The sequence below is a fragment of the Lontra canadensis genome, unplaced genomic scaffold, assembly GCF_010015895.1.
Source record: "Lontra canadensis isolate GAN:19392208 unplaced genomic scaffold, GSC_riverotter_1.0 scaffold17, whole genome shotgun sequence".
Lineage (NCBI taxonomy): Eukaryota > Metazoa > Chordata > Mammalia > Carnivora > Mustelidae > Lontra > Lontra canadensis.
In genome coordinates this window covers 13,807,131-14,095,488 of record NW_022631011.1, presented here as the reverse complement: position 1 = coordinate 14,095,488, position 288,358 = coordinate 13,807,131, and the positions used below count along the sequence as shown (strand labels likewise).

At 41.0% G+C, this 288,358-nt stretch overlaps 2 protein-coding genes and 1 pseudogene across 3 annotated transcripts; 2 read left to right on the top strand and 1 right to left on the bottom strand.

Moving 5' to 3' along the window:
* The first annotated feature begins 14,658 nt into the window (after positions 1–14,658).
* Positions 14,659–36,465, top strand: MEP1B (meprin A subunit beta). Its single transcript, XM_032859832.1, has 15 exons — positions 14,659–14,715; positions 16,261–16,279; positions 17,238–17,288; positions 17,380–17,423; positions 19,093–19,171; positions 22,924–23,041; positions 23,772–23,950; positions 24,557–24,775; positions 25,381–25,533; positions 26,860–27,075; positions 29,727–30,170; positions 31,658–31,837; positions 33,046–33,181; positions 33,773–33,977; positions 36,334–36,465. The coding sequence occupies exons 1-15, from the start codon at positions 14,701–14,703 to the stop codon at positions 36,346–36,348; spliced, it is 2,073 nt and encodes a 690-aa protein (XP_032715723.1). The 5' UTR covers positions 14,659–14,700; the 3' UTR covers positions 36,349–36,465.
* A 39,152-nt stretch (positions 36,466–75,617) lies between these two features.
* GAREM1 (GRB2 associated regulator of MAPK1 subtype 1) lies at positions 75,618–273,537 on the bottom strand. 2 transcript variants are annotated; one of them, XM_032859677.1, is made up of 6 exons: positions 272,974–273,537; positions 197,971–198,111; positions 115,345–115,475; positions 94,318–95,490; positions 79,066–79,232; positions 75,618–77,584 (listed from the first exon to the last, which is right to left on the bottom strand). In XM_032859677.1, the coding sequence occupies exons 1-6, from the start codon at positions 273,092–273,094 to the stop codon at positions 76,687–76,689; spliced, it is 2,631 nt and encodes an 876-aa protein (XP_032715568.1). In that variant the 5' UTR covers positions 273,095–273,537; the 3' UTR covers positions 75,618–76,686. The 2 variants fall into 2 exon arrangements, with proteins under 2 accessions (XP_032715568.1, XP_032715569.1); XM_032859678.1 differs by having other exon boundaries at positions 75,618–77,581.
* Positions 210,990–211,334, top strand: LOC116868969 (annotated as a pseudogene).
* Positions 273,538–288,358: the final 14,821 nt, after the last annotated feature.

Sequence of the window (288,358 nt, the reverse complement as noted above, 5' to 3'; positions counted from 1 at the left end):
AGTTGTGGGTTCGAGCCCCATATCAGGTATAGAGAGAACTTAAAAATACAATCTTAAAAAAATAAAAATAAAAATAAATTTTTGAGCAACTGTTTATCAGTTTGTCTCAATATCATCTATTGATAACCATCATTTGTCCACTGATTTTAAATGTCACATCCAGCATATTTTTTTTTTTTCTTACAAAGAGAGATCACGAGTAGGCAGAGAGACAGGCAGAGAGAGAGGGGGAAACGGGCTCCCTGCTGAGTAGAGAGCCCGATGCGGGGCTCAATCCCAGGACCCTGAGATCAAGACCTGAGACGAAGGCAAAGGCTTAACCCACTGAGAAACCCAGGTGCCCCAACATCCAGCATATTCTTAAACTTGGGTCTGGCTTGGGGATTAAATTTTTTATTAATCTATTCCTGTTTTTGTTACTATAAATTTCAAATTACTTTTAATATCTAAAATTAGGGAAAGCAAGTCTTTCTATTTTTTTTTCCTGCATCACCACTGATACCCATTCTTTTCTCCCAATTTTCAAAATTTTCTTGGGGCACCTGGGTGGATCAGCCACTTAAGCGTCTGCCTTCAGCTCAGGTCATGATCCCGGGGTCCTGCAATTGAGCCCCTCTGGTTCCCTGCTAAGTGGGGAGTCTGTGTGTCCCTTTGTCCTCCCCCCTTTTGTGTTTTCTCTCTCTCTTTCTCAAATAATAAATAAAATCTTTAAAACATTTTTTCTTGATTATTTCCAGATATTTATTTTCCCAGTTGAGCTTAAGAATCTTTTTTTTTTTCCAGTTTCTCCCTCTTTGAAAAACAGGATTTAGAGTGAAATTGTAGTGTAACTATCAATCATTTTAGAAAGAATTTTTTGGTTGTTGTTATAAAGTCAGGACGAGGGAAAAGCAGAGGAGCCAGCAATTGTTCAGCTATAGTTCTCATAGTCCCCACCCATCACTAATTTGTTCTATACTTTGGTTTTTGATAGGGTGCGATTATTGGTAAAATGGTTTCTTGGCAGTGAAAGTGATTTGAGACTTGGGACTTGGCTAAAAAAAAAAGCAAAAACCTATGGCATTATCTTTTGTCGGAGTTCTGGGCACAGTCAAGAGAACATTAACTGGGACGCCTGGGTGGCTCAGTTGGTTGGACGACTGCCTTTGGCTCAGGTCATGATCCCGGAGTCCTGGCATCGAGTCCCGCATCGGGATCCCAGCTCCATGGGGAGTCTGCTTCTCCCTCTGACCTTCTCCTCACTCATGCTCTCTCTCACTGTCTCTCTCTCAAATAAATAAATAAAATCTTAAAAAAAAAAAAGAGAACATTAACTGATTTTGTAGGGTGTGTATACGTTTGATTGTCTCCTATTAACCAAGGCAAAATTCAAGTGACAGAAAACTGGGAGTCATGCAAATGATTGTTGTCAATAGATGTGCAAATGCTTCTGTCCAGGAGAGTTACGACAGACTTCTGCCCTGTAGAAAGAGAACCCCAGGGATGCCTGCATGGCTCAGTTGGTTAAGCATCTGCCTTGGGCTTGGGTCATGATCCCAGGGTTCTGGGATTGAGTTCCGCATCTGGCTCCCTGCTCAGTGGGGATCCTGCTTCTCCCTCTCCCTGCAGCTCCCCCTGGTTGTTCTCTCTCTCTCTCTCTGACAAATAAATAAATAAAATCTTAAAAAAAAAAAAGATAACCCTAGTACTATACATCACTTTCCTATGTAAGATTAACCAGCTTCCCAACTATTAACAATATTTATTTCAACATTCCTGATTGCCTCTATAAATGACTGTCCCTCAAATTCTTCTTGAAACTGGTTCTTAGTAATTAATTGTACTGGTACTTTAGTAATTAAGTGAATAAAATCTCAGACATGTGCGCATTTATATTCGCATGGCCGTCATAATTTTACTTTCTTGAAAATTATACTTTAGCAGTATTGTGCCTTAACAGAGTATGTGGAAATGTAATTAAAACAGAATTCTTTTGCCTGCAATCTTTAGAAGAATTAATCTACATAGGTCATTTATGATTATAAAACAATTCAACTCGGCAGAAGCCAGCAATCTTAAATATCTTAAACCCGGAAAGGATCATAATGCCCGCCCCTTTATCTTAAAATAAAAACAATACCGTTGAAGACAGATTTTTTAGACAATTTAGTCATGAGCAGAAAATCAAAGTTTTATGGCATTCTTGCAGTTAAAGCAAGGGATGTTTAGGAGGCTAATTCAAAGATTTATTCTCAGTAGGGGTATTTTATAGAAGAAGAGAACATTTTTATCACCATCATAAGATCAGATACATCAATAAAAAAAGTTTGGTAAAAAAGACACCTGATGGGGTGCCTGGGTGGCTCAGTGGGTTAAAGCCTCTGCCTTCGGCTCAGGTCATGATCCCAGGGTTCTGGGATCGAGGCCCGCATCAGGCTCTCTGCTCTGCGGGGAGCCTGTTTCCTCCTCTCTTTCTGCCTGCTTGTGATCTCTGTCTGTCAAATAAATAAATAAAATCTTTAAAAACAAACAAAAAACACCTGATTTTCCAGTGGGTGGGTGGAGAACCCTGGATTCTCCGGACAGATCTTGATCCCACTAATCTTCATCGGCAAATGGCCTCTGCATTTTATCAGGAGTGCTAACTTCTTCCCAGGAGGAAGTTTTTCCCAAGTCCTGGTTTGGGACAATTTCTTGTTTACACTCACCTTACAATGAAGCATAAGAAAGTACACTAATGTTCTGAATTTGCCTTGACTTCTTTAGTGCTTTCAAATAAACATAGCAAATTTTCAAATGTCCTTTTCAAATATTTTTCTTCTTTTTTATGGCCCTGAGCAAATGCTTAGTCCAGCTGACTACAAGGTCCACAGTTAAACACAAAAGGCCCTTTTATTGCCCCCAGGTTCCGATTCCTTTCTTCAGAGCTGAATCTTACTGGCATCTTCTTGTGTGTTTCTTACAGATGTCCTGGGCATGGACAAGCAGACATGTCTACAACCTCGATTATATTTCTCCTTTTCATCTCTAGAGATGGCCCATCCAGCCCGACCGCCTACCGCAGCTGGGTGCATAATGACATCCAGATGGAGGACAGTTTCTCCTCCACATGACTTGTCACTACTCAGGGTGACAAAGGGCTTGTCCAGTGCTTTTGCAGGAAACCAGACTGAGCATTTCTGATGGAAAGAGGAAAAGCCAAGATACGTGACCCAAGAGAATTCTGACTCGTGGAGGGTCAGGCCCTCCCTGTTAGAGGGTCAGAGAGCTGCGCAGAGGAGAGCCCAGCTGAGGTCCCAGTGCACCTGAAATGCCATTTGCAAAACCCTGAAGGAGTTCGTGAGTGCTGGGGCTCATTTACATGAGGCCCTGTGTGGGATTCCTAGGCATCTCCACCAAAATAAATACAAATGGCCAGAACTCTCTTACTTTTCTGAGAAGGTGAAATGCCATGGAAAGGGAGTGAGGCCAACAGTGAGGGGCATGGAAGAGTGCCGGGAGGATTGGGAAGCCTTGTAATTTTGTGTCTGGGAGATGGCAAGGGTAGGAGTCCTCCGGACGCCCAGGTTCTGAGACTAGATGCTCTTCTTGAGGGCCAAGAAGACAAGTTGACCATTTCAAGCCAGCGCAATTTTGAGACCTTTGAAGGCCTGGGTCCATTCTCTTCTTTGAAGCCTCACCACACATTCTTTCAAACAAACTAAAATGTACTGAATGTACCGACGTTCTCCATTACCCAAGTATCGTTTTTTTCCCCTATAAAATAGTGGGTGTATTTATAAAATTCTACTTCTGAAAATATTTATATAACTTCAGTTTTTGATTGCTTTTCTTCCTAATCATGTTTACTTGCGATTTCTTACAAAGTGAGAAAATCTGATCTGCAAATTTTTTCAAATGCAAAAATATTTATGCATATTAAATGCAATGACAGATGAATTTCACATACGCGATTTGGTACATTTAATTAGGCATTTATTAATTTCACATCTGTAGCTTTATTTTTAGTTTAGAGCAAAAAATGTTCCTCCTAGGTCTGTCTTAAGCGGTTTTGTAGACAGCATTGTTCAAGCTCATTGGCCCTAGGCCCCGTTTCTATGGTGCCTAATGGATAAAACAGCCTGCTTACAGTCCTCAGGCTTGAGGGTTTGAGCTGCTTCCTGGAAATGTCATGAAAACACTGCCTATCCCTTCGTGAGAATTCCGTGTGATGTCCATCCAGGGAAGAAAAGGTACAATGGAAAGAGGCAGCTCTCACCTTAGCTTTTTTTTTTTTTTTTTTTTGCATTTTTATTGTTTTTAATTTTAACTCCAACATTATTTTTTTTAAAGATTAAAGATTTTATTTATTTATTTGACAGAGATCACAAGTAGGCAGTTAACTCCAACATTATTAACATACAGTGCTGTATTTGTTTTAGGTATACAATATAGTGATTCAAAATTCCATGTATCGCCCGGTACTCATGGCAACAAGTGCCCTCCCTAATTCCCATCACCTGTTTCTCTCCCCGCCCCCGCCTCCCCTCTGGTAACCAGCAGTTCGCTGAAGTTGAGAGTGTGCTTCTTGGTTTGTCTTTGTCTCTTTTTTCTCCTTTCTTCATTGGTTTTATTTCTTAAATTCCACATATGAGTGAAATCATATGGTATTTGTCTTTCTCTCACTGATCTATTTCACTGAGCATTACACCCTCTAGAGCCATCCATGTTGTTGTCACCCTGACATTTTTGGGCCATGCATGCCTTTGTTAGTCTGATGAAGCTCAGGGATCCCTTCTCAGGATAATGTTTTAAATGCATAAAATAAATTACTTAAGATTACCAAAAATCCCACATTATACTGAAATATAGTTACCAAAAAGAATGTTTGTAATATGATAATATATGTGTTTATTAATGTAGTAAATGACAAGACCTAGCTGTGGGACGAATAACTACCATCCTTCAGAGCAGCAATGAGTTACACACAACATTCGGAGATATCAGCACTTATTATGATCTGATATGAAAATATTTGTTTAATTTTTTGGTGACAATCTGGTACTAATACTACTACTTGAGTTTGTTGCTTATTTTGCAATGAAGGGAAATGTTACATTTTAATTAAAGGTTAATGAGATTGAGATGTAATTGTTTTATGTCATTAATTTCCACATCAGATTTATAGAACTCCTGAATTCTACCCATGACTGTGGACATCAAGTTAGGATCAATGGAGGGTAAAGGGTTCTCTACCAACACGAATTATTATGTGGGAGGATTATAGACACCAAATGACTCTCAAGCCTGACAGATTCTGGGGCTGAGTCTCTAACTCTCTTGATGTATTTTCAGTTAGACAAAGAGTAAATATCTTTGAGTATTTGAAATGTTCAAAGTGATTTCTAATCTCTAGTTCAAGGCCAGAGCTAGGACTCCAAATTGTACTCTCTTCTTTGGGTAAATGATCCCCAGACAGCTCTCCTTAGGTATCCTACCTTAGAAGTTTTTAATTTCTTCCTAGAATTTATTTCATCTTTAGCTCTAAAGTTCACATTTCACACCAAACCACCACTAACACACCTTCCCACCCACCCAACCATCCATCGAAACATTTAACCATACATTTTTAACCATACAATTAGTAATGATATCATGACATAAAGATAAGAATGTGTAACTTATCTCCCTTGTTCATATCTTCATACAGGGAAATATCTACATTAGTACAAAGTATTATCTATGATAGAATCATTCTCTAGAATTATTAAAGCAAATCAAGTCACTCCACTACGCAGGACTGGTTTTAGGCCCAATTTGTGAAATATGCAGGCTATTTTTGGCTCCTGGTCCTCAGTCCTGAAATGTCTAATGCTTGGCAGTGAAATCCCCCAGCCCACACGTAAGATGACACTCGTTTCCATGATTGCTCATTATCTCTCTTTTTCCTCTCTCCGCTCTCAAATGAAGATGGAACAGCCGCCTGTACTTCCTGTTTGCTTTGTCAGAAAACAGCAATGACTTAATCTGCTGTGTCTGTGAGGCTTTGTTCTTTCATGTTCTAGGCTGAGGCTTAACCCCTCAGAACTCTCATTTGGATAGCCAACTCCATGGAAACACTGACAAGTGGCTTCAATTATGATACTTGAATTATGACTCTTGAAGCAATGTTTTTCTTTCCCTTTTATTCTTACCCAAATGGCAATGAATCATGTATCGCCTACTCTATACATACCTTGCCCTTCTGGCCGCAGAGAGCAAAGTCAACAGCTTCAGGGCCCAGAACTCACACCAGCACCTGTCAAAGCACAAGGCCCTGGTCACAGCTGTGCTGAGCACTGTTTATCTATCTCCAAAGGTTCCCACCACGTATGTGTGAGGAATCTCACCACCATGGCGGGGATCTGGAAATCCCGTGCTTGTGACACTATTGCTAGGACTGTCTTCCCCATTCTAAGAGTATAGTCTGTAGTTCAGAGCGATGAGGCTCCCCCTCTCCCTGTTAGCTTATCAGGTGGTTTGGTGACCAGTAAACCTGCCAAAAACCGGACTGACTGTCTGTCATCTTCTCCACATGGACTTGCCGTAGAGTCCATCTTCCTGTTTCAATTGGCTTCCTGTATCCATATGTAGACTATGAGCAAGTATTTCACTGCTTGACCTTGGTACTTGGCACATAACTTTCTTATAACACTGATCAGGTTGAGTCCTTACAGTTGATTTAAATACCAAGTTGATGTAAATGCCCCTATAAACTATTTAGGAGCCGGGATCATGCCACTTGTTTCTGTGTGTCCACGGAGCATGGCGGCTGGTTGTGGCTCTCTATAAATGTTTTGGAATTCATATATTAATTGAGGTATACTTGGGTTTTCTCCAATGATGTCCTTTGTTCATGAACTCCCTTACCCACACATCTCTGGTCCATATTCTACTTTGGTCTGTATTCTAGGCACTCACTTTACATATATAATTCTTAAAGTGCTGATCATGCCCTCTTAAAAAAAATTCTGTTATACACAAGAAAGTTAAGACCCAGGGAGTTGAACTTACTCATGTTCAGGTAGCTGTTAAATTGCTGAACTTCTTTTTTTAATATTAACATTAATAGTATTATTATTATTATTATTTTTAGTAATCTCTCCACCCAACCTGGGGCTCAAACTCATGACCCTGGGGTCAAGAGTCATATGTTCTCCTCGTTCAGCCAGCCAGGTGCTCCTCAGTGCTGAACTTCTTATCTAAGTGCTCAAACACCAGTCTTTCTGGGTCTTGTTCTACCTTCCCCTCCAAGGCAACAGTTTTCCAATGTGGTCCACAGGATTCTGAAATGTCCCTGAGACTCTTGTAGGGATCCACAGGCCAAAACTATTTTCATAATAATACTGACATTTGGGCCTTTTTTTTCCCCCTCTGTTGACAATTGCACCTTGATGTGGAAGCAAGGGCAAGAACAGCCACTGTATTGTTCAGTGTCATGCCTTTGCAGGAAAAACAACCATGGGTTCACTTTAAAACGTCCCAATGAAGCTATAAAAATTAATTTTATTAAATCTAGGCCCTCGAGTGCACATCGTTTTAATATTCTGCATGACAAAATGGGAAATACACACAGAGCGCTTCTGCTGCATTCCAAAATATGGTCTTTGTCTTGAGGAAAGCATATGTGTGATTGCTTGAGGTGTGACCTGCACCGGCTGCCTTTTCACAGAACACCATATTCGCTTGAGGAACAACTGATAGACAAACTATGGTTATTCGGTATTTCACAGAAATTTTCTTGAAAATGAACGGAGTGAGCTGAGACTATCAAGGAAACCAACTGACGGTATGTATTGCCAATGATAAAACCAGAGATTTCAAGAGAAAGAATTTTGGAAAACCTATGTATGCTCTTGTGTCTTCGATAATTTCCTAACCACTTACAAACTTAACTTCTCTGATGAGATTGGTGGTGATATTAACCAGAAGATTTATCTGATAAGGGATATGAAATGTGTTAACACTTGCAAGATCTAGATTTTCAAAAGGACGAACACTGTTACAAATCATGCATAGGTAAAGGATCCACTCCAAGAGCAAGACTAGGGCACCTGGGGGGCTCAGTTGGTTGACCTTCTGCCTTTGTCTCAGGTCATCATGCTGGGGTCCTGGGATTGAGTCCCATGTCAGGGTTCCGGCTCAGCATGGAGTCTGCTTCTTTCTTTGACCCTCTCTGCTATTTCTGTGATCTCTCTCACTTTCTCTCTCTCTCTCTCTCTTTCTCACTCAAATAAAATAAAATCTTTAAAAAAAAAAGCAAGTCCAGACCAATGGATTTTAATATAACAGAGTATGAAAAGTTCACCAGTATGATTTTTTTTAAAAAGATTTTATTTATTTATTTATTTATTTATTTAGCACAAGCAGGGGGAGGGGCATCTCCAGCAGACTCCCAAGTTGAGTGCAAGGCCTGACATGGGGCTTGATCTCATGACCCCAAGATCACAACCTGAGCTGAAATCAAGAGTTGGACACCCCGCCGCCTGAGCCACCCAGGCGCCCCCACTGATGCAATTTAAGAAACTGCAGCTTGTAGAATTTGGGTGCAGGATTTAAGAACAGCCACAATGATCTAAAAATGCTATTAAAATCCTCTTCTTTTCTACTACGTTTCTGTTTGGAGCTTAAATTTCTTCATATGCTTTAATCGTGGCAACATATCGCAATGGGTTGAATGCAGAAGATCTGAGAATCCATCTGAGAAGCCAGACATTAAGAGATCTGTGAAAATGTAAAGCAACGCCACTCTTCCCCTATTTTTTAAAATATGTTCTTACTTTCCATTAAAGTATATTATTTACGTAAATGTATAGTAGGGTTAACATTGTTTAATGAATTAATAAATATCTCAAAATTTTTCCAGTGTTAATTTCTAATAAGGTCCATATTGATAGATAAAATAGTAAAATTTCTTTGTGGGTCCTCAATCACTTTTCGCAGTTAACAGGGATTTCAAGGCAAACGGTTTGGTGATGCCTCAAGGAATGTACACATGACAAGAAGGGAAAGGAGAGAAACATGTCTGGCAGGATGCATGGAGGTCTTTCCCATTCACAGGAGACCGAGGTGAAATCGATCACACATTCCATCTTTTCTTTCTCAATAAGTTTTGTGGTTAAAGTGGCCTGGGCTGACTGTTATGGTGTGTTAAAAGCTTAGACCCAAAACACAGAAAGAAGAAAGAAGGCTCTTTCTCTCAAAAAAAAAAAAAAGAAAAAAAGTTTGTTTTTTTTTTTTTGCTTCTGTCCAGCAAATCTCCTCCCACCACATGCAGCAAATGTTTCCCTGCTGACCCCCGCCCCGGGCCATAGGAACCCCTGTGGGTTCATCCCCCAAAGCCCCAGCATGTGCTCTCTGTGGGACCCTGTGTACCCTTTGCGTTTTCTGTTGCCCTGGAGGTAGTGTCACTTACACAGTCCTTGGAAAGTATCTGTCATTTTAGCACATGTCTAGGTAGCTTTTCTCTGGTTTTCGCAGTAAAACCAAACCGAACAAAACTCAGAGCCGTTGCAGTGGGAAACAAGCTAGATGTGTCGTTTTACGCACAAAGAAGGTACCACCGCCGAGTTGTTAAAGCAGATGGATTGAATCTTGGTGATTATGTATAGGAGGCCTGTCACAGAATCCCCTTAACGGACCCTCTGGAGTACTTCTTTGTATATCGGTATGACTTGGCCCAACCAAATCATGAAGCTGTGATGTGTACGTGGGGAAACTCCTAATAATGTATCACGACAAAGCCTTGCATGACTTCCTGGGGGAGATGCAGGTGTCCCCACTACCCAAACAGAGCATTCCTAAGAAATCTCTCATGAACCAAAATGATGTAAAGCGAAGAAGTAATTACTGTTCGTTTACATGGAAAAGGTTTCAAGCATTCCCAGGCCCAAAACAATAACCTCTCTTCAGCTTTTCTTTTAATTGTGTTTTAAGATTTTAAGATTTTACTTACTTATTTATCAGAGATAGGGCGTGCGCACAAGCAAGGGGAGTAGCAGGTAGAGGGAGAAGCAGGCTCCAGGCTGAGCAGGGAGCCGGAGGTCAGGACTCCATCCCATGACCGTGGGATCATAACCTGAGCTGAAAGCAGATGCTTAACTGACTGAGCCACCCAGGCATCCCTCTCTTTGGCTTTCCTGGTAAGTCACCCAGGCATTTCTCTCTTTGGTTTTTCTGGATGCTTAGTACATATCTGACTAAGGAATGCACAAAATAAGTGGAGATAAAGCACAGACACTCACAGGCAACAATTCAGAGCTCGGGCAGCTGGATGCAGAGAAGCGAGGTCAGTTCCTGGGGAAGGAGCTTGGTGGGGCCCCTCACCTGAAGGAGCTTGGGGGGGCCTGCCGCCTTGTAAGGCTTGCTGCACGACCAGCACTAAATGCTATTTTTGCTTTTCACCACTTTTCATAAAAGCAAAGACCCCTTTGGATTTCTTTCGTTTAGCGAAAACAGGTACTCATGTTGGTCTTTTGTGTAAATGAAGTGGTGTAAAGGGAACTTTCAAAAAGTGGGGGAGACCTGTATTCTTCTTGGACAAAAATACGCAGAATGAAAACATGGGGTGATTTCATCGGCCTCTCTGCCAATAAAAAAATTTTATGTGCCTAGAGGTGATGAGGTAGGCTATAAAAGCAATTCATAGGTAAACACTGATTTTCAACAGTCCCGTCCGTTTCTTCCCATGAACGTGTACCAAGCGCCTATTAAGTGTGAGGACTACACAGTTCAGTGATAACCACATCTAGGTGGCTCCTTAGAGGAGAGACAGATTTCTAAGGAAAGAACTATAATCCTGGGCAATGAGTGCCATATTTAAGTGCAACCAGAGCATAGAAAAAGTGAGGAATCCCTTTTCAGTCCTGAGCTATGGGCAGAAACCTAGACTTGAGTTTGAGGGAGTTAAAATTCTTGAGCAGTCCAGGGAGGCAGGCACACAGGTATGACTTCAGGAGCAGCCTCACATGTCACTTATCCATCGCAGAGCCCATGGATACCCATTTGAGACCTGTTGGAGCTTGGGATGAATTTTCATGACCCTAAGCCATCTGAGCTAGAGGTTGCCCAACTTTTCAGGCCACCTGGTGATCCTTTAGTGGTGGTGGGAGGAAGCTTTTAGCTCATCATCCTGCTGCAATTCCCGCCCCCTCCCCCTAGCCACTGTCTGTGGGCTAGCTCTCACCCTCAGAGCTCCCTGGATAAAGCCTGTCCAGTGGGGAGCCTGGCCATCTCAGTCAGTAGAGTGTGTAACTCTTGATCTTAGGGTTGTGAGTTCAAGCCCCACAATGGGTATGCAAATTACTTAAACCAAAAACCCCTACACAGTCCAGAGGTCTAAAGTAAGATCATGTTGTGTAGGAACAAAATTGTTTGCTCCTCCCTGCCTCCGTTAAGTGGCTTTGTGAAATCGCAAGGGTCACTCCTGGTCCTCTGATGACTTCCGAGTATCACAGATGTGACTGTATTGTTACTGTATTGTTACTCACGCTCACCATGAACTATAAGACATAGCATCTTTGTCTTCAGCCCAGGGTGTGGCTGACAGTTGAGCCAACTGTATTCAGTGGCAATAACAGCGACCTTTAGTGTAACCAATAGCTGTCCCATAAACAGGTGATGGTGAAGAGTCTGGCAAATAAAAGAGAAGTAAAAAGGGAACTGATGGTTCCTTCTTCTCTATCAACTTGGAGAGGCTACCATACCCAGAGATTTGGTCAAATACTAGTCTAAGTGTTACTGTTAAGATCTTTTCTAGATGATGCTAGCATTTAAGTCAGCAGACTTTGAATAAAGCAGATTTCCTTTATTTATGTGGGTGGGCCTCATCTAATAGTTTAAGGCCTTAAGAGACAAAGACCAAGGTTTCCAGAAGAAGACACAATTCTGCCAGCAGACTGCCTTTGGACTCAAGCTGCAACACCACCTTTGCTCTGGGTCTCCAGCCCGCCAGCCTGCCCTGCAGATCTCGGACTTGCCAGCTTTCAAAATTATGTGAGCCAATTCCTTAAATGAATTTCTCTATCTATATACAGATGCTATTTGTTCTGCTTCTCTGGAGAACTCTGGCTAATGCAGTAACATACCACAGTCTGGAAAAATGGGGTAAGAGATGGTAGTTGGGGAGGGACTTAGAAGGATGTGATTTTTTCTGCTCAATCGCAGGGGGTACAGATGTCTTATGAGCTCTTTTGCTCTTTAATTAGCTGGACCCCTAATGAATTTGTGTTCTTCCAGCTGCCTGGGGACTCATTTGGTCACCACACTTCCCATTCTCTTTTTACTAGATCCATTTAATTTCCTTTAAATTCAAGTATATGCACCTCCCTAATAGGTTATAGATGTGTTGATAAGATTTCGTAAAGGGCTGCCCTTGGGGAACACGTGAAATAACTTACAAAAATCTTTTGTTATTTCTGGATAAAGAACTAGTGAAGGAAATGAACATTATAAGAGAAGAGATAGGAAGTCTTTTGGATCTTGTCTTCTAGCCTCTGTACTTTTCCTGTCAGAAAGCTTTTTACATTCAGGATCTGCTACCCTCAGGTCTAGAACTTTCTTGTATTCCATGGGGATTTTGAGAATCAATTTCCTGAGAGAAATGTACTTTCCTGATGGTTCCAGAGCAATCCATGAGGCCAGAATCTCAAGCACCGTTCATGAAACTCCCTGGGAGAAATGAAGACCTGAAGAGGACCAACAACCAGAGGCAGCCACAGTTTCCTGGTATACTAGTGAGGGGAGCTGGAGGTATGTTAGACCAACCATATGTAGATTCTGCACTAAAGAGCTTTATTGAAAATTCCAGAAAGATCGAAATGTAAAAGGCATCCATTAATTGTAGTCAAAACACATTTCTGGAGTTGGATTTCAGCCACGCCCCTGTGCCTGTCCATGAGAATCCTGGTGAGGCTGTCTGTATTCTGTACTAGGGAGAGTTCAAGACAGACTACAGCAATCCTGGGAACGATTGCTTCCTACCTCCCTGCTTTCAGTTCCCTAACTTCAAATGTGAGCTATCTGTTCCAACACATAGCTTGCGGTCAGATGTCTCCGTGACACACAGCTCACAAAAGCAGATATGCATAATAAATCTCTTTATTTTTCTGTAACTGTAATTATTAGTTTGAATCCCCATCCATATAAATGGGAGAAATTTAGTTGCAGCCCACTGAGGATTCCTATCTTTTACCCTTAGGTTTGTGCCTAAGCTAAGTAGGCCAAGGCCGCCATCCGGTCCTGATGGCATCTGTCCTCACAGACTTCCTCTGAAACATCCATCGGTCTGTCCAGTGCCTGGTTGTCCTTCTATGCAGCCCACTACGAAGACATTCTTATTCTTATCCACACGGCCTTTTAAACCTGGTGGCTTCTCTGATACTTCCATGCTACTCTTGTCTCAAAGGAGTTATTCTCTCCTCGGAAGGCATGCTTTCCTTTGTGGAGTTCTTGCTTTCCTTGTAGAGTTCTTTGTTCTTGTCTCCTTGTAGCTCTAGCCAGGAACATTTGATTTTGGATTCCGGAGAACTATCTGCGGGATCCCAGGGAACGAGTGAGGAATTGATCCTACCTGCCATTTTTAACTTTCCCTTTGAACACTTGTTCTATCCCCGGAGGGTGGGATCACAAAGAGCATCCTTTCAAGTCCTTGGTCTATACCGCACATCTCTCCATACCCTTTCTATTAGCGCAGAGTGGGGCGAAGACCAGTCCTGAGTGGGGAAGGAAATGCTGAGGGAAAAACTGGTGACCCAAAACCATAATACTGCATCGCCCTTAAGTTGAGAGGGGAATCATGGGAACATGGAGAGTAAGTTGTCTTTAAAGAGAAGTTATCCCAAGAAAAGAAGGAAAAAGAGAAAGAATCGAGGGATGGGTTGGGAACATTCGTTTATCAGGAAACAGGTGACCGCCATTCCTAGCCTTTTACCGTACCCCTTGAATTTGCTTGTTGGGAATTTTCAGGAGTGAGGCATGCTGTTTTGCTACTTTATAGCTAATTATCAAATATGTCGGATTTCTAGCACATAAGTGGATTTTGTAACTCAATGAATTTTTGATTAAATGAACGAATGAAGAAGAGCCATGGTCACGACTGGGTATATGGAGGCAGCACAGGGTTCAATGAACAGGAGGAGCTTCACAAATGTTACTGTTTGAGGGGCAGCTGTGTGGCTCAGGTTGTGAGCCGAGTCCTGGGTCAAGACCCTCTGCCCTTGCCACCTGCCCCTCCCTGCTTGCTTGCGTCTGTTTCTCGCTCTCAAATAAATAAATGAAATCTTTTTAAAAAAATGTTACTGTTTGAAAGATTGAGATTAAAAATTAATTTGGTATTTTCTTTTGCCTGAGTGGCCGTTAATAATCCTGGGGGCAAGTCTGTATATATTAGAGAACTTACTTCAATATCAGGTGTCCGCCAGGCACTTGGATACCGAATGTTGACCTGAAAAATAAAAAAAAGGCCAACCAACTCCTCTTAGGGCTGTATTCAGGATACTGGACTTTAACACTTTGATTGTAGGTACTCCTACCACGGTAAGCTGACCTGCAAGATGGATCATTGAGATCAAAGGCTAGAAGTTATGATGTTTGCCTTTTAAAAAGTAAATGATATTCTGACTTTCCTAGTTTGCGGCTTCAACTGGAGGTGATAACATGGATTCATGGTTCCTGCCTTGCTTTCTGTTCTCTGCTGTTCTGCTCATGGTTCCTGGCTTGGTAAGGAAACGATGTTTGGAAAACAATTAGAAAAATTGGGGGCCAATGGCCTGCTTGTTTGTTTCTTGTTTTTTAAGAATTTCAAAATGGTAATGAAATGAGTGTTTCTCTGGGGCCAGCAGGGGCAAGCAGGTTAAGAGGGAGTGAGAAGCCCCCCCCCATAGAAAGAGTCAGAGATATTGACATAAAGTACACATTTCTTTCAGTTTCATTTTTGCGTAACAAATTTTCTTTTGATAATGTGGAAAATGCGAAATGTGACAGCCATTCCGATTTTACTGCTGAGTGAAATGCATATTGCTGTTACAGTGACGTGAGACTCGAACGGAGTGAATGACGAATGTCACCGGCAAAGCAAACACTTGGTTTTGTAGCATTGGGTTTCTCATCTGTTTCTTTGTCAGTCTCAACCCATCTTGCTACAGTGACAGGTAGTTTGTACAGACCAACTCAGGGTTTTATGGAGTTTCAAATGCCTAGGGGAAAAGCTTTAGTTGTGATTTACAAATAAGTGATTATATTCAGTTGACATTCTGTAAATGGCATCTACAGCATCGAGAACAAGAGATACCATTTAAGACACATTAAAATTTCACTTATGCATACTTTTTGAGTAGGTGTATTGGTATTTCTCTGTGAGTGTGCCTATGTGTGACTAACATGTGAGACAAATAAGGCACTTCTTAATATCAAAAAGAAGGGTAACCTATCCAATCAGTTCATTCCCACTGCTTGTGAAACAGTCCATAGGATTCTGGTATTAGAATATGTAAGCCATATTAACCTGTTTTATAGACAGTCTTGAGTTTCGGGAAGGTGAACTGACTTGCTCTGAGTTGGCAGAACCCGGAATATAACCCAAACCTACTACCTTCCAGTGCCATGAACTTTTTCACTAGACTCCACTAAGACATTTCTCAGGTTTACATAAGTTCTTCTACTGGGCATGTATTCTGGGTTTTCATGTGGTCACTTGTAGAACTAATTTTCAGAAGTTTTTTTTAAGTTTTTTTTTTAATTGCAAAGTATAGCCACTGATTTTTTTCCTTAAACATTTGGTATTGTCTTTGAAAGCAGAGTCTTGAGAAAAATGTGAAAGTAAAACATGATTAATGAAGTCTTCCATAAGATTTCTTTAGAAGGGATTGTTATAAATTACAATAATATTTCAACGATGGGGATAAATTATTAAGTTTTTCAAACATTGCTCCATGAATCCTCTAGAGAATCATGTTTAAGGTGAAAGCTTATCTGAGGGACAGAGTCTTATGTTCTGCCTTCTTTTCAATCTGTGAAGTTGGTTTCTTGTCTCTTTCACCTTCAAATTAATATCACAGGCAGTTTCATTTTTTTATATGAAATAAGAAGACCCTTTCCTCAAAAAGTTATTTTAGACTCCAAATTAACTATCTTGGATATAAGCCAGAAAGAAATCCATAATATTAATGAAAAAAACCTCCACAAATTGCTAGATATAAATTGGAAGAAGGTAATTTATGTCATGGGTGTCATAATAATGCCTTTTTTTATGTGTTTGTTTCTCAGCCAACTCAAGACAACTTTGGTGAGTCTATTTTGAGTTTTCGCTCTAAGTCATAGTAAAAGAAAGTTATATGGATAATAGAACAACAGAACAGAAAAACTCAAGACACATTTAATGAGAAGCACAATGCATAATTGCATATGCATAATTTTATAACTGCTTTGAACTTTAATCAAACACTGCCTTCTTTCGATTTATTGAGAAATGCTTTATTGTTCCTGTTCCAAGATTCCACATACTCAGCAGAAAATAAATGGTGAAAATTTACACAAAATGAACAATGAAAATAAAATAAAATAAATAAATAAAAAAATAAAATAAAATAAAATAAAAAATGGTGATATAGCAAACACAGTGACTGACACAAGGCATACCATCAATGCTTGCTATTATTACTTTTGCTATTTTGTATAAACTCAGATAGACCTGATGACCATCCTCTTCTGTTGTACACTTAGAGATTTGGCTTTATTACCCATTCCTTTGTAATTTAAAAGAGTAATTCAAATTTAAATTAGGAATTCTGCTTGAGAGTTCCAAGGTTTATTACTAGCAAGGGATATATTGGGCAGATTGGACTGGTTTGACCTAATTTAAACATTTGCTTCCTATTTAATTTAATCATCTAGTCTAGTCTTTAAAATTAAGTTTAATATTATATAGAGTGACCAATTTCTTACTCCTGGAGATCTGGAATTCAAGGGACATGGATAGGACAAAAGCACATATGCAAAAGCCCTATAGTCCCAAGCCTTGCTCATGGAGGGTTCTCAGTTAATCAATCAATCAATCAATCAATGTATAGTGAATCAGAACCTGTTCTCAGTAAATCAATCAGTCAATGTACATTGAATCAGAACCTAGTAGGTTCTGAGGGAAAAGAAACTTACTTTTAATTTGGTAATTGATGAAGATTGTCTTTTTTCATAAGCATAATATTCAATGTGGTGTTTTTTTTTTGTTGTTGTTGTTCCTTTAGTTAAAGATGTAGATGGTGGACTCGATCAAGATATATTTGATATCAATGAAGGTTTGTAGGTTTTTTTTTTTTTTTTACATTTTTATGAAGTGGAGAGTTTGAATCCAGTTTGCTAACATGAATTTTTAATCTTCCCTCTTAGATTTGGGACTGGATCTTTTTGAGGGAGACATTAGACTTGATGGGGTAAGTTGAAACATAGCAAGGAAGAATCTTCTGTTAATTACTGCAAACCAAAATACAGAGTATCTGAGAATGATTAGACAGCATGGACTTTGTTAAGCCCAGCTATCTCTAAGGGTGCATCATCATGGTGACAGATGTATTCAATGAAAACATTATACTCTGAGGGACTCCCATAACGGTGCCTTCATCAGCCATTTCTCAGATTTCTGTGTTGTCAACGCCACCATCCCTCACCATGTGCGCCTTGGTCTTATTGATCTGATGGGCTTTCATTATTGGAACAATATGATGTTTTCATTTTTAAATAGAACCTCACTGATTTAATCTAGTTGAAACAAAGCTAACCTGAATTTGTAAACATCATCAATGAATAAGGGTTTTACCATAAAAGATAGATTTTGTGACTTCTATCTTGACAGCTAACGACAATGTTGCCAGGTAAACCCATCTATGCATGAAGAGTGTATGGCACACAGATGAACATAGGTACCTTACAGACAGTTTAAATCAAACCCCCACGGGGAACTTCAACAGAAGAAGCAGAGCTGTGGTATCTAATGGTTGGTCCTGGGCTCTGTCTATCTGCACTCCTTCTTGATCTCACCTTGTGCCAGAGCTTGACATGTCATCTTTATGCTGATGACTCCAAGTGTGTGGCTCTCATCCATTCCTTCCGTTGCACTCCAGACTGGTCTATCCAGCTGCCAATTTGTCAATTCCAATTTGCCAGTTCCATTTCCATGCCTATGAGGTGCCTCAAATGTAAGGTGTCCTAATGTGAACTCAGATTTTTCATGCAAACTTCTCCTTCCAGATTTTCCCTTTTAGCAAAGGCATGAACCTACTCCCCCAAATAAGTAAAAACTCCAGGACTCACCTTTGCTTCTGCCCTTTCTCTCACCCAGCATTTGATACATTAGCAAGTTCTGTCATTTCTGTCTGCCACACATGCTCTGAATAACCCACTTTTCTCCTAATTTGTCTATTTCAAATATTGCTCCCCTGTAATCTTTTCCACCCTGTCCCGGTCCCCACCTCCCACACCCCGCCCACAACAAAGTGGTCTTTTAAACAGGCAATAACACCATTTCACTTCCTGTCTTGAACCTCTTCAGGAGGGTGGTTCAGTCGGTTAAGCATCTGCCTTTGGCTTAGGTCATGATCCCCGGGTCCTGGGATTGTGTCCCACATCGAGCTCCCTGCTCAGTGGGGAGACTGCTTTTCCCTCTCCCTCTGCTCTCCTGCTCCTGCTATCTCTCTTTATTTCAAATAAATAGATAAAATCTTATAAAAAAACACACAACAAAACTCTTCAACAGCTTCTTACTGCATTTGGAATAATATCCAAATTTACCCACAGCCTTCAAGACCCGTGTAATTTAAATCCTGCCTCTCTGTCCTTCCATCTCTTCCCCTTCTCTCTTATCTCATCTCTTTTCTTTCCTAATTCATGAGGCTACTGTCCTCAAAACAGATTAGAATAAAAGAAGTGTTATTCCCACCTCAGAATCAGAGCAACCATTCACTACTATGAAATTATTTTGTTTTCTTACATTTTAAACTTATTTTCTTACATTTTAAATTTCATTTATTTATAGATTAACTATTTGTTGTTTCCTAAGTTTTTGCCTGATTCAATGAATTAACCCTTCACATTTATTTTTGACAGGCACAAGATAGAAATTCTATCATTGGAGAAAAATACAGATGGCCTCATACTATTCCATATGTTCTAGAAGATAGCTTGGGTTAGTATATACCTTGGAGTATGTGTAACTGATATATGTTCCTGACAGAATATAGTCACAGTATTTTTCTCTCTCCCTTCCTCCCTTTCTTCTTTCTTTGTTTCTTTCTTTCAGATTTTATCCATTCATTTGACAGAGAGAGAGAGAGAGAGAGCACAAGCAGGGAGATTGGCAGACTGAGGGAGAGAGAGTTGTGGGGCTTGATCCCAGGACCCTGGGATCATGACCTGAGCTGAAGGCCGATGCCCAAAAGACTGAGCCACCCAGGTGCCCTATAATCACAGTATTTTTAAGGGTAGGCCCATATGGTCTTGAAGTGTTTGTTTGTTGCTTTATGAGGCCATGAACATTTTCTTATAAAAATTTACACAAAATGAACAATGAAAAGAACCTAAATGATTTTGTCTGAAATAGTTGCAGAATTCTGACCAAGAAAGGGATTAATGTAACTGACATTTATGGAGAGCATACTCTGTATTGGGTTCTGGGGACATAAAGATCAGGGAGGTAGACTTTATTTGAAAACAGTGGTTTCTCATATGTTCATATTTTACATGAGTTAAAAACAATAAACAAACATAGAAAACTTTAGGACTTGGCATTGTTTTACCAACATTTTATTTTGCCAAGTCAGGAACTTACACAGCTACAAGAACCATTATCTTTATCATCTTTTCATAAAATAAAGAGTATTTCAATACTAAAAAGTCAGAAGAATCCAATCCAAAATGAAAGAAAACTTTTCTGTAGAAGAAATTTAATTGTAATGGAGAACTCTAAACATGGTCCTCATTTTATTTATGGTGCCAGTTACCAGAATCGCTTTGGGAACTGCTTTTTTGGAAAACTTTCCCTAAAGTTCATACATTTCAGTGGAGATTCAGATATGCCAGCAGTTAATTATAATAGAGTGGAATAAACATTTTGCTTAGTGATATGTTCAAAAGCTAGGGAGCTCTTTGGAGGGGCATTGAACTCAACCTAGATATAAAGGCATATACATCAGGAAGCAGTTGACACTGTGCAGTGGAGTTGCCATGAAAATTATGCAAGTTGTATGTAATACATTGGTGCCTGGGAGGGGGTAAATTGGTACTGAAATCAAGTTTGCATTTTGTCCATCAACCGACATTTCCTATTTTGCATGAAGTGCTACTTATCTACCTGCCAAGTCAACACTTGGAGCATCTGCCCAGATGAGGTGCTTCTTTGCAATTTGCAGAAAGTGATCATGCAAGCTGGTGGCAGGGGAAGGGTGCTCTAGGCAGATGGGTCACCATGCAAAGGCGTGAGGAAAGAAGACCCTTAACTGGAATGTAGATTGGAATTGGGGAGTGTTTCCCTTGTTAAAGAACTTGGTGTGCCTAATGATGGTGATTTGGAGCCTCCAACAGTTTTAACCTGGATGTGAGGTTGTGATCATGCTAGTTTCCGTGTAGAAGATACAGCATAAGTGGGGCAAAAAGAAAGTAAGGAGACCAATGAGGATACTATAGAAGAAACTCAGGGAAAGACACAGTTTCTGAACCAAGACTCCCTCAGTGAGGATAGATAAGAATGGACAATTCTAAGGAGATTTAGGAAGCAATTGTTAGATTTGGTGATTGATTGCAAGAGGTCAAGAAGAAGGTGGGTCTAGATAAAGAGTTCCTGGGGCCCAGGATTCAGTCTTAGACAGTTGGGTGGATGGTGCCTTTATCAAGATGGGAAATAAGTCTTGAAGAGGGTGGAATAGAGAAGTGTGGTGGAAATTAGCATTTTGCATGTAGGGTTTGAGATGTATCAGGCCCACTGTGGTGGAGAGATCATATAAATAGGTGTATGGCCTGGTCATTAAAGATAGAGAGCATTTGGGTGTTATTAGGCTGTGGGAGATGGTTGAAGCCATGGGCATGGATGAGCACCTTGTACAATGCCCTGCATATAACAGGTGCTCCTTAGATAACTGGCTCTTATTGAGTGGCCCAATAAGGTGGTATTGAGGGGAAAGATGGCCAAGATTAGAATTCAGCTCAGGAGGACAACTTTCTAGAATTGATGCAGATGGAAGATCTAATAGAAGTTATTGAGAAGGTAGGACTGGCCAGAAACATAGACGAAAAACCAAGAGTAGACAGAAAAAGCCAAGAAAAGATTAAAAAATAAAAATTAAAAAATAAATTGATACACATATAAAAATCAAACATATTGGATAAAAAAATTCAGTCCAAATCTTACCATCCAAACTGTGTTCATTTTTACATGGGGATAGCTATAGTGTTTTAAATTTTTTTAAGTTGTTTTGTTTATTATTTATTTATTTGTTTGTTTTAAAGTAAGCCCTACACCCAGTGTGGGGCTGAACTCACAATCCCAAGATGAAGAGTTGCATGTTCTACCAACTAAGCCAGCTGGTGTGTCTGTTTAAATTTTTTGATCTTCTTTTTTCTACTTAATATTATAGCATCATTTTGCATTAGTTTTATAATGTAATTAATCTTCAAATTTTTATAGGTCATTTTTTTATTCTATGATTTTGATTCTTTCTTACTTAGGAAGTCCTTTACCTCTGTTTAATATTGTGGCCTTGAACTTGCTCTCTGTGCTCCAAGTGAGAAGAGTATTTCCTCACATTTCTGAAATTTAGACCTACTCCAAATGACTCCAAGGAAGTCACTAAGCAAGGCCCCTTTTACAGGTAGCAAGAGAAAATACCTATGAAGGGTTAGTAAATAGGTATGAAGGGTTCACTGGGAGTGATTTCTGGCTTTCCAGAAATATATTAACCATATTGAATTATCAACATACTAAATTCTGCTCTAGTTTTTTCTCTTACACTTCAGGTATTACCTGCTGCTAGATGCAGCTCCCATGAAAGGGGTAACCCTTGAGCTTCTTTTCCTGAATGTCTTTGTTGCTTTCATGCCTCTGACTTTTTTGAGTTCTGTATCTATCCAACCAGTTAGTATCCCTCTTCATTCTGAAACAATGGATCTTTCTTCCCTTTAAAATATTTTATTTATTTGACACAGAGAGAGAGAGAGAGAGAGAGAGAGAGGAGCAGAGGGAGAGGGAGAAGCAGGGTCCCTGCTCAGGGACCTGATGTGGGGCTAGATCCTGGGACCCTGAGATCATAACCTGAGCCACCCAGGCACCCCCGAAGCAATAGTTCTTAACCCTAATTTGGGCTCTGAACACACTTGAGAAGCTCATGAATAGTCTCCCCAGGAAACACATTCATTGATGTAGATATAGACTGATATAGATGGTAGTTGATATAGATACAGAACAGACATAGATGAGATGATATAAATACAGATACAGATACTTCACATAAATTTCAGCATTTTCATGGATCTCCCATCTCAAGGTCCTCAAATTAAAAGCTCTGCAGTGGGGCTTTAAATATATACTGTAGTTTTCTCTGATGAAACCTGTGACAGTGAGTGTTCATTTTGGCTGCCTGTGATCCAAGGTATCTATTCTTTGAGATAAGGAAATGTCTTTTTTGTTGTTCTGAAATGTACTCTCTAAAGGTTCCAGAGAAATAAAAATGGGGCAAAATCAGGGAGCTGAAGAATAATAAAATACTTGCATATAATACATACTTAATTTGTATAGAATACAAAATTTGGTAAAAATAAAACACTAACACATTCATATATCATGAATCTCATGATATATAATATATTGCACATCCTGTTTCCATGGTGAATTGTTCAATGGTGAATAATTTTAATATGTGTATTTTTTTGTTGGTTTTCTTCCATCAGAAATGAACGCAAAGGGAGTTATCCTTAATGCATTTGAACGCTATCGCCTAAAAACATGCATTGACTTCAAGCCCTGGGCTGGAGAAGCTAACTATATATCAGTGTTCAAGGGCAGTGGGTAAGGTGGAGAGTTTGTCTTTCTAGGGGTCAAGTGAGAACGTTGCAGCTGTGACCCATCACAGCAATTGCCCTAGGCCCTCATCTTGAGGTGGATAGGGAGGCTTCCTTAGCTGTTTGCTGGAGAGTAAAAGACAGACTGCATTTAGTGTCCTTAGCTATAAAAATGGTATTTTCATACATGCAACTATATTAAGACAGGGAGGCTGTCCATCCCACAAGTCAGGGAACGTCAGCTGTTTGTAGCTTATACCCTCCTTCTTTCCCTCTTCCAGTAAAACACGTGTGTGGGTGCCTGTGTGTATGTGTGCACACACGTGCATTTCAATTTATTTTAACCTAACTACCCTTCCTACTTGAGTTAAACGGACAGTGTCTCTTGTCCGAAGCTCAGAAACTCCATGTGGTTGCTGCCCCTGTAAAACCTTATTAGCGGTCTTCCATATACCAAGGACACTGTGGAACAGTTAGAAATTTCCAGCTCAAGATCAGGACTAGCAGGTTGATTGGGGGATGACTTGCTCCTCTGTAATAGTGTCAGAGCCAGATCTCCGAACGTCATCTGGTCTGTAAGGTTTCTCATAGGTCGGCAGGGTTAGGAGAGAAATGCAGTGCCCTGATAGAGGAGTGGAGGATCTAGGTGGGTAACTGAGTGTCCTGGGTACCGGGGATTCTGGCCTGAGACATCATGAGAACACCCTTTCTCCCTGCCCTGTGAACTCTCCTGTAAGCTGCTGGTCTTCAGTGGGAAACAGGCACATGGGGAAGCAACAACTCTCCATTGGGGCCAACTGTGACAGAATCGCCACAGTCCAACACGAGTTCCTCCACGCGCTGGGATTCTGGCACGAGCAGTCTCGTTCTGACCGGGATGACTATGTCAGGATAAGGTGGGACAGAATTCAGTCAGGTACATTTCCTTTGTTTTCTTACTTTTTTTTTTCCTGTTAAAAACAATTTCCAAGCATGTGCCGTCTCCTGCCAACTGTTAATAATGAAAAAACCGATGTCTTGATGTTTTACTTCTGTAAGCTTTGGAGATCAGATCTACCTCACTATTTCCACGAAATCATCCCATTTCAAGTTGCAATCCATTGCCCATTAGTGTGATGCTAAGCAGCTAGGTATCTTCTCTAGATGATACAAATACAATACAGATACTTGCGTACCGTATTACTTGCACACATGTTCCAGTAACCAGGAAATTGCCGACTACGTCAGTTCCTTCTGATGACTCCTGTCTGGGCTATCATTCCCAGGTGCCTCCCCACCACACCTCTCAAAGTCCTCTAACCTCCATCTCCATCTACGTCGGGTGCCCTCATCCTCCCGTCAGCACCTGCCACTGATTCTGTCTCCGCCCCACCTTTGAGAATCTACCTTTCTATTAGCAGTTCTTCCAATCTTACGCTAAATGCTAACGTCCAACGTTGGGCAGTAACGGAAACTTAGAAGAAGGTAAGCTAAATGTTGTGGGCGTCAAGTAATTAAAGATCTTTTCAAATTTGTCATTTAGGCAAAGAGCACAATTTTAACACCTACAATGACCAAGTATCAGACTCCTTGAATGTTCCCTATGATTATACCTCTGTAATGCACTACAGCAAGACTGCTTTCCAAAATGGAACAGAACCAACAATTGTCACAAGGATCTCAGACTTCATGGATGTGATCGGCCAACGAATGGATTTCAGTGACTCTGATCTCTTGAAGTTGAATCGGCTTTATAACTGCAGTATGTGGCAGGTTCTTTGAAATGCCTTCCCTGTTTCTCTGCATGTGGGGAAGATTACGCGCTGCGCCATTTTGCGAAGCATCGATGGCTTTTCTGAAATGATGGTTTGATAGTTGTTTGATGGTTTATAGTTGAAGTTTGATATTTAAAAAAGAAAAAAAAAAGTCACCTAAATCCCAAATTCACACCTTGGAAGCCTCATTTTTTTTCTCAAAAGTTCTGGCCTTCAGATCTAAACAGAAATTGGGTCCTATAGTAACGTGCCCTGTGTCGATTTTTTAATGAGGAGACGTCATACAGACGGGATCAAATAATCCGCGCTGCAGTTGAATAATCTGGATAATTAGAGGAATGTAGACTGAGGTTCCCATACATTAGATAGTTAAAGAAAAATGTCTTGGGGCAGATAGTATTCAGATAAACAGCATTGATCAGTTCCTTGGTTTTGGAGCTATCGAGAGGTCTTCAACCCCCAGAATGAGTGAAGTCTCATCCTGGTATTTAATGCCATCTTGGCATTCCCAGGACTTCCGTCCAAACTCCGTTTTTATCACTTGGATTATCATGTTGGAGGAGTGTCAATAATTGTTGTTTTGCTTCTGTAGCCACTTCCCTGAGCTTTATGGACTCATGCAATTTTGAACTGGAAAATGTGTGTGGTATGATTCAAAGTTCCGACGATAATGCTGACTGGCAATGGGTGTCCCAGGTTCCCAGGGGGCCAGAGAGCGATCACTCCAGCATGGGCCAGTGCAAAGGTAACATGAGGGAGATACTTCTGGATTTTACATTTGGCGGGCCCAGCATTTTCCTTTGCTATGAAAGACTGGGATTTTATCTCCGATTTCTACCAGAATTGTTAATGATAACCCATTCAGTTGCTACTAAGGAAAGAGTCCAGTGCCTATAAGGACATGGTTCATTTCTTTGCCTTTCCTCCTGACTTTTTTCTTCTTCTGGTGAGTCAGAGCTGGGCTCTGTGAGGCCTCTTTCTGTCTATGCCCACAGCAGAAAGGGACTGTACCTCCTGGAAGGGCTCTTATCTCCAGCATAGCCTGGTTGTTTTCTCAAAGCTCACGAGATACAAGAGACTTCCCAGTGAACAGCACAGGGCTGTGAATTATTCAGTTTCAGAATTTCAGCTGGTTGTGATTACACGCTCCTATTATAAAAATCCTGAAAATGAAGAGACAAAGTATAATTTGATTTTATTCAGATGAGTATACTTTTCCATCATAATTTTGTTTTAAATTAAACAGTCATTTATTTGGCTACAAGTAGTTCATTTTTATTTATTTGCTCATTCCTGGCAACAAAGCTGTAAGACTAGACTTTAGAACTCAGGGTCATTGCAAGAGCGCTCAGCTGGTCTAGGCAGTGGTTGGGGTCACTAACAGTAATGAGTACTTTTCCTTTTATTTTCCTTTTTTGGAGGGGTTGGGGGTGCTGGAGGGCAGATGTTAAGGGTACAGACTTACAATGAGTAGTAGGAAAGCCCTGGAGATCTAAGGCACCGTGCAGGGAATATGGACAGCAATACTGTATTCTAATCACTAAACTTATTGAGAGACTAGAACTTAATTATTCCAACCACACAAAAAAAAGAAATGACAATTATGTGACATGTTGAGAAGTTACTAATTATTGCTACAGTGACAATCATATTACAGTATATAAATGTATCGAATTAGCATGTTGTACATGTTAGATCTACACAATGCTCTGTGTCAAATACATGTCAATAAAAATACCCTTTTGTTATAAATGCAAATTTGGATAGTGGATAGTGGTCCTCCATAGGCCAGAAGGAAGGAGGAAGGAGAGGAGGGAGGGAGAAGATGAGAGAGAGAGACAGAGAGAGACAAGACCAAGAAGGTGATGCTTTTTTCTGATTTTGAAAGCTATAGGAAGGAAAACATGGACTAAGTTCTCTTTTATCAACTGCCTACTCATGGACCTGTATTTAAATGCTCAGCACAGTGCTCTGCACACAGTGGGTACTAAGTGGCACTCATGAGCCTGCAAGACACGCCTGCCTGTATCTCGTATCTGCTTTGTCAATTCTGCTTTTGTTTTCTGAACAGGTTCTGGTTTCTTCATGCATTTCAACAGTAGCTCTGTAAGCGTGGGGGCCACAGCTATGTTGGAAAGTCGAATATTCTACCCTAAAAGAGGATATCAGTGCTTGCAGTTTTATTTATACAACAGCGGAAGTGAAAATGATCAGCTGAATATCTACACCAGGGAGTATTCTGCCGACCATGTGACTGGTACTTTGACGCTTGTGAAAGAAATAAAAGGTACAATGTCAACGTTCTTATTGTCTCGGTTCAGAGTGAGATCATCTTAACTCTTTCAGTCTGTGGCCCTGAGGAGGTCAGTTCTTGGCAAGTAATAAAAATATGAGGGAGGGGTGCCTGGGTGGTGTAAGTCAGTTGAGGATCTGGCTCTTGGTTTTTGGCTCAGGTTGTGGTCTCATGGGTCATGGGATCAAGCCCCACATTAGGCTCCACACACAGTGGGGAGTCTGCTGAGATTCTCTCTCTAGCCCTCCCTCCACTTGCTCTCTCTCAAATAAATAAAAAAAAAATCTTAAAAAAAAATAAGGAATGGAGTTCCCTCAAAAAGTTGAAAATAGAGCTACCCTATGACCCCCCAATCTCATTACTGGGTATTTACCCTAAAGATACAAATGTAAGTGATCCAAAGGGGACACGTGCCCCAAATGTTTATAGCAGCAATGTCCACAATAGCCAAACTATGGAAAGAACCTAGATGTCCATCAACAGATGAATGGGTAAAGAAGATGTGATGTACATATCTACAATGGAATACTATGCAGCCATCAAAAACCAAAATCTTGCCATTTACAATGACATGGATGGAACTAGAGGGTGTTATACTGAGCGAAATAAGTCAGTCAGAGAAAGACAATTATCATATGATTTCAGAGAAATCTGATATGAGGAATTTGAGAGGCAGGGAGGGTGTTCATGGGGGGAAGGGGGGGAATGAAACAAGATAGGGCTGGGGAGGGAGACAAACCATAAGAGACTCTTAATCTCAGGAAACAAACAGGGTTGCTGGGACGTGGGAGGGTAGAGGAGTGGCTGGGTGATGGACATTGAGGAGGGTATGTGCTATGGTGAGTGCTGTGAATTGTCTAAGACTGATGAATCACAGACCTGTACCCAAATAATGCATTATATGTTAATAAAAAAATAAATAAACATAAGGAAAACTAGTTTAGGCAAAATGGGAAGTTACTGGTTCAATGTAAAGAGACTGTGGGATGGACGAAGGAGGAACTGGCCTCAGGCAGGGCTGGACCTATCCCTGAACATGGTCAGGGACCTCTCTTGTTATCTCAGATGGGTTTTGTCCTCAGAAATGGGGCTTTGGATATTTCACTTCCCAGCTTACATATTATCAAATGTGCCATCAAACTGGGAAAAGGACTCTTCCTCTAATATCTAGCTTAAAAAAAAAAATCCCAGTGTAGAATTATAACTGTTACGATTTGGGTTAAGTTGCAACTTCTGGAGCAATTCCTGAGTGGAGGGAGGGCAACACTCCATTCCAATCTTGTGTCCAAGAGGTGGGTCACACTGACCAGCTTATGAAAGCAGATGGTTAAGAAATTTCCCTGCTGCCTATTACTGTCTGCTCTGTGTATCGACCACTTGGTTTGAACGAATTATGAAAACCTATTATAAAATCGATCTACATTATGCTATATATCATATCATTTTCCTCCCATAAACAGTAGCACAAAAGGTACTTCAGAAGCTTCCTTAGGAGTCCAGATTTTATTTTATTTTATTTATTTATTTTAAGATTTTATTTATTTATTTGACAGAGAGAGATCACAAGTAGGCAGAGAAGCAGGCAGAGAGAGAGGGGGAGAAGCAGGCTCCCTGCCAAACAGAGAGCCCGACGCGGGGCTCCATCCCAGGACCCTGGGATCATGACCCGAGCTGAAAGCAGAGGCTTTAACCCACTGAGCCACCCAGGTGCCCCAGGAGTCCAGATTTTAAATGGAGAGTGCTGACCATAATGAAGCGGAAGCTTTCATGAAAGAGTTTTGTTCAGTCTAGAGTCTACCCACAGATACTGGTATTTTCTGTAATTTGGATAGTTCTAATTTATTCTCACATAATTGTGTTTCACATTAAGTGCCGATATATTTAAGTTTTAAGTCATTGTGCTAACTACTAGCTCGACATGAATTCCTGTTCTCTACCTGGGGGATTCTGAACTTTTTTTTTTTTTTAATATATTGCTTCTTATTTGGGTATGTGATAGAAGAAAGTAAGACAAGATAGCATACCCTGGGCTGCTAGCTAGGGGAGGGGATGATGGTGAAGGGGCAAGTGTAGGATGGGGAGAAAGATGATCGTATCAAGTATTAGATAATATATTTATAATATTGAGTCACTAGTAAATGATCTAAGGAGTAAATGGTAAATGTGGGCCTTCTGGGGTTTGGTGGATTCCTGTTTAATACTACCAAAACGTTGACTGAAAATTTTGCATGTGAAGGAAGTATTTCAATTCAACTATAAATGAGGGTTTGGCTGAATCTCATAGGAATCCTGGGTATAAGCACAGATATTGGCTTTAGCTAACATGGAATGGGGGGTAACTCATTTATAGGGCATGGAATATTCCTAAGTTAGATGTGGTTGTTTGGTCCCCCGTTGCTGGGAAAGGGTGACCTTTCTGAGAAACAAATAGATAAGCATCCAGATATTCCAGAGAGCAGCTTCTTAGCACAGAACTCCCTGGAAGGGAATGGGCCTGAGCTGGAGAGGAGAGCAGATCACACTCCACACTATAGGCGTCAATAGCTCAAGGATGATCATTTGTCCTATGAAGGTTAAAAAGCCTAATGTTGATTTGCACTGGATTCTCAGTCCTTTGCTTTGAAATAATAATGTCTTTTTTACAGAGATACCCACTGGGAGCTGGCAACTTTACCATGTAACACTGAAAGTGACCAACAAATTCAGAGTGGTGTTTGGAGGGGTCAGAGGCGCTGGTGCATCATTGGGTGGCTTGTCTCTTGATGACATCAATCTTTCGGAAACACGGTGCCCTCATCATATCTGGCATATAAAGAATTTCACACAATTTATTGGCAGCTCAAGTGGAACTCTCTATAGCCCTCCATTTTATTCTTCTAAAGGTTATGCCTTTCAGATTTACTTGAATCTAAACCACTCAACTAATGCAGGAATATATTTTCACTTGATTTCTGGAGCCAATGATGATCAATTACAATGGCCGTGTCCTTGGCAACAAGCCACGATGACACTCTTGGATCAAAATCCTGACATTCGACAGCGTATGTCCAATCAGCGGAGTGTAACTACAGACCCATCTATGACCACCGGTTTGTGACTCGTTTTCTTTATTGCTAATGCATGATCACTGCTCTAGGAGGGACAGATGATTTGGGAATGAGAGACTGCATGGTCAGGTACATAGGCAGTATTGAACCCCAAATTTTAGGAACAGAAGATATTGAGGAGAAGGGCTTCAGCAATTGTGAGCAGAGTCCCCTAGGCAGGACACTGTCAGAAATGCGAGTTGAGAATGTCTCTGAAAATTAGAGAAGACACTGACATTATTCCTGGCACTAGACCATACGTGAATTCACAGTTGTTCAAGGAGTGTTGGTTTTAGAGTCTGGCATGCCTGGGTTCAAATCCAAGATTTGCTTCTCAGTAGCTATGCGATACTGAGCAAATAGTTTTTTGAAGCCCTAGTGTCCTCAGCCATAACACTCAGGCAGTAATAATAACCACCCCCTTGCCACCAGGGCTGTCAAGCACAATTCAGCTCTTATAGAAGGGGATGGTTCCTGATGAGAAGGAAGACGTTGAGTAGGTGCTCTGGAGTGTTGGGAAGGTTCTGAGAAGAGATTGTAACTTCTTATTGAAAAGTTCAGGAGGACTCGCCAATGGTGACATCATTCCCTATCTTCCCAGTCTCAAAAACGAACGGCTCCTCCCCCCAAAATGATCACATTTCTAATTTTAGCAATCCTTTGTCCTCTGGGAACCTAATAGAAAATGAAATTATGGCAAGGTGAATATTATTGCCAAATTTGAATTCTATATATGAAAAAAATGGACCTGAGTGACACAGGAAAAGAGAAACCACTAATCTGATAGTAAAAAAAAATATTCACAAACAGGGGACTTGATGCTCAGAATTTCTTCACTTTTTTCCCCCAAACATATTTCCCTGAATGACATTGAAAATGGCTCAAAGTTGGGTGGGTCATCACCTTTCCCCAGAAGCAGTGCTTCTGTCTTCTTTTCCTGAAGGGCTTTGCTCTGGTAGGTGAATAATTCAGCAATGAGATGAACTGTTTTATGTTAGTATTTAAAAAACTCTCTCAGGCACCTGGCTGGCTCAGTCGATAGGGCATGTGACTCTTGATCTTGTGGTTGTAAGTTCGATCCCCATGTTGTAGAGATTACTTTAAAAAAAAAAAAGTCTCAGAAACCTATTGATTTAACTTAGTTAAAAGGACTGTGTATGACTCAAGGTCACTAAGGAATGATTTTAATGGGCAGGGGAGTTTCTACACTGGCCAGTGAGTATGGGTGGGATAGCCTACCTAGGAAACGTTTGGTATGTCTCCACACAAATTCCAGAATGTGGTCTCCCCTGCCAGGCAATCTCATTTTCTTCAGGACAGTATAAATGAACAAGCTTCAGTGACTTGCCAGGGAATACATCACAGGTCAATAGCATCATTTAATTATTTTGAGCTCTATCCTAATTGTGTTTCACATTGCCTGTTCTTTCCCACCACCAAAAGCTATGATGAAGCTAAACACAATCCATTAATACAAATTGCTTTTTCAGATAATGGAAACTATTTTTGGGACAGGCCTTCCAAAGTGGGAGCAGTGGCTTTTTTCCCTAATGGAACTCAGTTTAGAAGAGGTCAAGGCTATGGAACCAGCGCCTTTATAACCCACAAGAGGCTGAAAAGTAGAGATTTTATAAAAGGAGATGATGTTTATATCCTACTGACAGTGGAAGGTATGTCAGTAAAAAGAGTTGTATATAAGCTATTTTTGTTGTTGTCGTGGCCATTATTTACTGTGTTCTTCTGGCTTCCACTTTCAGGTATGGGGCAAATGGGCATTAGCGGGATTTTTTTTTTTTTTGGTATGAATCAATAACAATATGAAAATAACGTAAATGAAAACAGTGACCATTCCAGGATAAATAACTTAGTTACCACCACATGGAGTCATGGAAAATTTACACCAGAAATCTTTAGAAACAAGTGAAAGTATAGCTATCATACCATAAAATTACACTCTGGGGTTCCAGAAGTAGGAAAATCAGACAAGAACATGAAATTAACTGGAAATGAATTGTCTTTATTGTGTTTTTTGAATACATATACATATATATATACACATATATGTATATGTGAGCACACAAGCATGTGAGCACATGTGAGCACACAAGCATGCATGTATATTTTTATGTGTCCTATATAAGCACACACACATATATTTTGTCAGTAGTAGTATTAATCTATTGCCTTTTAAAATTTCTTACCCATGGCAGCTGATAAATACATTTTCCAGGAATACTGGTAGTTTCCATGTTTTATGTGGCACCATTATAACTCATTTACTATGAAAGACCCACTTCCATCTCGGTAAATCAGCATCTTGTTTGTGATGAAAGGTGGTGCAATTAAAACTCTTGAAATTTTTATGTCAATGTCAATTAGAGGAAATCTAGATGATACTTCTTGGAAAAAGTTATTCAAGGATAACTGTGTCGAGGGAAAGATCATCTTCTGTACCAGGGAAGAAGTCCCATATTCATCAATTCAGTTCAGCCCTGTTGGAGGAGAAGCAGCAGATGCATGGCAAAGAATAGAGCCCTGGTTGTTTGGGGGGACCCGGTGGCTTGTGTCGAATATCTCCCGGCCTGCTCCCTCCAGCAAGAGACCTGGGACCTTGGGCAAATCCATCAACTGCCTTGCACTGCTGTCCCTCGAGGGTGGGTTTTAAGGGGTTGGGCCCCCTGTAGCTCAGGCAAGCCTAGGCCCAGGCAAGCATGGAGTTCAGGTGACAGCCCCATGGGCTGGCCCAGCTTCCATTTGCATTTAGATTTTGACTTATTATTTTACTGCCTGTGAAATCTAAGCATCTGTTTTGAAACTTAAAGACCAAATGCTAAAGTCAAACTGATTTCCATCCATACGCTCCTTCTGCCCTCCTTAGACATTTCCCACCTTAATTCTACACAAGTTCAGCCAAGCCCACCAAGCCCGACCTCTGTCATCAATGACCTTTGCATGAACTTCAAATGTGAGAACGATGGCATCTGCATTGTCCAGAATGGAAAAGCCGAGTGCAGGTAAGGGGTCACTTGGACGAGATCTCCCCGTTCTCTTGTTAGAAATTTTATTCTTTCCATATTATAGTGTCAAACACTGATCACATACATGAATGGTCCGTTGGTTCTCATCTCAAAGCCGTTCATGGGATATTTATTTTTTGCTCTCCATTTGGGACTTTGGGTAGCCAGAAGAATGGTAAAATTATTTATGAAGAAATAGTACATTATGTTGGAATTGCTTGAAAAAGTCCTCATGAGATATATGTCTTATGAAGTCCTCACAACAGTCTGGTGTGGTGAAGTGGGACTGTCCTTGTTTTCTAGATGGAGATAGTCCTCTGTCATTCTGGGATGAGCTCGGCCAAGGGGTACAGGGGGGATGTGGAGAGACTGACACATTAGAACTTAATTTTCTCCATTATCTACATCACCTTCCTTTCCCACCTTAGGGCCACTGTTTTGAGCAGTAATCCCATTTCTTTTCCACTGGCCTTGCTTGGTCTCCTGGAGCTGGTCTAACCATTCCCATCTGGTTGAGTTCCATATATCAGTGACCTGAATGTTGACTGAAATATCAACTCATAACTCTGGTCACATTCCAATGTGCAGGTGTCTGTCAGGGGAAGACTGGTGGTACATGGGGAAGAGGTGTGAGAAGAGAGGCTCCACCCAGGACACCATTGTCATTGCTGCGTCTTCCACTGCTGCTATGTTTGCCCTGATGCTGATAGTCACTCTTGTCACTATCTATTGCATCAGGAAGAAATATCAAAAAAGGACAAGTTCAAATACAGCAGATTTATCTCTGGAAAATGTAAGTCGAGTCTCATATTTGGCGATTCATATCCTATCGATGAAATCATATGAAGAGGAATTAGGACTTTCTTATATGCTTAAAAAAGAACCTCTTTATTTTCTATGCTGGATAACAGCTTTGAAACCATGAGTTCCTATTACCTTCATGTAAGGTCAACAGTTTTTTGTTTTTTTGTTGTTTTTTTTTTTTTAAGATTTTATTTGTTTATTTATCTGACAGAGATCACAAGTAGGCAGAGAGGCAGGCAGAGAGAGAGGGGGGGAAGCAGTCTCCCCGCCGAGCAGAGAGCCTGATGTGGTGCTTGATCCCAGGACCCTGAGATGGTGACCTGAGCCGAAGGCAGAGGCTTTAACCACTGAGGCGCCCAGGTCAATAGTTCTTAAATTGGAGTCCATGAGGGCTTTTGGGAAGGAGTTCATACTCTCCTGGAATTATATTCAAAATTGTGTATGGTTGTACACTTTTTTGAGGATGAGGGTCTGTGACCCTTCTGAAGGGCAAAAGTGATTTTGCCTCTAACCCCAACCTTCCTGATAGAGGGGACAGGTGAACTATAAGAGTTTTTGCTCTAAAGGTCTTTTGGGGGTGGTTCAGCTCAGGATTGTAGGAAGGGGGTGCCGGCCTGTTTGAGGCTTTTCCATTAACAAAGGTTCCAATCCATCTGGCTCCATGTGCAGTAACTAACTCTAAGGCAAGATTTTCAAGTAGAGGGTTTAAAGTCTTGTCTCAGAAGGTCTCTAAAATGGCAATAGATTCTTGAAACTACCTTGTTTGAGACTGGTTCCCCAGAGAGAGTGCTCCTGGGAGCACAGAGTAACGGAATACGGGAAGATAGAGCAGAGAGTGAGGGTACACGGAACATGGGGATGGCATTGCAGCTGAGGCCTTGGCCCTGCTACAGAGCTGGGATACTCTCCGGAATTTAGACAAAGCCAATGTACTCCCAGCATCATAGCCATTGGATTGCAGTTGCCCCCTGGGAGGGAGTGGACAATTGGGCGAGGGAAGGTCCCTCGTGGCAAGGGCATGTCCGGCAAGAAAGCCTTTATTTTGAAGGGCAGGACTAAGCAGTGCACGCCAGCACCCACTACATATGCAGGAGTAGAGCACACAGACTTCTCGTCTCACACACGAAAGAGCCCAAGGAAAATGGCGTCAAATATGAACATTGTTTAAAAGTGAAGCTATAAAATTCTTCCAGGTCTATTTCATTCAAAATAGAGTTTCTGAAAACGACTCACAAAACTAAAGAAAAAATGTGCCCAATGAGGGTATCTTGGAAACTAGAAATACTGCAATTAACTAAATCAAGTACATATTTTCTGAAGAAAAATGGCAATTCAAGACATACTATATTTTACAATTCTAATTTTTTGAAGTGGACAAACTGGTATGGAGGCACTAAATTTGTTTATGAAGTTAGTCAGAAGATGGACAATGATAACGAGCAGAAAGCAAATAGTTTTATTTGCATACACTGCTGTTGCATTTCTTCAACAACAGGAAGTATTTACAGCTAATCACAAAGCATGGCTCAGTTACTTCTCAAGCTTATTAGAAAAGTACTTAAAATGCATGTAGGTGTTTTGTTGTGTTTGTTTCAAACAAACAAGTATTTCTGGTTTACTTTATGACTCAAAGTAAAAAGGACAGACTGGCCAATGATCTGGTAGGCCAACCTGATAAAAGTCGTACCTGCAAGCACAGTGCCCTGGGCCAAGAGGGGTGCACTTGAGGGTTGGAGTAGTGGTTAGGGAAGAGAGGACACATTAGTGAATAGACAGGACTGCCAGGTTATTCTTCTGGAAATTGGAAAACATACGCGCTATTAAAAGGGCTGACTTATGAAGCCAATATTGGAAGGAGTTAAAGAAAATGATAAAGAGAAGAGAGAGAAAGAAGGAAGTTAAATCAAGAAAGAGAAGAATTATTAGAGTATCAGGGACAGGGTAGGGCCTTTAAGTAACCGCACACACGCAAGCACACACACCCCTAGCCGCCATATTCCCAAGAGCAAGAAATCAACTTAACATATCCTCCAGTCTAAACATTTCTACAGTTAATTCACGGAAAACAGAATCTCCAGATCTACTTTAGGTCTTAAATCAGAATGCCTTTCTTTCTGAGGCTGCAGTGTGTGCTCGTTGTAACGGTGTAGCATCTGAATTAGGCCAGCCAGACAGGCCAGGGCTTCTTCGTGGAGACCCGGCTGGGGCAGCCCTGCAGCAGGCAGGGATGCCAGGAGCCTGTTGATGGCACCCCATTTAAAAATGAGACTGCTACACTGTGATTCACTGAAATGATGGTCTTTAAATTTAGAAATTAAATCATCAATTGTTCTTTCCCCTTTTAGCAACATGCATTTTGAAGATCAACTCAACAACATGGCCAGCAAATGAAATTAAAAAGGATTCTTCATCATGGATTTCACCTAGAATCTATTCCAACTTCCTTGTTCTCCTATAAATGGATCTTCTCTGTAAAGAGCTGGATATACTATAAATCATTTTTTGGTGAAAGTCTAATGGCTGAAATGTTTGTGTTCTTGATTTTAAAAGAAGCGAAGCAATTCAGGCTCCTGGAGAAGTATAATATCATCTATAAAAAGTAGCACAATAATTAGGGATAGCTTTCCAAATTACTGATCCTTCCCTTGGGGGCCAAGGGCAGTGGCCTCACAAATGATCACCTGAGTACCCACTGGAAACACCCAGTGGAAATGATCTACATGCTGTCTCAGCATGTGTGTGTGGTCCCGTGCCAGTGTAAGGAGGGGTAGTAGGACAGCTCCCTCTCTCTCCGGGAACACGTTGCCCCTCTGGCCAAAGCTGGCTACTCTCTTGTTTTCTTCCACAGACTCTTCAGAACATGAGCTGGGTTTAGAATTTGTTTGAACATGTGACTGCAATCAACTAGAAAACTTTTAACTCCCAGAACAGTGCTTCTCCAAGCTCTCAGTCTCAGGAGCCTCCACATTCTTACAAGTGATGGAGGGACCCAAAGGGCTTTTGCTTGTGAATATCACATTTGTCAGTACTTATGTTATTAGAAATTCAAACCAGGAGAATGGAAAGCTATGTATTTCTTAATAATTAATAAATAATAAGCCCAATGTTTAGTTAGCATAAATAATATTTTTAAGAAAAAAACTGTTTTTCAAAACAAGAAAATTTAGATTCGCTTTATACTTTTTTGCAAATCCTTACCGTCTGGCTTAATAGAAAACAGTTGAATTCTCCCATATGTGTCCGCATTCAGTCTGTTGTGATACGTTATTTTCATTGAAGGATACAAAGCAAATCTAGCCTCACACAGGTATGTAATTGAAACAGGAGGTGTATTTAAATAGCTTTTCAGGTAATTTTGGATAGTCTTTTTGAATGCTTTGTTTAAAGTTTAGCTGCAGCTGGAATCTGAGAAAGTATCAACAAACTTTTGTATTCCGTCTAGGATCAGGATGGATCTTTCATCTATGCATGATTTTGTAATATTGTGTATTGATCATTTATAAAATACCTTCCTGGTTCACTGAGTTATGCGTCGCTTACAGCTTGTGGCACATTTATTATACCGTATCAAAACATGACAGTAGTTAATATCACTACTGATCTTATAAAAAAAAGTCTTTAGGTCTTGGGAAGTTGATACTCATGGTGGCAAAAGCAAATTTTCTAAAATTTGGATTTTTGCTTGAAAGCTTAAATCTTATCATTGGCAACAAATACTGTCTTCCTTGTAGTGATAGGCTCACTTCAGTCAATTTTTTAATTCAAATTTTATTTTAAGATAATTATCAATTCACATGTAGTTATTAAAAAAATAAAGATAAAAACAACAGAGAGAGATCCCTGTACCCTTCTCGAAGGTTCTCTCCATGGGAACACCTCGCAATGCTATGGTACAATATCACAGCCAGATTATCTACAGTGTTACAACCAAAATACAGAACATTTTCATTACCACAAGGATCCCTCAAGTTGCCTTCAAATAACCAGTCCATTTGCCTATTGTTCACACCTGCTGTTTAATGCCCGGTGACCATTAATCTGTTTTCCATCTCTGTCATTTTGTCATTTAAAAACAATGTCACATGAACAGAATGACGCACTATAGAACCTTTGGGCATAGCTTTTTTTTTTTTTTTTAATTTAAACTCAGCATAATTCTCTTAGAGTCCTCCAGATTGTATATACACTAGTTTGTTCATCTTATTGCCTAGTACTGTTCCCAGTATGCATTTACCACAGTGTAACCATTCATTGTTGAAGGACATTTGGGTTGTTTCCAGTTTGGGGCTATTAAAAATAAAGCTGCTGTAAACATTCATGGACAGGTTTTACAGACACATAAGTCTTCATTTCTCTGGGATATACGCCCAGAATAGCAATTGCTGGGTCATATGGTAATTGCATGTTTAGTTTTTTAAGACACTGCCAAAGTGATTTGCAGAGGGGCTGTCCTCTTATATTTCTGGCAGCAGCATATGAGTAATCCAGTTTCTCTGTGTATCTACCACCTTTTTGTGTTTTAGTATCTTTTTTTAAAATAAGCTATTCCTTTAGAGTACTTTTAGATTCACAGCAAACCTGAGCAGAAAGTACAGAGTTCCCATATGCCCCTTCTCCCCAACACACCCACAGCCTCTCCCACTGTCAGCATCAGCAGAGTGGTAAATTCATTGTTGTCAATACTTTACATTAGGATTCACTGTTGGTGTGATATAGTCTATGGGTTTGCACAGATGGATAGTAACATGGATTCACTGATTATAATATCTTACAGAATAGTTTCACCACCTCAAAAAGGCTTCTGTGTTCTGTCTACTCATCTTCCCTTCACTTAACTCCTGACCACCATTCATCTTTTTACTGCCTCCGGAGTTTTGCCTTTTCCAGAATGTCATTGAGTTGGAATCATACAGTGTGCAGCCTTTCCAGATTGGTTTCTTTCACTTGTCACTATTTTTATTTTAGCCATTCTGAGAAGTGTGCAGTGATCTCCCATTGTGGTTTTAATTTGCAGTTCCCTAATGACTAATGATATTGAACGCCTATCTTTATCCATCTATCCATTTATCTGTAGTGTTTCTGTGTGCATCTCTTTGTGTAGCTCTTATAGTCCTTACTCTGGGTATTAAAATTTTCATATATAAAGGTATATAGATATATATGGTTATAATTATATATTAAATATAACATAATGCATATGTTATATATAATATATACTTATTTAGATATAAATATGTATATCTAGCTATACAGAAATGTAATATATAAATTCTATTATATATTATTATATAAATTATGTATAAGTATATATAAATGTAACATATATATAATTTGTTCTTTTAAAATTTATACTTATATACAAAAAAGATGTATACTCAATGGTTAAGCTTTCATAAAGTTAATAATGTCTACTGCTTCATTAGGGACATTCTTAAGTAAAACTGGCTTTAAAATTCTGTATTTATTTACTATGAATTTCTGTATTTATTTACTATGAATGTACAACAGTGAAAATTACAATGACTTCCAGTGACAGTCTGGTATGGCTGCCTTGATTTGGGTTAAGATACCCCAGTTTTACCCATGATTACTTTTTGCCCCTAATTTTTTTATTGTGGTGAAATTTGTAAACTAGGGACACCTGGGTGGCTCAGTTGGTTAAGCCTCTGCCTTTGGCCCAGGTCATGATCCCAAGGTCCTGGGGTTGAGTACTGCATCAGGCTCCCTGCTGAGGAGAAGTCTACTTCTCCCTTTCCCTCTGCCCTCTACCTTCTTGCGCTCCCTCTCTCTCTCTCTCTCTCTCTTTCAAATAAATAAATGAAATCTTTTAAAAAATAAAAAATAAATACAGGGTCTCCCGGGTGGTCTGACTCTTGGTTTTAGGCATCTGACTCTTAGTTTTGGCTCTGGTTGTGATGTTAGGGTCATGAGACTGAGCCCTGAGTTGACTCAAGCTCTGGGCTCAGTGGGGAGTCTGCTTGAGTCTCTCTCCCTCTGCCCTTCCCCCCATCTCTCTCTCTCTAAAATAAATAAATAAGTCTTGAAGAAAACCATAGAAATTTTTTTTAAAAATTATAAAATTCACCATTTAACCATTTTAAAATGACACAGTACATTTAAAATGTTATACAATCACCACCATTCTCTAGTTCCAGAACATTCTCATTACCCCCAGAAGAAAATTATCCACTAAGCAGTTATTATCCCTCTTCCCCCCACCCCCAGCGTCTGGCAACCACTCATCTGCTTTCTGTCTTTATGGATTTGCCTAGTCTGGACATTTTGTATAAATAGAATCATACAATATGTGACCTTTGTGTCTGGCTTCTTTCACTTGATATAAGATGTTCAAGGTTTCACTGTGGTCTTTAGAATTGTCCAGCATTCCTTTTTACAGCTGAATAATATTCCATTGTATGAATATACCACACTTTTTATCCATTCATCAATCAGCTGATGGGCATTTGGGTTGTTTCCTCCTTTAAGCTATTGTGAATAATGCTGCTACAAACATTTGTGTACAAGTTTTTGTTTGAATATCTATTTTTTAATACTTTTTATTAAATCTCTCTGTCCAGTGTGGGGCTCAAACTTATGACCCTGAGATCAAGAGTTCCACGCTCTACAAACTGAGTCAACCAGGTGCCCCTGAACATCTATTTTCAGTTCTTTTGGGAATGTATCTAGGAGTAGCACTAGTGAGTCATATGGCAATTTTATGTTTAACTTTTTGAGGAATTATCATATGCTTTCCATGACAGCTACACTATTTTACATTCCCACCAGCAATGCGTGAGGGGTCCAATTTCTTTACATCCTCACCAGATTTGTTATTTTCCATTTTTGTTGTTGTTCTTTTTTTAAACATCATCTTTACACCCAAGGTGGGGCTTGAACTCATGATCCCTGAGATCAAGAGTCGGATGCTCTACAGACTGAGACAGCCAGGTGCATCTATTTTCCATTTTAAAGAATTATAACAGTTCTAGTGGGTATAAGGTGGCATCTCTTTATAGACTCACAAATACTTTTGTCCCAGAAGTTCAAATATCACCATAGAAGAGGCAAATAACATTTTAGTATTAATATGACAATATTTTTATCTCCATGACCCCATGAAAGGATTTGGGAGGTTGTTAGGGGTTGACGAGCCACCCTTTAAGCATAGCTGCACAAGGGGTGTCTCGGTGGCTCAGTGGGTTAAAGCCTCTGCCTTCGGCTCAGATCATGATCCCAGGGTCCTGGGATCGAGCCCTACATTGGGCTCTCTGCTTGGCGGGGAGCCTGCTTCCTCCTCTCTCTGCCTGCCTCTCTGCCTACTTGTGATCTCTGTCTGTCAAATAAATAAATAAAATCTAAAAAAAAAAAAAAAAGAACAGCTGCACAAGTGAAATGCAAGGAGTAATGGGAGACTTTCCTTTTCATAGCTAGTGACATTTTATTTATTATTTTATTTATTTTTTTAAACATTGTATTTATTTATTTGAGAGAGAGAGTGAGTGAGAAAAAGCAGGAGGAGGGGCAGACAGAGAGGGAGAAGCAGACTCCCCACTGAGCAAGGAGCCCCACATGGGGCTTGATCCTGGGACTCTGGAATCATGACTAAGCTGAAGGCAGACACTTAACAGACTGAGCCACACAGACACCCTGGTTAGTGGCCTTTTAGATGATTTTTCTTGGCTGCTTGCCTTTCAGAAGGGGCAAAGTTAAGATAGTGGTTAAAGACATGAACTTTTGTAAAAGACAGACCTGGATTGGAATCCTGGCTCAGTAAATAGGACTTAGTAATTTTAGAACACTTTCCCAATATCTCTGAGCCTCAATTTCCTCAGCCATAAAATAGGGACATTTACTACATATGGGAATTTTTGTGTGGTTTAAATGTGGTAATTTCATTTGGTGGTAAATTTATGTGGGAGATTGGTGCACAGTGGGCACTCAACAAATAGTAGCTATGCAAAGTAGGTAGCATTAAAATAATAATAATAATATAATTATTAATATATTAATAATATAATAATAATAAATAAAATTTATTATCTAAACAGGGTACTTTGGAGGGTGAAGAGTGCTGTCAGAAAAGACTACAGATGGGGTGCTGGGGTGGCACAGTTGGTTACATGTCTGACTCTTGGTTTTGGCTCAGGTCATGATCTCAGGGTTGTGGGATCGAGCCCCCTGGCAGGCTCCACGCTCAATGGGGAGTCTGCTTGAGATTCTCTCTCTTCTTTTCCCTCTGCCTCTCCCCCAGCTTGCATTCTCTTTCTCCAAAATAAATAAAAGAAAAAAAAGAAAAAGAAATGACTATGAACAGTAGGCTTTCCTTGTCTCAGACAAACCTGGAATAAAAAAGTTGTAGGCAGTCCCTTTAGCAACAGAAGAGACAGTGTTCCCCCCATGCTGCTGGGTAAGGATGCAGTTCAGGAGCCAGACTGTCTAGGCTCACATCCCACCCCATACTCATTGTATGACCCTGCACAGACTACTTCAACTCTCTCTGCCTTAATTTCCCCACATCTGTACTGAGCAATAACAATGCTTTTCTCAGAATGTTGTTGCAACAATTAGACTATCTGATGTATGGGAAGTGCTTTAAGCAGTTCTTAGTACATCACCAGCACTTTGTAAGCAAGAGCTGCTATTGTTAGAAGTGGGAATACAAAGGGAGGGTAAGAAGAGAGAGGGTAAGGAGGCAGGAGGAAGTGTCTTGGAGGATAATGGGTTATTTTCCCTAAACTGGCTGGAGTAGCAAGGGGATTAGTTAAGAGCAGTTTTGTTTTTTGTTTTGTTTTGTTTTGTTTTTTAAAAGACTTTATTTATTTATTTATTTGACAGAGATCGCAAGTAGGCAGAGAGGCAGGCAGAGAGAGAGGAGGAAGCAGGCTCCCTGCTGAGCAGAGAGCCCAATGTGGGGCTCGATCCCAGAATCCTGGGATCATGACCGGAGCTGAAGGCAGAGGCTTTAACCTACTGAGCCACCCAGGCACCCCAAGAGCAGTTTTTTTGTAAGTGTCTAATTAGCAGCTTTGCAGTTGTGTATGTGCCTTTCCTCAAAGTCCATGTTCATGGCAGTTTGTAAAAATCCTGCTTAAGAAAATTTAGCCCTTTAAGGGTTGATTTTATTGTTGTGTTTTTGCACAGAATCTTGACCATTTGTGTTGCAAGCTTTACAGGCCTCCCACAGCGTCGTTCTTGGTTGATCGATGCTACCAAGTCATGGGCAAGCTGTGACTGCTCCATAATCAAGGGTTCCCAAATTGAGATAGAGATAATTTTCGAGCATTTTGTATTTTTAAAAATACTTTATTTACTTATTAGAAAGAGAGTGCACAAGCAGGGGGCGTGGCAGGGAGAGGGAGAAGCAGGCTCCCTGCTGAGCAAGGAGCCGGATGTGGGACTCCATCCGAGGACCCTGGGATCATGACCTGAGTCAAAGGCAGACGCTCAACCAGCTGAACCACCCAGGCATCCCCCATCTTGTATTTTTTATTCTAAGACAAATAGAGGCAATTCTTCCCATTTCTTATATGTGAATATAATCATATTATTCATATGTAGTACATGAATATATCAGAAAAACAAGGGAATAAGCAGGTATACATACACTTCAGTAAAATGCCGTTCATTAATATTGTAAGGGCTCAGGGAAGACTGCCCCGATTTGTCCCACTTTGGCATAAAGATTATTTTGACTTAAAAGTAATGAACACCCAACAGATGCAGAAAAAGCTGTCTGCCTCCCCCATAACTGCCTAAATTTACCCTGGAAAGGAAAGCCTACAACAGGAACAGAACTATTAACAATGGCCCCCTCTTACCAAAGAAACTCAGCTGCATAATGGAACAATCTTCTTTTTCTAAATGTCTCCTCTCACCATGGGCCCCTACCTTTTTCCTTAGCTTCATGTTGCCTCAGTGTCTCAGTGCCATGTGGACTCCTGAACAAACGAAGCCCACCTCTTAAATTTGATTTTCTCCTGGTAACCTGTCTCATGTCAATGTGACTCTACGTCCAGCTGGAAGGACTACAGGGCAGAGGAAGTTCTTCCTCCCCAAAATACTGCATAGCTATAGTAGGTCCAGATTGTATTTAATACACACACACAGCACACATAAATTACATATTACATATAATATGTTATATATAATCTATCGTTGGCTACATAAATGCTCATTTCAGATCAACCCAGGAGGCAGAAACAGGCCCGCCAGAGATGGATAGCTCATAAACTTCCGGGACCTTAGAGATCCGCAGGATCGGAAGAAGAACGGACTTTCCAACTGGTCAGATAAAGGGAACTAACATTTTGGGGGTGGCCTTAGTCAAGGTTCTGTGTAAGGTGTTTTATATATTTAATTCTCAAAAGAATCCATTGTGATAGGTAATATTATCTGTGAGGGCCACTTTCTGTCAAACAGCCTTGAGCAGTGGAATGTAGAAAGGGCCCATAGCCACCACCTGGCAGAACCCAGACTGGTCCATCAGGAGACCCACATGGAGATTTCCATAGGCCTTAACTTAACAATGGGCTACTCACAACCAGGCACAGTTACCGAAAAAGGGACATTCTGTAGGTCCTCACACCTCCTCACCTTCCTTCTTTAAAAAAACGGCCCCACCACTGCCTGGGGCAGACAGCTTCTCCTTGGGGGGGGGGGGTCCTGTCTGCTGCTTCCTTGCAGTTGATTCAGTCAACTTCTGTCTCTTTTGTTCTGCCTCAGGTGAATTCTTTGCCACTGGCTTCCACCTGTCATCATCCCATACGGGGGTCCTCATATGATCAAAACACCCTCTCCTTTTTTTTAGAGTTTAAGTTATTTTTTTTAAGATTATTTATTTGAGGGAGGGAGAGCAGAGGGGAGGGGCGAGGGAGAGGGAGAAGCAGACTCCCCGCTAGCAGGGAGCCCAATGTGGGTCATGATCCCAGGTGACCTGAGCTGAAGACGGACAGTGAACCGACTGAGCCAGCCAGGTGCCCGAGATATCCCCATTTAGACACCACACTATCCTTATTTGGCAGAGAATAGATATCATTTCTAGAATTAGATGAACTGTCCTTCACCTTGTGCTTCCTCCATTCTGCTGTGTGCGTGGGGGGGCCGCAGGTGGCTGATTGGACCTCAGCAGTGGTTGATGGCATATCTAAACTATCTCTTAAGATCCGTATCTAACAGAGAAACTGCATGGGAATCTTTGAGGGGGTCAACTATCAAGTAGAGCCAAACCAAATCAGCCCTAAAACAAACAGAAAAGAAATTATACTGGGAAGTATGTAGTGATATAATGATTGGTAATAAGAAATACATATTTGCTATTCCTCTGGTTCCTGCCACAGAGCTCCTAAAATTCCAGAATTTCCTACATGATGAAAGCAGGAAAGGTGTCTTTTGCTCTGCTAAAGAAGTGATCTTGGAAAAATAGGGATAGGCGCTGGTTGCCAGGGGAACCAATGAAGATTAGGTAGTTTCAACCCTATTCTGGTTTCTGGGCATGGTGGGGGTTGAATCAGTCACCAGTGGCCAATGATTTCCTCAGTCATGCTTATGTGATGAAGCCTCCATTCAAATCCAAAAGGGCAGAGTTTGGAGAGCTTACAGGCTGGTGAACATGTGGAGGTGGGGGGAGACTGGTGGGTTCAGGGAGCATGGAAGCTCTGGGCCCCTTCCCTACTCCTTGCTCTATGCATCTCTTCTGTCTGGTTGTTCCTGACTTATGTTCTTTCATGATAAACTGATAATCTAGTAAGTAAAATGTTTGAGTTCTTTAAGCCACTCTAACAAATTAATCAAACTTCAGGAGGCAGTCGTTGGAACCTCTGATAGAACCTCTGAACCAGGTAGATAGTGTCAGAATTGAGTTGAGTGGTAGGACACCCAGCTGGTATCAGATCATTGCTTGGTGGTATGCAGACACCCTCCTCATGCCCTACATAGCAAAATTTATTAGCAGAATCAGTAGTTTGGAAATGTGAGGTAAAACATCTGCCTTGAAATTTGACCGAGAGTACAAAGAGGTTCCTCAGACTGAGGAATCTGCTTTACCAAGGAATGTATTTGACTTGCCAGCTCAACGTTAAGACCTTGGACCTGAGGCCTTTGTCATCTCTGCTTCTCACTGCTTTTGACCTCCTTAAGACTTAAGGCCTGGGTTCCAGGTTCTGAAGCTCAGTAAAGCCCTTTTGTCCCAGAGCTGATGACCATCGCTGCTTCTGAAAGAATATCTTGAGATGTTCAAGGGAAGACCCCCTCTCCAGCCACCCTCATGAACAAAGCACAGACCAGATCTCCCAGAGGCTTATGAAAAGCATACATGGGCAGGAGCAGGAGGAAGAGGGAGAAGGTACAATATTTCTTATCTAATTTTCTTTGAAGTAAGCTTTACGTCCAACGTGACTCTTGAACTCAAAATCCTAAGATCAAGAGTCGTATGTTCCACCATCTGAGGCAGCCAGGCGCCCCTCCTTTTTAATTTTTTATGTGATGAGGTTCTTTGCATGTGTTCCAGTAACTACATTAGAATGTCTAAACTGTAAAGAGAAGCTTTAAAAAAAGGAATCTTGTGCATCTTTCATATACCTCACGTGTGTATAGTTGAGTTAGTTAATGGGGTTTTTTAAATTTTCCTTTTCTAAGGATTTTCAAAAATGACATGATCTTTTTGGGTTTACTTGGGTTCTTACTCTACATATCACAACAGAAAGATTTAAGTTTTTGTCATCATCTTCTGATGATTGCGTAACAAACAAAACAAAAGTCATCCCTAAGTCCTCAAGAACTTATGTTTCCTGGGTGATGTCCCTTCCCTGGGCCATGACTCAGTCACCATAAACCTTAATGACGGTGACCTGGTACACCCTAAAGCAGCTGGAGCCTCGGAAAGCTAGCTCAGGCAATGAGTAAGTGGGATTGTTAGGCTGGCACTGATAAATCGTGAGTGGATAAGGTCCTGGGACTGTCAGCAAAGGGCGGCAACGGCTTCTTATCTGTCAACCTTCCTCACAGACACACCCTCCTCACGAGGCAATTCTTGGCTTCCTGAGTTCGGCAGTATTTCATGAATTAATTTTCGATCTCTCTGAAAGCTCCCGAGCCAGTACTAGGATACTATATAAAATGAACTAAATATCAGAAAAGGGCCGAGTATGTGTCTCTCCTTGGAAGCTCTGACAGTCCCAAGAAACTTTCTATTTTCTACCCTTAATCTTCTGTCCAATTTGTGTCTTCCTTTGGCTGCCATTGCCTCTCTGTGTCTGTCTTTCTGCAGATTACAGCTTCTTGGGTCATTTCTAAGGACAATAGGAGAAGGAACAGGGAAAAGAAAAGCTACAGAATGGATGGCCTGAATGACGGAATGGGAGTATTTTCTGAAGATAATGCTCTGGGGGCCAATGACTCATCACTCATGTGATCTGCCAACCTACTTGTACCCCACAAAAAGGACTCCCACCCACCCCATTCATAGGCTATATTATTCTCGAAGACTTCAGGTAGAGAAAGTAATTAATGGCCCCCAAATTTGGTGATTCCAGAGGTATGTCCCAAATACTTACTCTTTAGAGAGTAAATTATTTCTAATATATTAAAAGAAATGAAAAACTGCTGCTGTGTTCAGCATTTGAATTTCTAATAGTTAATCACATATTGTTCTTTCCATTTGATCTTAAAAACTGTGGAAATTATAAAAATGCTAAATTTAAGATCGAGATAGTCTTTTAAAATTTTTTTTTTGTTTTTTTTTTCCTTAGGTAAACTCTATATCCAACATAGGGCTTGAATTCACAACTCTGAGATCAAGTGCTACATGCTCTAATGACTAAGCCAGCCAGGCCCCTCAGACATAATCTTATTAAAAAGGAAACAAGGGGCACCTGGCTGGCTCAGTCAGAAGAGCATGTGACTCTTGATCTTGGGGTTGTGAGTTTGAGCCCCCATTGGGTGTAGAGATTACTAAAAAATAAATAAACTTAAAAACACACACACACACAATAAAATGTGCCTTAAAAGAAAAAAAAGAAAAAGAGGGGAACACCTGACTGGCTCAGTCAGTGGAGCATGTGATTCTTGATCTCCAGGTTGTGAGTTTGAGTTCCATGTTGGGTGTAGAGATTACTTAAAAATAAAATCTTTACAAAATAATAAAAATAAAATTTTAAAAAAGAAAGAAAACAGGCCTCACTTACCATTCAAAAATACTGATGATAGTTTCTTTTAAAAGATTTTATTTATTTGAGAGAGAGAGAAAGCACAAGCAGGGGGAGGAACAGAGGGAGAAGCAGACTCCCTACTGAGCAGGGAGTTCAACATAAGGCTCAATCCAGGAACCCTGTCATCGTAACCTGAGCTGAAGGCAAATGCTTAACCAGCTGAGTCACCCAGGCGCCCCAGACTTCTGATGATAGTTGAGAAGGAAAAACAAGTTACAAAGAAAATACAGAAATGAACATTTTAATTTTGTACGTTTTATGAATCTATTGTTGGAAAATGCAAAGGACTCTATCAAAAATTATCAGAGGCAATAAGTTCTTATAATTATATACATATATAATAACTATGAAAGATTATTTGTACATGTGAATGCCATAGTGCTAAAATATACAATGATAATGAAATGATAATTTGGATTCTGTATCCAATTCTAATCCGTGCATGTGTGCATGTACATGTGTGTGTGTCTGTATAAGGATGGGGGATTACACACAAATAAGTAATTCTCAAGACATCAGCTGGTATTCTAGAATTCAGTTTGGTTTCAAACTATCTACCCAGAGACAGCATCAGATTCTACAGGTTAAAGGCTACAGTCCTACAAGACCGTCCCTCACCCTCCAAGTCAGATGTCTGCTGTAAGCCCAGGTTGATACTTGTGCTTCCCACTGAAGGGCTATAGACTGGAGGTTCCCATACCTCCACTCCAGCCTTGGGTTTGATTAACTTGCTAGAGTCATTCAAAGAACTCAAAGAAATATTTTATCTACTAGATTACTGGTTTATTATAAAAGAATATAACTCAGGAACAGCTGGATGGAAGAAATGCAAAGGGAAAGTATGTTGGAAGGGGTGTGGAGTGTCTCTGCCTTCTCTGGGCAGGCTACTCTCTCTGTACAAGTTCACCAACCCAGAAGCTCTCCAAACCATGTCATTCTGGGTTTCTATGGAGGCTCCGTTAAGTAGGCATGACTGATTAAATCACTGGCCATTGGTGGTTGAACTCAAATTCCAGCACCTCGCCCTTCCTTTGAAGTGGGGAGAGAGGTAGGACTGAAGGTTCCAACCCTCTAATCACAAGATTGTTTCCCCCCACAACAATAAGCCCCCATCCTTAGGGGCTTTCCAAAAGTCACCTCAGTAGCATAAACCCAGCTGTCGTGGAAAGGCACTTCTTATAAATAAGACATCCATTTCACCATGATGGCTCTAAAGTAATTTCAAGAACTAAGGACAAAGACCAAATATTGTGACAAAAACCATCCCTGTTTCTCTTATCAGCTCAGGAGATTCCAACAGTTTTGGGTGTTCTGAGTCACAAATCACAGACAAAGACTAAATATAATATGAAATATATTTTGGCCATTCAGATGATTTCTTATGATTCATAATATCACTGATTCTTTTTTTTGTCTGTGCAAATATTGAATTATTGATAATTAACTCAAGACACACAACATTTATAAAATCATAAGATTGTAACAGAAAAAATAAAAAGATAAGAATGAATGGATGGACAGATATATAATATTCCAAGTTGAGAATTTTAAATACAGAAGACAACAGTTCCTAACTGAATGTAATACATAGGTTTATGCATCATTGATGCGTTATCAATGGAAGTTATAACAGAATAGAAAACCGAACTTGACAATTTGATAGTCACCTGGAGGACCAAAGAATTCAATATGAATTAAAAAATATGTATCTATTTACATACAATTGTTCTGTCATATTGAAACATTTTAGAAAGTAATAAAACCCAAAACATTACAGTGCTGGGTTAAAAGAACATAAATTGCCCAGGGGATTCTATTCCATTGTTCATATATTATAAAATTAATGTATGGTGAAACAGAAGCAATATGACAACTGGGGAGAGAGGCTGCAGGGTTGGGGTGGTTGATAATTCTGCTCTCAGTGGGCCTCTCTGCCTCCCTGTCTCCATACCTAAGTTCCTGCCATTTGCTTGGCTAAGTGGGTTCAGGGCCTGCCAAGTCCCTCTGTTCTCTATCTGCACATCATTGTGTTGCCATATCTGGTATCTGGCCAGAAACTGGTATTATCTTGGGTTCTGGGGTCAGGCTTTAGTTGGGAGAGCCGAGCTGTATGCTCTAGCTCAGTTTCATCACGTGGAGACGCTGGGAATATTGGACATGAACTCAGTTCTATCAAAGCAGTACTTCCTGACCTGCAATTTCTTGGAGCAGGTTCCCAAGTTCCTAAGTTCTTGTCCCGAGTCCCTTGGACACCTGTGGTAGAAGGGAAGGTTTGGATGGATATGGCTGATAAAGGTGCTTTGAGAATTCCTGACCTTCTGACTATAATGCAATAGAAACTCACTGCAAATATTTCCCAAATCATTACTAAAGAAAAATTATTGTGATAACTGGATATCAGGATAGGGAAAAAATTAATTTAGATTTATACCTTATTCTATATACTGCAATGAATTTGAAACCATTCAGAGGCCTAAACATTTAAAGATATATGAAAAAAAAAAAAAAACAGAATAGCAGATGAAACACGTGCCGTGCTCTAGCCTGGGCAGTAAAATACGAAGTCAAATTCAGAGTATCCTCAACATAAAGTCCATATATGGCAAACCCACAGGTAACATGATACTCAATGGGGAAAGATTGAAAGTGTTTCCTGTAAGATCAGGAGCAAGATAAGGGTGCTCATTCTTGCCTGTCCTATTCAACAAAGTACTGGAAGTCCTAGCCCAAGCAATCATGCAAGAGAAAGAACTAAAAAGCATTCACATTAGAAAGGAAGAAGTAAAATTGTTTGTTTGCAGATGATGTGATCCTATTTATAGAAAATCCTAAAGACTCCACCAAAAACCCTGTTAGAACTAATAAATGAATCTCGTAAACATACAGAAGTCAGTTGAGTTTCTATACACTAACAAGGAAAAATCTGAAAAAATTAAAAAACAAAGAAAATAATCCTATTTATAATAGTATCAAAAACAATAAAGTCCTTGGGGATAAATTTAACCAAAGAGGTAGAAGATTTGTATACTGAAAACAGTAAGACTTGGATTTAAAGAAATTGAAGAAGACACAGATAAATGGAAAGATATTTAGCAGTCCATGGGTCAGAAGAACTAAAATTGTTCAAATGTGCATCATGCCCAAAGCCATCCAGAGATCCAACGTAATCCCTCTCAAAATTCCAGTCGCATATTTTACAGAAATAGGAAAAAAATTCTAAAATTTGTATAGTCACAAGAGACTACAAATTGCCAAAGCAAGCATGAGGAAGGAGAACAAAACTGGAAGCATCACACTTTCTGTTTCCAGCGACACGGTAAGGCTAAAGAAATCGAAACAATCTGATATCGTCATTAAAACGCACACCTAGGGGCACCTGGGAGGCTCAGTGGGTTAAAGCCTCTGCCTTTGGCTCAGGTCATGATCTCAGGGTCCTGGGATTGAGCCCCGCATCAGGCTCTCTGCTCAGCAGGAGCCTGCTTCCCGCCCCCTGCCCCCGCCTGCCTCTCTGCCTACTTGTGATCTCTGTCAAATAAATAAATAAAATATTTAAAACGCGTACCTAGACACATGGGATAGAGAGCCCAGAGATACATCCCTGCATATGCAGTAGGCTAATATTTGACGTGGTAGTCGAGAACACTCAGTGGGGAAAGAATAGTCTCTCACCAGTAAATGGTGCTGGGAGAACTGGAAAATCACATGCAAAATGATGAAGTTAAACCCCTTACACCACCCACAGATATTAACGCATAATGAATTAAAGACTTAAACGTAAAACCGGAAACTATGAAACTCCTAGTAGCAAATATGGGGAAAAGTGTTCTTGAAAGTGGTTGCAACAAGTTTTTGGATCTAATAGCACAAATACAACAAAGGCAAAAATAAACGAATGGGATCATAACAAACTAAAGAGCTTCTGATCAGACAATCAATGAAAAGCAGAGGCAACCTGTGAAATGGGAGAAAATATTTGTAAATTATCTGATAAGGGGTTAATATCCAAAATATATAAGGAAATCACACAACCCAAGAGCAAAACCAGTTAGATTAAAAATGGGCAGAGGGCATTGGCAAGGATGTGGAGAAAAAGGAAATCCCTGTGTATTGTGGGTAGGCATGTAAATCCGTGCAGCCACTATGGAAAATAGTATGGAGTTTCCTCAAAAAATAAAGAACAGAACTACCATGTGATCCAACAATCCTGTTTCTGGATGTATATCCAAAGGAGACAAAATCAGGGTCTCAAAAATATATCTGCACTCCCATATTATTGCAGCAGTATTCATAATAGCCAACATCTGGAAACACCAAAATAAGGAAATGAATGGAGAAAGATGATATGCTGTAGATATATAATGGATTATTCAGTAGTGAGAGAGAAAGAAAGAAAGAAATACCGCCATTTGCAACATCACGGATGGACCATGAGGGCATAATACTAAGTGAAATAGACAGAGAAAGGCAAACATTATAGGATCTCACTTATTTATGGAATCAAAAAATGCCAAAATTGGGGTGCCTGACTGGCTCAGTTGGTAGAGCAGGTGGTAGGGCGGTGACTCTTAATCTCAGAGTTGTGTGTTTGAGCCTTATAATGGGTATAGAGGTTACTTAAAGATAAATTCTTAAAAATAAAAAGGACAAACTCACAGACACAAAGAGTATAATGGTGGTTACCAGGAGCTGGGAATTGGGGGGAAAAGAGGAGATGTTGGCCAAAGGATACAAACCTCCAGTTATAAGAGGAGTAAGTCCTTGGAATACAATGTACAGCATAGTGACTATAGTTAACAATACTGCATTATTAATACTTCAAGGTTGTTAATAGAATAGATCTTAAATGTTCTCATTACACACACAAAAATGGTAATTATATAAAGTGATGGAGGTGTTAACTAACTTTATTGTGGTAAATGTTTGGCAGTATATACATGCATGAAATCATCACATGGTATACCTTAAACTTACACAATGATGTCAATTATGTGCCAATAAAGCTGGAAAAAAAGTAAAGGGAAAAAAGTAAAAAATTGTATTTTTCTATCTTTTGTCTCCATTTATTTCTGTGGGACCTCCCACTACTTCTAAGGCCTCCATGATAGTTTTTGAGAATTTCCAGGGGCTTTCTCATGTGAGCTCAGCTACATATAGCATCCATCATTCACCCTTTCCATGCAGCTCCTACCAGTGTTTCCTCTGTATGGGTTGGATTATGTCCCCCAACCTTTATAGGTTGATGTCTTGACATCTGGTTCCCAAGAATTTGACTGTATTTGGAAACAGAGTCCTTGTAGATGAAATTCGTTAGGATGAGGTTATACTACAATAGGGTGGGCCCCTGAATCCAATACAGCTGGTGTCCTTATAAAAAGAGGAATTTAGATATAGACGTACACACAGGGAGAAAGTCACGTGAAGGTGAAGGCCCAGATCAGGGAGATGCTTCTCCATGCAGAGGAACACTAAAGATTGCAGTAAACCACCTAGGGGAGAGGCATAGGACCGATTCTCTTCCATAACCCTCAGAAGGAAACCACCTCACCTGCACCTTGCTCCTCGAATTCTAGCCTCCAGACCTGTGAGACAGTATATTTCTGTTGTTTCAGCCACCCAGTCTGAGGTCCTTTATTACGTCACTTCTAGGCCACTGATACCCTTGACCAGTGCTTTCTGGAATCTAAGTCCTATGAAGGCAGACACCAAATGTGCCTTGTTTGTCCTTGAGCCCCTAGGGTTGAGCCCAGAGTTTGACCCATGGTGCAGTTATTCTTTACTGAGTGAAAGCGTAAATCCCTGTGTAGCATAATGCTACACAGTGGGGCAGGGCGGCCGTGTCCTGTCCTGTCATGTGCCAGCAGGACATGGTTGTTGGGAAGGTGTCCTTTCACGAAGGCTTGCTGCTGAGTTATGCTGGAGCTGGCCTGTGTTCTCCGAAACCACACTAGGCTGCGAGGCAGTGTTCCCAGCGTTGTGTAGGGATCTTATATAAGGATCATTCTTTGGGTCTGTCCTTTCTTTGCATTTCCGTTTTCCTAGGGTTTTGCTATGAACCTATGAGAGTGTCCCAGAGAAAAAATATTGGACTTACTCCGAATGTGCAGAACTCAAAATACCACCTCGCCTCCAAGAAACCTGGTATTGTTTCTTTTTTAACCAATCATGGAGCCTGATGCTTCCCCCTTAGGGTGCTCTCCCAGCAAATGCCTTGGTGGCCATCGGTGACAGTCTTCTGGTTGGCCCATCCCACCTGCCCTCTAGGCTTGTCTGTTGTATCAGATCCACCCAGGAGGACTGTGTCAGTGAAGCAGTGGTTCCAACTCACATTTCAGCTCCCAGGGTTGTCTGTGTGTGATGGTAGGACACTGGAACTTATGTTTACACATTCACCAGGAAACTGTTTTCAAGGTCTACTACTGAATGCAACTGCGCAATCCCTTTCCTCTAGCCGTCCATTCATTCAACAAAGAGTTTCAAATTGAAAAGCGTTGGTTCTTGGGGCTACTGGGTGGCTCAGTGGGTTCATCCTCTGCCTTCAGCTCAGGTTCTTATCCCAGGGTCCTGGGATCGAGCCCCGCATTGGGCTCTCTGCTCAGCAGGGAGCCTGCTTTCCCCCTCTCTCTGCCTGCCTCTCTGCCTGCTTGTGACCTCTCTTTGTGTCAAATAAATAAATAAAATCTTAAAAAAAAAAAAGAGAGAAGTGTTGGTTCTTATAACGGCAAGCTTCCTCACCTAGATAGCTCGTTTCCAGCTGGCAGCAAATGGATAGAACTCTCGGACCTCTACGTCCTAGAAATAGGCTATGTTAACTGATTGACTGATTTCATTGGCCCGTATCGGAATTTAGAGTCTTACGAAATGCCTATGTAACTTACCCTGTGATGTGACGTAATGCTTGCTGAGATTTACCAGAAACATCCAGTATTCTTACCCACGGAGTTCTTATCTGTATTACTTTACCAGCAGCTCCTGTCTGTCTTTTTTCTGACAGCAAACTGAAAGAGAAGGACTTCGAAATCAGAAAGAAAAGGCATCTGTCTGTAGAAATATGGGTTATTGCTATCTTCCGAAAAAATTCAACCTAAAAATTCTATGTTTCTCCTTCTGTTCAAATCTAATTGTCCATCTGCTCTGCATTTCTTGCTTCCCCGTGGGTCCCTTTGCACCTTTTCCAGGGCTCATTCACACTTGTCATTCAGTCGTCTGTCCTTCCAAATCAGCGGCAGCCGCAGTCTAATTTAACAGCGAGATGACAGGCTGTTCCTCTGGCTTTAATGTAAGCTAATTTGAACAATCTGCAGTCCTCTGTTTATTTTATTTTAATTTTCAGCCTTCTGCGGATGTTATCTCCTAGCACAGCAGAGGACGTTTTTGTTTCTAAGCTCAGTGCAACAGATGCTCTGTTGAATTTCCCATAGAGAAGGCAACCAGAAAAGCTAGAAGCATGACCGTTTTGGGGAGCTGGGTGAGCCCGCACCGGCAGAGCTTGCTTTTGTGACAGCAGGGCACCTTTCTCTGACCTTGTTTCGATTTTAATACTGAAAACACGAGTGAAGAGAGGCACAATCTTTTAAAATATGGCATGTTTGGGGCACCTGGGTGGCTCTGTGGGTTAAAGCCTCTGCCTTCAGCTCAGGTCATGGTCTCAGGGTCCTAGGATGGAGCCCCATATCGGGCTTTCTGCTCAGCAGGGAGTCTGCTCCACACCCCCCCCCCTCCCCCCCCCACCCCCCACCCCCCGCCCACGGCCTTGCCCTCTGCCTGCCTCACTGCCTACTTGTGATTTCTCTCTCTGTCAAATAAATAAATAAAATCTTAAAAAAAATATGGCATGTTTGTACAAAAATATTCTGGAACACATGGCAGGATACTAGGTTTTAGGATCCTTGAGGTTCCTCTTCAGCTTTACGTTCCTAGCCCTCCCCCCTCCCCTCCCCCACCCCATTCCAAGTCCTCAAGACTACACAGTCAATATTTGTGGAATTGAATCAGATAGATTAGCACAATCAAAGACAGGGGAGAAGACAACAACACATTTCGAAGAATTATTTTTTAGATAGAAGCTTTAAATTTGAAACAATATCTCATTTGGATCCTTGTTATTAGCTTGTTAGGCATAAATAATATTTAGGGTACTTTTTTTCACTCATCTATCACATACAATCGTGCCATTTTTCCTCTTCTCAGATTGGCAGTCCTTCCATTCGACATAAAATGTTAGGAAATGAGCAAAACACTCCATCCCAGATTTTAATTTTTCATGATATTTGAACTAAAAAAAAAAACCCGTAAACTTACAGCAAAAAGACAACACTTGCCTATAATCCAGAATGCATTTTATTTTCTTACATTGTATTCTGTATTGTTTAAAAAGTATATTCTTATAGTTTGATATCTGTGCAGAATTAGCTCGGGTTTCACGGCTGTCCTAGGCCTTGCCTCTGGCTATGACCCTTATCTGAGGCGTCAGAGCACAGAGAGGCGCATCGGTGAGGATGGAATGAATATTCTGTAAAATTTTTGTCTTGTGGAACAATACTGGCTATTGACTGATTGAGGGCTAATATGGGTGCGGGAAAAATGGGCGGAATATGAAGTTTTGAGAAAGCAAAAGGGGCCTGGCCTCAAAACTGGTCTGAGAAAATTCTGTGCATTTACCATTTATCCATTCAAAAATATATATATTTTTTAAAGATTTTATTCATTTATTTGACAGAGAGATCACAAGTAGGCAGAGAGGCAGGCAGAGAGAGAGGAGGGAAGCAGGCTCCCCGCGGAGCAGAGAGCCCGATGCGGGGCTCGATCCCAGGACCCTGAGATCATGACCCGAGCTGAAGGCAGAGGCTTAACCCACCGAGCCACCCAGGCGCCCCCATTCAAAAATATTTCTGAGCATACAATTCTAAGCAATAAAATAAAGTCTGATTTTCTTTGAGCTTATAGGCAATGCATAAACCCACAAGAAAGAGATGCTGACAAATGCTAGGCGAAGGTTAGGGGGAAGTGAGTGACGGGCGGGATGGCTATGCTACTTAGGATATCTGGTTCGGTCTCTTGAAGGTGACAATTCAGTGGAAATCTGAATATGTCACAGCATCAAATGTGGGAGATAATAAGGAATGCTTGGAATAGGTATTCTTCAGGAATACTTTCTTTTCTTTTCTTTTTTAAAGATTTTATTTATTTATTCTAGAGAGAGAGCGAGCACAAGCGGGGGGAGGGGCAGGCAGAGGGAGAAACAGGCTTCCCGCCAAGCAAGGAACCAGATGTGGGACTCGATCCCAGGACCCTGGGATCATGACCTAAGCTGAAGGCAGACGCTTAACTGACTGAGCCACCCAGGCGCCCTAGGAATACTTTCTGAGGAGTCCTTAAATGACCATTCGAGGGAAGTGTTGAAAGCTAAAGTAGTGCTCTTGAAAACTTCACCACTATTCTCACCAGTGTGGTATTTTTCTTCTCTGAATCTCCTTTCTGCTAGGTTCTGGGGATGCCCTCACAGCATTCTACTTAGACGTCCGTCATGGAGCCCGGAGCACGCGAATGCACTGATTTCTTTACAATGTGTATCCTCTTATATTTCCTCTTACCTTTACAATGTGTACCCAAGCTTTGTGTCTTCCACTTTTCATCTGTGCCACTCCCTGGCACAGAGTAAGTACTTAATAATCACATATTCAGTCACTATATTCATCTCATCGCCACAGCTAGACAGGAAGGCAGACCGTGAATCATGTGTGTTTTTTTTTAATTTATAGTGTTTCATTTATATAAGCCGTCTCTACACCCAATGTGGGGCTCAAACTCATGACTCCGAGATCGAGAGTCGTGTGCTCTACTGACTGAGCCAATCAGGCGCCCCCACATGTGTTTTTGCCTCCCCAGGTGCCCTGTAGTTGGAGGCATGTGGGGCAGGAAGTTGGGGCAAGATTGGCTAGTTGCAGGTTTTTAGATGCAAACACTCGAAATCCTTGCTGAAACCCCACTTGGCTTTTGAGTCTTTGCTCAAAGGCTAAAGTGGAAAGATGGGGAACAATGTGGGCAAGAGGGAGATTTAGACAATAGTCCACTTTTCTAGGTGTTTGTTGGATTTTTGACTAGATGGACTTAGGGCTAGATAAAGGGGGAGAGGTAAGGAAATATGTGGGGAATGTGGGGAAAGGGATTGTTATATTGGATACAGGATATTTGTTACAAAGGTCAAATGATACTCTCAAGGATAAAAAATGTTTCTAATAAAAGGCAAGCACATTTTTATACAAGAAAATGATGACACCATAATTGTGCTAGTTTGGCTTTTTGTTTTCTTGCTAATATTACATCACTGAGTCACACAAGCGTGGTGAGGAGGGGACAATAAAAATAAGTTATCAATGCACTATTAACTCAGCGTGCTCTTACCTATTAATAAGACATTGATGTCTCCTCTTATGCGTGTCCCATCGAGAAGCACTTTCTCATTACCTCCAAGCGGCATACACAAAATGGCTTTTCTAATATACTCATGCCTGTGGATGCTTGGTGCTAAAGACTTGTTTAAATGGTCAAAGATATCCTATTTAAGAAACAGGAAACACTTACACTGCACATTATCAACATTAGAATAGGATCTCATTATCCATTAGCTGGTATTTGTGCGATTTATAACTCACTTTAGATTGAGTTTTGCAGAATTTCATGATCTTTGCCACATCATCAGCTGAAAACGTAGGTGCTATGTCTTTGCTCATCAGTTTGGTATTATTAGCTGGGATTATGGCCTTGTGTTTTCTAGGCTGCAGAGATCTTTTAAGAGATGCTGCTAATTAACTATTAAATAAACGCTTGGATGAAGTTATCTTCATAACAGATAAGTTACTTGGAAATTGCTTTCAATAAAATGGAATGAGTTAAATTTCTTTCTTTCTATTTTTGTTAACCTTTGCCTGTCTTCTCTAAATCTCAGAATGCTATACTGTGAATTTTACTTATTTATTTATTTATTTATTTTAGACTTGTGCTCTCTTAAAACTTTCGAAAGAAGGAACTAGTAAAGAGATCTTCTCTGAAATGGCCTATGGGAAATCAAGATGCTTCCAGTGAGTACTGATGCTCTCTCTGCCTTGAGACAAGTCTGGTACAATGCACCTGGGTGTTCACGTAGGGGAAGAAGCAAATCTAACAAAGGCAAATGTTTTCTACCATAAAAAGCAAATCACATTATAATTTAGAGAGAATTATATATCCATTAAGTTGCAGAATTTTTTAATACCATTTTCAATGAGAAAAGATAAAGAAAAAGTAAAAAGCTAGGGAAATTGGGCCCTGCCTGGCTCATTTGGTACAGCATGCAACTCTTGATCTCGGGGTCATGAGGTCAAGCCTCATGTTGGGTGTAGAGGTTACTAAAACAAACAAACAAACAAAAAACTGGGTGCCTTGTGATTTTTTAGAGCTATGGCAGATAATTTCATTAGACTGAAAACTAAATGTAGACTTCAACTTTAAAAACAAAAATGAGGGGTGCCTGGGTGGCTCAGTGGTTTAAGCCTCTGCCTCGGGCTCGGGTTCTGATCTCAGGGTCCTGGGATCGAGCCCCACATTGGGCTCTCTGCTCAGCAGAGAGCCTGCTTCCCCCCTCTCTCTCTGCCTGCCTATCTCCCGCTTGTAATCTCTGTCTGTCAAATAAATAAATATCTTTAAAAAAATAAATAAATAAAATGAAATAAAAACAAAAATGATACCTTAAACAGGTAAACACAGGTATCTTGAGACATTTAATATTTTTGGCAAACACTGATCTTGCTTTAAAAAAATAAATGACTTAAAGAAGAGTTTGTTGACAAAAGTGGATTGCAAAGGTTCATTTGTTTCCATTCACTGATCCAACAACAAATAGTCAGCACATCTGACCAGAAGGGGCAGGCTGAGGGGCAGGCAGGTGGGCAAGTCTTGGGGGAACCAGGACTAAGATAAGTAAGACATGGAAGCCTACAATCCAGTGACAAAATGGTAAGGTTTAGATCCCAATTCACTTTCTAGAGGAGAATGGCCATTGTAGTACTAATACAAGCATATGGTATTAAGGACAAGGCTGTGGGAAAGCATCCGTGGGGGTAGAGACCAGGAGAAAGAAATTGCTATAACAGTGGAGAAGAAAAGAGAAGAAATGCTGAATTTAAAACCACCAACCAACTCTACCCTTACCCACCCTGCTCACCCATGAAATAACCAAGTGATGCTACTGAACGCCCGTTACCAACAATAACTCGCTGCGGTGGTTCCTCTAGAGAGGGTAAAGATCTATTAAGACCCAGTTCCTGACTCAGAAGAAGTCTAAATGCCAACCCTTTCTTTCCAGTGAAAAGGTCAATCCCTGGTGGGTCATTATCTTGCCATTTTACATGACAAATAATGACAAAGAGCCTCCTTACCCCCTTTCTGCTCATATTTAAGTCTTGTTGCTTTTTTGTTTTTCCTTTGGGCTCAACTTTCTTCTTTCAAGGTAATGAAAGTCCAACTCTTGTTTCTTAAAGGCAGTTTTATTTCTTCAGTACTGTTCCTGAGATTCTGTTTGGGCTTTTTATTTTATTTTATTTTATTTTTTTTATTTATTTGAGAGAGAGAGAGAATGAAAGAGAGAGAGAGCATGAGAAGGGGGAGGGTCAAAGTGAGAAGCAGACTCCCCACTGTCTGGGAGCCCAATGTGGGACTTGATCCTGGGACTCCAGGATCACGACCTGAGTTGAAGGCAATGGCTTAACTGACTGAGCCACCCAGGCGCCCCTTTGTTTAGGCTTTTTGAAGTCAGATCAAGTTAGACATAGTTATCCTATACTGAGAGGCAGCCTGACCCATCAACCCTCCTTTGTGGAAGATAACACTTCTTTCTTTCTGTCCTGCCTAATCGCATTCCCTTTATGGAGCATGTGGTGATGGGGGTTGTTGGGATAAATACATTTCAGGCTGGAAGTGGAAGAATAGGACGAAAATAAATGAAAAACTACAGATTTGCCTGGAGCTAAGGCTAAAGAAATCAGCTTCTGTATTATTTTTGTTTCTTGCTTTATTTTTTATTTTTTTAAGTAGGCTCTACATCCAATGTGGGGATTAAACTCATGACCCCAAGATTAAGAGTCACATGCTCCATTGACTGTACCAGCCAGGCATGCCAACTGTCTTACTTTTAAAAGAGTTTGCTTTAAATTCCTCTTCATATCCATTTATGATAACAAAATGAGTCTAATTTTTTTACTATGTTTGATATAAACTTGGCATAACCCCCTTGACAGGAATCAGGGAAGGATGTGACTAGGAATGAGAGAACACTTCTAATGTTTTAGCATTTTCATATATGTTTATGTATGTCAGTAAGAAGGGCAAACATACTTATACTAGCAGGCAACTGCTTCCTCTGAAATAAGAAAAAGCTAAAAATATAAATCACATATATCTGATTTTTATCCTGTTTGCCCGAGATCAGCTACATAGCTTTCTGGGCTTTGGGCAAAATGAAAACATAAGGCCCCTTGTTCAAAAATTAATTTCAAGACAGCAATGGCCGAGCGTTGGCCAGAGTCTGGGACACATGCAACATGAGGCCCCAGGAGACTGTACAGGTTTCATGCTCAGGAACTGGTGTTGGACCTACAACCCTATGGGGTGGGAATCCCATTTCTTATATCCTGCCAGCAGCTTAATTATGAGTGAACCACATGGCCATGAAGAACTAACCTAGGTGATCTCAAGGTACTGACTCAGGTCAGCATTTCCAAATCATGATCTGGAGAGTGTTGGAGAAACGTTGGGTTAAGTAGAGCCAAACAAGTTTTTATTGCAAACTTCTCAGAGCCTTTAATATACTAATATGCATTAGGCATTCCCAGGAGGTGAAATAAAACATGCAGCACTTCTCAAAAATTTTTTTTGATGGGTTTGAGACCATTGCGAATACAGGCAAGAATAAGAACATTAGTGGTCTGACTCGTTCTGGAGTGGAGTTCCGTCCTCAATCTCTGACTCATGTACCAAAAATCTCCCAAGCAGGATGGCCTGCATTCCTACAGCCAGTGATGGGGCTATGAATACATATTGCACAAGGGCCTGTGTAGATGCTGCAGGTGGCTGGTTCAATGTCCGAGCTCTTCTCCCTTGCTCAGAGAGCCCTGATTAGTTCTGGGTAAGAAATACTCACCAATGTCATGCTTGCCATTAGGGTGGTCATGTGACCTGGTTTTAGCCAAGTGGAAATCTATGGAGCAGAGCTTCCAGGAAATACATTTCCTGATTAAAAAGGGGTGGAGTCAGTTGGCATGGCTCTTGCAGTCTTCACACTTCTGAGTCTTTGTTCTGCTTGGAACTCAGGAAGAATGCTTGTCAGGATCCAAGGTATCATTTTGAGGATGACAACCACAGGTGAAGGCCATGGAGCAGGGACCAGAAGGATCCTTCCGTCACTGCACAAGAACTAAGCTGCCTTCTTTGGCCTTCTTGTTACTTGAGAAAAACAATCCTTTACTCAACAAAGTTGCTCTAGTTGGGTTGTACTTACATGCAGCCAAACACAACCTCAACTGGGCGACTGTCTGAAATGCAGTACACCCAAAGCTGATGAAGCAGCTCCTTCCCACCCTGCTCCCTAGGTTCTCTTCTACCCACTTGCCCCGGTGGACAACATGGATGCCATCTTCAATTCCATGTCTCCCTCACTCTCCATAAGCTGTGATCCTTGTCCCACAGCAGCTGCTGAAGGTGCTCTGGGTACAACCTCTGTTCCATAGCCCTAGACCAGCTGAAGTGTGGTCTCTAGTGCCCCTGGTGAGCCCACTGACCTTGGGAAATCTCGGGCTCACTATGGTTGAGGAGGCCATGTGACCAGTGGACAGACAGCAGGGTCTCTCCACCCAGCTTGTCTAAGAGGGATGCTGCCTGACAGGATCCCTGTTTTGTCATTCCAAGCAGAAGGAGGTCCAGCAAAGATTCTAGCTTGAGCACAGTCATTAGTCATAAAGTTAATATTCCATTTCTTTATCCTATGACTCAGACACTGAGACAAGACACAGCGATTTTCTTCCCTATTTGCTCCCAGAGCACCTTCTAAGCATCTCCTTGTAAGAGCATGGGTGCCAGATGAAAGCCGTGGGTTTAAACCCAGGAATGGCCATTTACTTGCTATGTGATGGATGTCTTGGATGAGTTACCCTTTAAGATTCCTTTTCTCATCTATAGAAATGGAAGTAACAGTAGTAGCTATTTCTTGTTGCTTCTGTGTAAATTAAATGAGATAATGCATATAATTTCCTAAGTTCCAATGAATGGAACACATTAAGTACTCAATAAAAGATTTTATTACTGTGCTAACTGTAAATTAGCAGCTTGTAGACAGAGAATTTGTCTTATTCACTAGAGTTGCTTTTGCACTCAGGTCTGTACTGAAAACCTAATATATGCTCAAAAACACTTGCAAAGTGAATGGATGGCCAAAAGAAGAATTTAAGTTATTCCCATAACCACCTTCTTTCTCATTTCTTTTCTTTCTTTCTTCTTTCTTTCTCTCTTTCTTTTTAAAAGATTTTATTTATTTATTTGATAGATAGCTCAAGTAGACAGTGCGGCAGACAGAGGGAGAGGGAGAAGCAGACTCCCCACTGAGCAGGGAGCCCAATGTAGGACTTGATCCCAGGATCCTGGGATCATGACCTGAACCAAAGGCAGACACTTAACCAACTGAGCCACCCAGGCGCCCCTTCTTTCTCATCTCTAAACGGGTTTAGTTCTATTTCAAAACAGAATTAAGTTTCATTTAACTCATTTAATTTCCATAAACACTCTAGGAGGTAGCTGTTCCCATTCCCATTTTGTAGGTAAGATAATGAGGCCAATGGTCACATTAATAATAAGGAGCAAAGCTCTGATCCAAATTCAGGACTAGGTGACTCCACAGGTGTAAAGTTATCATCACTAGAGGGTCGCCTGGGTGTTTCAGTTGGTTAAGTGTCCGACTCTTGCTCTCAGCTTAGGCCGTGATCTCAGGGTCATGAGTTTGAGCTCTGCACTGGGCTCCATGCTGAGCACAGAGCCTACTTAAAAAAAAAAAAAAAAAAGAAAAAGAAAAAGAAAAGAAATAAAGAAAAAAAAAGAAAGAAAAAGAAACCCTCCTTTAGGATACAGGATAGAAGCATGTGTGAGAATATAATCATGCCTCTATGGGTGGTATATCAAAGCTTTCGCGGGGCATTTGGGTAGCTAAGGGGGCAGTCATGAAGAGGTCTGTTGTTCATTATTGGGTCTACTTCCTTATGGGTTTAGGCTGTGAGTCTTTGAGAGCGCATTTGTCTATTGCATGTGTGGGTGTATGTGTTTGTGTATTTACCTGCTGGACACCTGGGATTATAAGAAAGCACACCTGTAACTCATGCTGATGAAGCAGCCTATATACTGAAGCTTTATGCTGCTGCTGGGGAGAGGAAGGGCCAGAGAAGGACATGAAATGCCCATATGCATATCTCAAGTGACAACTGTTTGCAGAGGTGGTGCCCACCTAAGCAGGAGGTGATGCGTAGCAGGAAGAGATCCAGTGGCCTTGGCAGGGTACGGTGCAGTGGCCCGGGCTGAGACTCAGACAGTGATTGAGTGCTGGTCAACCGGGGAGCAAATGAGACACACTTTCCCCTACACACACTGTGCATGCATCTTAGGGACATGCCAAAGGCTGGCTGATAAATAATTTTTTGATACTAAAAGTAATTTCAAACCTGACTTTAGCATTCATACATCTGGTATTGAAAAGGCAAATTTGTGCTGCTTGGGAAAGATAGTAGGCATTTCCCCCAAATTACTTCAATTAATGAACCCATCAATGCCACACCAGTCACACTTCCTTCTTCCATTTGCCTATGAGATCAACCCCATCTCCAGTATTGTTTGCCTGGTGGACCTCTTTGGCTGTGATAAGAACAGATTTATGAAATCAAGTTAGTCAATTTTTTAAAGCAGACTCATGAGCTACATGGAGATAGAATAAGCATAAAAGGAATTCAGGGAAATGTGAAATTTGGCTAAAGATCTAAGGAGGTCCAGGAAAGGTGTGTGATAAGAAACCCAGAATGGGGGAAGACAGAGCAGATGGGACTCTTTATTTCAGTGAACAGTAAGAACCATAGTGGTCAGTGAGGAGAGCAGCTGAGCTAGGTGGGGAGATAAACAAGTCTGGCAGAGGGAGAATCCACAGCTTGGAACATGGCTTCTGGACGTGATCATGGGTCCTGAAGCCTGGTCTCCAGCAACCACTGCCCACTTTGCCCTTGATAATCCTCCTACCTCAAAATCCAGCCCTGACATGGGGGGACAGTCAGGAGGAGACAAAAACCCAAGGATGGAAGAAGAATGCTCGAAAGATTGGCACCATGGTAAGACTAAAAATATAAAGAAACAGCACGTCTCTCAAAGAAGCCAGCAAGGGTTAAATAGTAGCACTTTTTTTTTCATCAAGCATTAATTCTGGTGAAACACACCTAATAGCTAACTGAATAAGGAGAACATGTACCTCATTTTCCCATTCCATATTTCAAACTGTTCTTTTATAGTTAGTTATCTGTGAAAGATAAATGAGTTATCTCAACCTTCCAAATAACAAACTATCAATGATTAACTAATTCATGGATTCCAGTACTTTATGTTACTCTAATAGTGTAATCTCTACAGGTTGTCTTTTTCTTTCTTCCAGCACAAATGATTTCCACATCTTTCTGTCATCCAGGATAATTAGCATAGAGAGAAATCTCACTTCTTCAAAATGTGCCCCAGACAAGTAGTGTACAATAGCGCTGAAGCCTTGGTGACAAGTCAAGGGCTGTTCTTAATACAGGGAAACTAGGAACTACGTGAACAGTCTGAGGCCTGAGAAAGAATGTAATAGAAAATGGCCCAACTCAAAATTAATCACATGGAGGAATAGGTAAGCTTTTAAAAAACTGTGATGTCACTAACTTACATAGCACAAAACCGAATGGATGATTTAAGTTGCAAAATGAGGCAGAAAAGGAAGAACCCTGGACCGTACGATGTAGAAATGGGAACTTCTCCTCTGGAGATCTCTACATGTGTGAATAAATCATGACAGTGTTTGACGGTCTTTAAAGTCTTGTCCAGGACTCAGACTTTGAGCGGGTTCATGAGTAATCCTGGCTCAAGGATAGATCAGTGAGAGCACCTCTCTGGATTGCATTTGCATTCTAGCCTTTTTCAACTTTCGAATGGGCCAGCTAGGATGTAGATGAAGTACTGGCATCATTCTACGGTGTTCACTTAGATGAGACACCAAAAGTGAGAGCAAGTGTGTGGAGTCCAGGGGTAATATAAAAAGAGACACAAAACCAGGAGAGCGGACCATTTTACAATGTGAAGAACAGTGTTTCTGTGACCTGTGCCCCAACTCCCAGAACGAAGCCATTGTCCCATGACCCCTTCATCTCCAATCACTGACATGTGGTAGAAACAGGTAAGTGTGGTTATATGAAAACTTAGACAATGATACTATTTCAAGATGGCAACCTAAACTCAAACTGAAAGTATTTCATTTATTTATTTAAAATTTTATTTTATTTTATTTTTAATTTTTAATTTTTTATAAACATATAATGTATTATTAGCCCCAGGGGTACAGGTCTGTGAATCACCAGGTTTACACACTTCACGGCACTCACCACAGCACATACCCTCTCCAATGTCCATAACCCCATCCCCCTCTCCTGGTCCCCCTCCCCCCAGCAGCCCTCAGTTTGTTTTGTGACATTAAGCGTCTCTTATGGTTTCTCTGCCTCCTGAGCCCATCTTGTTACATTTATTCTTTTCCTACTCCCCAAACCCCCCACGTTGCATCTCCACTTCCTCATATCAGGGAGATCATGTGATAGTTGTCTTTCTCTGATTGACTTATTTCGCTAAGCATGATACCCTCTAGTTCCATCCACGTCATCGCAAATGGCAAGATTTCATTTCTTTTGATGGCTGCGTAGTATTCCATTGTGTATATATACCACATCTTCTTTATCCATTCATCTGGTGATGGACATCTAGGTTCTTTTTATAGTTTGGCTATTGTGGACATTGCTGCTATAAACTTTCGGGTGCACGTGCCTCTTCAGATCACTGCAATTGTATCTTCAGGTTAAATACCCAGTAGTGCGATTGCTGGGTCATAGGGTAACTCTATTTTCAACTTTTTCAGGAACCTCCATGCTGTTTTCCAGAGTGGTTGCACCAGCTTGCATTCCCACCAACAGTGTAGGAGGGTCCCCCTTTCTCACATCCTCGCCAGCATCTGTCATTTCCTGACTTGTTAATTTTAGCCATTCTGACTGGTGGGAGGTGATATCTCATTGTGGTTTTGATTTGTATTTCCCTGATGCAGAGTGATGTGGAGCATTTTTTCATGTGTCTGTTGGCCATCTGGATGTCTTCTTTGCAGAAATGTCTGTTCAAAAATTTTATTTTATTTTTTTATTCAAGTATAGTTGACATACATGTTACATAGTGTCAGGCATACAACATACTGATTGTTAAGTCTATATGTTATGCTGTGTTCATGACAAGGGTGGCTACCATCTGTCACCATGCATCACTGTTACAGTGTTACAGACCATATTCTTTACACTTTACCTTTCTTCCCGGCGACCTATGCATTCCATAACTGGAAGCCTGTACCTCCCACTCCCCTTCACCCACGTTGTCCATCCCTCCACACACCTACCCTCTGGCAACCTGCACTTTGTTCTCTATTTATGTATTTCTTTCTACTTTTTTGTTGTTTGTTCATTTGTTTTTTTAGATTCCATGTATAAGTGAAATCATATAGTATCTATCTTTCTCTGTCCTATTTCATTTAGCATAATACCCTCAAGGTCCATCCATGTTGTTGCAAACTGCAAGATCTCATTCTTTTTTATGGCTGAGTAATATTCCATTATATATGTGCATGTGTATATATATATGTGTGTGTGTACACACACATATTTATACATACATGTATACCAGTTCTTTTTTATCCATTCATCTATCAGTGGACACTTAGGTTGCTTCCGTAATTTGGCTATTTTGAATTATGCTGCAAAAAACATAGGGGTGCCTATATCTTTTTGAACTAGCATTTTTGTTTTCTTCAGATAAAAAACTGTAAATTCATCTCCTTAAAAGTTAAATTGAGAGACTTTCACCTTGTCAAAAAACTGTGCTACTGAAAATAGTAAAAAGCACAGAGAATGAAGCATAAACATATTTAGGCAAGAGCTGAAGTTTGACATTTCCTTTATTAATCTTTTATTTATTCTTTCTTCCGGGACTGATTAGGTAGGTTCATGGTTTGACTAAGGTGAAGGAGGACTGAAGGAGATTTAATTTTCCAATCTTATCTTGGAAGTCAGCTTTAATGCAATGATACTTGCTAGATTTTGTTTCTGGTTGAGGGTTTTGCTGCTCAAAACCAACAAACGGAATTTTAAAAACAAAAAAAAAGAAGAAGTACAGCTTTTTTTTTTTTTTTTTTGCTTTTTTTTTTAAACTCACAAGTACCTTTCAGTTTCAGAATTCCAGAGACTCAGAACCAAGAAAGGGACAAGGCATCTGACAGGTCAATTTTGCACTCTGAAAATTCCTGTATCTCTTCTGCAGTGGACATATGTGTAGGAACCAAGGGTAGGCCAGCCAAAATGTGCCACTTTAGCATACAATTATTCTAAATACTTAAGAGGCAGCTGGGGCGAGGACACCCAGACCCTCCTCTGTCCTCTGAAAGCAGGAAATATTTCTCCCATGAGAAAGTTATCCTCCCTATGCCAGGAGAGAAAGAGACATCCTTATCACCAGAGTGAGAAATTTAGAACTAAGAAGACTATAAAGACTGTTACTTTTTACTAACCTACTGCCCCAGTCCAAATTCTGTTTAGAATTCCCTACTAATTGATTCCTTACAGATTTATGGTCTTTTTGTCTAAAAAGTATAAAAACTGCCAGCCTTGATCATTTCTTTATGTCTCAATTTCATTATTGGGCCTCCGTGTGCATATCATGAAAGTTTGGTTCTTTCTTCTGTTCATCTTTTAATTCTTAGTCCAGCTGGATGACTACGAAGGGTAGAGGAAGAATTTTTCCTTCCCTACATATGGCTTGGAAAATTGACAGAGCTCCACTTTCAAATGCCTTATCTTTTTTGAGCCACTTCTTTCTGTTTCCATGCCTTCAGGATTCCAATGTGTTTGGCTAAGGAAAGTGGGAAACTGAATGAGAGGAAGATGGAGACCACCAACACAGGCGGAACTTAAAGTTTTCCTCCTTGCCTCACTGTTGTACTCCATCTGAGTTGACTGGAGTAAGCCTTGTGTAGTCGTTAGCTGGTTGGAAAAGCCCGACACCCTGTGGCCATGTTTAGAATTACCGTTGCTTCTCCACGTTGGTGTCTCCATCTGTAAACTCTTCCAAGGGGCTGGCATAGCTAAATACAATGGGATGAAAGGTGTGTGTACTATGTGTAAGTTGTTGTTTGTTTGTTGACATTTTTTCATTTTATACCTGTCTTACTATCTCCAAGGAGTCATTCCTTCTGATCAAAAAGCAAGAGACATGCTCAGAGCCTCCATTTTATAAGCAGGAGAGGTTTCTCTTGATTTCCAGTTAGCACTGGCTGTGTAGCATCAGTTCAAGATCTTAGAAGACGGAGAGCTTGGAGGACCAGGATAGGAAATTCTTTGCACTCAAAAAAATCAATTTTATCTCTATGCCCAACATGGGGCTCAAACTCATAGGGCTTGGAAAAATGACAGTGCTCTACTATTGTATGCTCAATCAACTGAGCCAGCCAGGTGCCCCACCCAGGGGAAAAAATACTATTTAAAAAAAAAAAGTCAAGGAAATTGGGAGACAATGTTGTAATACAATGAATACATAATGGGGAATCAGGGGACTTTATTTCTAGCTCTGATTCTGTCACAAACCATATGCAATCTGGGGGAAGTCATTTATCCTCCATGTGCTTCATTCCTATAAAGTAAAGAGGTTGGGGGTGTCTGGCTGGCTTAGTTAGTAAAGCCTGTAACTCTTGATCTTGGAGTCATGAGTTTCAGCCCCATATTGGGTGTAGAGATACTTAAAATAAATAAAGTTAAGAGATTGGACGAGACCATTTTCAAGGTTCCCTCTGACTTTAAACTTCTGTGATCTGTCCATGGATTTTCTATGCCCTGCACAGTTGGGCTTCTAAGCACACAGAAACTGTTTATTTTCTTTTTCTTTATCTTTTTTTCCTTCCCTCCCTCCCTCCTTCCCTCCCTCCCTTCCTCCTCCCTTCTCTTCCTTCCTTCCTCTCTCTCCCTTCCCTTCTTTCTTTTAAAGATGCCATCTTTAAGTAATCTCTATACCCAACAAGGGGCTCGAACCCTCAACACTGAGATCAAGAGTCAAAACTTTCACCACCTGAGCCAGCCAGGCACCCGACTCCTTATTTTCACCGGTCATTGCTGGTAGTCCTAAAATCGTGGCTTGGTCGCTCTACCATATCTACTACTCAATTGCTTGTGTCTTTTAGAACCAATATTTCACTCAGTTGATGGGTACACACTGATCTTTTTTAGTTTGTTTTATATCCATTAAAGAATTGAAGTCATTGGCTTAATTAAACTGTTGGAAGAAAATGAACTCATTGGCAAATGATGCAAACAGTCTGGGACCTCTAAACAGCTTCATATCTTGCCCTCTTTTAAAAAAGTCTACTCAGAAGTCTTAGGATTGATACAAGTTTCATTTGTGTCTTTTTTTTTTTTTTAACTTTATTGTTATTTTGATTTTGATGGCACAAAGCCTGGCCACCAGCAGGAATGTGATGGTATTCATGCTGTCCTTCAGGAGAACTCCAAATAGCATCTACTTTTGAAGACAAAACAATGGAGACTTAAGCCCTGATATGAAGAGCTTGTAGCTTACAAAGGGACGGAGATAATGCATGCAGGAAGCTGTCAGCACAGAGTGAAATCTCATTGGCTTTGGGGGATGGTACTGGTAAATCCAGAAGGAAGTGTATGAGTCAGCTAAGCAAGGAGGACCTGGGAAAATTCATTTCAAGTGAAATGAGAATTTATCCAGTACTTAATCATTCTTTTCAATGATTTGGCTTTTTCTAACCTCCAGATATTTGACTCTAACCCCACTTATTTCTGAACTCAAATTTACTTTGCAATTTTTCAGTTTGGGGGAGTCATATGTCCTAGTGTCCATCTGATGTAAGTACTCGTAGGACCTTGAGATAGATCCTTGCATATTTTAGCCAACCCCATTCTACAGGTAAACCCTAGATTTTCTTCTAGTGCTTATCCCCGAAATCCAGAGAAGTGGTCACCTATGTATTTAGTCACAAGCTTTATCCCTGTGAAATAGGATGGAGGGTTGAATGCTTAAATAGATGGTTTGAGAATGCTCTGCCTAGTAAAAGAAGTCAGGAAAACTGCACGATTGTGAAGCTGTTGGGCAGGTGGTTCCTGTTGGATGCCGAGGACATGGGTTCCTTTTGTCCTCTCAGCCCTTTTGACCCTCCCCCAAAGCCTCTCCATAAAATGGTCTGAAGTTTTTCATGCTATTTCGAGTAAAATGGAAGCTCTCTTAAGCACCCCCCACTTGCCATTTGCCAGCTTCTCTATAAAACTCACTGGTGGGTATTGCAGCAAGCTGAAGACTCATGACTTTCTTTAGTACCCACCATCTCTCTCACTGCTTACACTGCCTGTAATTACATAAATTCAACCATATATAAACCCAAAAGTGAGGAATGTGTATTGTTTCTTTCCCACACAAACATGTACTTTTTTTTTTCTTTTTTCTGAAAGCTCACCTGTATTTGTCTTTTGTTCTAACTCCTGACCACACAGGTACTGGGTTTTCTTTGAATGCCGTCGGGTGACCTGGTTCCCAGCTTCTTCTTTGTACGATAGCCATTGTCTTCTATCTTTTAGTGTGGAATGGGCTTGTGGCATTAAAATTCCTTTCAGACGCCTTCTCATCTCCTTCATGAGGATGGGGAAGAAAGTTCTAGAAAACTAGGCACTAGGTCCGACTCACTGAGGAACAGCAAGAGGAGCAACTTTTAAATTTTCTTTATTTATAGACATTTTGGAACCATTTAAATCAACAATGAATTTTTTTTAGACATAACATACTATGTTTCTCTTGAGGTACACATTGGGCCCATTAGATAATGCTCTGGAAAGTAATACAACCATTAACTGGTAGTTAATACCCCCCCCCGCCCCGGTTTTCCAAGCAAAGAACCTATAAAGACAGTTACAAAATTCTTTGAACAGAATATACCCTTTCCATTTAAATCAAGGAACACTCTCCCAATTTTTAATTAATTGAGTTGAAGTTTCAGGCTTGGCTTAAACAGCATTTTAAATGGAACTTAATACGAAAATGGGAGAAGAGGCTGATAGCTAAGAAACGATCTGAGCCCGACTACATGGGACTGTAAACAAAGGAAATTTGTAATCTGATAAGCTCATTACATATCCATAGCCTAAAAATTAGACAGAGCAGCAAAATTACGTAAGATATTTGTACACAGTTTTAACTGAAATCACGTTTACCCCTTGTTTCTGGTTTTCACAACGAGATAAATTTTAAAACACCAAGGTTTAAAGACTAAACTGCAATGGGACTGGACAAGAAGGGGCCAGGAGAATTCCACAACATGACAACCCCACAGCATAAAAAAATCCTACTTTCCATCATTTGCACTCTGGGCATTTTCCTCTTCTTGCCTTAGGAGCCCATTGCCTTTATTTACTAGATAAAGAGTGGGCATTGACAGAAGGGTCATAGTTTCTGAAAGTCTTGTGTGTCCAACAGCAAAATTAACTTTTCTGGGGGACTGATGTTGAAATTTCCTCTAAATGGTTCCCAAGGTACTTTGGAGAACTGTTTTGTTTTGCAGTTGGGTATTCACAATGTTAATTTCATGCTCTTTAGACATGATGAGTAGTGACTTGTTACACAAAGTGTTTGGAAAACGAAGGACCCTCTCTTTGTCCACATCCAATCCCTGAACTTCTCAAGGAGTTGTACGGATAGTGGGCAGGTGGTTCTGGAATGTGAGCAGAGGGTGTTTATGCCTGTGTCTGAAAACAGTTGGAATGGATTGTCATAACAGTTTCCCGTAAGATTGTTTTATTTCTACATGAGACAAGAATAAACACGGCAATTTAGTCGAATGGGCAGCTTGCTGCAACTTCATAAACTTGAATGGTACATGTGGGCTGAAAGAGTATAAATGTAAATTTCACAGTTCATAAAGTTGAGCAGCTCAACTTCAAGGAGAACGTGCCGGCGTTTACAAGGTTCTGAGAAAGAACCGGTCTGGGAGTGTGTGAGTTCTCCCTTCCAGCGTGAGTCAGGTTCATATTCTACACTTAAGCTGCTTGGTTTGGCTTACTGCTGATTTTCTCTTCTGATGGGGGCCATGAATTTAAATCACAAGAAGGGTCCTGTTAGACACACTTTCCCCCAAGCCCCACGGTCACCGCGCTGACTGCACGGAACCTGCCAGATAATGCTCAGTCTTGACCTGGTTGGTTACAAAAAATTCTGCTTCTGGGGATCGTTATAACATCGTTTCTCCCTGCGAAACTGCAGCTCTCTGAAGGGAAAGGCCATTTCCTCCCGACCCCCGCGCCACGGCTCTTGCCGTGATTCTCTCTGCCTATGTGTGCCGTGTCTAGTCAGGGTGCCAAGGTCCTCTACAGACTAGTTTTCAGCTCAGGATGGCAACTACGTCTATCTGTGCCTTTAGAGATGCCAGAAGATAGTTACCACAGTTAAACATCCCCAGTCAGCAAAAGAGAACATTAGCCAGTGGGAGTCCGAGATACTTTCTGCCTCCAACATAGTCCAAGTTTTCACGATCACATGGTGTTGATTTTTTTACCCCTTTCACAGAGGCTGCCATTTCTTCCATCTGTGGATTCTTTAAAGACAGAACACACTTATCTCTCCATACATCCAACGGCCCAGAAGATTTCACGTCTCTCTTACTCACACATATGCAGTCTCAGCAACTGTGATTTTAAATATAAACATTTTGAGCTCCAGGAGGGCTTTCTTTTTTTCCCCCCAGCATTGTCGAGTCATACTAGCACAGTGCCTGGCAATAAAAGGTGCTCAACAGATCTGAATACATGACCCAAAGGGCCTAGCGCCCACCCCCTAGTGCCCACCCCCAAGTAGTCTCTGCGTTGCCACCAATACAAACTTGATATAAACATGCCCGGACGAAAACCAGAAACTATTTGTGTAGAGTTTTTGCAAAGAAGAAACAAAAAAAAAAAAAAAAAAAGGAAAGAGAAACACACAAGGAGTCAGCTGTTCATGGGGGCAGCCTTCAGAGTAAACCAAACCTACTGTGTTCCCCTGGCCTGAATTCGAGAATTGTGTCCAAGGGTCAGGTGCTTAAAAGCAGATTCAGCAAGGATTTGCTAGAGAAAAAAAACAAGAACAAAAACAAAAACAAAAAACGTGCAGCATTTCAATTGCATCCTGTCTGTTTTTATTTTAAAAGAAAGTGCTGATAGGTTAACATTGCTAGAGAAATGGTTGTTCACACAGAAGGATGTTTCTTAAACATGAAAGTCACTGAGGGCAGGTCTCATGTCATGTGAGTGCAGGACCGGAAACTTCCATACAGATTTTTTGGCTACTTCTGAAGGGGTGCTTCAGTTCTCTTTATGGGATACATTTTACCTAGAGTGTTTACATTTTGGGAGATGTGTTAAGGGAGGGAAGAAATGCTTAAAAAAAGATTTAGGATGGAAAATGAGAAGAGGTGTCCGTTCCCCTCAATTTTAAATCAGGAGATGGACTGAGAGCATCATTAATGTCAAGAAATAAAGCCATATTGCATACTGCATGTTGTGTTACCATGGGTCTTGTCTTTCCCCTTGTGCATTTGTTTTGGTGAGCAAGAAGAGTGGGTAAGAAGATAGAAGCCAATCCTGCAAGTCATAGTGACACCCGGTTTGGCTGACGTCAGTCACAGATGTCTGCACATCCAGAATCAGGCTGGGGGGAGGCAGGGCTAGTGCTGGCGACTTGCTCGGAGAACTAGAACTTTTCTAAGATTTACATTCCTCCAAAAAGTCAACAAGGATGATGAGGCCATTATATTTTGGACTATTTAATCACATTTGGCAAGAACTGTCAGAATCATGTCCTGGAATTCTTGGAATAAAATTATGGTAATGATGTGTTTTCTTTGGAAGAGATGGAAGAAGAGGTTTATGAATGAAACAAGTGTACTTACTAATACTTTATAAAAATTTACTCAAAAGATGAAGGTCCTAAGTCTGATTTCTGAGCTCTCCTGAATCCAAGCGTTGGATACCTAACACGCTCTGAGAAACACTCTTCAGACCAGGAAAAAAGATGACCCTCAAACCGGAGATGAATTACCCTCTGACAAGAAACTATCACTTTCCCAGACATCGGTATGCAAGTATTATTATAAGCAAACCACCGCCCTTGGGCTTACAAATTTAATTCTTTAATACAGACCCTCTACTGATTTCTTCCAGGCTTTCCATGATGAAGCAGAGTCAGACTGAGCTTCGAGGGGAAGGGTTCTGAGAATCTTTGGAATCACTCTGTCCACTCTTCCTAAAATAGTCAACTTAGTTAATGGCCCCAAACCCAAATTTTTGAAAGTGAACAGATGTTATCTAAAATATCAGACTAATGATGTTTAAAACACACATGTGTATTGGGTATACATATGTGCACATATATGTATATGTTCGGGGTTTTTTTTTTTCCCCACTGCTCAATAAAATCAGCAGTAGTTATAGATAAATTATTGTGGTCATGATTTGTATTATTTCATATATCCTCTATCAACACATGACTTTTGGAAAATGTCTCTTGATGAAAAGATCCCCACCAAGCATATATCAAACAGTAAAGTGTCATTTCATATCACTAACATTTTCAGGCACAAGAGTAAAACGATTAGCACTGAGCAATCCAAACGACAGAGCACAGGACAGTTAATTGTCTAAAGTCGATTCCCCCAAAGGAGAGAACTGTTGTTCAAAAAGTGTTTTTTTTTTGTTTTTTGTTTTTTTAAGTTTTGTTTGTTTGTTTTGATTCTTACAGTTTTCAGCTTTGGCTATTTTGTAATAAATATCATACCTTCTCACATAAACTTCCTTGGGTGAGAATTACTTCTCTGCACATGCCTTTTGTCTTTTAGCAGCTGTTGAGTGTTGAGTGATGTACAAGGCACACCTCTAAGTGTTCTGTACAGCATTTTTATTGATGTACAAAATAGCCTGTTCACCATTCAAAAACGTAATCTGCATAGTAAGAGTTTCTCTTATCCCTATTTACAGAGAAGGTTTTTAGTGCAAAAAACATGGAATTGTGTCCCAGCCCACCCCTTCTAGCACACACATTTGTTCATTTTGTTCAATGCTAGCTGGGGTTATTTGGCTATATTTTGGGCCTCCAGCCATTAATGAATTGCATTATTTTCTTCACCTGCAGTTTGCTCAATTTGAAATCCTCTGAGAGGATTTCTTCAGTCAGCTGAACGAGCAAATTCCCATCGATCTTCTCAGTAACGAAGAATGATATGACATCTTCAGACAAACCAATAAACCGTAACGACTTGGCCACTTCTTCTATGGAGAGTCCCGATAGGTCAGCGGGCGGCTGCCATGGGGAGCCATCGCCACAGGACCTGGGGGCCAGCTGGAGGTGGAGCGGAGATGCGAAAGGGTAGGCGACGGAGAAGATGTCCTGCATGCCCTTTTTAACAAAGTACTGGTCCTCAGAGAGGTCCGGTGACCCTGACTTGGGGTCTTCCTCAGCACCATCAATTTTCAGAGGCAAAGGAGAAGTGTCCGAGGCGGTTTTCTCTTCCACTGGTTTGGGAGCCCTGGGGGGTAAGGCAGGGCACGAAATACTCTGCTTGGTCGTGTCAGCAGCCAGAATTTTCTCATCTGTGCTCTCCACAGAGTAGCTGGCTGACTTGGGACAGGCGGAGATGCTGCCGCTGAATTCTGAAGTGATAGAGCCGGGGGGACTGGCCGAGAGCTCAAGGCCATCCAAATCAAAGGGTGCTGGGCAGTTTCTCTTTGGTGTGCCTGGCGTCTTCTGTCTGGGGTAACTGTAGCTCCTGCTGGGACCCAGCAGGAAGTCATTCCTGGTCTGGTTCTCCGCTGCTCCCGAGTAATGGTTGGGCCACGAGAGCCTGGAGGAGAGCGTGTCAGCAGAGGGACTTCCCATTGGGGACTTGAGGTCCACGCAATCCGTTTTCACACGGTTACAGGGGTAGCAGGACACAGGAGCGCTTTCAGGAGGACTTGTGTCACTTTTAGGAACGCTGCTTAAGAGCAAACACAGAAAAGGAGATGAGTCAAAAGGAAAAGCCTAATGTCAAGCCGACCCTGATCCCCCAGTCGTCACTTCTGAACAGAAAAGGACAGCTAGGAAGGAAAATACAGTATTTCTTATCATGAATTTGATCAAGCACCTGCTAACTTTACCGGGTTTTTAAAAAAGTCTGTAAGTTACCAAAATATACCAATAATTACACAGATTTGTGAATTATAATGATTTAAAAGGATATAATAGAGGTGGTTAGTTTTTTTTTTAAACTAACAAGAAAATCATGGTGAGTAGGGTGCCTGGATCTTTACAGTGAGAAAAATTCTTAAGCTATGTTGAGGCTTACCCCCATATGACCCCAACAGGTCATGTAAATGATGAATAATGCCTACAGCGGGTCAGGGTGGCGCGAGAGCTACAAAGGGGGGGCCTCGTGCCTGTCATCCCTGTGCCAGGGGACAAGACCACAGCACCAGCACCTAGGACTCTATTTCTATCCCAAAGTCGGAAGTGAGAAGAAATGCGTCAAACACAATGCTTGCCTGGGCTTCCATTCAACTGAGTAAAACTAGCATCAGGATTTAAACGTCCAGAGAACAAAAAAAAATAATGCAAAAGAGAGCTATTTTAAATGGTGAAGACCATATACGGAATGGTGCATTCAGCTCGGGCGCCACATTGTAAGAGTGTCAGGGAAGCCAGGCTGTGCTCAGAGGTGGGGTGACGAGGCTGATGGGGGACCAACCGGGCAGCGACGTCAGGGCAAACAGTTGGCGGAACTGAGGCGATCTCTTTGGAGAAGAGAAGACTTACACCTTAGCCGACTTCAAATCGTTCATGGGCTGACAAAGAGAAGCAGGGAGGATCTATTTATTTATTTTTTTTCTAGATGTAAGAAACAGTTGCAAGTTACGTGGAGATAGATTCAACTGGGTATAGGGAAAGATTACCAAAAAATCACGGGCGTTTGCCAACCGTGGAATGAACTGCGGTGCAAAAGAAGGAGCTCAACAGCTCTGGAAGGACCCAGACAGAAGCGAATGGCTATCAGACCGCCGCGGTCAAGAAGGGACTCCCGTACTGGGTGGAAAGGCAGAGCAGAGCCCACAGGACCCTTTCCGCTGCAGGTCCCGGCTGAAGGCGCTGCCTGTCTGCTCGTGCAGAAGTGGGAGTGGAAAGAACAAGATGCTGGTCTGAGGGAGCTGGTGGCACCCCGCGGCTCGCTTTAAAGAGAATCTAGTTGGCCTTTATCATGGAGTTTCTCACATATACTGTGGTTTCTTTTCTTCCTAGGACCCTGGCTCTTCCATCCTAACCTGAAACCAACAGGGGCCCCATCATGCTTTTCCAGTGCAATTCCTCTGCGTTCAAAGGACATTTCCTCTCCCACCTCCTGCCTGGGCTGCGGCTACCTTGACACTGTTCTCAAGACCCGGTGAGCTGGCCGACAAGAAGACACGTCCCTGCGTGAAGACTTACATGTCGTGCAGCCCTGAAGAATAGTAGGACAAGGTGGGGCTGGGAGAACGAGTCTGCTGCCGCGCTGGCTTGGCTGTGCGAGGAGGGACGGAGGGGCTTGTGGACAATGGCTTTGCGCTTCGGGGCGGAACAGGAGGGGCGTTCAGGAGCCGGCACTCTTCCCTGACCTGGCGCAGAAAAGAACACTCTGGGTTAGCAACAGACTGACAACGGGCCAAGTTGCTACTCTTAAACAACAGTAGCAGCAGGTGTACGGAGGGAGAGAGAAGACGCAGCACGCGAGGAGGACGACAGACACTGATGCTGCCCGAGATCAAAGCTACGCCTGTCGCGAACTTGCTGGGACAGACCGATTTTTTTTTTTAAAGATTTTATTTATTTACTTGACAGACAGAGATCACAAGTAGGCAGAGAGGCAGCAGAGGGGGAGGGGGGGAAGCAGGCTCCCTGATGAGCAGAGAGCCCGATGCGGGGCTCGATCCCAGGACCCCGGGATCATGACCTGAGCTCAAGGCAGAGGCTTTAACCCACTGAGCCACCCAGACACCCCCGGGACAGACTGACTTTCAAGGGGACTGCTTGGCAAAGGCCAGCGGCTGCTGAACCACGGCCAATAACGTGAACTACGGCGAGTTAAAGGGCTAGTGATGGGTGAGCTGTGTAAAAGGGATGCATTAAGAAAATAAGGACATAAGGCAATCGTGACCTTCATAGAGGATCAAACTTATCGACTGGGCTGTGTTTATCCCCTGTTCAAACTGAATTCAGTGTGATCCTTTGGGGCTGGAGGCTCTTCTCCATGGGGGAAGCTCCTTCTGAAGTTATTATGCTCAGGGCTTCTCACTCCTAAGGGTGCATGTGAATCACCCGGGTTCTTGTTGATGGGCAGATTCTGAGTTGGAAGACCGAGGGCAGGGCCCTGGGAACCTGCATTTCTAAAAAGCTCCCGGCTACCACAGATGCTGCTGGAACAAGGCTGCAGATGGGGTACTGAGGCAGACTTCCAAGCCCCGGGGCCTGGCACTTTTCACGAGAGCTGCCTCTAACTCCCTTCAGCTTCACCTTGGAGAGCATTAGGTGACCTGTGATGTCTATGGCTTGCATGAGTCTGCAGGCTGTAAGTTATCCCATTTCTTTTCCATTCACAGAGGCATTCGAGAATAGGATTCTTTTTAATGAGGCAGACATTTTTAAATGTACTTCTCTGTGTCAGGCAGCAGGGGGCAGTTTATACCTGGTTCTGCTAGTCCACCCTAAGCCACACAGGTAAAAACAGCCAATTCTGACTTCTTCAGAAAGGTCCTTGCCTGATTTTAGGTCGTGTTCCCAACAATTTTTTCACCTTTGCCTTCAATTTCTTCCTGTCCCTGTCCCAGCAGCTCTGGGGTAATCAGGACAATGAAACAAAATGCTTCCATTAGCTTTGGTATTGGGTTTGCTTAAAACCAAATAAAATACGTGCACGTGACTTTGTATCCTCTACCACTACACTGTATCCTCTACATGGCACACTGGGCCTCTAACTGGCTTCCCAGACCTAAGTAGCTTGCCAGAAAAAAAAAAACAGAGGTAACAAAAAGTCACATGACCACGCAAACCTCAATTTTAAGTGAAATGGAAGCAATTTAAAAAGTCTCATCTGTTGCATTTCTTCCTAGCGCAGAGGATCACTGCTCCCACCCGGAGAACCCACAGCCCCAGTGACTGGGACCCATGGGTGATCGTTTTTTCACTGGAAAAGCTCTTTAGGCTGAAACAAAGTAATTCTGAGCAGCGGATTCTCTCTCCAATACATGCAGACTTTTCCCTTTTAAGTTTTTTAAAAGGAGGTAGTGGAGGACTACAGAAGGAAAATCTGGGAAGACCTGGGTTTGGATAAGCAAGAGAGAGAGAGGATCACTCAGCTGGGCGGGGGGACTCCGGCACTACTGGAGGGTCTCCTTTTCTTAAGGAGCTGAGAACCAGCTAGGACACTAAGAAGGGCTGGCCGGGTCACCCCACTGGCTGGCTTTCAGGAGTATATACCGGTTACAAAATAAGTAACTGAGATAGTGAGTCAGCTTCCGTCTTGTTAGTGATTCGTACAGGAGCCAGCTACATTTCTTTTCTTTCTTAGGGAGTATCTACAGGATGGGTGTTACTTTATTATACATGTGCCTGATTCTGTTTATGCGTACGGTAATAGGAATCAGGGAAAACATAAGGAGCCTGTCTTATAACTTTTTAATTTTTAAAATAAACAGTCCCTTTTCAATACTGGGTTAGAAAAGAGCATGGGGGAAACATGGTTAATGCTGAATTTGATTTAGAAATTTCCAAGTTCTGGAAGTAGTCATTGACTGTGATGTTTCATTAGGGCTCACTGACCTAGATGTCAATTATGATATGCTGAGATGTCCATGACAAGATGAATTTTAATTTATTTTTTTATTTTTTATTTTTTTAAATTTATTTGTCAGAGAGAGAGAGGGAGAGAGAGCGAGCACAGGCAGACAGAATGGCAAGCAGAGGCAGAGGGAGAAGCAGGCTCCCCGCTGAGCAAGGAGCCCGATGCGGGACTCGATCCCAGGACGCTGGGATCATGACCTGAGCCGAAGGCAGCTTATTAACCAACTGAGCCACCCAGGCGTCCCAAGATGAATTTTAATTTTAAGTGGCTGACTTAGCTCTTAGAACACAGAAAAGCAGCCGCCTGTACTTGAATTTGACCTATGTTAAGTCCCCTCTTCCTATTCTTAAAACTAACCCCAGGCACTCAAGGTTGTTTTGAGCTGGTTCTGCCACCTACTTCTATAACTGGGAGTCCTGAACAGCCTTCCGACAGGTTTCCCATGCGAGAGGAGGAGCGGAGAGGAAGTAGTGAAAAGCAGTACTGACTCCCAGGGCCCAGGGAGGTGAGCTGTGGCTGAGTGTGGATAGCTCAACTCCAGACTGTAGTGGAGATACCGGAAGTGTTTGGGTGGTCACAGGACTCTCAAAAGGAGGAAGAGTGTGTGCGGGTGTGTGGTTCCTGCTCTTAGGATACGGGGAGGAGTCAGTGAAGAGATGCTCACAGAAGGCCAGAGAAAGGTTCTCTTCTACTGTGAGGAGAGGGCTGTTTGGGCGTCATTGCGAGCTCAGCGGCAAAGAATTAGACTGATTTGAAAACCATCTGGGAGAAAAGGTAGTTGAAAACGAAAACAAAATGACTTTAAAAGGACCTGGTTCGGGGCGCCTGGGTGGCTCAGTCGTTGAGCGACTGCCTTTGACTCGGGTCATGATCCCATGGTCCTGGGGTCAAGACCCACATTGGGCTCTCTGCTCAGCAGAAAGCCTGCTTCTTCTCCCTCTCCCACTCCCCCCTGCTTGTGCTCCCTCTCTCGCTGTCTCGGTCAAATAAATAAATAAAATCTTATTTAAAAAAAAAAAAAAAAGGACCTGGTTCATAACAAGAATTCAGGTGTCATTTTGTCGAGGCACAGAAGGGCCGGCTTTGGCTCCTCCAAGTGGGTGCGTTAGGACTGAGTGGGGCTGAGCACAGCTGACTACCTGCTCTCTGTGTGTTACTTTCATCTTGTTATTTCCTTTCTTTCTATCGGGAAGATTTTGTTTTAAGTCATCCCTACACCCAACGTGGGGTTCGAACTCACAATCCCAAGACCAAGCTTGCATGCTCTACCCACTGAGCCAGCCAGGAGCCCCTCAACTTGTTACCTTCAGCTTGTTGCTGCAGATTTTCAAATGAAGTCATATGCAGTTTATGGGAAAAACTATATGCTTTGGTGAAATACATGCATTTTGGGATCCAGAAGTTACAGTGAGGGTTCATTGCGCCATCTTCCCTCCTACCTCCTATGCCCATTACAGTAATTGTTCTACTTTGCTTCTTGATTGGATTCAACACGGGACATGAATAGCCCAGAGGAGTGTAGTTCTATTTGAGAGGAATTTTATCTGACAATAAAAGGCAATTTACAAGACTGGAAGGCCAACCACCCTATTTCCAGGTTCCCTCATATTGAATTTCACTTTCAAGTGCTACATTTTCAGCGGATTCCTTCTAAAAGTCTCAACATGTGGCTTTCATCACGTTACTTCCCATCTCCGGTGGCACCCTCTGATGGCTGGATAAAGTCCAGCCTCTCCTGCTTTCCACTGAAGCCTTCTGCAGTCTTTCTAGCTCTCTCTGGTAGCCACAGAAATTACTATACCTTACGCCATCCTTCTGGTTATTTCTCCCACCACTCCTCTGTATGAACACACAGGTCCATCCAAAGTGGCAGACTCAGCGTCACCTATACACACCTGTCCTTGTCCGGTCCTCTCTGCTGTGCTTCTTCCTGCCTGTGTTCCTAAATGCAACTTCCCCAGGCCCAGTCCCAAACATTACATGCTCGATCTGGGACCACTGCACAGGGCCACCAGTACATGTCACTGCTTCTGTATTCAGCTCACACTCTTTGTATTTACTTACTTCCCATGTATAGTCACTGAGCCTGCAAGTGAAAATGGTAGGCACTGGCATTGTTGTTACTGGTGCCCTGTGGATGACAGAGTTCGGGGACTCATCACCTCGGGTGCAAATATGTCCCACAGAATGCTAGGCAGAGGTTAACAGATGTCACACATACACAAAATACAACAAAAAGCTACTTTTATTTTAAAATATGTAAGAATGCCTTTTATATTTTTATGTGGACATTGTTATTGGTAAGTCATTTGGGTTGGATGTTAATTTTGTGTGTGTCCTCCTATTAGTGAGAAAAAAATGCACCAGCAGACCTGGCACATATGACCAACCTCAACTCTACCACCACCACACTTGCCATAGTAGGAGTGTGAAAATGACAATGACGGTATTTCTAAACTGGGAAATGTCAACCCCCCTCCAAGTAACTACTATTCTAAATGGGGATATTACAGAATACAGCATGGCTGGCCGGCTAGAGTCCTTCCCTTCCTCTCCAACGTGGCATGTCTGGCAGCATGGTGCGGTTGGGGGTACCTGGGTTATCAGGAATAAACCTCCAAACCTGGTCCTAAGCGAGGTGCTGGCATTGTTTGGGGGCAGGTGTTACTGCCTATCCCAGATTATGCATGACCTCGGCTACTGGTTGATCATTTCTGGTTATGGGTAGTTTGGGTGTTTGCAGAGACGCTCCTGGCACCTTGCTGGTTAGGTCAGGGTCAATGACACGACATGGAATCGGGGGCAGCAGGGAGAGCTGGCTCCCTGCTGTCCCCAGAGCCTTGCTTCATGAATTCTCGGGTCTAAGCTCTTCTTTCTGGAGCACCTCAGTGGCTCAGTCAGTTGAGCATCTGACTCTTGATTTCAGCTCGGGTCATGATCTCAGGGTCATGGGATTGGCCAGAGCTGGGCTCTGCACTCAGTAGGGAGTCTGCTTGACAGTCTCTCTCTCTCCCTCCCTACTCCTCCCCCTGCCCACAGGCAAGCACACACACAATCTCTCTATAAATAAATATTTTCTTTCCAGCAGTCACTTACACCTCCAGTACAATTACCTCTTCCCTTTTGTAAAATGCTCAGGGATTAAATTCTTTTTTTTTTTTTTTAAGATTTTATTTATTTATTTGACAGAGAGAGACACAGTGAGAGAGGGAACACAAGCAGGGAGAGTGGGAGAGGGAGAAGCAGGCTTCCCGCTGAGCAGGGAGCCCAATGTGGGGCTCGATCCCAGGACCCTGTCCTGGGGATCATGACCTGAACCAAAGGCAGTCGCTTAACAACTGGGCCACCAAGGCACCCTCAAGAATTAAATTCTTATCAAATGTAAGATACCACTACTCAGGATTAAGACAACCTCTCCTTAGTATTCATGCAGCAGATTGCTAACCCAGGGCTAAATATAAAGGTCATTTACTGGAAGGTGGAAATGGTGAGTTCTGCTCTTTCTAGAACACTCTCTAGTCACCTTTCTTTAGTCCAGAAGGCCTATTCCCGTGACTGCCATCTAACACACTGACACAATTTAATAGTCAGGGTTTGAAGTAAGCTATAAAACGTGTCTGGGGCTCAGAGCTGAGATCAGAGACACTATCTACTTCCATTGTCCCCAAATGTCTAAAGAATATGGCCATCCCTTTCCCTTTTCCTACACAGTACATTAATTCCATTTTGCTATTGATGCATTCAAAGGTATGATGAGTGCCTAGCACACGCTCACTGAGCTAGTGTTATGTATACAGAAATGATTAGCTCGTGGAATTTGTTGGGAAGAGGGGAGACAAACATAATCAAGACACAAATGGCCTTGTAATAACAGAAGTAAGAGGAAAGTTTAGTAGGAGCACCATTAACTTATTCAAGGTGACAGAACATTCATAGGAAATTGTACCGAGAAAGTCTCCAGGAAGAAGGAATATATGAGTGTGCAAAAGACACAGAGGCATGAAAAAAAACAACTAAAGTGACGCCTAGGCCTGGAGACTTCAATGATGAGGCAAATATTGTTTCCATTTATCAGACAGAAACTTAGAAGGAAGAACAAAGCTTGGGAGAAACCAAGGAGTTCAGTTTTGAAAATACGGAGCTTGAGTTTGATGTTCTACCGACAGAATCTGTGTGATGGTGGCATTGGGATCTTAGAGGAGAAGAAAAAGCTGAACTGTTTTCAGAGAAAGCTGAACCCCTAAGGAATGGGCAGAAGAGGAGATGAAGAAGGAGGAAAGAGGTGATTCTCTCTTACCACTCCCAGAGCAGACCCCTGCCCAAATGGTGTCAAAGAAGTGAAGGGAGGGGAGGACAGCAGGAGAATGGCGGTGTAAGGATGGGAGCATGTCAAAAGTCAGGAAAGGTCTTGAAGATATGTTAGAGTTAGCAGGTCACTGGGGATCTTAGCAAAAAAGTCAGAATGAAAAAAAAAAAACAAACAACTTGGCAGACAGATTCCAGTGAGTCAAGTGTATAACAGGAAATGAGGGTGAATGAAGTTAGGAGGGCACAACACTATTTTCAAGAATACTGACTAGAAAGGAAGGGGAAGAGGCAGTTACTAGAAAGGGATAGTGGACTGAAGGAGGCATGGCTTTTTTCACCCCTAAGCTTGGAAGAACTTTAGAAATGTGCCCAGATATAAACATGAACACACATAATAACCTGGAGGCTAATGGCTTACTGACCCCTAGGACGTATGGTTTCCCTTCATTTAAGAAGACGGAGAGGAGAAGAGACATTTTCCCATTGCTTTCTGCTTTGGCCGTTCCATCACTGGCCACTGTAAAGCCAGAAAAGAAATCAATGGTAACTTATTGTCTAACAGCAAGAGCAAAGATGCACCCAACAGAATGAATGACTTTGGAAAGCTTCGTGTTTTTAAAGCGAAGGTGGTCAACAAAGTCAAAACCCAACCCCAATCTTTGGTCAAAACCAAATGTGTCATAGAATGGGATGATGTTCTTTGTTTTCAGAATACTGTCCATAAAGTTTAACTTGGTTTCCTGACTCCGGGAATAGCATTTAACTGTCCTTTCCCTTCTCCACTGCCTTCAGCTCCAACTCTGCATGGCTGGAAGGGAACTGAGCACAGTGTAAAGGAACAATAATTTGTTAAAAATGGAGAAAAGGGTCTTCTCCCTAAATAGCCACATGTTAAAAGTGATGCATGAGAATTTGCTCCAATTACAAAGCTCATTAGTACCTGGTTGGAAAACAAGGTTACACATATTTATGTGTATTTATGATATGTTATGTTTATTATATGTAACATTTGGTACACATCATTGGAGCATCTTATATATATTACCTATGATCTAATTTCTTTCTCCTGTGACCATTAAGTTTTCCCAACACTTCCTAGGGATTAAAAGAATACAAGAGACTGAAAGACACACCAAGTATTTATGAAACAGCACAGTGTACGGATGGGGGGTTTTGGTATAATATTTCTTAGAAAGTTGTCATTTCTTGGAACTTTCTACTTGTCTTCCACGGAAGCAAGAACACTTTTTATACCCTCTCACTAGCTGGACCAAAGAGACTGCCTATGAAAAGTAAATGGAACACTTACTGTGACATCTTTTGTGTAGCCATCTTTTGGGGGAAAAAATCAATTTTATCGCAGTGTACTCAACTTTTAAATCCATGGCAATGGATCTGGAGACACCTATTAACAAGGCCACCCATTTCCCTTGTCTGTGGTTTAAAACCATCACACACGCACCATCACACGCATGAGGGTGGAAAAATTCTGTCTCAAAGATCACGCTGCTTAGACTTGCCGGCAGTCACTGAAGAGATTTTGGCATCACTCAGGCAGGGTAAGGATCATTTTGTTTCTTTTTGACAATAACTCAGAAAATACACAAATTCTTTAAGTAAGCTTGATCTACAACTGCACTCACCTGTACCGTGAATTTTCTTCTCTAAAAAGCCAACTTCAGGATAATGTCAGCAATTGAAAGAAAGGAGTTTTGTAACCACGCTTGAACTTTGCAACTTTGCCTTCAGTGCATGCCCTCTGCCCTGGATTTTATATCGCTTCCCACACTCCCTCTCCCAGATAACAAAATCATTACAGCCTTAAGAAATCTTATTTATAAAGAGGCTTTTATACAAAGAGTTCATAACCCTGTCACATACCCATCAGGGTATTTTCAGCCAAACAGAAATGAAAGTTTATAATGACAAAATGGCAATAAATGAAACTCTATGTGGTTAATTAGGCAGGGGCAGATGTGATTTACAGTCAAAATCCTGATTCTTAGATGAATACTTTTTTTTTTTCCCCCTTCCAGTTTTACACACTGATGATAGGGACCTAAAGACAGACCTGGGTTTGAAATGACCTCCAATCTCCAAGCCTCGGGCGAGGGAGGCAAGGCGGAGGCCACTCACGAAGGGCAAGTGGTCCTGAAAAGAATACTTGTTCAAATTCTAGGGTGCTTCTATGGACTGAGAAGAAGGAATATGCTACTGGGGCAGAGAATAAAGCCCTTTTCTGAGCAAGGAATATAATACATGATACATATATTTAAATAGTATATAACCTTCACATTAATGTGATTTTGTACAAATGGTGCTCAAGAGTGCAGATTTGCAACAAGAGCTATCCCACAGAATATTGTAATTATTAGCGTACTCAACACTGAGACTTTCAAATGGACACAGGAGAAAAACATTTCTTGGTTTAGAAGGTTTCACTTAAAAACAAATAACTTACATGAAACCAGAGGCAATTAGTTTCAAAATTACCAAAACACAGTAATAATTTAGTCCTTATTTCAATTAACATATGGGAACGTAGATATGGCTTGTTCTCAGAGTACTCCTCAAAAGTCGTAATTAAAATTAATTAAATGTCAAATGCCTTAGGAGACCTCATTAATTAGTGGAATCCTGAGTGAATCTTTTTGTAGAGCAATTACTCTGAAAAATAGTCACTTCCAGATTAATCTTTTTAGTACCTACACCTGAATATTAATATGTCAGATTTATTTAAGAAAATCTGTCTTCTAATGCCTTTTCTAATGTTAACATTTGATACAGGGCAAAAGTCCAAACAAAATAAAATAGAAACTCAGTCAAATCGGTTCTCATAGCCACTTCCCTTAATTTGTAAGCAAACATCTTTTGATAGCTTTTTCCCAACTTTGGTAGTAATGCAACGTCTCTAATTCTTTGGGTGGATACCTCCAGGTGGTGCATGACACCTGGTCACACCATAATCTAGCCTAGCCACGCTGAGGAATAGAATTTGCCAAGGCAACTTGTCAGTACCCCCCCCACTCCTTTTTTTTAAAGATTTATTTATTTATTATTTATTTGTCAGAGAGAGAGAGAGAGAAAGAGAGGGAGGGAGAGCATGAACAGTGGAGCAGCAGGCAGAGGAACAAGCAAGCTCCCTGCTGAGCAAGGAGCCGGATGGGGGACTTGATCCCAGGACTCTGGGATTGTGACCTGAGCCGAAGGCAGACGCTTAACTATCGAGCCCCCCAGACATCCTGGCAACTTGTTAGTCTTAATATTTCTATACAGGTTTGTCTGGGAATTCCAGTTTCTTGACATGTGTTTGCAGCCTTAGAGCCGCATGTGGCTTCTTCACAGGTACTCTATAGCTCTTCCAAACCCCCAACTGTCCCCATGAAAGGATTACACAGTACTGGGGTCCAGGCTGCTGAGCATTTCTGTGTCTCTTCGATGAGTACAAATTTGGATCCACAGCTGGGTAACTAACATTGACACCTAACTTATCAAATGGGTATTTTAAAAGTCAGATGAAAAGAATGTTTTGTTATTTTTTAACCCAAGTAGGTTTCTGTAATACCTTAGAGACCAGGAAAACAAAGCTATCACACATGCTTTCCAATGTGTAGACCAAGGGGCCCTGCCTGGGTGCTGGGCTGACTGTGGAGGGAGAGGCGCCTGTTTCCGTCAGCCTCCTTGATTCTTTGTAGAGGCCTCATACCCTCACTAAAACCTCCCAAAATCATTTTCCGTCTGACCCTAAATTGGAATCTACCACATATTAAGTTACAGCTCTCATTTACTGAACACTTCCCAAGTGCCACGGACCAGTGCCAAATACTTGGTACAGTACAACGATGCAATGAAGAAGCTGTTATTCTCCCCACAGGAACTGACTCAGGGAGGTTAAGTATTTTGCCAAAGGTACGAAGCTACTATGTGGTAGAGTGAGGAAGATTCAAATCTGTGGCTTTTTTTTTTTTTTTTTTTTAAGTAGGCTTCACACCCAGCATGGTGCCCAACGCAGGGCTTGAACTCACGTCCTTGAGATCAAGCGTTGGATGCTTAACCGAGCCACCCAGGCATCCTTCAAATCCACAGCTCTTAACCTGATGTCCTAGGCCTCTAATTATCTACCACATAGTGTGGCTGATCACTTCTCTCCCCGCTTCTAGTTAAATTCCACAGAAAAGGGGAAATGAAGACTTCTGGGAGGCCTGGCATTTCTTCACATCTTCCCATCAATTGTCCAGCCTGTCTGAGGCAGAACAGATACTCCGACTCACTTCTGTAGAGCTCAGTCCATTTTTCCAAGCACCTACTGGACCAAATCCACCCTGTAAGTCTTATTTTTCCCAAAACCAACAACACACCGTGCTCCGTACCAGGGGCTTTATTTATGATGGACTTTCAGCCTTATTCAGTGAGTACGCCAGCAATCCGTCTTATGACAAATCCCTGCACCTAGTTTCTCTGGGGCTCTGGGGCACCCCTGTCGGGCACCACGGTTAACAAATTCATCATCAATCTGGCAGTAACACTTGGTTTAAACCAGTGGCTCACCACCTAGCTCCTTTTATGATTTTCTTTTCATGAACCTCAGGAATTGCTCTAATGTCAACAACCGAGCAAGAGTGAATGTACTTCTTTTCTTCTGTTACTGAAGAGGAGGGAGGAGCTTAATCCCTGGGTTCTGCGGTCCCCAGGTTGGATACTGCTGCATATATGGTTTCAGAAGAATCGCCATCCTGTGGTTTTGATAACGACTTGTAATTCAGTGTGCAGCCCAGAGCAGTCTGGGACTCAAACCTTCTATGTACAGAATTTTATGCAATATAAAGGCTTTCTATTATTGCTCTCCAAAGTGGCATTTTTTCAATATTGTCACTTGTTGAGTGTATCTGGGTAAATGTTTTAGACTGATCAGCCAGTACTCAGAAAATTAAGATTATGGATAGAGGCCCATGATGTTAGGAAGTAGAGGATGTGTTTAGAATAAACATATGAACCAAAAGGGTAATCCACTTAACAAGGACTGTCAGGTCATTCTGATCTGAGGGCCCTCTGTGCAATTTAAAAAAGGGACAATGTCACCATTCAGTGAGCTGGCGATGATTCCTCAGTTTGGGCTCATCTGCAACAATTCTGAGGGAGACAAGTGGCATCCCTCTTAAACTTGGAACTATGCTTACTTTCTCCCGGGATATTCCTGTTGGGAGGGGAACAGCCTCTCCTATTCTGGAGAAGTAAGTGGCAGAGTTTTGCTTTAAAAAAAAAAAAAAAACAATCTTTACATTCAACAATCTTTACAAAGTTACCTGAAGACTAGAACATAGCCCTAAACAGCCACATCAAATACAAAGTGAACGAGGGCTACACGGATGACTCAATCCACTGAGGATTTTCTATTTGGCCCCACCAGCCAGCTCTCCACTAAGTAAGATGTGGGGAGGAAAGTGCTGAACAGCATGACCCCGATGTGGCCAGAATTGTAGCACAATGAGGGAAACACAGTGGTACTGCTGAAGGGGAAAGATTTACTCTCCTGGTTACAGAAAGAAACAAAGCCCACCAAAATGTGCTGGAGACAGAGCACGAGCGTGGGTTACAACTTCGGACACTGAAGTGGGAAGTGAAGGAGGAAAGAAGAATCAGGAGAGAAGGGACCGGCCGGCATGCAATGGAGCCATTGTAGCCCTGGACGTTAACCCAACGGGGACACGCACTGTGGCAAACAGAGCGCATTTGCCAATTACCAGCTCTGCTTCCCTTACCATGAAAGACAGGCTTTCTCCAACTCTGTGCCATTGTTCCGGCACCTTTTACCCCTAAAGACCTGGTGGGAGTTGTCCCCTTCCCAGATGATGTCTCACTTGAAAGCTTATCACCATCTTTAATGATCAGGCAGGATAACTATTAGGTACACAGCGTGTCTTTCTCCTAGGACTCACCCCAGTGTAACTTTCCAAAGAAGTTTTATTTAATTCTGTGGGAGCGCTTGAATTTATGCCCCATTAAAGCTCCCTTTTGAAAATTACAAGCTGAAGCCACATCTAACAGTTACGACGTTTCTTTGGATCCCACATAGTTCCTAAAAATGGAAAACTCATTTCATGGTCAAAGAGCCCATAAAAAATATGACTTCATTTGAAATGCCCAACTTTTTTTTAAAGTAAATCAAGTGATTTCAGGTGTTTTAAAGTTTTTAAAAAAAAATTATAGCATTCTATAAACACTGGACATGCTCTGAAAAGAGTCTCTTGTAAGACACGACATCTGAGACTGGAGACTAACATTTTTTCTCCCCCTCTGAGATTTGCTTTTGCTTTCAAATTTAACTCTTGTATTTTTTAGTACCAAGGTCACGAATAGAGCCTCTTAATATTTATGTTCTTACTCATCTTTTATTACGCCACAGAAAAAACAAGTGGCGCTAGCCTCCTATTTCTAGACTTTGTTACATAATGACTTTGGGTATGACCATCATGGATGAGTCAATCCATCATTTAACCAACATAAGTCTCCACTATGTGCCAACTAGGACCAAAGTCCTATAGGAACAGTTCACACAGTCACACTCCTACTGAAGATCAGGGTTCCAAGTTTCCAGGAACATCAAGTATATAGTTGAGACACACTGAACACTGCTTACTTTCCAGGAGGACCATCCCCTTACTTTTTACCTGCTTTTGGGGGGCTGGGATGGGATGGGGGATCATCCTCTGACATGAATAAAAATACCAAGGACTCTAACTTCACCAAGATGCCCCTGAAATTTTTCACAGCCCCTACTAGGTACTGGGATCCCTGGGCTTGTGTCTTGAGGTCTACGGGAGATGCTCCAAAGAACAAGGAAAATCCAGATCTGCAATCTCTAGGGAGTTCTCGTGTCCTAGAGTGAACAGCTAGGGTGTGGGGGGGTCCCCCCTCAATAATCTCTGCAGCAATGAGGGCCCCATATGGACAGCGAAGTTCAGGGCTGTCTATGATGTGGCTCCAGCCTTTTCAACCATCACGGACCTTCATCCATTCTAGTCACCCTATTCTACTGACTCAAGAGCACTCCCTGTTTTCCCTTCACCTGTCCCAGCTTTCTTCCACATCTTTGCTCATGCTATTCTGTCTGGAATGCCCTTCTTTCTCACCTCTCTGTTCTTCCAACTCACGCGTGTTCTCTCAGTTCATTTAAAATGCCATCATCTCCACGAAGACTTCTCTCACGCATCACTCAACTAGAAGTTTCTTTTTCTGAATTCATTTTCCTCTGAATGAAGTCTATCTCTCTTCTATCGTTTATCACATTTTAACTTATATGACAGTCATTGCATTTCATCTGTTAACTTCCCTATAAAACTGAAAGATACCAGAGTCCAGAGTGCACGTCCTGTTTCTTGCATCCCACCCAGTATTTCTACGGGTTTGCAACTAGGTTCTGCACAGCTGCAGGGTTCCACAGAGGTGTCCCAAGACCACCACGGGGAGCAGAGAAAATAGACGCATATGGAGACATCCTCCCCCTAAATGTGCTTCAGTCAGGTAGGTCTGAACTCGTCTATTTACTGTGATTTGTGTAAGATTTTTTTTTTTTTTAAGGAGTCTGCTAGAGATAGGGGGGAAAAAACCCACTGCAGTAGCCACTGTCAAATAAACAAACAGAACTATACCCAACATCTCTAGCACTTTCTCAGTTCAGATATAATGAAATCCAATGATTAAAAACAAGGAGCAAAGGTTCAGAGTGCCTGTCAATCAAAGAACCCAGTCAAAACAGAGGGCCCTTTTTCCTGTCCCATACTGACCTTTTTTACAGTAAGATTTGACAGAAGCCCCTCGAGCCTTAACTGAGTTACGTTTAAGGTATTACCCAGAACCCGCTGTGGCTCGGGTTCTGCTCTGGTGTGTGTCTATGGACACAGGCACACCGACCATGCTTTGACCTCAGTGTAACTTCAGGGAAGTAGGAAGGGTTACAAATGACGCTGATGTCTCTTGATTCCTCCTCCCATCCCGCACCCCCCCTCCCCCAAATAAACCTACTCTTCCTTCAATCTGCCCCACCACTGTAACTGGCACTAATAACCACTCTGTTGCCCAGGCTAAAATTCTAGGAGTTTTCCTTGATTTCCCTCTTTCCTTCACTACCCACAACCAATTTATCAGCAAGTACTGCCCGGTCGTTCTGAAGCAGCTCGTTTCTCCCTGCCATCCATGGCTGCCCACTGCTACGGTTCAAGGCATCCTCATTTCGGACCTCCCCCAACCGTAATGCCTCTTCTCAGGTCTCCCACCGTCCGCCCCCTCCTCCCTATTATCCATTCTGCAGGCAGCAGCGAAAGGCATGTTCAAACCTCTTTTTCTTCAAAACTCTCAAGGTTTAAAAACTGGGAACTCCTAACTGGTAAAACTAAACTAGCCCGCGCTTCTATTTCATTCCAAATGAAGCAAATTTGCTCCTCCCAATCATTTCCCACCGGGAAGTTTCCCTCTCATTAAGAAAGAAGACAAGTTAGTCAGGTGACTGAGCAGAGAGATGGAAGGATCAACATCCCCTGAGAAGGGAAATGACTTACGGCTTCAGATTTGGGAGGCACTGGAGGTGGAGGTAGGGCGATCTCTGAAGACTTCATGGCTGCTCCCAGAGTTCCGGGCACAGGAAGAGGAGAGGTTGCACCTTTGGACCGGACGGAACCTCTGGACTGATCGCATCTGCTCTTCTCGCTCAGGGAACGCGTGAGAGGCTGATGGCTGGGCTTGCCGTCCTCCAGCCAGAGCTCTTCGTAAGGAAGCTCCGACTTCCCCAGGACGCCCGCCGATTCGTCACCAGCTTCCGGGAACAGGTAGTCGCTCCCACTGTCCCCCAGGTCCTGATAGGGCAAGATGTCGTGAGGGAAGGGCGCCCACTCCCCCCCCAGGTCCCTGCAGCCGTGGAGGTTCACCTCACTGTTGCCATGGAGATTGTTGCCATACACGCAGACGGAGAGCCGGTGGAAGGACTGCGTGAGCTCATCGCGGGCGTAGCTCAGAGAATTGGGCACGTGGTTGTGGCCAGAGCACCGGCCCTTCCTGGGGCTCTTGCAGTCCTCATTCCAGTCGGTCTTCACATCTCGGACAGCCCGGGAATACTCGTCGATGTCGAATTGTTCTTGGCAGATACCCAGCCAGTGATGCACCAGGGTCTCGGGCCACACGTCTCCCTTTACCAAGTGTTCCGGGAGGCTGAACTTGGGGACCGTCAGGTGCAAAGGGAAGTGCATGGGGAGGATCTTGTTGCTCCGTAGCGCACAGCAAACCACCACTGTCTTGGTCTGGATGTTGACGAACTTGTAGCGGTGCCCCTCGCGGATGAAGTGGAGGTCATAGGGGTTCCTGGGCGGAGGGCTGGGCACCGTCACGTTCACGGGGAGCCTGGTTTTCTCCACAATGTTGCGGATGGTGTGCTCGCCCTCCTGCATCTGAAGTTCTAGGGGACTGCGGGTGCTAAATCTGCCCTTGCACTGGAATGGCAGGCTAATGCTTTCATTGGTTCTGTGATTCATGCAGATCAGGCATGGCATTTTGCCCTTTCCCAGCTTGCTGATGGAGTTGAGCTTGCCGATCTTTTTGAAGATTGTGTTGAGTCGTGACTTTTCCTTGAAAGTCTTTGCGTACAGGATTTCTGCCTGCCCCATGAGAGTGAGTTCATCCCCAGTACAGAGGGTGATATTATAAACTTCGGTGTCCTCATTGCATTCACCCGAAGCAACCTGCAACAGGAGAAATCCGTTCTACGTTAGCTGCCTTCAGTCCATTCCCGCACAAGAGCAGGCAACTTGCCATGAAGACACACAAGCACGTGCACAAAGGAAAATGCTGTTCCCGTACTAAATTTAGCCACTCCATTTCTTTTATAATATTTATATGGCTAACAGTAACAAGAAGATATTCCTTTAGACTTGTAAAAACATACTTTGTTCTGAAGAAATAAGCAATCTGTTCGTTAGTAAAAATTTGGGAAATAGAGAGAAAAGACTCAAGAAGAAAGTAACACCCACGGGCCTGATTCAGAAATAGCCACCGTTATAATGGTTTGGTAAACATTCTTCCAGTTTCTTTGTCCACGTAGAGCAGCCTATCATATGGATAATTATTTTGGGATAGTAATATCATTCTGTCTCTTCAGCTATTAAAAAAAAAATGCTTTCACAAACACCACTGTAGAATATTCCTTTTTTTTAACTATTAAAAAATTTTTTTTAAAGATTTTATTCATTTTATTTGTCAGAGAGAGAGAGAGAGCGAGCGAGCGCACAAACAGAGGAAGAAGCAGGCAGAAGGAGAAGCAAGATCCCCGCCAAGCAGGGAGCCTGATGCAGGACTCGATCCCAGGACCCTGGGATCAAGCCCCACATCGGGCTCTCTGCTCAGCAGGGAGCCTGCTTCCCCCCACCCCCTTCTCTCTCTGCCTGCATCTCTGCCTCCTTGTGATCTCTATCTGTCAAATAAATAAATAAAATCCTTAAAAAATATTTATGAAATTTTCTAAAGTTGGAATTGGGAGAGAGGATGTAAAAATGTTTTATTTCTCCCTGTCCTTTAATTTTATTAAACAAACTATTCATGTTCTTTGGCAGAAATATTAGAAAATATAGATGCAAAGGATGAACAAATTCTATAGTCTTACCACTAAAGATAATCTATGTTAACAATTATATAAATATATAAATTTATATATATAATTATATAAATGTATATATAAATATATACATTTATATATATAATTATATCTATCTATCTATATTTATTTATATATAAATGTACATATATAAATTTATATAAATAGAGAAAAAGAAATGAGATGCGTCATCTCTCTTGGAAATTTTTAAGTACATGCATACAATTTTGTTACTTTTTTTCTCACTATTTTCATTTTCTCCTGTTAGGTATACACCTTCGGTTATAATACTGAGCTTATGCATCTGATTATCTGGGCATATGCCTTAATTTTTCTGACTAGTTCCTTATTGTTAGACAGATGGGTTTTCCCAATGTTTAGCAATTTTGAATAGTACTGCAATGAAATTTTTTTTTAAAGATTTTATTTATTTATTTGACAGAGAGATCACAAGTAGATGGAGAGGCAGGCAGAGAGAGAAAGAGAGAGAGGGAAGCAGGCTCCTTGCTGAGCAGAGAGCCCGATGCGGGACTCGATCCCAGGACCCTGAGATCATGACCTGAGCCGAAGGCAGCAGCTTAACCCACTGAGCCACCAGGCGCCCTGCAATGAATTTTTTTACGGTTCAACTATTTCCTTAGGATAAAGGCCCAGAAGCAGCATTGCATGGGCAAAGCTATCAATACCTATTTGGAAGGTCTAATATGCATTTCCTATTGCGCTTCCTCAATGTTATATTTACTCACACTTCTCCCACTTTATGAAATTACAGGTCTCTCCATATCCATGCTTAATGAGTTTAATGTCTGCCAATATTAAAGGTAGAGCACATATACTGCATTTATTTATTCACATTTTATTTGATTATTAGGGTAGTGAATCTATTTTGGTACTCATGTATCTGGCCATTTAGATCTCTTCCTTGTGAATGTCTGTTTGTGCCCTTCACCTATTTTTTTCTATTGGGACGGTCATCTTATTGATTATTTTTTGTCATGTGAATATCATCGATTCTATATATTTTCCAATTTGTTGCATGAATTTCAACTTTATAACTTCTGTAAGAGCTAAAGTTTTTTCTTCCTATGTAGCAAACTTTTTCAAAATTTTCCTTTGTAATTTCATTCTTGGGCAGTATGCTTCTACTAGTGAGATGACATAAATCAGTAGTTCTGAGTTAGGGGTGATTTTGCCCTGTCTTCCCCAGCCCCTGGGGACTTTTGACCATGTCTGGAGACATTTCTTGATTGTCATGGCTGGGAAGGTGCTACTTACATCTAGCAGACCAGGTATGTTGCTAAACATGGAACAATGAACAGAACAGCCTCTCACAGCCAAGAATTATCTAGTCCAGATTTCAGTAGTGCTGAGGTTGAGAAAAACTGAGATGATTAATTATTTTCTTCTAGAATTTTGATGGTTTCACTTTTTAACTATTTAACTGATTTAATTAAAATTTCTTTGATGGACTATTAAAGGTAGAGATCGAACTTTAGTTTTTTCTTAAAGATTTATCTATTTACGGGGGGGAGGGGCAGAGAGCAACAGTCTTAAACAGACTCCACACTGAGCACAGCGCCCAACGGGGGGCTTCATTTCACGACTCTGAGATCACAACCTGAGGGGGAACCAAGAGTAGGATGCTTAATCGACTGTGCCACCTAGGCACCCCCAACTTTAGTACTTTCAACAGCTAACTGACTGTCCAGTATACTTCTGAAATAACTCTCTCTTTTCATCACGGATTTGAAGTGCTACGTTGATCATGTACTAAATTTATAAAACACATACACTCATTCGTATACTTATATTTGCAACTACTATAAGGCCATTTATCCAAATGACCGTTCTATTTTCTCATCATAACTATACTGTTTCAATTTCTCCATCTTTATCTTACATGTTCAGATTTGATACAAAAACCCTCATTTGTAGTTATTCCAACTCAAAAAGTTTTTTGGATGTCAAGAAACAAGAGAAGCAAAGTCAAAATCAAGTAACAGTCTGAGAGAAAATATGTGCAATATTTTCACAAGAGTGAACCTCCCTAATACATAAGCAACTTTTAAGACATGACCAGAACGCCTCCAGAAAAACAGGTGAAAGTCATGAAAAACCAAGTCACTAAAAAAAGGCGCACAACAGACTTCAAATCCACGGAATGATGTTCAACTTCTTTTATAATTAGAGGAAAGTAAATGAAAATTATACTGAGATACTGCTTCTTACCTAGAACACTGAAAAATATTCAAAAGCTTGACAGCATACTCAGTGGGTGAGGCTATGGGGAAACAGGCACTCTTCACCATAGCTGGTAGAAATGCAAATGATACAAGCCCTGTAGAGGGGAATATGGCAATACTGAACCCAAGTATGTATGTGTTTATCCCTCCATTCAGCAATCCTACTTCTAGGAAATTATCTGAAGACATTCCTCCCATGGTGTGAAAATGCAAATGCACAAGGTTATTCATTGTAGCATTATTTGTATTTGCAAAATGTTAGAATCAATGTAAATGCTCAAACATAGTAGATTGGCTGAATGAACTATGACACAAACACAAAATGTATTATGCAAATAAGAACAAGAATGATGAGTTCAATGAATTAATAGGAAACAATGAACTAATAGGAAAATGACTTTCAGGACATATTAAGTAACCCCCCACCCCCAAAAAAACACCCAAAGTGCATGAAAGATTATATAGTATACTACACCTTTGGAAAAATCAGTATATATTTTTCTGAAGTTAAAAAACAACAATAAGAAGGAATACAAGAAAAATAAACCAGAAAACCAATGAAATTGGGGGCGCCTGGGTGGCTCAGTTAGTTAAGCATCTGCCTTCGGCTCAGGTCATGATCCTAGAGCCCTGGGATCGAGCCCCACATCAGGCTCCCTGTTCAGAGGGAAGCCTGCTTCTCCCTCTCCCACTCCCCCTGCTTGTATTCCCTCTCTTGCTGTCTCTCTCTCTCTCTCTCTGTCAAATAAATAAATAAAAATAAAAAAAGAAAACAATGAAATTGGTCCTTAAAGGAGGGAGGAAACAAGTAGAAGGGAGAGAGTAATACCTCTTTGAGTGTACTTAGCTATAGAGTTTTGATGCTTAGGAGGTAAGTCAATGTTCTAACATATTCAAAAAATAAAATTACATCAGCAAAAAGTTAAAAGAAACCGAAAGCTAAACACAAATGGAAGCAGATGAATCCAATCTTATTTCAAATGAATAAACTAGCCACATGGGGAGAGACAGAGAAATCATCCAAGTAACTTCAAAATGCTTTGACTACAAATTGCCAGTAGGGAAAAAAGACCAACAAATATTGTGTTCTTTTTGGGAGATTTGTTCTGCATATGAGAATGGGTACAGGGATTCTGAACCAACTTTTATGCATATTGTAGAAATAAACAAATGAGTAAACATGTTCTGAGAATCAGAGTTTTCACTGTGGAGGGAAGACAGAAACTGGAGGTATTGTGTTATAACTTTAGAAAACTATACATGGGCACACACATCTTTAGCTTTGTTCCTTCTAAGGGACTAGTCCCCAATAGCCAAACAGTGGAAAGAGCCAAGATGCCCTTCAACAGACGAATGGATGAATCAGATGTGGTCCATATACACAATGGACTATTACTCAGCCATCAACTTTTGTATCAACATGGGTGGGACTGGAGATTATGCTGAGTGAAATAAATCAAGCAGAGAAAGTCAACTATCATATGGTTTCACTTACTTGTGGAGCATAAGGAATAGCATGGAGGATATTAGGAGAAAGAAAGGGAAAATGAAGAGGGGGAACAGAGGGGGAAATGAACCATGAAAGACTGTGGACTCCGAGAAACAAACTGAGGGTTTTAGAGGGGAAGGGGCTGGGGGGGATGGGTTAGCCTGGTGATGGGTATTAAGGAGGGCATAGACTGCATGGAGCGTTGGGTATTATATGCAAACAATGAATCATGGAACACTGCATCAAAAACTAATGACGTACCGTATGGTGACTAACATAATATAAAATAATTAAAAGAAAAATAATGACTCCTGCTAGCACCAAATATACCTAGCGCCCCAATATCATGGCTTCTTGAAGAAATACCTGATTCCAGGGCTAGGGCAAGAAAGGTACAAGATGAGTGTGGAACACTGTATTGTGCCAAAAAGTAAAGGAATGCTCTTAAGATGACAGCAGTGTGTCAAAAGGACACAGGAGCCAGGTTGAATTGGCCTCCACGGGCCAAATCCTGGACAATTTGAGCATCACAATACACTAAGAGTGCAATGACAAAGTCTACTGAACAAAGTAGGAATGTCAAAGTCCATATGTTAACAAAAATAGGAATGAGTGGAAAAAATGAATGGAGGAAGAGCCGACAAATGTGGAGGACTGGTGGGATCCAAGATTGGTACATAAAACAAACATCAGTGGATGCTCACTTAGAGAGTAAGTTTGACTGAGGAGTAGGTTATGTGCACGGTCTGAGTCTTAAAGTGTCTTTGCTCAGAATGCTTACGGATTGTGAAGGGAGAAAAAGTAAATATAGAGTGGAGAGACTGGACAGCAACCTTAGCCAGATGATCAAATGTAATATAACCAGAGAGGCATCCTCATGTGTATGCCCCTGAATGTGATTCCCTGAGAAGGTCAGGCCCTCAGTTACAGAACATTCTACCTAAAAATGCATCGCTAGAACCCCAGTATGAAGAAGTATCAGACAAACCCTAAGTGAGAAACACTGTATAAAATACCTGGTATGTATGCATGAAAAACGTGCACGGGATAAAAGACAAGAAAGGTTGAAGAATTACTCCAGAGTAAAGTGAACGAAAGACAGAATGCGACATCAAGCAATATGCACTCCTGGAACGGATTCTGACCTAAAGGGAAGCAACGCCATCAAGTGTTTTGATGGACTGTAAAGAAGAGTATCACATCACTGCTAATGCTCCTGGATGCACTGTTTTTACACAAGAAAATATCCTCATTCTTGGGAAATAGACACTGATGTATTAAGGTATAAAGGGCATAATGCATGTAATTCACTCTGAAATGATTCAGAAAAATGTAAGTTGTGTGTCTATGTATGTGTATGTGGGGGGTTGAGGATGAGAGCACAGATGTAGCAAAATGTTAAAAGTTGGTGATCTTGTAACAATTTTTTAGGACTGCAACTATTTCAAAATAAATTAAAACATGGCAGTAGGAAAATCTTAGATATCTTTGCCTATTTTTCCAGATGAGCTTCATAATCATTGTGTCTATGGTTTCCATTGATAATTTTATTGAAAGTACTTTTACCTGCTGTTTTGGCAAGGAGTGACATCAAAATATTTCTAAATAGGGACATGGTAATTCTCATCATCTACTGAGATCTTTTATTTCCCTTATTAGTAATTAAGTTTGCCTTTGTTATTAATCCCTGAACATTGCTGTTCGTTCATACATACGGTTTGTTGCTATTCTCTATGACCAGTAACCTCACTGTAAGAGTTTTTTCCGGTGATAATCTTAGGATTCTTAAGTGATTAAATCTTATGTAACCAATGCAAAATTCATCTTCATCTTTTTAGTCTTCATCCCTTCTTCCCAACAACAGTGTGGTGGTGAGAATGGTGTTCCATATTTAATGTGAATTATTTGTTATTAAAACCGATCACATGAGAAACTCATTGATTTGGGATGGATTTTATCATGTTAGTAATGTAGGTTTCCAATTCTAGTTTTCTAAAAGTTTCTACGAAGAAATTTTAAAAATGTTTTTATTTCTTAAAGATTTCACTTATTTATTTTAGAGATAAAGTGCATGCGTGTGCGAGCAGGGGGGAGGAGCAGAGAGAGAGGGAGAGAGGGGGAGGTAATCTCAAGCAGACTCCATGGCTGAGCAAAGAGCCCAACATGTGGCTTGATCCCACGACCCTGAGATCATGACCTGAGCTGAAACCAAGAGTCCGACGTTCAATGAGGTGAGCCATCCAGAGGCCCTAAAATAATGTTTTAATCAAATGCCATTTCTGCACCCAATAAGATAGTCATATGTTTATTTTTAATTTTGATGTCCTGATTTTATATTAAAATAGTAGATTCCCAAATAGTAAAACAATGCTACACGCCTGAAATTATCTGTGTATGACCATGGTGCACTTAAAAGTGTATTGCATGGGGGTGCCTGGGTGGCTCAGTGGGTTAGAGCCTCTGACTTCAGCTCGGGTCATGATCCCAGGATCCTGGGATCGAGCCCCGCATCGGGCTCTCTGCTCAGCATGGAGCCTGCTTCCTCCTCTCTCTTAGACTACTTGTGATCTCTCTCTGTCAAATAAATAAATAAAATCTTTAAAAAAAAAAGTGTATTGCATGACTCTTTGATACTATTTGATCTATGACTTATGTATCTTAGTCACAGGTGAAGTTAGTCTATCATTTTATTATGTTATCTTTATCAGTTTTAGTACCAGGCTTACTTTAAGGCTGAGATTGTTTTTCTTTTATGTTAATGAAAAACCATCTGGGTAAAGTGATTGGCCATGTTCATGTTGTTTACTGAGCAGTAATCATCAGTATGTGTTTAGAAGACTTGAAGGTGGCAGTCTTTGTAAATAATTTCTCACGCACTATTCTAGGTCATCTCTATATAATTTTAAACTTTGGAACAAGCAATTTGTCAATCCACATTAGTGCTATAAAAAACAAACAGTTCTGTTGTCTCTACAGTGACAACTGTAGCAAGGCATTATCAGTACCTAAATGGCAGCACTATATTATTTTAATGGCAGTTCAGGCCCATGAGGTTTAAAGTCCATTTTAGGTGATTCAGAGTAAGTGTTATGAGTATTATTTTTAATAAGACCACACTTAACTGTGTTTACTTTCAGACTCAGTATTCGCTTGGGCTCCTACATTGGAGTTACGTTTAGGAATCTAAATAAATAAATTAATAATAAATAAACACAATTTAACTTTTTATTTGCAACAATTCCAGATTTGCAGAAAAGTTGCAAAGCTTTATACCTTTGTCTAGCTTCTCCTGTTAACATTCTATACAACCATGGCACATTATCAAAACCAAGAAATTAACACTAATACAAGATGACTAACTTAACCACAAAGCTTTATTTGGGTTTCATTATTTTTTTCCACTAATGTCCTTTTTCTCTTTCAGGATCAAACCAGGATATGACACCACATCCAGTCCTTGATTTTGTGAGTTTCTTGGTCTTTCCTTGTTTTTTATGACCTTGACAGTTTTAAAGAATATAGTTTAGGGTTGGTTTGTTTGTTTTTAAGCTAATGAATCATTGATGAATTATAGTACTTGGCCATATGAGGGCTGACTTTCTTTTCCTATAGGACCTGTAACTTCATGGTTTCAGTTACTTCATTTTGTTGACTTTGGTCACCATGAATCCTAAAAAGACTCATTTGCTATTAATTCTAATTTTAGTTTATCCCTAAGGCTTTTGTTTTCAGCTAGCATCTAGCTATGTATGTAACAATACAGATCAGAGCTCAGCAAACTATTACGCACAGTCCAAATCTGACCCAACACCTGCCTTTGTAAATAAAGTTTTATTAGGACACTGCTGTGTCCATTCATTTATGCATAATTTATGGCAGTGTTGAGTAGCTGTGATGGTAACTATATGGCCCACAAACTAACATATTTATTCTTTGTCCTTTTATAGAAAGTTTGCTGACCCCAGGTATAAATGAATGAAAAGAACTATGGCCTTTGGAAATTAATTGGGCCAATATTATTAACTTAATTACCAGCGAAGTTTGAATCTATCTTCACTATTAGTAACCCCAGAAAAAGTATTTCACTTTTTTGAGCCTCAGCATCCTCTCCATAAAATGAGAACATGACTGTGTACTTCACAAGCTTAATCAATGTACGTAAATAACCTCCCACAGTGTTAAGCTCTCAATAATGGAGGCCATTACTCTTGTTATTACTTTTGTGAACGATAAAAACATTTAAGTTTTTTTTCCCCCAAGTAAGCTCTACGCCCAATGTGGGGCTTGAACTCAAGTCCCCTGAGATCGACAGTCACATGCTGTACCAACTGAGCCAGACAGGTGCCCCCAAAACATTTAAAATTCTTTTTTTTTTTTTTTTAAGTAGGTTCCATGCTGGGCTTGAATTTACAACCCTGAAATCAAGACCTGAGCTGAGATCAAGAGTTGGATACTTAACTAAGCCACCAAGGTGCCCCAACATTTGAATTCTTAATAAATGTTTCTCATTGCCTTTCACATCTCCGTATTTTCATGTTGGTTTCTATTTCTACCCACTACTGTTTTCAAGCTCAAATCACTACTTTAAGCATTATCCTTTCTTCTATACTGAAGAATTGCTCAGGTTTTTATTCAGTGTGTTATCCCAGAATAAAACTTAATGTCAGAAGAGGGCCTGAAATATCCTTACAGTTATATCCCAGAGGAAGTGAACATATTGAAATGATTCAAAAAAATATACCATTTTAAGATAGACTAGCCTCCAAAACACTCAGCTGCACTGCTGTACTTCCCTTCTGGTGAAACTTTGTAAAAAACTTGGCAATTCATCCATTTGGATCAGGATGGAGACAGAGATGTTGAGAGAAAGGGTTCTCAGGAGACTTGAGAAACACACACACACACTCACTCATACAACAAACTATTTCCAGTTAACACACAAGGAGCCAACAGCGCTTCTCAAATGTGAAGCAACAACAGAACATATGTTTCTTCCCGGCTCTTTAAATCAATCCTTAATGTATTTTTTCCTAATTTACCTTTAGAAACACACCTTATAAAATGAAGAAATCATATGGGCTTGTGAGTACCACATACCAGACGAGCTGAAAGCGAACGTCTAGGCTGCTCAGGAGACACCCATCAGCCACTACGTGCACAGATGAAAAAGATCAAAATTGTCCTTGCTATATGTCACTCTCTGGGCACATTCAACGGTTTTGTCTGTGTTGTTGTGTATGTGTCTACTTGTAACGGAAGTTACTCCTACTCCCATACATAAAAATGCCTAACATATGTGAGGACAATCTGTAATTCCACGCTCCCAAACGTGATGTCATCATTAAAGCTAGCAATTAGCTCTGCATAAATTACGAGACTAACGTCCCGACAGATCCTGTGGTCACTGTCAGCGACAGACGAAGAATCCGATAAATAAATGCTCTTCCTTTGGCAGTTGAGCCCAGCAGTCTCCTCTGGTTTCCACAGATGTGATTTATTTGCATAATTTCTTTCCTTTTCTATTTTTTTAATAGCAAAAAAAAACAATGCATTCTGTCTAAGTGCTTTGGTATGCGTGCCTGGTTAACATTTCCAGTTTCAATGTTTCCTGAGAGGAAGTAATTCAAAGTGTGTTATCTAAACAACTCTAATAGGTCTAATCCAGGAAACTATCAGGGTTTTACTGTTCGTAATACCATTCAGAATTAATAATACCCCATGGTCAAGCAACATTTTAAAACACTGATAGAAAATTTTACACACACCCACACCCGCAGATGTTTCTGGCAACAGATAATCTGTTTTCTAAGAACAGTTGTTCTAAAGATCAAACATGCAATAGAGTTTAAAACTGCAATCCTTGGGAAAAAAAAATCAGGACTGATCTGACGGCTAGATTAAACAGCTAATATTTGATTAATATTAGATCATTTCCCCCAAAAGTTCAATTTTTCTAATTCTTTCCTTTGGGAAAATGGCAGAACCTGAGACACAAAGGGACATGAAGAGTTACTTGTCAATCCTGAGTATCTCTCTCTTTTTTTTTTTTTCAACAGGAAACAGGGCAAAGATGACAAGTACAATGGCAGTGATTTAATCTGTGACAGTACAGCAGAGGGCTTCAAGTACTGCTTCAAGCAAGAAGGTTCGTTTTTCAGACAAGGTCTCAAAACCTCAGATGACACCCCCCGTGCTACCAAAAAACAAAAAAACACTAACCAAAACAAAACTCACTGGCCCACGGGACTATCTTCAAACACTGAAATAATTAACCTTCACAACTGTATCCAATTTGTCATTCTGAGCGAATTCTGAAAATAAGTGACATGACTCATAGTAAAGAAAACATGCAATTTTAAACAACTGGAAAGTAAAAATACAAGTTGGCTATCTCCAAATCCATTCAATCTTCATTTAAGAAATTTGTTCTTACATCTGACAAAATTCAGGTTACACAGTAATCAATAATTTCTGATCTCTCTGGAATACAGCCAAGAACAAGGCAGTGGAGCTAAAGGCCCCTGAGCAGGCAAAAAGATGTGATGTTGATGTTAGGGCTTATAGGAAAGCCTTTAAGGGCCATAACTTAGCACACTTCCTCCCCTACAATCAAAATTCCATCCAACCTGGTTACCAGCCCACAGCATAACAAAAGTGAATATTAAAACTGGAAACAGGCATGGTTAATTAAGGCAGCTATTCTAACTAATGTAAGAGGCGACAAACAATTTGAATGAGACCATAAAACACCCAATTCTCAGCGTAAGTTCTCTCCATATAAAGACTAAAGTCACAACACATCTCAGGAGATGGAGAGAAGTTTAACTTTTGTTCAAATACTTCTTGTTAAGATGGAAGAAAAGTATTACACATTTCAGGAAACTGAAATGAAATTATAGTTCTTTGGACAGAACTTTTGATAAAATTCACAGCTCCCCCAAAGGCTGGCTAACTAAAATTACTCGTGCTCTAAAGGTGCCAGAAAGGAGGTAGAAAATAACAGAGCAAATGATTCCTATTCATTTTGAAACCTCATAAGAAAAACCCACCTCTCTATTATAATCTTAAAACATGTGGAGGAGATGCTTTTTCTGAACTGTCATGACAAACATTAGGAATGGTATTTTAAACTAGGAATGGTGGTTATACCTGAACTACACTCTTAAAACCACACACACACACACACACACACACACACACAATTCCTCAAAGAACACTAATGCTTCAGCACCACTGTTTTGTATTACTTTACAGGACGACTACAGGACGGCTGACAGACACAGAACAAAGTCTACATAGCAAGCTGTTTTTGCCTAAAAGACAAAATGATCAAAAAGATGTCCGAGAATAAAATAATTATGACTAGAGTAGAATCACAAACAGCCCCAAACCTCTCCATTAATGTATTCTCAAGGCCTTGTGTGTAGCTGTTCTGTTAAAAGGAGTAAAGAAAGTAGCAGGATATGTGTTTGATTTGTTAACTACTTTATACATGGAAATAAGATATAGTCTAACGAGTTGGCGGAAGAGGAAGAGCTGTATTTCTTCATCTTTTTCAGATGGCAACTTTAAAAGGGGTAACTAACATGTTAAGATAAAAGGCACATGAACTGCCTCTAATCTGTGACTTGGGGCGTGGGGGGGGCAGCTGATTCTCAGTAACTTGGAAACCCTGGAAAAAAATCCCAAGTTCAGCATCAAGTTGCACAAACCATTCACCTTCAACTTAGAACTCTTGCTTATTTATTGCGTGGTGCTGTGTTGCCACCTTTAGCACTGCTTCAAGCAACAAGGCAAGGGGCCAACAGTATGTAGCCCAGTTTCTATGACAATACTGGTTCATACTTAAAAAATTCTGGGTTCATACTTTACAGGGGTATTTTTGTTGTTTTTAAAAGGGTTCATTTTGACATATGCTGCACTGATGTTGATAGTAAGTTTACTGGTAGGATTTTCTTTTTTAAGTACTGGCATCAGGAAAGATCTAAAAATCTATATGTAGAACATTCATAAAATCTGCCAAGTTGTGTGTGTGAGACCGTAGCTGTTTCCAAAGTACAAAAGACAGAAGAATTTGGCTGTGTAATAAATACAGGACACATTTATTTAGATTTTTAGATAAGAAAATGAATTAACTGTACAAGCTACAGTGTCACTGTGAAAGGATATTCCGATCACAATCATGAGCCTTAGCTCAATCCACAAACAGCATTCAAGGGAGCGCAAAGATGACCAATTGAATCAGGGCACCCAGCTTTTGCTGCTAAATAGTTCTGTGGCTTTGTGTGAATCAATGAAGTCAGCTAACATCTGTTTCTTAGTTTTCCTATTTGTCAAAAGGAGGAGTAGGGCTCAGCGGTGTCTAAGGGCCTTTCCAGATCTAAAATGAGATGATTATAAAAACTCTTGTCTATAAACTTCCTTAGTTTTGCTGGATTATTTATAATATTTCATTCTACTCTCGGTCATGTTTCTCAGTATCGAGCAGCTCAGTTATCATTCAAGTTCTCTGAATCTTACAGGATTTTTTTTTTTTCCTATTAAAAAAAGACAACACTGCAATCCTTCTCCCACTGGGATAGCTCTGCTGCTAGACACTGCCACCCCTGCCAAAAACAGGTGCCAAACCCAGTAATCACGAGCTGATATGCAGGTGACAGGAATGTCGGCTCAGCTCTTGCCCCAGACCACAATGTAATGGTTCTGGAGAGGTCTGTGCCCACAGAAGCAGTGACTACACTCCCGGTCTGCCTGAAATCTCACTATTCCCCTGTGAGGCATTTCCCCAGTTGAGACAATGCAAACTTGTTATTTTGCCACTGGGGAAAATCTATGCTGGAACAGCTGAAACCTTGGACCTCACTAGCTGGAATGAAAATAGCAACATTATAGCATCAAGATCAGGGTATTTGAACTCTCTCTCACTCAAGAGCACTAATTTTAATGTAGAAAGCTTTTGGATGAGAGCCGTGAAGTCAGAAGGCCTCTTATGTGCTTACCAAGGATGGCAGGTTACCCAATGCGAAATTGAAGGCTATCTTTTCTTCCCTCTGCTTATGTCTCAGGATGGACAGAAGTGAAACCAGGGCATAATTTGTTAGTCATTATTTTGGTGGCAGAAAGTAGATGTGTGGGAAAATTTCTCACTATTATTGGGCTTAGTTCAAAAGGCTAGAAGACGTTTGAAATAATTCACTGGGTGCCAGTATAATAAGTTTCCAAAAAAGTATCTGAGGTGAAGGGGTATTTTGAAACAGCAACAACAACAGTTACTAGGTACCGAGTGTTTAATATCAAGTCCAGGGTACAAAGAACGAAATAAAGTGTAAGTGAAATAATCTGTGGTGGGAATTTTTTTTTTTATGTGAAACTTAATTTAGTATGATTTTATGTTCTGAATCAGAGGTTGGCAAACTTTTTCTTACAGGGCCAGACAGTAATAATTTTAGGCTTGTGTGCCGTATGATCTCTGTTGCAACGACTAATCCTACTATTGTATTGTGAAGCAGCCACCGACACGGCACACCCCTATGCATGGGGTGGCTGTGTCCCAATAAAACTTTATTTGCAAAACAGTGCCTTACCCAAGGGTATAGTTTGCCAACTCCTATACTAGGCACTTGCAAAGTGCAGTAGTGCATTATTTCATTTAATTTTCATGAAAAGTCTCTGAGGAGGATACAATCATCCCTGTTTTGCAGGTGATGACCCCTAGACTCAAGGGGCCATGTGACCTTTCTGTGGTCACAGCCCAATGCCTGGACTTGGGGTGTGGACTCAGCTCGTAATTCAGAGTCTGAGCTATACTACACAGTCCAATATGCTCTTTAGATCACGGGAGCTTGTTTAAAGAAGGCACATGATTGAAAACTATTTGTGTGACTATATTTTTCTTATTAAAAGGTAGAGAAATGAGGTTGGGGTTAGCCAACTGACACAGGACAGCTTCTGACTCTGGAAGTAAACGTGATGATAGTGATGGCTGATGAAAAATTAAAACAAATCATTAAGAAAGAAAATGCCTGTTATAGTTAAAAACAAATGTACGTGGGTGGTTGGGTGATTTCAACCACCACATCATCCACTTTTGATTTCAGCTGGTCGGGTGTCCCACCTTTGATTTCAGCTCAGGCTGCGATTGCAGGGTTGTGAGATCAGGCCCCGTGTGGGGCCCCATGCCCAGCGGAGAGTCTGCTTGAAATTCTCTCTTTCTCCCTCTGCCCTTCCCCCTCCCTGCTCACATGCTCTCTCTCTCTCCCCCAAATAAATAAATAAATCTTTAAAAAGAAAAAAAATGCAGTAAGCAGTTAAAAAAAAAAAAAGAACTATCACCATGGAAACCAAAAACTGGATGGATAAAGGAGACAATGTGAAAGAGGCAGGTGATTGCTGTCTTAAAAATATCGAATGCCACTGGCTTAGGAGGGACTGGAGCTAATGCACACAAATGATGAGCAAGAGGCTACCTGTCCACACATTCTTTCATTTCCTTGACCATCTCATCTCCCATTTTCTGTTCCTACCACCCTAGCTGCCCACTCAAATGGACATACTTAGACTTGTTTTCATCTATTTTTTATGTTTTTAAGTTTATTTATTTAAGTAATCTCTACACCCAACATGGGGCTCAAACTCACAACCCCGAGATCGAGAGTTGCACTTGCCCCCGACAGAGCCAGCCAGCCAGGTGCCCGGGACATATTTAGATTTGAGAAAAAAAAAAAAAAAAAAAAAAAAAAAGCTACTCCTGTCATTTCCTGTATTACTGCCTAAAGTTCAATTTCAAGCATTTTATGTGCTACTGCCACTCCAATTTGCACATCACTTTCTTCACCACTTCAGAAGTTCCTTAACCCCATTAAGATCTCTAGTTTTCACGGGGGTTACAATTCTTGTATTCACACTTCTTCATTCAGTGAGGAGTCTACGGCTCATCACTACCTGTCACTCTAGGGCACACTCCGTCCACACCTTTGCTCACTTCTGTTACACTTACCCAATGGAGTCCCAGCTCCAATTAAACCTAAGGCTCTGTTTACTCTGTATCTCCATCCAGGAAGCCAAAGATGGCTGGAAGAAAAAAAAACTGGTGCTGAGTAATCTCACTTGAAATGCATACCTTGACAAAACTCAGCGAACATCCTATTATACTTCCCTGGTAAACTTAACTTTCTAGGTCTCTGAGCTGATTATTATTTTCTTCCTGTCAAGGCTAACAAGGCTTCCTGCTGAACTTTATGGCCAGTTTCCAGTCCTCCTCTATTTTAATCAGTAAGTAGCTTTGACACTGTTGTCCATTCCTCTTTGAAACACTTTTTAAAGCCATTTGGCTTCTGGAACATCTATCCACATGCTCCATCATCTTTCTATCTCACTGTTACTGCCTGTAATCTCTCTTGGACCGCAATGCTGGGGTGTTCCAGGGCTCAGTCCTTGGTCTCCTCTCTTCTTTATCTAAGTGTCCAGGTCAGAGTTTCTCAGCTTTGGCACTACTGACATTTTCGGCCAGATCATTCTTTGATGCGGGGCTGTCCTGTGTACTACAGGGCTTTCAGCAGCATCTTTGTCCGCTACCGGCTAGAAGCCGGTAGCACTGACCCTTCTCCAAGCTGTAGCAATCAAAATGGTAACCTGACATTGTCAAGTGTTCCTGGGAGGAAAAAAAAATCACCCCTGACTGAGAACCACAGATGTATATGAACTCAACTAGCTCTGTGACTTCAAATGCCATCTAGGAGCTGATGAGCCCCAAACATATAAGCCCGTCCCTTGCCCCAAGCTCCAAACTTGTACACCCAACTGTCTCCTTGATCTCTTTATTTGGAGGTAGTATTTGTACCTGTATATTTATTGTCTGCCACTTCAATGGACACAACCTCCAGGGTTTGCATATTCACTATTTATTCCCAGTGGCTAGATATACAGGAGGTGCTTAAAATGTATTTGCTGGTTGAAGAATTAAACATTTAACATATATTAATTCACTTCATGCAAGTTAATCAATGATGGGCCAATCAGGCAGATAATTTCAAACACATCAAGGCCTCTTAAAGACATTTAACTTCAAGATAAAAGGAATGGCTTATTTTTAATTTTTTAAAATGTAATCTTTTCACCTAACATGGGGCTCGAACTCATGACCCCATCAAGAGTCACACACTCCACCAACTCAGCCAGCCAGGTGCCCCAGGAATGACTTAATTTTAAATAAATTGGTGAATAGTATTAATCCCATCCATTAAATTTTAGATACAATTCTGCTACACTCTTGAAAGTAACAATCACTATAGAGATCCCAATCTTTCAACACCTCTGTTCTACTCCACCCCATTACTACATTTCATTTCTATTTGTTATTATAAGTATGTATGACTTCATATATATATTTCCTTATTTCAAATAATAATTGTGCCTTTTGACTCCTAAGATGCCTGTTAGCTGCCAATTCTTAGCTGCAAGTCATTTAGTTTTTTATCCTCTTGGTCTAATTTATGCTCTCTCTATTTGAAACAGAGAGTAGAGGGTGAAGTTTTGAAAGGAGATGTGAATTCTGCTATCACTTAAAAAACTGCTTTCTAGATAATATCTATATTTATATAATATTTAATACTATTTATAATAGCTATATTTATGAGAATGGGGTATTGTTGTGTTTTTTTAAGTAAGCTCTATGCCCAGTACAGGCCTTGAACTGTCCCATGTTCTACCAACTGAGCCAGCCAGGCATCCCTGCTGTACTGTTTCTTATTCTTTTTCTCCCTCTCCAGGCAAAGCAGTAACCAAGTACACCACTTAGCTCTCCCATTAAGCACTGCACACATGCACATTACGATCAATTCTTATAAACCATGACCAACACTGTGTTTGGTGGAGGGTGGTCAGGTAGTACCCAGACATCTTTGCCATAAACCTCCCTGGTTTTTTATTTACTTGTATTTACTTGTATTTACTTGTTTTTATTATTATTTTATTATTTATTATTATTTTATTATATTTTATTTACTTTTTATTTACTTGTTTTATTTTATTTTTATTTACTTGTATTTACTTTTATTTACTTATTTATATAAATAACCTCCCTGGTTATTTATTTACTTGGGTGTTTATTCACTAGGCACAGATTTTTGTGTATTTCTTTGTGTAAATTTCCTGAGGTTCCTTGATCAATTCTTCTTTGAATATAATCGAACGATGTCTTAAATGATTAATGCCAGATAGATGTGATAGCATCTTAAAACTTTATAAGTAATAGACAAGAAGAAGTAAATATTTATGTATGCATAGCACAGGAACTCAACCCAAGTCCAGACTGCTCTATGGATGCTGTAAACTTTGTAACCCATACATACCCATTTGTCTGTGCCTTTAAACTTTTTTTTGGCTTTTTTAGAAAAATTGTGGTAATATATACATAACATAAAATTTATCATCTTAACCATTTTAAAGTGTACAGGTCGGTAGTGTTAAATACATCACATTGCTGTGCTGAATTTTTTTAAATGGCATCTCTATTATGTATGCTTGAATAAATAAAGTCAATCGTGGTATAAACAATGAATCCTGGAACACTGAAAAAAAATTAAAGAAAAAAAGCCCATCAAAACTTATTGATTTCAGTATTATTGTTCCAATCACTGCTGATGTTCATGCAAATTCACACACACACAAAACAGCTGCTAGAGGCATTTAAAAAAAATCTTTCACAAGTACAATATACCACAAAAGACTTAAATTTTAATACTTGACAAAATCTTAAAAAAATCAAAAAATTTTTATGATTACTTTCTCATGATTCACCAGCAAATGCAAGGTTTTCAAGAAAACAGTTTTTAAGAAGAAGTATGGACTTTCCAAACAATTTTTTTTCCCATTTAGGAAATTTAAAATAGAAGCTTTAAGGAAAGATTTCAATCATATCAAGACAAGAATCAAACAGGATTTGATTAGCTTCTGACCAACGACTCTTGGTACATTTAAAAATGAACATGTTTTCACAAATCCTCAAGGTAAGTTCAAGTTGCCTTGAGGACTCACAGCCTAAGTCACTGAAGGGCTTAAAAGTTATAAATGTTTTTGAGTACAAGTGTAATTTAGCTAGTGAAGAATTTGACAGGACACAAAACTGACCCATTTTACTCATAAAATCAAATAAAGTAGACGATATCCGCTCTATTTTAGAACTGGAAGGAAGACTTGGCTTGGCCGATCAAATGGGCAGAACCACTGCTCCAGTAAGGAGGCCGTCTTGGGCATGTTTCCCCCTTTCCTGAGGCGTGTGGGTGGAGTGACTCATCCACAAAGACACTGCTGCGTTCTTGGACCAAGATACCCCACAGTCTGTTTTTCACATAGAGCGGATTTCTAACAAATAGGCATCTTGCCCCCAAAATATTGAAATGTTTAGAGAATGTGACTTAGTTGGACTTCCTGCTGAAAGGAGGTTAATGGTTTCAATGTGAATACTTTCGAGACTGTTGTAGCATAACTGTGGGTGTTGCTGGAGAAAACAATGGATTCACAGGCAAAAAGGTTGGGCCTCAGTGATACTGCTTCCCTGGTTACTCCCTCTTCAACAGCGAGTCTAGTCAAAGGAACTCGCTCACTCTGTAGCCAGGGACAGAACTGTCCCTTTAAGAATGCAAAATGAACACAGCACAGTAAACACTATTTAGCTTTTCTCCGAGGGACAAAGATCAATAAATACCTACGAGGCCACACTCTACACATCAATCTTCCCTGTGTGTACCGACAGAGACAGTCTGCAAAGAATGGAACGAATATGAGTGGACGTCGGGGCGTACTCTCGAACCTTCTCTCTTTTTCTTTAAGTGTTTGGTATTAGTCGTGTCATACGCATTTTGCTTGCTCCCACAAGTGGAGCATCCAGCTTCACAGAAGAGCCGGTCAAACAACCATTACACGTTGGAGAATAAAGTCCAAATTAAAAAAAAAAAAAAAAGACAGAAAGAGAAATCTTTTGATCTGCCTTGACAGTTGTTCAAGCCAGAGATAATGTTAACATCGTAACCTGTTGGAGAATCAGGTCAGCTAGAGCTCACGCGGTTCTTAAAAAGATCCGTTTTGGCCACTGACACGAATCCGTGAGGAGGATGGAACTCTCCTACGAGGCACAGGGGGGAACACACTGTGCACGTAATGACCTCAAAGTTAAATTATTTCAGTGAGGATAAATATTTGGTTCTTCTAGAACTACCTTCACGTTGAATGTGATTTCCTCCATGACGTACACGCGTTCAGGAAATGCTTTAGCCACCTCCTCCACACTGTTGAAATATTGCACTGGCTCCTTTATATCTCGGTCTTGTTCCAGCAGCTTGAATTGCCCTAAAACACACGATAAACGGAAGAGATGTGAGATGTTTACGCTGGACAGCTGTCACCGTGGCGACAGCATCCCCCTTTCCTTTACTCCCACTCTTCTTTGTCAAAGGCTTCTGATCATTATCATTGGGGGGAAAAGTTACCATGGCAGAAGGTTTTCTTCAACGAGAATATGTATCGAAGAATCAGCTTACAGATGGAAAACAATCATGAACTGTTTCTTTTTCATTTTTTGTTCACACCAAGAGTTTGTTACCCGATGACCAAAATCAAACGGAATGGATGCCTGTCTGTAATTTGGTCTCAAAGCGAAAACCTACTCGGTTACAAATGATTGCTCATTTTGTTTTTCACAGGAATCACCTTGGCATTTAGCTGTAATTAACACCCACACAGGTGATCTTCTGAAACGAAGGCCGAGTGGCCTGGGGGAGCTCACTGTTTAAAAAACGAGTATTTAAAACTCTTACAGGTAGGATAAAATAGTACAGTGGACCTTTGGCTCTCACAGAATTGATATCCTTGGTTTCAACAATATGCGGGCAACACCGAAAGCTCGTGAGCGGCTGTAATGTGGGGTGTTGCTGCTGCACAAGCATGAAAAGCCTGAGCAGAGCGATGCTGGGCCACGGGCTGAGCCTCCTTCTGATGAGTGAGCCTGGCCACGAGCCAGGTGGCATCTGGAACCACATGTGGCTTCCTCTTATTCCTTTGTATTGTTCTGTGGGAAATTCATGAGAGAAGAATATACCATCACAGTATCCATAATTTGGGGGATTTGTGAAGACCTTTGAACATATTCCTAAAAATTTCAAGCATCTATGGCTGTTTATATACTTTCAATATTGATGACACTTCTGCTCCGTTCTAGAGGAGTCGTTCACAGCTTAGGATAAAAGACCGTATGTACTCAAGCCAAAGACAGTGTTTCTTGGTAGTCATTTTCTGAAGGCTGCTTACAATCTAACACTTGAGAAACTTGAAAAGGAATTAAAAGCTATAATGAGGCAAATCTCTCAGCATGCGTCTATGGGGCATTGGGCGGAAATAAACTTTCATTCATATTCTCAGGACTTTTTTTCACCATCTGTTAGGTGGAGGCATTATCCTAGATGCTGGAGAGAAGTCAATAAATAGGCCAGATAAAAATCTCTATCCTTCTGAATCTTACATTGTAGCAGGAGACAATAGTAAATAGGATAAGTGACTAGGGTACGTAATAGGTCGGGGGTGAGAAATGTTGTTAATAGGGCTGGGCGAGGGGGACAGAGTAGGTATGGCTGAGAAGGTGAGCTGTGACATCACTGGGAGGTGTGTTCTATGAATTCTAATCAGCCAAAAGTCTAGGCAAAGAGCTGCTGGTGGATGGGTGGGTGGCTGCCTGCTTGGCATGCTACCAGTATGGCTGGAGTGGGCTGAGTAGAAGGTTAGAGGGAAGAGAAATAAAGTCTGAAAAATAACAGGTGTTCAGATTACGTACAGCTTTGAAGACTTGTAGCTCTATCTGAGTGGGATGGAGAGGTGCTGGGGGGATGCACAAGGAAGTGATCTAACCAATGTTAGAGAAGGACCACTCTGGCTGCTGTTTTGAGAACACACTGTGGAGGTACAAGGTGTAGAGGCAGAGAGCAGCGAGGCAGTCCTGCAATTGTCCAGCTGTGAGATGGCAGGGGTCTGGAAAAGGTGAGAACCTGTGATGAATTTGGCCTGAGCAGTTGAAGGAAGCAGGTTTGGAAGGGTGGGGGGTAGGATCCGGAGTTCAGTCTGAGACATCTGCTAGGCAGGCAAACAAAGCTCGTAGATGAACATAAACGTGTGGAGCTCAGAGAGAAGTCTGGCTGAGAGAGTCTAGGAGTCATCAGAACACATGATCTTCAAAGCCACGGCACTTGGTGATGATGGGCATGGGCTTAAGTGCAGACAGAGAAGAGGTCTAAGGCTTGAGTCCCAGGAGACTAAGAAGGACTGGCGGGGGGAGTGAGAAGCAAATCCAGAAGGGGTGCATTCTAGAAGCCAGAGATTTGAGCACTTTAAGGAGCGAGAGAGATGAGGCCTGACAACTGTCAGGTTTAGCAACTTCACTTAAGCAGTGGAACGGTTGAGGTCAAGCCTGCCTGAGCTGGATTTAATGGAGGCTGAGAAGGGAGAAGTGGGAGTAACAGGAATGGACAGCAGGTGACCTTTGGGAGTTTGGCTGTGAAGGGGAGAAGAGACATGGCGTGGTAGCTGAAGGGAGCACATGGGATAGGATCGAGGGCGCGTTCTTGGTTTCCTTAATATAGTGGATGCTGATGGGAATGACCAAGGGAGGGACAAGACTATGAGGATGGAATTCTTCGGAGCATGTCCCTGAATAGGCAGAGGGGACACGGGAGTGGAAGGGCTGGCCCTCAGCAGGAGGTCACCTGTGAGAGCTCAGTGGGAGCTGGCAGAAGCTCCCTATAAGAAAGGCATCTGTTGAGCATAAGGTCAAGCGATGAGCTGTGGGAGGGCTGAGAAAAGAGGAGACCACAGAAAAGTCCACTGAGAGTGAAGGACACATCATGACTGCCGGACAGCTAAGTTTGCACCTGAGGTTCACAGTCATGAATTAGAAGTGAAACCGAAGAGTAGAGTTGTATGTTTTCCTCCAGCCAATGGGTGACGCAGAGGGGCTGGCACAGAGCAGACAGAGATTTGGATCCAGCCAGCACTGTGAAACTGCCAAGTGAGGACAAGACGTGAAGGAAGGACAGAGGAGCCCGGATGTATGCAAGGGAAAGCAGAATCACTGTCTGTGGCACCTGCGCTGGATGCAACATCTTGGGAGGGAGGAATGAGGGTGGAAAGTAATGGAATCAATGGATAGTGGGTTCTGATGCAGCAGGATTTCTGGAGGGAGGCAGCTCAAGAGCCAGGCAGAGGAGTGGTCAGAGGGGCAGGCATGCACTTTGAGACAATGGAAGCATGCCGTGGTCGGTGATGACACAGTCTAGGGGGCAACTATGGGCGGTAAAGGTTGAGGTGACAAGAAGCTAAAGGATCTAAGAGGCCAGGGGTACTAGAAGGATCATATGTGTATGCACTGAAATCCCCAAGAATGAGGAGAGAAGGAATGGTGGAGAGAGGCAGTGAGCCAGGAGTGAGAATTATGGAGAAACGAGGAGGGGATCCTACATGTGGTAGATGACAGGAGCAACGATGGGATCACGGGTGAGAGTCTGAGGACAGGAGATGAAAGCTGAGAGTTTCTAGGGAGGGGAGAAGTGGAATGGTCAAGGGAGCAATGAAGAACCCAGCTCCTCAACTTTGGGGCAAAAAATGGAGCTGCCACCTGAGAGGGCTTCAGGGAAGTGGTGTTTTCAGGGCATACCCAGGCTAGGGTTCAACAAGATAAAAGTAATGTCAGAGAACACCTTAAGGACATAGGGATTTCGCTGGTGATGGGACTCCAAAGGGAGAGTTTTCAGAAGTTAAGGGGAAGGCGATGAGGACAATGTAGTGAACATATCTAGATACGACAGGTCATATACCTTTAGAGATAGGGAGGAGTATGAATAAAACATTTGAAAATATAGTATAAAATGTTAGATTATACCCTTTTCACAAAAAACAATAGAATTCTTAAAAATTTTAAGAAATGATAGCAATTATCAGTACCACTTTAACAGATTCTGCCATGAGAACAAATCAAACTTTCATATGTCTCTACTCTACTCAGTCCTTGTACAAACTTGTAGTAATTATGGTGTATCTCCAGTTTCATCTCCATTCCTCTCTACATTTTCCGACATTCCCCCAACATGACTACACTTACTTAGAATGTTTGCATCCCATTTCATAATGGATTTAACTATTTTTCTGTTCTTACACAATGAGTCTGAGTTAGGGTAAGACTGACGTAAGTGCCAACTCGGCCACTGACACATGGTTAATCCGTCTGAGCTTTGTTTCCTCACCCACAACGTGGGGACACTTCAAAGGGTTGCCACAAGGATCGACAGCGAGGATTTTCAGTATTTAGCACAATTAACCATCTAGCAACCCTCAGCTCCCTTTCCTGTTCTCAAGATGCACAGAGATTTTCTTTCCTCTTTTTTGGCTTGCTTTTGTGAGATAAAGTTTCTAGCACTGGATTACTAAAGCAAAGGGTGCCGCACAATTCTTTGTGTTGAACATGCCAGGCTATCCCACTTTCCAAAATAACTAAAACAATTTGTATTTCTACCATGTGCATCTTAGTTCGACCACAGTCTTGCCAGAAGCAAGTATTCCTTTTTTTTTTTTCTTAAAGATTTATTTATTTATTTGAGAGAGAGAGAGAGAGAGAGAACACACAAGTGAGTGCGGGGAGGGGCAAAGGGAGAGGGAGAGAGAAACTTTGGAGTCTCCTCTCTGAGCTAGGTGCCTGATGCGGGGCCTGATCTCATGACCCTGAGATCATGAGCTGAGGTGAAAGCAAGAGTCAGATGCTTAATGACTGCGCCACCCAGATGTCCCCTGCAGTGAGTACGCTTTAAGTTAGACAATTCAGTGGGTACTAAAAAAGCATCTCTTGCCTGTAATCTGCATTTCTCTAAAGATCAGCAACGTTAAACAGTTGGATTTTTCTCCTGCAAATGGCTGTATAAATATTTAATAAATACATCTGATGTCATCTAAATTTCTTTTAACCTCCAGAGACATATGTCTAGGAGTCTACTGGATATTTATACTTGTGAGTCTCATCAGCCCCAAATTCAACATGTCTCAACGCAGGGAAGCATAATACCTCACATACAATAGCACTTAATAAATGTCCACCGAACAAAAGACAGAAAACTGCGTTGGTTCCAGGACTCACAAACAATGAATCAACACATAAGTAACTGCAGGTTTTCAAAATTATAAATAAAAGTGAGCTGCATGACTATATACAAGGTTTGCCTGTTTCTGAACATGAGCTGCATGTTTTCATTCATCAGAGGAAGAAAGCAACGGTGTGCTATGGTTTACTTAAAAATCATTATCTGAATTGCGCACAGAGCCTCAAGTAACACTTTTTAGGGACCAGCAGAATAGATGAGATTAAATAAGCAGTTGAAGTTATCTTCCAGGAAGAAGCAGACAGTATTTGAGCACTGGAATGTGATCTTCAGGAACACAAAAGTGGTTTCCCGGTTTCCCGTGAGAATTCAAACTTAAGAGGTCCACTTGGTTAGAATGTCCAGAACCATCTGACAGAGACACCAATTTTTGCCCAACATTTCCAGTTTCTGTACTAATCTGTACTTTCTGTTAAAAGACTCAAAAAAGAAATTGCTGGTTTGGAACCAGAACATAATCAAACATCATTAAACCAGGTATAATTTATGAAAACCTACCAATGATATCAACTGTCCAGAGGTATGAAATACTTTGCTTTAAATTTGTGATCAGTATTTTAGAAAAATTTTCTAATTTTTCTAAATAAGGGGGAAATAGGACAGGGGAAATCTGCATGTATGCCCAATAGTCATTATGTGGTGTGCATATGTCCAATCTCTGAGCTGAGACCACTTGAGAGCACACAAGCCTGTACACAATTCCACCCTGTCCATTCAGAAATGCATTCATAGACCAACCATGTGCCACTGCAGTCACTTTCCTCTATCACAGAAGACATGACCCTTTAGAATCAAAATACAGCATGAGCCACATATGAAATCATATATTTTCTAGCAGCCACGTAAAAAAGGTAAATAAGAGGTGAAATTAATTTCAATGTTTTACTTAAACCAATACATCTAAATAAGAGAATGAGATATTTTACCTTCTGTTTTTACATTGTCTTTACTATTATTATTATTACTTCTTGTATTAAGTTTTGAAAATCCTGTGTCTGTGTTACACCACGGCACACCTCCCTTCATACCAGCCGTGCTACAAGAACTCAGCAGCCCCATGCAGCCAGTTGTTGCCGTGTTAGACAGTGTGGGTCCACAACATCTCTGCATTCCCTTAAAACTGTGATCACCGATACTGTTCAAGTCCTTTCTTGGGTGACAGAGTCCTTTTGGGGAAAAAAGGTATCTCCTGACAAAATAAGATGCTTCCTCTCATGAAATAAGAGCTTTAGGTCTCTCATTCTTTGTTTTCCTTGCCCTGTTAGTCATGATTGCTGATAATCTGATTTGTGTAATAGAGCCTGGGATTCCTCATGTAAGTGTCCCTTTAACACCATTTTTCTCCTCTGCCCATTTGGGGGCTTGACCTTTAAGCAATTTTTTAGTTCTTTTTCTATTATGTTTGTGACCTTATACTAGCAGCAGCCTCAAATATATTTTGGATTATGGACCAAATGAATAATCATCTTTGGTATCGTTGTCATGTCAATATTCAGCTGAATAATTTTTTAAAAAGATTTTATTTATTTACATCAGAGAGAGAGAGAGGAGAAAGAGGGGCAGAGGGAGAGACTCTCAAGCAGACTCCCACTGAGTGCAGAGCCCCACTCGGGGCTCAATCTCACGACCCTGAGCCGAAACCAAGAGTTGGATCATCAATGGACTGAGCCACCCAAAGCGCCCCTCAGCTGAATAAATTCTAAACTTCTAGTCTCATCGGTGTTTGCCACCTATGTTGAACAGGAAGACCTTAGGAGCACTTGTAAGAAACTATTCTGAGACCAATTAACACACCCAGATGAAAGAAAAAGGAAAAGAAAGGAACAACTATGACCAAATGTTTTAACGTTTGAACATACTGTACCTCAGAAAAACAGATTTCCTTTCATTCGTTGTTTTAACTGTTCACTGGACAGCCAACAGTCAGTTAGCGTCCCTTTCCTCTTTTCCCTACAATTCCTACAGACTACCCTGGAAGATTTTGGCTTATATGTTTCTTTGTGTACATGTATTATTACTTTAGACATTGTCCTAGCCATATGTTTAACGATATTTTACATTTCTTTTTTCTTTTTTAAGATTTTATTTATTTATTCGACAGACAGAGATCACAAGCAGGCAAAGAGGCAGGAAGAGAGAGGAGGGAAGCAGGTTCCCCGCTGAGCAGAGAACCCGACGCGGGGCTCGATCCCAGGACCCCGGGATCATGACCTGAGCCGAAGGCAGAGGCTTTAACCCATTGAGCCACCTAAGCGCCCCGATATTTTACATTTCTTATATCCCACAAATGCCTTTAAAATCTCAATTTATCAAAGATTTTTTTTTTCAAGATTTTAGTTTTATGTCATCTCTACCCCCAATGTAGGGCTCAAACTTATAACCCCAAGATCAAGAGTCACATGTTCCACCACCTGAGCCAGCCAGGCGCCCCCTAATTACACCAACTATCTTAATGTAACGTTCTCAACAATGGGTCACAACATATATGTGACTTCCTACAGTATGGGGTTGGCAACCTTGTTCTGTAAATATTTTAGGTTTCATGCGCTAAATGGTTTTAGTTGCAACTATCCCTCTGGTGACCTCTCCTGAAACCGGCCACAGACACTCTGGAAACAAAACTGGACAGCTGTGTCCCAACCAAACTTCACGTACAAAAACAGACAGCAGGTCAGATCTGGACCTTGGGCCCCACAGTTTGCTGACCTCTGTCCCACTGGAAGGACTGCAAAGTATGGATCAGGGTAGTGGCACGAGGACGGGACATCAGACTGACAATGACCAGTCCCTTATATCCCAACACCCTTTTGTTAAAAATAAAGATTTTATTTATTTATTTGACAGAGACAGCGGAGAGGGAACTTTAAGCAGGGGGAGTGGGAGAGGGGGAAGCAGGCTTCCTGCTGAGCAGGGAGCCCGATATGGGGCTCGATCCTAGGACCCTGGGATCATGACCTGAGCCGAAGGCAGACACTTAATGACTGAGCCACCCAGGCGCCCCATCCCAACACTCTTAAATAGTTACACTGAAGTCTCTTGGAAGATGCCTTGTGAGGTACACATCCTAAGCTGACCCATGTTTATATCAGGATGGCAGTTTTTCTTTTCAATAGGAGCCTATAATGAAAAAGTGTAAGCTGCAGAAGTAGACTGTACTGGAATAGTCCAAATGACCACCAAACATGCGTGGCTACATTCTCTCACTGTATTAAGACCAGTTTTCTACGAATTTTTACTTAGCTTCTGTTCTTTTACAAAAGAAATATGACGCTCACAGATGAGTCAACTTTAAGTACTCTGGGAAAGATGCTGAGCTCTTGTGTTACTATACTCCCTGGAACTGCTATGGCCTGTCAGAGGCCAAGCCTGGAGACAATCTAAAGGGTGAAGAGCCAATTCCCTGCCAAAATGTGAAATCGATTTACAGAGCACATATTCCCACAACCCCCCCCCCCATGAAGGAACTAATTTTTTAACAGACCGTTTCATGAATAACAGAGTCTTTGTGCCACCAAATAAAAACATTTGGAGATCATCGAACATCTGTTCTGAGATGTTACTGTCAAAGCCTGGTCTTAGAGAGGGAGGAAACTGCATTGTTTTTCAACAGCTTTGATGACTTCAGGAAATGTCTCCATTTTGAGAACCGTTCTGTCTCCAGAACCCAGAAACTCACAGGAACTAACTCAACACCAATGACATGCCCGTCAATTACAGCTTACCTAAATTTACAGTAATATTTCAAAAAGCAAAGATCGGTACTAACTGCACCGTTTTCGCGATCCGTTTCTAAAACTATACTGCATAGTTGTATGTTGACAAGAAGTAACTGTCATCCAGAAAATATCCATTTCTGTGGGTGTGTTCTTCAAGATAATCAGTGATTGGCCTCAGAAGGGAAGAGATGTGAGGCACAGCTAAGAGGCCCCTCCCAGAGGCACCTATGTTTCAGGCACCTGTAGGATGCTATGAGGCTGAACACCTTCTCCTTTACTTGGAGGGACAAGGTCCGCTGTAGGAAATGAAAAAGGAAACACAGTAATTAAGAAGAGACAGAAATAATGCTGAGATGTGTAGAAATAACAGAGAAAGTCAGAGGTGGCCGTATTCAGGTCTGTCATGTTTGTTACTACCTGGGAAGTTATAGCCAATGATCAGTGGGAAATTAAGTTCCATGACCCTGCCGAAGATGGGGCTCCCTGTGAGTCGTGCTTCCTGGGTCCCCCTTATTGCTGGTAATGAGCACGGCCTGCGATAAGTCTTCTTCTACAGCTCAAGTTTTACTATTCACTGCCCCTTCAGTGCCGTGGTCAACTTTATGTGTGTAAATAAAATGAAATGGAATGAGAGCTGAGGCCTCTCTAGTACCCATCTGTGGGCCCATAACTCAAGAGAACAACAACACTCTACTGGCATTTCCCTCATTCTGGGAACAGAAAAACACTGCATAAATCGGGGCAAAATGATAAAAGAGAAAACAAACAAAAAAAAGCAACAAAAATGGCACCGGAACACCAAAGCAACCTTAGAATAGCTAAAACGAGCAGAAATGGTTAAGAGAAAGGAAACCTGGAATGTTGAAATGCCGGGACCATGTCTGTTATTCAGTGTGACACCCCAGCACTACCCCACACGAGGCATACGGTAGGTGCTTATTAAATAGTGAATAAATGAAGGCATACATTCTTCGCCTACCCCTTTCAGAACCAAGCCACCAACATTACCTTAAAAGCTTTCAGGTCCACTGTGCAAATGAAATATAATCTAAATGGTTCAAATAACAGGGCTTTAAAACCAACAAATGGGCCATTTCCAAATATAAAGAAACGAGCACTTCTTTTTTTATGATAAAAAAATAAATAAACCAGTCGCCATTTTTCAGGAAGCAAATAAACCTGGGCAGGAATCTGCGCTTATGGTCAACCTTAACATTACGTCTACTCTTGAATTTCTGTCTCTACCTATGCATGCGGGCTGGAGGATCCAGAGGGCTGAAATGTAGAAGTAGAATCGCCAGGTAAAAGATAAACGCTTCTTTTTATTATGAACCGCACCAACCAATATCATGCCCTTTAAAAACTTTATGCAAATGGTCACTTCCACCAACAACGTAGGAAAACTCATTTACCTAAACCCTTCACCAAAACTGCTGGTGTTCATGAACAACTTTGCTTCCCTTTTCTGGAGTAAGGGGAAGAGTTTTAAAGATTACTTAATATAAACAATTGCCAAAAAATTCACATAGTGCCAGAGGGTAGAGGGTGAAAAGGGAGTCTCCTCCCCAATATTATCCTCAGATCTCTTCTTAGAGGCAGGGCTATTGCTCTCTAGTCCATCCATCCATCCAGAAGTATCTGATTCAATCTCCACATGCACAGTGCCACTCTTTGCAAAACAACTGGTAGCATTCTGTCCAGTTATTTCATTATTCCACACAAAATCTGTCTCATTCTAAAAGCTGGGCCCTGTACAAACACTATTACTAATTTAACCAGTCCCCTATTGATGGTTCAGACTGATTTCTATCTTTTGCAGCCAGGGATGCTGAGTTCATATCCTCGTACTAAAGGCACTGCATGCTTAATGAGAATATACTGGTGGGAAAATGCTGAAATAGGGAATCGCTGGGCCAAAGGATAAGTGCATTTTTATTTTTGACAGATACTGTGGAACTAACCTTCACAGGGATTGTGCTCACTTATATTTCCACCAATAATGCGGTTCCTCCTCCCTTTCCTAGACTCAACGGCCAAATTTTTTATAATTGCCAACATGATGGGTAAAAAAATAGTATTTTATTGGAATTTTAATTGCATTTTTCTTATAAAGGTGGATCTCATTTTTATGATAATTTATATTTCATATTTTGTAAACTTTTCTGTTTTTCTCTTATTACCAATTTTTGAAATTTCCCTTAATCTTGAGCATCATTAAAAAAAAAACCCATAAACTCGAACTACTACAACATAGTATTTCTTATTCTAAAATCTGATTCCTACATTGTTTCTAGTTAGTTCCTAAAATTATGATGTTTTAGGGAGGTGGCTGTAGAAATGAAACTGGGGCAGAAGGAAAGTAAAGAACAAACATCAACCCACAGGCTCAACATGTAACCACAGAGAACAGGAATTAAAGCCAAAGAACAGAAAGAAATCATTAGCCAAAATATGGTAAGTTTCTCCATAAATTACCTGTGGGTATTTTTATTTATATTCCTCCTAAGATTATACAACACAAAGTAGTCAGACCATTAGTTTCACCTCTGAAACTCCATCCCTGAACTTAAGTAGATCTGGATTCAAAATGGCATCATTCTACTTCATACCATGCAAATGGTTTCCCTGTTTTTTTGAAAATGGGAAAACTGCATTTTTCATTGTATCTAATTGGCCAGTTGCTTCTTCAGAATTACAGGAAATTTTCTGGGGCACAATTATTGTAAATATGATGGAACCCCTAAATGTCTTAGATTTGAATGTGGCTACTGACGAGTTAATGTGGAAATCTTGGGGTCATCTTCATCTTTCTTCTCCTATACTCATTCTCCCCTAACTCACCCTTTGGAACCTTGCAATCACTGCCCTCAGCCCTCCCTGCCACTCTCCTGGCTTTGATCCTCATCACTTCCTACTGGTATCACAGCTTTAGGTGTTAAGCCCATTCTCATTTCTGCCCATCCAGGATCACTTTGCTCACCTTAAAACACAACCTGAATGGATTTCATCTGACTCAAGTGTTCAGTGCTAATAAGTAAGCGTATAACAGCCCTTCAATTTCTAGCCCCAATCACGCTCTTCTGCCTTAGTTTTTAAGTCTCTCCATAAACTCATTCCACTTTGTTTCTGCAAGGGTTTCCCCCACCACCTGTGCAATCAATACTCATTCTCTCCCTCTCTGCCTTTGTTCAAGCTTCCTTCTCGGTCTCTGCAAAAGTATGGGTCCTTTCAGTGCCATTCTAAGTTCTGGGCATGACCATCTTCCTCCCTTATTCTACATCTTCTCCTACCCTCTCAGTTCTCCTGGGCGAACCCCTCTATCATCCTGGCTCCAAGGACCACCTAAAGACTGACAACACAAACCTTCCCTCTAGCCAGACCACCCGAATTCCACATCAATGCTACCCTATCCCTGCTGTGTTATCTCTAGCAGCTCTCCCACAAAGCTCTAAAAATTGGCATATGCAAAACCAAACCCATCTTTTTACTTCTTGAACCAAGCAGCCACTCAAGTGAGAACTTTGGGTGGTCATCCTCCACCCCTCCCTTTCCCTAATCTCGTACATCTAACTGGTGTTAATTCAACTTCCTGTTATCAATCAGTTCCTTTCTATATCCACTACTACTGTAAGTTCCCAACTGCATCATCCCTCACTTTGGCTAGCTTTCTACTGGACTGCTTTGCCCCCTGACTTCCATTCTAGGAAACTATTCCTTACACTACTGCTTAAAATTAAAATCTAATCATATTTTAAGTGAGGATGATTTGCAGAGGATTTATTTACAATGAGACTGTTGCTAAGGGTGTGGGTGGGCTGCAGGGGAAGCATGGTGATAACCTAGGAACAGTAGCAGAGAAGACCCACCATAGGCCTGCTGGGAAAAGGGGATGGACTAGTTACTGGAAGGAGAAAGTGGTGTAAATAAGACCGCCTTGAGAAGGGGAGATACAGCTGTTTCCTGGTGATCCTTCAAGGGAGGAAGCCAGAAAATTAAAGACCTTGATTTCATTCTCTTCCTGCTCATCTCCTGCTGGGGCTAGCAATCCACTGGCTGAACTTATCGAAAATCAAAGAGCAGGAGAGTCTGGTGAGTCAGCCCTACAGCTGGGATGGAGGCAATGAAGAATGGATTGGGATGTACGCCCCTCCATCCTCTGACTTTAGTGGCTCTCTATCTACTTCAGCAGCCACGTTCAAAGTTAAGCACTGAACACCTGAGTCAGATGAAATCCAAGTAAACTTCACTTCTTAATAAATACACAGGCTGTCCAAAATCTGGCCCTCACTTTCTTCTCACCGGGCTAAAACCCATCTAGACCCATCCATGGGGAACTATGGTTCTTCTCATCCTGAATTCAGTATATGGAATGCTTCTCCTCTATTCCCTGGCTTAGCTACTCTATTTACCCAGAATCAGTTCACTCATCACCCACTCTATTACAAAAAATCTTAATTCAGGTATATAGTTGACCATACTCTTTAATGATCTCATTATCTGTCGACAGATTTTTATCCAAACATATAAAATATTTTATTGTCCTTATTTACTTACATGTCTATGTTTGCACACTAAACAGTAAACTCTCTAAAGAAACAGGGGATGTGCCTAACACCATTTTTTTATTCCCTGTGCTCAATACCATTCAAGACAAACAGCAGGTACTTAATAAATGACTTCTGAATGAGGGAACGAATTTAAGCACCAGCTCAAACCCAGTCACCCATGCAGTTTCCCCTGAAGACCTCAGCCCATGCTGATCTTTACTCATATTTATTCCCAGTGTCTAACACGCAGTGATTTCCCACTGACTTCACCTATTTTTGTACTGCTTTCTTAGTTGACCACAAGCATCCTGATAGCAGAAATATGTCTTCTGACAGCACAGGTGGAGTCCACACTAGACACTTAATAAATGCTTGCTCTGAAGAGCAGGAGAAATACACGTATTTTGGAGTTTCAAAATCAAGCACTTACATGACCAGAAAACTCTTGTGAATTGGTAAAACTGATAAAAAGGTGGAGACGGTAATCTGATAACTCTAGCACCTGCTGATTTCCAGAGGCAGGAAATCTGAATTTTTATGGAAACATGTCCAATTTTTAATGGTTGGCTCAAATAAAAATCTCATCTAACCCAGTGACTACATTTGTGAGAGGAGGAGGGCATGGCTGTGGTTTGAGCAAGGCCTTCTAACATCACTGATCTAGGTGGTGCCATATGTAAGTGGGTCAATATCCATCAGGAAATGTTCAAGCCATTTAAGTGGAAGGTCAAGGCTCTTGCAATGCTTCATTTCTCCCTTAAGCTGAAACAATGACGTTTAGTGGGAGGCCTCTTGTTTACAGCCTTTCAAACAAGTGCTATGAGCAAGCTCTCGGAAGACCTAGACTGTTGACAGCCTTCTGTTAGGAAATATCCTGAGCTCCTACTCCTGCCCTGACAAATACATTCAATCTGAAAATGTAATAAAGGATGGTAGGTCCTGCCTGCTTTCTGAATGCCAGAGTATGTTAAATGTCAACACTGGCAAAAATTAGAAGAGACAATCACATACTAAATGACCAGCTTCTTCCTTCTTAAGATTTTATCTGTTTATTTAGAGCATGATCAGGGGGATGGGCAGGGAGAGGGAGAGACACAGAGAGAGAGAAAGAGTGCAAGCCTGAGGTGGGCTCAACATGGGCTCGAGCCCAGGACCCTAAGATCATGACCTGAGCTGAAAACAAGAGCCGGATGCTCAACTGACTGAGCCACCCAGATGTCTCCTAAATGACCAGCTTCTTCAGAAAGAGACTCAACACAGGATATGGAAAGACAAAATAGAAAAGAGAAAAATCTAGAAGGGACCCAAGCCATCTCACAACGCCTCTTCCCAGCCAGTCTCTCTCACACACGTTATCTCACTCAACAATCCGTGAGGGGGTGGGGATTACTGGAGACTTGACCTATGAGGAAACGGAAGCTGGCAGAGATTAAGGACTATGCCTTTGGTCACAGCAAGTCATCAGTAAACCCAGGATGGTACCTCATGCGTTGTCACCCTGAGCCCGACTTTACTTTGCTGCTTCCCCAAACTACCCATAGCTCCCTCTTCAGGATGAGTCAACAGGGCAAGGAGCTGGCTATGCCCTGTGCGTTGCTGAAAAAATATCCTAAAGATAGCAGAAAGAAGGATCATGTCCTATTTATTTATGCAATGAATTCTTCTTTGATAGAGTCTGGAGGGCTATTCAGATTGTTTTGTTTAATCCCCCAAAATTACCTTAACAATTGGTTAAATGGTAGAACAGGTCCTCACTCAAGGGTAATTAAGGTTATGGAAGGTATACAGTGTCTCTGATAACTCACCCCATTTTGTGCAATGAGAACCCAGCCACTCTTTTTAATCTCTGGCATTGTACTCGTCAATGAGATGAAGCAGCTGCTTCTATTAAGGATCAAAAACCTAGGTTAAAAAAAAAAATCAAGGGGCGCCTGGGTGGCTCAGTGGGTTAAAGCCTCTGCCTTTGGCTCAGGTCATGATCTCAGGATTCTGGGATGGAGCCCTTCATCAGGGCTCTCTGCTCAGCAGGAAGCCTGCTTCACCCCCATCCCCTGCCCTGACTGCCTCTCTGTCTACTTGTGATCTCTGTCAAATAAATAAATAAAATCTTTAAAAAAAAAAAAAAATCAAGCTTCCAGTGAGTAAAAAGTAACTTTATTTGAGGTGGGATTCTTTTGGAAAAAATATAATCTATTTACCTACATAATAAATTAAGAATAGCAAAATAAAGCTTTAATTTCTTTTTATTTTATTTTTTTTTAGTATGCTCTACACCCAATGTGGGGCTCATGAACCCAAGATCAAGAGTTGCATGCTCTACTGACTGAGCTAGCCAGCTGCCCAGGCTTTAATTTTTACTTGTAGAATTTGAAATTATATAGTATAAAAAAGTGAGGAAGAGGGGCGCATGGATGGCTCAGTGGGTTGAGCCTCTGCCTTTGGCTCAGGTCATGATCCCAGGGTCCTGGGATCGAGCCCCGCTTCGGGCTCTCTGCTCAGCGGGGAGCCTGCTTCCCTCCCCCTCTCTGCCTACCTCTCTGCCTACTTGTGATCTCTCTGTCAAATAAATAAATAAAATCTTTAAAAAAAAAAGTGAGGAAGAAACAAAATGGGAAGCAGGGAAGAGAAATGAGGAGAAAGGGAGATAGGGAAACAGATTTTAAAAAGAAAATGGGCTGTAGAAATTGACACAAGAAAAAAACATTATACACAGATAAACACAATTTCAACCCAGACAAAGGAAAGGAAGTGCACCCCAATGCAGAAAGGCAAAACACGGCTGTACATGGCCAAGAGACTTCAGAGTTTAGACCTACAGGCAGATAGGAAGCAGATATGGAGTCAAAGATGAGATCTCGGAAGTTTTCAATACTACATTTCCTAAGATATATGCTTCTTTCCCATGCCTTATGGAAGTATTTAAAAAGGAAAAAGAGAGCCAAACTGCATGTCCAAAGTGTGTATGTGTGTGTGGGGGAAACACTCAAGGATTTTAACATTCCATCATTATTTCTCTATTGAAACATGACCCCATTCTTGGCTTCTTATTTGCTCCCTTTTCCACAGCCTAACAGTAAACTCCCACACAGCAGTGGGACCACAGAAGGGAACAATAATACAAGCAGCTGCTCAAGCTGTGGTTTCCATTAGGAAAAAAAAGTGCCTTGATTATAAGGGATTTAGTTTTTAACCTTTCGGCCAAAACTGAAGTGATTAAAACTCCATGTACAGAAACACGAATGGTTTCTTAAAAGTATGATGCAGAGCATACTCAGTATTTTCTTTTAATTTTATTTATTTATTTGACAGAGAAAGCAGAGAGCACAAGCAGGCAGGGCAGCAGAGGGAGAGGGAGAAGCAGCTCCCCGCCAAGCAGGGAGACCGACGTGGGGCTCGATCCCAGGACTCTGGGATCATGACCTGAGCCAAAGGCAGTCACCCAACTAACTGACTCACCCAGGCACCCCTAGAATGTACTCGGTATTATCAAAGCGGGGTGGGAAGGGCAGTCCAAATTCTGACACCCACCTTGACTTACTGCATGGACTTGGATATGGGAAAGCTAGCAGAGACACAGAATCAAAACCGATCCCACAGGTCCTAATGTTGTTATAAAGGTCAGGGATACATTGTCACCAAATTCTTTAGCTACAAAAAGCAAGGTAATCAAGCCATAAAACAATGCAGAGGAATCCTGAATGCAGGTGACAGAAGAGAAAGAAGCCAATCTGAAAAGGCGACATGTTGTATGATTCCAACTACAGGACATCTGGAGAAGGCAAAACTAGGGAGACAGTAAAAGAATCAGTGGCTTTCAGGGATCAGTGGAGAGGGAAGGATGAAAAGGTAGAGCAGAGAGGGCTTTTAGGGCAGTGAAAAAAATCACTCTGTATGATGTTATAATTGTGGACAGACTTGCCAAACACAGAATGGACAACACCAAGAGTGAACCCTAACATATGACAGACTTGGGGTGGTCACGATGTGTCAATCAATGTAGGTTAATCAATTACAACCCCTTTGGTAGAGGCACGAGTTATGTGGGATATCTGGACACCGTCTTCTCAATTTTGCTGTGGACCTAAATCTATTCTAAAAAATTCAGTATTTAGGGACACCTGGGTGGCTCAGTGGGTTAAGCCTCTGCCTTCGGCTGAGGTCATGGTCTCAGGGTCCTGGGATCGAGCCCCGCATCAGGCTCTCTGCTCAGTGGAGAGCCTGCCTCCCCCCCTTCTCTCTCTGCCTGCTTCTCTGCCTACTTGTGTTCTCTGTATGTCAAATAAATAAATAAAATCTTTTTTAAAAAAATCGGTATTTAAGAAGAAAAAGTTGCAAGGCAACTCCTGAAAAGCTTGCATTCGATACAAGAAAGCAGAACTAAGGGAGAACACCCTCGAGGCCAGGCACGTTCTGTTCTCAAGGCTCAGAACGTGGGTGGCCCTCTCTGACACATACTCATTGGTTGTCCTTCTGCCTCCACAGCTTCCTCAGGACGACAGTTACTGGCCAGAACTTCTGTAGTTGAAATCCTGGCTTTCCCCCCTACTGGGCAACTTCTGGTTATGTCATAACCTTTTACACTTCCATGGGGCTCCTGGTTCTACAATACAAGGGCAATAAAACCCGTTTCAGTTATTGGGATAAAATATAGTAAACGGCTTAACACAGTAAGTGGCTCATGATAAGGGTTCAATGAACATCAGATGTGACAAAGACACACTTGTCACAAATGGAAAGCGTTTAATCATGCCACTATTTTGAATTCCTTTTTGTTTAGGAGAACAATATTAGCTCCTGGAATAACTCCACCAGAGATGAGCCATTCAAAAGTATCCTATGGGAGCCTGGGTGGTTCAGTCGGTTATGCCCTTGACTCTTTTTTTTTTTTAAGATTTTATTTATTCATTTAACAGAGAGGGAGAGCACAAGCAGGGAGAGCAGTAGGCAGAGTGGGAGGAAGCAGCAGGCTCTCTGCTGAGCCAGGAGCTGAATGTGGGACTTGATGCCAGGATCTTGGGATCACATCCGGGGCCGAAGGCAGCCGCTTAACCAACTGAGCCACCCAGGCGTCCTGCACGTGACTCTTGATCTCAGCCCAGGTCTTGACCTCCGGGTCTCGAGTTCCAGCCCCGCGTTGGGCTCTGTGCTGGGTGTGGAGCCCACATTAAAAAAAAAAAAAAAAAAAGAAGAAAGTATTCTAAACTGGACATAGTTAAAGAAGTGGCATAACTGGCCATCAGAAAGATGGGAAGATGACTGAACGAGAAAGAGAACTGGATTTTGGGGGTGTGCTGCTGACCATTAAGAGACTCTTGTTCTGGGAAAGATAGCAAGCCAGAGATAACAAATGCTACCTATTCTATGACAAGCCGCCTGATGCTTAAGATGTAATTACTTTTTTTTTTTTTTAAAGATTTTATTTATTTATTTGACAGAGAAGTCACAAGTAGGCAGAGAGGCAAACAGAGGGACGGGGGAAGCAGGCTACCTGCCGAGCAGAGAGCACGATGCGGGGTTCGATCCCAGGACCCTGAGATCATGACCTGAGCCGAAGGCAGAGGCTTAACCCACTGAGCCACCCAGGTGCCCCAAGATGTAATTACTTTAATATATTTGTGACCACCATGACTGTGGATGGAGTCCTATGCCCACCAGGAGATCAGCAAAACTGCAGTAAAGAACGGAAACTCCAGCAAAATGAAAAGGACTTACGAGACAGAGAAGCCTCAGTCTTCTCAAATCTTTTCCTTTTACTTAAAAAATGAAGACACAATAATCATGCTTGCAGGTGCCCTGAGACGGGGGGCTCCATTTCTGTTGAAGTGTTTAATGAATGAGCATGCTTCCCAACAGTAATACATACACTTCCAGAACCAGCGGTTTCCCCTCCCCCACCCCATGTCAGAGCCACTCTCTCTTGTGTTTTTGCAGCTCTCTGTGGGCAAAACGCCCCATTCCGGCTCAGCTCCCTTCTTCCAACACTTTCTTTGTGTCCAAATGCTTGCACTTCTATTAGCCACACATCTAGCTTACTGAGCCTTCCCTGGTGCCCTTCAGGTTTTGTCTCCAGTCCGTGTCAAAAAGGCTGCGGAGCGAGTGCAGGACTGTGCTCAGGAAAACGGTCCATCCCACAAGGGCAGTTTATGTAAACAGGCTGTTTCTGACAGGAACGTCCGCCGGGATCAACAAGGCCGCAGAGAAAAAGTACCCCATGAGCAGTCACTTTGTCAGGGCACAGAGACATATTTCAGATAAAGAATTCTTGTTCTTAATGTAGGGACCGGGGCGGGGGGAGGGGGGAACAACCCTAGTAAGGACCGAGTCAGCAACTATGATTTCTGAAATTGTACTAAGGGGACTGACTTTCATTTTCTGACTCTCAAATTTTATTTTTTCAAAAATAAAAACCAAAACCACTTAGAGTGCCAGGGAAATGAGAAGGCTATTGTAGAATCTATAACATTTAAGAACCTATAGAGATGCTGAATGGAAGTTAAGGCTAATAATTTACCGATTAAATAAGATACGTAGTCATGAGAAAATGAATAGTTTGTATCTGTGACGTGTTGACACAGAGGCTTCTTGCTGTCTTAATACTTGGTCCATGGAACAGTGAAGAAAAGGCGGTATTTAGCCTTGCAATCAGGAGCAGATACAAACAATTCACTCTAGGAAGGTGCCCATAGCTCATAACGGAGAAAACAGGTATCAGTAAAGCAAACAGGTCTTGTAATACTTGAAACCAGACACCCGCTAATATGTGTGGCAAGGAAAGAATGCCCAGAAAAGTTTTCTGCTTTTGTTTACAGATTTCCTCTGAAACAAACAGTGGGATAGATAGTTCATGTCTGAGCTGCAGCGCTCGCTCTGGGATGTAGGACGTGCTAGTCAAAATCTTTTTGCGTAAGTATAAACGCATGTTCATTCAGCAAAATATTACGTAGGCCTCCCTTGTTACGTTAATGGTAGGCAACCTGAGTGGCGGAGAAGAGCCCGGCCCGGGTGCAGGCAGACCTGGGTTTGAATCTCAGCCCTGCCCCACAGGAGATCTAGGACTCTGGGGAAAGGACCTCTCTCTCTCTCTGGGCTTCAGTTTCCTCTCCTATAAAACTGGGATGGAAATACCTATTTATCATTGCAACAACCGAGTCAGACCATGTATACACAACGCTCTCAAAGGGCAGCTTGCACTTGATGAAGAGGAAGAAAACTGGTATCGTTTCATACTATCAAGATTCACAAACAGAACTAAAAACAAGGGCTGCATTATTTTCCCTCCTTGTTTTAACCATCAGTCAAAATAATCTAACAATTCCAAGCATATTTATTTACTTACTACTCTGTTCAGGGCACTGTAGTGTGCAAAGCGCTACAGACATTTCAGGTACTCGGAGATTATCCAGCAGAAAAATACTTAAAAACCTGTTTGTTTGTTTGTTTTTTCTCTTTCATTTACATATAAACTTGAATATTCCAATGCCAGTTCAATTTTTAAGATGTGAATGATTTAGGGTGGCATTTTTTTCTTTTGCATGTCCTGCCACTAATTCATGAATCCAAAATAATGGGATAGTTCATAAACTTGATCACCGTTAAGATACGGTGAACTGGGACCTGCATTTAGGCTGGCTGCTGTGGCGGACCTCCTAGGGACGTAAAACAGCCCATGTCAACAAATAAAGGTTTTGTTTGGTAATCACAATGGATTTCCACCTCAGGTCTAGCTGAAAACTTTCCAAGGCTCGGATGGAGTGTGTTGACATTGTTTTCACGAATATTATTCTTCCTCGTCACAGAGTGCCAGCTCCCTCCCTCAGCCCTTCTGAGTCACTTCAACTTATACAAACATGCGTGTGCAATGAATGAAGTTAAGAGTGGGTTAGAGAAATGGAAAAAATCTTTATATGCCAAAGAAAAGGAAAAGAAAATAAAAGGAAAAGGCTATTCGGTCTTCAGTGTTTGTAAAACGGGATCACTATATAGAAAAAAAACTAAAAATGAATCACTACCTGACACCATCTCTGGGCAAGGAAGGACAGCAACAATTACATTAAAGGATTTCTGTCCAGTGAAAGGTATTATGGGAAAAGTTGACAGATCGGTGGAAGAATAGACGATGCTTGCAAAGCCTAAAAGTGAAAAGAGATGACATCCAAACTATTCAAGAAGATCCTGCACATCACACACACACACACACACACACACACACACACACACACACCACTGCCAGTAGAAGCATGGACCAATGTTAAGTGGGCAACTTACTACGGAGGTAGCCTAAAGACGAGCAAGCATGTGAAGAGAAGCTGTATGGTCAAAGAAATGCTATTCAAGAGCTCTGACTTCACACCTATTAGGCTGCAAAACTGTAAATTCCTGATGGGGGTCAGGAATCCTGCTCGACTGTGGTGGGATCGAGGTTGTGGCAGCCACCCTGGAGAGCAGTATGGCATCATTTAGTCAAGGTAACTCTGCTTATTTCTAAGACGCAGCAGCAGTTCCACTCCCGCGTCTGTTTCCCAAAGAAATGTGCACCCAAGGCCGTGGGGACATACATAGGAATGCTCACTGCGGCATGATTCTGGCTGCCTACTTTTGGGAAACCACACAAATACACAGCAGTAAGAGTGGATTTTTAAAACACAGTATATCTCTAAAGCACAGTGCTACATGGAAGAAAAAAGAAAGGCGAGATTTAAGACACAGTATGGTTTATGTTAGTTTAAAATATTTGCACATAATCCCTTGCACTTTTCTAAGAATACAACCACAGTTAAAAGGTACACTGAGCACATTTAAATGGCTGCATATGGGAAGGTAGGAGGGTAACGTACTACCCGGGATGAAAGAGAATTAAATCAAATCTACCCCCCACATCCACATTTATTTCTAAAGAGAAAACTCTTTTTTTTTTTTTAAGATTTTATTTATTTATTTGACAGTCAGAGATCACAAGTAGGCAGAGAGAAGCAGGCAGAGAGAGAGGAGGAAGCAGGCTCCCTGCTGAGCAGAGAGCCTGATGCGGGACTCGAACCCAGGACCCTGGGATCATGACCTGAGCCGAAAGCAGAGGTTTAACCCACTGAGCCACCCTGGCGCCCCACTAAAGAGAAAACTCTTATCACTAGTATTTTTAACATTTACTTAAAAGATCAGGAAGGGAAGAGAAACGAGTGAAGGAGCCTAAAGGTAGGAGGAAGAAGGGAAAGATTTGTGTTTTCTTACAGGCGAGGCACTGGGTTTGACCGACAAATGAAAATACTCTTTCTTGAAACAACAGCTGCCTTCCAGCACTGCCTTCAAAATTCCACACAGGCCCCACAGGGCTACACTCTGATATCAAGTCACCCTTGCCTTTGAAGAGAACGGGAAATACCTCCCAACCTCACTAAGAGCTTTAGTTCACAAAAAATGTGTTTTCTATCATTTCCACCAAATTGATGTCATATAGAAAAATTTAGCCTCCCCCATTTCTATTTTATTCATTTTGGGGGTAGCAAAAATCTAATGACCTCAAGAACATTTCCTCCTCACATTTAAAAACCTCACATTTGGAGTTACAACCCTTCCAGTATTAGACTGCTTTTTATACCAATAGGAGGCTCTCAATGGGTTTCCTAGGTTGTAAAGAATTTAACACTGCCCTATATATACCATAGATTACTAACCAAAATGAGAGATGGTGAGTCCTATGGAAGTAGGTGAAAGTTGACTGTTACAGCTTTTAGGGAGGCATCCAAATGTATATGAAACTGTTACATATAATGCTGTAAAAATGCAAATGTGGATACAACTGTAAATTTATATTTTTATTTTGGAAGCAACATACTAATATATGCCATAAGAAAATAAAGCAACACAACATTAAATTCTTAAGGAGTAACATAAACTCCTGGTTCTCAAATGGGTGTGCATGAAAGTCACCCGGAGGGCTTCAGAGAACACAGACCGCAGGGCCTGATCCCGCTCCTGGATTCAGTTGGGGTGTGGTGGGGATGAAGACTCCATTTCTACAAACTTCCAGGTGATCCTGCTGCTGGCGGTGCCCACTCTGAGAACTCCGTACCAGCTCAGGACAGAACTGGCATTAACCATAAGAGCAGAGAGATCACAATGGCATGGTTGGGACAGAAGAGAAACTAGGACACCAGGGACACCCTGAAGCCGCGCTAGGCTTTGGACAATCAGAGAATATGGAGGAGGTAAGAGTATGTGAGCACAGGCAGAACCGGGGGAGGAAAGGACAAGCAGTAGGGACAGCCTGATGGGCATGGTGACAGAGAAGAAGGCAGGTGGGTGAACTCAATCTACTGAAATGGTGTGAGCAGAGGACTGACACAAACTGTGGCCCTGGACAGCCCTCCTGCCCACCGGGCTTGCACCTTGTCCCACTGTTATCCTCGGATATGACAGCTAAGAGCCCTCCCTGGCGAGCGCTTTGGCCCACAATGCTTCTGTAGCACTTCTCATCATTCTAACTTAGCAACTATAAAAGAAGTTTTATAACGTGTATTTCTCCCAGTCTTATGTGAGACAGGGGGGTGACACTTCCAGCACATTCGCCCACACAGCCCTGCACTGTATATAACACGCTGAATGAGAGAGCACACGTGTAGGACCGTAGACCCGAGCTGGTCAGAACACAGTGAACTCTTCCTGTCCCCCTCGATGGCTCTCCTTTGGAGCTCAGGGCCAAAGCCTATGCTGAGCCTCGTGCTTCTCACACTCCTTTGGGCAGAGCCAAAGGCACGCAGTGCAGGGAAAGCTCACCAAAACCAAGTCTTACCACCCTAAAAAGGGAGGATAAAAGAGGGAGGGAAGGAAGGTACTTGAGGCTCCAGTCACAAAATCCCCGAGTGAGTTGCCCCCACTATGTAACCTAGATTGACCATCCATTCATCCTTCCATTCCAAAATCTACAGTCAGTCCTGAGATGTCTGGACAGTAGTCGGGGAAGAGTGGTGCCTGTTCCTGTCTCTGGATAGAACCCAGTTCTTCCTCTTGGAAACCGTGTGGACTAAATGAAATGAGCCTAGCGGAGTGGAGTGCAGTGCTTGGCCCTCAGCATGTCACACATGGAAACGACCAATTCTAAGTTCCTAATGCTGGTCCCTCACACGTGCACCCTGGAAGGCTGCTTGGGCCTGTCTCTGAGAATACTGGAATGGAACGATATTGAGTCACCAACATGGTGGTCTAAGACATGGACTTAAGTGACGATGACAAAAACAGACACAGCAAAAGGAGCATCGAGTTTAGGACGTTAAAAAAAAAAAACAACACTTTTCCTTTGGAGCATCTGAGGCTAAAGTTATAGTAAGAAAGTAGAAATGCATCCAGTAGGCAGCTGAAACTCGCCAAGGGAGACGTCGCGAAGTCAAACCTACAGGAGGCACCAGGGGAAGCTGTGAGGGTTAGGTTTTCTGCAGAGATGAAAATAGCGAAGACAGGCACTGAGTCTTAAGGCCAACACAGTAGGAATGAACCAAAGAAGGAAAGGAATGGAGAAGACGGAGGGCAGTGGGCCATCAGGAAGGGTGGCAAGAAGAGTTTCAAGGACAGCCCCCACTAGTGTCTGCTATTGCAGACACAAGGAGCGGACATGGGAGAGACCACGGTTCTGAAAACTGGAAGTCACTGTGACATCGAGACCAGGTTCTGAGGGGGAAGGACCCACTGGGAAGACCAAGGCCCCTACAGAATGGCTGTGATCCATTCTCTAAGTCAGAACTTCAAGAGTTCTTGAGTAACTCACACTACTTCTCAAGCCAGGTATACAAACTCCAAGTAAGCGGAAACCTAGCCCACTCGACGAGCCCCAAATACAGCGAGTCTATGTGATTTCCTGGGAAGAGGCAGTTGGATCATGGCCTTCGAGCTCATCCTCTGAATCACGAGCTGCCCCAAATACTCTTCCTGGCAGACAACACTTAACCTGGTGTTGATTTTTCTTTTTTTTTAAGCTTTAGACATTATGTCTAGTGCTCATCATTCGTGTAAATAATGGAGGGAGGTACATGGGGAGCAGCAGTGACTGGTTTGGAAAAAAGACTCGGTCTCTATGCAGGCTGGTGTGTGATGTGCAGAGTGAAGAGGGAAGTCTATTTCTATTCCACGTGAGCATGAAGCCATGACACCACACGAGCCAGCCCCTGCCGTGCCAGCAGGCGGGGGTGGGCGGGAGATTCAGCAAAGGATTCATGAGGGATGCTCAGGGTCACATTGTGCACTGAGCAGTTAAGGACATAGTGAAATTACAGTTAGAAAGAAGCAGGTGTGTGGAGAGAGAGGAGAAAGAGCAAAAACCTACAGAAGCTGTAACCAAGCCAAACACTTCAATTCCCAATTCAATTTAGCCCCTTTCCCATCAGAAAAATCTCTGAGAGAGAGCTTTACAGAAGGCTTAGTCAATCAGACCCCAAGGGGTGCAAATTTCCAAGGCAGTTCTGATGAGTGATGAGAAAGCCCAGGGGACTATTTAGGCTCCACTGGGAACAGCTTTGAGACAGATGACACCCTGAGATGTCAAAATGGTTATTTTTGTGGAAATAAAATCTGATGCCAAGTTTTTATTTACCAAAACTTCTCACCTTAAAGGGAAAATAAACAGAAAATTGCAAATACACTAAAACAGCCCCCATTTTTGCGGGAGAACGAAACAGTGAAAGCAACGATGGTTTTGATATTTTTCCAGACTGACTAATATATGCAGAGGCGAGCTCCAACGTCATGAGGCAGAAGACAATATCCCCCTGAGTGAGCTTCCACTGGGGAAGAGGGAAACAAAGGACGTAGCAAAATGGTAAAAATGGAGTCGTTTCAAAGGGCACAGGCTGTCCTGACACGGCATGACCTATTACTGGTATTTTGGTCTCTCATTGATATTAACTTTGATAAAAAATAATGATACCCCAATCTTGTCTTCTTCCTTTAGAACATCTCTCTTGGGCTAACCCGGAGAATATCATGCCCATTCGACTCTCACTTCTCTGCTTTTTCTCAGTGAAAAATCCCGTGACTGTATTTCCCTCCCCTGAGTAGAAGTGGGAAACTGGTTCAGGTAGGAGATGTGTGGGAACTAGCAGGAGAATGACAGAAATACTAAAGGGGTGGCCAAGAGCACCCTACATTTGCCACTAATGCCCACTCTGACCGGGGAGCTTTTAGGAACGCCCTTTTCGCCCACTCCTTCCTCCCTCCTCAAATATAACCACCTCCTCCCGCTGCCAATTTTCAAATTGGCACAATGATTAATGACCCAGGCAAGAACTTAATTTCCTGTCCAGTAGTACAAGGCTGATTTCCAATAAAAGAACTCACTCAAGACAACTATTTCCTCTCCACAGCTTCTAATCTTTTATTCAGTTGTGGGCATTCTTCCCTCTCAGTGTGAAAGCAGAATCAATTTTTGAACTTCCATTTGGTGACTATTCCAAAGAATCACAGAATGCGAGAGCTGGAAGGGACCTTAAAGGCGGTGTAATTCGACCTCCTCTTTTCTTGCAATTCAAGCAGGACTTAAGATGAAGGCTTTGACTCACATCTTCTGTGTGCACATGGTCAAGCTGCAAGCAGAGAGGGAATTACTATCATTAAAGCACACAGCTTGGGTCCTCATTGGTCTCATTATGGAGTTACCTTTAATGAAACAGTCTATTTTAAATTGGGAACTAATCACCATGGGAGAATATTTCTGCAATTATGGGCTCAGGCAAAACACAAACAAAACAAGTGTCAGTGAAACCCGTCAGATATAGCAACACAATTACCATGTTCAATTACCTCAGGACTCCTTAAATACCCATTGCAGATGTAATGAGTTGTCCTGATTTGAACTACATGTATCCATCTCTTGTCTTTATTTCTCAGAAATGCTTGATAGATAACTCCATTGCTTTCTGTGAAATTAATTCTGAAAAACAGAGGTTCCTAAACTAGATGCTAATGACTGCATAACATAGTACCTCCTTTAGATGCATGATTTCCCATAGACAATCCTAGTTACAATTCAGGAAATGCTCTCCGGGTTGCTGCCTAAATTATCTGAAACTCACAAGTGAGGGTATGCAAATGGCAAGGAATGGGTTCGGCTGATGGTGGGTTGAGGGATGGCGGAATGACCATGGGAGCGACATGGCGTGCTGTAAGCAAAGCATTAACACTGGAGAACCAGTAATGGGCAGGATCTCAGGGCACATTCTGGTCTACTTACTAGCTGTGCACTCTTCCCTAAGTACTGTATTCTTTTTGAGGCTCAGTTTCCTTATCTGTAAAGAAGCAATACTTGAGGCCTGCTGGAATGTTATAAAGATCATATGAAATAGTATGATGGGGAGCACCGACCACAGCACCTAGCAAATACTGGTGCTCCAAAAATACCTGCCGAATTTAAATATCTTAGTCTCACGTTGTACCTTCTTCTTAGCCAAGACATCTTGACTGCCATAAAGATGCATTATGGCATTTCATTATTAAAGTTAGCATACAGCAATCAGAGGATGCAACAGGTCAAATGGCACTGGCTCTGGCCTATTTCCCACTCGAATGCTCTAATGAACTAAAAATCAAACGTGGGTCATACATGGTCACAGAACTTAATGACATCAATCTGAACACTGTCATGAGGCGAAGCCTGAGGACTAGAAAAAGCATGGCCTTCAGACCAGCTGAGTTCCAATTACCAGCAGCAGGACCCTGGACAGATGACTGAACTTCCCTGAAACCTGCCTTCTTCATCTATTAAGTGAGAACTCTACCAGGGACTTCACAGGGAGTTATGAGGATTAAATCATACTATAGCAGATGTGTGCAATCCAGCCAGCTGGAATCAGTTTCCAGACTCAACACAGGTGACTCAAAATGGCAACTGCTAAAAATATACAGTCCAGGGGGTCTTTATGTGAATGCTATTCCTCTGTTTCCACTTATTTTATAAAAGAGTAATGACAGGGGTGCCTGGGTGGCTCAGTGGGTTAAGCCTCTGCCTTCAGTTCAGGTCAAGATCTCAGGGTCCTGGGATTGAGCCCTGCCTCTGGCTCTCTGCTCAGCGGGGAGCCTGCTTCCCCCACCTCTCTCTGGCTGCCTCTGCCTACTTGTGATTTCTCTGTCAAATAAATAAAAAAACCTTAAAAAAAAAAAAAGAGAAAGGTTTTATGTTAAAAAAAAAAAAGTAATGACACTAGCTGTTCTACCTATTGCACAGATTGGTCATGAAAATCCAATGAGACAATCTAGGGAGAAGTTCAAAGCTATGAAGTATTAGCTATTGACTATATTCAAGGCAAAGATTATGGCATTTTGGTATTGTCTTTGGGAAATCAATCCCTGGAAAACATTTTTTTTAAGACTTTATTTATTTATTTGAGAGAGAGGGAGAAAGCAAGCAGGAGCTAGGCGAGAGACAGAGGGAAAGAGAGAGGGAAAAGCTGACTCCCGCTGAGTAGGGAGCCCAATGTGGGACTCGATTCCAGGACCCTGAGATCATGACCTTTGGGGATGCAATTAACATTTATGTCAGCACACGATAAGCAGATGCTTCACTGACTGAGCCACTCAGGCGTCCCCCTGGAAAACATTTTTAATGATCTGTTTTTAAGCTCCAAAAAGTTCAAAAAGGTGTCAAAATTGGGACTGATGAAGCCATATGCAATTTGTTGGGCAAGATCAAATGCAGCTTTGGCTATAAACTTAAACTTCATCCACACAAAGCAAGGAAGATGATATACATAAGGGAAGTTTTTGAAAATTTACAATGTGAACCTAAGTATGGCCAATTAATACACACTTTGCACTACAACCCCGTATCTGGTATACAAACTTGGAAGTGGTAACTCTGGAAAATTTTGTCGGCCTGTGTGCTCCTACTCAGCTTACCCAGCTACAGGGGAGACGGTTGTCTGAGGCTCATTGCTTCCCTCTACATTAGTCATAGGAAAGAAGGAAGACTTCGCTTTTATAACCTTTGAGATCCAGAATACCTAAGGTAGAAAGGTACATTTTCCAAACTAAAGTCTTTACCACACTTAATATGATAATGGGTAAGGATATGAACCTTCAAAATAGCCAAGAGCTAGAGAGTCAGAAGATACTTCCAAGGGTTATAGAATGTCTTAGCAGGATGTTATTTTCTTTTCTTTCTTTTTTTTTTTTAAGATTTTATTTTATTCACTTGACAGAGAGAGATCACAGTAGACAGAGACAGGCAGAGAGAGAGAGAGGGAAGCAGGCTCCCCACCGAGCAGAGAGCCCGATGCGGGACTCGATCCCAGGATCCCGAGATCATGACCCGAGCCGAAGGCAGCGGCTTAACCCACTGAGCCACCCAGGCGTCCCAGCAGGATGTTATTTTCTATTGAAAAATCCATCTGTGCTCCAAGCTTTCCCAGCCTAAAATTAGTGGGTGGCTCAGTCATCACCCAGAGAACTCAGCCAGTCTGCCACTCTTAAGTCGGACAGCACTTCTACCCCAGCAGGCTCTCTCAGAGGCAGTATTTGGAACTGCCTTGGTTGAATGCAAAACACATTAGCTAACTAACCAAACAAACTGGAAGAAGCCAGGACGCAAGACCCAAACCTGGCAAACTTGAGGACTGTGAGAACATGCTCAGATGCTCTGGGATAGCAGGGAGAGTGACCCAGAGTGAAGGAGCTGGTTTCTTTAAAGTTTCGATCCTCATGTGTCCACGAATACAGTCACCGAAAATGCAGAATTAGGAATGAACTGCAAACCTAAATTCTCCTAACCTGAAATACCCACAACCTCGAGGGACCAAGTAAGGCACATAATCTGGTAAAACCTTTTCCCCCTCCTATCCTGAATTCAGGTAGGAGTTCTCTAAGTATTCATTCTCTGCACACACCTTTCTTCTCCTGTAGGGATAAGGTTGGGGGCGGGGTCCAGAGGGAAGGAATGGTTCAATTTAAAGTGAAAGGACCCAGGTTCAAACTAGCCACTTAATAGCCACTAATTTGGCATGGAACCTAATGTTGCCAGCCTCGGTTTTCTTATCTGTAAGATGGAAAAACACATGGACTGCTGATTTCAGTGTGTGAGTGTGTGTGTGTGCTCTGCTTTTGAAAGGCAATGCCAACTGCAAAACAGAACACAGAAATGATGATGCTTAAATACCCCCAAAGCAATAACAAAGTTCCTGAACTAGGATAACTAACAAGGGCCTCTGATTCTTTAAGGATCTCAAAATTTTGAATATTTTGGGTACTTCACATGTAAGCTCTAGAGGATCACACTAAAGTCTGAATCTCCCACAGAGGCTGTCTTATGCAGACCTGCAGTAGACCAGAGCGTTCCTGCAGCAGGCTAATGACACAGGCAAGGACAGCTTAATAGGTGTGATGGTTAATTTTGTGTCAATTTGGTTCAAACATGGTTCCCAGTTATTTGGCCAAAGATTACTGTAGGTATTTCTGTGAAGGTATTTTTGGGGATGCAATTAACATTTATGTCAGCACACGATAAGCCCATTGCGCCCCATGATGTGGTGGGCCTCATCCAATCAGTTGAAGGCATTCAGAAAAAGGTGGAGGTTCCTTGAGAAGAAGATTCTCCCAACAGACTCTCTGGTCTTGAAATGCAACTCTTCTCTGTATCTTCAGCCCACTGGCCTACCCTGAAGGACTTGTGAGCCTTCACAAATGTCTGAGGCAATTCTCTGAAAGCTATCTATCTCTCCCTCTCTCTACACACATACAAATACCCTACTGCTGTTTCTTTGGAGAAGCCTAACACATTCAGTTTCACCCTCCTTAGTTTTAACACTAAGCCATGAAAATTTACTTCATGTTGTCCTTTGCTTCCACTCCAGATGTTGACGTGAATGCTAGTCCGATGACCAGGATGAACAGCTCCAGAAGCATACCTACTAGGATTCCTGTACATCTGTTCTGTGAAAGCCTTGTCCTAGTGCCGCAGGGAGATCTCTGGGGGGGCCAATACAACATTGCCGTATGGAATGCCTTTTCTGCAGGCCTTTAAGAAACTGGAAACCCTGAAGACAGAAGTTTTCTTCACAGAAGATGATGGGCTTGGGCTGGGCCTGAGGGGAGGGCTGCTGCCGGAACCACTCCATCCCTACGGACCTGTATCTCCTAAGGCCTTCTCTCCAGCCCAGCCTGCCTGAGCCTCCACTGGACAAGTCGCTGAGGATGCCTCACAGAAAGGGAACATACACAAATCTCATTTCATAGGATTTCTCTCTCTAATCTGACTTTTCCCCTCTGCTTCTTAACTTCCCAAACAAAGTGAAAATCCATAAAGTAATAAAACCAGGAGGCAGGACTGGATGTCACCTTTATCATCACCATATGGCGCCACATCTACCCCATCACATAGTAATATCAGTTGTTCATATGAATATTTCTTGAAGCTGTTCCCTTTGCTCCAGCCCTGCTGCCTAAGTTCTGACTCTCAATAATGTTCATCTCTTGGATTCTGAACTCCACCCACCCACCCATCCACCCATCACAGTGGTGCTGGGATGAGCACTCTAAAATGCAATCTGGGGGGCCTGGGGGGGCTCAGATGGTTAAGCATCTACCTTCGGCTCAGGTCATGATCTCCAGGTCATGATCTCCAGGTCCTTGGATCAAGTCCCTCATCAGACTCCCTGCTCAGTGGGGAGTCTGCTTCTCCCTCTACCTGCTGTTCCCCCTACTTGTGCTCTACTCTGTGTCACTCTCTCTCTCTCTCTCAAAGGAATAAATAAAATCTTTAAAAAAATTTAAAAATAAATAAAATGCAATCTGATTCTATAGTCACGGCCCTGGCTAAAATCCTTCACCAGCTCAAAAACATCTGCATACAATTCAAAATCCTTGGCAGGAATGACATTATCCTTCAAAATATAACAGTTCCCTCCTCTCTAGCATCACTTCTGCCAAGTCTTCATGGAGCCCAGAGTCTCTCCACACCCACCAGCACTCTTGGTTCTGGGGACACCCTTTTCCTTCTCAGTTTGGCAAAATGCTGTCCTAGGCACTGGGGGCAGCATGGTGAGTCACACAGACAGTGTTGGCCCTTTCAAGGTTCTCATCAAGTGATGGGGTTGGACAGGGTGTCAGTTATTTATTTTTTTTTAAGATTTTATTTATTTATGTAACAGAGAGAGAGAGAGAGAGAGCACAAGGGGGAGGGAGAAGCAAGTTCCCCACCGAGCAGACAGCCGGATGCAGAGCTGGATCCCAGGACCCTGGGATCACGAACTGAGCTGAAGGCAGACACTTAACTGACTGAGCCACTCAGGTGCCCCCATGGTGTCAGTTACTCAACAAACAATAACCCAAAGAAATATGTAATTACGAGTGGGATAAATGCTGCAAAGAAAAAGTGCTCTGAGGTTATTTCAGCTCAGGTCCTGATCTCAGGTTCGTTGAGAATGAACTCCACGTTGGGCTCCATGCTCAGCACAGACTCTGGCTGAGATGCTCTCTCTTTCCTCTCCCCCTGCCCCACCCACTCTCAAATAAAACAGAGGAAAAAAAAAAAAAAAAGCCTGTCTTCCTCTTCCTCTTCCTCACTACTTGCACTCCCCTCTTTAAAAACAAAAACAAATTTTTTTTTAAAATGCACTGTAAAGGCAAAGTATGTTATTTGAACAACTCAACAGAGAGGAAAATAAATAATAACAACAAACACATAGTACGAACTAGCTGCTGGGCACTTTCCAAGTGCCTTCCTGCTCTCATGATCATCAGTAACAAGGTACAAAAAGGTTAAGTTTACGTACCCTGCCTGAAGTCATGTAGTTGCAAGCTAGTGCTGGGTAGGGACTCAAGCTATCCAGACCAGTGAATACTCGGTGTGCAAATACTTTCTCCCATTCTATAGATTCTATAGATTGCCGTTGCACTCTGTGGCTTCCTTTGCCATGCAGAAGTTTTAATTTGATCGAGTCCCACTTATCCTTTTTTGTCTCTGTTGTCTATACTTTTGGTGTCATAGCCATGAATATCACTGCTAAGATCAATATCCAGAAGCTTTGCCTGTATGTTCCTTCCAAGAGTTTTACCGTTTCAGGCCTTGTGTTTGAATGAAGTCTCTAATTCATTTCCAGTCATGTTTTCTGTATGGTGTGATGTAAGGGTACATTTTCATCCTTTTGCTGGTGTATCTAGTTCTCCCGGAACTATTTGTTGAAGAGATGATCCTTTCTCTGTTGTGATTCTTGGCATCCCTGTCAAAGACCAATTGACTGTGTATGCGTGACTTTATTTCTGGGCTCTCTATTCTGTTCCACTGGTCTGTATGTCTGTCCTTATGCCAGTACCAAACTATTTTAATTACTGTGGCTTTTTAATATACTTTGAAATCAGGAAGTGTGATACACCTCCAGCTTTGTTCTTCCTTCTCAAGACTGTTTTGGCCATTCACCGTCCTTTGTGGTTCCATACAAATTTTAGAATTTTTCACAAGAGCACTTTTAAACCATGCTAGTTAAAAGAAAACCAAACCCAACCTGCACTTCATATGATCCATCTCACAGGTTCCAGATTATTACATATTTTAGTATAACATATTACCACTTGCCTAACATGCATTTACATCATCTTCAGAGGAAACGGCGGTTGCCAACTTGCGTGGCGTCTAGATCCATCTCAGCTTAGAAAGACATCCAGTGTCAGCGAGCCACCCACCCCTCACCCCAGTGGCCGGCTGAAGGCAGCAGTCCAGGATATTCAGGGGTGCCTCCCACTCCCAGCTCTTCTGCCCAATGCCTGCATATAGAAGCTGCGTCCTGGTTCCCACCCATTCCTAGCACTGGGCCAGGGGGTTCTCCAGTTCCTTCCTGGGCATAAAGGCAGTCTTTGGATCATCTCCGGCTCTGTTTCTGGCAAGGTTCAGGTCTCCAGGGGCCTGTGTGCATCCTGTTCTGGTCTTCTCACATCCTACCCTAGAGGAAGTCTTGGAAATGCCTTCTGGTAACTGGTATTCATATCACCTCTGTATTATATTCACACAACTGTGCTGCCTCCCCCATCCCACCTCCAGACCCCATCTGTCAGACTTCGTTTCGTTTGGATTTGATCTCTTTTTGGACCCAGATATCCAACTAGACTTAGACTGGAAAGGCTACATTCTTGTTAAAACCTGGGCTGGCGCTGCTGGCTTCTTCACAGAAATTATCAATAATTATGTCTAATCATGTTAAATGGAAAAAAGAAGTTAAGCAGTCACCATGCTGAATAAACAGCAATTTACTATATCTAGAAATGCCTAATTACTTCCAGAATTTCAGGGAAATTAAATTATACAGATAAAAAATTAAGCTTAAAGATTTCTAATACAAAACCATTTAAAAAATAAAACACTACCGGGGTGCCTGGGTGGCTCAGTCAGTTAAGCGTCTGGCTCTTGGTTTCAGCTCAGGTCATGCTCTCATGAGTCGTGACATGGAACCCCACATTTAAGCCCCACATTCAGCTCCACGCTTAGTGGGGAGTCGCTTGAAGAGTCTCTCCCTCTGCCCTTCCCCCCACCCATGCGTTCTGTCTCTCTCTCTCTCAAATAAACAAATCTTTAAAAATAAAACACTACCAAATGAAAAAACACATGCATATACATATGCTTAAATTTGTAGTAATGAAGTGACAGGTCAGAGAGCCAGTAAATGGTCTGCAATAAAATAATAATCTATAAGCAAACCAGACAAGTAAAATGTACAAGCAAATCAAATAAATGCACAGAGTACAGTTAACTCTTCATTACCCAGGGACAAATTAATTATGAAGTCATGGCATTTGTGAAAAGGTTAAAATGACAACAAAGCAGTGAAATGTCTATGTTCTAGAAGACCGCTGTTGGGTATCCAGTATTACTATCAAAGCAGGGGCAATCTTTTCACCGATCACATTTCATCTAATGAAATTGTTCAAATCTGAACCCACAGTAAAATTTGGCAAGTTTTTAAACCGATAACTAGAAATACCATTTAATGACAAACCAGTAAAACAAAAAAATCATGACATAAAAAAGGACAAATAATTTCATTTTAATCTATGCTTGGTTCTTCAGGACATTGAAAAACAGGAAAACCTTTAAGAAGTCTCACTACAACCTGGATAAGGCAATGCTAATCTGGCTGAACTGGCAATGGGTATAGGAAATAACAGTTTCTGGTTAAACGTGCTCAAAAAAGCAAAGGCTTATTTAGTTCTCAAGATGAAAAGTAAGTGATGAATTTCTGACTGGGATTTACTTGCGAAGGTGATGAAAATGACACTGGGGACAATGTGGCCTGGGTCTCAGATTCAGGTGATGATGGCACTGTGGACTTAGGTAGTCAGAGGAAGGGGCCAGCCAGCCAAAAGCAGATTACATGGGTCCAGCGGTTAATCTTCCCAGGGGTCTAAACACTGGTTAGTGCTTGCCACTAAGATCATATTAGGTCTACATTATATTACACTCTGGTCTGGTTTTATTTTAACTCTGACTTGGGTTAAAGTCTGACAGTCCCCCGCATAAACTGTCATGTTGATCAAAGGTTGACAAGATCAATATCAACATATTGCTTAATTATAAACAAAACTGGAAAAGAAGCAAAGTTAAGCAAGTATAGAATTTTAAATGTTAACAACAAGATACAAACACTAAGGGATACTTTTACACAAAATAAAATCACTGGCTTACATCTAGCAATACAAACTCACAATACCATTCTTTTATGAGAATTCCTTTAGGTATTCTGCAAAGCTTCATCAATATATAAATCATCTTATAAAGTGATGGATATTATTAGAGGTAACTCGCCATATGAAGAATGTGTCCAAGTCCTGTTGATGGTTCTTTTGTTTCAGACTCTATACAGAAATAAAATTCCAATAAAACCCAAGGATTTGGGCTCTCCTTTGGTGGCAGGAGAACAAATGTCTTATTGTTCTGCTTATTTTTTTTTTGTTGCATTAATGTTACGGGAGTCAGAGAAATGATCAACTTACTATTCCTCACTGTGTTTCAGATACTGAAGGGACGTGGCCTCATTGATTTTGGAGAAATTCATAGCATCTGATTCAAGAACTAATAAGGTTCCCAAAACACAACCTTAATATCAGAAGAATATTTATAAGGCAGAGGTGAACTGCAGGGGGGAAAAGGCCCTGTGAAAGGCAGCAGATCTAAAACGAACTTCCCACCATGGGGAAGGAGGTCGATGCCAGGGTTAAAGAGGGAGGAGACACAGCGGAGGCAGCATCTCCATTCAATTGGAACCCAGTCTCCACTTTGTTTACACTACACTGCTGTTTGGAAACAGAATTTGGAGATGTCTGAATATAAGCCCACCCTGAGAGAGCCAGGTCTGAAGCCTTTACTTGAAGGAACTACGCATACATTGTGTCTCCAGCTGCTAGCAGCGTACACACAATTAAAAAAAAAAAAAAAAAGAAGAAGTGATTTTCAGACGGTTAAGGATAAGAAGCATAAGATAGCTGAGAGAATGTAAGACTCAAGTTTAGTAACAAGAACATTGTAACAAACACACATGGTTGCTCTGGTCTACAGAAAGCATTGCTCTGTAGCCAAGGGAAGCCCCTTCTCCTTGCTGAACAAAAAGAATCTTCCAGCTTCCCATCAGCCACTTGTGCGCAATGGGGTCAAGAAGGAGCCCCTATTGGAAATAAGGAAATGTAACCAAACTCAGAAAAACAGTCTTTTCAAAGGTGAACGGAGGGAACAGTACTAATCGGGTGACAGGGAATGAGTTTGTGTGTCAACTGGGGAAGATGTCTTGCGGAAGAAAAGGGATCTTTCTTCTTTAGGAAGTGCCATGAGATGCAAAAAATCAACCACTTGAACTCAAAATCACAGGCAAACCAAATCAAGGTCAATTAAAAAAACATTATGTATGCTGCACAATATATCAAAGTGGGAAAAAGGAGCATAATGGGGTGTGGAAGACAGTGCTTGTCCACAGACAATGGTTGTAACTAACAACAAACTGTGCAGTGTAGAGACTTTTCTTGCCTAACCTTTCATGCCATGTAAGTATCTCATTTGCTTAAAGACCTCTATGGTATTCCATTATATAAGTACGCCTTAAGTACTCCCTGATTTTGAGCTGTTACTGCCACGAGTTAATTTCAGGGAAGGTAAGATCTGGAAGTTTGACATGGCTGGGCTTCAGGTCCCTTTCTAGCTCTGCCAATTCACTCTTGAAATTCCAAAGACCGTGATTCTAAGATAGGAATGAAACGTTGGTCCAGGCCTCCTTGCTAATTTGAAAACTACTTTTGGAATCTGCAATTATTTCTTAAAATAGAGATTTAAAAATCACTGAATTCAAACTAGACTTTAATTTATCTAGTTCAAACCTGCTTTAAAACTTTTGTAAAAAGCCACAAGGGAATGCTGTACAAATTATCAAAAGGATATGTTATGTTGCTCAATGAGAACAAAGGGCAGAGAGCCAGGGTTGTAACCATGATTAACACCACTTGTCCTAGTTTTGGCTAGTAAATCTGTCTCAAGAAGTTCCATTATATTGAATGAATTAAAAATTTGGGGCTTGGAAGAAAACTATTTATACCTCACATTACCATAAGAGAAATGAAGAATAGTTAATATCCAACATCAGCCTAGAAAGTCAACCAAAAGTCAATTTAAACATTAATATTAAAGGACACTTCTCTTTCCCACCTCATAGATATGTAATTCACCAACTCAAATGAGAGGATATAAGAGAAATCAAATATATTTATGATATCAATATCAACTAACTGGCATTTTATTTTTAAGGTTAATTAGGTCATTAACGTACATGACCTCTAAGAAAGTCATGTAGACATCATCTGTTTGGTAATTACAAAGAATCATGTCTGAGGACAAATAAATTTCATAGAATTTATCATATTTATTCCAAACATCCTAACATGCAGTTAAACTGCCCAGAATTATTCAGTTATCCAGGCCTTACCTATAAAATTTGGGTCAGACTATATGTTCTTCAAGGATCATTTCAGAACTAAAATTCTACACACAGCTTTGGATTACATGAGATTACTAGATCAAATGTAGTAGATATAAAATAAAATCGGTTTTATTTTAAAACTTCGTTCTCTGAAAGTCCACAAATTTGAACTTATACACATTTTAAAAGGTGGAGGGACTGAACTCTTTATGGTCTTCATAATTTCTCTATAAATGGAAAGTCCATTAAGTTTACTAGGACCAGTATATACAAAGTCAAACTACGCCCTTCAGCTGTAGTCATTTCTCTAAATCTTCAGACGCTGTCAGAGTTTTCTAATGTTTTGTCTTACAGGCTGAAATTATTAATTAAACAATTAAAAATAATTATCTTCAGCACAATGGTTTCCAATCAGCTAACCAATAACCAAGAAATATCGTAAGATACCTGAATATTGTGTACACTGAATAACTTTTACATATAAGGATCTCTTTCCAAAAGTAGGTAGAAGCCACTGTTACTTATAAAAATTTAAAAATCAATAAATATTATAAAAATGTATTATAAATATAGACAAAGCATTTGCTGAATGAGAGAATACTAAATTCATCAAAATTCCACTTATTAGATTAGCAAATCTTACTGGTTTTACCACCTGATAAACGTTTGGTCATTCCATATTTCCTTAACCAACCAATACAAAATGTTATTGCGTAGGCCTCCAAACTGTCATGCAGTTAAAAATGGGTCCTTGATTTTGAAAAGGTAGCATAAAGTACTGAAAACAATGCATGCTTTTTAAATCCAACCCTAAAACTTCAATGAGCTCAAAAAGGACATTTGCTTGAGTCCAGGGAATGTGAACACAGCATGAGAAATGTGAACATTCTTGGTAAGCTGACATCATCATGACAACTTTGGCAGGGCTCCAAGCGTCTGAAGCAGAACCAACCAAGTCTTGTTTATGAAGTGGGAGAAAAGAAACTTGGACTTTCTGATTTACACCTTGGCAGCAAGGAGAGATAGTTAAGAGAAAGGGAACACTTTTTATGTACAGTATCTGGCAACATTCACTGAAGAAATGAAAAGAAATGAAAAGCTATCTGAAAAGTCAAAATCCTCCCCCCTCTTTTCTCAGAATGAGTCATTCAGAGTCTCTCTCCTCCCTAAATATATATACACATGGAGACATAAAAAAGTCTATTTATGAAAGTAATATAACCACTTTACAGTTTGGAAAGTAAGAAATAAAATAACCCATAACACTCCAACCTCAATAGAACTACTATTATACCATAGTGATGAGGATTTTTGACTAATATTAGAACATTCTTGCCCCAAGTCCTTTAAAAATAGAGCCAGTGTCTTTAAAGATATTTAAAAAAATGGATCCAAAGACATTTAATTTAGGTTTAAGGAAGCCTAAATATTTCTATTCAAACTTGTGGATGTCAGTATTTCTGCCTAAAGATGTGTTCTGGCTGATACTGCTTCAAGCTGAACACAAAACCCCTTTGCTCTAGGAAACTTAAAAACAGTATTTAAATGCAGTTTTAAAAATAGCTTTACATGTTAACTCTTGTAGGCTGTGGGCCACTTTTTAAAGTTCTTATTTGGACGTCTGTCCTTCATTGTTTAGCAAACTATAAACGGAAGAGTTTTCATTTCTACTTTATGCAATAAAAAGATAACATGAGTTATAAAAACATCAAAATGCATACTGTAGAAACAAACCAAGGAATGGCCTACTGGTTTCAAAATACACATGACATCCAACTGGTGAAGGTTTTACATTTCTGTTCCACATTAAGTTTTATGGCACATCAGGAATGTAAAGCATGATGTTTTTAATAAAATTACAATTTATTAGGTAAGTTCCTACATTTTGATAAATGTACTCTGTTTTCGAGGGGCATGTCTATTTTTCACTGGAAAGAGAGCAAACATTAGCAAAATAGTGTGTGAGGAAGTTGACACAAACCTTTACCTACGTATCTGTATCTTCAATTAAGTTTTCAGTCTTTTGGCTGAACGTCTGGTACTTCTGACATTTGAACTTTTAATTTTTATGGTGCACTGTTGTATTTCCTTATGTTATTTAAAAAACATTGAAAGTAATTAATAATGCTATTTTAATGTAACTAGGAAGTAATTTTCATTCCATTACGTTAAATTAGAAAGAAGCACCTGAACACCATTTGAGTACCTTAGTCACATATCCTTTTTAATCACTGTTATATATTCCCTTTCTTAGCTCTCCAATGGTTTTAAAAGGTTATCTTTGGATTTATTACTCATTAATCTGACTCAAATTTATCAGCAGAGAAGACCTAAATAGAACTATATGATGCAAGCAGGAGAACAACAATTACAGTTCTTGGCTCTAGTTTGACTCAGATATAAATGATACAGTAATAAAGGTTCAGATATTTTCCACGAAAAGCTTTACAGTGTGTACCAAAGGGTCCGTCTGACACGAGTTTCATACGATTCAACCAAGTTTATGAGTCACACTTCAGTTGGCCAAGTTGGACCAGGAAGTGTGGAGATCATTATTTCAAGGATGACCTTAATTAACCATTCAATGTCCTAGAAACCTGGGTAATAAATATTCTAATTAATACTTGAAAAATGAAAATTAAGTATTTCTAAAGCAATTACTTCCCTTTCTTTATCAGGCCTCTTACTTAAACTGAAAACATCACTAACACAAAAACCCCAAATTTTGTTCAGCATGATTTAATAAATCCCACAGTTTAAATCTGACCAGCCACCCCATGTTAAAACTCTTAGCACATTCTTTGAAAAGATGGATTAAAATATTAGTTTCCATGCCATAAAGAATTGCCTGTGAAAAGGAATCTTTTCCTCAGTGGAGGTACACAGCTGTCGATATGTAGATTTAGGGAATTATCGTTTTTCGGTGCAAATGCATTAGATTTAAAACGCTCAAAGTTAAGTGGAGATATAGTATAAATGAAGATGATTCAAAAGTGCTTTTAGAGCTAAGTAGTCTCAGTGTTAAAAACAAAACCAACAATACCCTTTTCCCTCTCAACCCTCAACCCAAACAAAGCCCTTCCCAGCAGCTGCAGGACACATCTTATCAGAAAACAGGCAGGCACCAATTTACAAACTTTTGGTGTTGCAAAAGTTCACTTATTAGTCAGGTCTTCAAAACTTTATCATTTTCCCAGGAAAAACAAGATTACAATTGGGGAGTAAGTCGCCAGATTAGCAGACAAAACCTGATTTAAGCTCTGATAATACTAAAGCAGGGCCAAGAGTGCTACAGGATACTGGGAAAATGCATCCCCGGCCAATCCCACATGGGGTGGGAGGAACCCATCTTCTTGAGCGGCCACACTGGTCTGTTAGTGGGAGTCCTGTCCTCCTCACTGCCAGTCACTGTTGGAGGAAACGGGGGTGTAGGCTCCCTAAGGCAGGGCTGTGGAGTGCCCTTTAAGAGGGCCACAGTTTCAGGAGAGGAGGAGCAGAACTAAGGGGTTTGGGTTGACAAGTTGAATGGGAACATGGAGGTATGTAGACAGGGGTAAGGAGGTGAGGAGTGGAAGGGGGAATAGAGAGAGGAGTGGGACTGGGTCTCGGGGTAGACTAGTGAGGATGGATATGAGCCAAAGTTTACCCCCGCTACCTTTCTGTGAATCTGCCTTCTCTTTCCACAGGATCAGATTAAAAAGACCAGACCTGTGAACATCTGTGATTATGACAGAAGGCAAGAATCTCCATGAAGGATGGGTCTGGAAGGATGGGAGGACAAAGAAATCCAGGCTGATCTGGGGTCTACGGAAGACAAAAACCCCCCACCTGTGGCCGTGGGGTAGAGGAGTCCCCATTACCTCCCTTCTGGTGCTGGTACTAATGGAAACTGGCATAAATGGAGAACACAAAGGGAATTAGAATATAAATAACAAAACAAAGCAGTTCGATGAATTTTTTATTAATAACAGACCAACTCACACTAAATCTTTCAACCATACATTTCCCCATGCCAACTAGATCATCTGTTGTTTTTGACAGAGTACTGAGTTCTCAGAAGAGGCAGATGTTAACATGGAAATAAAAGTTATGTTCATTTTCTATTTAGGAAAGGAACCTATAGGTACATCTTTCTTCACTGAATTTTATTCCACTTCCGATGAGTGAATATTTTTAAACGTCCTCACATAAGAAATGGACAAAAAAGTCCTAATCAGGGGCGCCTGGGTGGCTCAGTGGGTTAAGCCTCTGCCTTCAGCTCGGGTCATGATCCCAGGGTCCTGGGATCGAGCCCCGCATCGGGCTCTCTGCTCCGCGGGGAGCCTGCCTCCACCTCTCTCTCTGCCTGCCTCTCTGCCTGCTTGTGATCTCTGTCTGTCAAATAAATAAATAAAATCTTAAAAAAAAAAAAAAGTCCTAATCAGATGCCGATAAAGTCAGAAGATTCATTGTTTTCAACAAATACCTTCTGTGGGCCTACTGTGTGTTAGGAATTTTCTCAGGGTAGGGGATTCAGCAGTGTTGAGTCAGAGAAGTTCTAAGTGCTACTTTTATTTATTAGCAATATTACTGCCAGACCAGAGGTATCTCAACTCATAACTGGTCTTTGTGAACTGGTTTGTTAACCACATACTAACTACTTCATTCAAGTATGGCCAACTTTTTTGACCTTGCCCCAGCCATGAGGGTTGAAAGAATCTGCCACACTTTGTTAAGTTCTCAACTCACTGGTATAGTTTATTGAATTTCTTGCTTTGATTACATCAGGGTCTTCTTTAATTCAACACTTTAACTTTTTAGTTACATTAGGCAGAAGTACATTAGACAGAACACAGAGTTTACCAACAGATATCTGACTATGCTGTACATTGAAATCACACCACAGTTGGCAAGTGGATTCTGAAGTGCTTTCTGATGGTCAATCAATTCTGTGCTGTTCTAGGAGAGTGTGAAAATACTGGCCAGTAGAACCTGGACCTTAAGGATTTAGAACTGTTAGAGGGCGAGGAAGAGACTGACAGAGGGATGAAGGGGAAGTTATGGAACTTGGGGAAGGGAGGGGAGAGGAGGGGAGGAGAGGGGAAGAAGGGAGAACTAAAACTCTCTGAAGAAAACGAAGTTCTGTCCTTAGAGTGATTATATAATTTTCATTTTCAAAATTATTTTTATTTACTTATTTGTTTGTTTGGCAGGGGAGGGTAAGGAGGGGAGGGGGAGAGAGAGAAAGAGAGAGAGAGAATCCGAAGCAGGGCTCCACCTCACAAAACTGAGACCATGACCTGGGCCAAAATCAAGAGTTGGACACCCAACTAACTGACCCACCCAGATGCCCCTATACAATTTTTATTAATAAACTGACTAGTTAGAAATGAAGAATTACAAATAAAAGATGTCCTGTATGGGTCTATGTTAAGAAACTGGTGAATACTGTTGATGCCAGAGGAACCACAGATAACATACATGAGGCATAAACCCTCTTATAACCTAAACTGACAAATTCATTAGCATTGTAAGGTTCCAGGAAAAATGAAAGAATCGTTTAGGACCAGAGGCCCCTCCACATTTATATTTTGTGTTCTCTATATTGTAATTCCCATTAGTGATGAAAATATTATTTAACAATAAAACAAAATTAGCAAAGGATTATGTGAGTTTTCATCGATTTTGTGTGCACCTCTAAATAGGAATAGGTTAGTATGAAAAAAATCATTAAAATACATAGATGTGCCAAGTTTAAAAGCACTGTATTATATAATACATTCTATTTCAGTGCCTAAAAGAGTGTCTGGCACATTATGAATGGTAAGACAAAGGCAAGATCACTACGGCTAGAAAAACTGTGGTTTTCATCTGGGAGAGTCCAAAATTAACTCCAATTGCCACCAGCACTACCTCTCCATGAAAATTTGTTTCTTTTCTACCTATGAGGCAGATTTAAGACTTTAATAACACATTGTAGCTAAGAGAGAAACAAGTTATGATTCTCTCTGAACCTCCACAAAATCAGGATTGACATTCTAATCATCCCAGAATGGACTCAGAGTCTACTTCTCTCAATTCACTGCTCAAACTTAGCCCAGAGAGGTTAAATGATTTACTTGAGGTCACATGGCACAGTAATAATTAGAACTGTACTCCTTATGACTTCCCTCCAGTGTTTTTCCTCTTTACTATATTTAAATAAATGTTTTGTAAGAAACCAGAAGTCACAGGCAAGATAAGAGGGAGTGACAAAAGAATTTACTGTGTTTGCCGGATGATCAATTTACCACAGAGATCACTGTTTCAACAGACTCTGTTCCAGGAAACTCCACAAACAAAATTGTCTTTATAGCCTTTAAAAGAATGAAAATTTGGAATCAGAGATGGAAGAAAAAATTTTTAAAAGACAGTCTCAGGATCTTTAACTCTATTGATGGGCTCATGTCTAATTATGGTATTCCAAGTGTTTTCTAAAACTATTGATCAGTTATATAATTTTACAGATCTACATAAAATTCCTTTAAAAAAAAATCTCAAAAGCAGCCCATGATGAAGAAGAGAACAGTACAACATAGAATTATATCCTTGGATAGTAAGTAAATAAAAATTTCTTACTTTGCATCCTTGGAAAAGATAAATTTTAGGTACGGCTGTTTTATTTGGAGTTCTGAACTATTCATACGTTTTACTTTAAGAAATCAAGAACAGAGGGGCGCCTGGGTGGCTCAGTGGGTTAAAGCCTCTGCCTTCGGCTCAGGTCGTGATCCCAGGGTCCTGGGATCGAGCCCCGCATCGGGCTCTCTGCTCAGCAGGGAGCTTGCTTCCTCCTCTGTCTCTCTGCCTACTTGTGATCTCTGTCTGTCAAATAAATAAATAAAATCTTTAAAAAAAAAAAAAAAGAAATCAAGAACAGAGAGAAAAATGGTCAAAATTACTAGCTTCCCCCTCATGTTTCAAAGCTTTACACTCAACGTTTCAGTTACTAACAATAGTCAGGGGGAATAAATTCAACCAACACATAAACATATTAGAAATTTCTTATTTCATTTTTACCTTTTCAAATAATGACAACTAAAAATCACTGATTTCATCCTGCTATTTATAGATATGGGGGAACTGAGGACTTCTTTCTTAGTACCTTGTCACCCTTAAGTTCAATTTAAATTCACAGAAAGAAAAAAGAGGGTGTTAACAGGTAAAAACCACTCTAGGAAAGAAATGGAGGATTTTGAAGCAAACAAAAGCATTTGAAAGGTGATAAGCCTACTGAGTATGACTTAGGTCCACACAACCGCTGGAAAAAAGAACACTCAGTACAGTGAACAGGAAAATTCCACACTCACTTATTACTAGAGGCTTATTTTTGAAAATGAACCTATCTATAAGTGCTCTTCGTTGCTAGGAGCAACATTCTTACCACCACATCCTATCGCCTGAAGCAGGTCATGATTACCTTTAGAAAGACCCTGCCATTCTAGAGAAGCACTTTTTCTTGCATCCAGGATTTCTAAGGAAATGGCTTTCATCTTAGGCAACGGAACATCTGGCTTCTTGGTTTGTTTTAAGGAGCAAAATGGGGAAAGACTGAATCACCACGAAGCAGGTCAGGTTAGCAATTTTTTCCTATCTCAAAAAAAAAAAAAAAAAAGTTATAGTCTCCAACAGTTTTTCCTTGAGAAAATGAGTAATGCAAAATGCACTGGTTAATTATAGTTCAGGGATTTTCAAATATCTCTAATGACCATTCACACTAATCCCGCATGTTTGCTTTCTAAACTCTTACATACAAGCTATTTAACTGTGTTTCCACGAAGTAAAAATGCCAGGAGGAAAAGGAGTGAAAGTACGCCAGTCCTACTTACTAGGCTTTCCAAGTTTTCCATCACAAAGACAATGAAGGGAGTGTAATTTGGGGGGTGCCTCTCTTTGGTTCTCAGTACAGACTCTTCGATTTATCCCTTTCCTACTTAAGGGCCGGACACTTTATTTATTCCTCTGCCCACTTACACTTGTTTCAATTCCTCAAGTACATAATAACACCAACAAAGAAGACTACTAATATTCCCATTACCATTCGATATTGAGAGCTTATCAGATGTCTGGTACTGTCCGTGGGCCCGATTATGTCTTTCGATCTCTACTATTGTATTTGCTATTATCACACCAATTTTACAAGAAACTGAGGCCACATAGCTAGCAACGAGCAAAACCAAGATTTGAACCCAGGTTTATCTCACAAAGTCTGAAGTCTCCAGTAAGGTGTGAAAACTAACCTCACCTACCCCCTGGATATGGGACAGTCCAGTTCTACCTATTCCCCATGTATGAATGGCTTCTGTTGTATGTATAATTTTAAAAAATAAATGACAACCTTGGGGCACCTGGGTGGCTCAGTGGGTTAAAGCCTCTGCCTTAGGCTCAAGTCATGATCCCAGGGTCCTGGGATCAAGCCCTGCATCCAGCTCTCTGCTCAGCGGGGAGCCTGCTCCCCCCCCCCCGCCACCGCCGCCTGCCTCTCTGCCTACTTGTGATCTCTGTCTGTGAAATAAATAAATAAAATCTTTAAAAAAATAAAATAAAATAAATGACAACCTTAGTGGGCTTTGGGGCCTCATTGCATTTGCAGTTTAATCCTGCACAACTCTACTCCTTCCTTTCTGAGCTCTAAGGACACTGACCTTCTTTGGATTCCTTTCACACTTGTTTCAAGCCCTTTGCACATTCTGTTCCCTGTACTGGCAATACTCTTCTCCTAACTCATCTTTTAGTTATCAGCTTACAAGTCATTTCCTGAACTCAACCTGAATTAGCTCTTGCTTTTTGGCTCTCAAGACATCTTGAACTTTTCATTGACAGGCTTTATCTCAATGTGTAGTGACTAGCATCTTTTCCTCCCTGCTCTGTGAACTCCCCCATGACAGAGACTGACTTTATCCTGTCCAATCTGCATCTCCAGCATCTAGCACACTGTCAGGCATGGGATCAAACAGATGATCCAGAAAAGCCACTGCAGACTGGGACAAAGGAAGGCCTCTGGTTGTTCTGCTGGCTTTACCTAGTATCCTAAGGCATGCTTGAGTTAATGTAACAGGTGTGGGAGCTGTCACCCTCTGCAAAACTGTTTTATCCAAAATGTAAAGAGAGAAAGAGATAATTCATTTAAGCCACGAGTCACAAACATTTCCTCATACTAAACAGAACTATCTCTAGAACATTACAATTTTAAATAATTTTAACAATAAATCTGACAAAACTAGATATAAATTCTTTTAAGAAATAGAGCAGAACACATATATCCAAATTAGCTGCCTTTGAAATGCATCATTCTGGGGATGGTGCAGTGACTGCAGTGACATTCTTACTGCTCTAGACATCTCTAAAGCTTCTCTTTGGTAACTGTCTTTAAAATCAATTTGCTAAACAAACAAGAAAACCTGCCTCTTCACTTTATGGTGACAAGTCATTATTCCTTCATTGGTACTGTCTGACACCTCCTTCCACGCAAAGGTGACAAACCCAGCTTAGTGCCTACCACTGAGTTTGAATGATTTCCACCCCCAATGCATGGGCCTTTTGCCAGAAGCGTAGTAAAGATGTGCAGCAGATTTGACAGGTTCAGTCAGCCCATGGAGGAAGGGGACAGGGGAGACCCTTTCAGAGAGCACCAGATATGTGTGCTTCCCCAAACTGGTGTTCTCTTTAACACTGGTGGGATAGGCAAACCACCAGGGAGTGACCAGCCAGCAAGTGAGAATGGCCTGCAGGGGGCGCTGCTCGTTATAGGAAGCCAAGCGAAGTCTTCGCGTTGGCCCAAAGGGGCCAAATTTCAGTCCTTTTTGCTTGGTGGGGGTCCTCTCACACCTCAGAATCCCCATAAACTTTCTCCCAAAGTGGTGCCAGCATAGCTTTCCACTCCTCTCCTGCACAACACTGATTAAACTGCCACACTCAGTACATAGTTCAGAATTAAAAACCGGGGCTGGGGGCAGGGAGAGACGGATAGACAGAGCATAGAGGAGTCTTAGGGTAGTGAAACTGCTCTGTATGATTTATAACCATGGGTATATGTCATTGCAAAGTTGTCTAAACCCATGAAATGTACAGACTGAATGCTACAGACTGAATGTATTCCCCCCAAATTCCTATGTTGAGATTAAAAAAAAAAAAAAAAGATTTTATTTATTTGAGGAAAGAGAGAGAATCTGAAACAGGCTCTTCACTCAGAGACATGGGGCTTGATCCCACGACCACAAGATCATGATCTGAGGTGAATGTAAGGGTCGGCCGCTTAGCCAACCGAGCCACCCAGGTGGCTCCCTATGCTGAGACTGAATCCCCAATGTGATGGATTGAAAAGTGGGAACTTTGGGAAGTGATGAAGTCATAATCCCTCATGAAAGGAATTAATGCCCACATAAAAAAGACCCTAGAAAGTTCCCTCACCCCTTCAGACATGTGAGGACATGTGAGGACATAGGCCAATGCCTTGATCTTAGACTTCCCATCCTCTAGAACTATGAGAAATCAATTTCTGTTGTTTATAAGCCATTCAGTCTATGGTATTCTGTTATAGCAGCCAGAACTGACTAATACAAAAAAAAATAAATGAATGTCCTATTATTTGTTCTGTGGACTCCAGCTGAAAATGATTCATCAATGTAGGTCCATCAAATGTCCCACTCTGGTGGGGGATGTGGATAGCTGGAGAGGCTACGCATCCGCTCAGGCAGGGAGTATATGGGAAATCTCTGTATGTTCCTCTCAATTTTGCTGTAAACCTGAAAACGTTCTAAAATATAAAGTCTATTAAAAAAACCCTCTATGTTAAGTATCTTCCTTAAAAGAACAAAGAATTAACTAATAAAAGATGACAGGACAGTTTTCTGGGGTGTCATATAATATATGACTTCCAAATCCCCTTGTGAGCAATGTCCATTGACTCCATTCCCTGTGGCCATCGTGATTCCTGGGTGGTGAAAACAACAGGCCACTAGAAGGTCAGGGTCAAAGGAAGTAGTAGCAACCTCAGTCGGGCCAGAATTCAAACAATGTATCTATCAGAAGCAGGTCTGGCTGCACAATTTGCCAGGCACAGTGCAAAACGAAGGGGTAGGGCTCTGAGTCCCTAAATTACTTAGATTTTCAAAATAGTGATGGCAGACCATTAAACCAAATGTGGGGCCCCTGTCACCATACAGGATGCAAGCCCATGAAGCCAGACCCAGGAAGAACCAGAGAACCCTCCCTAAACTTCCCACTGCACATTCTGTTAGCATTCTTCCTGCTGAGACATTCATACGCTGTTTCAAAACTGCATGTGGGTTAGCTTTGCAAAAATAATAAAACAAACAAAACCCCCTTTGCCTCTTGCTTTAATTTTGCATGCAAAGTATTAGATATGCCCATTTTTTTAACAGTCAGAGGGTACTGAACGTCATATAATGGAGAAAGATAAACAGCAGTCCGTGCCCCACTCCTCCCAACCGGACTCCTGCTCCCCAGCAGAGGTGTAGAGTTTTGTTTTGTTTTTCATTTTTTTAGAGGTGTACGTTTTTAACTGACCAGTTCCTCTGACATTTGTCTTTGTGATTCTACATATGTATGGCTTGTCTGTATCACTTACTGATTTCCTGTTACGTAGGAGGCTTATTACACTACTTCTACTCACACCATGCTCTCCCTCCCCAATCAGCCACGTCAGTGTGGGGATTATAATCAATATGCAATGTTTACAATGATTCAGTTCACGGTGGAACCAAATAGATTACACATCTTTTCCTGTGCCACATTCTGTATTTTTTCCCCTAGGGAGAGGACGGTCTCATTTCTACATTTACTTTGTTTTTTAAGTAGCTATCAATAATTCTTGTTGATCCAAAATACAAACTCTCTATACGGTCAAACACACCAGGTAATCAATTGGTTCTCTCTTCAAAAGCAAAAAAGAATGCTGAAGATCATTTCCACCCATTCCTTTTCTGAATACCTAGTGTTCCAACACTGAGCCTCCTGAAGACATTCTCTAATTCTTTTTCGCATTATCTTATACTTCCCTCCTGTAGAAAATTTTACCTTCTAAGAAGATTCCTCATATTCAGCTATCCAATCATTCCATCCCCAATCATTTGCGGGAATATTTTTACTTTTTTTTTTTTTTTAAATAAGCTCTATGCCCAACATGGGGCCTGAACGCATGACTGTGAGATCAAGAGCCACATGCTCTACTGACTGAGCCAACCCGATGACCTTATTTGGGGAATATTTTTTAATTTTCTAAAGAAGAACTTGCTTCTGCTGACTCCTTTTTTTTTTATTTTTCAAGATTTTACTTATTTATTTATTTGAGAGACAGAGAGAGAACAAGCACATATGAGCAGGCAGGGATGGGGGGGTGCGGTGCAGAAGAGGAGGAAGAAGCAAACCCCCCACTGAGGAAGGAGCCAATGTGGGGCTCAATCCCAGGACCCCAAGGTACCCCCATTCTGACTGCTTCTAAGATTTTATTTGTTTAGTTAGTTAGTAGTCAGAGAAAAAAAGAGAGAACACAAGCCAAGGGAGTGGCAGGCAGAGTTGGGGAAACAGGCTCCTGGCTGAGCAAGGAGCCCAATGTGGGACTCGATCCCATGATGCTGGGATCATGACCTGAGCTTAAGGCAGATGCTTAACTGACTGAGCCACCCAGGTGTGCCAGGACTGTTTCTTAAAAAAAAAAAAAAAAAAGGAAAGAAAAAAAAAAAATATATATATATATATCTCTCTCTCTCTCCTGGGGGCAGGACTGTTCAGGCTGGCTCAGCCAGTTAAACGTCTGCCTTTAGCTCAGGTCATGATCTCAGGGTCCTGGGATTAAGTCCTGTGTGCTCCTTGCTTAGCAGGGAGTCTGCTTCTCCCTCTAGCTCTGCCCACCCCCCAGCCTATGTGTGCTCTCCCTTGAATAAATAAAATCTTAAAAATACACACACACACACATACACCCCTCCTGTTTTTGCTTAATAAACATCCTCTACCTGCCCATCTCTTTCAGGCAGTTAAGGAATTCTTGATTACTGGAAGGCATTTCTTCCAAGATTCTTTTTCTTGGGACCATCCTGTTGCAGACATTCTCCCAGGCCTGAAGCTCCCGTCCACCAGCCTGGATTTAAGAGGAGCACTAACACTCAAATAGGAATTTCTGTTCGAAGGAAGGGGCTTGCTGACTGGTGATCAGCTGACCAGCCTACATTTCATTAAAGGACCTCCAAATGTTAATATCCACAGACCCTTTCTTGAGGATCCCTTTCAAAAACAAAGAAACACCATCTCCCGCCTAGAGGACTTAAACCTCTAGGTGTAAACTGCCAGCAAACTGCCCAGTGGCAGCGGGGTCTGGGAGTCACCGTGGGTGCTGTGATTTCTCAGAACTGCTTCTAGTACAGGTATCTTTCCTCACTACGGCTCCACTCTGCTGAAAATCTGGTTAGGTTACGGGTGACATTTCCATAATTTATTCTAGACATTTGTTAGTATCTTTCATTCTGTTACTTCCTCTCCTCTTCTGTTTGTTCCTAAGCTCCACATGTGTTCCCTTACTTCATTTTCCTGGGCTCGGGGAGAGAGCAAATACTGAATTCCTGGGCTGCCTTCTGCACCTTTAAACAGATACCTCCCTTTGCTTCAGACTTCACTGTTCGCTTCAGAAAGATTGTTATTATGGCAGCATTTCCAGTTATGGGGAACTATATTTCTACTTAATAGTCTTTTTAAAATACTAAAATGCTCACAGATGACAGGGTTCTGATTTTTCAAATCTAATTGTTCAATCCTGCCCTGCAGCCATAAGGATAAAAAAAGCACAGCCCTGGGAGGTCCTCTTGCACAGAGGAGTTTTTCTTTCCTCCCTGTCATCAACTACCACCAGCTTCACTACCCCAACAGTAATGTGTTCGTACACAGATGATCTACTTTGAGGGGATCACCTTCAGTTAATTCTCAAATCTCAGCTAGGCTCCTTACTTCCCACATCCCTCCATAATAACCACATACACCCGGGCTGCTTCCTCTTTTCTTTCTTTCTTTTTTTTTTTTTTTTTTTCATCTTATTTATTTATTTGAGAGAGTATGAGAGAGAAAGCATGAGCAGAGAGAGGGAGACGCAGACTCTCTGCGGAGCAGGGAGCGAAACGTGGGACTCGATCCCAGGACCCTGAGATCACGACCTGAGCTGAAGGCAAAGGCTTAACTGACTGAGCCACCCAGGTGCCCACACCTGGCCTACTTCCTCATGTTGACTTGGGCTATTTTTCATGTTAGAACCATCCAGTCATGGTGAGAGAGGCAAATCTGTCACAAAAATCAATAAAAAATATAATACTATTAAATTAAATTATTTCTGGATATTTGCTTCCCTTCAATAAAATTAAAAAAGAAGAATCAACTAAAATACTACCTCTGAACATATGAATCTTACAAACTTTAATAGTGTGATTAACCACAAATTCATTTGGGTATATAGGCCAATTCTCATTTATGTTCTGATTTTAGAAAGAAAATTGTTTTCAAGCAAAAGTGTTTGAAAATTTGGCTCTCCCCCACCCCCAACAAATGGGAAATGGAATCAAGACATTTTATGAAAGACTTTACATCCATATTTTGTGTTTTCCAATATCCTGTTTAAGCCAATTAATTTAGAAAAGTTCATAAGCTATTTTTATTTTCTAGTAGAATTTATAAAAGGTCCTATGTTTTATCTCTTATGAACTCAACATCAAGAAGTTAAATCGATAGGCAGAAAATGGAATGGAATCTCTCTTTTTGAATCCATTCACTCATTTCTCTTTTGAAGGCATCTTAATAACCAAGATGTTGAGTACAGTACAAAATATCTCCATTTTAAGTGTGGTCATCCATAGGCATTGCTCAGCAAGGACTACTTTCAAGCAACGGTACAAAAATAAAAATGTATAAGCCATTCCTGCTACCTTCAACAGCTACTAGAAATAACCACAGTTGGTCTGGAGAGGGAAGGGGAAAGAGGCGGAGGTACAGAGGGACAATAACCATGCAAATCCTCAATATTTGGAGTGGGGAGCTGTGATCTTCAGTATCTCCCACACCAGATGTTGTGGTTCCTATCCCAGGACACACTCTCTCATTCATTCATCCTGGGATCGGTATTCGTTATTCACACTTCCTTTCCATTCTGGTGCATTTACCCTTAGGGTAATCAAAAGATCTCTCTGGAAACTGTCACCTTCTAAGTCTAAGACATTTTCATGCCCTTTGCAACTGATGATGAAATTAAATTCTCTCTTGGAGAATTTTTGTGGATTAATGATCTAACATCCACTGTCATGTACTTTAAATTACAGATAATATTTGAAATTGTAATATTCCTTCAGTTCTAATACAGATCTGTAATATAAATACATGCAGCTAATCAAGGATGGAAAAACTGAATGTGAAATTTTCTCTGTTTTTCATCATCAGTTATAAAGGCCAATTACAGAATAGAGAAATGACTGGAGATCACGAAACACTCAAATATGAAACAGCTGAAAGAAACCAATTTACATGGTTTGACCGAATGATGGCCAGGCTAGTGTTTACTAGAATAAAACACACAGTGCAAAACATCAAAGGGACAACCTAACCATCTACTCATATTTTGAGCTCCCCTTCCACTTTCAATTTCAAAAGAGCAAAATTCAAGATATTTTAACTACCAAAACAAGAGTGTATTCTAATAAGATCTTTATCAGTAGCGATTGCATTTTGTAAACAGTAATATCCCACTAATTATACAGTTGCCCAATTGTGCACCTCTCCTTTACACTGTAAATCTGTATCCATATTAAACTGCTTTTGTACTGACAAGTCAAGACAGCTCTTCCAATCGTACAGCAAATATGTCAAGTATATAATAATTTAACTCATTAATTATAATTTTTACAGAAATGGGAGGAGCAGAGGGAGAGAGAGAACCTTAAGCAGACTCCCCATTGAGCGTGGAGCCCAATGCTGGGCTCAATCATGACCTGAGCCAAAATCAAGAGCCAGATGCTTAACCGACTGAACCACCCAGGCATCCCATTTAATAATTTAATTTAATTTAAACACCTCTATATCTGGATTCGTGTATCAAATTTGCTTAAATTGTAGAGGTAGACTGGAACTGTAGCTTCTAAGTATTCAGTATTGTCAATAAAGTATATGAGGGGTTTGGTTTTGAATCAAAATTGATGGGCCTGTCTCAACAAAAGGAAATAATCCTGAAAAATTAGATATATCACAATTTCCCTCATGATTATTACAAAAGTATACTTTTGTATGTTTCTTAAAGGAAAAAATATTTTCCTGTCTCTAGGCAAAACAATCTTACTTGAGGACATAGTATATCTTTAAGGCACCAATTATTTTAAAGTTATTAAAAACAACTGCCTAACCACTAACTTTAATCCATGGTTCCATTCCTTTTTTTTTTCCCCCTTGGATATCACCTTTCAATTGTTTCTTTATAAAATGAATATGGTGTCGTAACTGCATAGTTAACCATCTTGGTCACAATTATCATTATCAATGATCATCGATGTATTATATGTGGCAGGTAAAAGTGAAATAAATAATTTTTTTGAGGATTTCCTTGATTTTAGTAAGATTTTCAATTCTTGGTGGGAAATCCCTTTTGATACAGGCACTGAAAACCTAGCTCTCAGTCTTCATTCCTAATACTTTAATAAAAGATGTGAAAATGTGTAAAATTTTCAAATCTAAGAAAAAGCTTATGAGCTAACTCAATGCCCCTATACCCACACTAGGAATACTGAAGCATCCTGAACTTTCTTTCTTTCTTTTTTTTAATTTAGGATTTTATTTATTTATTTGAGTGAGAGAGAAGAGAGAGCATAAGCAGGGCAGAAGGGTAGAGGGAGAAGTAGGTGGGCAGAGAGCCTGACAAAGGGCTCAATCCCAGGACCCTGAGATCATGACCTGAGCTGAAGGCATATACTTAACCAACTGAGCCACCCAGGAGACCCCATCCTGAACTTTCAAAACAGACGAAGACTTATAGCTGGTGGATCTCCAGTCATCAACATGAAGAAGAGGGCGCTGTTTTGAAGAGGCTCAGGTATTTTTCCTGGAACTTTCTGTAATAACCAAAGGAGAAGCCCTTGCCAGATCCAACTTTAAGGTGTACTCTAGTCAAAGTTATCATTCTGGTACCATGAAAAGAGTAATTTCAACATTTCCCTTCCGTAAGCATTTATCCCAGGCCTCCCCTTCCCAACACACACCATGCAACACAGAAACAGTACATGTGACAGAAAAACAAAATCGAAAGCAAGAACTGTATTATGGATTTTTTAAAAGTGTGGTATGTTAGTGTTACCAAACATTCTATCTCATGACCACATTAATGTCAGTAAAACACATTTATAAAATTGTCTAATTTAGCTCATGGAATTGATGTACAGAAAACTACCTTATAAACATAAAACAAACATTAGCAGGAGCAGAAAAATATTAAGAGAAGTACACGAGATGAAGATAATCAGATCAAAATTTTAAAATAAGAGAATATACCACGTGCCAGACACATACGAGCACAAGAAAACATCAAGACCTTCACATACATCATTTTAAAGTAAATTAAAACAGAAACTGAACTTAATGAAATCACAGAATAGTGAGTGGTAAAGCAAAAACTCAAACTCAAGACTTCTTCAAACCTGTGTTCTTAATCATTTATAGGAATTAAAAATAGGCAAAGGGCAGTGAGATGGAATTGTTTTTATGTCCCAGCCTTCAGGAAGAATGTTGGTTCAAAACAGTAATTTCATATATAAACAGAACCTTTATATATACAAATTAATTTTATTTTTATTGAGAAACAATAAATATCATTTCAGTTGGCTTTAACTTTGATGTTCTACTATTCTGGCAATGATAGATATTTCAGTTTACCCAACTGGAAGAAAAACACTAGCCATTCACATCATCATGAAATACTGTCATTCCACACCCATAGTTACACTAAAGCAACAGAAACTATTTTGATTTCAAGTATTCTGGTCACTGTACAAATGTATCATGGAGATTTCTTGTAAATCCAGTAGTTAAGAGTCCAAATATCTTCCAGGAAGTGGCACAAAACTCTTTTATAAGATCATGGTTTCAATTTTTAGTTCAAAAAATACAGACCCTATACATAAATGTTATATAAGTCAATATCCTTTACATATTATGATGGGGAAATGGGAAATGGAAACGAGGAGGTGGCTTTGACCAAAACCTGCCCATGTGTCATTTCAAGACTCCCCCTGCTTCGCACTCCAATTGCCTTTTAGTTATCTACCCACACCACCCCTCTCCTCCCCCGTGCCACCAAGCCCCTCACCCAGGGGCCTTCCTCTCAACACTAATCTTAACTCCCTCAGGCTCATTTTGGAAGGAGAGCAACATCATTAAAATAATGCAAAAGAAGTGTGTTTTTTTTTTTTTTTTTCAGTGTGAGTTAAACCTAAGTATATAATGCACTTAACAAGGAAAAGTTAAAAGAGAAATCCCCGTTTAAGGCAGGGGAGGACTCATGGAGTTGGCTAAGTATTTTCAGAACCCCTGCAAATAATACGCCTTAGATGTCGCTGAAAGTCTTAGTAAATCACGTATGGTCCTCCAGACCAGACTCCTGTTTACCAATTCCGCCCCATCTCCCTACTCTTCCTTCAAACTATTGGCTCCAGTAGTTTCAACTATATAATTTTATTTCATTGAAATATACTGCTATATGGGTCTGTAACAATCTTCTCCCCTCCCCACCCTGTGACCCAGCAGGAACATCACCTGTAATTCCACCAATTCTACTCTAGCTTGCTTAGGAGCCTTTTCCAGACGGTCCTAGCACCTTGCATTTGCCCCTCTAGTGCTACTTACTATCTTATGTTGTAACAGTATTTCAGATAGGCTTAGGATTTCCTTGTTCTTCAGTGACTAACACAGTGTTTGTCATAAAAGAGTATTCAACAAATACTGGCTACATGGATGAACTTAGAAGTTAAGTTAGGCAAGGGTTACTCCAGGAGAAGACAGGAAAGAGCAATGTCATTAGACCACAGTTTTATATATTTGTAGGAAGAGATCTGCATATAAAAGAGAACCATTCTTGTTCACTGAGATCCATCCATCCAAAACCCTAAATGGTTGGTAGACTAGAAAGCTGTGACACTGCAGCTTTTAATCACTCTCCTGATCCATTTTTACAAGAAAGTCTAACCACCATATCTTAAATATGAGATAAACTCTGGTTAAACTATTAACTAAAACTAAGTACCACAGTCAACCAGCAGTTATGCAACAAAGAAGAGTGATTTAAATTATATTTTGTTTCCGCCTGGCTGGGAGGTCTACATACCAAAACTGGGCTGGCAGCTTTTAGGTGCTGAGAAAGTCCTACAAATATTCTGGAAAAACCAGTGGGTGGAATTTAGGTCTTCAGTAATACAGCTTTTATTGTCAACAGGTGAAATGCAAAGTTGAGAAACCAAGTATCATCATACTAGGGTCATGTGCCTCACACTCAACACCCTGAATTTTAAAAACAGCAACCAAAAAAACCCAATGCTGAATGCTAATAGCTCTATTTAAATTAAAAAAAATAAATAAAAATGGAGAAGTTATTGATGTTATTTAGGCTACATGGAAATGGCAAGGTTGGGAACCTACTTAAACATCTTAATCTCCCCTAAGCCTTCTTTCTCCTACAGCCATTCAGCGGTACTAATGTTCTTTTTTTTTTTTTTTTTTTTTTAAGATTTTATTTATTTATTTGAGAGAGAGAGAGGGAGAGTAAGAGAGAACACAAGCAGGAAGAGGGGCAGAAGGAGAGGGAGAAGCAAGCTCCCTGATGAGCAGGGAGCCTGACATGAGGGTAGATCCCAGGACCCTGGGATCAGGCCCTGAGCCAAAGGCAGCCACTTAACCATAACTGACTGAGCCACCCAGGCATCCCTCAACTTCCATTTCTGATTTTCAGATGGATTCATGTCAAATAAAACCAATGACAACAACAAAAAAAATGACACAAAATAAAAGCAGTAAACACTTTCTTTTTATTATGTATTGATGTAAATCTTTTCATTTTCTGCAAAGCAGAAAGTAGAAGGTAACCTCTATTTAAATGAAACTGATCAAGATATTACCAATGAACTAGCAGCAGAAACATCAGATCCTGATTTCTGACTGTTGAAAAACACTACTTAGTAGATACGTACATGCATATAATACAAACTGATATGGGTAAAAGCATGTTTTTTCTTACTATAAATTCAGAAGCAATCAACTGGTTGTCTCAGACCAAGATTATAATTTTGAGTCTAAAACTTAGACTACGCCTTTTTCTTTTCCTGCCAGTTTTATAATATCTAGAATTAGCCCAATTCCATTGATTTATAGAAAATACACTCCTCTGAGAAATTTCTTATACTTCACTTAGTATTGAGATTAGCTCCCTGACAAGACAAAACACAAGAAGAATAATCTATAATATAAGGTCCTCATTGTCGAAGTCCAAATTGTGTTTTGTTTATTAAGCATTTGCAAGCCAGGCACTGTCCTAGGTTTCCGGGATACAAGGATGATGTACAGAGTCCTGCCCCAATCCTGAGCCAGCCAGGGAGACACACATGAAATGTAATAACCATATGAAGTGAAAGGCTACGTGGCAGTAAGAAGAGTGAATTCCCTTACAGGAGGGATGACTAACTAACTGCTCAGGGAAGCCAGACAACATTCCGCATGGGAAGTGACATTAATTGGGGCTTGAGGATGCACAGCCAGAAGGGCATTCCTGTCAGGTCACAAAAACTATGACATGTTTGAGATGTTCATCTACACTAATCTCCTATGCCAGGCAAATCACATCTACTTGCCTTTTTTTTTTTAAAGACTTTATTTTTTTAGAGCAGTGTTAAGTTCACAAGCAAAACTGAGAAGTACAAACAGTTCCCATCTATCTCCTGCCCCCCCCATACAAGCACAGCCTTCCCCATTATCAACAACCCCCACTGGAACAGCACATCTGTTATAATCAATGAACCTACAATGACCCATCATAATCACCCAAAGCCCACAGTTTAATGTTCACTCTTGGTGTTGTACATTCTATGAGTTTGGATAAAGGAAGGATGACATGTACATACCATTGTATTACCATACAGGTAGTTTCAAGCCTGTCATCCTCTTCCTCATATCACCACTGCTTGGCCCTCCACAGGAAATCACTGTTTAATAAATGTCCGCAGCCTCCCTAGTGTTCATAGCAGCAATGTCCACAATCACCAAACTCTGGAAAGAGCTCAGATGTCCATCGACAGATGAATGGATAAAGAATATGTGGGATACACACACACACACACACACACACACACACACACACACACACACACCCCAGAATACTATGCAGCCATCAAAAAGGGAAATCTTGCCATTTGCAATGATGTGGATGGAACTAGAGGGTATTATGCTAAGTGAAATAAGTCAATCAGAGACAATTATCATATGATCTCACAGGTATGTGGAATTTAAGAAACAAAACAGAGGACCATAGGGGAAGAAAGAATAAAAAATAACAAAACAGGATGAAACCAGAGAGGGAGGCAAACCATTAAGAGACTCTTAATCATAAGAAACAAACTGAAGGGGGGGGGAGCGGTGTGGAGGGATGGGATAACTGGGTGATGGACATTAAAGAGGGCATGTACTGAGCACTGGGTATTCTATAAGACTGAAGAACCACAGTTCTGTATCTCTGAAACTAATATCATATGTTAATTAACTGAAGTAAAATTTCAAGATGTTTTAAAAAAAACAGAAAACCTGAGATAAGACTGAAAATAAATAAATAAATATGAGACTGATGCACTACCTACTATGCTAATGAGGTACCTTGAAAATAAGTAAATAAATGTATGTCTGTAGTCAGGGTGTCTAGGTGGCTCAGTTGGGTTGGGCATCTGACTCTTGACTTCAGTTCAAGTCAGGTCTCAGAGTTGTGGGACTGAGCCCCACACTGGGCTCTGCACTCAGCACAGAGTCTGCCTGGCATTCTCCCTCTTCCTTTGTCCCTCCCCCTGGTCGTGCTCTTGCTCTCTCTAAAATAAATAAATAACATCTTTTAAAGAAATAAATGTCTGCAGCCAATGAGGACCACTGATCAAAATGGAGCTATTTACTCTTTGAAAACTTGACCAAACTTCTATGAACCTATGGATTTCATATCTGTTGGCAGTGTGTCATAGTTGGCCAAGTAATTTTCATGGACTATCAGGCAAAAAAGCTACATAGTAGAACTGAAAGAGAGGTTTCAATATTTCTTCAGTTAGTAAAAACACCATTCTCCTTTTAACTCTGAGTCATTGTTCCCACTGCCTCACTGATAACCTCTAGATCACAGGAACACTATCTTTTATATATTAAGGTCATAAAGTCTCTACAGACCCCAATGCTAAGTACAATGATTAAATTATTCATTTTAATGAATGGAAGTGGATACATAAAGACTCTTCACAAGCCAGCCCTAGTTACTTTCCTAGCTCATTCCTGGCCACTCTTTCTCATTCTGTCACACAGTCCTCTCCTCTTCTTCCCCTTCTATCTCCCCTTCTCTCCCCTTCCCTCCCTCTCTCCCACATATGCACACACAATATGAATGTGGCTTTTCAAAAATAGGCTCTGCATTTTGATCAGGAATCTGAGAAACATAGTTCCCTGGCAATAACAAATAACAGTGTAATTCAACAAACAAAAGCGATTGCTCAGCACTTTCTTTAAGAAAAGAAAAATTGGCTTGGGGCTTCAATATAAAATGTAGCAACTGTCCTCACAGAAGGTGGGCAAACAGTCTGCATTTGATCTGAATGGTACACCTTCCCCATTGTTCTAAGGGAAGACAGATCAGCACAGGCATCTGCACAATATTGCATTGTCTTGCCTTTCCAACAAATAAGCTTTAAGGAGAATGATATTCCAGCAGAGCTGCAAGTTATCAGACATCCTGAGAATGAGTGCGTGAAAGGCATAACTAATTCCCAAACTATATTCACATTTCAGGGCCCATATGCTTCTTTACAAGATGTAGAATGGCTTTCACATCATGAATTTGGATAATGATCCAAATTATTTGAACTATGCATATGTTAAGCATATATATGTATACTTCACATATATACTTTTTAAATATTTTTATACTTTGGAGAAAAGATAGTTATAATTGGCCTTGTAGAGAGTTTTTTTAAAGCTTACGGATCTGAAACTCTTTCCTTCTACTTTCAGCACTAACAAAGGAAAAGATACTTTGTTGACAATGTTATTTGTTGCAGGCTCTGTGTGTGTGTGTGTACAGCCTTAATATATATATTTAATATATATATAAATATATATTTAGCTTAATACATATTAAGCTTAATAAAATACTTAGCATAACATATATGTTATATATAACATACATAATACATACAAATGTTATGCCAAATATATATATATAATAAATACATATACATAGTTGAAGACCACATAGTCTTTTAAAATGAGAGAATAGTTAAGTGAATGGTTGTTAATAAACAAAACCTTCGGTTGAAAACAAAACAAAACAAAAATTGAGGGTGTGGGGGTGGGTCAGGTATCGTTCAAAATGAAGACTTCTTAATTTCTTCCTGAATAACTAAACCACATCATGGGGCACCTTCTGTGTTTTCAGTACCAAGGACCTTTCTGGCTACTGTGTGGGTAGCAAATTTGGGGGGAATAAATCTGGAGGCAGTTTAAAGGCTACTGTAAATGAAAAGGGAAGAGGGTTTGAATTAGGGCAGCAGGAATATCTTTTTATTTTAAAGGACACATTTGATATGCAGAGTAGATAGAATCAGTAGACTTTTAATCACAGGATGTGGGGGATGAAGTCGTGGGCAGACTACCAAATTTCTGGGTTGGGTGGTGATGCCACCAAACAGGATACAGGAAGAAGAACAGGTTGAAGGGCAGGTTGACTAAGATGCTCCTAAGGACAAATGTCAGGGAGGGAGAAGAGTGGGCCAGGGATGGCACTCTGGGTGACAACAAGACCCGGTGTGGGTGGCCCCGAGAGCCAGAGCTCGGGGAGGAGCCGCAAGCGGGTGGTGACATCCTGGTGGCCTACAGGTCCAGAATTCCAAGGAGCAAAACAAACACTTGTCTTGAATGTGGTAGAAAGGTCCAGCAAGGAAAGGACTGGCAAGTGTCCCAAGTAAGTAGAAAGCAGGATGCACTAAGGATCTTCGTAAAAGCATTTCAGTAAAGTTGTAAGAACGAAAAGTCAGAGCAAGTTAGGAGATAAATGAAAGGGGAGGAGTGGAGATGTGTGACACAGAAACAGGGTTAAAGGAAGGGTCTGTGTTGGTTTGTTCTTTTTTAAATCCATTGCTATCTCACCACCTAGAGATGGCCAATGTCGACACCTTGGTGGCCATTCTTTCATACATTCCTCTATGTGTTTCTACGTGTGTGTATGCATGTATATAAAATATAAACATACATACTCATATATACACACAACAATGCAAACACAAAAAATCTTTATTGTTAAGATTATTAGATACTAATAAAGCAAACTGTATCTTTACACTTAAACCACACCTCAAGTTATAAGAATCACAAACATAGACACAAGGACACTCTCTCTCTCTCTTCTGAATCAAAACCCAAGACCTCTATGTGCCGCACAAGAAACATTTGACAAATATCTCTTACTTCTGAGAAACACAGGAAATGGACACACCCAATTCTATTGATTTTTTGAAGATAGAGAACCATTACCCACTTGGAATGTTTCCAGGGGTTTAAAGATACCATCTGAGGAACAGAGCCCTAGGAGCTCTACCTCTGTGAGCAAACCACCTCCTAGCAAGGGGGTACTGAGCATATACACCTGAAGAGTGACACCCAGTGAGTCATCAGAGAGGGACAAGTTCCACCCTGTGAAGCCTCCACACCTGTCTGTCTCACCATGACGAGAAAGAACAACACACAAAGTGCTCTACTGTGGTGCTGCAGTGTCAACAGAGCTGGGAATACTGGTTAAACTGGCCATGTCAGCTGAATAGCCACTGGATTTGGCTTGAGTTCCCTCTACCAGGAAATGGGGCAAGAGGTCAGAACTGGAACATAATAAAGGTAACCCCCCAAGGACTTCCAGAGAAGAAAGCAGGTCAAGGGTCCTTACTGGAGAAAGCTGAGTGCGGTGCTGTTTTTTAAGCCCCGGCCTCTGAGCAGCTTCGTTTTGGTTCTCTCTCCACTCTCCCTCAAACTCCTACGCTCACTGCTGCTATGCCAGCTTCCCTCCCCTAGAAGTTCTCCTGGCAGTTATCAGAACGAAGGAGTCTGATAAAGCTTTCTGTATTAACCACTCTCCCTAGTCTGTAGACAGCAGAAAGATTCAAAAGCACTAATCACAGATCTCCATAAAGAGTAGATAAGTATCTGAATTTTTATTTTTAATTAGAGGATAAAAAAAGGAAACAAACGGCCTAGCTGAAGGAGACATGCAAAACTGCTGTTATCGACTTGGAAGATACTACTATTTATTTATAATGTCAAAACTCAACTCTTTCTGGATATCTTTTAATGAAAGGTAATTTTATCTACCTAGGTAAAAACCAGGTTCCATTTGTGGGGAGCAGGGATTTCTTTCTACCAGCATGGAACAGACACAGGTATAAAAAAATCAATGGAAAAAAAAGGGGGGTGGGCACCGGGTTGGTTAAGCAACTGCCTTCAGCTCAGGTCATGATCCTGGAGTCCCAGGATCGCATCCCGCATCGGGCTCCCAGCTCCGCAGGGAGTCTGTTTCTCCCTCTGACCTTCTCCCATCTCATGCTCTGTCTCATGCTCTCTCTCTCAGATAAATAAATGAAATCTTAAAAAAAAAAAAAATCAATGACACCCTGGGATACAGGAGACGAGACTGGGTAGAACTCCCAAAGCAGTAATTTTTTTTGGGGGGGGAGCACAATGAACCGAAGGCGACAATGGGTAACAGGCACTTCCTGCTGAACACGTCACTTCCTATGCTCCCTGGCTGAGCTCTCCAGGGAACAAGAGAACATACAGGTGCTCACGTCCCTCATCTACCTTCATTCACAAAGTGGAAAAAGGTGTAAAACATAAAGAAAGCTTTCTCTCCTTGGGTAACAACTGTTCAATATCATCTGGTTTGGTCAAATTATAAAAAAGAAAAGAAAGGGGGGGGGCCTGGGTGCCTTCGTCGTTAAATATCTGCCTCCGGCACAGGTCATGATCCCAGGGTCCTAGGATCGAGCCCCACATGGGGGGGGGGTCCCCTGCTCAGCGGGAAGCCTGCTTCTCCCTCTCCCACTCCCCTGCTTGTGTTTCCTCTCTCACTGTGTCTCTCTCTGTCAAATAAATAAATAAATAAAATCTTTAAAAAAGAAAGAAAATAAAAAACATCTATTATTTTTCTCTTCTTGCCTATTTCCCCAAGAAGACTCTGATAAGAAACTGAAAACATGTTCAGGGTATATACCTGAGAATAAAGCCACTAGAAGATGATGCCAACATGGGACAGCAGTCATGTAACAGGCTCCAGCTGCCTTCAGTATTTCCGATCACCAAGGCTGGTCACTACGATCTGTCCTATTTTTCACCCTTCAGAGATAGGGGAACCTGGTCATTTTCCACCATCTGCTTTAAAGTGGATCAGATTTGCTGTCAGTGGCATGTCCATTTATGGCAAGTCTCTTATAATTGCTTCTGTTAAATCAGTCTTTAAGGCCTTATAAAACTACAAATGAGAATTTCTAGAAAATGAACCCAAAAATGAAACCGCTGGGATTCACCCTAAATAAACTACAAACACAGTGTTCGAAATTGATGGAGAATGTGTTCACAGATTTCATTTTGCCAATACACCAATTTGCTAATACCAAGCACGTGATGTCAGCCGCTTTCATCAATAACAGAGGTAAGACTGGTCTGAGTTCTCTTATGTGAAATGCCTCCGTTTCCACTGAAGAATAGAACCCAGCGTTCACACTACGTATTTCCTAGCAAATGTTTTAAATGTGGTCTTAAAAGACGTGAGCAATGTCCAAGTAGAAGTTAGAAGGTAAAATGAGGTCACATGGTCATCAATTCCTTTTCTAGGCAATTGGCCAATTTTGTACAATGTGTGCAGTTATTTCATACCTCTCCACTCCTTGCTCCATACGGTAATTAGAGTGCTTCCTTTAATTTGCAGCTTGGTTTTCTAAACATAAGTGTTTATGTTCTTGGATCAATGACTTAACTCTCCATCTCCCCTGCCAGTAGGATTTTCCTTGTTTACCTACGCCTGTTTGACAATGTTCTACCTCCAGCTTAAACTGAACTGATAACACGCACCTTATGCTAGACCCTTTCTTGCATTCAAGCAAAACAATGCATCTCCAACAAAAGCAAACTGAGCATTAATTTTAAGCAGTACCTCTAGAAATGTATATATAAATTGTATATCATGATGATAAGGGAAGACAGAAAAGGATGAATGGCGAAAGGAAAATGCCTGAATGATTCTAAAAATAAAAATGTCTGAAAATATGAGCCTTTGAGAAAAACTCTGAATGGTAAATAAGACATGCATCAATCTGATCCTTGTTTGTGTGCTCATTTATCCAACCATTTAAACATCTACAATGTACCTGGCACACAGCAAAGGACTACGAAGAACACAAAGATAAATGAACTACTATACTCAAGAGCTTATAATAAAGTAGCAGACACACATAAAAGGCATTTTAAGTACTAAAGTCCCAGACATGGTTTTAATAAAGTGCTATGAGACTTACAAGAAGGAAAAGCCCTTCCAACAACGGCATTTGAGGTGAGGGATTTCGAATGGCTTTAAGACCGGGTACCATTCATTCTAAGCACAAAAGACGCCCACTTTTCCTACAGGAGGAGCTAAGTATATAAAAAACCGGGAAAATCTCAATCTACTAAAAGCAATGCTTGGCAAAATGATAGTTCATTATAGTTTGCAAAGCTTCTACATACAATTTATTTAATATCATAAGTATTACCATCCGTCATTAAAATTTGGGGCCTAAGAAAGGATAAAGATACCTTTTGAAGTTACAGAGATGGTAATGTAAAGCGCAGAGGCAAGCACTAGAATCTGTAACTTCTGACTCCAACTCTAAAACCCACTACACCCCACTCAGCCACCTAAGAGGCTGCATAGTTGAAAGTACAATTCTTAAGACTGGTGGGACTGTAAATCTTAGACTATATGGGTTTTTTTTCACAGGTTTGTCTGAGTTTGGGGAACCTCCCTAATCTTATACAGAGCAGTTAAAGTGAGTCATGAATCACTTGAGAAACTCAATCCATTCAAAAGCTACCAAGTGGAGTAATCTATTCCTTGAAACGGGTCTCAGGCAGGTACAGCATCATGATGCTCAATACCCCGCCTATCCTTATAGGCAGGCAAACTGGAAATCATCTCATTAAAGACAATGGTTGGATCCAGTGATCGAGAATTGAGTCTAACACTGAATAGATTTTAGTTTATTTATTACTTTTTAAAGATTTTATTTATTTGGGAGAGAGAGAGTAAGAGAGAGCATGAGAGCAGGTTGAGGGACAGAGGGAGAGGCAGACTTTGCACAGAGTAGGGAGCCCAGTGTGGGACTCCATCCGGGACTCCAGGATCATGACCTGAGCTGAAGGCAGCTACTTAACCAGCTAAGCCACCGAGGTGCCCCAACACTGAATAAATTTTAAAAAAAGACAATGGCACACACCTGGCTCTTCGATCCAAATTACATGTACTCTGTACTGAAAATGACTAAACAGGGCCATCCCAGAGTAAGAACTGCCACAGTCACCACTCCATAGCCACAAGTAGACTGCCAGGAACCTTAACTTCTAACAGGGGTCTATGTGTACTTAAAGGAATTTGAAAAAAAAAAAAAATAATAATAATCTGAAAAATGATCGTAAAAGGGCTGAATTAAAAGTATGGTAGAAAATAATCAGGGTCTCTCAAAACAAGTACTTAGAGGCAACCTGTAAATAAGATCCTTCCCATAAAGGTAGGAGGAACATTTTAAAAATTAAAACGAATCCATACATAACATTTAACATGTTCTCACATGCCAACAAAGAATCACTGTCTTACTGAGTAACGGATGTGTTGACATTTCAAGGCTTAACCATCCTCATTTAGATCAAGCAAAGATCCTGTACAATGGAAACAACAGTGTGTTCTGGGGATGCTGCTCTGCACTACTCTGCAAAAATGACATTCCCTATTTGGTTATTTCTAGAATATCAGAAACATTACGGATTTTTATAACCTCATCTTATACCTGACCACTACATTCTGATACTAATTATAATCTTTGGTTCAGTTGACTTACTTGTATTTTCTGAGGAGGAACTTTCCTCTTCCTTGTCAAATTTGGAACCTTGTTTCCTTTCCTGTCTGACTGTATCACCTATAAAGTAACAGCAACAGCAGCAGAAACTACTTAGAGAAAGATACACTCAGGATAGGCCGGATGCTCTTCTCTCCTTGTTAGTTAAATATATGTTCATTTCAGCCTAGCAGCACTTAAATGAGATAGGTATTATTATCCCTATTTTATAAATGATGAAACTGAGGCACCGATAAAAAGTCACAAAACCTCTAAGTTGAGCCAGGTCAATGAACCACCTCTCTACACTGTCATTTTGGTACAGTACGCACTCTAGAAGGGGGGGGGGGCTGTTCAAGTTGTCAGGCCACTGGTATGAACTCAATGTGTTCCCCTAGCCCTGCCAAATTCCTATTTTGAAATCCTAAAGCCCAATGTGATGGTATTAGAAGGAAGGGCCTTTGAAAGGTGTTTCGGTCACGAGGGTGGCATCCTCATGAATGGCATTAGTGCTCTTATCAGAGACCTCATGGGGTTAAGTCCCTTCCACCTAGTCCCTTCCACCACAATGGCACAACCCAGCTTGGGATTCTCAGCCTCCAGAACTGTGAGAAACAAATTTCTGTTGTCTATAAGCCACACAGTGTGTCGTATTTTGTTATAATAGCCCAAAAAGACTAAGACAGCCACAGAGAAGCAGACATGAACATGGGAACCCTCATCTTCTTCCTGATTCCAGCTGCTCTTGTTTGCCACAAGGAAAGAGGCAATAAACTTGAGTCTGCCAGGAACCACAGAACTGATTCAAGGGTGGTTCCTGCCACCTTATCATCTTGGAGCCCATGTCATTTAGGGTCTCGTATTACTACTAAGCCAAGTGTGGCACTGTCTGACTGGTCAAGCATGAAGACAGTGGTCCAGGGACGAATGGACACGAGCCGCACCAGTGGGCATCATTCTGCCACAGCAACACGCTCAGTGGGAATGATGAAACTCACCAGGAACACAGTATCAAAGAGAAAACAATTTCTGAATCATTCCAGCAACAGGTAAAATGCATCTTCTCATCATCTGACTTTCCCTCTATCACTTCATAAAAAAGACTGCTCCCTCACTATGTAACAACATACGTGTGTGAATTCAGAAAGAGAGCAGGACTAAGGCAAAATGAAGTTAGATATGCCAGGAATTTCGTGGGTTCCTTTCAATGTCTTTTTATTCTTGAAGTTTCCAGTGATCCAGACATGGCATTTTGCTCAAATGAAAGGACTGCTCTTTCCCTCACCAGTTTATACCTTGGGAACACACAGACCCTTCCACATAGTGCTCCAAAGGGAGATAGGGGGAACAAAAAGCCCTCGGATTTGTGAGCTTTTCCTGCTAGACAAGCAGAAGAATGAGACTAGATAAGCCGAACAGTATGTAGGTTTTAATGGCTGACAAGCAGCTTTGTTAAATGTAAAGGAAAGATAAAAACACCCAAAGAACAATTACAGCCTCAATCAAAATGCTTTCTCATACCTGAGATGATATCCTCTTCGTGATTCACCCAGCCTGCCCTGAGAGACTTTGGCGCAGTCCCCAAGAACAATGGAATGTATTATTTGCTATTTCCACCTTCCTTATGCAATCTGTAAGTCACAAAGGGCCACCCCCACTTGCTGCCAGAGTTATCTCTAAAACACAAATATAATACCACGGGAGTGAACTCACTGCTGACAAGACACAACCCAAACCCAGAAAGTTCCTGAGAACTCTGGGATCCGGCTACTGTAGCAGGATGCGGGCTGAGTGCTCCGGCTTCCCAGTCAGGTGGCTCTGGGTTTGAATCTACGTTTCATCTATTGACTGCAGGACCATAGCTAAGATCCCAAAGCCTTGGTTTCCTCTTCTAGAAAGGGCCAGTGTGTATGATTAAATATGAGATGCGCTGTTCCGGCGACCACACAGTGGGTGCTTCGGAGAGCTCACTGTTGTGGGCCTCGCATGCCACAACACCTAAGACTCCCTACTTCCACCTGCCTCTCCATTCTCTGCCCCACCGCCCAGCTCAGTTACTGGGCTGGGTCAATTACTCATTCAATATCCGAAAACCTTCCCAGACCAGCAGGTCTGCTTCTAGTCTCTTTCTTAGATCTGAATTCCCTCTCTGTCACCTGAACTTAAAACAACAACAACAACAACAACAACAACAACAAACTTTTGTTAAAATGTTGGGAAGAGAGGAGATATAGCAATGAAAGAAAAACAGTACTACAATTCCATTTAGGGGGCTGGGAGGAGGGCCCCCAGATCTTAACCCCACACAGGCACATCGTGTTAAATTCTTAATTTCAGCAGCATTTTAAGAACCATACATTCTGTGGATGTATACGCTGCAAGCCAGAGCAGGAAGACCAGGTTTTATGATGCTGTTTTAATTCTTCTAGAATCTGTTCCTGCTAGGCATTTATAGATATACCCTTTTCTTAAACATAAAGGTAGAAGTCAAGAGCCAGGGTAGTCGTGAAGAAAAAACAAACAAAGCTTTGCAACTCGAGGGGCTGCCCCCTGAATTTTTCTGCCATGACACCCACGGCTGCCGTCAGTCTCATGCACTGTGTGCAGAAAGTCTTGGCTAGTCACAAACCGTGTAAGTGACTTTTTTATTTTTTTAAAGTCTGGGCAGTGGCTTGTTATGTTTTAGAAATTAACTCTGACACTGGCTTTCTAGATGACGTCCATCTGGCAGCATCTATACTCAAAGTGAGAATTTTTGATAACGCAGCATGAAACTGATGACCAACACTAGTACTAATAATGTCTGGGATCTCTATCTCGACACCACGGTCACTGCGGGCTGGAGAGCTCTGCTGTGGCGACTGTCCTGCACGTAGCAGGAGGCCGGCAGCATCCGTAGTTTCTGCCCACAGATGACAGTAGCTCCTGCTCTCACTGTGACAACCACACACGTCTCTAGACCTTGCCAAATGTCTCGGGGATGGAGAAGTGGGTGCAAACTCTCAACTTGGTTGAGAAACTTGCTTGAGAACCACAGGTCTGTGTTATAGAAAGAAAACAATCGTTTGTTTTCTTAAAGAAGTAAGAGAGTTATTAAGAACTGTGAAACTGCACGGCCCTGGATGACTCAGGAGGCTGAGCGCCTGACTCTTGATTTCAGCTCAGATCCTGATCCCAGGATTGTGAGATTGAGACCTGCATTGGGCTCCGGGCATTGTGTCAGGTCTGCTTCAGATTCTCTCTCCCTCTACCCCTCCTGCTTGTGCTTTCCTCCCTCAAATAAAATAAATCTTTTTTAAAAATTGTGATAAATTCCGTAAACAGATGTTTTGATCTTAAGTCCACCTACAATACACACATTCTCCTCCACAGAGGAATTTATTACAGTATTCAAAATATGTGACCAGGAGCGCCTGGGTGATTCAGTTGGTTAAGCGATTGCCTTCGGCTCAGGTCATGTCAAGTACCGCATCAGGCTCCCTGCTCAGCGGAGAGCCTGCTTCTCCCTCTCCCTCTGTCTGCCTCTCTGTCTACTTGTGCTGGCTGGCTCTCTATCAAATAAGTAAAATCTTAAAAAACAAAAACAAAGTATATGTGACCAGACTATTTCATTCAATTCGTCAAAATTTCCTAGGTTTTGATGCACGGAAGAGACAACTCTTTTTGGATGAGGAAATAAGTAATTGTCAAATATAGGCAAAACTATCAAATCTTTAAAGGCATCAGTCTTCCGAGGCTGAGATTTTTGTACACCCTTTTCTCCCTATCACCTGATCTCTTACTCCAAACATACTTTTCTGTGGAATTATCTCTGATATACTTGGGATCAGAACTAAACTGGGGGCACTTGGGTGGCTCAGTTGGTTAAGCATATATCTGCCTTCAGCTAGGATTGTGATCTTGGGATCCTGGGGTCAAGGGCCAAGTTGGGCTCCCTGCTAGGTGGGGAGTCTGCTTCTCCCTCTCGCTATGCCCTGCCCCACCAAGCTGGTGTGCACTCTCTCCCTCTCTCAAATAAAATCTTAAAAGAAAGAAAGAAAGAAAGAAGGAAGGAAGGACTAAACTGAAAACTACAAGGACAAGAACATTCTTCCCAATCTGGAAACCCAGCACCCGAGATGATGGGAAACTTCTATTAGAACACCCCGAATCTTTACTTTCCTACTCTATTTAGTTTTAGGAGGAACTGTAAAGAGGTTTTGTTGCTGTTGCCAACATTTATTTTAAAGTAAGACAGTGGTTTTTTTAGCAAAAAAAGAAAACGACGAAAATAAATTAAAACCCTTAAGAGAAAGTGTGCATGACCACTTTAAACTGCGAGGTTAAAAACAAAAAAAGTCTGTTTCCTTAGAAATTGGACCAAAGGGGCGCCTGGGTGGCTCAGTGGGTTAAGCCGCTGCCTTCGGCTCAGATCATGATCTCAGGGTCCTGGGATCGAGCCCCGCATCGGGCTCTCTGCTCAGCAGGGAGCTTGCTTCCTCCTGTCTCTCTGCCTGCCTCTCTGCCTGCTTGTGATCTCTCTCTGTCAAATAAATAAATAAAATCTTTAATAAAAAAAAAAAAGAAAAGAAATGGGACCAAAAAAACCTTTTAGAATTATGCTTTTCCTTTTATCTTGTTCCCTACATCTAGGTATCAACTTTTTGTTCATCAGCATTTCCCCCAGCCTAGCTCAGGGCTTCATTATCTTTCATCAGGTCTATTTCAACAACTTCCTTATCTGGTTTCTCTCACCTTCTTCTCATCCTTCTTTCTGGATCAGTGGGGAAGGTTACAGAGTGTGGGGGGAGGCAGCCTCATGTCATCATCATCTAGAAACAAAGATTATGTGAGTGCTCCCCAGGAACAGAGATGACAGTTCCCAATACACATCCTAGAACTAAAACCCCTTTGCCACTTGCTCTAACCTTATTTCCTAAGGACTCCTTTCTCCTCTTCCCACAAAGCACTGATACTACCTTCACTCTTGCCTACAATCCAAATCTTTGTTCAAGCTGGTACTGTCTACAATGCTCTTCCCTCCCTCGTTCACTTGCAGGCTCCCACCGGCCACTCCCAGACATCATGATCTCCCCTTATTCAATAGCTAATCGCCATTTGTTTGCATCTCTATTAGGGCAATTGCTTACTGGCTTCTTATAGCCCTTGAGGGGCTCAGAGCTCTGTATCCCTACTCCAAGGGAATATGAGACCGGACTGGTTCTCCAAGCACTCCTCAGGCATCTTCTGTGAACTTGCTGAAAAAGTCTGTCCTTTAAAGATGCATCAATTTCAGATAGGTCAAAAATATTTAGTTGAGCCCTTGAAACTGTCAGACGTGTGATGTAACGGGACTGCCCTCAAGGAGCCTTTAGCAGAGAGAAGAAGGGCAAGACGGAAACACTGCTGGGCACAATCTGTTGGATTCCCAAGTGGAAGGAAGGGGAAGGCCCTTTTCTCTATACATGGTGTGGAAAATTCTGAAAAGCTTCTTGAGGAAGGTGGTGTTTGAGGTAGGATTTCGCAGCTGGGTGGTGACTCTGATGTTTGAGACGTTCAAGTACAAGAAATAGCAAGCGGTAAGGCCAGGCAGGTGGGGCCTGAGGAACAACGAACAGCCCAGGGGAGTTGGCACCCAGTGGGGGTCTACTGGACAGCAGTGCCCTTAGTCCAATGGACGCCAGGCCTCCGAAAGGCTCTGTGTTAGGTAGGAATCTGCACTCATGTGGAGAAGCCTCCATAAAGTCCAGGCCAGTGGTCAAGTAACAGAACCATAATGGGGGAAAAATAACCTAACAATAGCACTAAGATTGACTGGAGGAGAAGAGGAGACGCTTGGGTCTTTGGAGCAGATAAGACCCAGTGAGGATAGTTAGGAAAGGGGAGCAACTTTGACAGGGACTGTGGAGACAGCATCAGGACTGTGGAGACAGCATCACAATTACTTTAGGGGGAAAGGGGTGGGCGAGGTCTAAAATTCCCACCCAAGGTGACTAGCTTTATTGCTAGAAGTAAGAAAGCCAAGATGAGGAAACGAAATGAAGAGCCGTAAGAAGAACATAATGCCGCTGAGTATTCAACTCACAGAATGCTAAGACAGGAGGGGAGAAATGGAATATTTCACAAGTCTATGTGCTCACAGCATTTTACTTACCTACAATGATTTCTAATGTCTAGAAAATAAAAGCTCTGTGTTTATTTTGCTTGTCTCATGCTCTCTCATTGGTTTGACTCACTCTTGGGGACAAATCCCAGGATGATCTATAAACCCGTCCTAACAAGTTGGAGGCCCTAGTAACGTATACTTCACTAAAAACACACATGGATGGGTCTGAATCATCTCTCCTCTTGCCCTAAATGTCAGAAAAGTCGGCCTGGTCAGGATCCACGTGGTTCGTTGTTTTCCTGTGTAGAATACACCTGACAACTTCCCAGATGGGGAAGCAGTTTAACAGAAGGCCAGCATACCACCTCACGGAGAGTGACTCATAAAGGTAAGGGATTCCAGTTCTAAGCAAGGGTGGTGTGACTTCAGGAAGTTTGACCAGCACTACAATCAGTTTAGGAACATACTATTAAGTCTGTTTTCTGCAAAGAAAGAAGGAAAAACAACAACAACAACAACAACAAAAAAAAACAAAGCAAAATAAAACCTCAAAGCAATTCCTCAAAGCTGAAAAGGAACCTTTTAAAAGGTCACCTTTTAAAAAAAGATTTGCACTCATTTAGAGGTACAAATCCAACATGGAAATCAAATTATGAAGTGAGACAAGCCCATCCCCGCCCTTGCTATAAACACTCCATTAACAGTGTGGTTTCAGGCAGCCTGTTCAAACTTTCCACCCGATGCTAATCGCATTATCTCATAGGTTAAACTATACTTGAATGGGAGGTCTCCCATTCAAATACCAACTTTCCATTCAATACCAACATACCAGAAGAAAAGGTCTAGAAAAGAGCAGCCCAGGAGTTTTAAATCCCAAACACCATGTTGGTTTTATGCCTCAGATTTTTGTTGTTGTTGTTGTTTTGGTATTTTTAATCCTAGATTTTCTTTTTTTTTTTTTTTAAGATTTTATTTATTTATTTGGCAGAGAGAAAAACAACAAGTAGGCAGAGAGGCAGGCAGAGAGAGGGGGAAACAGGCTCCCCACTGAGCAGAGTCCGATGTGGGGCTTGATCCCAGGACCCTGAGATGACCTGAGCCAAAGGCAGAGGCTTAACCCACTGAGCCACCTAGGCGCCCCAATCCTAGATTTTCTACTTGTAGAGTCAGTGTATGATTTACAAAGAGAGTAAACAGGCTGAAATGTGAAAAGAGCAATCGAGGCATTCTCAAGATTTCACTGAAGTCATTTCACCAGTGTTTCTAGATCAGGAGAGGCCACACGGATGACATCCAATAGTTCTCCATGGAATTGGCTCACATATTCCCCCTTTCCCTATCTCCTGTAAAGCTCCCATTTTAAGAACAAACTAATAAAAAATGTTTCCTTCCTTCCCCAAATCTTTACACATACCCCGTTAACCCTTTTACATAAATCACTACCACCAGCTTGGGCAACCCCTGGAAACTGGTCCCTGCTGAGAACCATCAAGTCTCCTCAAGAAGCCACGAGCCGGATGGCACTACCATGCTGAGAAGATGGAACTTCTTCCCAAGTTCACCTTTCACCAGGCCGTTCCACAAACACTCAACACCAGAACAAAACCACCCAGTGACAGGTGAACTTTCACCCCTACAGAAATCACCCAAGACTACGAATAAGACTCAAGGACTGAAGCAGCATGTTTTGGTAAGAAAACCACTTAAGAGTTTTATATTACAATTAACTTTGCTACTGGTTGGTAAGTCACAGTCCTTTTTATTACAAAGTTTCAAACATAGAAAATTAGGGTAATAAACACCCATTTACTCTTCGTCAAAACTGAACAATTTTAACAGCTTATGTTATATTCACCTATTTTTATGTTTGTTTCAGGCCAAGTATTTTATAAATTATAACCACATTTCCCCCTAAGTAATTTAATATGTACCTCTAAAAAACAAAGACATCTTCCTCATAACTATAAAACTAGTATCACCCCTAACAAAATCAAAATAATCCCTAATATCATCTTATCACGAGTATCATTCATACTCACATTTCCTGTGGTTATTGTTCTTAAGCACTGAGAAGTGAGACTAGAAAATTATACCAATGGTTGGTGACAGTCCATTTCCTTTTTGAGCCATCCTTTTTCTCAAAGGTGCTTACATGCTTTCTTTATCCTTGCTTTGAGTTCAAGTGTCCCAAAGATAACATCCACCTAAGCTCCGACTATAAATCTATGTTATTAACAGCGACAACAATGACTTCATGAAGTAAAGAAGTGGAGGGAAAGAGAAAAAATGCCTTTCAAGGAAAAAAAATTGACAAGGACAATTTTCCAGACACTGGGCTATTACATTACTCAAATAGTCCCCCCTTCTTTTCCCTTCTGAATCATTCCTCCTAGCCTACATTCTTCAGAATTCATTATTCTTAAAAGTGAATATTAGAAACTTTTGGCTCTTACGTCCTCTCTCTGGGCTTCTTTTTAATACATCTTAACAAGTGTGGTTGCTCCTTGCTTGCTCTCACCTTCACTCATTTTTACCCCCCTTAGTTATATAATTGCCTTGCTTTCCTTCACTGACAGCACCCCTCTGGAGACAGACAGTTTCCTCATCCACAATGACAACATGCTTTCCCCAGGCCTCAACCTCCCTGCTCTCACCAGGCTCCACTGCACTGCCCTCTCCAAGTCCAAGGGGCTCCCCGGGAAGCTCTTCTGCCTTTGTTTCTTCCTGGTATTTTATTCAGATATGGGAATGTTACCTGTTCGCAGACAACTTATAAATCTGGAAGGGTCAAGATACATATGTATTTACTTTATTTTCCTCTAGAGTCAGAATACAAGTATTGAGCTGCATGTGAAAGGGGAATAAAGTGAAAGTCACTTTACTAATTCTAACAAAACTCTCTCCTGTACAATGATTAGAATGCCCTAGGTGTGGACAGTGCCTTCTAGCACTCTCCAGGCAACAGCAGTGAGGGAAGCAGACTCTGGAGCCACATATCCTGGGTTCAAATCACACTTCCTAGCTGTGTAATACTACAGGACACTTAACTAAATCTTTGAACTTCAATTTGTACTTGTGAAAAATGCAGGTACTAAGAGAACCCATCTCCTGGCTTTGTTGTGAAACCTGCATGAAGAAATAAAAGTAAAACGTTGAGTTAACAAAGTGTTTAGGTAATAGCACTAAATAAATGTGAGTAGTTTATGCTAACTGTGACCTAAAGATTCAATTACGAAAAGTGGTTATTTCTTCAGTATCACTGGCAAAACTGGCTGGGATAATGTTCCTTGGCATATTCTGTTAGTCCATAGGCCTTTTTGAAAGAAAGTTTGGTTATTTTAATTTTAAAACCCAGGCTTTATCTCATGTAATACAGAAAGTACACGAAGTGTTGTTCAATGCTAGTAGTTACTTTTGTAAATAGATGATTCATGCTAATTAAACTCGCAACCCAGGAGAATAAAATTAGCTTGTTTCGACATTTCCTTTTGTTCAGTAATTACACTTCAAGGTTATGTAGATACCACATTACTATAATTTTGCCTGAGAGACAGACTGCACACCCACATCTTTAAAAACAGGCACTGCCGACAGAAATCCAGGTGCTTGCTGAGTAAGAGCCCTGCAGACTTCATAAGCAAACCTTCCACTAACCTTGTGCTCCACTGTTACTTATTTCTGTACATATCATAGCTAGTAAGGAAGGCCTGAGATCATTTTTGCTTGTTATAGATTCACTGGATTTGCAGGAGGATGAGAATTTAAAAATAGAAGCAAAACGTGGCTGCCGTTTCTCTCCGATGCTTATGTTCCAATAGCAATCTGTTCGCCCGTGATGACAGCAAGCATTCCATCAGATGACTTAGATTTTCATAGACCCAGTCAGAATTCCACTACTGCTCAAATGGCATGGGCGGGGGTCGGTGGGGGGGGGGGGGGGGGAACCTGAGAGCTACAGATACATCACATTCTGATCCATTCGGTTTCTCCAAGCGTCATCTTGATGGACAGCTATCTGGGGATGGCTTTCATGAGAGGTGATAACAAGGCGGTAACACTGATGAGTGCTCGTTATGTGCCTGGCACGGCACTGAGTCACTGACATAAGTTAGGTCACAAAGAACCTTCATGACATTGCCTAAGTAAATCTCCTTTCCACAGATTGGGAATGCAGAGCTGAGGAAGGGAAATGAGATTTCAGAGGCAATGGCATGCATACCCAGGTTTGGGGGAAGCCTGAAGTTTATATTAGTTTTAAAGGGGAAAAAAAAAAGGTCATATTATGAGTACAAAATTTGGTTTAACGCCCTAGAGGGGGTCGGCATACATAAGGAATCCCGAGGTAGGAGCTTTCACGGTAACCAACTTGTGTCTGACTGACAGACCCCGCTGAGCTGCAGAGACAAAGGAATCTGATGAACAGAAACGTGAACCGTAAAGCGAAAATCATTCATCTTTAGAAAACCTTGGCTATAACGAAGTGGCACATGGCTGAAATAATTTCTTTTTAAATAGATCTGGTTTTTGGTTTAGCATGTCAGGAGAGACTGGGCAGGGGGGAAGCAAGTATACAGGATGAATGAGCAATCTTTGAGGAAGAGCCAAGCAGTCATTTACGTGGTCTGAGTCTGCAGAATGCAGAAAAATTCTGAGTTGTGCACTGCACGTTCCTTAGGAAATCTCTGCCCTTTTGGGTGCAGTGAAAAGTCAGAAAGTTTAGACACAATTTATTGGTGATGCCTTGTGAATAAAACTTATGTGAAAGCAGCAATTGCTTTTCTAAACACGATGCCAATTTTTCTTGAGTGGTTTCTCCACTGTTAGCGAAATATGCGATGAGGACTGAACACATTCCCTCTTTTGAAATCAATTGTTTGTTATACCAAGAAAACTCTTTCTTATCCAAAATGAGAAACTTATTTTCCCAGAAGGAAAGAAGGTCTTTCTTTTTTTTCCCAAAACACATCTCCTAATTTTAGAATTCAGTTTAAGGCGACTCTTAATTCCATCGTATCAGAGCATGGCTCTGAGAAGAAGTTCAATTCATATTTTATCTTTTCTCAAAGTTTTATGAAACTTTTTTTTTTCACATGAGGAATTTCATGAAAATTTCTGATGAAGAATATGGGAAAGGAGCTCTGAACTGTGATTTCCTAAAAATGCTGAGCTGTCTCATATTCTGAAATACACGTGAATAGAGCTGCATACAGCTGCCCAGGTTGTGCACTACACAAATCCAAGGGCCACCATTTACACAAAGTGCCGAGCGCTGCCTGGAGCAGGACAGTGCAGGGCCCCAAGGGGAAGAATGGTTGCTGCTTCTGCCAGAAGGACCTGCTTCGAAAAATGAAGGGGGCATGCCAAGAGATATATGGGCCAGCTGGATGCAAATGGCTAAATCTGGGACAATCTGAACATCAAAATAAATAAGGACAGGAATAGATTATAACCCAATGATTGAAGTAACAATCCATATTCCGTAATAGGTGAATAAGCAAATAAATCAATGGGAGAGAAGGAAAAGCTCTCCTTGCAGTACAAAGACAACAAAGGAAAGAATCAATAGTGGGGTCTGGTTAGAAATGGGCTGTTCTGCCCCATCTTCATGGTAAAAACCGAATCAGACAGAAATCAATAGCGGCACAAGGACAGGGGTGGGGAGGTTTAGAGAAGGACCAGTCCTCCTTTCAAATATCCTAGTAATCACTAAGTCATCCTCACGAATGGGATTAGTGCCCTTATCGAAGAGACAGGAAAGAGACGGTAGAGTCTCTCCACCAACTGAGTACACAGCGAGAAGACCACCACCTGCAAACCAGACACCAGACCCCGGATGGTTCCTATCTCCAGAACGGTGAGAGATGAACTGTTTATAATCTCCCCCATCTACGGTATTTGTTATAACAGCCTGAACTAAGGCAGTCCTATTTCAAGGTTTTTTTTTTCCCCTTTAAGATATTTTCTTTCACGTGAGGTAGTATGATCTTAGAGTCTATGTTTCCTTTTAGCTTTGGCAACCTCAAATTTCAACTAAAAAAAGAATCATTTCCTTTTCTTTTTAATTTTATTTTAATTCCAGTATAGTTAACATACAGCGTTGTATCAGTTTCAGGTATACAATCTAATGATTCAACACTTCCATACATCACCCAGTGCTCATTATGACAAATGCTCTCCTTAATCCCCATCACCTGTTTAACCCATCCCCCTACCCACCCACCTATCCCCCCTACCCACTCTACCCCATTTCCGAGTTAAGTGAACCACCATCTTCCTTACAAATAAAAACTAAGCTGCTGAACATATCATATCTTTCTTCCTAGTGGAAGCTGAATGGCTGTTAATTTAAAAAAAAATGTTCAAGACAATAAAACACAAATTCTTGGGGAAATCTTTTCTTCTGATACCGTGAATGTCCAACCTGGAAGAGCAGGTCCCAACCTCAGCTGCATAATTTAACTACATAATTTAAAATCCTGATGCCCAGCCCACACTCAGGACTAGTTACAGCAGAACCTCTGGAGATGGAGTCGGGGCACTGGTCATTTTTAAAGCTCTCCAGGACACTTCAATGTGTAGCCAGGTTGAGAGCCCTTAAGCATCTACAGCAATAAAGAATTATATCTTTTGTGGACAGATCCAAAGGATTCACAAAGGTTTTTTTTAGAATTAGTCTCACTGCCTTAACTATAGAGAACAAGCAGATAGCCAAAGGGGAGGCGGGTGGGGGATGGGAGGTGGGTGGGGGAGGGGGAAACAGCTGAAAGGGGATGAAGCGTACACTTAGCATGATGAGCAGTAAGTACTATCTATGGAATTGTTGAATCACTATATTGTATACCTGGAACTCACATAACACTGTATGTTAGCCATGCTGGAATTAAAATTTTTTTAAGTTAAAAAAGAATCAGGCTCACTTGTTGAGGAATGTATAGTCCAACTAGCAAGAGAAGTTATATGTGTATCCAGGAAAAGGTAACTGAATGAAGGCTGGGGTCTGTGCCAAATGAACGTGAGACACCATACTTACACGTGGAGACCCCACCTGCAGAGTGGGGACGCCCGCACCCTCCTGATGCAAGGACAGGCCCTGATGATGATAAGAACAAGGCTGAGGAAGGCCACTCCGGCCAGGGAATCGCATGAAAGGAAAAGTAGCCGGTATGTCCGGCCAACAGTGAAGCAATCAGGCTCACTAGAGGGAAGGTTTGCTCTCCAGGGCAGAAAAGGTGAGTGTGGAGAAGCAGACTAGAACCAGCCCCAGGGGGCTTTGAGAAATAAGCCAACAAGTCTGGCGGCAGTTTGGAGTCTCTATGGAGACTAAGGACCAAAGGAAAGCATTCCTTTGGGAAGACCGCATTGATAAGCTATTCATGGTGAGATCAGGGAAGACTGAAATCTCAATCTACGATGAGAAGAGCAACGGTATATCAGGTAAAGCTGCGTATGTGAGATCAAGTACAGTCTTATACCTTCCTTTACAGTTTTCCATAAAAGACAATCACAAGAGTTTGGGCTTCCTAAAAATAGCACAGATCTCACCTGTCATGGGACCTCCTGGCAGGAGAGACTGGGCAGGCCAGAAGGTTGGTCCCTCTGCCCTGGCTCCCAAACAGACGGTGTAATACTTTCTGCTGCCATATGTTCCTCCTTTTTCCATGAGTGCAACTCCTATGGTCAGCAAATGTAACTCTAGGGGACAAACTTTCAGGCTAGAGAAATTCTTTCTTATAATTTTTTTTTAAGAAGAATTTTGAGAAGCTGGGCGATCCTGAGGTCATACTGGCAATTTCAATCTCCTAGGGATCAAAATGGTGGCCAAACTATTCATTTATATAATACATATGAAACACTTATATTTGTGCCATTCTAGCCAGTGGAACCACAGTGAGGTCCCTTTTCCTGAGAGGCAGGCACCTCTCTGGGCATTATAAAGGTTTCACTCAAAAACATAATGGCAGTCGGGGCACCTGGGTGGCTCAGTGGGTTAAGCCTCTGCCTTCGGCTCAGGTCATGATCTCAGGATCCTGGGATCGAGCCCCACATCGGGCTCTCTGCTCAGCGGGGAGCCTGCTTCCCCCACCCCTGCCTGTCTCTCTGCCTACTCGTGATCTCTGTCTGTCAAATAAATAAATAGAATCTTAAAAAAAAAAAAAAACATAATGGCAGTCTAGGGCTGCGCAACTTCTAAGTAATTGATTAAAGTGTTCTCTTACAGAGAACTCAATAATTACAGAGAAAAAAAAAATCAAGATTCTTTACATAATGATCTAAACGCCACAGAGATAAATACAGGATCACATGTTTGTTTGTTTTTTACAATGCATTTGTAAGCCAGCACTACTGAACCTGTATTTAAGCCACTAGATGTATCCTGAACTCCTAGACAGGGCTGACACATAGAACACAGTAAAGCTGGTTCAATGGCATCGTTGAACTGAATGGCGTTCAAAGTGAGGTGAAATGGCAGCTCTCACCTTGATTTATTCATTAAAGCAGAGAGGGCATCTTCACTACCTATATCCCACATGCCTTGTTGCAAAGAGGGCCATGCCCAGGTATGCGAGCTTCCAACCCAGTATTCCTAAAGCCAGCCCACAATGCTCATCTGCCTAGTGGCATCTTGTGAAGCCATTCCCCAAAGCAACACCCAAGTGGTGCCCAGGGTTACTCAGACACGGCAGCTCACATACGGATGCCATCCCAGGACGACAGAGACGTTCTCTGTGTTTGTAAAAGGTTCATTTTATAAACGTCTGGTAAGAATCCACATATAACTACATGCAATTAATCAGAAACTGCCTATGACAAAATGAAACTGAACTTTCACAGATAGATAAAATAACCACAGAAACGCATTTGATTCTTCTTTTTCTAAGTCATCATACTCTAGTTCATAGACAAGTCCTTTTTCTCATTCAGGAGGGGGAAATTTGCATATTCAAATCCCTTCCTCTGCCTTTCTCACCCCTTGAAGGGAGCTGTACCTGCATAATGTACTGGGATCTCTATCTTTGGCCCAATGACGTAGTGTCCCTCCTCCAGGCTGTGGGCAGTGATGGTGGTCCACTGACGGCACGAATGAATCAGAAGGTATTCGTTTTCCCGCAGCCCTTCAATGCATTCTCCTGAAAGACATAATTTTGTTTAAGAAACTTAGAATTAGCATCTGCTTGCTTCATACTCTGCAGTAAAATCTCCTTAGTTAAAACTTCACTAATGCAGAAATCGATAGTTCATCCCAACATAACATAAGCTTGCCTCCAAATGAGCACAAAAAAGGCATTCTACAACAAGCGGACAACGGCACACAGAATTCCCTAAAAATGTTTCCACTTACCTGCGAAGATATTCTGAAAACCTCATTTTATCTAAATGACTGAACTCAAGGATAATAAAACATTTATTAAGTGACAACAATATGTTGGGTACCACCCAGGTGCTTTGCATGTCTTATTACATTGGGATGCAATAATATTATGAGGTAGGTATTGTTCCTTCTTTACAGGTGGGAAGAATCAAAGTTCAGAATGTTAAGTGATAGGTCTGAGCTTACAGATTTAATCAGAAGGAAAGTGAGGATTCAGGCCCAGCTCAGACTGACTCCAATCACTAAAATACGACTACCAAAAATATATAATAAACTTCTCTATTGAAACAGTACTTGAGGGGCGCCTGGGTGGCTCAGTGGGTTAAAGCCTCTGCCTTTGGCTCGGGTCATGATCCCAGGGTCCTGGGATCGAGCTCCGCATCGGGCTCTCTGCTCCGCAGAGAGCCTGCTTCCTCCTCTCTCTCTCTCTGCCTGCCTCTCTGCCTACTTGTGATCTCTGTCTGTCAAATAGATAAATAAAATCTTTTAAAAAAATTAAAAAAAAGAAACAGTACTTGAAATTAAATGCTAGTATCTCCTTTGAAATTGTGTATGTTTTGCCAGTTCTTTCTGGCCCCCTACCAAATTTCCCAACTAAAAATAATGACACTTTACAGCATGCAAATGAAATTATATTTTTCATTTTGATATTTTCTGAGGTACATTTTTAGCATCTGAACCAATGACAAATAAATTATTTCAAGAGAGATATTCGTCCCCTGAAACTTAAAAAGACTTTTTTTTTTTAGATGCTGAAACGATCTATCTCATTAATCCCAGTTTAGTCATTTTCAATGCTCAGATAATATCTGAAAAGGCTCATTTCTTTATACAGAAAACAGTTAGCCTTTCTTATTTCTGATGGTTATTATACCGCAATAACCAAGAGTCAAGGATTTAACCGGGTGTTTTGAATGGAATTCAAAGTTCACTAAAAAGTTTCAGTACTTTTGCAATATAAAAGAAGTCGAGGAAGCTGTAATGATCAATTTGGTTATCACAATCATAAGCCATCAAATCTGTTTCCAATCCAGTAAGGCCACGATCTTTCAAATAGTCTTAAAGAAAGAATACTTCATCTTGGTCACAGGAGACACAGATGGGGAGGAGGGATGAGAAGGATGGAAAAAAAGCAGTAGATCTGGAAGAGGTCCCCTAGCAGGAATGAGAGGTCCTACTCCCCGGGGAACTTCCGAAACCAGACTCCCCTTCTCTTCACACTTTGGGAGACAAGGTTCACACTGTCCTCCCGAGGAGGCTGCTGGTACTTAAGGAGTGCTCTGCAGACCCCCTCAAGCCTGCTGGAGCAGGAAACAAAGATCTGGAAGCGCTACTCCAAAGGAGGAGTCCTCTGGTTTCCCCTGAGGCTCCCCACCAGGAGGTAGGAGGGGTTACAAGCACTGGCCATGAAGTCCGACAGATTTGGTCTCGTCAAAGCTCTGTACCCCACCACTATGCGGTCTTGGACAGAAACTTTTCCCTTCCACGAGAGGGGAGGGGCCATGAAGATGCACTGTGACAGCGATGGGAAATATGGCTCACCAAATCTGTCACATGATGTTAGGAGGGATGAGGAAACATCAACTATTAATTTTATTTACTGTGCGCTTTTTCTCCCTAGAATTCCATCCTTATATAAACTTCATAATTTAAGTCCTATTATCTTCCTACAGGTGAGGAAATGCCCTAACTTCAGGGCAGTTAGGAAACGTGCCTGAGGCCGCATAGCAGAAACGGTCCCTCTACGTCTGTGGGGTCCCTCTATGTCTTCCCCTGTTCTTTCAACACCACACTGACTTTTGCCTTAAAAACTGCCAACCATCCTCTAAAAAACTGACCCTGAGCTCCAAGTCTCACTCAAGGAAGGAGGGAGACAGTAACAGCAACAAAAATGAGTAATGAAATTATGAATGCATTAGAAAGTGAAAGGAGCTATGGGCAAAAAGAAAAGTAAAGGGTAAGAGGAGCAGGAGGACTGTATATAAGAAGAGTAGTTTGCAAGGTTGTCATTTTAAGGTATCTTTAATTCATTTATCCAACAAACACGTATCTCCTTATTTGCTTAGCTTTTTCTGAAAACAGCTTTATTGAGGAATACGTGATCTACATATTTAATGTGTCCATGTCGAAGACTGGGAGTCATTTATGGAGGATCTTTCATGCAACAACCAATGGAGGAGTGGGCGAAAATGAAAAGAGAGCTTGGTCCCTGCATTCAAGAAGCTGACATCCTCTTGGTGAGATGTGCTCACATGTGATTTGAAGTAAGGTAGGACATGACTGGTGCTAGGCAAGAGGAATAAAGAATCTGGAGTGGAGACAGCGACTTTGGCAGAGAAGATCAAGAAAATGTCAAGAGGAATAGATAGCTCTGGGGCTGGTCCTAATTCTCTGGCAATGGGAGGAGCCAGAAAAGGGTCTGGGGATGAAAGACTGGCCAAAGCTCTGCTTTAGGAGAATTAATCTGGCAGGACTATAAATGCAGGATTGGAGTAGGGAGAAACCAGAGCCATGGCAGGTAGGTAAGGAAACTCAGAGGAAAAACACACCACCATTCAGGGAAAAAGAAAACTGTCGTTTTCTGCAACTAAACTGCTCTATCATAAAACTGTTTTAATTTTATTCCACAGTGGGCTCTAAAGAGGCAGCCAAGAAACAATTGCAGTCAAGTTAATCAAAATGAAAATTTAATGTTAAGTCCTACGGCTAGCTGTGTAAACACTCTTGTCAAGAGAATTCAGGACGATTTTCAAAGCTATAAAGTAGTAAGAAGCCAATGCGTGTTTTTGAGCTCACGTCTTTTTGATTTTTTTTTTTTTTTAAACAACTGAACCATGTGCCTGCTTTAGGCAAAAGAAATTTCACAAAAATTGTCTGGAAATAAAATTTAATATAATCACTTAAAATGCCCTAAGGTAGGCCACTAATAGAGACACTACATTAAATGAATCCCTAAAGTAAACATTGTTGTGATACATTATCCTGTTGCTTAACTACTATATATATAACATGTTAAAACTTATATATTTAGCTCAAAGATGTAGTAACAAGAAGTCTAAAAGAAATGGGTGTTAAATTCCAAAATATGTTAATATCCCTCTGAAATTTCCCCAGATCCAGAATGCTTCTGGGATATACTTTCCTTGCCTGGTTTGGCCTTGATCCTCTCAACATTAAGTCTTACACACTTGTCAAAATCATTTTTAATCCTGGGAAAACTAGAACCCATGAATCCTTCAAAGGAAGTCTGCTTTAAACAAAATCAAATTCAAAATTTAAAATGAAATTTTGTAAGCTGGACACGCACAAATCCAGCTGGTTTGGCTGCGGGGCCACTGTCATCTCCTGATGCTCCTTTCTGGTCTCTCCTTGTTACCTTCACGGTTTTCCCCTTTTACACAGGAGCTGTAACAACTGTTAACAACTGTAGGAGTTAATCAAGGTTCCACTCTCAATCTGTTCACTGTTTCTCTCTCCTTTACCATTTTATACACCCCTCAGGGCTCACTTAGTTATGGACAACTTGCATATCCACGCTCTCAGCTACCAACTTGTATTCTGAGCTCTTCATCCAGACTTTATCTTCTAACCTTTTCTACCTGGATGTCTCCCTACCATTCATTCAGGCATCCTACATTCATCCAACACACATAAACGGAGGACCAGCTATGTTCTAGAACCTGGCAATATAGTACTGAACCAAGTTCCTGCTCTCATGGAGCTGACCTCTTGGCCGGGTTTTCAACCCTCTGTTCTTCACTCCGTCAACTCATTTAAATACTGCTGCGGATAAAACTTCCAAGAATACAACAAGGTTCATCTTATTCTTCTACTCACATCTGCCTTCAGGGGTTCTCATTCATACAGAACGAGGCTTTAAGTCTTTGGCTCAATACTCAAGGCCCTCATGATCTAGCCACAGAATATAAGACCTATATCCCCCACACAACACACGAGAGCCCAAAGGACCTGCTTTCTGTGCCACACACAGGGCTCAGTATCACTCCCGCGGGCCCCTCACTTTCATTCCTTTGCCTGAGCCTTAGCTCCCAATCCTTATTTACTCACTACTCATCGTACTCATTCTTGAAAGTGCCACTTTCACAAATATCTTCCTGATACAAATGCGAATATTTTTCATTCAGACTACAGTAATTTTGTAGTTTTGCTAATACCCTATGCTGAATATATAAATTTAAGAGCTCAGAGCAGGAGGAACTTAGACTGCTGTTTTAATGTTTGTGTATATTTAAATGACAATAAAATTAAGTTAACAATGTGGGAATTACAGGCATTTTTTACCTTCTGAAACTGGTTTACACATTTGTCAATTTTGAGAATCATGGTCATAAGAGTTAAGGAAGAAAGATAATTCAGGATTAAAAATGCTATTAGGTAAGATCCTCTCCAAATTGGGGCACCTGAGTATCTCAGTGAGTTAAGCATCTGCTGTCTGCCTTGGGTTCAGGTCATGATCCTGGAGTCCTGGAATGGAATCCCACATCAGGCTCTCTGCTGAGTGGGAAGCCTGCTTCTCCCTCTGCCTGCCCCCCCACCACCATGCTCACTCTCTCAAGAGTGCTCTCTCTCTTTCTCTCTCAAATAAATAAACTCTTAGGGGGAAAAAAAAAAAAAAGAAAAAGATCCTCTCTAAACTACCTTGTCTTACTTGCATCCACAGCCACACAAGGGAGCTGCCTGGCCTCACTGCCTCATGGTTCTGTTTTGCCTTTTTAAATATTCAAATATAATAATGTTTGCATTTATTTAGATGATTTTCCCCCACTGAATCTTATATTTTCATGCTGCTTGGAACTATTTTAGCTTGAAACTGTAATTAAATTTATTACATTTGAATATACTGAAATAGTGCATAACGATACTGCCTTTTCTATAGGTTACTTAGGATGTGTCTCAATCAGTTCAAATAGTTGTATGTCTGTGACAGTAGAATCCAAATCTCTATTAAATGCTTTTTTGTTTTTAAATATGAAGTATGATGTACTTGGATGACAATTTATAAGGCTTTGATATTAGAACTCCTAGCTTACCACTGATGAGTTTTCTATTAAGATTGGGCTGAGTTCCAGACAACACAGACACATGCCCACACTGGTTTGCTTTTTTTTCTTTTCTTTTCTTTTTTCTTTTCTTTTTCTTTTTTTTTTTTTTTTGGCTATCCTCATGTCATAAAGAACAAATGCATGATTTTTACACAATTCTCTAAGCTGTGTTGTGATTTTGGCAATTAGTAAATTAAAGTGTTTTTGATTTTCTACTTTTGTGTCTCTCTGTTCTTCCCATAGGCACTTCACACCAGAGTAACAGGTTCAGTCAACAATTTGGGCTGTATCTCTACGGAGGGCATGCACTCTTAATCCTTTCAACTTCCAGAATATCTGGTTTGTCAATTTGCATAGCAAATATATAAACTCACATTCCTGGTTATCTTTCTTTTTAAAGTATGCCTTTATCCCCATTTAGTTTGGTTTCTTCTCAGCCCGTTAGGAGAACCATGTCTGTAGTGGATCCTCACGGATTTGTTGACTGATTAATGAGGCCCCATTGAAATAATCTGATTTGTTAATACATGTGTAATGAGAATCAGATTTACTGACCCTGGCATTGCTTTTATCTGTTATGGATATAAACTGCTCCTTATGCTGTAACTAAATCTATCAACAATGAGTAAATGAAAAGGTTTTATGGTCTCTGTTACTACTTATTATAAATCTAATTTAAGAGTTGTGCATTGTTTTATTCTAGCAATGTTAAAAGGAGAGCTGATCAAGTGACAACATTGTATTTTACCCCCTCCCTATTAACAGAGTTGTTTAATTTTAATTATGTGTTTACTTGATCTTACAATCCTTTTTGTGTAGATAGGAACCCTACTGAGTCAGTTACATACTCAAACCAGTGCATTCTCTTACAACTTAAACTTTTTTTACAGTTATATTGAAAAATAATTGACACATAGCACTGTGTAAGTTCAAGGTGTCCAGCATGATGATCTGATTTACATGTAGTGTGAAATGACTATACACTAGGCTTAGTTAACCTCCATCAGATACAATAAAAAGAAAAAAGATTTCTTCTTGTGATGAGAACTCTTAGGATCTACAGTCTCAACAACTTCCTTGTGCCTCACAAAGCAAGTGTTACCCATAGTTAGTCATCATGTCATACACTACATCCCTAGTACTTACTTATCTTCTAACTCTAAGTTTGTACCTTTTGACCACCTTCTTCCAAACCCTCCCCTAGGTCCCCTCCATTTTTAAAAAAAAATACCTTCAGTGAGCAGAAATGCCATTTCCCACTTCCTGTCCTTCACCATGAAAAATGCCCACAAACCATCCTCTCTGCTCTTTTCTCAGGAAAGGGCTGAATATTGATTCCCAGGAAGACCTTGGGACAAGCTGAAGAGAGCACAGCTGCCGGCAGTCTGGGTCCCTTAATCAATACACAGCGGCACCAACAGCCTGCCAGCGCCCTCCTGACCCACTGAGCTGGGATGGGAGAGCTATGCTTTGATGTGATACTAGGTCACTGATGTGTTGTAGTTTTCCTTTTTTGTTTCTTGCTTTGATGTGATACTACGTCACTGATGCGTTGTAGTTTTCCTTTTTTGTTTCGGTAGTTAGACTCCGTTAACTAAGACATCTATATGCATGGTCTCCAAAACCAGCAAAGCCTCCTGTCTGTAGTGATCATGAAGGTCTTATTACAGAGGCTATCCTTTAAAGTACTCTTCATAAATACAAGCTTGAATTGGCCAAGGTGGCTTCCACTAAAAATTCCTTTCCGCATCTTTTAGTTACATTTTATCCCATGACCTGATGGATATAGTTAAATGATACTTAGTTCCCATCCTCAGTAGTCAGTGTATAAGGTCCTGGTTACTTTATAGTCTTCCAAATAAACAATATTTACTGTGAGAAGACAACATGGCACTACCACAGTATTTCTGTATCCCAAAGAACTACAATCCAAATGACATGGTAAAGAAAGAAAGGATATGGGGAGTGGGGAGGTAACGGAGGGCAAGAAATGATGTCATAGCAAAGTGCTCTAAGACTGTTAAAGAACAATCATGAAGCCATGAAATTAAAACGCTGTCTGCAATGAAAAAGCAGTAAGGTGTTCTAAAAAGGAAGTAACAGAAGGGGAGGAAAATCCTAGAAGGAACTAATTAACTAATCAAGACAGAGAAACTATAAAGTGGTCAGGGAGGATGTGGTTATAGGAAACCACAAAAGCACAGGTCCTAATTTTGCAATCAGTGGAAACTGAAAAAATGAAACGAAACAAAATTTTGCCAATGGAAAAGAAAGCTCTAGGAAGAAGAGAGGAAACTGCTTTTAGCCTAATGGTTGAAGTGTTAGAAGAAAGGGAAGGGCCGGAGAGGAAGGATCAGACACAGGTTATCAATCAAATAAAGGCATCTTAAACCACTTAATAAGAGCTTCTCAAAAAGCATACCAAGAAGCAAACAAAAATAAAGCTTCTGGCACAGACACCATGAATGCAAAGGAAAATGAATGTTCTACTTCTGGGCAGACACAACGAGTAACTTTAGCAACCTAAGAGTCCCCTATAATGTTCCCTGCTCTGGCTATCATACGCTAGCAGGACCCTCCAGAGACAAGCGCTCCTGCATCTGTACCTCCATCCACTTCACAGGACAGTCCATTTCTAGGCAACGGCATCTTGTGACTGCTAGACGTTATCTGGTGGGACAGAGAAAAGCCTCGGTGCATGGCTGGGGATGGGAACAGTAGAAGACAGCATTACTTGAGCTTAGCTGCTGTCCAGTTCTAACCACTTCTAAAAGGAGACCGTATCTGCTGTCTCCAGTCCTGCCTTACCTTATTCAAGGGGCTGATCATCCCTCAGGGGTTAGGGGAGGAACCTACCACACTGAGGAACACAGTGGTTCCCACCCGGCTGAACAATCACTGTCTAGCTCTGGGGACTTGTAAAAAAAAACCTCCAGTGGCGGGGAGGTTAAGGGCACACACCAGACCACTGAAATCAGAATCTCTGAGAGTGGGATCTAGAAACCAGCAGTGTCCTGTAATCTCCTCGCCCGTCCTATTGTGCAGCCTGGGTTCAGAGCACAACTGAGGCATGTAAGTGCATGTAAGGTCCTGGAGAGACACCACCCACTGGGAGACTCTATTCTTGCACTTAGTGTGAGAAGGGGACAAAGCATCGGCCACACAGTAAGCTCTCCAAAAGTATCCTTACGCTTACTGTCCTCAGATACGTCAGGTTATAGGATTTTTCTCAGGCTAATTAAACTTGCATAGCATTTATTGTCTGCTTTTTTGCATTTTGTAGTTAACTATAAACGATCCTGTGTTATTTAACATTTTATGCATATACATTGTATTTCTCTAATTAGACTGTGACATTCTGGGGTACCAGGGACCTTTCTTATCTTCTTACCAGACCAGGATCCTACACCCAGCTGGTATCAATAAAGGTATCACTGATGATTACCTGACATGGTCACTTTTCACTGCTGAGTCCACACAAACAAATGGACATATTGAGCTAGCAGATGTTTTGTTCCACTTTTTTTTTTTTTTTTTTTTTTTTGGTCTTCAACATTGCAATAAAGAGTAAGGGCAATTCTGTTTTCTCAAACCTCTCTGTATTTAAACCTTTTTAAAAAATGAGGGTATTATTTCAAGCTACTAGGAAGCCCTTCATCAAAAATGACTGTTGACTTAACAACAATAACTTGCAGCAGTTTTGTGATGGTTCACCTTCAACTAGAAGATGGTAGAAATTACTAGATGTCCAGCTGTATCTCACTCACTCCTTGTCCTCAAGTCATAGTCCCCTTTAGGTTAGTTGAGCACATGGTTGCCCAGAATATAGAATACTATTTCCACCTTCACTGTTCCTACACCCAAGTAGAGCCAAAAGGGTATAGTAGAAATCATTATGTGCCACTTCCAAGACTTACCTTTTTAAAACATCTTTCATATACCAGAAAATTCACTGATTGATATTTACACTTCAACAGTGTTAGTATAGTCACAGAGTTGTGCAAACTCCACAGTCTTAATTATAGAACATTCCCATCATCCCAAAGAGACCTCATACCCATTAACAGTCCTCACCCTACTTCTCACCCCAGCCCGAGGCAACCACTAATCTACTCCCTGAATCTATAAACTTACCCATTCTGGACATTTCATATAAATGGAATTATGAAATATGTGACCTTTTGTGTCTAGCTTCTTAGCATAATGTTTTCAAGGTTCATCTATGTTGTAGTGTAGATTAGCACTTATTCCTTTTTGGTCAAATAATGTTTGAGTGTATGGATACACCATGTTTTATTTACCCATACAGCAGAGGAGGACATTTGGGCTATTTACAGGTTTGGTAGTTATACCATGCTGCTGTACAAGTTTTTCTGTGGACATCTGTTTTCATTTCTCTTGGAAATATACCTAGGGGTGGAACTGCTAGGTCACATGGTTTAACTTTCTGAGAACTCCCAGACGGTTTCCAAATTGGCTGCACCATTTTACATTCCCACCAGGAATGAATGAGGGTTCCAATTTTCCACCTCCTCTCCAACACTTATTATCCATCTTTTTAATTACAGTTATCTTAATGGGCAAGAAGTATGCCTCACTTCAGTTTTGATTTGTACTTATGAAATGCTAATTGATGCTGAGTCTCTTTTCATGTGCTTATTGGCCATTCCTATATCTTTTTGGAAGAAATATTTATTCGGATCCTTTGCATAAATCTGATTATTTGTCTTTATTGATGAGTTGCAGGAGTTTTCTGTATATTCTGAATACAAGTTCCTGATCAGATATATGATTTTCAAACATTTTCTCTCATTACAGGGACTGTCGTTTCACTTTCTTCATAGTGTCCTTTGAATCACAAAATTTTTAATTTTGAAGTCAAATTTATTTTTTGTCATTTGTGTTTTTGGTGTCATATGTAAAAACTATTGCCTAACCTAGCGTCACAAGGATTTATGTCTACATTTTAGAGTTTTTATTTCTTACATTTAGGATTGTGACCATTTTGAGTTAATTTTTGTGGATGCTGTGAGTAGGGGTCCAGCTTCATTACTTTGAATGTGATATCCAGCTGTGTGACCACCAGCTGAACTGTCTCACCTCTTTTTCGAAAATCCATTCATAGTAAGTATAAGGGTTTATTTCAAATATAAGGGTTTATTTCACCTTAAATGTATGGACATTTCTCTCCTTATGCCAGTACCAGAATGTCTGAATTCCTGTAGCTTTGCAGTAAGTTCTGAAATTGGAATGTGAGCCTTCCAACTTTCTTCTTCAAGACTGTTGTGGTTGTCCTGGGTCTCTTAAATTTCCATATGAACTTTATGGATCAGCTTGTCAATTTCTGCCCCCACCCCCAAAACAAGCTAGGATATCGACAGTGACTATGTTCAACCTATATACAATCTGGGGAGGACTGATATTTTAACAATATTAACTCTTCTGATCCATGAACATGGAATGTCTTTGCATTTAGTTAGATCATTATTTCAATGAAGTTTTGTAGTTTTCAGTGTGTATGGCTTGCACTTCTTTTGTTAAATTTATTCCTAAGCACTTTATTCCTTTTGACGGTATTACCAATAGAACCGTTGTTAAATTTTACTTTTTGGAGTGCTTATTGCTAGTGTAGAGAAGCACATCTGATTTCTGTATATTGAGCTTTCATAACCTGAAATGGTACTGAACCTGTTCATCATTTTAACAGTTTTGGCTTGTTTTTTTGTAGATCCCTTAGGGTTTTCTCATACAAGTTTATGTCATCTACAAATAGAAACAGTTTTACTTCTTCCTCTCCAGTCTGGATGCCAAATTTTTTTGTCTGTTTGTTTTTCTTGCCTTAATGCCCCCAGCTAGAATCTCCAGCACAACACTCAACATAAGTGGAAACCAAGATGGATGGTTGGGAGAGGATGTGCCCTTCTTTTCCATCTTTATTCTTCCTGATAGACGGAGTGTGGATGTGATTACTGGAACTGGAAGGGTAGCGACCATCTTGGACTTGGAGGGGAACTCAGGACCGGAATTGAGTCCATGACATAGCAACAACTGAAAAGAAACCTGGTCTCTGCCACCTCGGGCAACATGCCAACCTGTGGTCTTTGTCTTTGGGTCTCCGTGACTTCAGCCAAACTCAAGGCTAACATGATACAGGAATATTAGAATAAAGTAAGAATTGTGGTGCCTGCCGTATTCAATCAAAATATATGAACTAGGTTCAAAAAGGAAAAGAATTTTTGATTTAAAACAAACAAACAGTAGTACTAAAGGTGCCTATATAAGGAAGTACTGTCTACGCCTGGCTCCTGGTTTTAAAATCTGAGCAATGTCTGATAGCTTTTTTTTAGCAATGTCTGATAGCTTTTTTTTTTTTTTTAACTTCAGAATAATGCCACAGAACTGAGAGGAATAGCATTCCTCAATATTATGCTTCTGAGAATTTCTCTCAAGCTTCCCAACTAGTCTGTGATTGTAGAGGTTCTATTACCAACCCAAGTTTACTTCATAAAGACCAGAATATTACTCAAAAGTCACTAAAAACATTATCACGCATTTAACAGAACTCTTCATTTGTATCTAATTACAGATAGGAGTTATATGTTAGCTCCCAACTGGATGATTAAATTAATGCCTATGATGAACTTTGGCTCCAAATTATTTATGAAACCAAGTCACGCTCATGGATTTGATGGGGTGATATCAAGTCTCCCCAATGCAGAGAGAAAATGATGTTTTTAGATTAATGGTCAGAAAATGTTATGAGGAGTACAGATGAAACAACTTTCCTAGAATTTACCATCAACAGGATTAAGTACCTCAGTGATGACACGTGCAGGATACCATAGAAAGGAAGTCATTCCTTTCTATGGTCATTCCACAAGCTTACCAGTTATGTATCCATTTGACCCATATTAAGAATAAAGATGCAGGGGCACCTGGGTGGCTCAGTGGGTTAAAGTCTCTGCCTTCGGCTCAGGTCATGATCCCAGGGTTCTGGGATCGAGCCCCACATCAGGCTCTCTGCTCAGCGGGGAGCCTGCTTCCCCTCCTCTCTCTCTGCCTGCCTCTCTAATTGTAATCTCTGTCAAATAAATAAATATAATCTTTAAAAAAAAAAAAAAAAAGAATAAAGATCCAGGAACCAACTCTCAACCGTTCCCCTCGCATCTCACTTTGGCTACGGCACAGAAATTCCAGTATCCACGCTTCATGGCTGCCTGTATTCTGAAAATGTGTATGAATGTAAAAGAAAGCAACTTAATTCTTTGAAGCAGAATCCATAATAATATGCCAACTCAATCAGGGATGTTTTCTTTCCTTTGAAGCCTCCAGGATATTTTTATTTTTGGAAAATAGTCTGATTAAGTTAAAACAAGTATGTGCTGTCATAGCAGGTTGACTAATCTAAAACTGGTTTCCACGTCCTTTACTGACTAAAAGTATCAAAAGTTTAGAGAGATAAAACAAATGGCAAGGAAGTCCTTAAATCCCCATAGCGGGTCTTTCCTCCCTTGCTCCCGGCCATCTCGGAGGCTGCTCTTGGTTGGTGCCATCCTGAACCTAAGGAAGGAAGATGGTGGCCACAAGAAAGACAAAAAAGTCACTGGAGTGGGTCAACTCTAAGCAAACTCTTACAAAAAGCGGAAAATACGTGCTGGGATACAAGCAGACTCTGAAAATGATCAGACATGGCAAAGTGAAACCGGTCATCCTCGCCAACAACCACACGGCCTTTAGGAAGTCTGAAATAGAATACTTACACCATGTTGGCCAAACTGATGGCCATCACTGCAGTGGCAATAATACTGAATTGGGCATAGCGTATGGGAAATACTACAGAGCATGAGCACTGGCTATCATTGATCCACGTAATTCTGTTATGGAAATACTACAGAGCATGAGCACTGGCTATCATTGATCCACGTAATTCTGTTATCATTAGAAGCATGCCAGTGAGAAGTAAACACACAAAATTTTTCTTTAATAAAACTGACCAGAGCTTGCTTTTTTAAAAAAATAAATAAATCCCCACGGCACCTATCTTCACCTGAGTGCTATGCATGGAACGTCTAGGAACCTTCCTGTCTCCCCAACTAGATCATGTTTGCATTCATGTCACTGGACTGCTGGGTATAGACCAGGTGTGTAATAAATGCCTGATGAATGAACAATCTTAGGTAGAAATCGATGAGCATTCACATCAAAGCCGTCTAAGTACACATCAAGCACTCAGACCTTAGTTAACATTTAAACACTTTGAGGCAAGAGTATTTAGAAAAGGCTATTTTTTTTTCAGTATCTCCTATTGATCTCTTTCTACCCTAAACAAACAAACATCCAGAAATCCACATTGCCTAAAATCCCTTCTTGAGATGAATATTCTACTCAAAGGCCCCAAGACTGTAGTCTTGGGTTCTAAGCATGTGAAAGAATTGTTGTATTTTTACGTTCTATGGTTTACTGTGAAATCGCAACAGGAAGAAAAGGAACTTGAGATTACTTTAGACAAAGTACTAAGTGGTAATGTCGTCAAAGACCTTCACAGTGAAATCTAAGCAAGAAAGAATGCATGAAACAAAAGAGAAAGATGCTTAAAATGAGAGAGAGAGAGATTAGGGATATATTATTACCTCTTTTCAAAAGAACCCTTGGACAAAAGACTCCTTTGTCAACAGATTGACCAGGAATAATAGATCCCTTCTGTACGAAACAGAAGTATGCCTACTTAAGTCAAATCTGAAATGTTACGCTCTGAAATAGCGAACTGAACCTAATATTTAAAAGATAAGAATTCTATGCCAAGTGCTTTTTGGAAAAACAGGTGAGCGACAGTAGTATCAGTATTTCTACAAACATTTAAAATATACGAAATCTAGCATGGTACCCGACAAATACCACGGAATCACATTTCTGGCAGATGAGGAAGGGGACTCAGATTTATTATCAGAAAGCTGACACAGGAAAACTACTCTTTGGCAATCCATGAAGGGCAGTGACAGACATTCCTCTCTCAGTAAGACACTTCCAGCGTGTCCTCCAGAGTTGGGCAGTGCCCGTAAGACGATGCATTCGGTCGGTGTGAAGTATGTTCTTAATCACACTGTTTGTGAGACGGGCACACACATAAGCCCTCAGAGACCCGGAGCGACTGAGAGAACCAGAGAAGCGGGCAGGCCTTGTTTCAGACTCTTCCCAGACATCACGCTACTGGAGAGGGGCAAAGGTCAGATCACCAGGCACGTTTCTAGGCTCTCCCTACCCTCAGCCCCCATGCTCTCTGTTTCCACTTATTCAAATTACTATATAATGACTCCGTAAGTTTGGTGGGAGGCAGTGTGAAATGTCAGAAATAACCCACAGTCTGGAGCCAGAGTTAGGTAATCGCGGTTCTAATACTTCTTAACTGTATGACCATGAGCAAATTACTTAATTTCTTTGGGTGAGGATGTTCTCACACTTAGAATTATAGTAATAATACTGCAAGTAAGTTGTAATGACTGAATGAGAATAAATATAAGGAACTCAGGATAGTACCTTGTAGATAAAAGGCTCATGAAAAACAGGACTTTGGTTTTATTTTCTTCTTCAGTAAGTGTCCTCTTCCCTTAGACTGAATCAGGTACATAATAAGAGTTTTTGTGTCCAATGAGAAAATACTCTATAATGTACAATGATTTGCACTTTACGTTTCACTTCTACTTCAGTAAAATAAAAGGAAAATATTCACCAGGTATAAAGTTATGTTAAAGCCAACAATTTTATTTCAAGAGGATAAACTGAGCCAGAGTTCAACCTAAGGGATTTTCATTGTCATTTTTAGTTTCAACTTTGATCTAGATCCCCTTGAACTTTATTATGTGACAAACAAAACATAAAATACTAAAGAATCAAATTTACAAATGATTCACTGCCATCGAAGTCCAGAAGATATATTCTTAAGAAAAATATTTAAATTATGTATTTGACAATTTTTAGAATTTTCTTCTATTAAGCAGATTTCTAAAAATCCTGCATAGCCTTAAAAACAAAACCAAATTTTGAAAAAAAAGAAGCAAAGACTCACACGTATACCACTGCTGAAAATCTCGTGTTTCTAGTACCAACACATAAAAACACTTAATTTTAATATTCTCTGTACACATGAAAGAGGGTTAGTAAGATGAATGCAAACACCAAATAACACCTGAGTTTTTAATTTTTCCAAGTAGGTTGCCCTAAAGGCAAAAAGCCAGACAACACTTTGCCTCTATAACTTTAAAATACATACAATAAAGAACTTCAATATGAAAAAACATCGTATACTAAAATACTAGAAATAAACAAAAGACTTAAAAATCAGATCACCAAATTTTAGACAGGTCTATAGAGATATAGTAGGCCTAAAGGAAATGCAAAGCATGTGTGATAAGTAAGGTTCAACTTCTCAAAGCAGAACTGGAAAACAAAATAAAAAACTACCTCTTCTTTCCAAAAATCGAAAAAAAACCCAAACCCAAAACACCAGTAGTTCACAGACTAGAAGACTTCATCAATTAAATTGGTACTGTGGTTACTTATAACTCCTAACCAACTCTCCTGCTTACAGATAAAATATTAATACAATTTTCCAAGGCAAAATGTAACAAAGAAAACCACCTTGACATTGAATCCTCTGTATACAACATCTCCTAAATGCATAATCTGAGACATGGAAATATTAACTGGCTTGAGCAGAGGCAAGGTACAGTTTCAAGAGTTCTCAAGTGTATTATGTATACATATACTTTTTAAAATAAAAAACTCTATTTTAGGGGCGCCTGAGTGGCTCCGTCATTAAGCGTCTGCCTCTGGCTCAGGTCATGATTCCAGGGTCCTGGGATCCAGTCCGTATTGGGTTCCCTGCTTGGTAGGAAGCCTGCTTCTCCTTCTCCCAGTCCCCCCTGCTTGTGTTCCCTCTCCCACTGTCTCTCTCTGTGTCAAATAAATAAATAAAATCTTGAACAAAACAAAACAAAACAAACAAAAAATCTATTTTAGTGGACTAAAATTACATTGGCAATTAGATAAAAGCTCTATATTTGCAAAATTTAAATTAGGTGAAATTTAAATGACATTTGAAAAATTTTCACAGACATTGAAAATCACAGACATAGCACAGCCTGACTTGATAAATGTCGGGGGGGGTTGTCCCCATCCAAAGTCTGATAGTGAATCACTATATGAATGTAACCAAATGGTTCAAAGTATTCTAAGCTTGCCCAGATATACTGAAAATTACAATCTATTTAAGCATCTATAAAAATATTAGATTTTTTCCAGACAAGGGCAAACCTAATTAAAGAAGTTTACCTGAATAACATGGACACATTAAAAACCAAGACAAAAAGCTTTCTACACCATCCCCTTCTCCACTCCAAATCTAAGAAATCAAGAAATCTATCACTTTACAAATTACTCAGTAGACCATCCAGTGTCCAGGATGTTATTTCATTACTTAGTAGGAAGAGAGACTATCTCCTTCCATTTCAATATGTTTTTTTCTGGATCCAAGAGAAATACTAGATAGAGGGTCCAAATAAATCCAAGGAAACGAAAATAGAACAATTACGCACACAGAAGGCCTTCTTTTCCCCTGAAGTGAGACAGTCACATTAAGATACTTTCTTCTTGGCATGCTTACAGATTTCCCTAATGGGACTTCAACGTCCACGATCGCTCAACTGTTCCTTGTTGCTGGATACTCTGAACACCCACCAGCACATCCCACACATCTCTTCCTGTTCTCGGTCCCCATCCCACTTTGCTGATGCGATAGCCACGTACCGCTCTTCCACTTGTTCTCTATCCATGAAATGGGAACAGCAGACCCAGTCCAGTGGATAATGTGAGAAACAGCTGCAGTATGATACAACATCACCAAGAATTAAATCACAACAGTGAAAAGGGACCAAATTCTTAAGGATGACACTTTAACAGTATCAACATGGAGAAATTAAGACCTTCCCTATCTAACCCCACAGGATGAAACCTATACCAAAAACCATAGTAAGACAGAACCAGTAAGACTGAGCTGAGGGTTTTATTTTATTTTATTTAAGATAAAATGTATTGGGGTGCCTGGGTGGCTTAGTCAGTTAAGCGTCTGCCTTCGGCTCAGGTATGATCCCAGGGTCCCAGGATCAAGCCCCGCATTGGGTTCCCTGCCTAGTGGGGAGCCTGCTTCTCCCTCTGCCTCCTGCTCCCCCTGCTTATGTCCTCTCTCTTTCTTGCTCACTCTCTCCTTCAAATAGATAAAGATCTTGAAAAAAAAATTTTTTAATTTACTTATCTTAGAGAGAGAGAGAGTGTGCACTCACATGAGCAGAGGTGGAAGGGGCAGAGGGAAAGAGAGAGAACTAGAACCCCCCACTGAGTGTGGAGTCCCATGTACGGGCTCGATCCCACAACCCTGAGATCATGACCTGAGCTGAAACCAAGAGTCAAATGCTTAACTGACTGAGCCACTCAAGTGCCTTTGGGCTCAAGGTTTTAGAAGAGAAGAGGAGAAAAGAGACTGGAACCCCCTTAGTTCAATGCAATAGCGGCTAAGGCAACAAATGGAAAACATATACCACAAGCCTGAGAGATACTAACACCGCAACTCTGAGGACCAATGATCAGCATTCGTAGAGAGAAATGGAGCAAAGGACAGTATATTAGTTTTCTCTTGCTACATAACAAATTACCACAAACTTAGCAGCTTAAATATAGCACAGAAATCTGGCACACATGGCCAGGTTCTCTGTTCAGGCTGAAATCAAGCTGCTGGTTGTCCAGGTTCTCATCTGGAGCTCAGGGTCCCCATTTAAGCTCACTCATGTGTTGGTAGAATTCAGTTGCAGTTGTAAAGCTGAAGTCATTTCCTTGCTGGCTATTGACCAGAGACTGACCTCAATTCCCAAAGAGCACACACAAGTCCTCCTTACCTGGTGACCCGCTCCTTTTCTGAGCAATGGAGAACCTGGTTCACCTTGAATCCCTCTCCTGCTTTGAGCATGTTTGACCTCACCTCTGTAACTGGCCAGAGAAACTCAGTTTTGAAAGGCTTGTCTGATTGGGTTGTGTTCTCCAAGGGTAATCTATCTTAAAGTTAACTGATTGGGGACTTAATTATGTCTGCAAAATGCTCTGTGCCATATACCATGACATAATCTGGTATAACACCAGGGTATGGAGATCAAGGGGCCATCTTAGAATCCGGTCTACCACAGAAGGTAAAACAGAAAAGAAGCCAGTTATTCCAGTAGAAAGCAGATACAGAACTTAAGTCAAGAGCATCATGGGTAGAGGTGCCTGGGTGGCTCAGTCAATTAAGCACCTGCCTTCGTCTAGGGTCATGATCCCAGGGTCCTGAGATCACCCCCCGCCCCAGGCTCCCTGCTCAGCAGGAGTCTGCTTCTCCCTCTACCATTCCCCCTGCTTGTGCTCTCTCTCTCTCTCAAATAATAAATAAAATCTTTTTTAAAAAAATTCCAAAGAGATTTTTATAGCTAAAAGCAATCAAAATCAACTTACACTTTGAGTTATTAGGGTATGAAAACAGTCATTACCTTGACCAAGAGGAGTGTGATTCTGCTTTATTTGTAACAACTCGGGGAGGCTAAAGGAATATAGTTCACTCAGACTCATGGTAAGTAGAATCTTACAATCAGATAAATATCATTGAAAAATCAATGTAGCAAAAACCTATTAGTCTATACTTAAGAACAGAATTTTAAGTAATTTCCAACAATTTCACTAGGCTTTTTAAAGTTAACTGAATATAACTGTCAATGCTTTAAATTGTCTCAAAATTATTACTCTATATATGATGCTTAGTTCTCAAAATTTCTTTGCTATGTTCCTTTGGTTGTATTTTTAAACCTTAGATTAGAGGAGGAAAGAAAACAGGGAGGGTTTTTTTTTGTTTGTTTGTTTGTTTTTTAAAGGAAGTGCTCGCCACTGACATGAGAGGAAACACGTACTTCCGTTAAAACCCCTGGGCATCTCTACATCCCAGAATGATGCGTCCTACTCCCCGTGGGCACTGGCTCCCACTGATTCCTCTGCTCTTTGGATTCCATATTCTTGATCCCATCAGCCTGGATGGGATTAAACCCATGAACTTGCTCATCCGTTCAAAGCACCAACAGGAAGCCACACACTCTTGGAAAAAAGCTTGTAAAGAACATTTCTCCTTTAATTGTAAAGATGGAATCCAGAGCTGGATGCAAGCGAGCTGCTAGATTTTAATCACCCTGGTTTCATAAACATGCATGTTATGTGGTGTGGAGCTGTCTTCATTACAGAAAATCTGGCAGCCCTGGGGTTCCTTAGACTCTTCCCACTCATGCCGACGCCAAGAATTCCCTCCCTAGCATTTGTGCTGTACATACCCACACAGAGGAAGGGCATAAAGTTCTACCAAGACAGGGCCAGTAGGACTAGTCTGTCCTGATACCAACTGTACTTAGAGTTACACATCACCACCAAGCACAGACCCATCCTGAGCTCCCGGTCCAGATGCTGACCCTTGGACAACATGGGTTTGAACAGTACAGGTCCACATGTATAGGGATTCCTTAGACTGGTGTAAATGTATTTTCCTTAGATTTTCTTAGTAACATTTGCTTTTCTTTAGGTTACTTTATTATAAAAATACAGAAAATAATACATTTAACATATAAAATATGTGTCAGTCAACTATTTATGTTATTGGTAAGGCTTCCAGTCAATAGTGGACTATTAGTAGTTAAGTTTTTGAGGAGTCAAATGCTATATGAGGTGTTCTGACTGCACAGGGGATTGGTACGCTGAAGCTCCACACCGTTCAAGGGTCAGGGGTATATCCTGTTGCATTCTGGACATCATCAGCTGAATGTCCCAAAAGAACCTCGAAACTTGATATGATCCCCAAATTATAATTCCTCCTAATGCCTCTCCCTGCTCCTCCTATCTCTGTAAGTGGCATCTGTACCCTCTTTGTCAATCAAGCATCCACATCAACGACTCTCCTCCTCTAGTCACCTACATCTAACTCCTCACCACATCTTACTGATGTGTAACAGAATGTGATAGAATGCAGTAACTCCAAGTGTGGGCTCTAGACACAGACAGCCATAGCTCACACTCCCAAACTGCCACATACTGGCTGTGTAACTCGCCAAGTTATTTAGTATCTCTGTGCTTCAGTTCTCTCATCTGTAAAATGCAGATAACAACAGTACTAGTGCCTACTTCACAGGGCTGTTGTGAGGATTAAATGAGTTAGTAACTATCAAGAACTTAAAGCAGACATCTGGTATACTCAGTAAATCTCAGCTAATGCTATTGGCGTCATTACTGGAACTGAGTCTCTCTCAGCTCTATCCCCTTCTCTATCCACTACAACCCTTCTGCTCTTGGCTTCACATATGCTCCCACAGCCTTCAGTAGGAATATTGTGAGAGTCTCTGTCAAGATTCTGAGCCCTCTCATCTAGCTTCCATTCTGCTGCCATTAGTCTTCCAAAAGCAAATCTACTATCACTATTACTCTGCTTGGAAACCTTCAGGGTTCTCCACTGCTCAGAGAAAAAAACCCAAACTCCATGGGATATAGCATGAAACCCTTCCTGAGCTTCCACAGCAATTACACTGGGAAAGTCTGAGGTATGTAAGGGTCACAGAAGGGCCCATGTGCTATCTATCTTGGGTCTCCATGGTTTTTTCCTCACACTTATCTTGTTGCCTAGAATGTCCTTCCCCCACAATGTGCACACTAGAAATTTCAGAGTCTAACACTGCCTCCTCTCTCGTCTTTGTAAGAGTCCACTTTTCCTTACTTCCTTAAAACGTCTCCTTAATTCCTAGGATAGTGTCAAGTCTGTTTAAGACTTTCCCAAGTTCGCTAAGACCACCTCTTCAGCATGTCATCCTCCCCTCACATGTGACACAAACAGAACTACCAAAGATTCTCCACAGGAGTCTCTGTACAGCTTCTTCTCCTCAGTACATGCCTCCTTTTATCTAAGATAGGTCTAAGATCCTTTCTGGTAAAACCCCTTTCTTGGTGAAGTCTTCGTTGGTGCATCTCTTCTATTTTCCACTCCACAGATGCCGCTGTTTCTTTTACTCTTTTACCACTCTGTAGACATCTTTCCTGGGACTTTTTGTTTTTAATATTTTATTTATTTATTTATTTACTTAGAGAGCAAGCGAGCCAGAGCACAAATGGGGGGGGGGGGGACAGACAGAGAGGGAAAAGCTCCGTGCTGAGCCGGGAGCCTGCTGCAGGGCTTGATCCCTGGACCCAGGGATCGTGACCTGAGCTGAAGGCAGATACTTAGGTGACTGAGCCACCAGGCATCCCAGCGTCCTTCTAATTACACTGACATTTCACATTTGTGCGTCTGCCTTCTTGCTAAGCAACCCAAGTACTTAGTACTGCTGCTCAATTTACATTTGCTGAATGAGCTCCTGTGTAAATGGCATTCTGTTGTCATTTTCCACTCTTCAAATTCAGGATGAGTGTTTCACCATGTGACACTATTTCTTACAGAACAGAATTTGGTATACGAAAAGTCTTCTCAGAGTCACCACAAAGGGACTGCTGCTACACTACCCAAAATCCAAAGTTTATCAATTCCTGGCATAGATTGTTAGGAGAGACTTAATGCAAAAGTGTGGGCTAATCATGTGAGGCAAATAATTTTTTTAAACAATTCTGAATGGAAGAGTAATAATTAAGTTTGGAATTAGAGAATTTTACAATTAGAAAGGAGTCTGGAGAACCTAGTTGCCAACTGCCTTTCTTTTCTTTTCTTTTTTTGAAAAGATTTTATTTATTTATTTGACAGAGAGGGAATGAGAGAGAGAGCATGAGAGGGGAAGAGTCAGAGGGAGGAGAAGACTCCCTGCCAAGCCAGGAGCCCGATTCTGGACTGGATCCTTGGACTCCGGGATCATGACCTGAGCCAAAGGCAGTTGCTTAACCAACTAAGCCACCCAGGTACCCCTGCCTTCACTTTCTAATTGAGGAAATGTACACAAAGTCCCCCGTCAGCCGGTGGCAACAGAAGACTAGCAGCCTGCTTCCTCATTTCGTCTTCAACCACTCTATCCCATCATGCCCCATGTGAAGGAAAACTACATTGCCTATTTCACACACGTGATGCTCAGAGTTCACACAAGCACATCCGTAGTTCACCTACACTGTGTATCTCAGTGTAGTTTTAAACCAAATCCAGTTTAGATAAACCCTGTGAAACAACAGAAAGACGGATAACTGGTCTGGAAGTCTGAAAACAGAGTCTGAATCCTGGCACACTAGCTGTGTGATCCTCGTTAACTCACAATTACCCTGAAGGTGGTTTTCAAACGGAAATGCAAAGAATGGTGCCTGTTTCATAAATTGTTGTGAGGACAGAATTAGAACATCAATGAATGCATTCTATAAATCATAAATGCTACACGATTGCTATATATTAATAAAATGAAAGGTAAGGTACTAATTTACACTGCATCTCTTTTTTTAGCATTGAAGCTCTTCAGACTAGTTAATTATTGTTTATCCTTATACTTTACACCCTTCTCTCTTTCCTTTTTTACTCTGGCACTTGCTCTGCTCATTAGAACTATACTAGCTCCTAAGTATGTAAAAGAAAGGAAAGCCAGGTATTAACTGAATATGCAAAAATTTGGGTTTTTCCTTAGGTTCTACTGCCAGTGACAAAACATAAATATCTTTTTAAAATAAGGTCACAAGTGGGGCACCTGGGTGGCTCAAAAGGTTGAGCATCTGACTTTGGCTCAGGTCATGATCTCGGGGTCGTGGGATTAAGCCCTGAGACAGGTTCCATGCTCAGCGGGGAGTCTACTTCTCCCTCTGCTCCTCCCCCTGCTCATGTGTACACCCTCTTGAGCTCTTTAATAAATAAATAAAATATTTAAGAAAAAAATAAAATAAAATAAAATAAGGTTACAGGTATAATCACCCAAAACCGTCTAACATAATTGCTTCTTACCCATATCTTCATACAGATTATAGGTCTCACACAAGCTCGACTTCAATGAAGACTAAAATCTTCAAGGCTTCAATGCAAAAGGCATTAGGGAATCATCTAATCCCTATCTTTTCTTTTGACAGAGTTTTTTAAAAACTTTATGTATTTCTTTGAGAGACAGAGAGAAAGAGCAGGAGCAAAGGGGAGTAAGAGAGGGAGAAGCAGACTCCCCGCTGGGCAGGGAGCCTGATATGGGGCTGTTTCCCAGGACCCTGAGATCATGACCTGAGCCAAAGGCAGACACTAAACTGACTGAGCCACCCAGGCGCTCCTAAACCCAATCTTTTCTTTAAAGCGTATTTAAGTGAAAAGCACAGCTAGGAAAAAGAGCTACAAATTACACTATTGTACGTTTCAACACATGTTAATGATTTCATAGGTTGTAACTGACTATAGATGTTTATTTGTAAGTAGAACAATGTTTGAATGTCCCATGGTAGTACTCTCATATGCTAAAATCTATAAAAAATTAAACTTGAGCTAAATACTTAGCTTGTGACATTGAAATATAAATAGAAGTACTATAAAAAATTTTGACAGTTATTTTTCCCTTCCTACATTAACTCTCACTGACCTTTATTATATTCGTCTACATGTAGATATGTAAACCTTTAAACAGTATAATTTCCACTTGGGATTCCATTTTTAGGGGAAAAAAAACATAGTTACTGAAGATTATAAACAAAGATAAGATACTAGGATAAGCTCAAAGTCAAATTTGAGAAAAGGATATAATCATGAATGTGTCCCATGTTACAAATCAGTATTGCATGAATCTGGTTAATATAAATGAAATTACCAGGGCCTGATACATTTCAAACCAACAAGGCAAAAAATTGGATTCTGAAATAGCATCAACTATATCAAGATGTGGTGTATATATCTGGGACCAGATAACATCATTTTCTCTCAGCGTACATGTATTGAATAAAATTTTAAAAATAAAGTTTTAAGGAAGGCTTTATATTCCTATCAAGTTACATATAAATAGAACTTGAAAACATCAGATGTTTTACCCACTTTCCTTTGTGAAACATCCTTACAACATTCCCTTAATTCAGCATGTTGTCAAATAGTACTTATTAAGCACTATTCTCAGTAAATGAAACAGAACAGTCCCTTGTTCTCTGTTGTAATTTGGCACAGACAACGTCCACACAGGCCAGCCTTCCAAAGGGTATATCAGAACTGTTCTAAAGAAAGATCACAACAGCAAGGCCCAAGAAAAAGGCACTTAAAATTCTGTACCAGTCCCAATTTAGTGTTTGTGATTGAGTGAAGTGTCAACCAAATGACCACTCGGCTCCTCCCTTCCACCATTTTTACCCCCCTGGTTTGGCATATGTTAATTAGTTACCACTCACTTATATATTCCACTATAAATGTGCTTAGGAATTTCAAACCACTTCGCTTTTAAACTCTACTAACTCAGCAGCTCCTCCCTTTTGAAAAAAGAACCTTTCCCATATTTCGTGATAGGAAGTATAGTTACTTAACCAATCTACTCTACTGGGGCACAAAATTTTATCTGGAGACTTTCCCCATTAACAACTGTGAAAATCTCCCTCAGAAAAGAATTTCTACTTTCAAATGGAATTTTCTTCTGTTGGAGGTGATGGTGATTCCAACTATGCTGACTCAACCTTGTGGGGGTTGCCTCCACAGTCTGGTAATTGCTGAGTGTCTTTCGGTGGGTATAAGAATTCATTTTGTGTTCTGTACGATTTGAAGAAAGAAGGGAGTTGAGGAAGCAAAAGAAAGAGACTAACATCCAGGAAAGAACCAAGAAATACAAGAGAGTACCACATAAAGTGATACTTTCAGGGCTGAGATTTTAAGTTTATACAGATGTTCTGTCCAGGCACATAGCCGACCTCACAGGGACACACCACAGCCAGCCAAGGACCAGGGCTGTCTCGTCCCGTCAAAGATGTGCAGAACAGCTAGCGTGACCACAGAGTTCACGCCTCGCTCTCCCCTTTCCAAGCAGTACTTCTTTTTATCTAACCAAAGTCTCTGTGAACCATTTCCCTTCAGTTCTTAGTGAGAAAGGAACAACTGCTCGGCACCCTCCTCACAACCTCCTCACAAAGACAGTTATTAAGTGGCCTCTTGAACATCTCTTCAAACTAAAGATTCACAACTCCTTTACTCCTTCCTCATGGGCCTTAATTTTTAATAATCCTTTGGCTCCTTCCTCTGCTCTTCTCTGGATCCTTCTAGCTTTCTTTCTTTAATTCTAGAGTCCAAAAGAGAAAATAAAATGTCCTACTAATGGCCTGGCCAACAAGAGGCAAAGCAGGATTATTTTACTATTCTTAAAAATTATTTTTAAAAAAATGTATTCTTTTATTGATATTAAAATAGGTGTCCCAGGATCTAAGGTAAAATACACGCAACAGCAATTCTCACTTCAACTTCTACTTTGTTCTCTCGGCTTCCTTCTTCCACTTCATGTATATGAATTTGAGTTTAAATGCACTACCACCACTATCTTTATTTTATTGGAATTTGTCTTTCAATTCTTAGTGCTTTCGAAATTGAATCAATTCAATCGATTCCATACTAACCGAATAGCTATGGATCTTGCCACTTACTCCATCCATCACTCCTAAATCTGTAGGACCCTCACTGCCCCAATTTCCCATGACAGTCCCTGGGAACTCCAAGTTTTAGAGACCTCTACAAAGCAACAATGCAGATAGCAAATAAAGTAGGATGGGACGTTTTGTTGGCAAAGTTACATTTTGCAAGAAACACATCATTTACTAATAGTAATCACCACATTGTGAGCAATGATTATTTTCCAGGAATTATGTTAAGTATTGTTTTTAAAGATCAGCAGCTCAGGTGACATAATTAGCCCAGGGTCACCTTGTTCATAAATGACAGAGCTGGAGAGAGAACCCATAACACCTGCCTTCCACAGGTGGCTGTGGAACCAAGAGCTCAGTCTCAACTGGTGACAAAGGTGTTATATGTAAGGTAGCTGTGGTCTGGGGGTAACACCACGACCATAAGAAGAATCCACAGCTTATCACCCACAACCACACATGAAAATTTCTACTCCAAAGGACTGTATTATTATACTTGGTCATGTTGCAAAAATTAAAGTCAGGCATATGGAAGTAAGTGATACTCTGCATTTAAATTAAGCATTTAACCTTACAGAAAAACTGGCATTAAACTCAGACAACTAAAATGACTCACAAATATTTCCGATTTTCCTTCCAACCGTAAAAAATGTGACCTTTCAAAAATGCTACATCATTTACTGATACATTAAAGCTATATTTTCTAAATTTGAAAGTTAAATTTCTTTGGTCTTAAAAAAAATTCCAACACACAACAGCATGAGGAAAGAGAAGGGAAGGAGTTCAGTGAAATTTAAGGAAAATTACATGAAAGAATAGGACTGGGGCGCCTGGGTGGCTCAGTGGTTAAGCCTCTGCCTTCAGCTCAAGTCATGATCTCAGGGTCCTGGGATCAAGTCCCACATCGGACTCTCTGCTTAGTGGAGAACCTGCTTCCTCCTCTCTCTCTCTCTCTGCCTACTTGTGATCTCTGTCAAATAAATAAATAAAATCTTCTAAAAAAAAAAAAAAAGAATAGGACTATATATGGCGGGAAAGTGTACTATAGAGTTCTGAAAATGGTGATGGATTCTGTAAGAGGAAAGAGAAATCATCCCTTTAAAACATATAATACCACTTGGGGCACCTGGATGGCACAGGCAGTTGAGCACCTGACTCTTCTTGGTTTCCGCTCAGGTCGTGATCTCAGGGTCATGGGATCAAGCACCGCATTGAGGTCTGTGCTCAGCACAGAGTTTGCTTAGGAGTCTCTCTCCCTCTCCTTCTGCCCCTGGCCTCTGCGTGTACTCACTCTCTCTTTCTCTCTCTCTCTCTCCTTCTCAAGTGAAAATATAATATAATATAATATAATATAATATAATATAATATAATACCATCTTTGAGATACAGAGTAGTCACCAAGGAGAAAAACTGTTAGCACAGTATAACTTGTGAATGAAAATGGCTGAAAAACGTATTTTATTTGTAAGTTTGATAAATTTTGTAACATTCCTAAAGGTCACACACCATTAGAGGCTTTAATTACAATAAGCTGGCAAATTTAAACACGGTTTTTGCAAGAGATCACGTTGGGGGTTGTCTAGTTTAACCCTTCACCATTAAACGTCACTCTTCCCACAGAGGAAGAGCCCCTGATGGCAACATGTGGACTTCATGCCCAACTTCCCAGACACAGCTGACCGGCCCAAGGGTGGACACATCACCCACGATGAGCCAATCAGATCATTTCCCATCTTTTCAGTTCAGTCCTTTGCTCCATCGTGCCCTTGGATACCACGAGACTCTTGTATTCTTTTCTGACCAAGCAGCTTGAATTTGTTTTTATCTCTTGCAATGCCGCAGCAAAAGTGTGAAAGTTTCCATTTTCAGAAGCATTTATACAATGAATTTTGTCTCTTGTACTGCCCTTCCCTTGTCCCCTCCCCTAAAAAAAATAACTCTCAAAAAATGAAGACTGAAATGATCACTTCCTTTTATTAGTAGGGAAAAAAGGGGCAAGGTCAAGTTTGGGGATCCTGAATCCAGTGCCCACATTACCATGTATAGTCTCCATGAAAGAATAAAGAGAAATGCCCCAGTTCAAACTTGTATTGACCATTAAGCTTTATTTACATCGGTAACAATCAAGTTAATTAAAACTATGTATCATTCTACGCTAGCTATTAGAAACGTATTCCTCTTGGACCTCCTCAGTGATATTCTAAATCATTCAGTAACTTTGACACCAATGATCTAGCACCTAGGATTGTTTCTATCATGAAAATCATTATATAAATAAGCACTTCAGCATTCTAGGTAAAAATGTTCACCCCCCGCCACCAGAATCACTGTTTCCAGTACTCAACCAAGTCTAAGCCTTTGTTCCCAACAAAACAAATCCTTTCATCAAAGGTAGCTGTAGTCCCCTCTAAGGGAGAGGCCCTTCTGAATTCTGGTGCTGCCATGATATGCTTGAACCTCAGGACACAGTACTGTCAAATTCTAAAAGTGAATTCAAGCTGTAAAGATAGGCTGTTGAGAGAAGCCAGAGAGCACTTCAGCTTGCCAGCTGTGTTTCCGGTGTGGGTTCTTGATAACATTTTAATCTATGCTGATAAAGGACATATTACATCTTTAATGAAAAGCACTGATCCAAACAGAGGTCAACTCCAATTCCAAATGAACAGACTTTCCAGTTCATCCTTCCCTGGGGCAGGGGAAAAAGGACATTCTTTAATTTTTTATTGCTGTTGGCCTAGAGTATGCATGTAAAAAAGCAAGGGGGGAAAAAAAAAAAACCCAGATAATTATCTGGCCACTTTCTGCATACAAGGATTGGGTAACATGTTCAAAAAATACCCAGAATCATGGTTTGTCATGGATAATCCAGCAACATCAAACTAAGGAACACAATACAGCAGGAATTTTGTTTCAGACACCATGGCACAGTGTAACTTCATTTGAACTCAGAAACACAACAGACGTCCTAGGAATTTTTAAAAAGCCCAGTCCTCTTCTGTTGGCAGAAACACTGTAGGTCAAATGTGTGACATAATCAGCAATCAAGTCCTAGATACTGTCTACATACCAGTACTACAGTACTGCCATCCGAATGGACAAGAGTTGTGCTGAGGGAGGTCCAAAGTCAGAGCAGGGTAGTAGCTAGAAGAAACAATTGAGAGAAAAGTACAGCTTTGCATGCCCTCACACCCAGCAAACAGACCAAAGACAGTCATGTTAGAGGGACCTGGTGTTTGAGGGTATCTGAAAAATGTGAGATCCAACCTTTAAAATGTTGTCTTACCAAATGAATCTGACTATCTCAAAAATGAATGGTGTACTTAAGAAGGGCTGAAGGGAGCTGACCCTAGTTAGCAGCTTTAGAAGTAGTGTGTTTTTAAGTTGGTATTATAATGTTAAATTTAAAAAGACCTATACACAATATTGCATTCTAACTGCAAAATTTGTTTCTCATTGGGGTGTGGGTGCAGAAACTCCTCTCTTTCTCTCTCTCTACACACACACACACACACACACACACACGCACAGAGGTTGAACAAGAAAGCAAATATACTGAAAGTAAGGGGGACAGACAGCCTGGCTGGGACTCTCAGAAGAACCATAGCCTTCCTAGATTCTTTCAAGATTCCAGATAAGATAGAGTAAGAAACACCACTCTGTCTCTCTACTGAATGCAATTACAAACTATGGACAGAATGCATAGATCAGGATTCTGAGGGCTTTTAAAAATAAGTGATCAACAGGCTGACTGGAGAAGGGGACAAGAACATGGCATAACAAAACACCAGAGGCTTCATGCAGAGTGATGGTAGTGGCCATGGGGGCAAGAGTGGGGAAGGTCCCTGAAACTCGGGGGAGGGGAATTCTCACTGACCAAATTAGTGGTGGTCCCAGGAGGATGGGCAAATCATTGCTGCTTTTTCGTTTCTCCATCCTCTTGCAACATGGCCCTGGACACAGATGCAATCCTGAGAAGTGCAGGGAAGACAGGAAAAACTAAAGCTTACACTTTTTGGCTAGAGGACTGAGAAGAGTATGTCAAGGAGCCAGTACGTGGCAGTGATATGACAGAGAGAAGGGAGCTCAAGAGAGCAATCCCATAAAGTCGTAAAGAACTTGTGGGCTCACCTCCAAGCTGGGGGTGATCTGAATTTCAACGAACTACCCATGCCTTGAGAAATGAAATACACACTGGTTAAGGGGTGGGGCAGGAGAGGTCAGGTCCAATGATCACAGCAAAGGCAGTGAAAACTGAACTGACATTTGAACCACAGCCCATGAAAGCAGGTTGAAACCTGTAATCTGAACCTAACCTGTTGACTGCCTGCTAACACACAGGAAAACAAACATCAGTTTTCTGCTTAAAATTTAAACAAGACCCTGAATTTCATAACAGAACATTCAACATGTCCAGATTAAAACCAAAATTATTTGGCATACAAAAAAACAGGGATATTTCAACTTGCAAGGGAGGAGACAGACAGTGACCCAAATATTGGAATTACGAGATAAAGACTTCAAAGCAGCTATTAAAACTATAGTTTAAGAAGTACCGTGTCAGGGCGCCTGGGTGGCTCAGTGGGTTAAAGCCTCTGCCTTCGGCTCAGGTCATGATCCCAGGGTCCTGGGATCAAGCCCCTCAGCGGGCTCTCTGCTCAGCAGGGAAATCTGCTTCCCTTCCTCTCTTTCTGCCTGCCTCTCTGCCTACTTGTGATCTCTGTCTGTCCAATAAATAAATAAAATCTTAAAAAGGAAAAAAAAAAAAGAAGTACTGTGAAACTCATGGAATAGATAGATAAAACGTCTCTGCCCTTCCCCTAAAAAAAAAAAAAAAAAAAAAAAAGGAGCAAATTGAAACACCGGACTAAAAAACACAGAAACTAAAATAAAATTTTAACTGTTAGATTCTATACAGAATGGAGATGACAAAGAATAAATCTAGGGAGTTTGTAGATAAACCAATAGAAATTATCCAACAGAAAAGGAAAAAAAGATTGGAAAAAAGCCCAAACACATTCTCCATACCAAAGTGTCTAATAATTTTTGTCATCAGAGTCTCAGAAGAGAGAAGAGCTCAAAAAATGTCTGAACAATGGCTGAAAACTTTAAAAAGTTGTGGATATAAATTTACAGATTCCAAAATCTCAGCAAATACTGCACAGAATAAGCTCCAAGAAACCCATGCCCTAACACACAAACTGCGGAACACTGAAAACAAAGGCAGAAATCCTGAAAGCAGACCACTTATAATGACACACTACCGAGAAAAACCGTGGCTGAAATGATTACTGACTTCGTCACAAATCATGGAGACCGGAAAGAAACAGCAACATTTTTCAAGTTCTCAAAGAAAAGATTTGTCATCCAGTGAATTCTACATCCAGGGAAAATACTCTCGACAAATAAAGATAAAATAAAGCCATTCTCAGGGGAAGAAAAACTAAGAGAAAATTTGTTGCCAGCAGATTTACTCTACCAAAAGTGGTCAAGAAAGTCCCTTGAACAGAAGGGAAATGGTACCAGAAGGAAATGCGCTACATTGGGAATGATGGAGAGCAACCAAAATGGTGATTATCTGGGTAAGTATACTATTGTTCTCCCTTAATTTCTGTAAGATATGTATGATGGTTAAATAAGCAAAAACTTGAAATTTTCAGTGTATGTGGGCTGCTACTATTGCAATGATTAGAAGGGTAAATAAAAAGCACAGTGAAGAAAAAAAAAGCAGAGTGAGGGGTGCCTGTGTGGCTCAGTCGGTTAAGCATCTGCCTTCGGCTCCAGTGGTCCTGGGATTGAGTCCCATGTCCAGCTCTCTGCTCAACAGGGAGCCTGCTTCCTCCTTTCTCTATGCCTGCTGTTCCCCCTGTTCATGCTTTCTCTGTCAAATAAAACAAATATTAAAAAACAAAAAGAAGAAGGAGAGATGAGTGCCTGGGTGGCTCAGTGGTTAAATATACAACTCCTGATTTTTGGCTCAGGTCATGATCTCAGGGTCGTTTTACTCCACAATAAGCATGGAACATGCTTCAGATTCTCTCTCCCTCCCTCTGACTCTCACCACACATTCACACATACTCTCTCTTTCTTTCTCATTCTCTCCCTCAAACAAACAAACAAAAAAAGCAGAGTGAGATAAACCCTAAGCAATCAGAAGGAAGGAAATAATAGAAATTTTTAAAAATGTTCAAGAGAGGAAGGAAATGAGAGCAGAAATCAATGGAATTAAAAACAGAAAATGGGGGGAATCAATCAAATCTAAACCTAGTTCTCTAAAAAGATCAATAAACTTGATAAATCTCTAGCCAGACTGACCAGAAAAGAGAGACAAAAATTATCAGAAGCAGAAAAGAGGGGTTATCAATAAGATCTACCAGGCATGAAAAGGAAAAAGTAAAACTTAAGAACAATTCTGCCCATGCAGATCCAACAATTTAGATAAAATGGACTAATTTCTCAAAAATCACAAACTACCAAAACACATTGAAGGAAAAAAAAGATAACCTGAGTAATTCTCTATTAAAGAAATTAAATTTATATTTAGAAAAACCTTTCCAAAATATAAATCCCAAGGCCTGGATAGTTTCATTGGCAAATTCTACCAAACATTTAATGAAGACATAATACCAATCCTACAATCCCTTTAAGAAAATTATCATAAGAGAAGGGGGCCTGGGTGGCTCGGTGGGTTAAAGCCTCTGCCTTCAGCTAAGGTCAAGATCCCAGGGTCCAGGGATTGAGGCCCACCTTGGGCTCTCTGCTCAGCAGGGAGCCTGCTTCCCCCCCTCTCTCTTTCCCTGCCTCTCTGCCTATTTGTGATCTGTCTGTTAAATAAATAAATAAATAATAAAATATTTGTAAAAAAAGAAAACATAAGAGAAAGCATCCTTCCTAACTCATTCTATGGGGCCAGAATTACCATGACACCACAACCAGACAGACAGTACAGGAGAAGAGAACTATACCAATATCCTTCATCTACCCCACAATTAAAAATCCTCAATAAAATATTAACATTAACAGAAATGCACCACTTCCAACTGGAGTTTATGCTGGGAATTCAGGGCTACATTAATATTTGAAGTCAACTAATGTAATTTCAGCATATGAATAGACTGTTAAAAAAAAAAAAAAACCAAACCCACACAGGATCATTCAATTGAAGTGGAAAAGCATTTCACAAAATTCAACACTCATTCATGATAAAAACTTTCAGCAAACTAACCTGATAAAGGGCATTTATAAAGAAAATCCAGAGCTAATATACATCATGGTAAAAGAATGAGTGTTCTCCCCTTTAAGATCCATTGAGAACAAGGCGAGAACCTTTATTCTCCCTACTTTATTAAACATAATATCAGAAATCCTAGCCACTGCAATTAAAGGGAAAAAAAATAAAGAAGCATATGACTAGAAAGGAAGAAATAAAATTGCTTCTATTTACAGAGAACATGAATTTTTACAGAGATAAAGAATCCACAAAATTCTTAGAATAAGAAAGGTTGAGGAATATTAAGTTAATCACAAAAGTCAATCACATTTCTGTATTGTAGCAATGGACATACTGGAAACAGAAATTTTAAAAATATAATTTATCACTCACAATAGCTCTCCCCCAAAAAACACTTAAGTATAAATCTAATAAAATATGTACAGAATCTCTATGTTGGAAACTACAAAACCTTTGCAAGAAATAAAATGATGTCAATTAATGGAGCGATAGCAGGGTTCATGGACTGGAAGACTCATTATAGTTAAAAATATCAATTCTCCCCAAAATGATTTACAGACTTAATGCAATTACAATCAAAGTCCTGGCAAAAGTTTGCTTGTTTATTTTTACTTTGTTTTTGGTAAATATAGACAAGTTGATTCTAATATTTACAGGGAAAGGCAAAGGAAGTACAACAGACAAAACAATTTTGAGTAAAAAAATACACAGGGACTCACACTACCTAACAACAGACGTAAAATAAATCAACATTGTGGTACTGGTGAAGGCAGAGATACAAAGATGAATCGAACAGAAGAGATAATCCAAAAACAGATCCAGACACGATCAACCGGTTTTTGAATAACGAGAGCCAGTTTCCAACTGCCGGAAAAAGAAGTCACAAATAAGCATAAAGGACGCTTAAATGAACCCTGTGCTAGAAATCAATGGGAGGTTATACATACAGAACCCCCACCCCAAGATCATATACAGACAGATATGGAAACAGGCAGAGATGTGTATGTGCACACATTTGTTAGTTTCCATACGGAATACTTCCTAACTCTTCCTGCTGAGAGACATTAAAATGACACCTCCAGTAGCAATAAACATACTTTCATCAAAAGGAACTAAGGCTCCTTGGTGAAGAGGCTAAGTCCAAGGCTGACACAGAGAAAATACAAAATGAGCCTGAAACACCTTGTAGGATCAGAAAGTGCTTTAAAATAAAACAAAATGGGGCGCCTGGGTGGCTCAGTGGGTTGGGTCGCTGCCTTCGGCTCAGGTCATGATCTTAGAGTCCTGGGATGGAGTCCCGCATCAGGCTCTCTGCTCAGCAGGGAGCCTGCTTCCCCCCTTCTCTCTCTCTCTGCCTGACTCTCTGCCTACTTGTGATCTCTGTCTGTCAAATAAATAAATTCTTCAAAAAAAAAAAAAAAATGGAGGCACACTGAAGGACAGAGAAGCCAACATGAGAACTCCCTGTAGGCAAACCTGGAACAATTTGGGCAACAAAGTAAACAGCAATAATACTGGGTTATAACACAAAGGATAAAATACATATCCATCAGTCCATGCCAAAATAAACTAATGATAATATTTAAATGAATAAATAAGAAGACCTATCTTCCTTATAGAAGAATTCCAATTCATAAATGCAGTAGTGATGAGGGAAGGAGGAAACCACCATTAAACCACCGCTGTTAACACTGCTGTAGGCTAGATCCGCAGATCTTAAATGAGTGGCGAGGGGCTCCTGCATGGCTCAGTGGGTTAAGCATCTGCCTTTGGCTTGGATCATGATCCCAGGGTCCTGGGATCGAGCCCCATGTAGGGCTCCCTGCTCAGCAAGGAGTCTGCTTCTCCCTCTGTTTCTGCCCCTCCCCCTGCTCCTGCACTCACTCTCTCTCTATCTCAAATAAATAAAATCCTTACAAAAATAAAAAATCAAAATAAAATGAGTGGGAAATGTGGAGAAAAGGGAACCTTCTTGCACTGTGATGGAAATGTAAACTTGTACAACCACTGTGGAAAACAATAGTGAAATTTCTCAAAAAGTTCAAAATAAAGATGTCCTATAACCCAGTAATTCCACTAATGGATATTTACCCAAACAAAATGAAAACATTAATTCAAAAGACACAAGCACCCCTATGTTCACTGCAGTATTATTTACAGTGGCCATTATACGGAAGCAACCCAAGTATCCATCAATAGATGAATGGATAAAGAAGGTGTGGTGTGTGTGTGTGTGTGTGTGTGTGTGTATATATATATATATATATAAAATATATATCACATATATAGTATGGAGTAATATAGTAATACTATATTTACCATGTATATTAAATACTATATCTGTGTACATAGCAATAATCCACGGTGTGTACATATAATGTATATATACAATGTATACACTGTATATATACTATATATTATATACATATTATAATATATAGTAATATATATATTATATATTATAATATATATTATATAATATATGTATATATATTATATACATATATATTACATGTTATGTATATAAACATATTATATATTAATGTATATATATACTATAATATATTATATATATATACCATGGACTATTACTCAGCCATAAAGCAGAATGAAAGCTTGCCATTTGCAACAACAGGGATGGACCTAAAGGGTATTATGCTAAATGAAATGTCAGACAGAAAAAGACGAACACTATATGATTTCACTTACAGTTGGAATCTAAAAAACAAAACAAATGAACAAACAGACTCTTAAATACAGAGAACCAAACTGTGGCTGCTAAAGGGAAGGTGGGTGGGGGCATGGGCAAAACAGGTGAAGGGGATTAAGAGGTACGAACTTCCAGTTACAAAATAAGTTATGGAGGGGCGCCTGGGTGGCTCAGTGGGTTAAAGCCTCTGCCTTCGGTTCAGGTCATGATCTCAGGGTCCTGGGATCGAGTCCCTCAGCGGGCTCTCTGCTCAGCAGGGAGCCTGCTTCCTCCTCTCTCTGCCTACTTGTGATCTCTGTCTGTCCAATAAATAAATAAAATCTTTAAGGAAAAAAAACAAAAAACAAAATAAGTTACGGAGATGGAAAGTACAACACAGGGAATATAATCAATAATATTTTAATAGTGTAATGTGGTGACAGATGATAAGTATACTTACCGCAGTGAGCAGAGTAATGCACAGAATTATTGAATCTCTATGCTATATGCCTGGAAATAACAAACAACACTGAACTATACTGCAGTTAAGTAACATGAATGGGAAAAAAGAGAAAGAAGATACATGCACATTCTCAGAGTGTCTCCCCCCAAATATTTATTCATAGCCAAGAGAATAACAGTAACTTTACAATGGAGAAATCTGGGGGAGACCACCTCACCCAAGTGATCAAGGTTGGTATCACCTATAATAAGCTAGAATGACATCATGTACCCTGACAGCACGTTGAGAAGAGAACAGCATCTCTGCAGTACTCACAACCTCGATTTAATGAAGTGAAAACATCAGACGAACTCAAACTGAGGAGCATTCTACAAAATAAATGACCAGTAGTCTTCAAAAGTGTTAGGGTCATGAAAGACAAGGAGAGACCAAGAAACTGTCACAAATTGGAGAAGCCCAAGGGGACAGAATGACTGAACATAATGTGGGATTCTAGATTAAATCCTGGAACAGAAAAAGGATGAAGGGGGGGAAACACACGAAATCCAAATGAAGCCTTTGGCTTAATTAATAGTATCAGACCAATGTTAATTTGGCAGTTTTGATGATGGCACTATAATTATAAGAGGAAGATGGGTTAAGGGTATCTGGGAGCCTGCTATACCATTTTTGTAATTCATGTGAATCTAAAATTATTTCAAAATACAAAGTTAAAAAAAAAAGCAAAAGTTTTCTTTCTCACATTTGTTATTAAACTGGCTGGCTGAATACTGGCTCATTTTTGTCTGTAAAAACTTTATAATTGGGGAAAGCTGGGTGGCTCAGCTGGTTAAGCATCTGCCTTCACCTCCGGTCACAATCTCAGGGTCCTGGGATCAAGCCCCACATCAGGCTCTGTGCTCAGCAAGGAATCTGCTTCTCTCCCTCTTTCTCTCTCTTTCGCTGACCCTCCCCACTGCTCATTCTCTCTCTCAAATAAATAAATAAAATCTTAAAAAAAAAAAAAAAGAAACATTATACTTGATGGTCAGGTTTATAGGATATCCTACAAAGTCTACTTAACCAATAATGGAATTCTTTTAATATACTAGGAGAAGTCAAGGTAGTTATAATGCTAGTAACTGAAGATAATGGTGACACAGAATAAAAACCTGTCTAATATGCTGCTACATAAAGAAAAGCTACATAAAGTACATTTAAGGAGACAGATGTTGCTACAGATGTAAAATTTCATGAAATCGCTGAAGATTTTAATGTGTCCAACTTCACAATGGAACCGGGAAGGAGACAAAGGACAAAGGTGAGGAGTGCTCATGCCTGAATTCCTCAAGTGTGCCAAGCACAGTTTTAGGTGCTTGTAATGCATGATCTCAGCTAATCTTTCTGATTACCTTGGGAAGGAGGGATTGTTAGCCCTGTTTCACACATTAAAAAAAAAAAAAAAAAATTGCCACTGAGGTCTCATGCCTAATTAAATGGGAGAACCAAGTTTCAGTCCCAGGTCTGACTCATTTCAATGCCTCTTTCTCTGCATGTACTGCATCGAACGAAAAGGGAGAGTGAGTCTTCTAGATAAACAACACGTTGTCAGAGGCTGAGAAGGAAAGGGCATTGAAGGGGCTGACGATCATGAGAGAATCAAGAAGACAGAAGTAGTTAAGTGTGAAAAGGTAAAAGAAAGATGCTGGCAGAAGAGGTTTTAGGGTAAGCACACAAAAGCTACAGGGTTGAGGCGATGGGAAGGGATGTTACAGAGGCAGCCCAGAACAAGCAGGCAGAAGGGCTGTCCTCTACAGAACCCCTGAAGGTCAAGGAAGGAGCAACACAGAACACAGAGCTGCTACAGTGTGGTTACATTCTTGCAAGTCCTGTTGCTCTGCCTGACATTCATTTGGGGGTGAGGGGACTCTGTGTGTGTGTGTGTGTGTGTGTGTGTGTGTGTGTGTGACTTCCGATGTTTTAAATCACAATTAGAAGAGGACATATCTTTATTTATATCTTTCTAACCTAACACTTCAAATTAACAGCTGAACATCAATCTGAATAAGGTTTACAAAATTAAAACAAGGTCTCTTTTTTTTTTAAGCCAAATATTGATGTCATTTCTTATCCAACTAATAAACTCGATGAAGCAGCTAAAGTCAGATGTCATTTCTGGAACTTCAAACAGCTTCATTATTAGGACTGTTTAAATGCATCACCTCACTCATTCCAACAGTTTCCTTTGAATTTTTATTTTAAATTAAAGCAAAGCTGGAATATAACAGTGTAAGGAAAAACCCATTACTCTGGTTAGACATTTTCAGTTTTAAAATTGATAAAATCTCAAGTGTGAGGGTTCTTATTATTCTGAACATGTAACTGGGGTACTGAAGGGGCAGAGATTTTGAAGACAGGGAAACAGTTTCAAATCCTAGCTCCCTCACTGATCCGCTGTGGACCTTTAAGCAAGACGTCTTTTGAGCCCACAGAGGTGAAAACCTACTTTAAAGGTTACCATGGAATCACCGAGAAATACTTCGTGTATCTCTCAACCCTGTATCCGCATGCAGCAAGCCTTTCATAGAGGAGTTGAAAGAAAGTAACCGTATCACGTGGTTCTTCCCACATGGGCCGTAAGCCATTATAATGATACCTAATCATTCACACTTGATCTTAGCCGAAAGGCTGAGAAGCGATATGTAATCATTCAAATGACAAAAGTGACAGCTGGGCAACAAACAAGCCCAACCGACCAAAGCAATCTGTTCTGGTTAAAATAGCACCAGACAGAGCCCGGAGACATGGGCTTTAGTTAGATTCGACTGCTGCTCAGCCAGTGACCTCGAGGCGAGGACGCAATCCCTTGCACTTGCCTCCTCCATCATACGAAGGGGATAGGGTGGGCCCGTCCTGGTGCTTCCTTCTAGCACCAAAGTCCGGACCACCCATCATGCCCTATTGTACTGGGGGGCCTGGGAAAGTGTGGAGAGAGAAAAACCATGAAGGGATAAAAACTGACGGGAGATCTATAAGGAAAGGAAGGAGGAGGAAGTACCCTGCCCATCGGCAAGCATTCCACAGGTGTGTCTTTGGGTTTCAAACTCTACAGTCAGAGATGCTGGTGTGTTGAAACAGTTTCCCGTGGTTACAGGCCAAGGAGAGAGTGAGCATCGGAGATGATGCACGTCAAGAATGTTGATCGCGCCTTGCAACAGACTGCCAGGCAGAATGTTCCTGAAAAGTCAAGGACATCCCACCTCTGTGATGACAGATTTACCTACAGCCAGACCTCAAACTAGGAGGGAGTGGTCTACATACAAAAATGGGGAAAAGAATGATACCTTAGTTGCTGTATCTGCTTCCATCTTAAAAATTCAATACAAATAATCAGATGTTTTAAAGAATGTTTCAGTTTTAAATTTGGAAGCTTTTATTTAGTTCCAGTGCTCTTCACATTCTTAAACTAAGCAAACTGGGCTTACTTTTATGCTGTGTTTATTACCACCATGTTTCATCTAAAAACAGCTGGACTGATCTCTTTAAAATAGTAAACCAGGGGCGTCTGGTTGGCCGGTCGGTTGAGCAGCCAACTCTTGGTTTCAGCTGAGGCCGTGATCTCAGGCTCATGAAATCGAGCCCCCCGGCGGGCTCCGCACTCAGTGTGGAGTCTGCTTCAGATTCTCTCTTCTTCTGCCTCAGCCCCCTCCCTCATGCTCCCTCTCTTCCTCTAATAAGTAAATAAATCTTTTTAAAATAAATAAAATAGTAAACTAAAGTCCAATAGATCAAAACCACCCAAATCCAGCACTCAGGAGCCTAGAATAAAAACTGTTTATCGAACAGACGACTGCTCCTACCAAAAATGTGAGGAACTAAACATGTACAGATCCCTCCCTTCCCCCATTTCTTTATTCTTTCTTTCTCACTTGGAAAGGAATGAACTTCAGCTGCCATTTCTACTCTCAGGAAAAAATAAGGGAGAAGTCCTATAATATATAACTAAATAAGAGACAAAAATAAACATGCTTTATCTGGCAGAGAAAGTCTGTTTGCTCTGGTCTAAACCCAGGCTCACGTGCAAGCTAGCAGGCTCAGGATGGCCACCAGCCCTGTGGATTTAAGACCCCAATCTGTGAACTTCCTTCCACGGGTCCAGCTAAGCCCTCACACTTCCCTCCCGTTGGCCCCCTGCCTAGCTAGTGCTCCACCATGTGGCCCCGTTTGCTCTAGGGGCAGCGAACCCCTTAACAAACAGACTCTTCCCCTCAGGGAGCTGTGAATCACACAATCAACCTGACCTTCAGCTGAGAGAGATGGTCAGAAACAAGGACAGCCCTCCATTCTTTACTGACCCTGGAACAAAAGAGGGTCAAGAACAAAAGCATGTCAAATCCTCATCCTGGTAAATGACACTTAAATATGACAACAGGGAACGGACTTTGAAGGATTTCTAAGTTGATAATGGAACTTATCTTTTCTCTTTAGGCAATTAAGTGCTGAATCTCGGTTTTCTTATCTGTAAAATGAAAAACGTTTAGGAGTAGCACCTTCCAAGGCTGCTTTCAAGATCTCTATGGCTATCACTAGGAATTCTAAAGTGATTATCACTAAAATAGGTGTTAAGTTTCTCAAAGTGACCAATCCGGAGGCATAGGGTACCCCAAGCTGGAGTTTCAGGGATGGAGGATAGAAAGAGAAGGGGCACAGATTTGACTTTTGTACCACCCCCCCACCCCCCGCCAGCCATTCCCATGGGTAGTAGCAGCTCATTACAGTAAGGACTCTTGATGGGCTGGGGGTGGCGAATATTTATTGTTTGGGAAAAGCCCTGGGCTCATCCCTAGTCCCACCATGACTCCTACCTTAGACAGAGGTGGGATATCCAAGTGTGACCTAGCTTAGCAACTGAATGGAACAGGCACTAGTATTGGCAAGACAAAGAGCTTAAGCTACAAGATTTCGGAGCACCTTCCCATAGCTCTCTGAAGTAAAGGCCAGTATTCCTTCTTGAGAGACAACAGAATGGACTCGAAGACTGCCAGGCACGGAAAGGCAGCTCTATAGAATTCTAAAGCCCACTGACTTTGCACTATGGTGACAACTTCTGTTACTGAACAGGAGTTGTTGCAGAGAAGTGAAAGTTGCGTTCTTCTCCCAAAAGAACACAGAAGAAGAAAGAATTATATGAAACAAGAGCCTTGGTTCTGCCCTAGGCTGAAGTCTGATAAAACATGGAATTGGCTCACAGATCAAGAACTCCACCGAGGCAGGAGAACTGTCTGGGAAAGCAGAAATTCCATGACTGCTCAGGTAAACTGACTTCTGATAACGCAATGCTTCGGGTTTCTCCAAGTGAAGAGGGCTCCATAGATTTACAAACCTGTGGGGTTGGCCCTTATCCTGGGTCATTTCTGGACCAAAAGATATTGAAGAAGCGGTTAAAATGCTTTGGTTGCCAAGTCACAGAATGGCCAAGCTATCTCTAATTAAGAAGCAAAACAAAACTGTACTAGCTGGAGTTATTTTTGACAAGAATACTCCCAGTCCATGTTTGAGACGGTTGAGAGCAAGCAATGGTGGGTGTTTCCACTGCTCCTTATAGTCTCCACCAGCCACCAACCTCTATTCCTGGCACACATGTGACTTTTATCTACACTTGGGGAAACCGCTGTGTAGACTAAGTTGTAAGCCCTGCCTCCCACTCCCTAGCCCCCAACCATGCCATGGGATGCCCACTGTTAGGCTCCTTCAGTAGAGAAGGAGGCCCTCATGGCCCTCATGGGCCTTCTCCTACAGTTTCTGTGCATCTGCTCCATTCTCCTCTCTGTTGCCTGGCCTCTGTTTATACCTGGTCCCCCCTACTTCCTGGTGATATCAGTCATTTATTTGTTTGTTTACTAATATGCATAACATAAATAGTACATCAATGTATAAAGCGATGTTTTAAGGCACTATAGAAATCAACTTACTAAATCAAAAAACCCTGAGGTGGAAACCATCATCCTTATGGGCCTTTTCTTAGATGAAAAATTGGGGCACAGAGAAGTAACTTCATTAAGATAACACAGCTTCTGCTTGACTATAAATGGGCTTCTGGCAACTCAATCCTCAATGATGCTCTTGCTATCACAGAAGACCATAGTATGTGAACAACATGGACATCTATGGCCAAGTGCAAAAATAATGCAGAAGAGATCAACTTGAAAAGTAAAGAAGACTTAGAAACACCGTAATTTATTTCACCTGCATTTTCTTGTTTATATGGCCCAAGAATTTTCATCTATATCTAAGCAAGCCACAAAGAGCTTATTCAAATATGATACAAAATTTTAGCTGATAAAAAGCACTGCTGGAGTTTATTTGGTATCTGTTTTCTTTCTTTCTTAGCTATATATAAAATAATAGCGCCTCTTACAATTGATGCTTTTGTAAGATTTAATAAACTACAGAAATTATAATCATAATTAGCAGAAGGTGTCTCAGAGATGTAAGAACATCAATATGCCAGCTCCTATACTTTGAGAGGGGAAAAAAAAAAAATCCTCTGAGGAAATCCAGAGGTACAGATGCAAATTCTCAGATAATAGGAGTCAATATATGGGAAGCAGTATCTATTGTAACTAGGAATACCGAAAAAAAATTTCCCCAAAGTTCACCAAGGAATTTGGGCTCTGGCACCCCAACTCCATAGACACCCTTCCTTCCCCATTCTCCCCTGGAAGATGGGGATGATAGTCCTTCACTTGGTGCTGCAGCTGTGGGGATCAAATAAGCCCAAGGAAAACATTACCATGTGGTACAGATTAAACACTAAATCAAAGTTAGCTACTCCTACGAGCCACCAATCAAGAAAATGCAAAAAAAAAAAAAAGAAAAAAAAAAGGAAGGAGCAGATAAGGAAAGCTGCTACCTGTTACACCCAAGCACATGACTTCAACTTCTTCTGTGATCATGTTCTCTATTTAATGACTACTCACCCAGACACAAGCAATTCTTAGACAGAGCCTTCCCTTATATCCCAAACAAAAAGCAGCCCCCACTGCAGTTTTATTTCTCTGCTTCTGTAATCACATCCAAATCTGAAAGGGTTCCTTCTTTGGACACAAGCCAACCCACATGGCAAACCTCTCCATGCACAGCCCACTCTCCCAACCCCACACAGAAAGAAAAGTACTCTTAAAGTCATCTGGAGAGACAATGTGCCAATATTTTTGCTTGCATTCCAAAATACAGCAAACTTCCTGTCCCTGGTGCGGCCTACCAAGTTCCTTGGAAAGGTCATGGTAATAGCGCTGGAAGCAATTCACAACAAGCCCAGGAGCACAACCTCAGCGGCTGAACGCTGCTGGCTCCACCCAATCTCTAGGCAGGTGCAAACTGCAGTTTCTCTCCACAGAAGAGATTCCTCCAAAGTGGCTTGAGCAGCTCTGCCAAAAAGAAAACTAAATTACTGAACTGCTACATGAAAATCATTATTGATCCATCATTTAAAATAAAAATCAGTATTGAAAATCTGTTGTTCTATGTCATACTGCTAAGTAAAATCATTTTACGGTTTAGTATAGTGCCCATTACCTTTGATATTGCAAGTATCAATATCAACTTTCAATTTTTTCATTCATGGCCATAAAGTGTGAAACTAAGCTATGTACAAAACACAATTTTTTTTACAACCTGAAAAGCTAAGTATACCAAGATAATAACGAAAGAATACAAACCAATTAATGTGAATTCAGTGCAAAGATTCCATCTCAGCTTCTTATTCAATGGGTGACATTTCAGGGAAACTGAAGCTCTTTGAAATGTAAGGTACATTTTAAGAGATACTGACACCCTGAAATTTAAAACATGCTCTTTACAAAAGAGCAGTATCACTGAAGCTGAACTCAGCATATCAAAGAACTAAAAAACATCCTGATTTAATGAAAAATAAAAATAGCAGAGGGCTTTGTTAAGAAAGTTTTGTAGCATATTATCTGAGGAACAGGACAGACAGTGAAGTTTCCCAAACTCAACTTTGGTACGGATGCAAATTTCCGCACACAGAGCATATGGGATATGGCAGTTTCCAAGTCACCTGCATGTCTTAAGCTTTTGCCCTCTACTCAGTAGCTTTGTTCATTGTGCAGATAAGAGGCTGATGGGAAGAGAGATGCTTTCATTAAAAGATCCCAAACAAATGTTCCCAGAAAATGAAGATATTGTTCTAGAACAGAGACCAACTGTTCAGGTTAACAGAGCGAGAGTCTTCAGTACTACACTGTCTTGTATTGGCTACTGTAAAAGAGAACATGTGTATTCTTCAGCTCACAATAGCATTAGCTTAAAAAAATGAAAATTAATCACTGTATGTCAGTAAGCTGAATCCCCCAAATGACCAACGGAAGACACAGAAGAGTGGAAAGTGGAGTTTTTCTTAAAACTTCTCATGTAATTTCACGTGGACTGAAATACCAGAAATATTTTAAAAGATGAAACAGCTGGAAAAAGATGGATAAGCCATCATTTAAAAGTAATCCATACAAAAATCAACTCAAAATGGAAAGACCCGAACCTAAGAGTTAACACTATAAAACTCTTAGAACAACACGTAAAAGTAAATTGTTGTGACCCTGGAGTAAGCAATAATTTTGTTTTTGTTTTTTTTTTCTTAAATACAATACTAAAATATGATATTAAAAGCATAAGTGACAACATAAAGAAGAGATAAACTAGAAATCACCAAAACCTAAAATTTTATGTTTGAAAGGATGCATCAAGAAAGTGAAAAGATGACTCACATGTAGGAGAAAAGATTTTCTCTTTATTTATTTATTTATTTTAAAATATTTTTATTTGTTTATTTGTCAGAGAGAGAGAGAGAGAGCATGCTAAGCTCAGGAAGAGGCAGACAGAGGGAGAAGCAGGATCCCCACTGAGCAAGGCACCCAATGTGGGACTAGATCCCAGGACCCTGGGATCATGACCTGAGCCGAAGGCAGCCACTCAACCAACTGAGCCACCCAGGCGTCCCAGGAAGAAAATATTTTCAAAACATATCTGAAAAGAGCACATATCTACAATATACAAGGAATTTCCACAATTTAACAATAAAAAGGCAAATATAATTCAATTAAAAATGGGTAATCTAAATACACATTTCAGAATTATTATATATCATATTATAAGAATATACACAAATGGCCAATGAGCACATGGAAAAGATGCTCAACATCATCAGTGATGAGGGAAATGCAAATCGAAACCACAATGAGATACCACTCCACACTCTAGACTATGGCTATAATCAAAAAGACAGACAGTAAGAATGTGCAGAAACTAGAACCTTCATACATGGTTGGTGGGGATGTAAAATAGTACAGACATTTTAGGAACGAGTCTAGCAGTTCCTTACATGATTCAACATAGAGTTACCACACGACTCAGCAAGACTACTCCTAGGCATATATGTAAGAGAAATGAAAACATGAACATAAAAAGCTGTACACAAATATTTGTATCCGCAGTATTTGTAAGCCCAAAGTAGAAACAACACAAACATCTGTCAACTGATGAATGGATCCATATCCTGAGACAGAGCCATACAGGGGATGATTATTCAGGCACGAAAAGAATGAAGTACTAACACAGGCTACAATATGAATGAACCTTGAAAACATGATGCTATGTGAAAGAAGCCAGTCACAAAAGACCGCCTGTTGTATGATTCCATTTATACAAAATGTCTAGGACAGGCAAAGCCATACAGACAGAAAGTAGATGGGTAGTTCCCAGGGGCTAGGGAGAGGAAGGTGAGAGGTGACCGCTAACAGGTACAAAGTTTCTTTGGGTAGCAATAAAAATATCCTGGAATTAGACAGTGGTGATGGTTATTTAACTCCATGAGCATACTAAAAACCACTGAACTGTACACTTTAAAGGAGTGAGTTTTATGGTTTGTGAATTATTCCTCAATAAAGCTGTCAGTAAATTTTCTTAAAAAATCACCTACTCTGTGCAAATAGCATGGGGCTCAGAGGTAGGGGGTCTCAAGTCCTATTCTGTTTATGTCCCCAGGCTTGCTCAATGCTAGTGGCTCTTTGAGTCTGTTTCTGTATCAACTGCTTGACCCATGCTCTAGGACAGGAGGCCCTCCCCAGCTTCAACGAGGTGATTCATTGATCATGCCAGATCTCAAAACATAGCAACAATCCCACTGGCTATTTGGGAGTCACTAGAGAGTGTTCACATTCTATCCTAATTAAGGTATAGTCATCACAAGAGGCGTAACTGTCAAGAGAATTAATACTTCCAAAAATGAAAAAGATCAAAAAAGAAACAGTAAAACCAGCTGAACCAAGTCAGTGCTGGAAAGCCCAATCACCCCACAGTGCCAGACAATACCCCAGTTCTTTCCAACCTGCCCTGATAAATTAACCCAGCACTGGCAAGGGAAAAATTCTCTGTATCCCCTTTCCTAAAGGGATATGGACTGGTTCAAAAAGATCTATACTGAATGTATATGTACTTACGGCGCAAGTATTTAAAAGGGCATAACTTTCAAAGGTTAATACAAGACCACATCCAGGTAAGAGATATTCAAGACACAGAAAAACACAAACCGGCCCTCTTTGGCTGGCTAACTCCTTTCTGTCTTTCAAGACTCAGCACAGGCAACAAGTCCTCTGGCAGCAAACCCCAACCCCCCTTCCCAATTCCTGCCTTTATGCCATCCCAGAACACCACAGATGGGAGCATGCAACAGTCTGGAGGATATCTCCACCTGGACTTCCCACCAACTCAGGCTTACCATGTCCAACCCTAACATCACCCGGTCTCTCCACTACCTACCCCAAGGCTGTTTTCTTATTTTTCATTTTGGAGAATGGCATCGCCATCTATGCAGGCTAATGAATGCAGATGGAGAAATCTATACACATTAGTAAAAAGGATGTATTAAAGAATTTTTTGAAAAGATAATATAGCGTTCATTCAGGATCACACACACGAAAGAGTCAAAGAACTATTACAGATTTTCCTGAGCATCTTTCAGGAACAAAAGAGAATATATTAAGAAATAGCATACCTACTATTTATGTGTAAAACAGTTCCTCAGAAATACTTAGCATCAGTCTGTTCCTCAAAAGGAGTTACAGTTGGTCCTGGAACAACACAGGGGTTAGAAGCACTCACACCCCTGTAAGAAGACTCTCTGGACACTTAATTACTAATAGCCTACTACTGACGGAGAGCCTTACTGATAACATAATCAGTTAACACATATTTTGTGTATGTCCTACTGTATTCTTCAATAAAGTAGGCTGTGGAAAAGAAAATGTTACTAGAAAATATTAAGAGAAAATACATTTATAGTACTGCACTGTATTTGTAAAAAAAAAAAAGGGGGGGGGGACCCAAGCAGTTCAAACCTGTCTTGTTCCAGGGCAAATAGTATATATTCCCCTAGTGTACCGTTCACATTGTTACTTGAAAAACAAGAAAGAAAAGAAAAAAGAATAGTAGAAATAAAAAGTTTTGTCAAAATTACTGCCTATGGTAATATTCAGATTCATGAATCAATCATTTCTTGCCTCTGAATCTAAACCAGAAATCTTCAGATGACCTATGACTATTTCAAGATGAATGGCTGAGATAAAGACTCCTAGTTAAAAACCACTGAAGTTCTATGTGTAAATATAATTTAGTTTATTTTGTAGGATTTAATGCACAGTCATCTTACTATAGCATAACAAATGATTTCCACCTCCTCAACATGTTTAAAATCTATAGTAAATCCCATTTAATTAGCATATATGATAATCCCAGAATCAAATCATATAGATGGAACTAGATTCATTTTTCTAGCAAAAATATGTATGTAAAACATATGTATGTAAAACATACACACACACACACACACACACACACACACACACACACACAATGAAATCAATCAGCTATACTACAGAATTCATGATTTTCTACTGGAACAAGTTTTATTTTTGTAAACCAGCAGAACCATGCCCTTCATTTTCACTCCCTTTCCTGTCATCATCACACATCACAAGACTAGGAGGGGGGTATTACATCCCTTCACCTATGAACTGGTTGTCCATATAATGTGCTGTCCAAACAAGGCACTTCAGAGAGTGAAAGTGCTATCAAGATCATGCTGAGGGCTGGCTGGGTGGCTCGGTCAGCGAAGTGTCTGCCTTCGGCTCAGGTCATGATCCTGGGATCTTGGGATGGAGCCCCACCTAGGGCTCCCTACTCATGGGACAGTCTGCTTCTATTTCTCCCTCTACCCCACCCCTCAACTCATGCTCTCTGTCTCAAATAAATAAATAAATACATACATACATAATCTTTAAAAAAATAAAAAAAACCACGGGGCGCCTGGGTGGCTCAGTGGGTTAAGCCTCTGCCTTCGGCTCAGTCATGATCTCAGGGTCCTGGGATCACGCCCCACATCAGGCTCTCCGCTCAGTAGGGAGCCTGCCTTCCCACGCCCACCCCCCCCCACCTGCCTCTCTGCCTAATTGTGATCTCTCTCTGTCAAATAAATAAATAAAATCTTAAACACACACACACACACACATTTATTTATTAAAACAAAGTAAAACAAAAAAAAAAAAAAGGAGTTCTGTTGGGGGCAGGAGGTACAAACTGGAACTATCCTAAACAACCAAGATCATCCATACAAGGAAACACATTCAGAAAAGCTCGTTAATTTCCCAAATTTACACACAGAGTCCAGAGGGAATTGAGACTGAAACCCATGTCTGACTGGGGTCCAAAACAATTAACGATTTCCAAAACAAAACAAAAATCAGGAGGAAGGCAACTCATGTAGTACCAGGGCCTGGGTTCCACATATTGCTATAATCGTGAGCTCCGCAATATGACTTACACAGGCTTCTTGAGGAGTTGTTGCTTCCACTAATACTTGCTCAAATCCCCTTGCAATTCCTATAATTATGCTAAAAAAACTACACATGGAACTTAAATTTTCAAGACACTAGGAAGAAGAAACACTATGAAGTACAGAAAGGAAAGAGAAAAACCTCACCCTGGTGAGTGTTACCAAGCATAATCTTCCAACAGTTACAGAGTAGCAGTATGTTATTAAGGGACGTTTACTGTATATATCTTCCCAGGAGGCTCGACTGCCCCAAGACATCAATGGCTCTAATTGTGCTGTATACACAGAGAGCACTAAGTACATGAAACTTTGCTGCCTTCACAGCTATATAGGCTGTTCGAACCACAAACATGAACAAACACCACTCACAACTGCTTCACACAGATTAACAGTATCTGTTACCATCTCATTTACATTCAGTAGGAAGCTGTGAGTGGGTTTCCCATAATTCATTTACATTTCCTACACAAATTATTCCTCTGTATTTTAAGCCAAAGAACCCCTGAATATGTATTACCAAATTTAAGACAATTTTTTTTTTTCTGGTTGGACTTTGGTACATATTGCTCTAATAAGAAAACAGTTAATGTGGCTATGTCAAAACATCCAACTACATTCTCTATTTTGAAATTTTAGTTTTGTATATTTAAAATCTTATTAAACAAAACTGTTCATCATATAAATTTCTAAGTCGTAGTCCAACTGATATTAAGATATATACTCCTCTCTATACCATAAAAATCTTTTCTTGGCTTTATAGTAAAGTAAGAAAAAGTAAGAAAAGTAAACTTTTTAGAATATTTTTTAAAAAGATTTTATTTATTTAAGAGAGAGGGAGAGAAGAAGAAAGTGCACACAGGTTGGGAGGGGCCGGGGTAGAGGGAGAGAGGGACAAGCAGACTCCCCGCCGAGCAAAGATCAGCCAGGGGCTCAATGCAAGAACCCAGGGATCACAGTCTGAGCCCAAGCCAGACACTTAACCAACTGAGCCACCCAGGTGCCCTGAGAAGTAAACTTTTTAAAAAAGGAAATATACACACATAAATGCAACTTTTCCTTTTTTATTCTATCGATCTGGTATGAAGTCTAAGTAACTACATTTGTTTTACAGGAATCAATGAATGCTTTACCTTTCAGGATTGGTAAAGATTCAGTTCTCTTTCTTAAATCTTGCAAACCTACTGTACTAGTTGTAAAAAAAAAAAAAAATGATAGAATGCTGGCGTTAAAAGATAAAGTACTAAATTTTAAGTTTCTTGAGGATGGGGTACTTGGATTTGGTTGTGCCTCCCATCTGCTTTGCACATCACAGGCACGTTCCCAAGACTGCCACTTCTATTTCTAGACAGTTCTTAGTGACATTAATGAAAAGAGGCACTCTGGATAAAGCAGGAAACCATATAATTTAGCATTTATGTTGCTGAAATTCATTATGCGTAATTACTGAGGTGGTTTTGCTTTCCCTAGTCTATGCGATGTAGTGTTATACTAAATAATTTAGTTCGTACTGGCAAAGCGGACTCGGAGAGGGCACTGGAAAACCGGGCCTAGGATGAAAATTAGGCTGTTTCACAAATTAAGTCAGGATACAACCAATAAAGAATTGTATACTGTGTTGCTAATGGGGTTTATTTTGGGATCTCTCTGGCCCCGTAGTCAAAGAGATATGCACGGTGTAGTAAACCCACCACTAAACGAGCGCACAAGAGACGTCTGTGCCCACCTGAGTTTCTCCAACCGTACATACATCTCTACTTTCATCTCCGTAAATAAATAATACTAGTTTCAAAGAAAACTAAGCAAGAGCAGATGGCTTAGGATAAGGGTTGGCAAGCTGTTTTCTGTCAAGTGCCAGAGAATAAAAATTTTAGCCTTTGTGAGATATATGATCTGTGTCCTAAGTACTCATGACATACAATTCATTGACACTATCTGATGACAGGGGTGTGGCTGTCTTCTAGTAAAACTTCACTTGCTTAAACAGGCAGTGGGCCAGAGGTTGCCACGCCTTAGGTAAACTCACTAGTATTTGGTGGGCCGAAGGGGAAAGCGGGGGGCTCAAGTAGAGCAAAATCAGATTTGTGCGCATAGTGCATGTTTCCATTTTCAGAAGCCTTCCCTACTACTTCCCACTCTGGGGCACCTCCTCCTCTCCCACCCGGGTAAAATGCCATCTGGAAAAGCTACTAGTAAACTGAAGATTTTAGGATAAAATGATAAAATACTATGATGAGGTGTGTCTTTCCATTCCTAGTGGCATCGGTGGCTGAACCGTGCTGCAGGCCCATGTGCCCCATGGCAAGCTGGCAACCACATACTGTGCAGTGACTGGAACAGAGTAGCTCGGGGTTCCAAGTCCTTGGCTTTGGGAAAGAGGTGGGGCGGGCAAAAAACCCTTTGAAGTTCTGTGACAACCTCTGTGTTTATACCTGTGTCTATTTGCAGCCTTCATCAGATCTCCAAAAAGTTAAGCAAGAATCCCTGCTAAAGTTGTTCTAATCAATACACGATGCAAAAATACGGTCCAGTAGAGAGGAATTTTGGGGAAGGGGATCGACTGCTGGTGTTGGAGCCTGTGTGTGCACATGCCCTGACCACACCCTTCTAAAGGCACCAGCCCATCTTGGTTTCCATAGTATTTGCCTGGATTCCATAGCATTTGCTATTTCACTTCATAATTATAAAAGACAGTACTCTTCAGTTTCAGGATAAGGACCTAACTCCAAGTGTGGGCTCTGTGACTGACGCACATCAGAAGCAGAGCCTCTCGGGAAGAAGGCTGGAGTTCTGCCAAGTCTCAGCCCAAGGTAAGCGAAGACTTTTACAACACTTAGGAGTTTATGTATGGAAAAATCACATATATGAATGTACAAATGGAGACGATTAGAGAGCCATGTTTTACCTGTCACATTCCATCCCCAGTCTTTCTTGTGGGGGAGGGCGGGAGAGGAAGACATCCAACAGTTAAAAATGGAAAACCTGGCTGCCTGGGTGGCTCAGTCCATTGGGCGCCTACCTTAGTCTAAGGTCATGATCCCAGGGTCCTGGGATCGAGTCCTGCATCTGGCTGCCTGCTCCACAGGGAGTCTGCTTCTCCCTCTGCCCCTCCTTCCACGCGGGTCTCTCAGTCTCTCTCTTTTTCTCAAATAATAAATACATAAATATATATTTTTAAAAATAAAATTAAAAAACCCACCTCAGTAAATCCCAGTATCCAACTTGGTTCCCATTGTCTATTAACAGTTCTGTGGGGCTCTTGTGGCTTTCATGACTTCAATTAGTACAACCAGGCCCATCCTGGGTACCTTGCCTATTAGTGGTTCAAGTCCAATAAAGATGACTGACAAAAGGGTTTCTCATTCTATAATGTGCAATATGAGTGGGAAGAGACTCCTGTTGGCCTGAGAATTGGGAGAGGCAAGCTAGAAGAACCATTAAAAGTTAGAACTGACTAGCTGCTGGCTTCACTTTCCAGCAACAGCTAATTACTGCCTTTCTCTCAGCCCCCGTTCCTTGTAGGTTAACCTTATGTCAAAGAGTACTTGTGAAAATTAAATGAGATAATGTACATAATGCGTTGTACAATAGCTAGCACCATAATTAGTCCTCAATAAATGTTAATTATAATCATCATCCAGGAGTAAACACCAATGGTGTGCCTTGTTTGGGGAATACGGAACAGTTACTTTTAATAGTTTTATGTGCCTACTGTCAAGAAGGTAAAAGTTTTAAGTGCCTATTGTCAAGAAGATAAAAGCTGTAACTTTCTTCTTCTTCTTTTAATCCTTCACAGTTTAGTGCTATCAAAAAGTAGTTCTTTTTTTATATAATTTTTTAAATAAACATGTAATGTATTATTAGCCCCAGGGGTACAGGTCTGTGAATCGCCAGGTTTACACACTTCACAGCACTCACCATAGCACATACCCTCCCCAATGTCCATAATTCCACCACCCTCTCCCTATCCCCCTCCCCCAGGCCCCCCTCAGTTTGTTTTGTGACATTAAGAGTCTCTTATGGTTTGTCTCCCTCCTGATCCAATCTTGTTTCATTTATTCTTTTCCTACTCCCCAAACCCCTCACGTTGCATCTCCACTTCCTCATATCAGGGAGATCATATGATAGTTGTCTTTCTCCGATTGACTTATTTTGCTAAGCATAATACCCTCTAGTTCCATCCATGTCGTCGCAAATGGCAAGATTTTATTTCTTTTGATGGCTATATAGTATTCCATTGTATATACATACCACATCTTCTTTATCCGTTCATCTGGTGATGGACATCTAGGTTCTTTCCATAGTTTGGCTATTGTGGACAATGCTGCTATAAACATTCGGGTGCAGATGCCCCTTCAGCTCACCACATTTGTATCTTTAGGGTAAATACCCAGTAGTGCAATTGCTGGGTCATAGGGTAGCTCTATTTTCAATTTTTTGAGGAACCTCCATGCTGCTTCCCAAAGTGGTAGCACCAGCTTGCATTCCCACCAACAGTGTAGGAGCGTTCCCCTTTCTCCGCATCCTTGCCAGCATCTGTCATTTCCTGATTTGTTAATTTTAGCCATTCTGACTGGTGTGAGGTAGCATCTCATTGTGATTTTGATTTGTATTTCCCTGATGCTGAGTGATGTGGAGTACAAAAAGTGGAAGTTCTATGACTACTTGTTCACCTCGTGTACAAAGACTAGAATTACCACTTTACCATCACTACTATGGTAATTCTGCAAAATCTCTTTCAAAGAAATAACGGTGACATGCATTACACCCGGTTTGTCTTTTCATTTTCCTGAGGAGTGCATAATCCTGAATGGGATTTGGGGTAATCAGCTGGGCAGGCAAAAGCACAAGAACCTTTTAAGAGAATGGAGAACAGAAAAAGCATGTCTCCTTATGTAGATACACTGGCCAACAGGGAAAAGTGCTATTTAACTACCTCCCTTTCCTGGTAATTGGAGCTATAAAAAGAGCATCATTACAGCAAGGGTAAGCCCATAAATTCTGTCTGAGCACACACAGTCAGAAATTTTATAAGGATTCTAATTTTCTGAGTACTCAGCAATCTTAGTATCAATCAACTTAAAACTGTTCTTCAGATCAAACTACAACTATCTTTTGCAATACTTTTTCTTCCCTGCTGGGTCAGAAAATTGGCTGAAATCCTACTGCAAAATCTAAAAGCACCTTTTAAATTACTAAATGCAAGTCAGCGATTTTGAAGTCTGAGAAAGCTAAATTCCGTTTAAGTGATTAATTCAATTCCTATGCCAACAGTTACTTAAAATTATTTAAAAGTTATAACAAACTGCTAAAAAAAATACTGCTTAGGGCTGCAATATTCGTAACCACAAGCTTATTAACCTTGATCTTCTACCATCATTAGCTCAGCTTCTATTCCCTCCTGATCAATGTCATTCACTCCTGTGGCTTATTCTATGACCTTTACATTGAAATCTTCCAATACTATTTCTCCAGCACTGAACTGCCAAGATGCAAGCGCAGATTTCTAGGTCCGTTTGAACTAAATTTTCCTGAACTAAATACCTCAAGTTTAACAAGTCCACAAATTAGCATACTGCCTTTCCACACCTCCCCTTGCAAGGACCACTGGAGTCACATTCCCGGTATAGGGAAAGACTGCACATCTCTACCCTCTGGAAAGTTATGTGTAGCCGTGAGATCTGCCACTAACAGTGAAGCGTGAGAGAGACATGAAAGACATCACTTCTGGGTAGAAGCTTTAAGACATCAACACATGACCTGCCATATTCTCTCTCGTGCCCCGACAAGCATGGAAGCAAGCACAAGGACTTCTAGGCTGGGTTCTGCAGTGAGGGTGAGGACAGAGCAGAGCCCCCTGCCAAACTGTCATAAACACGTGGCACAAGAGAGAAATAACCCGCTGCTGTTTTAAACTAGTGCCATCTCAGCGTTTCTCTGATCAGGGCATCAGCACCCAAGCCAGTTAACTCGGGACTACTGAATGCTTCCCTCTTCCTCACAGCCCCCGTATCCAAATGTAAGTCCTGGAAATCTCACCTTTGAAACATTTCCAATTCACCCCCTCCTCTATATTCCCACTGAACTAGTTTTGGCAAGAGGCCATCTTTCTCCTTGATTATAACTCTACAGCTTCCGAATATTGTCATTCGAGCATGCCGAACTTTTCCTGCCCTAAACAATCTTCCAAAAGGACACCACAACGATCCTTCTAGAAATTAAATATGATGGAGTGCTTCCCTACCAAAAGCCCTTCAACATTTTCCCACTGCTCCTATTAACAAACACTTGAGGAGCACTTTTGTAAACAAGCACTATCCTTGGTACTTTGGGAACAAGGATGAGTCATTTGCTTGACACTGATCTTCGGACTGAGATATGGTGACACGCTAGTTGTAGGATGAATTGCTCAATACTAGTATTTAGTAAAATATTAAAGTTTCTCAGATGATTTATTCTTTTAAAAAGAGATTTGAGAGAGAGAGAGTGTGTATGTGTGCATGTGAGTGGGGGGGAGGGGGAGAGGAGAAGCAGACTTCAGAGTGCATAGGGAATGGGGGGACAAGTGGTTCCATCCCACCACCCTGAGATCATGACCTGAGCTAAAACCAAGAGTCCAAAGCTTAACTGACTGAGTCACCCAGGCGCCCCTAATTTATTCTTGAAATAAAAACTAGAGTGCACTCAAGTTACTCTGTGAAAACTTGCCTCACTCAAATTCTTTTTTTTTTTTAAAGACAGAACATGGAGGTGGGGGAAGGGAGAGAGAATTCCAAGCAGGCTCCACACTCAGCATGGAGCCCAGTGTGGGGCTCGATCTCAAAACCCTGAGATAATGATCTGAGCTGGAATCAAGGAGCTGGACTCTCAACTGTCTGAGCCACCCACACGCCCTGACTCTCGAATTCTAAAATGTTTTCTTGAGAGAAAGAAAAAGGGATGGGGTTTAGCAGGGCAAGGACGTGCACAAGGCCCAAGATTCTACAGTGAGCCTCTCTGGAGACTGCTACTGACATGAGCAGCTTACATGTTATCAGAGTATGTATCATTGTTGTTCGTTACGTACTAATTTTTATGCTGGAGTTCATCAAAATTTCAGACCTGAGTGGATTCTGTGGCAGTTTACAGGCAAAGCTAATTTTATTGCACTTTGCTTTATTGTGCTTTGAAGATACTGCATTTTTACAAATTGAAGGTCTGGGGCAACTCTGCAATGACCACACTATTTTTCCAACAGCATATGCTCACTTCGTGTCTCTGTGTCACGTTTTGGTAATTTTCACCATGTCAAACTTTTTCATTATTGTATTTCTCATGGTGATCTGTGATCAGTGATTACGACTCTCTGAAAGCTCAGATGATGGGAAACATTTTTTTTAATAAAGGAATTTGTAATTAAGGTACATACATTGTTGCTTTAGACATAACACTTAACGGACTCCAGTACAGTTTAAATAATAACATTTATATAAGATGAGAAACCAAACACATTCACTTGACTTGCTGGATGGTGATACTTGCTTTACTGTGGTGGTCTGGAACCAAATCTGCCTATCACCAAGCTACGCCTGTATTCTGTTCAAACACCCTCTGTTATCTGTGTCCTGGAAGGGGGGCCAAAGGCTAAGAGCCACCAGGTTAGCCACAAGATAAAGGTCAAACTCCAACATGTTACAGCTCTTCAAAATCTGCTTCCAACTTGCCTTCGGGGCCTTATCTCCTATCACCCTCATCAGTTGCCTCTATTCTGGACGTTCCTAACTTCTGTGAGAAACAGCACTCCCCCTCTTCTTAACCCACCCAAACTCTACCCCCTCTTCAGGGACTAGCTCAGTAGTCAATTAACATTTTCTGTGCAACTTTCCTCAAGAGCTCTGGGCAATAGTAAGCTGACCTTTAGAAGGGAGCATTTTGATGCTTATTACATGTTATTAGTTGTGTAAGAATAGACAAGATGGTAAGTCAAAGAATAGTCGATAACTATGCTCCCAGCGGGGCTCTGAACTCCAGTATCAGGACTATACTTACTCCCCTTCGTGTTCCCAGAACTTAGTACTATGCTTGGAAGACAGCAGCAGGCATGGGATCCATCGTTGTTAAATGAACACCATTATGAAAACCACATTCCATAATCCCACGTGGGCATCAGCCTACTGATGGGTGCTAGGGTCAACTATTACTTTGCAAACCTAGAAAAGGTGGATATGTATTTATAACGTCTAACTCTGAAAAATCATCTGTCATTTTTTGAAACAACAGGCTAGCAAAAATTGTGTATTTACATATGCATGTGCTTCCTTGTGTGTGTGTGTGTTTATGTATGCGTACTAGTTTCCTTTAGCTGCCGTAATAAATTTTCCCAAAGTGAGGGACTTAAAACAACAGAAATTTATACTCTCACAGTTCTGGACGCCTGAAGTCCAAAATCAAGCTGTTGGCAAGGGCTGTACTTCCTTGAAAGGCCCTGAGGGAGATTCTGTTCCCTGCCTCTCTCAGCGTCTTGTGGGTTCAGGCAATCTTGGTTTGTGGCTCCTTCACTCCAGCCTCTGCCGCCTCCTCTTCCGTCTCAAGTCTCCCTCCGCCTCTCTCCTGTTGGAATGGCACTTGTTATTGGATTTGGAGCCCACTCAGGTAATCCGGGATGATCTCATCTCAAGACTCTAATTACACCTGCAAAGACTCGTTTTCCAAATAAAGCCACCAAGGACTTACAGCTTTGGACGTGGACACATGGAGCCACCATTCAACCCACTACACTGTGAGTGTGTATATGTGTGTGTGTTGTAGACTGTGCCAAAGAACAGTCCTCAAACCAGGCTTGACTGCACATGTACATGTTGCCAAGGTGACAATTTGGAAACTGCTGGGTGCTGGGAACACCACGATGAACACGAAAGTCAGTGTCTGCCCCCATGGAGGAGAGAATAGGGTAGGGGATAGAGAAATCAAGTTATTGTGGGGGCGCCTAGGTGTCTGAGTCGGGTATGTGTCTGCCTTCAGCTCAGGTCACAATCTCCGGGTCCTGGGATAGAGCCCCACGCTGGGGTCCCTGCTCCACAGGAAGTCAGCTTCTCCCTCTCCCTCTCTCTGCTCATGCCTTCTCTCTCATCCTCTTTCTCTCTCTCTCTCTCAAATAAATAAATAAATTTCTTTAAAAAAAGAAATCAAGTTATTTTTTAAAGTTTAAAAATGCAGTAGGAGTGAAAATTATACCATGGTTGTACAGAACAGGGAACCTTGCCTTCCCCGTTAAATGGAACGCTGATTTTTCTCCATTAGAGATGGCTAGTTCAGAGAACATTCCTGATTTTCAGCTTAGCTTACCCTGTGTTGGAACATCTACTAGAAGTCCTTGTTTCTGACTCAAAAAATTATCTGATGCAAAGATACTCTATGGAACTACCACAACTCGTATACCTAAAAACGCTATCCCTCATAATACAGTCATTACTTCACAACAATCAAGAAAGAATAAACATGGCTGATTAAACTCTGACATGTCATTAATTATAAGATGCATCCCAATTTCAGGGCTATTAAAACGCATACTTTGGAAATGGTGAAATATGTCCATTTCCATTTTAAATACATTCTCACAACACATCAGGACAAACAGCTTTTGATTAAATAGTATCACCAAATCTCAAGGTTCTTCCAGCAAAATTTGAATGCTGAGTTCACTTCACCCAGACTCAGAATATTTTTCACCTTCTTTCCATGAGGTTAATATATGTAAATATAATTCAGTAAGTCCTAAAATAAGACATAACCTCATACACCGAGTCTCTTCTAAGGTTGAGATAATTTGAGAAGTCAAGAGATTGGGAAAGAACTCTGAAACCCTTGAACTGAAAAGCAGGACGGAGTGGCCGGCTGCTGGAATTATCATTCCTTCCTTGCCCAGAACTTGCTAACAGGTCACAAGGTGAAGAACAGAGTGTAGTGGGGCTGGGCTTGCAAAAGCTTTATGGATAAGCTGGGGTATCCCCAAAACCCTGTGCCAGAGTCCTACTACACCCTGTGAAATGTCCAATGGGAAGAGAAGACAAGACACCTGCTCTCAGATGGCTTAGAAAGACGTTATCTAAAAAGAGCAGAGATAAAACTTCTACATATACCTGACTCCAACCTACTAAAGTTCCTCATGGAATGCAGGATTGAGATTTTGTTGTAGTTTTATGCAGAGGTCATGCAGGAGAAAAGGTTTCAGAGAATAATTTGTTGAGTCTCTTCTCATACTACTTATTTTCTCCTTTATTTATGCAGTCCGGGTTTTGACATTGAGAAGGCCCATGTTGCCCTGTTTTTCCTAAGAAGAGTTACTGTTGGTCCTTGCACATGAAATTAAGAGGACTCAAGAAGACAATGCATCAGGGGCACCTGGGTGGCTCAGTGGTTTAAGCCTCTGCCTTCGGCTCGGGTCGTGATCCCAGGGTCCTGGGATCGAGCCCCGCATCGGGCTCTCTGCTCAGCAGGGAGCCTGTTTCCCTTCCTCTCTCTCTGCCTGCTTGTGATCTCTCTCTGTCAAATAAATAAATAAAATCTTTAAAAAAAAGAAGAAGAAGACAATGCATCAAAGATTCTGTGGAAAGTAAGGAGTATGTAGTAGGAGAAATTTACTTTCTTTAAAAACGAACAGATGTGGGCCATAATGAAATTTTTAAACACACGTATACATTAAGAATGGTGTGTGAGGGGCAGCTGGGTGGCTCATTTGGTTAAGTATCTACCTTTAGCTCAGGTCATGATCCCAGGGTCCTGGGATCCAGCCAGGAATTGGGCTCCCAGCTCAGCAAGGAGCCTGCTCTCTCTCACTGGCCTCCCGCTCCCCCTGCTTATGCTCTCTCTGTCACATAAATAAATAAAGTCTTTTTTTAAAAAGATTTTTATTTATTTATGTGACAGAGATCACAAGTAGGCAGAGAGGCAGGCAGAGAAAGAGAAGGGGCAGCAGGCTCCCTGCTGAGCAGGGAGCCCGATGTGGGGCTGGATCCCAGGACCCTGAGATCATGACCTAAGCCAAAGGCAGAGGCTTAACCCACTGAGCCACCCAGGCACCCCAAATAAAATCTTTAAAAAAAAAAAAAGGAATGGTGTGTGAAAGGGGCACCTTGCTGACTCAGTTGGTGGAGCATGTGACTCCTGACCTCAGTGTTGTGGGTTCAAACACCCCGCTGCGTGTAGAGATTACTTGAATATAAAATAAAATAAAAATAAAAAATAAAAGAATGAAAGTGTGCCCCAATCCAAAAAATAATGGAGGAAATACACTTTCAATTAATTAAATAGTCTAAAGCGTGCAAACTGCAACTGCTTCTTAAATTCTGAAAGGCAGATTCTCTGCTCGCTCTCTCTCTCTCTCTCTCTCTCTCACACACACACACACACACACACACACACACACACACGAACAGCAGCTTAGTAAAGTATCATTTTAAAACAGATTCTTCCCTGGAGAAAACTTATTGCCAAAGCATCTGGACTATATTCCAGAAGGCATTTAACAAGTTACTATCATTTCCCAGACTCACCAGGGTAGCGCTGGCTTTAAAATGAATTAAAAATTTCTTTAGAAAAACAAATCTCAGGCCTCCCACAGCCATTGGAAAAGAAGAGTAAGTCAAGACTGGGGTGGCCCTAGCCACTTCTCTTTGAGGAATAAAGGACTGTTTTCAGATTTCATTAACTACAAGTATTCTTAGATCATAGCCCAATGCATTCCCCGAAAGACAGGTGCAGCTGAAATATATTTTTTCTGCTTTTAAAGAGCAAAATAAATTTGACAAAGATAGCCCATTTCAGCAGTTAAGCAAACTTTTGAGTAAATGGGCTGGCATAACAAGTCTGGAAGAAAATAAAAATCTTACATCATATGCAAAAATTAATTCCAGACAGATTAATGACTTAAATAAAAAACTTGTTAAATCCTCCTAGAATAGCTAAGAAACTACACATATATTCCAGGGGTTGGGAAGATCCTTCTTAGCCAAGAGTGAAAACACAAGAGACTTATCTGTCCATATAAAAATTTAAAACTCTGAAATGGATAAATATAACATAGTCAATAGATAAATGTAAGTAAGGAAAACTCTCTCTGTAACATACAAATAGCATCTAGAAATTGGCAAGAAGGAATCAACAACAGAGAAACCAGCAAAAAGTATGATTTCAATTTGCAGAAGAGCATTCTAAGTGGTAAACAATCATATAAAAAGAGCACAAAATCCTAAGAGCCAGGGAAATGCAAATTAACATAGCAATAAGATCTCATTTTGTATCTATGAGACTGGCAAATAGTTTTTAAAAACTTTGTAACAGGGGCACCTGGGTGGCTCAGTAGGTTAAGCCTCTGCCTTCGGCTCGGGTCATGATCTCAGGGTCCTGGGATCGAGTCCCGCATCAGGCTCTCTGCTTGGCGGGGAGCCTGCTTCTTCTTCTCTCTGCCTGCCTCTCTGCCTACTTGTAATCTCTGTCTGTCAAATAAATAAATAAAATCTTAAAAAAAAAAAAAAAAAACTTTATAACAGCTAATGATGACATGGACTTGGAGAACTGTTATTCTCCTACATCAATGATGGAAATGAGAATTGTTATGGACTTTTTGGATAGCATTTTGGCAACATCTATTAAATCAATTCCACTTCTGTGAATTGCGGTACTGGGATGGAAAACCCACTTCCCCCTATATTTTTTCTAAAAAGATTTAATTTTGATCTCTGCATGTACGATTAAGACAATCAGTAAGACAGTGCTATCAAGGATGTTTTAGGAGAGGAAATAAAAAATGAGATAGAAATCACAGACTTCTATAGAAACAGTGAGCAAATGAATGACTTAGGTATATGGAGGTTTAGTGAAGTATTATTCAGAGGCTAATAATTAGAAACAAATTGAACACCAAATCAACAGAAGGAGTATTTCCACACTGTGGAATATTACGCAGCTATGAAGAAAGAATGACTTTGTATTTCCGAAAAATTCCCATGAGTGATATAAGCAAAAGGCAAAAAAAAAAAAAAAAAAAAAAAATGTAAAAGATAATCCCAGTTTTATAAAGCAATGACACATTTCTCTTCTAGTATGTACCTTTGTATGTGTACCTAATGTCGACATGGGATTGTATGAGGATAGAGAAAAGAAAAGTATGTACTGGATTATTAAAGTGGGTTGGTGGGTAGGCAGGGTTGGGTTGGAGGAATGGGGGTTGATGAGAAGGGAGGAAGAAAAAAAAAAACCCTAAAATGCTTTGTTCATGTAAAATTTTAAGTGTGTGTGTGCCTGTGTAGTGTGAAGAGAGGACACATGAGAAGGACAGTCACTAGAATGTTGATGGTGGTTATTTCAAGGTGGTAGGAGCTCAAATTATCTTTAGTTTTTAAATATTTTAAATATTTTTATGTATTCAAATTCTTCATAATGAATACATTATGTTTACCATCAAGGGAAATGAAGTTTTGTTTCATTATGACAATTTAGAAACTAGATATTTATGCTTAGTTCATATATTTTCCTCCTTCCCTTCTCTCTGGTCTCCACTTATTAGCATAATAAGTGTAGTAAGTATTGTATTCTTTTTTTTTTTTGAGAGAAAGACAGCACAAGCAGCAGCAGCAGGGAAGGGGTAGAGGGAGAAGCAGGACTCCCCACTGAGCAGCAATCCCAATGGGGGACTCGATCCCAGGACCCTGGGATCATGCCCTGAGATGAAGGCAGAGGCTTAACTGTCTGAGCAACCCCCCACCTCGCCCCAGTCCCCTGTATTGCACAGATTTCAACTGCAGAGTCTACTCAGATTTGCATCTTCCCAACTGACTCAAGAAAAGGAAAGTGAGCAGGGTATCTTGGTGGCCCAAGGGTTAAGCATCCAACTCCTTGGTTTCCGCTTAGGTTATGATCTTCTTAGAGATCATAAGTTGTGGGGCTCCGCACTCAGTGGAGAGTCTGCTTGGAATTCTTTCTCGCCCTTTCCCTCTGCCCCTCCCCCACCCCCCGGCATTTTCTCTCTCTCACATAAGTAAATCTTAAAAAAAAAAAAAAAAGTGAGTGAGTGAGAGTGAGGGAGAGAGGAGGGAGAGAGAGGAAGAGAAGGATGGAGAGAGAGAGAGAAGACTAGAGGGCGGGTAAAACAATTCATAAACTACCTGATCTACTATAAAAATTTGAAATTTCTTTGGCAAAATAATTTTTTTAAAGATTTTATTATTTATTTATTTTATTATTTATTTGACAGACAGAGATCAAAAGTAGGCAGAGAGGCAGACAGAGAGAGAGGAGGAAGCAGGCTCTCTGGGGAGCAGAAAGCCCAACGTGGGGCTTGATCCCAGGACCCTGGGATCATGACCCAAGCCGAAGGCATAGGTTTTAACCCACTGAGCCACCCAGGCGCCCCTGGCAAAATAATCTTAAAGTCATCTCGTACTTCACTGATAATCTTAAAGTCACCTCAACCCACTGATAAAGAGAACTATTCAAAGAGTCCTCTGTGCCAAGTTGGTAAACAGATACACATTTTATTCCCCATCAATCACTGCCTATACAAAGAGAATTACACTAGGCTTTTTCTCCTTGTCTGTGGTTCCCTTCTTCTTAGACATCACACTGAAGCGGACACTGACACAGATATTCAACAGAAGAAATGAAATGACACTCAAACGATCCCGTTTGCTTTTCTCCCTGGAGTCTGGAAGCTGTCTGTGAATCTGTTATTTATTCTCTCACATTGGCACTCAGGCTCTAAGCTTCAACAGGCTATCACAGGGCTGTGGTCTACCTTTTGTGAAAGAGAGAACAGGAAACACCAACTGCCCCAAACGTAGTAAACTTGTCAACTTATTCTTAACCCTGAAAACCAAATACTGATGAACCTTACTGGTCAGCTTAAATTTCATGCAATGCACAGGAATTATCAACAAAACAGTATCTGTGGGGTCCTCTCCTCTCCATGACTTGAATTCATGTTGTGAATACACAGCATGGTTTTACCGAGACTTTCATGAGATTATTTTATTTTATACAGTGGAAGAGGATTCCTTTTTCCAGAGGACTGGCCACAAATGCAACAATGAACATAACACTTAAAACCAATATCCAGGTTAATAAGGAGAAGTATAACTTTGAAAAACTCTACCAAAAAATGGAACAAAGGGCTCATAAAATTCACAAAATATGATAAAATTAATGGTGATATCCTACTAGTAATTAAAGAAACACAAATGAGAAAAAGTGCCAGTTTTTAAATTATCTAAATTGGCAAAGACTAAGAAATAGCTATGATATTCAATGATGTACAAAGTGATAAACTTACCCATTCACTCCTAATGGTACAAACTTTCCTGGGTACAATCTGGCAACACACATCAACAATCTAAAAATAATAAATTCTAAATAATAATCCCACTTCCAGGAACCCCAAATAATGAAATAATATATAACTGACCAATTCAGTTACATAGATATCCTCGAAAACATGATACTCAAAACAACCAAATGTCTAACAACTAAAAACTGGTCAGGCAAATGGTGGTTTATTGCTAGTAACAGAATCCCATTCAGTCATAACAATTTTATTTTTAAGAGATACTAATAATGAAGGAAAACGTTCTCAATCTAATGTGAAATCGAAAATGCAGTTTTATACGATTTGGTCCGACGTTTTTTTTTTTTTTCCACTTTTATAGTCTCCATTTACATGCCATGCCTGCATAACAGGAAAATGTTAATAGTGGTTACATAACAAGTTATATAACTTCTGGAATTAAAACTGATATTCATTTTTGTCATTTTTTGGTCTATATTTTCCAAACTCTCAATAATAATGATATCTGGAAGAAAATAGCAAATACCTTTTTAAAACACCACCACCAAGCCTCTCTGCCAAAAGAAAGCAAGCAAGGGAAGAAAAGCATCTTTAAACAACTGGACAACTATTCCCATTGTGTGCAGATCAGAGAGAAAAACCCGAAAAATACGCAAGCCAAAAAAGAATGTGAGGAGTGTCCTATAACAATATTTTTTTTACAAGTATACAACTGTTCATGGCTTACTTATAAAGTACTTTCATGTCTAATAGAGAGCCTTTCAATGGAACTGCTTTAAGATTTTAGCTCGTGCTCAAGGATGAAAAGAGAAAGGCTGGGGCAAGAGGTTCAAACTATCTGAGCTAAAGAAAAAACCTGTACAAGAAGATGTTAAGGAATCCGGGCCGAATGTACGGCTGTTTTGCTAAGATTTTGTGTAGGGGGAAAAAGGTGAAGAAAAAGCATCTAAGCACAAATCTAAATGGCAGAGACTGCTAAACAGCGCCCTGTATCCCATGCTCCCCTCTTCTGTGGTTAAGAACTCATGAGTACTGTATCCAGTTAGGACATCAGTTCCTTATGTGCCTGCCTATAGTGTAGTAAGTCCTGACCAATGAGATGTAAGTGAAGTGCTGTGTTAGGTTCCTGCTGTATGAGATGTACACGTGATGGCTAGAGCTGCAGCAGCCATTAAGGACCATGAAGTGAAAACCACCTCCTAAGCATGAAGAGCAGAAAAACACGAGGAGCCTTGGTCCATTACTCCCGATCTGCCATATCTATCCTGGAATATATGCCTTCAGACTCCTTTTATATGAAAAGAAAGAAATCTCCATGTTGTACAAATCACTGTTTTTTTTCCTCTGTTATGCACTACTAAAATCAACCTTAACTGATATAACCTGGCCATGATGAACTTGTGAAAATTTCTTCTGATCCTGTCTATTACCAGTGGCTCTCTGTTTCTCGAAAAAGCTGCGACCAAAATAAACGGGGGGGTGGGGGGGGTTAACAATATCTGTAAAAAGCCTCATGTTCCTTTCTTATGTTTAAGTAGGTAATCTGCATCTTCTAGAGCTCTCTCTCTTTAGACACTAATTAAACTGTTTTTAACTTGCCTCTGGTGATTGATTTCGTAGGTCAGTAAGGTTCAAGGTAAAAAGGGATCTTGCATTATTTCAACTGTTAACCTGAAACAGACCAAACTTAAAGATCTCAAGCATAAGCTTCCTGAGGACCACCAATGACAATGAAATGGATGCTAGTTCTTTGATTCCAACCATCTTTTGCTCGCACGTTGCTGATAAAGAGAGAGGCCATTCAAAGGAGTATCAATCGTGAGTACACGAGCACAGATGGATGTGTTTCCTAAGGCATTTCACTAATCCACTTTTTTTTTAAGATTTTATTTATTTATTTGACAGACAGAGATCACAAGTAGGCAGAGAGGCAGACAGAGGGAGAGGAAGCAGGCTCCCTGCTGAGCAGAAAGCCCGATGCAGGGCTCCATCCCAGGACCCTGGGATCACGACCTAAGCCGAAGGCAGAGGCTTTAACCCACTTTTGAATGCATGACAGACTGTTATAACCAGTGTTTCCCAATTACCTACAAAGTAGCAAAATATTAAAATAGAAAAGTAAACATTTACCCCTTTTTGGTCACTTTTAGATATCTGAATCTAGTTCCCTGCCGCAAGGAAAACACCGTCAATGTGAACTAATTACCTGAACTAATTATCAAGAGCAAATCCTCATTTCTAACATCATAAACTCTGGTATTGAGAAAGCCATCATATTTGAAAAACAAAATGTCTGACCAAGGAAGTTTTCCTCTACTGAGTGGAGAAAAACAACAGAACATAACTTATTTTAGATATTCACAGGGATACATCTTTAAGCACTGTTCACATTCCCTCCTAATCATAACAACTTACTGAAGATGTTAAATATTAACCTAAACAACAAATATCTTCATTGCTATAGGACTTCCTATTGCATTTTAAATTCAATAACTTGGTATTTATTAAACAACCATTAAGCCATCAAAGCCCAAGTGGTATTTAAATACTTCAAACTAGGATTAAGAATTAGCAGAATCAATTAAAATGACTTGCCCTTTAATAACAAAGTAATTCCTCCACAAAACTGGAAAAAGGCTTGGGAACATTGTTTTTTCCCTCTTTTACCACCATGTAATACTTCCACAAGGGCATAAAAGGAAACTCATTGTCTGGGATTAAGACACTAAGGTCTCGAGTCAATCGTGCAGCTATTCTAGGAAGATGACAACTGTACCAAATTAGCAGTTGTAGTTTTATAACCAAGTGGCTTACTTTGCTTAGAAGTAAAATCCCTGGTACCCTGAGAAGATGAAACACTGGAGAGTTAAATGGTTAGCTGAGTATCTGATCAGTCCTATTCTGTATTATACTGTAAGAGTTGACTAATTCCAAAGATTGATGGTATTCCAGTCCATACAAAATTAAACATTCAGTGACACAGCTACATGTAATATGTAAAGGAGGCATTTTAATTTTGGAACAAAAGAACAAGCGAGAGAGCAAAGAATCTAAAAAAGAGTTGTAATTTCCAGAAATAATTTTTTTAAATATTAATAGCTAATGATGCTAAGAATCATTATTTCATCATGATGGTCCCCTAAGTCTTTATTTTCCCTACTGCTAATTTGGGGACCCGCCATCTTAGTTCCAATTTATGTATTTACGAATACGTCTATCACAGTTGAAACAAAAGTGAAATTCTATTTCAAACATGCAGAGGTCATAGATGCTTTAGTAATACAGACATTTGGGACGTGAAATGTTTAATTCTGAGGTTTGCTCATTCATGTAATTAACTGCTTATGAAAGATCTCTCATATGCCAGGCATTGTGCTAGGAGCTGGGAAATAGCAAAAATAATTGTAGATACCTTTAACCTAGAACTCAAGGAAACATTTTTGTGCCACTAAGGAGCAGGGCTGGGTGCTGAAGTGTGGGGGAGCATCTTCTTGTGGAAATGTCTTCTAAACGGCTTAAATGCCATGAGATTTAAAATATTTTAACAGGTATTTCCTATTTTGTCAAATATGACAAAATAATACGGAAGCCAGCCATAAAAGTTATTTTTCAAGTTACACATAATAGCTGATGTTCTTAAGACTGATCGTCCTGCTGAAAACCAGAGGGAGTTTAAGAGTCCGCCTAGAACTGCAGCTCAGTAAGTACCAAGACAGATACCTCAGGAATCTCAAAAATAACAAGTTTACAAACTGGCCTACTAGAACTTGCTATTTCAGTAAGGCAGCCAAAAGAGCAAAAGAGACTCAAATATGCTCTTTAAACTATGACACAGTCGATCACAATGGTCAAATCAGTTTCCTTTCACAGAAGGCCAGAGGGTCTTAGGGTTTTCAAAACAGCCATCTCACTTGAAAAGCAAGAGGCTGAAGGAGCAATGTCCAAATCTTGTCTTGTGGCTCTGAATGCATATCCCTACCCACCGCCCCCCAAAACATCCCTTCCTATTCTTTTTTTCATTAATTTGTAGGCATGGCCAATTAGAGTAAAGTGAAAGACTTTGGTATATGAAAGAATATTCAAGAGACTTTCTTTATCACCCACTTGGTATATGACATTATTCAAGGCACTCCCTTCCTGCTAACAGTCATGTAAGTACTCAGAAAACCATCACGACATGAGAAGTAGCAATGAATAGCTACTAGAAATGTATCTACTAGAAATAGGTTCAAGGATCTTGGTAGCATTTGGTCAGACTTACATGTGATGCTGGATGAAGTGAAAAGTTTCTTTCCTAACTTCCTTCTCTGGTCTCTCCCAAACCCAATCTTGGGTTAGTTAGCTCCTAACACTTTCTCTCTGATAAAGACCTTAACACCACCTTTTTGTAACTGGTGGATGACCAGATCTGAAATACTCAGAAGGAAACAGAGTGATGTCACCCTGAGCACCTCCCTTGGTATCTTTAGCTGTACAAAAATAATAAAGAATTATTCAGTGCCTTTCTGATACATCTGAAGCCTCCCTCTCAACTGGTCTACACCTCCACTACTCCAATCTTATGTGTGCTGCTTTGCAATACATGTGTATTTCACATATATTATTGCATTTAACTCTCATAGTAAGCAGATACCCAAGAATGCAGGATGCATGAGGACAGAGATTCCTGATTTGTTCAGGCTTACCGTCCCCAAACTTGTAACAGGGCTTGACACATAGCAGGGGCTACTACTAAATATGAGCTGATTGAAGAAACAAATTAACCAGTAACTATGAGATACATGGACCAGGGTAATATACATCTTCTTTTGCATGAGATTTCTACAAATCAAAGGGGTATCACTAAGGTCCATAACTATGAAATGTCAGTCCATGAACCTGAGTGGCGAGGTTTCTAGGCTCCAAATCCAGCATTCTTTCAACTACTGTCTCTCCAACCCAGGGCATATGTACCCTCTTACAACACAGAATGTCAGGGGTAATGGAAGCCACGGAAAAGCAGATCTTCTAGGAATAAGACTGACACTAGGGGTGCCTGGGTGGCTCAGCGGGTTAAAGCCTCTGCCTTCAGCTCAGGTCATGATCCCAGGATCCTGGGATTGAGACCCACATGGGGCTCTGTGCTCAGCAGGGAGCCTGCTTCCTCCTCTCCCTCTCTGCCTGCCCCTCTGCCTACTTGTGATCTCTGTCTGTCAAATAAATAAATAAAATCTTAAAAAAAAAAAAAGACTAAGGTAATTTAGAAAAAGAAATTATACATGCATACACACACACACACACCAGTAATGGAGATTTTGAGAATAGAAATACCTTTGACATCTGCTAATGGCCACATGGAGCCTCGCCGGGTTCAGAGTGTCCATGCCTCTGCTCCTTCAGCCTTCCAGGCACGTACATGCTAGTTAGAGAAGCACTTCAGCATAAAGCAAGGACCAAGCTCCCTGGGGCTGAGCACCAGCTCTGATTCCTCTGCACAGCTGGAAAGGAGAGGTTGCTGCTGATCCCATTGCAGCTGCCTCCAAATCCTACCGTCTTCTTCTCCCTCCCAGTCATTCCAGGACTTGGTAGTCCTCTTCCTTTCAGCAAACAGGGCCATGAACTCATTTTTCATTGATGGAGGCCAGCATTCTCAAACAGGGCTACATGTTTGATGCAAAGCCAATACTTCCCATCACAGCTGTAAGGGTGTCAATTTCCAGCGCCCAAACTTCCCAATATTCTCTTGTCTAAAAATTGATTAGTCTGGGATCAAGGCTATCATGGAGGGACATCCATCCCAGAATGAAAGGAAGCTATCCTCCACCACCTACCTCCCCATCACAAAGACACTTCACCTATTTTACAGAAACAATGTTTTATAGAAACAATGTATCTTTAGATCTTTCTAAACTGCATTACCCCAGGGTGTAAAGACCTCAGGGTGAGTAACAAAGAAACAAGTAAAAAGACTAATGCTGTAGAGGAGGGAGTCTTCAGCATCTGGGTTGCAATGCCTTTTCTAAATCAGGTAATCTCAGATTCATTTCAAATGACCTGAAATATTCAACTAGGAAGAGACCTAAGGTCAAAAGGAAAATATAATACTAGGTTTCAATTTATATATATTTTTGTTACAGAAAGAAATTATGACTGATAGATAAGACACTTTCAAGCATAAAAATAGATTATATTAGGATAGAATTCTGTAAGGGAAGGAAAACGAAAATATGAATTTAAGAAGGAAAAAAGGTATAAAGATTTTAACTGTTTTTAAGAAGAACTTATTCATGCATTTTTAAAAAACGAATGATACTGGGAATCCATTATAGACCTACTAAAATATTTTAATGATGGAACAATTTAAAAGGTCAAGATTTATAAGATGCTGAAAAATGTCATCCTTTGCAACTGTTTAAACTTAAGATGAAAAGTTTTAGCAAACACGTTAAAAATGTGCCTAGGGTACAGACTTCTACAGGATTTTTTTGGCGCTACAGGAACAAAAAAAGTGGAAGAACACTGCTATAGACTAACCATTGGAGACTTTCCAAGATGAAATAACTGAAAAGACAAAGAATGAACAATTTCCCACCTACCTAGTCCAGAGCAAGGATGGGTGGGAGATGGGGAGGGGATTAGCATTCTCTCCACCCTCTTCCTGGCCATCTGTTGAACATGGTTCTACAGCCAACAGTTTCTAAGCCGGAGGACCAGGTTACCAACTGCATTGCTGATGGGGTTATAGCCCTTGGCTGACGAGCTTGTATCTTACTTCCTAAGGAGAATTGCTACTTCTTGAGTACTCTTCATTGTTTTCCAGAAAAATTCATGAGGCAAGACCATAAAGGCTCTCTATTTTGTATTTCTCTTATCATTAGATGACAAATTTCACCGCTGGGGATGCAATATTGAATATATCTATCTGACTGGCATTTCAGGTGTAACATGCATTATGCAAAGAATTGGAGAGTTCTTTCCTGTGTAGTTGATGTTTTAAGCATGGCGAATGTACTGAGGAGGAATCCCAACAGGCACAGTTACGTACCCAAGCCTCAGATACCGTGTCTTTCCTTCTTTCTCTGATTTCGTACTCTCTTCTTCCCCACTGCCCTTTACGTCTTGTCAGCCGCTCCTTTGGGAAGCAGAAGGTAGTCTAAATATGATGGATGAGGCCAGCACTTAATTCGGTGTCTACACTGTTTGAAAAATATTGACTTTCCGGTCCTCAAGCTCTCAGAGAGACAGTGGGGCTATTTAGAGTAGACATTAGACCTACTTTAAACCTACTCCCATTTAGTGTGAAGAGGTAAAGTTTGAGATAAAAGGTCTTTCTTTAGAATCAGAAAGTTGGCTGAAAATCCCACTCCGCACATTTACCAAGTATGTTACTCAATTTCTCTGAATCTCAGGTTCCCAAAGTCCTTAAAATGGGGTGCTGAGGATTTGAGACAAATATGCGTCAAGCACCTAGAAATGTACAGCACGTAGTAGGCACTCAATAATCAACACTTATTAAGTTAGATGTTTAATGTTCTTTAATGACTGCTTATAATTAGCCAATAGTTCCCTCTTGGCATCACGTCAGCTAGTGGCATGTTTTTCAGTTTCCTTCCAGTCTCTTTTAAAATAAGTGATTTGGAAAATGACTACCTTTCATGTCTAAGTATGGGGGGGGGTGTGTGTAAAATGTACCTGTAGTGCTAAAACTGGCAAAAGGACACAGAATGAGGACAGCACAAAACCTGAGATTTCAGCTACAGCTTTTATAAACACGGCGACATACGCTGAATATGTTGTAAGCATTGCTGTGAAATGTGATTAAAAGCAAGCATGGAATCAATGATCAACTCTTTGAAAGGCTATCCAACTTTAATTGTTAAGCTAACACTTTCCTCTCATAGCATTAGCAAAGTTTTTTGTTTGTTTGTTGGGTTTAAGGATAACTAATATTGTAAGGCTGTGGGGGGAGAGTGGTACTCCCACAATTCTCGCAGTAGTTGAAATGAGTATCACCTTTAGACCCCGAAGCAATTTGACAATGGATCTGAAGGACTCAAAAAGATTCACATACTTATTCAGAAAGGCAGGAATATACCAACCCAAACAGATTTATGGGTAAGGGCCTTTGTTACATCACAACTTGTAACAGTAAAAAAAAAAAAAAAAAACGAAGCCGCGTGGCACCTGGGTAGCTCAGTGGGTTGGGCAACTGCCTTCGGCTCAGGTCATGATCCTGGAGTCCCAGGATCGAGTCCCACATTGGGCTCCCTGCTCGGCGAAGAGTCTTCTTCTCCCACTGACCTTTCGCCACTCATCCTTTCCCTCTCTCATTCTCTCTCTCTCTCTCTCTAATTAATAAATTTAAAAAAAAAATCTTAAAAAAAAAAAAAAACAACAAAGCTGCTGATGTCCACCATAGGAACTAGTTTATACAGTACAGCCATCCCCTGGAATAGTATGCAGCTATTAAAAACAAGAAAATTTTTAAATAAGATGGGACTGTTAAGGAACAAGGTATAAAGCTGTATTTGGCTATGATTCCGAAATTTTATGTGCCACTGTTGATTCCCAAGGCGTAATAAGAGAAAATTTACAATCAAGAATGGGAATTACACATGATCAAAATCCATTCCACAGCTTGAAAGGACACAGTGTTAAAGACTTGCAACCCACGTCCTAATTTTAAAAAGAAGTGTGGGAAGAGTATACTGCTGATTCAGATCCTTCTTATGAATGACAGGGATAGGAAACCAGATAATAAAGCTAAAAGTTCTATCTGCAATTGACATTCAGGCTCTTTAAACTTTGAATTTAATGAAGATTTTGCTTTTATACCACATGCATCAATGATCTCTGCCTAGGTAAGAAGTTTTGGCAGTGTGCAGTGATGAGAGAAGATCGGAAAAGGTGACGACTCAAAACCTTCCAATATACACAATTTTGCACAGTGGAAGAGGAAACACTGTGAATATGAATACACACACACACACACACACAGATTCAGAACTGCATATACATAGTTAAAGCACAGAACGCTTCCCCACCCCACTGCATGCAGAAATGCTTCAACACACACCACCTTTCCTTCCTGGGTTCATCTGTACTTAGTAGTAGTTGGAAAACTCCTAGTTTATTCCCACCACTACCATGTCCAACCAAACAAGGCTAGAAAGCATGGCCAAAATTGCTTTCATGAACTTTCTTGCAGTTACTTCTCACCTCAGTACTTCAAATGTCTCATCGAACCCCACAGATAAGTAAAAGAAAATGCCTTTGGACATTTACACATCTCGTTACACACTCCTGTACTCCAGAAAAGGAGTAACCCAAATCCATGTGACTTGAAATGACATCTTTCTGCTCAGTGCTCTTCCTTCTGACTTGGCCTGTGTGACCACAGCTCTATCTGCTCGCTTGCCAGCCTGGGCCCAAGGGCTTCCAGCAGGCCCACGACGAAGATGTTCCTGAAAACAGTCTGAAATTACAGGAAGCCCTAATCATCTGAAGTTACTGTGAAAACACAAGACAAGACACACCTAAATTGCCACCTTACCCGTTACAATTCAAACTGAAAGGGGTCTACTTGCTTGACAGTATGCACTTGTTTGCAGATGTCACACTGCAGAGCAAACAGCTGGGGGGTGTTTGGTTGGTTTCCGGTGGTCAGTTTCAGGAAATACAAGCATTCTTAGCTCTGAGCTCAGGTTCCCAATCAATATAGGTTTTGGAGACTTAAATGTTTTCCAGGCTCGAGATGTGTTAATAACTACCTTAAGCATACCATCACTTCTGCTAAAAACATTTTCTACACTCAGCCCCAAATTACTTTCAGTTCGGTTAAACAAAACAGACAAGCTGTAATAAAAGGTCTCTGAGAAATGTGATCCCTTTCATTGGTCACCCAGGAGCTTTTCCTCTTAAATCTGCTGCTTCTGGGGGAAGGAGGCGGGGGGGAGAGCATCCAAAATAATGATGCCACCCAAAGCACAATGATTTTGTAAGAAAGTTGCCTAAGATAACTCTTTCAGGATTTCCCAGGTTGAGTAATTCTTGCAGGCGGGTGAGGAGGGACAGCTCGCCTCCAAAATTACTATCTGCAGAGGTTTCCCCAATGTTGATTTTTTTTTTAAGACGTCCTTTTTAATTATACTGCAAGGGCTCTGATTTTCACATCTCTAGCTGCTAATGGGGATAGCTGAGAGCAACGCGCTAGGGCTGCGGCAGCCGCTCGGGCCAACTCCAGCGTCGGAGGGGCGGGCAGCCCACTCCCCACCCGATCCCACCCACCCCAGCACACGCGCGCACACCCGCGCCGAGACTGCGGTCCGGGCCGGTCTGCCCTGAGCTGGCGGCCGGGCCGGGACTCACCGCTGTCCAGCCGCGCGATCTGGGGCAGCCGGTAAGTGCTGACCAGCAGGTCGAGCGGAACGGCCACCGAGCTCCACTTCACATCCTTGAGGCTGCAGCCCAGCGAGGGCGCCGGGTCCATCTTCCCCGCCTCCTCCTGCCCCGCGCTCCCGCCGCCGCCGCCTCCGGCACCACCCGCGCCTTGGCGGCCGCGACTGCTCGCGCTCGCGGTCTGGGGCGCGCGGGAGGCGCCGGGCACTCCGGCCGCGGGCAGCCCGGGGGCACGGCGGCTGACGCGGACGGGAGGGACGGGGCCCGCGCCCGGCTCAGCTACCAATGCGGGGCATGGCCGGGGCGCCCCGCGTGCCCTCAAGCCCGGAGAGGACTCGCAGCAGCCCCGCGGCTGCGGGCGGCGGCAGCGGCCGGGGTGGCTGCGGCGGCGCCCGCTCCGCCTCCTTCTCTGGCCCCGGGTGTGCAGCTGCGGCGGCCGTCCGCGCGCCTCCTCCTCTTACCCCTCCTTCCCTCCGCCTCGAGCTTGTGAGGAGGAGCCGCGGGTCTGAGAAACGCCATAGCAGCGCTCCCAGCACTGACCAACAAGGTGCGAGCAACGCCTGCGCAGCTCGGGGAGACACCGCCTCCGCCTCCGCCTCCCCGGCGCCGCCCGCTCCGCCTCCCGCGGCCCGGCGGGCTAGGCTGGGCGTCAGCCTCCGGGCCGCGGCCGCCGACGCCTGCGGCTCGGCGAGCTCTAGAAGCTTTAGCTCTCGCTCCCCCGTCCGACGGGTCCCGCGCCCTGCAGCCTCCCGGGCGTCGCCGCGCGCCCAGACTCCTTCCTCGTCCAGGGCCCTTCCGGGAGCCCAGCACGACCCGAGCGAGCTCGCGAGTCGTTCCCCTAGTCGTGGCGTCGGGCACTGTCCCGTGCTACTCCCCACCCTGCCGCTGGAGTGGCTAATACGGGCCACAGGAGAGACCTCTTTGGTGTCCACCTCTTGAGAGTGTCACAGAGAGACCGGGAGGGAAAGGCAGGCGTGGAGCACTCCTTGGCGATTCTCCCCCAACCCCACAACTCTACCACTGGGGCTGGAAGTTAATCCTACCAGTCTAGACTTTGCTGGGCAGCCCGGACAACGCCAAAGCACCGAGATGCAGAAGGGTGATGATGAGTGATCAGCGTCCACAGAAGGGAAGGTGACCGTTGGGTTCAGTACCTTCGTTGTATGAACTGAGATGCTGGAGACCGCGGGGTAGGAGGTCACCAACCCCCATAAACACGTCCAGGGAAAGAGCAAACCACCTGGAGCCTACTGGGGCCAGCTGTTTTCACATGATTTTCTCAGTTCTCTTCCAGTCTTTAAGGTTGGGATAATTCCCGTTTTCTAGAAACGCATACCAAGACTTTAGGTACTTTGGCAAGATGACACAGCTTGTACACAGCAGTGCTAGGATTCAAATCCACAGCTTACTTTCCGTGGTAAATCGTTGTTTCCCCCAGTATTGCAGTATGGCCTGCTCTATGCAGACGCAGCTCAGAAGGGAAAGGTACTGTAGAGTTCCTCTTTAAGCAGATCCTGACCTTTGTGTGCTCATCTTTTTTTAGCATTATTTTACACTAGCAGAGGTGAGTGGTTACCAAGTGAAACGGTTGCATATCAACTCTTTCAGTTTTTCCAACACGTATCCAGTGTTTCGTGCGTGAGACAGAACAAGCGCCTGCTTCTCCAACCCAAAGGGATTTGAAAACACCCAGCTGCCTTTCAGTGGGCTGACTTAGGTGTATTCTGTGCCAATGAACAAACCCTTCCATTAGCAACTGAAGAACAACACCAAGAATCTTCTACACCCACCTTCCTTGCCCTCTCACTTGGAGGCATGGGCCACAGTTCTCACAAAATTTTTTTGCTGAAAGTTTTGACCTCTGTGTCACACACATCAATTTTTTAAAAAAGTCTTAGGGAAAAGTGAGAAATATCTTAATATATTATTTTACTCAGAATCACAGGCCAATTTAAGTTATAAGGTTTTGCTCATAGAAGAATTTTGAAAAAAAAAAAAACAAAAAAACGCAAGAAATGAGGGGTGCCTGGCTGGATCTGTGGGTAGAGCATGTAACTCTTGACCTAGGTGTCATGAGTTTCAGCCCCACCTTGGGTATAGGGTTTACTTAACAATAACAATAATAATAATTTTTAAAAATAAGGAGCTAAGTGCCAGCTAATTTTCTTCTATCCAAATTATTGTTTTAAATAATTATTATTATTTAAGTGTTTTAATTCCAGTTGGTTAACATACAGTGCAGTATTAGTTTCAGGTGTAAAATACAGTGATTCAAACAATTCCATACATCACCCCGTGCTTATCATGATCTAAATAATTATTTTTGGAAATAAAGTTCAGATTCCAAAAATGAAATAAGAAACATTTAAGAATGGGCAGGGTGGAGGTCCTTCAACTAGGTAAATCCTGAAACCTTATATGACAGAAAGACTTCTTAAAAAAAAAATAATTTTCTCCTGTTATGATATCCTTTTTAAAAGCTTCAAGGAATAAAATTCCCATAATTCCCTCTCATGCCAGGATTGGTGACTTATGACCTAAAGACAAGATAAAAAGTAAAAAGATTAATGCAGTCAGCTTTTTTTAATCAATAAAGGACTTACATTAGATTTGCTCTTATTGCTGACCTCGCAGAAAAAGGTTTCATTGTAATCTTGAGTATTAGAGGGAAGACACTTTAATGAGCTACAAATTCTTACGTGAGGCTTCCTGTCCTAGGAGAATGCTTACAGAAAGATCTTATGTGTGATGTGGAGAGAGTTTTGGTTAAGCTGTAAGGAAAATCATTTAAGAAAGGTAATTTTTCCGCCTAGCTGAACTGCACTTCCACACATGGCATGAGGAATTGTTTCTTAAGATTGTTGGACCAATGCAAACCTTGTAGATAAAGGCATAACAACTGGGTGCAGGGACAAAACTTATAGGATTTGTAGGTTATTAAGAAGGGAGTATCTAAGAAAAGCTTTCTCTAAGGCAAAATTCCATGTGCCGGTCCCTTGTCTCCTACGAGGTACTTATAAAATTGAGACTTGTGAGAGGCAACATATTATGGCGATTAAAAATACCAACTCCAGAGCCTGATGGCACGAATATGATTAGTGCCTCTGTTCTTGTGTGGGATCCTGGGCAACTAGCTATTTCCTTCTCTAAAAAATGAGGGTAATTGCTATAGATTTGAATGTTTGTGCCCCCCCCCCCGCATTCTTTTGATAAAACCTAATCCCCAAAGTGATGGTATTTGGAGGTGGGGCCTTTGGGAGGGGACTAGGGGTATGAACCAGGAAGCTACTCTCTTTAGACATGGAATCTTCCAGCACCTTGATCTTTGACTTTGCAGCCCCCAGAACCATGACAAATGACTTTCTGTTGCTTTTAAGCCGCCCAGTCTGTGGTATTCTGTTACAGCAGCTTGAACAGAGTAAGATAATAATAATAGTGTCTCATCGGGTTGATATGAGAATTTTATCATTTAATATAATGATAATAATATAAATATAAATATAAATATAAATATAAATATAAATATAAATATATTTAATATATGTGGAGCATTCAGAATAGTGCCTGACACATAGGAAGTGCTATGGAAGTAGCTACTGTTCTTATGAAAAGAAGTAGTGGCTTTGAATGGAAGCAAATTTTAAAGAAAAGATGAAGAGACAAACGGAAGAACGGTTTATATGAACAAGGACTAGAGGAACATTCCTCAAGTGGGAAACGGAGGTGCCTGCTCTAAGCTGTGAGACCTCACTCCCCAAATCAAGAGTCTGTGGGGTTAACCTCTTCCACAGTGAACCAGCCTTGCTACATAGCAGATCCAGGCAGTGACCTTGATGGCTCTTCAGATGCTGATCTAATGATGTTGATAAATCCAAGGCTGAATCAGGCATACGATACTATAGGACTCTGTATGAGGCACGCTTCACAGCTTCCCAACTGTGAAACTACTGTTTATACATACATAACTTGTTAATTCCCTGTATTATCAGCTTTGAAAGATAAAATTATTACATGTTGGTTTTCCTCATATCAGCGTGTCCTGGGGCACATAATATGCTAGCAGTCAAGTGTGATATCAAAGTTCACAGCCCTGGTGGTTTTCTAGGTCTCTAAACTCTTTTCCCTTTCAATTAATTTCCACATCATTTCCAGAGTTGACTTAAAAGTTACTCCCTGACCAAAATCCTGTACCATATCTGTATCCTCCTTGTCTGTGGAATATAATATAAAGCCTTCTGCATGATAAAAGAAGTTCTTCCCGTATGTGACGGTCTGCCTCCCAGCCTCATTTGGGTTGACCACCTTCTGACACCCTAGGATCTAGCAGCAGTATCTTCATGGAGTTGCCCAAAGGTGCCATGCGAAGGCACACCATTGAAGAGGTCCTTCTGTCCCCAGGATATGCCTTTCTCCCTTTCTCTTCCTGTGAAACTCCTAGTCAGCTCCGCCTACAGTAGTTCCCCCTTTATCCGCGGTTTCGCTTTCCGTGATTTCTGTGTCCGGGTTAACCGCAGTCTGGAAGCCCATGATCCTCCTTCCGACCAGTGGCGGGAAGGTCAGTCGCAGTCTGTCCCTGTGTCTCAAGCCTGCAAGGCTCACCTCCGTTCATCTCCTCACAAAGGTTTTTTAGTATCTCACATCATCACAAGAAGAAAGGTGAGTACAGTACAATAAGAGATACTTTGAGAGACAGACTACACTTACAAAGCTTATTGTAGGGCATTTTTATAATTGTTCTATTTTATTAGAGTTGTTGTTATTACTCTCTTATGGTGCCTAATTTATAAATTAAACTTTGTCGTAGGTGTGTATGTATAGGAAAAAAACATATTCCACAGCGCTCGAGGGTCTGGCACTACCCCTGGTTTTCAGACACCCACTGGTGTCTTGGAAGAATCCTCTGTGAATGAGAAGGGACATCCTCCACAATGCTGACCAGTTCTTTTCCTGTATCACCACTGTACCTGGCAAGACCCCTTTTTAATTGTACTAATTGCGCTCTAGTTTATTATCTGTTTTTATGTTACCTTTCGCTGCTAGACAGCAATTAACCGTGGCTGCTGAAAGTGTATTTTATTCACCTTTGTTTCTCTGCCTCCTGCCTCCCAGCCTGGCACATGGAAAGTACTCAATTAATGTTTGTCAACTTGACTAACAAGCTGAGTCATGAGTCATCCTCTCGCTCTATATTACTTAATAGGTCACTGCATCTTGGAATTATAAACAATTATTATTCATTTATTGAATCTAGAAAACAACAATGTTTACTATCAGATTGGTGCCGGATTTTGTTCATTCACCTGAAAATTTGAATTTCATTGAGATCAAGATGTGCTCTTTTGCCACTGAACTGGAGAGGTACCTCTAGACTATCAGTTACAACATTTACTAGAACTGTTAGCATGTTGTTAGCTTATTGTCTGTTAATTTGTAGTCTCCCTTACAGAGACTTTACCCTCAGAGGGGTTTGCATGCCTAGCACCTGGCAATCAGTAGGGATACTCTCTCAATAGATGAGATAGATAGATGGGTAGATAGATGGATAGATATTTCTTTCTTTAATCTATCTATCTAGATTAGATAGATTAGATAGAATCTATCTAATCTAGATTAGATAGATTAGATAGAATCTATCTAATCTAGATTAGATAGATTAGATAGAATCTATCTATCTAATCTAGTTTATTGAGAAAATGGATAACTGAAGTACCATGAAGAAACATATCCCATATGGGTACTTTCAGGAAGGATTTATAAACATATTCAGAAATTTACTTTGTCATCTGTTCCTTTCTTGCTTTTGATATAGGATATGCCTTTAAAAAAAAAAGATTTTATTTATTTATTGGAGAAAGAGAGAGCATGAGAGCGGAGAAGGTCAGAGGGAGAAGCAGACTCCCCATGGAGCTGGGAGCCCGATGTGGGACTCAATCCTGCAACTCCAGGATCATGACCTGAGCCAGAGGCAGTGGCTTAACCAACTGAGCCACCCAGGCATCCCAGGATATGCCTTTCTTAAAGAGATAATCAAATAATACAGATATTATAGGGATATTCCAAAAATATCCCTAGTTACAAATTGGGTATCATAGGGCATTTTGTTTTTCAAAACAACACACAACATACTGTATCCCCATTTAAACATACACTTGGGATGCCTGAGTGGCTCCTTGGTTAAGCGTCTGCCTTCAGCTCAGGTCATGATCCTGGGGTCCTGATATTGAGTCCCACATTAGGCTCCTTGCTCAGCAGAGAACCTACTTCTCACTCTAACCTGCAGGTCCCTCTGCTTGTGCACACTATCTCTCCCTCTCTCTCTCTCTGACAAATCTTTAATGCGAGCTATAGTGTTAAAACCACTATTTTACGCTTGATCTTAGCCAAAAGGCCGAGAAGCGATTTTAAATAATAGTTCTTCTTGTGCATTAGGTGTTTATGGTTCACCAAAAGAGGGAACGTGATGACTGACGTAGCAGGAACTTCTAAAATTCTAGAATAATCAGAAATGAAAAGGCAAATGGTAATTTAATCATTCAATTTACCAAAATTATCGTGGGGATATGTGTGTATGTGTATGGCTTTACAGGTTATATGTTTGGGTTTATGGAAGCAGTTAGCTTTTTGGAAGTGGTGTTTTTCCTCCCAACAAAGCACAAGACCTCAGTCTGAGAAGCTGGTGGTAATGAGTAGTGGTGCTAGGTCTGGTGTGGTTTTGTAAATTTTGAGCAAGGCTTTCCAAAGGAGTACTTAAATAATTCATAGGTTAGTGATACAATTCCGCATTTTCCAGAAATCCTTTACTAAAATAAAACACAATTATAACTAACTAACTAATTAATGCCAAAATTAATCAGTATTGTCAAATATTTCCTAGTGCCAGAATCTTTGCAGGGTATATATAAGTTTGTGGTTGGCATTCTGGTGATTTGAAGCTTCAAATGAGTTTTAATGTCAGAGGCAGTTATAGATAGCTTCTGTTTTTGAGCCTCTCTCTAGAAAGATAATGAGATTTTAGATCCCTGCTGATAAGTCCTCTAAAGAAAGACCATCATATAGGTTTCCATTCCTCTTTTTCAGTAAGCAGTGAAAAAAGAGAGATGGGAAAATTGTGATTTTGCTGGGCACCTCTCCTATTACGTGACTACCCTGATCCAAGCTGGATGTGTTTTTCCTCCTTAACAGTTCCCAGCATTCATGTTCCTGGTTGTGAAGGCTAGAGCATGTTACTGTAATTTATTTAGAATTGCTTAAGATCACTCTTAGCTATATTCTATTCACTTTTAAACCTACTTCTTAAAGAATTTGTCTTTCACTCATCTCAGAAACAGATTTAAAAACTCCCCCAAATGATGTTTAAAAACATCTGTTTTAGGGGCGCCTGGGTGGCTCAGTCATTAAGCGTCTGCCTTTGGCTTAGGTCGTGATCCCAGGTTCCAGGGATTGAGCCCCAGCATCAGGGCATTGCATGGGGCTCCCTGCTCAGTGGGGAGTCTGCTTCTCCCTAAGCCACTCCCCCTGCACGTGTTCCCTTTCTCACTGTGTCTCTCTCTGTCATATAAATAAATACAATCTTTAAAAATTGTTTTTTAAATCTTTTTTATAAAATGTTTTAAATATAGAAAAATGCCATGAAGAAAAAATATGACCAATAATCCCACCACCCTCAGTTTAACTATTTATCAGTCTGCTGTATACTCTTCTACTTATAGTATTCATGTATGCGTGTGTGTCTTTTTAATTGGGATCAACCTATAATTTTGTAATCTACCTTTGTCACTTAACAATATATTGTGAATGTTTTTCCATGTCAGTAAGTATTCCAAAATGTGACTTTTTTTTTTTTTTTTCAAAATGTGACTTTTAAATGACTGGATTCATTCATTCATTTCCTATCATATGAACATACCATAATTTATCCAACTTTTCATGATTTGGCATTTATGGTTTATATTTTTTCTGTTATTAATAATGCCTCCATGACTATCCTTCTAAATTAATCTTTGGTCATAGCTGTGACTTTTTTTTCTTAATATAATTCTCACATGGGGAATTGCTGTATTTAAAAGTATGAACTTTTTAAAAGTGTCTTTACACATACTTCCAATTTACTTCCCAAAAATGTGCAAATTTTCACTTCCATTGCTTTAAAACTAAAGCTGCTATGTTATCTTGTCCTTTTACATAATTAGGCAAAAGCTTTAAAAATACTTAAACAAGAAATATGAAGTGACTAAAATTGGAGTGTAGTTAGCAATTAGTCCATACAAGTCTGTGTAAAGAGAAGAGTATTTAATAAGAGATGCATGAGGGGTGCCTGGGTGGCTCAGTGGATTAAGCCTCTGCCTTTGGCTCGGGTCGTGATCTCAGGGCCCCGGGATCCTCCAGCTCTCTGCTCAGTGGGGAGCCTGCTCCCCACCACCCCCCGCCCCCGCCTGTCTCTCTGCCTCCTTGTGATCTCTCTCTCTCTTTCTGTCAAATAAATAAATAAAATCTTCTAAAAATTTTTTTTAAATTAAAAAATATATAAGAGATGCATGAACCTGGATAACATATTTTTCCTAAATTCACTAAGAATACTTATTAACAGAAGAATAAGAAAAATTTTGGAACTATTTGGGGAGGCCAAATTTAAAGAGAAAATTCTCAGATAATGTACTGGGGTACAGTAGGAGGCTATCGATGTCAAGAAATAGGAGGGGAGGGGCACCTGAGTGTTCATTCAGTTGGGCGTCTGCCTTTGATTCAAGTCATGATCCCAGAGTCCCAGGCAGGAGTCCCTGCATAGGGCTCCCTACTCAGTGGGGAGTCTGCTTCTCCCTCTGACCCTTCCCACTCTTAAGCTCTCTCTCAAATAAATAACTAAAATCTTAAAAGAAGAAAAAAGAAAAGAAGCAGGAGGAGAATATTTATGTGTATAACTATCCATTAAAAATGTATATGTACTTTGAGGGACGCCTGGATAGCTCAGTTGGTTAAGCCACTGCTTTTGGCTTAGGTCATGATCCCAGTATCCTGGGATCAAGTCCCGAATCGTGCTCCTTGCTTGGCAGGAAGCCTGCTTCTCTTGCTGCCTCTGCCTGCCTCTCTGCCTGCTTGTGTGTACTCTCTCTCTCTCTCTCTCTGGCAAATAAATAAAATCTTTTTAAAAAAATGTATATGTACTTTTATTAAAATGCTATGTAAAGGTTATGCTTCTGTTTCAGATCTACATTTGTGGATTAACAATATAAAAAGATAAAACATATCTAGCTTAAGTTGATCTACCCTCGAAATCACACAATGCTTAAGTAAGTGCTAGGGAGTCGTAGAGAAGGCAGAAGCCAAGTTCCACTTTGCAATGTGGTGGAAAAAGTTACCTTTAGAATGACTGTGGAAACTCCAGGTGTCATCAAAGGGTCTGATTCAGCACATGTGAACAATATCTCTGTTTTTCTTCCCAAGAGCCCCTTCACATTCTATTTTGAGATTCATTTATCTTGTACTGTTTATCTCAGATGATTAAAATATGTTCATTGTTTTCACAACTTCTGTAACAACAACTTACAGTCCTATATACTCTTTTCCAAATATTTTATCAGTATGTATCATCTATGCTCTGTACTTTCTTTTTCCTTCCCTATCACATACTTCATAGTCACACCTGAACTTAGTACCATCAGTCTTTTCCAAGGACACAAATCATTTATTATATTTTCTTTGAATTGATATAAATGGGAATGAATTCACTAAGGAGAAAGAGAAGAAAAAAGAGCACAATGTATGCAATATTAATATAAACTCTGTTCATTATATACTTGAGAGTTATAAATGCTTCACATATACCATTTTAAAAAAGAGGCTAAAGATACCAATTTGAAAATAACAACTATGTTCTACTTTATCCATTATATATTTCTAATTTATCAGGAGCTTAGGGTCTCTGGCTAGCTCAGTTGGTAGACCATTCAATTCTTAATCTCTTGGTCCTGAGTTCGAGCCCCACACTGAGGTAGAGTTCACTTTTAAAAAAAATGGAGAGATTAGCAGGAGAAAAAGAAAATATTTATAATAATTACTGGAACAGCAGCCAGATCTATCCTATTGTTGATATGTTTATCATAGTAACTAATGCCCTTTCAGTGGAGCACCATACTGTAGACTGTCCACTTTTCCATTCATTAAAATTTTAAATGTACTTTGATTAAATTTCTGTATGAATATTCATAGCTCACGTCCCACTCTTCATTCATCGATCCACTCATCTACCCATTTATTCAGTAAATATTTATTGAATATTTATGTGCCAAATACTATTCAAACCAATAGGAATGGAAAGATGAGTTCTTGCTCTCAAGTATCTTACTCTCGTGGAGGAGCCAGAAACACAGTAAATACATGTAATTACAATCCAGTGTGTTAAGGGTTAGAGTTTGGTAGTGGTGTTTTGAGAGTGCAAGCAGGATCCTCTTACATGGGAAGAATTTGGAGGAGAACACCATGGACTCCTTTGAAGAGATGACCAACTAGAGAGAAATGCAATAGACCATCTCCAAGTCAAGACAGAGCATGGGGAGAGGACTAGGAAGTGAACACTAGGGAAAAGGAACAGTGTGAGAAATGGCGTGGAGAGGAGAAGCAGCATGTTACATGGGAGGAACTTAATCATTTTGGTTTTGCTGTATCTTGAGATTTAAAGGAAGTGGCCAAGATGAGGCTAGAAAGTTAGGATTCAGATCATGGAGAGGTTTGTCCATCCTATGAAGAATCTTAAACTTGATCTTGAAGGACCTATAATAAGTTATCTGTGGTGTTAGTGATGGGAGCAACTGGGAATGGAGGGTGGGTCCTAAGCAGGGGATTTGTAGTCAAGTTTCAATTTTGAAAAGAAAATTTGAATGGAAAGAGTATACAAGCTAGATTTGAAGAGATTAAGAGTGAAGAGACAGAGAACATTAGGAAGCAGTAGAAGCTGGTGGTAGGTGATTAAAGCATTGAACCAGGATAATGCTTTCCCAGAGATGGAAAAAGGGGAACAGATAGAAGATACTTGTTATTCTCAGAACTTGTTTATGAATTCACTTCATGGAGTGACGCAATTCTCCAAGTGATGATGATTCCGTTGGACGCTGGGGCCAACAAGAACTTTGAAATAAGAATAATGATATTGGGGGCACCTGGGTAGCTCAGTTGATTAAGTGTCTGCTCTCAGCTCAGGTCATGATCCCAGAGTTCTGGGATGGAGCCCCTTGTTGGGCTCCCTGCTCAGTGGGGAGCCTGCTTCTCTCTCTCCCTCTGCCCTTCCCCCTGCTTGTGCTCTCTGGCTCTCTCTGTAAAAAAAAAAAGAAAAATCTAAAAAAAAAAAAAAAAAAAAAAAAGAAGAAGAATATTGAACTATCAAGTCAACCAATAATAGATTGGAATGGAGATAAAGCCCGTCACTTTGAAGGCACAGGACAACTAACTCCTGAGTCAAAAGTCTTTATTGAGAGTATCAATATGTAACGGGTTTCAGCAGCATAGTTTATTTTAGACTGATGCTATTAAACTAGCTTTTCTTTGCTCTGATAGCATGCCTCCCCGCAATGAGAATTCTTTGCGGATTTCTTGCTTGAGGCCCTGGGAATGATTATCCCATTAACAGTTATGGGGAGGAAGAAACAATTGAGTACATCAGGGAAAGAAAGAATTTTGGACATGTTAAGTTTGAGTCACCTGTAAAATATCCAGTCACCTGTAAAACATCCGGTAGGCAGCTGGAAACAGAGAGCTGGAGCTTGGAAAGAAATTAGGGACAGGCATGCATATTTGGTAGCTGAACTCATATGAATGGAAAGAATTTCCCGAGAAAGAACATACATTACAAAGAGAAGGAGGACAATGACAGAATGTTGGGTAACTCCAACAGAGGAGGAACCCATAGAAGATACTGAGAAAGAATGGTCAGAGAAATAGGAATAGAAGGATAATTTATGCTTCCTTTTCCTATATGAGTTCCTTCTCTTCACTTCCTATAGGAAAGGGTAGGATTCTCTTGGACAGAATCAATTTTAGACAAAATCAATTTTGTTCTTTTCTATAGTATATTGGGTAACTGTTTCCACAATAATAACATAGTATGGTCATCTGTGTGCTTTCTTACATTTTTATTAAATAGTACATTTTTGTTGGCACTGTCAAGAACTGTGAAGGTTCAAGAATTACCTCCTTACAGGCTAACAAGTTAGTCTGCCACAGCTTCGTGGATATTGGCAGTAGACAGGAGACTCCTGGATCAGAAACAAAGAATTATTCTTAGTATATCAGGCAGCATAAACTTCAGTTCTCCTTGTTCCAAGTCCCAGGCGGTGACTCCCAAATGCCCCAGGTGAATACTATATACACAGTGGGTTTACGTTATAGCAAAAAAAAAAAAAGTCCTGAGATTAGGGAAGCAAATCTTTGACAAACAAACCTGGCCTTCCTTTTCTCCAGAGGGAGATGTTCTTTTTTATTATACTAGACATTACAGAAACTGCCTTCTGCTCTAAAAGGCGACATTATCTTTATCTTCCAAGGCTGTTGACTCTATAAACATCCTTGAAAAGATGATCCAAAGCAAAATCTCTCAATTCCTCTGCTCACAAGACATGCAGAAACTTTGGAGACCCAAGGAGATTTGTCTCCCTGTAGGCACACTCAAGGTCTTCTATATTTTTCCATACCCCTTGCATCTCCCAAGTTAGTGCCTTGCTTATGACACGTGCTAATAATTATTTGTTGAAATAGTGATTTAGAAATCACATCAACAATAGAAATATTTTACAAGATGTTTCCCCAGAATTATTTACCATGGACCAGTACAAAGGTTGCCTTTTACTTCCACCATATACTATTTACATAAACAGTTCATTTAGAACTGTAACCTTCTTGAGAACCACAGAGTGTATTGTGTTTTGCTTCCTAGAGTCTAAAACGGAGCTTAGAACATAGTAACAAAGAAACAAAGATTTGTTAAATAAATTGAAAAATGTGGACCATCACACAGTTGCAAATGAGGCAGAATTCAAAGTAGGCTGTTTGCCCTTTTTTAGCTCTTCTGCTACTCCTTGGTAACAACACTAGCAGTTTTTATACTCTTCAAACCATCTGAAGAAAGGAAGATGAAAACACCAATTTCTGCTAAATGCTAGTGACTTGGTAGAGTAATTCTATGCAAAGTTTTTTGTTTATTTGTTTGTTTTGTCTTGTTTTGTTTTCTTTATCTCAGAAGCAGTCTGGATGTCCAGGATAGGATGAAATGGACTTTCTCATGTCTGTTGGTGGAAATGTAAACTGGTCTTTATTCACACATTCGGCTATTTCCAATGAGGCTTAAAATGCCTACCCTGCAATTTAATTTTCAGAAAACCGCCCTGATTAAATTAACTTAACTACAGAAAAGAACTTTTATGTATAAATATAGCCAACCCCCAAACTTTGTTTATGATAGCATAACATTTGGAAATTCTTATTCAGCTGAAGAAGGAGTTCCTGCCCTGAAGTGTGAATCTCTGTATAGACCATGAATAGATACTGCCAAGTTTTCCTCCTTGGAGATCTTTAAGAAGAATAAATTAACCCCATTCCTAGATAATTTAAATATTGGTGCCATGGGTCTTTCCCAAGGTCTTTTCCATTTCATTTGGGCTGGGTTTTATAATCTGTACTTCTCTATAAGGAAAGGTAATATGGTTTTCTTTTTTTTTTTTTTTAAGATTTTATTTATTTATTTGACAGACAGAGATCACAAGCAGGTAGAGAGGCAGACAGAAAGAGAGGAGGAAGCAGGCTCCCTGTTGAGCAGAGAGCCCGATGTGAGGCTCTATCCCAAGACCCTGGGATCATGACCCGAGCCAAAGGCAGAGACTTTAACCCACTGAGCCATCCACGCACCCCGGTAATGTGGTTTTCAATTCCTTCTCAAATTTGGGGGTTGATTTTTTTAATATAGCGATACTCAGCTACAGGGAAGGAATTGAACTCTCTGGGGATGCATATTCAATATTAAACATTTTACATTTCTAATAGTGGGGGAAGGTATTGGCCTCAAAATTGTTTCAGTCTAGAAAGTTGCTTTTTAAACTTTGTTTTAACATGGAATTATCCTGGGGTGCCTGGCTGGCTTAGCCAGGAGAGTATACCACTCTTGATCTCGAGGTTGTGGGTTTGAGCTCCATGTCGGGGGTAGAATTTAGTTAAAAAAATATAGAATCCTCCAGTGTTACTTGTATTTACTCAAAGACATTGAGGAAATCAAATGGGATCTTATCAATTTATGTCCTATTATTCTGCCCCCCAAAGTGTCACCAGTTCATATCAAATTAGGAAGCAGTAGGCAGAGGACAAGAATACTTACTTAAGGTTTATTTCATGTAAAATATAAAATCCTGATGAAGTCTATTTAGTACTTTCAGGATTTCATTAAATTAAGTGTTGCTACTACGTTTGTGCAATGTCAAGAAAGCAAATCACACATCTGGAGGGAAGATGGAAATAATTTAATAAAGCATTTGACCTTTTCATATGAGTCATAATTCTATCCAGAAAAAGAGTTAACAGAGTTCTTTTTATTAGTAAATCTCATTGATGCCAAGATACTCACTGGTTTATTTAAGTTGCCTTTATTATGCATTTTTGGGTCTCATGGATATAAGTGTGAGTTTTGGAGTTTGATTTTCAGGGAACACCCCTCCCCCGACACACACACACTCAGTGAACAGTTTATATCACCTTTCTCAGGATTTTTTAAAAAATGATTTTTATTTTTAAGTAATCTCTACACCCAATTTGAGGATCGAACTTACAACTCCAAGATCAAGAGTCACGTGCTCCACCGACTGAGCCAGCCAGGAACCTCTATACCACCTTTCTCAGGATTAAAGAAACAGTTGGCCACTATGGGTTTTTCTACTCTCTTTATACATTTCGGTGGTCAATGTATAAAAGGAAAATGATAGGATTACTATTTTTTGGGATGAATCCATTTCAGGCTCTCCAGGAAGGAAAGAGGAGAATATTGTACTACTTTGCTGACAAAAGTTATAGAGAAGGTAAAAGACAGGGTAGGAGCTGAGAGAAAACCTGAAAATGGGAACACGGAGAGGGAAGGTCCAGGCGGAGCAAAGGAGATAGAGAACCTCGGGATGTCTGAGAGAAAGCCTACTGGAGATGACTGAGCTATGACTCAGAAAGAACTGTGTCCCTGGGGGTATTACAATAGCGAAGAGTAAGTAGAAACCCTTGAGATGATGAGGAAGGGGGCTTTGTGAGAGGGAGCAGGGGTGGGGGGAGGAAAGAGGGGAAGAGAAATCATTAGATAAAATCAAATTTGTGCTAATAAGTTTTCTTTTCTTTTCCT

Bases quoted from the DNA above. Each gene is read 5' to 3' on its own strand.
- MEP1B (XM_032859832.1), top strand. The intron at 17,424-19,092 runs GTAAGTTGAAAC...TATTTTTGACAG, and splicing joins GAGACATTAGACTTGATGGG to GCACAAGATAGAAATTCTAT. The intron at 24,776-25,380 runs GTATGTGGCAGG...TTGCTTCTGTAG, and splicing joins GAATCGGCTTTATAACTGCA to CCACTTCCCTGAGCTTTATG.
- GAREM1 (XM_032859677.1), bottom strand. From the start codon at position 273,094: ATGGACCCGGCGCCCTCGCTGGGCTGCAGCCTCAAGGATGTGAAGTGG. The intron at 198,112-272,973 runs GTGAGTCCCGGC...TATGTCTTTCAG, and splicing joins GATCGCGCGGCTGGACAGCG to GAGAATGCATTGAAGGGCTG. The intron at 77,585-79,065 runs GTAAGTCTTCAC...TTTGCTCTTAAG, and splicing joins TCTTCAGGGCTGCACGACAT to CAGCGTTCCTAAAAGTGACA.